The following is a 288,358-nucleotide window of genomic DNA, read 5'->3' on the forward strand; positions in this document are numbered from 1 at the left end:
ATATTTTTGGATCATTGGACTCTCTTCTGGGGTAGAAGTGACCTGTACAAGAAGGACGATTGCACCTGAATTGGAAGGGGACTAATATACTGGCAGGGAGCTTTGTTGAGATGCTCAGGAGGATTTAAACTATTAAGGTGGGGGGAGGGGAACCAGGGACATCAATCTGAGACTGGTACAGTTGAGAAAAGAAGTGAGTCAAACAATCAGGGCAGGCAGGGACAAAGCAGAAAACAAGGTAGGACTAATAAATTAAACTGCACTTATTTCAATGCAAGAGGCCTAACAGGGAAGGCAGATGATCTCAGGGTATATTTAGGAACATGGGACTGGGATATCATAGCAATTACAGAAACATGGCTCAGGATGGATATGACTGGCAGCTTAATGTTCCAGGATACAAATGCTGCAGGAAGGATAGAAAGGGAGGCAAGAGAGGAGGGGTAGTGGGTGGGGGCATGGAATTTTTGATAAAGGATAGCATTACAGCTGTGCTGAGGGAAGATATTCCCGGAAATACATCCAGGGAAGTTATTTGGGTGGAACTGAGAAATAAGAAAGGGATGATCACCTTATTAGGATTGTATTATAGACCCCCCAATAGTCAGAGGGAAATTGAGAAACAAACTTGTAAGGAGATCTCAGCTATCTGTAAGAATAATAGGGTGGTTATGGTAGGGGATTTTAACTTTCCAAACATAGACTGAGACTGCCATAGTGTTAAGGATTTAGATGGAGAGGAATTTGTTAAATGTGCACAAGAAGTGGATGTACCTACAAGACAAGGTACAAAACTTGACCAACTCTTGGGACATAAGGCAGGGCAGGTGACTGAGGTGTCAGTGGGGGAGCACTTTGGGGCCAGCGACCATAATTCTATTAGTTTTAAAATAGTGATGGAAAAGGATAGACAAGATCTAAAAGTTGAAGTTCTAAATTGGAGGAAGGCCAATTTTGATGGTATTAGGCAAGAACTTTCAAAAGCTGACTGGGGGCAGATGTTCGCAAGTAAAGGGACGGCTGGAAAATGGGAAGCCTTCAGAAATGAGATAACCAGAATCCAGAGAAAGTATATTCCTGTTAGGATGAAAGGGAAGGCTGGTAGGTATAGGGAATGCTGGATAACTAAAGAAATTGAAGGTTTGGTTAAGAAAAAGAAGGAAGCATATGTTAGGTATAGACAGGATAGATAAAGTGAATCCTTAAAAGTATAAAGGCAGTAGGGGTATACTTAAGAGGGAAATCAGGAGGGCAAAAAGGGGACATGAGATGGCTTTGACAAATAGAGTTAAGGAGAATAGAGTCATAGAGTCACAGAGATGTACAGCATGGGAACAGACCCTTCAGTCCAATCGATCCATGCCGACCAGATATCCCAACCCAATCTAGTCCCACTTGCCAGCACCCGGCCCATATCCCTCCAAACCCTTCCTATTCATATTCTCATCCAAAGGATTTTTACAAATACATTAAGGACAAAAGGGTAACTAGGAAGAAAATATGGACCCTCAAAGATCAGCAAGGCGGCCTTTGTGTGGAGCTGCAGGAGATGGGGGAGACACCAGATGAGTATTTTGCATCAGTAGTTACTGTGGAAAAGGATATGGAAGATATAGAATGTAGGGAAATAGATGGTGACATCTTGAAAAATGTCCATATTGCAGAGGAGGAAGTGCTGGATGCCTTGAAACACATAAAAGTGGATATATCTCCAGGACTGATCAGGTGTACCCTAGAACTCTGTGGGAAGCTAATAGAGTGATTGCTGGGCCTCTTGCTGAGATATTTGTAACATCGATAGTCACAGGTGAGGTGCCAGAAGATGGAGGTTGGCTAACGTGATGTCACTATTTAAGAAAGTTGGTAAGGACAAGCCAGGGAAATATAGACCAGTGAGCCTGATGTCAATGGTGGGCAAGCTGTTGGAGGGAATCCTGAGGGACAGGATGTACATGTATTTGGAAAAGCAAAGACTGATTAGGAATAGTCAACATGGCTTTGTACGTGGGAAATCATGTCTCACAAACTTGATTGAGCTTTTTAAAGAAGTAACAAAAAGGATTGATGAGGAAAGAGCTGTAGATGTGATCTATATGGACTTCAGCATTTGTTACGTATTCCTTTATTGGTCAGAGTATTGAGTACAGGAGTTGGGAGGTCATGTTGCGGCTGTACAGGACATTGGTTAGGCTACTGTTGAAATACTGTGTGCAATTCTGGCCTCCTTCCTATCGGAAAGATGTTGTGAAACTTGAAAGGGTTCAGAAAAGATTTACAAGGATGTTGCCAGGGTTGCAGGATTTAAGCTATAGGGAGAGGCTGAATAGGCTGGGGCTGTTTTCCCTCAGAGGCTGAGGGATTACCTTATAGAGGTTTATAAAATCATGAGGGGCATGGATAGGATAAATAGGCAAAGTCTTTTCCCTGGGGTCAGGTAGTCTAGAACTACAGGGCATAGGTTTAGGGTGAAGGGGAAAGATATAAAAGAGACCTAAGGGACAGAAGGGTTTGTTTCCGTGCTGTACATCTCTATGACTCCATGACTCTATATTTGAACGTGGGATAATTTTAAAAGAAAGAAACATGAAGCATAATTAAGCAAGGTATTTTTGAGAAAAATATTTATATATTACTTGTAAGAAAGAAAAAACTAGCAGAGTTGGGAAGTGCTTCAATTTGGAAATGCAGTAATATTTGATTTAAAGATATTATGAAAACATATTTAAAAAAAATAAACTGGACAGTAACTTTTCTACCGAGCACCTGAATCAGATAGAATGGTAATTCATTCAGAATAAAAGAATAATGACAGGGAAAAAAAGCAACACAGCAGCAATGGGAATGACACACCTTCGATGTAGTGAAATGAGAAAGTGCAGATGAAATTACTTATTAACAGAATTATCTTGTGCCCTTGAATATGAGTTTTTTTTAAGAGAACTGAATTGGCAACCATCTAGAACATTGGGACCAAATGGGGATGGAGTGGGTAGGGGAGGGGGGATATATCCCCCCCAAACCCAACTTTGATCTTTGATCTTTGAAAGAGACCATCTGTAAGTCAAAAATGAGTTTTATCATCTTTGAATACTGTTGCAAGCATGCAGAAATGATTGTTACACCTGTAGTAATTGACATGAGGGAACGCATGGTTAAAATGCACGCATGAACAGCTCTCAGCATCGAATGCCTACTTGACAAAATGGTTATTGTATCCTGAAAAGCATGAAAACATATTTCAAATGATAATCTGTAAAGAAACTGACATTAAAACAATCAAAGCGGTATCAGTAAGAGACAGTAAAAAAATCAAAAAATGAATTTTGGATTTGGGCAATTGGAGACAAAGGGAAAAAAATTAAGAAAAATCCACAAGCTAAGTGATGTTGAATTAAATCTATAAATAATCTATTGTTGTAATTTAGTGTATCATAAACAGTTAAACATGAGCCAAAGTCCTCAAAGGATGATAATATATTTTCAATGTCAGATGAGAGACAGAAATCCTATCAACTTGTTGCAAGGAAAAAGGAAAGCGAGGAACAGAGAGACATCAGGGAGAGGTTTTTGCCCCGTTTGGAAGCTGATCTTTTGCTCCCAACCTACGGAGACTATGATAAAGAGTCACTCCTTGCCCTCTGTGTCCATACATAATATCACAGACTAAGGTAAATGTCTTCATGCAGAATGAGTCCTCTTTTGGAATCCTGTGTCCAGTTCTGGTCTCCTTCTTTAGGAAGGATATTATTAAGCTGGGGAGGGTTCAGAAAAGATTTACCAAGATGTCGTCGGGAATGAAGAATTTGAGATGTAAAAATAAGCTGCCTAGGCTGGGATATTTTTTCACTGGAAGGTAGGAGTTGAGGGTGACCTTAGAATATCCTTTATTGTCATGTGCATTCAATATAAAATACAATGAAAAGTGTGCACTGTCACTTGTACATAAACACCATTCACAGAACAAAGTAACTTAAAGAGAGCCCAACGTTTCCTTCTCCGCTGCTACAACATACCGCCATCATTGTCCCACTCTGGGCTACACCAGCTCACACCATGTCCCAGATAGAACGTCCCACTCTGGGCTAACCAGCCCACATCATGTCCCAGAGAGAGTGTCCCACTCTGGGCTATACCAGCCCACACCATCCCCCAGAGAGAGTGTCCTGCTCCAGGCTACACAGGCCCACACTATGCCCCAGAGAGACTGTCCCACTCTGGGCTACACCAGCCCACACCATCCCCCAGAGAGAGTGTCCCACTCTGGGCTACACCAGCCCATACCACGCCCCAGAGAGAGTATCCCACTCCGGGCTACACCAGTTCACACCATCCCCCAGAGAGAGTGTCCCACTCTGGGCTACACCAGCCCACACCATGCCCCAGAGAGAGTGTCCCACTCTGGGCTACACCAGCCCATACCACGCCCCAGAGAGAGTATCCCACTCCGGGCTACACCAGTTCACACCATCCCCCAGAGAGAGTGTCCCACTCTGGGCTACACCAGCCCACACCATGCCCCAGAGAGAGTGTCCCACTCTGGGCTACACCAGCGCACACCATGTCCCAGAGAGAGTGTCCCACTCTGGGCTACACCAGCCCACACCATGCCCCAGAGAGACTGTCCCACTCCGGGTGACACCAGCCCACACCATGCCCCAAAGAGACTGTCCCACTCCGGGCTACACCAGCCCACACCATGTCCCAGAGAGAGTGTCCCACTCCGGGCTACACCAGTTCACACCATCCCCCAGAGAGAGTCCCCCACTCTGGGCTACACCAGCCCACACCATGCCCCAGAGAGAGTGTCCCACTCTGGGCTACACCAGCCCACACCATGTCCCAGAGAGAGTGTCCCACTCTGGGCTACACAGCCCACACCATGCCCCAGAGAGACTGTCCCACTCCGGGCGACACCAGCCCACACCATGTCCCAGAGAGAGTGTCCCACTCTGGGCGACACCAGCCCACACCACGCCCCAGAGAGAGTGTCCCACTCTGGGCGACACCAGCCCACACCATGTCCCAGAGAGAGTGTCCCACTCTGGGCTACACCAGCCCACACCATGTCCCAGAGAGACTGTCCCGATCTGGGCTACACCAGCCCACCCCATGTCCCAGTGAGAGTGTCCCACTCTGGGCTACACCAGCCCACCCCATGTCCCAGAGAGAGTGTCCCACTCTGGGCGACACCAGCCCACACCACGCCCCAGAGAGAGTGTCCCACTCTGGGCGACACCAGCCCACACCATGTCCCAGAGAGAGTGTCCCACTCTGGGCTACACCAGCCCACACCATGTCCCAGAGAGACTGTCCCGATCTGGGCTACACCAGCCCACCCCATGTCCCAGAGAGAGTGTCCCACTCTGGGCTACACCAGCCCACCCCATGTCCCAGAGAGAGTGTCCCACTCTGGGCTACACCAGTTCACACCATCCCCCAGAGAGACTGTCCCACTCCGGGCTACACCAGCCCACACCATGTCCCAGAGAGAGTGTCCCACTCCGGGCTACACCAGTTCACACCATGTCCCAGAGAGAGTCCCCCACTCTGGGCTACACCAGCCCACACCATGCCCCAGAGAGAGTGTCCCACTCTGGGCTACACCAGCCCACACCATGCCCCAGAGAGACTGTCCCACTCCGGGCGACACCAGCCCACACCATGCCCCAAAGAGACTGTCCCACTCCAGGCTACACCAGCCCACACCATGTCCCAGAGAGAGTGTCCCACTCTGGGCTACACCAGCCCACACCACACCCCAGAGAGAGTGTCCCACTCTGGGCTACACTAGCCCACACCATGTCCCAGAGAGACTGTCCCACTCCGGGCTACACCAGCCCACATTATGCCCCAGAGAGAGTATCCCACTCTGGGCTACACCAGCCCACACCATGCCCCAGAGAGAGTGTCCCGCTCTGGGCTACACCAGCCCACACCATGCCCCAGAGAGACTGTCCCACTCCGGGCTACACCAGCCCACATTATGCCCCAGAGAGAGTATCCCACTCTGGGCTACACCAGCCCACACCTTGCCCCAGAGAGAGTGTCCCGCTCAGGTCTATACCAGCCCACACCATGCCGTGGCCAGGGCCCCACTCCATGTGGAAGTGAGAGTCCTGCTCCAGGTTTCCCAGGCTGACCGACTGTCTCTGCCCCTGAGAACACCAGCGCCGCTCCAGAGCCCATTGAAGCTGCCTCCTGCTGTAGAGACCTCTGTATCAGGTATGTTTGAGGAAGAAAAATGGGTGAAAGGGAAAAGAAAGAAGAAAAATGTAGACAAGGAGGACAAGCCTGGGCACTGGATCCCAAACACTGTGCCCTCTGCCATTGCAATCCTGATGAGGTTATTGAGAATTATAAAATCATAAGGGGCATAGGTAAAGTGAATGGCAGGTGTCATCTCCCTAGGGTGGAGGAGTTCCAAACTGGGGGCATTTTTTAAAATGAGAGGAGAAAGATTTAAAAAAGAAATGATGGACAACCTTTTTACACAGAGAGTGGTTAGTGCGTGCAATGACCTTCCTGTGGAAGTGTTAAATGTGGGTATAGTTACAACATTGAGAAGACATTTGGATAAGTACATGAATATGAAACATTTGGAGGGATACGGGACAAGTGCAGGCGGGGGGGGGGGGGGTGGGGGGAGCTAGTTTATTTTGGGATTATGGTTGGCATGGATTGGTTGGACTGAAGGGTCTATTTCAGTGCTGTATGACACCTTGACTCTATGACTTGATGAATCACTTAACAGCCGTGCCTCAATTTGGTCATCCAATGCGCCCCTTATCTCTAAGACTCAGATCAATCCTAAATATGACCATTAACTCAGAAAGATTATCTGGTTAAAATGGCTGATTGAACAAAGGAATAGAAGAAGGAATTCAAAAGAGCATGCCTGAATTGACTTGGTATATAATTTCATTCAGATCCTGATGGCTGAGGAAGTTGTCCTTCTGTTTAGTAGCTTGACAATGTGTGATGTTAACTGTTCTAATAGGTCTATTACATTACCTGCAACATGTAATCAAGAAATTGGTGAACTGAATTTGTACCTTAGAAACAAACAGATTAATTAAGTTGTGAGAAGTCAACAAGAATGTTTCTTTCTCAAAAGGGGGACTGTTGAAAAATGGAGCCCTTGACACACTGAATTTTCCTCGTATTGATTGTGCAGCATGAGATTTCATTTAATAGCTATTACAGCAGGTATGGGAATCAGCTTAGCTCAGTAGGGTGGATTGTCGGTTTACAGAGCAGTGTGATGCCAACAGCATGGGCTCCATTCCTATCACTGGTTTGAGGTTACCATGAAGGGCTCTCATTCTCAACCTCTTGCCTTCCCTAGGTCTGTTGGCCCTTAGATTAAATCACCACCAGTCGCTTCTCTTTGATAAGAGAGCAGCCCCTATGGTCTGGTAAGACTGTGGCAACACAACAACAGCAGGAATTAACTCTCTAAAATTTTAGCATGGAGAAACAAAAGGGAATGATTACAAAAGACTTGGAGATCAGGAAGTGCATTGAACTTGCACCAACAAATACTTGGTGCCATATTATCGGTGCATTGCTTTCAAAATCAAAAGATTTTGTCCTTATAAAGAATGAAAACTAACATCCGAATGGAGCTAGGCACAGGAACAATGGTCACTCACCAGCAGGAACAGCTGCCCCATGGTCATTGGTTAAAAGGGTTCAGGCAATTGATTCACACAGAGAAAGTAACCACACCCCACTACCCCCCACCCCCAAAAAAACCCAATAGTAAGTGCTCAAGAAAAAGGGGAGTTCATATCGAGGAGTGCTGAGTGAGGAAGCCTTAGCCAGCGGCCCTGAGAGAACAGTCCCCATCAGTTGGACCTCAGGGGATAATGTAACGTCAATGCAGAACGAAGGAGAAGAGGAGAAGGACCAAGGAAAGAGGTCCCTGAGACCTTGGTGAGAGAGACTGAGGGATGCTACTTCCATAATATTAATGAGACCCACACATTAACAGCTTGTTCCTATCCCCCAATGTTCTTCATCTAATTACCAAATGCAACATATCTAACTCCTATTTCAGAACAAACGATCAGAGAATTATAACAAATCATTAATTTTTAAGTGACTGTGATTGCCCTAAACTAACACTAGTAAACCATTCTGTTCAAGGGCAGTTAGGAATAGGTAGCAAATACTGGATCTGCCAAAAATGCCCACGTGGAACATAGAACATAGAAAAATACAGCACAGAACACAACCTTTGGCTCATGATGTTGTTCCGAGGATTAATCCTAATCTAAAATAAAATAACCTAACCTACAGACCCCTCAATTCACTGTTGTCCATGTGCATGTCCAGCAATCGCTAAAAAGTCCCTAATGACTCTGTTTCCACCACCACCGCTGGCAACATATTCCATGCATTCACAACTCTGTATAAAGAATCTACCTCTGGCGTCTCCTCTATATCTTTATCCTAAGATCTTAAAACTATGAACCCTCGTGCCAGTCAGTCCTGCCCTGGGAAGAAATCTCTGGCTATTGGCTCTATCCATGCCTCTCCTTACCATGTACACCTCGATCAGGTCACCTCTCTTCCTCCTCCTCCTCTCCAGAGAAAAAGGTCCGAGCTTAGTCAACCTTTCTTTATAAGACAAGCTCTCCAGTCCAGGCAGCATCCTGGTAAACCTTCTTTGCACCCTCTCCAAAGCCTCTGTATCTTTCCTATAGTAAGGCAGCCAGAACTGGACACAATATTCCAAGTATGGTCTCACCAGGGACTTGTAAAGCTATAGCAAAACCTTGCAGCTCTTAAACTTGATCCCCTTGTTAATGAAAGCCAAAACACCATATGCTTTCTTAACAACCCTATCCACTTGGGTGGCAATTTTGAAGGATCTATGTACTTGAACATTAAGATCCTTCTGTTCCTCCACACTGCCAAGAATCCTGTCTATAATCCTATATTCAGCATTCAAGATCGATCTTCCAAAATGCATCATTTTGCATTTATCCAGATTGAACTCCATCTGCCACTTCTCAGCCCAGCTCTGCATCCTGTCTATGTCGCGCTGTAGCCTGCAACAACCCTCGATACTGTCAACAGCACTCCAAACTTTGTGTCACCTGCAAATTTACTAACCCACCCCTCAACCTCCTCATCCATGTCATTTATAAAAACTACAAAGAGCAGAGGCCCAAGAACAGAGCCCAGTGGGACTCCACTCAACACTGACCTCCAGGCAGAATACTGTCCAGCTACTCTCTGCCTTCTGTCAGCCAACCAATTCTGAATCCAGATAGCCAAATCTCGCTGTATTCCATACTCCTGACATTATGAAAGAGCCTTCCATGGGGAATCTTATCAAATGCCTTGCTGAAGTCCACATACACCACATCCACTGCTCAACCTTCATCGACCGGTCTTGTCATCTCCACAAAGAACTCAATAAATTTGTTTAGGCATGACCTGCCCTTCACAAAGTCATGCTGACTGCCATTAATCACACTATGCTTTTCCAAATAGTCATAAATCGTATTCCTCAGAATTCTTTCCAAAACCTTGCTGACCACAGACATAAGGCTGACTGGTATGTAATTGCCAGGTATTTCCCTATTACCCTTATTGAAAAGAGGAACAACATTCGCCTCCCTCCAATCCTCTGGTTCAACTCCCATGGAAGGTGAGGAAGCAAAGATCTTCGCCAGCGGCTTGGCAACCTCCTTTCTCGTTTCCTGGAGCAGCCTTGGATAAATCTGGTCTGGCCCTGGGGACTTATCAATCTTAATATTTACCAAAATTTCCAGTATATCAACTTCATCTATCTTGATTTGTTCATGCCTGTATCCCAGCTCCTCAAATTTCTCATTCACAACAAGGTCCCTTTCCTTAGTGAAAACTGCGAGAAAAAACTCACTTAGGGCTTCCCTACCTGCTCAGACTTCTTGCACAAATTCCCTATGCTATCCCTGATTGGTCCTACCTTCTCCCTAATCATCCTCTTATTCCTCACGTATGAGTAAAATGCCTTTGGGTTCTCCCTAATCCTTCTTGCCAAGCCTTTCTTGTGCCCCCTCCTTGCTCTCCTCAGTCCATTTCTGAGCTCCTTTCTAGCAAGCCTGTAATCCTCTAAAGCTGTGCTAGATCCTTGATTCCTCCACCTTATGTAAGCTGCTTCTTCCTTTTGACGAGAAGCTCCTCTGTTCTTGTCATCCAAGGCTCCTTAATCTTACCCCTCCTTACCTGTCTCAGAGGAACAAATTTGTGCATCGCTCACAACAACTGCTTCTTAAATAGTCTCCACATGTCTGCTATGCCTTTCCTTTGGAACAATTGCTCCCAGTCTGTATTTTCCAACTCCTGTCAGATAGCGTCATAGTTTCCTTTTCCCCAATTAAATTTCTTCCCTCGGTAACTGCTCCTTTCCCGCTCCAAGCTTATGGTAAATGTGAGGCAGTTGTAGTCACTGTCACCAAAGTGTTCCCCAACTGCGAGATCTGACACCTGTCCTGGCTCATTGCCAAGCACCAAATCTAAGATGTCCTCTCCCCTTGTCAGTCTGTCTACATATTGAGTAAGGAAACCCTCCTGAACACACCTGACAAAAACGGCTCCATCCAAACCATCTGCACTAAGGAGGTTCCAGTCGATATTGGGAAAGTTGAAGTCACCCATAACAACAACCCTGCTACATCTGCATTCTTCCAAAATCTGCCAGCCTATGAGTTCTTCAATTTCATGCAAGAATAAAGAAACAAAACGTCGGGGTACAATTCTGATTGGGTTGCCATGTCAATTCTTAGCGAAGACAAATGGAACTAACTTGTAAATAACCAAAATGTGAAAACAAAGCAAAAAAACTCCATAAATTCACATTTTTAGCCGTCAATATAACAGAACCAAAATAGTAAACAATATTCTTATAAGAAACATAAAAACCTTTATTTTCAATGGTTAACAAAAGTAATTAGTAAAACTGATATTTTCACACAAATGCAATTTGAAATTTAGAAATACATTTTCCGCAGTGATGCAAACCCTTGTATATTTTGATTGAGGACAAAAAACCCGTAAGAAATGGAAATAACTGCAGAAAATGAACTCTAAAAATTGATTGTGCACTGAAGATAAAAAAGACAACAATTCAAGATCGGTCAATTAGCGGATAACCTGAGTAGTGATGAGACCCAAACAAAAGAACAAAAGAACTAGGAGCAGGAGTAGGCCATCCAGCCCTTCAAACCTACACCGCTCCTCAATAACATCACGGCTGATCTTTTAGTGGACTCAGTTCCACTTACCTGTGTTTTCACCATTTCCCTTCATTCCTTTATTTTTCAAAAAAATATCTACCTTAGCTTTAAAAGCAATTACTGACGTAATGTCAACTACTTCCCTGGGCGGGGAATTCCACAGATTAACCACCCTCTGGGCGAAGAAGGTCCTTCTCAGTTCAGTTCTAAATCTGTTTCCTCTAATCTTGAGGCCATGCCCGCTTGTCCTCATCTCACCTACCTGTGGAAACATCCTCTCTATTTCTATTTTATTAATTCCCTTCATAATTTTATGTGTTTCTATAAGATTGCCCCCTCATTCTTCTGAATTTCAATGAATATAGTCCCAATCTACTCAGTCTCTCCTCATAAGCTAACCCCTTCAACTCCAGAATCAACCTAGTGAACCTCCTCTGCACCCCCTCCAGTGCCAGTCCATTCTTTCTCAAGTAAGGAGATCAAAATTGTACACAGTATTCCAGGTGTGGCCTCACCAGCATCCTGTACAGCTGCAACATAACCTCCTTGTTTTAAACTCAATCCCTTTAGCAATGAAGGACTAAATTCCATTTGCCTTCCTAATTACCTGTTGTACCTGCAGACCAACCTTCTGCGATTCATGCACAAGGACACTCAGATCCCTCTGCAACTTTTTACCATTCAAGTAACAATCTTTTTTACTGTTATTCCTACCAAAATGTATGACTTCACATTTATTAACATTGCATTCCATCTGCCAGACCTTTGCCCACTTACTCAATGTATCTATGTTCTTCTATAACGTTTCACAAGCCTCTGCACATTTTGCTCTGCCACTCATCTTAGTGCCAATGGCAAATTTTGACACCATACTCACGGTCCCCAACTCCAAATCATCGATATAAATTGTAAATAATTGTAGTCCCAACACCACTAGTTACTGATTGCCGGCCAGAATAGTGTCATTTATCCCCACTCTTTGCTTCCTGTCAGTCAACCAATCCTCTATCTACACTAATACTCTACCCCTAACACCATGCATCCTTTTGCAGCAGCCTCATGTGTGGCACCTTGCCAAAGGCCTTTTGGAAATCTAGATACACCACATTCACTGGGTCCCCATTGTCCACCTTGCTTGAAATGTCTTCATAGAATTCCAAAAGATTTGTGAAGCATGACCTGCCCTTCATGAACCCACGCTGCACCTGTACAATGGGATAATTTATTTTGAGATGCCTTGCTATTTCTTCCTTAATAATAGACTCAAGCATCTTCCCCACTACAGAGGTTAAGCTCACTGGTCTATACTTTCCCATCTTTTGTCTATTTCCCCTTTTAAACAGTGGCGTCACATTTGCTAAACAGAAAGTATACTAGAAATATTCATAGCAGCATCAGTAGAGTGAGGAACAGAATTTCAGGTTAATGATCCAGCTTTAGCAGAGGTGAGTTATTTCATTGATTGAATACATGGGACAGAGTCCATGACAGTCTGGAAAGAATGAGATCAATGAGCCAAATTGCATTTACTTGTACTGGATTTTCTTAAGTTTTGACGTTGTGCAAAGGCCAATGACAAATCCAAATCAGAACTGTGACAATAATATTCTTTATGATCCATAACCATCTTCTTGCAACCAGAGGACCCCCCACAAAACAGTGATTAAAGAATCCTTTGATATAAACCACAAGAGAAAACCAGAGAAGCGGTGTATACATCAGTACGCTTAAAGCAGCTAATCAGACCAGCTTGTTCCCATCATAATAAAACCAAAAAATTAGGATGCAAGTGATAAATACATGTAAAAATGCTCTCTTCTGTAAAATCCAAGTCAGATGAAATAGGGACCAAATTGTATCATGCTTTGGTCAGATTAAAGCATGTCTACCTTTAAACATCAGGAAACGTGGGAGACAGATATTCAGTGTAGAAACCGATGCAGGGAATAGTCAGAGACTGACTGATAGTGGGTGAAGTTGTGAGAAAATATAAAGGAACTCACAGACACTTACAGCACTGGAGGAGCTATATGGCCCACAGTGAACACGCCAACCAACAAAGACCTGACCACACAGGCCCTATTTTCCAGCTTTTGGCCCATTGCCCTCCAGGATGTGGCGACACATCTGAACACTTCAGTAAGACGTTCGACAAGGTTCCCCACGGGAGACTGATTAGCAAGGTTAGATCTCATGGAATACAGGGATAACTAGCCATTTGAATACAGAACTGGCTCAAAGGTAGAAGACAGAGGGTGGTGGTGGAGGGTTGTTTTTCAGACTGGAGGCCTGTGACCAGTGGAGTACCACAAGGATCGGTGCTGGGCCCTCTACTTTTTGTCATTTACATAAATGATTTGGATGCGAGCATAAGAGGTACAGTTAGTAAGTTTGCAGATGACACCAAAATTGAGGTGTAGTGGACAGCGAAGAGGGTTACCTCAGATTACAACACGATCTGGACCAGATGGGCCAATAGGCTGAGAAGTGGCAGATGGAGTTTAATTCAGATAAATGTGAGGTGCTGCATTTTGGGAAAGCAAATCTTAGAAGGATTTATACACTTAATGGTAAGGTCCTCAGAAGTGTTGCTGAACAAAGAGACTTTGGAGTGCAGGTTAATATCTCCTTGAAAGTGGAGTCGCAGGTAGATAGGATAGTGAAGAATGCGTTTGGTATGCATTCCTTTATTGGTCAGAGTATTGAGTACAGGAGTTGGGAGGTCATGTTGCAGCTATACATGACATTGGTTAGGCCACTGTTGGAATATTGCATGCAATTCTGGTCTCCTTCCTATCGGAAAGATGTTGTGAAACTTGAAAGGGTTCAGAAAAGATTTACAAGGACGTTGCCAGGGTTGGAGGATCTGAGCTCCAGGGAGAGGCTGAACAGACTGGGGCTGTTTTCCCTGGCGCGTCGGAGGCTGAGGGGTGAGCTTATAGAGGTTTACAAAATTATGAGGGGCATGGATAGGATAAATAAACAAAGTCTTTTCCCAGGGGTTGGAGAGTCCAGAACTAGAAGGCATAGGTTTAGGGTGAGAGGGGAAAGATATAAAAGAGATCTCAGGGGCAACTTTTTCACGCAGAGGGTGGTACGTGCATGGAATGAGCTGCCAGAGGCTGGTACAATTGCAACATTTAAGAGGCATTTGGATGTGTATATGAATAGGAAGGGTTTGGAGGGATATGGGCTGGGCGCTGACAGATGGGACTAGATTGGGTTGGGATATCTGGTCAGCTTGGACGGGTTGGACCGAAGGGTCTGTTTCCATACTGTACATCTCTATGACTCTATATCATTACTGCTCAGACATTATGAGAGTTTCTGATTCAACCACTCTTTTAGGGACTGAGCTCTAGATTACCAGCACCCACTAAGTTAAAAAAAATTCTTCAATGTTCCTCTTCAACTTCTTACTTTAAATTTATGCCCCTTGGTTATTTACCCCTTTACCAATGGAAAAAGTGCCTTCCTATCCACTCTATGTATCCCTCTCATAATTATATACACCTCTCTCAGGTCCCCTTTCAACTTTCTCTGCTCCTTAAAAACAACCCCGGCCTATTCAATAGTTCCTCTTGGTTCAGAGACTCAGGCTCAGGCAACAACCTGGTGGATCTCTTCTGTAACCTCACTACTGTAATCACATCTTCCTATAATGATGAGACCAGAACTGCACACAGTTCTCTAACTGTGGCCTAATTTTATATTGTTCCAGTATAACATCCATGCTCTTACATTCTATGCCTTGGCCAATAAGTATCTCATATACCTCCTTAATCATCCAGCTACCCACTTTACTAGCTTCAGGGACCTGTGGCTATGCAAACCAATTCATTTATTAGTATTAGAATATAGGACAATCTTCAGTACCTTCCAGAGTCCTACTATTCATATTAGAACATAGGACATTCGAAAAAAGAACAAACATAGCACGTATTAGAACCCCTTCTCATGTTAATCCTCCCCAATTACCTCACCTTTTTCTGAGTTGAGTTCCATTTGCCACAGCTCTACCCATCTGACCACTTTGCTGATATTCTCTGTCTACTCTACTTACCAATTTTTGTGACATCCACAAACTTCTCGTGCATATCCTCTACACTTAAATCCAAGTCATTAATGTATACCACAATAGCAAGCCCAAAGCACTGAAAACCCATGGAAACAGACTTCCAGTCACAGTAACATTCCTGCAGCTCAGCTAATTTTAAATCCAATGAGCCACTTTTCCTTTGGATCCCACGGGCTATTACTTGGTGACCAGTCTGCTGTGAGAGTCCTCATCAAAGGCCTGGGTAAAGTCCATGTAGACCACATCAAATGTACTATCCTCATTGGGTTACTGTTTATCTCCTCAAAACATTTGATCAAATTTGTTAAACAGGACCTTCCTGTAACAAATCAATGCTGACTATCCCTGCTTAATCTGTGTCTCTCCAAGTAAGGATGTATCTGTTCCTCCTAATTCTTTCCAATAACCTTCCCACCATCAAAGTTGGACTGACTGGCTTGCAATCTACAACTTCCTCCATCTTTTTAATAACGGAACAACATTAGCAACCCTCCACTCCTCTGACACTTGACCTGTATCCGGAAAGCTGAGTCTGCTGGGCCTAAAGACCTCCCTGTGTAACTGGATCCTGGAATTCCTGGCTGGGATACCTCAGTCAGTCCGAATCAGGAACAACATCTCCAACACCATCACACTGAGCACGGGGCCCCCTCAGGGCTGTGTACTCAGTCCATTGCTGTTCACCCTATTGACACATGACTATACAGCAATGCACAGGTTGAATCACATCATCGAATTCGTTGATGATACGACGGTAGTGGGTCTCATCAGCAGGAATGATGAGTCAGCATACAGAGAGGAGATGCAGTGGCTAATGGACTGGTGCAGAGCCAACAACCTGTCTCTGAACATAGACAAGATGAAAGAGATGGTTGTTGACTTCAGGAGGGCATGGAGCGACCACTCTCTACTGGCCACCAACGACTCCCCTATGGAGATTGTGAAGAGCACCAAATTTCTTGGTGCATACCTGGCAGACAATCTCACCTGGACCCTTAACACCAGCTCCATAGCCAAGAAAGCCCAGCAGCATCTCTACTTTCTGCACAGAGAAAGCCCACCTCCCACCCCCACCCTTACCACATTCTACAGTGGGTTCATTGAGAGTACCCTGAGCTGCAGCATCACTGCCTGGTTCGGGTATTGCACCGTCTCTAATCATAAGACCCTACAACGGATAGTGAGGACAGCTGAGATCATCAGGTCTCTCCTCCCTCCATTACAGACATTTAGACCACATGCTGCATCCAAAAGGCTAACAGCATTTGGAAGAACTCACACGACCCTCACTCAAACCCGTCCCCCCGCCATCTGGCAGAAGATACTGGAGCATTCGGTCTCTCATGGCCAAACTGTGCAACAGTTTCTCCCCCCAAGCCATCAGGCCCCTTCACACTGTATGATCGGACTCTTTCCCATCTGAAATTCTTTCATATTGTTTGGAAAAATGTCTATCGTTCACCATTCTTCTGTTACACTGCAACTTGCGAGTTTGCACTTCTTATGCACTTCATGCTGCGTATGGTCGTGTAGTTTGTGCTATCCATGTGGCACCCTTGGCCTTGGAGGAACGCTGTCTCGTTTTTACTGCATCAGTTGTATATGGTAGAAATAATGAATAAAAACTACTCTACCTCCTCCCTTTCCTCCCTCCACAGCCTGGGATACATTTCATACAGGCCAGCAAATTTATCCACTTTTACAGCTGCTAATCCTTTGGCACCTTCTTTTTTTGTTAATTTCATTTAACATTCTGCGGTTTACCCACCGCTGTCCATACTGCATTGTCCCTTTCATTGTGAAGACCAATGGAAAGCATTCTTCGAGGACTGTGCCCACAGCTTGTTGGTCCACATAAAGATCATCTTCTGCCTAGGAACCCTCCAACCACAAGGGATGAACTCGGATTTCACCAGTTTCCTCATTTCCCCTCCCCCCAGCCTGTCTCAGTCAAATCCATCAAATTCAGCACCGCCTTCCTAACCTGCAATCTTCTTCCCGACCTCTCCGCCCCCACCCCAGTCTGACCTATCACCCTCACCTTGACCTCTTTCCACCTATCACATTTCCGACACCCCTCCCCCAAGTCCCTCCTCCCTATCTTTTATCTTAGCCTGCTGGACCAACTTTCCTCATTCCTGAAGAAGGGCTAATGCCCGAAACGTCGATTCTCCTGTTCCCTGGATGCTGCCTGACCTGCTGCGCTTTTCCAGCAACACATTTCCATCACATAAAGATCAACTCTATGGTACCTGATGGATTCTTAGCCTTTCTTGTGCTATTTTCTTACTGTTTATATATTAAAAGCAAACCTTTTGCCTTTTCCTTTATTCTATACAATAATGCTGTCACATGCACCCTCTTTGCTTTCCTCACTTTCTTTTTAATATACCCCCTGCACTTTTGTATACACTCTAGTGAGTCCACACAGTGAGAACTTGGTTTCTGCCATAGGCTTCTCTTCTTTTCTTAATCCCAACCTTTATGCCCCACAATATTCAGGATTCTCTGGTCTTGATCTGACACTTTGTCTTTACGGGAATACATTTGCCCTGGACTCTCTTTATTTTCTAGTTGAATGTCTCCTAACACTATCATAGTTTGATCTGCACTGTAGATCAATATCTTATCATCATATCTTATTTTGTAAAATTAACCTTTCCCCAGTCTAGAATTTTGATTCCCAGCCCAATATTGCCATTTTCATAATTATCTTAAATCTGAGTTATGGTGACCATCTCCAAAATGCTCTTACTGATATGCCTTCGATCTGCCTGGTCTCTTTTCCAATATTAGGTCCAGAACTGTCCCTTCTCCTATTAAAAAATGTTCTCCTGGAGCAATTTTAAAATTTTGCTCTGTTCCAACCTTGTACTATTCCAGATAATATTTAGATCATTAAAATTTCCTGTTAATGCCCTATTATCATCAAGTCATACACCATGAAAACAGACTCTTCGGTCCAACCAGTCCATGCTGACCATAATCCCAAACTAAACTAGTCCCACCTGCCTGCCCTTGGGCCATATCCCTCCAAATGCTTCTTGTTCATACACTTATCCAAATGTCTTTTAAACTTTGAAACTGTACACGTATCCACCACTTCCTCTGGAAGTTCGTTCCACACACGAACCACTGTGTGTAAAACATTGCTCATGTCCTTTTTAAATCTTACTCCCCTCACCTTAAAAGTTTGCCCCCTCCCCCCCAGTCTTGAAACCCTCCACCCTCAGGAAAAGACATCTACCATTCTCCTTATCTATATGCGTCATGATTTTATAAATCTCTATGAGGTCAACCCTTAAACTCCAACGCTCCAGTGAAAAAAGGTCCCAGCTTATCTAGCCTCTCCTTAGAACCCAAACCCTCCATTCCTGGCAACATCCTGGTAACACTATAATTTGATTACATATTTGATTCTCTCTCTCCCAGACTCTACCTACAGTATACACCTAATCAAGGGTTGGCCCTTTTGTTTGTTTTACATTTTCCCATATGGCCTCATTTGATGATTGTTCCAAAATATCATCTCTGTATGTTACTACATTATCCCCATCTCCATCAGTAAATCTCTGGTATAAGGTTACACACATGCACTTTGAAAGTTCAAATACATTACACCTTCAATTCTCCTTTAGCTAACTTAATTATAGCCCCTAATATTCAAATTGATTGACTGAAAACCGTTCCCCATTCATAAATCCATGCTGACATGATCATAATTTGCTAAGTGTCCTCTTATCACTCCATTAATCATGGATTCCAGCAATTTCTTGGTGACTAATCCCACACTAATGTCCTCAGTTACATGCTTTATCTCACCCTATTTTCTTGAAAAGCAGTTACATTTGCTGCCTTCAAATCCATCCAGGAAATATGAACAGAGGCACATTGACGGGCTACTTAGCCCGTTAAGACTGTTCCATCATTCAAAAAGACCATGGCTGATCTGTGGCCCAACTCCATATTCCTGCCTTTGGCCGATATCCCTTAAAACCTTTGCTTAACAAAAACATATCTATCGCAGATTTAAATGGACAACTGATCCAGTATCCTCTGCCATTTGTGGAAGATATTCCAAACATTTATCACCTTGTGTGACGAAATGCTTCCCTGAACGGTCTGGCCCTATTTCTCAAACTATGCCTTGAATTCTAGAATCCCCAATCAGTGGAAATAATTTATCTTTATTAATCCTGTCTCTACCTGTTAGTATCTTGAAGACTTGGATCAGATCACGCCTTAACCTTCTAAATTCATGATAAAACAGGGCTAACTTGTAGAATATGTCCTCATAACTCAATCCCTGAAGGTCAGGAATCATAATGTTGTAAGGTCACAACTAATGCATCCACTATCTGTGTAGATACATCTTTTATACCAAGGGAACAGAGGCCAGCTGGCCTCAGAATATATCAGATTTTAGCCATTTTATTTTTCCAGTACTTTTTTTAAAAACTGATATGCATTACTTTAAGTTCTTCATTATCATTTGGCTCTCCGTTTCTCATTAATTATTTTAACTGCAAAAGCATTTGTTTAATATTTCCTGGTTCCCCCTTATATTTTTTTGAATTGGTCTCCAAAAGCCCCATGTTATTTTTGCTGCTCACTTCCTTTTTAAAATACCTGGAAAAGCTCTTCCAGTCTGACTTATACATCTTGCTACTTTACTAATATTCTAATTTTTTTCCTCCAGATCCATGTTAAGGTCACCCATTGCTGATTTCTAAAATGTTTCCAATCCTCAAACCTATAACTCTTCTTGACACTTTTAACTGAATGTTAACATCAACCTCTTTGTTTAACTGGGTAAAGATCACGTTTCCTTGCGGAGCTTCTTTTTCTCAATGGAATGCATTTTTTTCGAGAACTCTGAAATATCTCTTCAAATGTCTACTGTTTGTTTATTGTCTCACCTTTCAACCTATGTTTGCAATTTACCTTTACCAACTGACTCCTCATGCCTATGTAATTGATATTATTATTTAAGGTTAATGCACTAGTTATGAACTCTTTAATGATGTGTTGCTTCGAAAGATGGAATCTGCACAATAGCTTTGTGTGTTCAAGATGAGTATTAAAGAAAAATACTTAATTTAGAACTCCCCAGCCTAAACATTTCAACAATTGCATAGGCCCCTTCTTCAGTCTCCCCACCTCCTAAAACCCTAAATTGTAAACAGGGGACCAAACCTCCTTCATTCTGATGTATGATTACATCTGCCAACCCTCAGCGCAGACTCTCCCCTCAAACACCAGTGAACAACCCTACAGATTCTAACTGCTGTTCCTACCTGGACAGCGAGACTATGGTCATGTTTGGACAGGATCATGGAAATATTTCTGGAAATGAGAACCAGCAATTAAGATTTGCCAGCCCTGTGCATGCTCAGATTTACCAATCATTTGGAGGTTTCCAGGAGCTCCCACTCACATGACATGGTGGAATATTCCTCAATGGAGTAACAGCAATATCAGGTAGGGTCGGCGGAACGGGGAGAAGCTGCTGCTCTGTCCTCAGAAGTAGCAGAGGGGAGAAAGTGCAAAGATGAATTGGTGGTGGTGGGCAGGGCAAGAGGGAAAAGGAGTGTGTCAGAATTAGTAGGATGGGAGGGAGAGATGGTGGAGAACTCTGGTCTGACTGCCTGTGGACATAGCAATGTACTGAAGGGATTGGATTAGATTAGATTCCCTACAGTGTGGAAACAGGCCCTTCGGCTCAACCAGTCCACACCTAGCCTCCAAAGAGTAACCCCACCCAGAACCATTACCCTCTGACTAATGCACCTAACACTCAGGGCAATTTAGAATGGCCAATTCACCAGACCTGCGTGTCTTTGGATTGTGGGAGGAAACCGGAGCAAGCTCACGCAGACACGGGGAGAACGTGTAAACTCCACACAGACAGTCGCCCGAGGCTGGAATCGAACCTGGGACCTGGTGCTGTGAGGCAGCAGTGCTAACCACTGAGTCCCCGTGCCACCAGATAATTGCGTTTTTTAAGCAATTCAATTAAGCTTTAGCAACAAAGGATGTCAATTAACAAACAGAATATTTCACAAATTTTCTGTAGGAAATTGGGGAAAATCCTTTCAATAGCTATCACAGCCTTCTATAAATGCAGCAAATTGTTGGGAATAGGAGTTGCTAAAGCCATACACGATTTCACTCGCAGTCTAATTTACACGTACTAGACATATATTCAGAGTTGTCTGTATGACATTTCACTGTCTCAGTTTACAATAGCTACCTAATTGAACCTTCTGGGAAGAATCTGCAGCATGCATTTAAGAAGCAAGACTTTTTTTTAATTTTTTCTTCTCCAAAGTACTTCCTTTCTCATTTGCTTCTGTAATTCTCACAAAATTGATTTGTATTTTAACTTCAGAAAGACCAGAGTGAAGCCTTTCTCAACCCTTTAATGTAGTTGATCAGCTTTTGCTGATTTCTTAGCATGGCACTGATTGAACCAAACAATAGTTACAGCTCCTGCTTGCACCACTATAAAACAACTTGTTGATTGCTTCTTAACAAAATATTGTGTTAAATTACCTTTATGGTGAGAGATTTAGGTTCAGTTAACTACCCTTTGTTTTAGACTCATGAATGCCTTACGAGGGACAAAACATTACAGAACTCAGGACGAGCCATACCCTCTGGACACAGATCTGTCACCTAATTTCCTGCCTTTACTTCACAGCAGCTCCTGGATGGCTTCTGAATTAGCAGCCTAGCTGAACTGGGTGTGAGAACATGCCTCAACTCTTTTGAACTTCAGCAGTAACCATTAATCATGTGACAAAAATACAAACTTAGTTTGAAATAGAACAATGGATTTTTTTTTTTAAAAGATGTAGTCATTTTTCCCCTGTACTTAAATTGGTTAATACAGTGATTAGTCAAACTATACAGACCAGGAAATTTTCCAACTCAACTTAGTTTAGGCTATTAACTGGATTCAGCCATAATACTAATTTGATCATCCCTGAGATAGAATTGGGAAAGCAAACAGGCTTCCTGTTATGTTTGGTCTTGCATTAAATATCTCACAACACCAGGTTATAGTCCAACAGGTTTATTTGGAAGCACAAAATGCGTGCTTCCAAATAAACCTGTTGGACTATAACCTGGTGTTGTGCAAATTTTAACTTTGTCCATGCCAGTCCAACACTGGCTCCTCCACATCATTAAATATCTCAGCTGAGGCGAGGAAAGACCAACTTAGCTGTGATGGTCTCTGCAATAACTTAGTGAATATTCACTGCGAGTTCACAACTGCTCTCTGACAGAACCTTCAAGGGAGAATTTGAAGCAAGAAACAAGATCTTAAAAAAAAAAATTCCCTCTTCAAATTATTGCCTAATTTGCTTGTGATTTGCACAAAACTGGTTGGTCTATCTGCAGTTAAAATCATGCAATACTACAAGAGGGAGGCCTTTCTCAACCTTCAATCTCCTGAAACCTGACTAGTTGCCATTTGCTATGGTCCAATCTGGCAGACTTATAGCAGTTAGAAGCTTTGTCCTGGGTGGTGTCAAGCTTCTTGACTGTTGGAGCAGCATTCATCCAGACAAATGGTAAGCATTCCATCACACTCCTGACTTGTGTCTTGCAGTGTATATACATATGAGGTAATATGCATGGTACACTTCAATCCCTGGTGAAAATTGTCAATGTTATTAAATATATACTGAATTTTGAATTCAATTGTCTGATTTAATATATTGGAATTTGATGGACTGAAATTCTGCATAATATGTGAAAATGTGGCAGGAAGAATATAAAAGCACAGTATTACCTCGACAGAGAATATCTGCAGAGGGATCTAAGTGTTCCAGTGTACCAGTCACAAAAAAGTTAATACACGGAAAAAGTATGTAGTCAAGAAGGCTAATGGAATAGTCCTTTGTTATGAGAGGAATTGAACGTAAAAGTAACATTTTGGACTTCAGTTACACAGAACATTGATGAATCCACAGAGTATTCAGCTTGGAAACAAACGATGCGGCCTAACTCGTCCACCTCTATCAGATATCCTAAACTGATCTATTACCATTTGGTCCATTTCACCTTTAAACCCTTATTCATCTCTGCACCCAGATGCCTTTTAAATGTTGTAATTGCATCGGTCTCCATTACTTCATCTGGTAGCTTATTCCAGTCTTGCACCACCCTCTGTGTTGCAAAGTTGCCCCTCAGGTTCCTTATAAATCTTTCCCTTCTCATCCTAAACATTTGTCCTATGTTTTGAATAGTATATGCAGTTTTGGCTCCCTTATTGAAAGGTTGATGTAAATACATTGCAGGTTGCTCAGGATTAATAGATACCTAGAATGAATATTTGCCTTATACGGAAAGGTTGAACAAATTGGGTTTCTTTCCATAGGAGTTTAGAAGGTGAACTATACAAGATCTGGAACAGTTTTAACAAGGTGGATGTCGAAATTATACTGCATCCTGAAGCAGAGTGCAGAACAAAGGTGCACTGTTTTAAAATAGATGGTTGTCTTTCGAAGGCAGAAATTTCTTTCAGAGGGTTGCGTGACTTTGAAGTTCTGACTCAAAGCAGTAAAGATAGGGGTCATTGAATATACTCATATCCTCTGGAGACTGCATGTGTCATCCTCACCACTTGCCTAGCAACCCACTTTCCATATTCCATAAACTTGGTGATCATACATTCACCCCTTGCATCCAAACCATTAATAAATATTGTAAACAATTGAGGCCCCAGCACAGATTTCTGTGACACTCCACAATTTACACATTGCCATCCTGAAAATGCTCCCCTTTATTTAAACCATTTGACTTCTATTAGTTAGTTACTCCTCCATCCATGATAATATGCTGCTGCATCAATACATGGGCTTTTAACTTATCAAAAATCACAACACCAGGCTATAGTCCCACTGATTTATTTGGAAGCACTAGCTTTCAAAGTGCTGCTCCTTCATCAGGTGGAGCAGGACCATAAGACACAGAATTTATAGCAAATGATTAGTGTCATGTAACTGAAATGATATATTGAACAATCCTAGATTGTTGTCAATTCTTTCACTTTTTAGAATGGGTTGCAGGTTTCAGTTCATTAATATGTAAACTATCTTTGTAGCTACTTCCTTTCATATACTAGGGTGCAACTATCAGGTCCACATACCTATTGGCTTTTAGCACCATTGCTTCCCAAGTACTGTTGCTGTAGTGATAATTATTGTGTTTACTTCCACCTCCTCCCATACCTTATTTAGTAATTTTGGAATGCTATTAATGTGGTCTACCATAAAGAATGAAAGTATTTATTCAAACCCTTTGTCTTTTCCTGCTTCCCCAGCCTCTTTCTCTACGGTGTCAATGAGCAGCTAGTCCCCTCTTCCTTTTTTCTATTTAAAGAAACTCTAACTGATTGCTTTTATATTACTTACTTGTTTTCCCTCAATTTATTTTCTCCCTCTTGATATATTCTTTGGTCATCTTTAGTTAATTTTTGAAACTTTCCCTATTTACCTTTAATCTTTGCCTGCGGTGAGGAGATCCAACACCCTATCTAAACTGCAAGTACCATTTTTGTATGCCTAAGGATGCAAGTCTTCAATGACCATAACATCTGTGCTGATACCAAGATCTTTGTGCATAAGACAGTCATCCTACCGATGACTTCTATGAGGTTCCAAATCTTCGAAAATGTATAGACGTCACTCTCAAGGCCAATCAATGCTATTTGAGAAGGATTCTTCACATCAACTGGGAGGACATGCATGCTAACATCAACATCCTTGAAGGAGCCAAAAGCACCAGCATCAAGGCCATTATCATCCAAAACCAACTCCACAGCACTGGCCACATGTTTAGGAAACCAGAGTTCTGACTACCAAAGCAAATAATCTTCACCCAGATCAAGGACAGCACTAGAATGAAAGGAGGACAAAGAAAGTGTTTCAAGAACTCTCTCAAGAAATGCAACATAGATGTCAATTTGTGGGAAACTCTTGTTCAGAAGAAACTGGCCTTGAGTTAGCTCCTGTGAAGGGACAGAACCTCGTTCTTGCAATAAAGGGATTCAGTTCAGAAACCTAGAGTCTGGATCCTTTATTAAAGGGGCTCACAATTGGATAAACTCTCCACCAAGTTCCTATTAATCATTTTGTAGATTGGGCATAAGATACTGACAAAGGTAGCCATGTGGAAGAATTCATAGTGTTAAACAATATGGTGTGGATCTACACAGGAATTAGACTATTTTTGATCTGGTGATGTGTAATGAGGCAGGTTTAATAAATGATCTTAAAATAAAAGATTCCTTAGGCAACACTGACATTACGCATCACCAGATCCAAGAGTCTCATGTTTGGATCCACACACCATCTTCAAATTCTATGAATTTGTCAACGTGGCCACCTTTGTCAATACCTTATTCCCAATCTACAAGGTTAACAGAATCTGGATTCAGGGTTTATCCAGCTGAATCCCTTTAATATAGGATCCAGACTCTGGGTTTATCTGACTGAATCCCTTTATCACAGGAACCAGGCTCTGGGCTTATCTCACCAAGTTCCTTTTAACACAGGAACCCCTTTAAGAACACAAGACCAAACAATGAACTGGAATTGAGCTACATATTCTGCCAAAACCCAAGCTCTCCCAAATTAGCTATTTTAGTTTAGAAAGTCAGGTTGTAAACAACTTGGTTCACTATTATGCCATCTCTGACTGAAGTAGACAAATGAATGGACACTTTAAAAAAAGGATACATTTGAACAAGTTTGCTTGTGTTTTAAGTGGAAACTAATTGGGCAGAAACTTATTTAAAAACCACAATGTCAGAAATGATCGTCAGCAGGATTTGAACCTATGCAGATAAAATCTAATGGATTTCAAAACCTTTGCCTTGACCACGACGAAAGCAGTCTTATGGACAACAAAAATTTAAAGAAAGAACGCCTGTAATTTTTGTTACTGTTGATGGCTAACACATCAACTAAACAAGCATGTTCACAGGTTAACAATGACAACATGTATGTTCCTTCATCATCTTTTTGCACCGGATACTACCTCTATATAATACTATACCTGTATGCATGTTTAACGCATCTTTGTTGTTTCTCTTGGCATTAGTGGATAATAAAACTGTTTTCTTTCATTCAAGAAAACTTGTAAATGACTACTTAAAGACAGCATAGAGATGGGTTAATTACATTCCTCCTAGAGAACATAAATCTTTGTTGCTAGAAACTGGGAGGCTGAAAAGAGGGGAGCCAAATTGCACATCTCACCTGGTCATTAGACTGAAAACCCGCCAAGACATTGATGAGAGATTCAACAATGACTATTCCTTATTGTGACATCTCTTCAATTCTACTGTCTCTGAATTACACTGGCATGGCCGCTGGCTCACCAAATGCAGCTACAGTTCATAAGCGTTTCATCTGTTATGAACACGTCTTCTGCTTACACTTTCAGCTGGAATTGAAGTTCAAGACAAGTTGAAAACAGATTTTAAAAAGTAATTTGTTTAGTTGTAAATTTAATTGTTAGTTGAAATTTCAGTGCTAAAATAGTTCGCTTTCCTGGAAGATATTGCTAAATCTATACAATTAAGATTAGTGTTCAAGCATTTTCCCAAATATTGAAAAGTTTGAAGAAATCGCAGATTTTTGGTTTTACAAAGTTAAAAATGGTTTCTGCTTGATGCTGCAGCTGCAAACGTTTTGTGTTTACAGGGATACGCTGACACCTTGTGGAAAATTTAGGTATTGTTGCAACATTAAATTGTAAACACAAAACTTTTGCAGCTGCAGTATATTGAAGTTCACTGTTATTTATTGTATTCCAGTGTTATTTCAAAAGGGCTGACATGGAGTAGCCTTCGTAACGGACAGGGCTGTGCACTCTGTCACTGTGTGTGTTCAAGACCTTCAGGAGTGAAGTTAGGAAACTACTCAGCAAAGGATTGTCAAATTTTGAACTCTTCTGCAATATGGAGTTTGATGTTAGATCAATTGCCATCTACCAATGAGATTTAAACTTCAGATTTTTGTTAATGAAATGTATTAAAGAAAATGGAGTAAATATTAGGTCACAGATCAGCAATTATCTAAGAACTAAATCCATACTTCTCTTACATAATCCACAATTGTAGCATGGGTGTTATTTCCTACTGACACAGTGGCGTGAAATAAATCTACATTCCTTCCCCCCACCTCCGAAGAGCAGAAGAGTCAACGTTTTGGGCAAATACCCTTCATCAGGAAAGGCTCCTGCTCCTCGGATGCTGCTTGACCTGCTTCTCTTTTCCAGCACCACAGTCTCGACTCTAATCTCCAGTATCTGCAGTCCTCACTTTCCCCTATTAATTTCTTATGTTCGCACAACACATTTTCTAACATTAGCTCTAGGGAAAAGATTTTAACTTGTTGGATGGAGTTCAGAGTGACCGGATGGAGACAGAAATACAGCATAGAGGAAACATCCGATTCTTTTTGGTAGATTCAAAGTGTATGGACTTTTGAAGGTTATAGACTGTTATTTAGAGTGTGAGCAGAAATCAAGGAAGAGTGGCTAAAGACAAAGAGTCTAAAACTGGTGCTTAAAGACAAAATTCCTTTTATGATAAATATTCATGGAATTTTAGTTGTTTTGTGAACTGAATTGAAGGCAAATGCTGCTAGGCTTTTTCAAATAGGTGGAACTATTAGACTTCAAGTGAGAAGAAACGCAAGTTTGTACTTTGCATATCTTCTATTTTTGTCTGGACTATGAACCAGTGCATCAAAGTGACCTCAGCATTTCAGCAATCAGAGTTGGTGCAGATAATACAGAATGAAGCCCAAAACGCCAACAGAACATGATCTTACTAGATCATGTACAAGAGACAAAAAAAACTAATGCAGTGTTTCACAAACTACATTCCAATGTAACACCGTTTTAACTCAGCAATTAGGGATAGACAACAAGCATTGGTATAACTAGCAAGGCCCGCACCCCATGAAAGAATATACAAAAATTTCTTGAAAACTAACATGACCTCAGATGCCAGAAAACACAAGATATTTATATTTCTGTAATAGTATGCAAATGAAAAGCACAATTTATTATATGCATATAGCTTCAACAAAACTTTCTATATTGCTTCACGAAGTTCATCCCTTAACACCTCCCAAACACACATTGTACTTAGTCCTTCATCCCCAATACACACACACCTCTTGCAAAACCCTCCCTTACACTCTCACTGTTAATTCCCGATAGATGCTAGGAATACCTCAACTCCTAACTCCCCAAAGTCTGCACACCATCTAGAAAATACAAGAATATGATGGAATACTCCCTACTTGCCTGGATGGATGCAACTCCAACAACATGCAAGAGGCTTGACACCAGGACAAAGCAGCCTGCTTAAATAGCACCACATCCCCCACCAGCACTCAAGAGCAGCCGGGTATAATATCTGCAAAATTCCCTACAAAAATTTGCCAACAATTCCTAGATAGGACTTCCCAAATATACCATCACTTCCATCTAGAAGGACAATGACTTGATACACCACTCCAAGTTCCCTCCAAGCCACTCACTATCCTGATCTGGAAATATATCACCATTCCTTCAGTGTTGCTGGGTCAAATCTTAGAACACCCCCTTTAGCAATATTGTGGGTCAACCTACAGCACATGGATTGCAGTGTTCAAGAAGGCAGCTCACCACAACCTCTTAAGGGCAACTAGAGACAGGAAATAAAAGCAGACAAACCAGCGACATGAGTGAATTAAAAATAAAACGCAAAGAAAAATCATAGAATCTCTACAGTGTGGAATTAAATCATTAGGCCCATCAAGTCCACACTGACCCTCCGAACAGCATCCCACCCAGACTCAACTCCTCCCCATCACCCTGCATTTCCCATAGATAATCCACTTCGTGTCCAGGGACATGCAGGCTACGGCAATTTAGCATGGCTGATCCACCTAACCCGCACATCTTTGGACTGCATAAGGAAACCTGAGCACACAGAGGTAACCCACACAGAAACGGGGAGAACGTACAAACTCTACAAAGACAATCGCCCAAGGGTGGAAATGAACCCAGATTCCTGGTGCTGTGAGACAGCAGTGCTAACCAGTGAGCCATTGTGCCACCCAAGACACTATTAAAGATTAAAAGGCATATTTTACTACAGAAAACACAACAGGTTTATTTCATATGTTATTCACACTTTTTTTTCTTTTTGTATACAGCATATACAAATAAATGAATATAACATTACTCCATCTTAATTGCCAAGGAGTCAGGTGGCAGACCTGATTAAACACAAGATAAAAATGGTCCAGCAACAATTCATATTTCAGGAAATATCAGTAAAATACCTAGTGGTTTTGTTCCATTTGTTATCAATGCTAATTTTAAATTTCTTGATCTGCATTTTCACCCAAACTCCACTTCTCAAGCTAAAACCAGAGTACAATCTCACAAAGCGACCTCCTTTACACAACAAATAAACAGTTGCCATGGAAACTAGGGCCGTGCCAAAACCAACCTACTGGCTTTAATGTATACAGTAGGTTAACAGCCAAACATGGCCAAAATGATCTTTCCTGATGATACACTTTTTGCAGTTCTTGGAAGATATAAATACTGCCAAACAATTTGAAAAATGGCAAGTCAAGTGCCACTGTACCACTTAATATCAGATTGAAAAAGCTAGATGATATAGCAGGGAAAAAAATGCACAAATTAATATAAAATACTCAAAATATGGAAGCTTTATAGCATTGAATAATTTAAATTCACTGATGCTTTAGTTCATTAAAAAACATCTGACTGCACAGCCCTAATACAAACAACTTTTATCTCTTCAATGCTAAGGACATCACGTGCAAAGGTCTCAAGATAAATAATTTCAGATTGTTCCAAATCCACAAGCCATTCTGTTTATACAAAATACTGACTTTCGAGGATCAAAATACAATGCACAATCTTTTATCTTTCAGGAACTGAATATACAAAGCATATTTCAAAATATTTCCAGAGGAAAAGAATACAAATAACTGTTAATTACACACATATGGTTACAATTCTGCCTGCAAATGTCATCAGGAAATGTACATAAGGCCTCCTGTAAAATGTACATCATCTATTTGTAGTGTTACAACCTTATGTTCAAATGAAAAAAATTGACAATATCATACATACTTCCACGTACATTTAGGTAAGACAATTCCAAAATACAGTATTCTTCTGTACAAAAAAGATCATGTCACTTTTAAGAGATGGACAGAACATCTGGTTTCCATGGTAACTACATGTTTTAGTCCAAACTTTTCAATTTGACTACAAACAACTTTTACTTACACATTACACCTGCAAAGTTTTCAAAAATTACCATATTAACAGAATTTCAACAGTTACACTTATAAACAGAACCTACTGTCCTAATTGATAAAAGAAGACAAGTTTAATTTTTAAGCCATATAAAGATACAATTTTTTAAAAATCTTGATTAAAAGAAATTTACATTATACAACACTATGCTAGGGCAAAGGAGTAAGTGAATATATACTAAAATGCAAACTTTTTTGAAGGGTAAAAGACATTTTAACATTTACAGCATCAGGTTTACAAATGTACAACTGTACAACCAAACTATGCATTACTAAGTTAGTCAAGCATGTAATTAAACACAAACAATAAATCTTAATTTTTCAAACTGTAAACTTACACCTATAAATTGCAAAGTCTACACGTATACACTACATATTTATAGCAAAACAAAGTCTACTTAATTAATTTTGCATGCGTTATGGTGAGATATCAAGTTTACTCTTCAATGGCCCCTTAATATTCAAATCTGCTCAAGATCGCCAAATCCTTAAATCGAGAAAGTAAAACTATAAACACCACACCTTCATAAACGTTCTTAATTTAGGTATGCAAAAATACAAATTCCCCTCAACTCTTTGCAAAATAGACTGAAAAGCCAAATCTAGCAAAAAAAAACTTTTCAGACAATTTGTATATTTAGGTTTGTGTACCATCATGATTCCTTACTGCCCCCTTGTACAATAGTTAAATACATATGTATGTACAACATTTCTATACAGCACTGAAATAGAAAATCGGGGCAGTGTTTCATTCAAAAAATAAAACCTATTGAGTATTGACATCTCCAAGTAAACATCTGGAGTTACATTACACATCAGCCTGTCATTTAAACCTTCCCTGAATTACAATTTTAACAGACCATAACTGTTGTGCTATTTCAATACTGTTGCAAAAAATAACTTGCTGAAACACAACTTAACTTTAATTAAATAACAAACATTGTTTAATGTGGTATTTCAAGCAGCTTCTCCTCAAAGTTTAAATCTACTGGACCTGAGAACTTTGATATGCACAACTACTTAAAACTATCAGAGTGATTAATTTACAGACTAAAAACTCTTTGCTCTTTCCAAGATTTATTTTACAAAACACAAATTAGTTTCATAAATATTACATTAAAGTCATATATTCTATATTTTGCTACTGGTTTTTGAATAAACTTCCAGCAAAGGTACTTTAAGGAGAAACAAAATGCATAAAAACTTGGGGCATATTTATTTGTGGAAGTAGAGTTGTTTGGTAAAATACACAATTCATAATTAATGGAAAAAGAAAAAGACAGTTTGCAATAATTAAAAGTTAAGTTGTGTTTGAAGTCTATCTGATCTGGCACACCCAATATTTAAGCAGAATAGCTTTCAACAGTTTTTCTGTGCACATCAATTAATTTACAACATTCCATTTGGTGGTCCTCCAATTGGCCCCAGATCAGTGCTGTTCTTCATGTAATATTTTTCCAGTTTGGCTAAGATATGTTTTCCATAAGTGTATTTCCGCAGGGTTGTAATGTGAGGTCGAATCTGCATACAAACAAACAGGTAAAAAAAAAATTGGAAACTTCTTTTAAAGTAATTCATTAATGATTGTGATTGCATTAAAGGGAAGTGCTTACTTTGGGTTCAAACATTAAATTTACCTCTTTTGTTAATTTTAACAGAGATTAACTGTGTTTATGGTTGCATCTTTCTTTTAAGATTAAATGAAAAATAAACTTTATCCTCTATTCGAAGGAAGAATACAGAATTAGAAAACAGTGAGGTTCAGCCTTTGAAGATTCTATAACTATTTGCAAGGCTTGTTCATTCTAACAGAATGGTGCCTTGATTATAGGAACACAATTTAAGCAATGCACTCTTAAAATAATCAGCCTACACTGCCTACTCTTTGTCTAGGCAGTCAAATAATTGCAAGAACAGCAACTGCTGGAGCAACTAAGCAGTGGAGCATCCGTGGACCTAAAGCAGAGTTACTGTCTTTAATCTTGTGACCTTTCTTCAGAATAGCTCTGAAGGGTTAGCAAGTTTTGAGAAGATTTGTAGCTCAGGTTGAGGTTCGCTCGCTGAGCTAGGTGGTTTGTTTTCGGACATTTTGTCACCATACTGGGTAACATCCGGAGGCTCACTGAAGATGTTACCTGGTATGGTGATGAAACATCTGAAAATGAACTTTCCAGCTCAGCAAGCAAACCTACATCTTAAGAAATGTGACTAGACTCAAGACATTAACTCTGCTTTGGTAGCCACACAAACAGATGACAAGCAACACGAGTTCGACTGGGACAACACTACTATTATAGGACAAGCCAAACAGAGAACAGCCAGGGAATTCCTAGAGGCATGGCACTCATCCACAGATTCTATCAACAAACACATCGACCTAGACCCAATATACCGGCCACTGCAGCGGACAGCTGGAACTGACAACCGGGAGCGGCAGAGACAAACCACAGAGGAAACAACACAGAAGTGCTTCACAGGAGGCTCCCAAGCACTGAGGATGTCACCTAGACAGGGGACGAAATATCTGCAACACAAATTCCCAGCTCGGCGAACAGAACCACAACAACTCTGCTTTCTCTCCAGATGCTGAGTTTCTCCAGCAACTTTTGTTTTTGTTTCAGATTTCCAGCATCCACAATCCTGTTTTATTTTCGTAAAATAATTAACTCATTATATTGGTGACAATTTGTATTTTGCTACTTTAGCCATTGGGCTTGTGCATTAAGTAGCAATTAACTTCAGAGTTGTGCAACAATAAAATATACCTTATGCATAATAATTTTACGCTGTGCGGGTTCTGCTACATCAATCATTTTCTGAACGACATAGTTGGCGTATTGATCTTTCATCATCGTGTATAAGGCACTATGGGGACCATCGTTCTGGCAGCAGATCTCATCAATCAATAAAGCACGTTCAGCACGAGAGGCATGGGTGACACACTTCTCAACAACATTGCTGAAAAACAGGATTAATCAGTATCACAAAGTGAGGGGATTCTTATATCCTTATTTTATGGCATGCAGAACAGAGAAAAACATATCAAAAAAATTTAAATTACAGTGGAAAATAGGGGAATATTTAATAAAAAATGTCTAAGATACACTTGCATAATTTAACCTTACTTTGGCTGTATGTTTACAAGACCATCAGCTCTAACCGCTTGTATTTGTTAAAACCTTTTTTTCCCCCAAGAAGAATTACTCAATTCTTGGGGAGGCAATGACTGTAGCAGTATTATCACCAGAGTTATTAATCCAGAAACTTAATTTTCTGGTAACTCGAGTTCAAATCCCACTATGGCCGATGGTGGAATCTGAATTTAAAAATAATCTGGAATTAAGAATTTATTGATGACCATGAAACCATTGTCAATTGTTGTAAAAACCCATCTGGTTCACTAACATCCTTCAAGGAAGGAAATCTGCCATCGTCACCTTGTTTGGTCGGGCTTACATTTGACTCCACACCCACAGCAATGTAGCTGACTCTCAACTGTTCTCTAAAATGGCCTAGCAAGCCACTGAGTTCAAAGTCAACTAGGCATGGGCAGTAAATGCTAGCTAGCCAGTGATGCTCAGGTTCCACGAGTGCATAAAAAATAAGTCTATCCTCAATTAAAGAAAGGAAGGAACACTTTTCTACTATTAATATGGCTCAGAAGCAAACTTCTACAGGAAATGCAAATTCTTATACCTGGCAAATTTATGCTGACTTAGAGCAAGAACCTTTCCCCTTATCTCAGCAACAATCTTACTCTTATCTTCAGCACGCCCATGCTCCAAAACATGCTGGATGACATAATTTCCGTATTGATCCTAATTACACAAAAAAAAAGGAACTTTAGAAATAAATAGAGAAAATTTCTAGTGTCACTTAATTTTAAACACATTTTATTCTTTGCTCACTAATAAATATTTTATAAGAACAAACCATTTGTCCATCATACAGGCCATTGGTTAGATCATTTCTCAAGTAGTGCAACACCTTTTCCATAATAGTGGCCTGAGAGAAGGTTAAAAAGAATAATTCCTAAGACTTCTGAATACTCATATAGTCTTAAAAGAACTGCATATTTACTTCACAGCAGCACAAGTTTGCAACTGACTGAGTAAGAAAACAGTGAAAGAGCTGCAATATACATCTATTGATAGGTTAGAGAGGACCAGGCGTCATACTTGAATCAGAACATATAACAATACAGTGCAGAACAGGCCCTTCGGCCCTCAATGTTGCGCCGACCTGTGGACTATTCTCAGCTCGACCCCTACACTATCCCATCATCATCCATGTGCGTATTCAAGAATTGTTTAAATCTCCCTAATGTGGTTGAGTTAACTACATTGGCAGGTAGGGCATTCCACACCTTTACCACTCTGAGAACCTGCCTCTGATATCTGTCTTAAATCTATCACCCCTTGCACAAGCTGACATCATCATCCTAGCAAAAAAGGATTTTCACTGTCTACCCTAATTCTCTGATCATCTTGTATGTCTCTATTAAATCCCCTCTTAGCCTTCTCTCCAATAAGAACAGACCCAAGTCTCTCAGCCTTTCCTCACAAGACCTTCCCTCCACACCAGGCAACATCCTGGTAAATCTCGTCTGCATCTTTTCCAATGCTTCCACACCCTTCCCGAAATATGGCAGCCAGAACTGTACATAATATTCTAAGTGCGGCCATACTAGCGTTTTGTATAGTTGCAGCACGATATTGTGCCTCCGGAACTCAATCCCTCTACCAATGAAACCTAACACACTGTATGCCTTCTTAACAGCACTATCAACCTGGGTGGCAAATTTCAGGGATGTATATGGACTCCAAGATCCCTCTGCACATCCACACTACCAAAAATCTTTCCACTGACACAGAATCACCTCACATTTAGCTGCATTGAACATTTACCACCTCTCAGCCCAATTCTGCAGTTTATCCAAGTCCCCTGCAACCTGTAATGTTTTTCCAAACTGTCCACTATTCTACCGACTTTAGTGTCATCTGCAAATTTACTAATCCATCCACCAATGCCTGCGCCTAAGTCATTTATAAAAATGACAAACAGCAGTGGTCCCAAAACAGATCCTTTTGGCACACTACTAGTAACTGGACTCCACGCTGAATATTTTCCATCAACCACCACTCGCTGCTTTCTTTCAGAAAGCCAGTTTCTAATCCAAACTGCTAAATTACCCTCAATCCCATGCCTCTGCATTTTCTCCAACAGCCTACCATGTGAGCCTTATCAAAGGCTTTACTGAAGTCCATATATACCACCTCAAAAAACTCAGATTTATAAGATACGACCTACCCTTCATGAAACCATGTTGATTATCTGAAATCAAATTGTTACTTGCTAGATGATTATTAATCCTATCTCTTCTAATCCTTTCCAAAACGTTTCCTACAACAGAAGTAAGGCTCACTGGTCTATAATTACCTGGGTCATCTCTACTGCCCTTTTTGAACAAAGGCACATTTACAATCCTCCAGTCCTCTGGTACTAAACCTGTAGACAATGACAACTCAAATATCAAAGCCAAACGCTCTGCTATCTCCTCCCTAGCTTCCCAAAGAATCCTCGGAAAAACCCCATCCGGCCCAAGGGACTTGTCTACTTTCATTCCTTCGTAACTAACCTCAATCCATTCTAGTCTAATATCTCGTATCTCATTCTTCTCCTTTACAATATTCTCCTTTTCCTGAGTGAAAACCGATGAGAAACATTCACTTAGCACCTCTCCGATCTCCAAAGGGTTGACATCAATTTCTCACTCGTTCAAAATAGTTTGTCACAGAATAAAAAGAAAATTAAAATGCTTTTGAAGAAGAGTTAAAAATCACACAACACCAGGTTATAGTTCCAACAGGTTTATTTGGGTGTATAAGATTTTGAAACGCTGCTCCTCCATCAGGTAGAAGTGCTACGAAAGCTTGTACTTCCAAATAAACCTGTTGGACTATAACCTATTGTGTGATTTTTAACTTTGTACACCCCAGTCCAACACAGGAACCTCCACATTATGGCTATACAAGAACTGGAATAGACTAGATGAGCAGGTGGCTTTACTCGGATGGAAAGACTCTGAAATACACTGCTGGCTCATTAAGCGTGTTGACTTTATATATATCTTCAGGGAGGAGCTGTACTCAGTTTATGGCTGGGACTGATATAGTTGGATTAAGAGTCAACGCTTGTGCTGTCAATATTAGCTCAGGGCAATTATGAATGGCTGTGGAAGGCAAAAATGAATTTTTGAAAGGTTATTGCTTAAAACATCCTTGATTGGGTTTGTGTTTTTCTTTGCTTTGTGCTGCTGTCAGGATATCACATGTCTGCAGAAGTTTGAAAGGGTTCAATAATGATATTCCAAATCTTTCCTTATCATTTTAACTTGCTTGCAAAACAATTGTTGTTATTTGTATGAAATCTGTGTTACAGAGCCCACTTAAGGGTTCCAAATTTTCATTTTCCAAAACTAAATTAAGATGTAACATATCGCAGGAAGCTATATTTTGCATTATTTTAGGATGTATATATTAAAGAGTCTTCCTTACTTTTCATGAACCGTTTCTCTCAATTTTCTTTGTGGTTTTTTTCCCTCTAATCTCTATTTAATAATTCTAGATTAGTCATTTCCTTGTCTGTATTAATTTTTATTTATGCAACCATCTTGTGCATTCCATTTAGGTTTATTAGATTCCCTAGTGTGGAAACAGGCCCTTTGGCCCAACAACACGGGCGGCACGGTGGCACAGTGGTTAGCACTGCTGCCTCACAGCGCCAGAGATCCGGGTTCAATTCCCGCCTCAGGCGACTGACTGTGTGGAGTTTGCACGTTCTCCCCGTGTCTGCGTGGGTTTCCTCCGGGTGCTCCGGTTTCCTCCCACATCACAAAGATGTGCAGGGTCAGGTGAATTGGCCATACTAAATTGCCCATAGTGTTAGGTAAGGGGTAAATGTAGGGGTACGGTTGGGTTTCGCTTCGGCGGGTCGGTGTGGACTTGTTGGGCCGAAGGGCCTGTTTCCACACTGTAATCTAATCTAATCTAATCTAATCTAATCTAAACACCGACCCGCCGAAGAGTAACCCACCCAGACCCATTTCTGTCTGGCTAATGCATCTAACACTATGAACATTTTAGCATGGCCAATTCACCTGACCTGCACATCCTTGGAATGTGGGAGGAAACAGGAGCACCCGGAGGAAAACCACGTAAACATTGGGAGAATATGCAAACTCCACATAGACAGTTGCCCAAGGCTGGAATCGAACCTGGGACCCTGGCGGTGAGGCAGCAGTGCTAACCACTGAGCCACCGTGCCAGCCTTTTGTTTGCACTTCCCCAGTAACTAAAGTGCGTTAAGTCCCAGAGTGGGTAAACAGAACATGCCCTGAGCAATTCTGTTAAAGATTAATATAGATATATACCCATACTACAAGTGCATGTCTAAGTCAAAACAAAAATGTGCATATATGTTAGCAAATTATTACTGATCATGTTTTAAGCATTGTATATTGTGTATTTTCCTTTTTTTAAAAATCACTTACTTTGTTTCTTAAAAGATGACTGGCACCATGTCACGGTGAGCACTCTGCACAGGTAAGCAGACAGTTTGAGTTAAAGACAATGGATGGATGATGTCGGTGGTGATTATAAGTAGTGCATGTTATGTCAGAAAGTGCAAAATACAAGGCTCCCTTTCCTAAACACAAATGCGTTCAGTATGCTGTACATATTGTAATGCAAATGGCAGAAATCCTATGCAGTACACATATAATTATAACCAAGGCCATGGTTTGTTGTTTTTAACATAGATACATAATTAATATTAAAGAATGTGATCCTCAGAACTGATCAACAACAATTAATAAAAATAATTGAAAAATGAGAATAAAATTTAATTTGCCATCAATACTCAAATTCCAAATGGACAGAACTGTAGAACATGATCTCAAAACATTGACTAGGATTCCAAAATCCTTTGCTATTGAAGCAAAATTCGATTATTTTGTCAGCCTTGTTTATAATGAAAGGTATAGATTGAATGGATTCATGCTGTGTTTTGGTCATCTGTTATTTGTTCACCTTACCTGCACTAACTGCTCAGTGTGTTGATGCAATTCCTCCAGGATTGGAAGAGTCTGATCAGGAGTACAGTGCTCCAAAATACGCTGAATAACCCGACAACCATAAGGATGAGTTGACAAAACAAAAACCTGGAATTTATCACAAAATAATCATAAGTTCCTGAGGAAACAAGACTTTGCTGTTGGGGGGGGAAAAATTAAAATTTTAGAAATTAGATAATTACTTCATGAAACCTCCTTTAAGATAACAGGGAAAAACAACAGTCCAGGACAGAGTTAATTCTGGGAAATAATGAAGAAGAAGCACAGACGTGAAATAATAACTCCGCCTCTCCCCGCCAGAAGTATTTCCAGGATTTTCTGTTTTTATTTATGACGTCTCTCCATTACAGTGTCTGTACTTCAAATGTAGTGTGCGTAAAATACTACTACAGGACACGCATGCACTTTGTTTCCCAAATGCTACCTCAACTTCATCTAAATCCAGTTTATCATTTGTGATTTGACATTATTCACTTTATAGCAATGTTCTACTAGATCATCCAACCCTAACCATCATTCAAATCTCATGCTGTTACAATTGTATGGGCAAGGCAAAGTGTTTCTTTAGAACCTATTCTATTCATTGATAAAAGCAGTACAGTATATAAAAGATTTACAGTCCTCAAAGTAGAAAAGTTAGTTGGCAAGAAGGGATACATCCTAAATTAGTGAGGAAAGTATAGGTGAAAATTTCAGAGGCTCAGATCACAACTTTCCAATCCTCCAAGGAATGAGATGGTGTTGGGAAAAGGGGAGGGAGAGGGATACAGACACACAGACAGAGATGCGGGGGGGGGGGAAGAAAGAGAGATGGTGGTGGTGGTTGAGTGCGCGACAGGGAGGAGCAGGCGAGCAACTCAGAGGGCGGTCGTGCAACAGAGAGAAAGTATCAGAGAGACAGACAGTACGTGTGTGACAGACAGAAAGCATGACAGAGAGAGACAGAGACAGATTCAGAGACAGCTGCCCAAGGGCTGGAGAACTACAAACGTCACACCTTTTCTCAATAAAAGGAAACAGATAAATCTTTCAATTACAAACCTGCCGGCTTAATGCAAAGACTACGAAAACCTCTATAGTTAACTATTAATGACAAAATTAATTAGCCATTTGAAAAATTATGGCTAAAAAAAGTCAAAATTAACAAATTCATCCTGAAGGCAAATTATGCTTGATTAGCATGATTAAGGTCCCTGTCAAAATAACAGATGGGGCTGAAGTGGGTGGCATCACTGATGCTATGGCTATGGACTTTTAAAAGGTATTTGGTAGCAAGTTCTGCAAATAACAAACTTGATAGCAAAATTAAAACCTGCCAGATTGAAGGACAGTAGCAACATGAATACTGCTTTTTAAAGGACATAAGGTAGAGTAATGATAACTGCTCATTTTTAGGTGGAGAAACAGAGAGACTGGTGTTCTCCACTGCTCTGCTTGATGTGAACTATTGGCCTGAGTTTGAATATAATGAGTATAAATTTGAAGTTTGCAGAAGATACAAACTTGTGAACTAAGCATTTATATGAAGAAGGGCTTATGCCTGAAATGTCAATTCTCCGGTTCCTTTGATGCTGCCTGACCTGCTGCGCTTTTCCAGCAACACATTTTTAAGCTCTGATCTCCAGCATCTGCAGTCCTCACTTTCTCCTAATTTATACGATGGATGAAATTTAACATGGAGAAAAGTTAATTATACATTTTGGTAGGAAGTATGAAGAGCAGCAATATGAATGGAATGGTAAGTTTAATGCTGCAGGAACAGTTGGGCTTTATATATCTATTAGCTTCAACTTCAGTGGGGGAGAAGCTTCTAGAAACAATGATTAGAAGTAGAGAAAAGTATAGACAGAGCCAGTTTGGATTTCCAAAGAGAAACTTGTATTTAACTAACTTGCCAAAATGTTTTGAAGTGACAAAAGGAAGAGTTAATGAAGGGAATGTTGTTGATAAGGTGCATATGGACTTTCAAAAGATATTCAAATACAGTGACACACAACAGACTGAGAAAAGAATCATGACTCATGGATACAAAATTGACTTCTAAGAACCAGCCAGTAATTATCATTGGATATTTTGCAGGCAGGAATGAACGGTAGGACTCAGAGAAGTACCAATGATCAGAAGGACCTTAGTGTGTATGCTCACTGGTCCCTTACAGTATCAGGACAGGTGGATAAAATGGTGAAGGAGGTATGTGTTATACTTGAGTTTATTAGCTGAGGAGGAAGGTTATGCTGGAACTGTATGAAACGTTAATTAGGCTAGAAACACACTGTGCAGTTCTGGAATTTGCATTATAGGAGAGGTGTGGAGTGGATAGAGAGGAGATTTACCATGCTGCTGTCTAATTTGGAGAGCTTTCACTTATAAAGCCAGATTGGACAGACTGGGGCTGTTCTCCTTATTTCAAAGGTTGTTTTCATTCAGTTGTATCCTTCTATGATTTGTGACACTCTACCAAAATGATGGGAAAATAGTTATTCTGATTTGATCTTGCATTGTGACTGAGGTGGAAGGCATGACTGGCAATGTCAGCATTTATTGCCCATCCCCAATGACCTGGAGGTGGTCGTGGCAAAGAGCTTTCTTGAACCATTATTCTTCATGGGGTGTAGGACATGTTGTTAGAATCACAGCAAATGAGATTCCTAACTGGAACAACGTTTTGAAAAATTTGCTTTTAGGAGTAATCTTGGAATTGCTAAATCACAGGAAGCTGTCTTTCAGCGTCTTTTGTGCACACTCGCTCTACGCAACAGTAACCTGCCCAGTTCATTCCCTTGTCCTTTTCCTGCAGAACAGCAAATTTGTTCTTATTAAGTGCTTTACAATTCCTCTTTCAAATCCACGACACAGTCTGGCACCACAACAATGTTAAGCAATGCATTCCAGATTCTAACTACCTGGTGTGTGAAAAAGTGTTTTTCACATCACTGTTGGTTCTTTTGCCAACACTTTAATTTTGTGTTCTCTGGCTCTAAGCCATTTGATTAATAGAAATAGTTTCCCATAATCTACTCTTAGGTCACTCATGATTTTGACACAGACACCAAATCTACTCTCAACACTCTCTTCTCTCAGTAGAACAACTCTGCTTCCTCTTAAATCAATACCTCGAGCAAATCTTTTCTGTGCCCTTTTAAAGCCTATACACCCTTCCCAGTATGAATACAATACTGCATCTGAGGCTGAATCAGAGTCTACATAATGGGTTAGCATAACATGAGCCCTTGTACAGTATACACCTACTTATAAAGGCAAAGCTATGTCTTTTTAACCACTTCCTCATGTTGCCCTGTCATCTTCAAAGATTTGTGCATACACGTATCACTAAGTCTTGCAGTTCCTGCAAGTCCTTCAGAATTGTACTCTTTCCTCATTCTTACAAAAATGTACTTCAAACTTCTCCATATTGAATTTCATTTGTCACAAGTCTATCAATATCCTACTCAGACTTCATAATGTTTGCAAGTTTTGTGTTATCTGTTAATTTTTAGATTATATCCTGCATGGTCAAGATGTTAATATAGCTCAAGAAATGCAGTGATTCTAATGCTATATCCCAGGGATCCCCCACAATGTACACCTCCCCCCAGTCTAGAAATTAACTGTTTACTACCAAGTCAATTTTATACCAAAGTTGTCATTTCGGCTTATTTTGTCGAGTTCAACTTTGCTATCAAGTCTACTTATGTGGCACTTTATCAAAAGCTTTTTTGAAACTCCATATGCACATCAGCAGTCACTTAACTTTTCAAAAACTAAATCTAGTTGTTGAACATAATTTCATATGAGCAAATCCATGCTGACTTTCCTTAATTATTCCACTGTTAATGTTTAATTCTGCACTGGGTTATTGTCTGTAAGTTTTTGCCCCAATGTGGTTAAACATGCATACTTGAATTGTTATGTTTATCCTTACATCCTTTTTCCAATAAGGGTGTGATTTATAATTTTGCCAGTCCTCTGGCACCCTTCTCATATTCAAGGAGGAGTCAGAGATTATGGTCAGTCCCTTTGCAATGTTCAGCCTCACTTCCCTCAGTATCCTTGGATGGATTCCAGCTGGTTCTGCTACAGCCAGCCTTTCCAACACTTCCATTGTCAGTTTTTAGCCCACGCAGTTCACTATGACTTCAGCATCATCATCATCATCATCATTCTTGAAGACAGATGCAAAGGACTCACTAGTCCATGAGTAGATCCTTCGTTTGCTCTCTAATTAGCCTTATCCATCCTCTTTCTATTCTGTTCTTATTTATGTATCTATAGAACAATTTTAGATTCCTTTTTGCTACCAGTTTCATTGCCTGCCTGATTTCATTTTCCATTTCTCCTCCGAACTTTTTCAGCCTGGTTCTCATTTGTCCTATTAACCTGACTTTTGTGTCACATCCTATTTTCATGCTTCGCGTGTCTAGCCCGGTCATCTACAATGAGAAGTTTCCCAATACATTTTCTAATTCCACTGAAAAAAAGCCATTTTACTCCACAGCTCAATACCTGGAAATGCATGCAATTGCGAAGTGTTAGAGAAGTTTGTTAATGCCACCATCATTCTCAAGTATAAAACTGAACATTTGAAATTACATTTTCCAATCATAGATGAAATAGTTTTCAATGTGGTATGGTTTCCCTTGCTTATGAGGTTGGCAACTGTGGGCATAAAGCAACGACAAGTGCTCACCTGTCCTTTAAAAGCATCAATAATGAACTGGAGTGATTGAGGTTGTACACACTCTATGCACTTTTGAACAACGTGGTTTCCATTTTGATCCTTAACACATTTTAAAACGTGACCATCCAGCTCCTTTACCATATCATTCTGCATTGAGGAGAGAACTGTTAAAACCTACAAATTTAATTCATTGGAAAAACACTGAAACAATAATATGTCTGCATAATTATTTATTCAATTTTCTATTAATAATTAATGTATAGAAAAATCTATTCAAACTTACAATTACCTGCTGGTCTGCTGATATGGATTCTAATGCCTTCTGAATAACACGACAACCATACATCTGTAGGGCCAAGGGTAAAACATGGCCACGAATTCGCTGAGCTAAAGCTAGTTTCTGATCCAAGCTTCCAAACTGAAAATATTAAAATAAATCAGTTAGGTCTCAAGTCAAGCTAAAATATACAAGTTTGGCCCCAATATCTCGAAGGGCTGCAATGCTGTCTAATAAGTTTTTCAGTACAACAAAAGATGTGCCGCAAATCTGGTCTCCCCTGAATTTGACTTGTTCTCAGGATATGGCAAATATTTCACGATATAACTATGCCCAGCTTCAAACCAACCTACTTGCTAAACCTTTCCTTCTACTACAGATGGTGTGCTATAGGGTTTGTGCCTTTTCATTAAGTAGGGAATGATGCATATGGGAGAGGTTGCACTGGTGATGTAGGATGGTGATGCACATTCTCAGAGGTAGCTCTCTTGCATTGAAGATGTGTGTCTAATTTTCATGTAACATATCAGAAAATATAATTACCTCAAAGAATTTTTGTATTACATAATTTCCAAATACATCGGTCATTAACTGATATGCTGCTTGCAGGATCTCACTGAAAACCATCTGGCGTTCAGCAGGCGTGGCTCGCTCTAATTTTTGCTGGATGAATCTGTCAATTTCAAAAAGGAAAATCAAGTTAGCTTTATACTTGATAGCGTTTTAAAATGATTTTGGGAAAAATACAGTTATTGTTCATCCCAATACAAAATAGAGTTCTTTCCATAACTGAGATGCCCAGTTTATTTGGTTACTGTCCCAAATAAATACTCTTGTTCTCAAACTGGAGGGCAGTACTGTTCTTTGTACTATCACCAATGAAGTATATAGCTTTCTTTGAACTTTTGACTGTGGGAAGTAAGCTTCTCAAAAAGCAAACACACACACTTCTTAGATAATAAGATAGGCAAAGGAGATAAGGAATACAGATATACAAGTCACTGAAAACAACAAGACAGTTTAGTGAGGCCATTTAAAAACAAACCAAGCATTGCTGCTGATTTCTAGAAAATCATAACTGAAAAGCAGACCAGGGGTATTCAAAAGACTAGAATTTATATAGCACATTTCACAACCACTTATGTCAAAAGTGCTTTACAGTCAATAAAGTGCCTTTTAATTGCAGTCAATGTTGTTATATAGGAACCATGACAACGAATTCGCACTGAATTGTGTTATATGATAATGGCCAATCATCTGTTTTGTGATATTTTGAGAGATAAAAGACTGGCTGGAACACCAGAGATAAGCTCCCAGCTCGTCTTCAAAATAACGCAACAGGATCTTTCAATTTCACCCAGAAGACAGTATATTTGACCGTGCAGCAACTCCTTAGCACTAACGTGCAACACAAGTCTTGATTTTTATGCTCAAACTCTGAAATAAAATTTCAATCCAGAAATTTGCAATTCCGAGGTAACTTGAAGTACTGTAAACAAGTTCTGATCTTCACATTATTAAAAACTGTATAAAAGCATGGATAAAGTGCAAAGATGATTCACAAGGGTGATACCAGAACTGAAAACTAATTGAAAGTCTAAATAGGCTGATCGAGGTAATCAATAAATCTGTTTAAGCAAGCATTACACAATTATTTCAATTTATGGAACACATGAAAATCAGAGGTTGCAAACAATGATGATCATTGAAAAAGATGGGGTTGGTACACTTTCCTTTATTGGTCACAGCATTGTGTATAGGTCTTGGGAGGTCATGTTGCAGCTGTACAGGACATTGGTTAGGTCACTTTTGGAATACTACATGCAATTCTGGTCTTTTTCCTATCGGAAAGATGTTGTGAAACTTGAAAGGGTTCAGTAAAGATTTACAAGGATGTTCCCATGATTGGAGGATTTGAGCTATAGGGAGAGGTTGAATAGGCGAAGGGCTGTTTTCCCTGGAGCATCGGAGGCTGAGGGGTTATCTTATAGAGGTTTATAAAATCATGAGAGGCATGGATAAGAGAAATAGACAAAGTTCCTGGGGGTGGGGAGTCCAGAATTAGAAGGCATAGATTTATGGTGAGAGGGGAAAGACATAAAAGGGAACTAAGGGGCAACTTTTTCACGCAGAAGGTGGCGGGCTTATGAAATGAGCTGCCAGAGGAAATGGTGGAGGTTGGTACAATTACAGCATTTAAAAGGCATTTGGACGGATATATGAATAGGAAAAGTTTAGAGGAATGCAGGCCAAGTACTGGCAAACGGGACTAGATTAGGGTTAGGATATCTGGTCAGCATGGATAAAGGGTCTATTTCTGTGCTGTACATCTCTAGGAATCTAAATCCAAATAGGAATTCAGGAGAAACATACTACAAGAAAAGGCAGCTGAAGTTAAGTTTCCTTATTCTTCATGAAATGTAGGTGTGTTCAGCAAAGTTACGAAATGCTGTTCATCACGAAATAACCTTGAACTGTGGAGCTTGTTGGGCCTTTTCAACCAGATTGAAGTGGATCTGGAGTCACATGTAGGTCAACTAGGAGAAAGTGAGGACTGCAGATGCTGGAGTACCAGAGTTGAAAAATGTGCTGGAAAATCACAGCAGGCCAGGCAGCATTCTCCTGCTCCTCGGATGCTGCCTGGCCTGCTGCGTTTTTCCAGCACCACATTTTTCAACTCACATGTAGGTCAAACTAGGTGAGGATGGTAGATTTGCTTTCCCTAATGTATATTAGTAAATCAGACATTTTTGGGACATCTGGAAATGATTTCATGGTTATTTGCTTTATTTTCAGGTTTTATTAATTGAATTCAATTTTACCATTTGCTGTGATAGGATTTAAACGCATGTCCCATCGCATTGGTCTGGATCTCTGTTCTCTAGTCCAGAGACAATACCATTACATCTCCCCCTAGTAACAGAAATGTTTAAAGGAATGCTAAATAATTCTGTTGGAGAGAGGAATAAAAAGGTATTAAGATGAAGAAGTTGGAAGGAGGCCCAATATGAACTATAAACATCAACACAGATGAATAGCCTATTTTTGTGCTTTATGCTTGATTTAGCATTACAATTGTTTTTAAAAAATGAGACAAAAGAATGTTGAACTATATGATTGTATTAATTTAATACTTTTGCTGATCACTTTTTAACTATTTCTTCATGGATATGGACATCTCTGACTAGGCCAACAAGTACCAGAGGACAGTTAAGAGTCAAGCCATTGATGTGGATTTGGAGTCAGGGTAGGCCAGGGTAGGTAAGGATCGCAGATTTACCCCCAAAGGACATGAGTGAACCAAATAAATTTTAAGGCAATGGACAATGGTTGCATGGTTATCATGTGGCTTGCTGTTTTTACTCACTTTTCTTTCTACTCCAGATTTTTACTAAATTCAAATTTCACTATCAGTCACAGTGCAATTCAAACCCACATCCCCAAGCCATTAGAGCACTGAACTACTCATCTAGTGACATTACCACTTTGCCACTGCCTCCCACGTTCTCACATACATGCACTCGCTGAGAATCATGGATCAGAGAATGGTGGGTGGAAGCATGGGACTATACCAATTAAGGCCACACTAACACAAATGACGGTTGTTGATACCAACTGGTTAAAACAAAATTCATGCTGATAACCTTAACCAATGTTTTTAATACTATGAACATGCATTTAATTTAAAAAAGCGATTTCTATAAATTGGTTTACCTGGAGCCATGTTGGTCCTGGGAGAATTCAACTATGTGACCAACCAGGTCACGTAGTTGAAGATTGGGGAACCGGTTGTTTCTGAAGTCTTCCAGCAGCCTGCTACGACCTGAAGGCATGATGTCAGATCTACTGTAGCGAAGACGTGAAGGAGGAAACAGCTGGCTGCTTGAACTGAACAGACTTGATGAGCTAATCCCACTGCGACTTTTAGCTTCAGCACCAGGTGCTGCAGAGATGAATCGACCACTGCCATTTGTCAGTCCACCTGCAGTAAAAACATATGCTGATGAATGGAAACAAAAACACACAAGATAGTGCTGCTATATAATGCTCTCACGACCATTCAAATTTTACAATAATGTTTACTAATGTTTACAACAGCTTCTTCAAAGATATTTTCCTCATAAAGTTGTACTATTTACCATTAAAGAACATCATGTTCTTACAAGAAAACACAAAACATACTGCATGAATTTAAGATTCCCAATATTATACTGTACTTGCAAACAGCTATAAAAAATTAATATATTGTACTCATATGGAAATATATTGCAGAGCGCATTCAAAATACAGTACTTGGTGTAGTTTAAGTGATACATAGTCTAGCAAGCAAAACGTATGTGTAATGCACCAGAAATAAATACACACCTAATGTTAAAGTGATTAACCTCACCAGCAATACAGGTGATATTTTTAAGTGCTTTCTATTTGAAAGACTCTGATAATATATTAAATTGCTTACATGGCAAGAGAGGATTTTCCTTGTGATTCTGCTACAATAGCTCACTAGTTTCTCATAGTAAAATCTTGCAGAGTTCAACGTTTACAAACTAGTCACCAGAGCTTAACATTTTCTGCTGACAGAATATGTAGAACTGAGCACAAAACTATCAAAGTTTTATTAAAATGAGGATATTAGGTTTTCCTTTTTTTAATCCAAATCAATAGTATCTGAAGGGCATTGTTTTGTGTAAAAATGCTAAACACCAGGAAGTGTTTAAACACTAAAGCATGTTGTTTACTATTACAGGATACAGTCCAGTCATTAAGCCACTGAGCATCTAAATGCTAAATTCCTGGTCGAAACACATTTTTATACATGATTAAATAGCAAACATACCAAGATGAAGACTGGATGAAGACCCATGCGATGAGAGGGATGGAGGTGGTGTCAAAGAGTGACTAGGAGTCTGGCTAGGAAGGGGCATGCCAATTGGACCAGGCGAAGAGGAGAATCCCAGGCCACTGTAGAACTGCTGACCTATTGGAGCCAGACTGCTATTGGGTCGTTTGTACAAATCAGAGCTGGTAGACAATGAATCTCTTCTAGATACACTGCTGTTTCCAGAACCACTAACTGTAAGAATGGAATAGCAAAATAAGTTCCAGGCATGAAGCGAGTAACTGCATATACCTGAACATGTTAACTGCTCACACTGTTTACCCTTAAAAATATACTAATGCATGTCCATGAGTGAAGGCAGGGGTATCTATTATAATTCTAATTTTCATGGTTAGCAGATTTCCTGCTTACTAAGTCAATGATTATTTGATTTATGTCTAACAGATAATAACTGAAGCACTTTCAAAGAATGTAGATTTTTAAATCAGATTTAGAAGGACTTGACTGATTATGAATAAACAACTGACTGTATGGTCCAAATGTTGCAGTTGTAATAACACTGAAACTGTCAGCATTCACTGTCATTACAGATGTGAAACTGAAGAACAGCTCTGGCATCCACAGATTTACATTTAAAAGTGGAAATCCTAAGTTGCTGAGAGTGATTCCTTGCTTCTCTCCTGTTACACTGAAATACTTACAGACAGATATCTCTGGAAATCAGATGAAGTGAACTTCCACTTTTCTAAATGATTGATCATATTGCAAAAATTCTTGAAAAGGCTAGGATCACTAAACCTTTCGGTGTAGCAAACAGCTGTTGCTTTGCCGCTGACCATGAAAACCACATTAAAAGGAACCGTGATACAGATTAGCTTGATAAGAAAAAGAAACTAAAGTACTAATGTGGCTAAGTCAATGATAGTGCAGTGTTTACGTGCAACTAAAACAGTAATTAATAACGAGAGATTTTATGAATGGAAGGAATTCTGAACACATTAATCCAGAAAATCTTGCTAGCTAAATGTGTGAAAAAGCAGTATCCTGGGCAGTGTACAATGGCAACCATCCAAAATTACCTGTCTCGTATTATTAGAAACGAAATGAACTAAACTGCCAAAGCCGATTGGAAAAAGATGAGTTTCTGATTTTTGTGAAAATTGCTGTGATAATACAAATCTAGACAAAAAGCTCAAAAAAGGAATAAGAGGAGGTAATCAAGTCAAACATACAGAACATATTAGATTTATCAATTAGGTGACCTGTGAATTCATTGAAATAATTTAAACAATTTCAAGACGCATCATTGAAATAAAGTGGTTGAAGATATGGCAAGGTAGGATAGGGAGATTGGGATTAATGAAAAAGGACAAACTTGTAGGTTTTTCCTGCTTACAAAGACATTAATGACTGCAATCTAGAAACATTTAAGCGTACAATACTCAGCGTGCGCATGAACTAAGAAACTGTTTAAATTTATTGTCTCAGGATAACCTTCCATTGAATTTTTCTTTCAACTTTGTATACCATACATGATAATGTAATGAAGAATCCATGATGTTTAATACACATCTTAAATTTGCTACGTAGTAGAGGCACAAAATCTACCTAAGCAAGCCTTGGTAAAATGGAGCATCATAGTGTGACTAGTAACAGGCAATCAAACCAATATCTGGATATGTTGAGGAGCAACAGAACATTCTACACATTTTCTCACATACATACATTTGGCATTGGACAAGTGTTAAATGTTGTATTTGCATCTCAAATTTGATAAATAATTTAACAATAATTTTCAGTTGACATTCACATTCATGTTACAAATATATTTTCAATTAAAATTAATGTTTAAAGCCATTCTACCAATTGATCACCATTACCAATTAGCTGGAACCCCAATTTCTCCTGCTGATTAGTCAGATATTACAAAGTAGAAATTTGGTGTTTGCTACTAGTTCAAAAGAGAGCAGTTGACTCTGAGTAGTTAAGTATAGAAACATACAAATTGTTCAGGAATAGTTTACCTGCTGATCCAAATCCTCCAAGTGCTGAGCCAATAGCAGCACCCAGAGAGTTACTGCTTCCAAAGCCAAGTGATGTGTTGCCTGGTTGTCCTGGCCCATGAGAGAACAAAGAACTGCTCTGAGAACTATTTGACAAGGAGCTATTGCCATAAAATGAATTTGATTGCAAGTTGTTGTTCTGTTGTTGCTGCTGTTGTTGCTGTGTTCCAATTGGACGGAAGAGGCCGTTTGCTGCTGCTGCTGCTGCTGCTATATTGCTTGCTGTCCCACTAGCTGAAGCTGCTGCAGCTGTTTAACAGAATCACACAAAAGGGTTAATACACAAAAGAACCGATAATATGACGGACATTCTTCTTCAATTAAACATAAAGTGAAATGCATTTTAACAAAATGGTACCATCGTAATACCAAATTCCAGGAAAATATTTAACATGCAAACTCATAGAAAACTTACCAAACATCAGCAGGAAAAGCTAAATTAGGAAATCTGTACTGATAGAACAAACTTTCTCACATTGAAAAAAACTCCAGTTAAATTAGAAACCTGACCGAATGGTAAATGAGTCCACAAAAATACTATGACACTCTCCCCAAAGTTGTAAGCAAGGATTTAAGCAGTTTTACTTATTGTGGTGTTGTCAAACTGCAATACCATATTAAGCTCAGTAATTAAGTGACGGCATAGGAATAGAACGTAAAATTACCCACCTTATAGGATCTTCCTCATTCTTCAAAGGGAAGGATCCTTCACATATCAATAGGAGTAAGCCTAGGTTACCAATGGGAAAAATCAAAAGGGTGAAGGTCCATGTGGATTATACCATGTTAAAAATCTTAAAAGGGACTTCACCCTAATGATCCATGGTGTATTTAATTTGTTACCCAAGTGAAGCAAAAAATTGGAACATAATCAAAACAATTATGCAAAATACACCCTTAATAGGCACTGTAGGGCCTGACTGGGTGCTGTTGCATGTAGAGGATGCTTCACATTGAAACTTAGGAGCATGGTACAGTATAACATTATTTTCTTCCTTGTTTCCTCCACAAAAGTGAAAAACAAATGTTATAAAGTGAGGTCTTTCAATAAATTTAAAATAAAACAGAAAAATGTGATTATTGATCATTTACATAAAATGGTTAAAAATGCGAATGTGATGTTATTAACATGACTAAACAAGTAGTGGGATTACTTCAAGAAAGCATTATGACACCAATAAAAAGCATTTTTAATGTACTGCAGCTCACTGGTGAGGTCCTAATCGCAATGTCTTGTATTTCTGGACACTATTTCAGAGGGTCATTGGAAAAATTTCAAAGAGGACTAAAACAATAGTATTAGGATCAGGTCGTTTGAGTTACAAAGGGACACGGTTATCATCAAGAACAATGATCCATGCATTTCAATATCAAGGAGTAAATAAAAAGGCTACTGGAATGCTGACCTTTATGTTCAGAGGACTAGAATACAAGAGGCAGAAGTCATGATTCATAAAGCCCTGGATCAGCCACAGCTGATAGATGACACACAGTTCAGGATACTATACCTTGAAAACAATATATTAAGACTTCTACGGAATACAAAATATATTAGGAACACAACAGTTAAGAGGAGTAGGCTATTTAGTTTTGCCATTCAATAGCTGATCTGGTTGAGGGCTCAACTCCATATTACTGTCTGCTCCCCTTGACTCCATAGTCCCATCAAAACTCTACTTCAATGACCCAGCCTCCACTGCTTTCTGGGAAATCAAATTCCATAGATTAAATACATTCATCTGTCTGAAAATACGAAACCTTATTAGGGCAGAGAATGGCAAAAAGGCTAATCAGGAATGGGAATTCTAGTTGGGAGTTGTAGTTCAGGATTCTCTTCAGGTTAACATGCAGGTTCAGTTGACTGCAGATGCTGGAGATTAGAGTCGAGAGAGTCTTGCTGAAAAAGCACAGCAGGTCAGGCAGCATCCGAGGAGCAGGAGAATCGAGGTTTTGGGCAAAAGCCCTTCATCAGGAATGAGGCTGAGAGGGTGTGAGATAAATGGGAGGGGGGTGGGGCTGGGGGGGAAGGTAGGTGAGTCTGTGGTAGGTAGATGGAGGTGAGTGTAATGTTGATAGATCGGCTGTTTCAGGGCAGAGGAGATGACAGCCGCATTCCCGATGAAGGACTTTTGTCCAAAACATCAACTAACCACAAAAAGACATGACCCACTGTCACTAGTATCCTTACATACAGATGAGGAAGGACACCACTTCGACTGAGGCGTTGATTCTCCTGCTCCTCGGATGCTGCCTGACCTCCTGTGCTTTTCCAGCACCACATTCTTGGCTCATTTCAAGAGGTCTAGAAAACAACAGTAGGAATATACTGCTGTGAGTCTATAAATCACATGTCAAACTGCATTTGGAATAATGAGGGCAGCTTTGGGCCCCATATCTTAGGAAAGATGTGCTGGCGTTGGAGAGGGACCATAGGTGGTTTACAAGAATGATCCGGAGGATGAACGGCCCATCATGAGAGAAGTAGTTCAGGACTCTGGGTCTGTACTCAATGGAGTTTAGAAGGATTATGGGCAATTTGATTGAAACTTACAGGATACTGAAAGGTCTGGATAGAATGGATATGGAGAAGGTGTTTCCACTACTAGGAGAGAATAGGACCCTTTAGAACTGAGAAGAGAAGGAATTTCTTCACCCAGGTGGTGGTACTCTATTGAGCTCATTACTGCAGGGGGCTGTGGAGGCCAAGTCATTGAGTGTATTTAAAACAAAGATAAATAGAGTCTTGCTTAATAATAGGATCAAATAATGGGGTGGGGGAGGAAAGTGGAGGTTGACAAATATACCATCCATGATCAAATGCCAGAGCAGAACCAATGGCCTAAATTGCCTAATTTTGCTCCTATTTCTTGCAGGAGAATGAAATTGGATCAAGAGTTTCTACATTTATTAAAAGAAGTCAGTGAATCAAGAGTTAGTCATCTGGAGAGTGAGAATGGGAGTTGATAGAAGATAATAAGGAAATAGCGAATGAAATTAGAAAGCTTTTGTTCCTGTTTTCACCATCATGAACACAAAACAGCAACAGCTTTAAATCAGTTAGAAGTAAGAGAGGAACACAGTGAAATTATAATCATACATTAAGTAGTACTAGGCAACCGATGGAACTGTGGGCTGACAACCCTCAGATCGTTACGATCGGCCTTGAAAAGGTTTCATCAGACTGGGAGATGGCAAAAGTAACCTTTTTATGCAACAAAAGGGAAGGAGACAGAAAACAGGAAACTATAGGTCGGTTAACTGGTGTATGCTTTGGGAAGGTGTCAGAGCTGACCATTAAAGAGATTATAGCTGTGCAGTGAGAAAGACAAGAGTCAGAATGGTTTTGAAAATGAAAAGTCACATTTAACCAACTTATTGAAGGCAGCACATATGCTACTGAAGGGGGATCTCCATACATGATGGAAGGGATAACACATTAGCATCAACAGAAAATTGGCTGGCTGACAGGAGAGAGAGAATATGCATACATCTGTCTTTGACTGGAAGTATGAAACAAATGGAGTTTTACTGTGGTCTCAACATTTTACAACTTAGATCAATGATTTGTGCGAAGAGAGTGGAGACAAGGTTGTTGAATTCCCAGATGATAGCAAGATATGCAGGAAAGTATATTGCGCATAAGATTTAGAGAATGTGCAGCTAGATACAGTGACTAAAGATTTAACAGCAATCTAGGCTTGTTCAATACATCAGATCAGTTGTATGACACTTCGATCTTTTACTGTGTCCTATGTTCCTGCCCCACTAACTACCTGACGAAGGAGCAGCGCTCCAAAAGCTTGTACTTTCAAATGAACCTGTTGGACTATAATGTGGTGTTATGAGACTATAATGTGTTTTAACTAAATACCAATTGTTTGAGTGAGTGGACAAGAATCTGGCAAACGTAGCACAATGTGAGAAAATGTGAAGGTATTCACATTCATAGGCAAAATAAAAAAATCACAAATTGTCAAGTGTACAGGGATTCAGGTATTCTGTTGCTTAAGTCACAAGAACTTAGAATGCAGATACAACACAATCAAGGTGGTATTATGAGGAGAGGAACTGAACATAAAGGTAAGGATGTTATGCTTCCATTATATCAGGCACTGGTGAGACCACATCTTGAATATGGTGTGCAGTTTTGACCTCTTTATTTAAGGAAGTGTGTAAGTGGCTGATGGTCACAATAATGTGCTTTATGGTTCCATTGCTCAAGACCATTGCTGATATTACAAGCTGTGGGAAAATACACCTGTATTTCAAATCCGAGGCCATGGAAAGATATAATCAATGTAAATAACTAAAGCGACAACTGCTAGTAATGCTACAGATTCTGACCTGCAACGAATCATTGCTCTTATATGAAAAACAAGATGAATTAGCGCAAACACTTATTAATCAGGCAATTTCAGATAAGTGCAATTTTGACTTCTGGATTGTATCAGAAAGACCAAGTTGAATTCACTGAATCGACAATTTGTGCTAACAAAAACGTAAGCATTGGACATGCATCAAGAAATTTGTATTGATTTTTTTCATTGTAGCACTAATTGAAAACGTAACATTGTATACCACAGACAAATTCTTCCATTTACTTTCTCAAAATTAAAATCTCATATTTTCAGACATTGCTACTTATCAACTACAAGCTACGACATTCCCTGATTGCTGACTGCTCAGAATGAGGTGCGTTATCTTGAGAGACAAGTGAAAATAACCTTAAGACAAAAAAACTTTCCAAAGATAAGCAAAAAATAGATTCATCCATCAGTCCAACATCAAACAACAGTAAAGCTAATTGGATAAGTATTGCGTGAAATGTCTTGGAGAGTCAAAAGTCAAAACCATTTTATGAAACAGGCTAATCATGACAGTCATACATATTAATGATACATATTAAAGATAATTAATGAAATCTGAAAACATCTTAGCAAGTTTTGAGAAGATTTGTAGCTCAGGTTGAGATTTCGGATGTAGGTTTGCTCGCTGAGCTGAAAGGTTCATTCCAGACGTTTTGTTACCTTACTAGGTAAAGTGGACCTCATGCGAAGCAATGCTGAAAATTCCTGCTTTCTATTTATATGTTTGGGTTTCTTTGGGTTGGTGATATCATTTCCTGTGGTGAAGTCACTTCCTGTTCCTTTTCTCAGGGGGTGCTAGATGGGGTCTAACTCGATGTGTTGGTTAGTAGAGTTCCAGTTGGAATGCCATGCTTCTAGGAATTTTCATGCATGTCTTTGTTTGGCTTGTCTTAGGATGGATGTATTGTTCCAGTCAAAGTGGTGTCCTTCCTCATCCGTATGTGAGGATACTAGTAAGATAGGGCCATGTCCTTTTGTGGCTAGTTCGTGATCATGCAGCCTGGTGGCTAGTTTTCTGCCTGTTTGTCCAATGTAGTGTTTGTTACAGTCCTTGCACGGTATTTTGTAAATGTAAGTGGACCTCATGCGAAGCAATGCTGAAATTTGCTCATTGGCCTGAAAATGGGAAACAAATGCCATCCGACAGAGTGCCAACCGCAAACAGCTGTACTTCCTGCACGAATGCCTAAGGAAACAGGTACTACCTAAATGTCTTCAATACAAACCTCCCATTAACACCCCACTAGCCATAAGAATAGCAGAGCAAAACAGCCATAGAATGCTCAGAGAAATGATTCGGTCATGCAACAGACCATGAATGGACAGACACAGTATAACAAGCCATAGATATTAGACAGCAACAAACAGAAAATGAAAAAACTAGACAAACTTACACAAAGTAACAACAATGACAACACAGAAGCATGGATAAAAAAAAACTTATCTGACCGATCCTTAACAGACACTGAAAAAGCCATCTTAGTAAGAGGATTAAATTACACCTTCCAGGGTGCGGACAAGAAAGATTTCTTAGCAGCATTAGAAACAACACTAAAAGACAACCAACTCACAGAAGAAACCCAACAATCCATCCGACAAGTAGTCGCACCAACATTAAGCAGGAAAAAGGAAGGAAACAAACTAAATACACAAGAAAGGAAAGCACTGGAAAGACTAAAAAAAGAAAAACATTGTTATCCCACCTGCAGACAAAGGATGCTTGACAGTCATTCTAAATCGAAAAGACTACATTGAAAAAGCAAACACACTACTTACAGATACCAACACTTACCAACAAGTGGCGATAGACCTGACCCCACAACTAGAGAATCGAATCACAGCCCTACTCAAAAACCTTCAGAAATCTAGACAAATAAATAAGACCGACACCCAAAAAATGAAACCAGACTGATCCAACACACCACGCTTCCAGGGATTACCCAAAATTCACAAAGCAGGAGATCCCCTCAGACTCATAGTCTCACTACCTGGAACACCAATTTACAGACTGGCCAAGGAGCTACACGAAAGACTAAAACACTTAGTAGAAAGCTCATGCCACTCCACCCAAGAATTCCCGAAGACCAAAGACACTAAGATAGAAGAGGATGAAATAATGGTCTCCTTTGATGTAACAACTCTGTTTATTTCAATCAGCATTAACCTGGCCAAGGAAACTGACTACACTATTAGAAAACCCAAAGACACATACACTAACTTCATCAACAAGGAGAATATCGTCAAGCTAGTGGACCTATGCCTTACCACCCACTTCACCTTCAACAACAAAACTTACAGACACACTAATGGAACACCCATGGGATCTATGATATCAAGGTTCTTAGCAGAGGCAGTAATGCAGAGACTTGAGCAAACAGCTCTGCCAACCATCCAACCCAAACTCTGGGTCCGCTACATGGATGACACCTTTGTCATCACTGAATGAAACAAGGTAGAGGAAATCTTCAAGACCATCAATAATATCCTTACTGGCATAAGATACACTAAAAAGGAGGAAAACAACAACAAACTGCCATTCCCAGATGTCATAGTAGAGCAAACAGCCAATGGGGAACTTCAAACCAGCATCGACAGGAAAACAACACATACAGAACACTTATTGAACTACAGAAGCAATCATCCCAACACCCACAAAAGAAGCTGCATCAGAACATTATTTCAACGAGCCAACACACACTGCACCACAGAGGAACTACGCAGAGGTAAATCACCTATACAGTGTATTCAAAAAGAATGGGTACCTAATGAACACAGCATGCCGGTTTCTCATCAACAAACCCAAACAAGCAGACAAAACACGTCCAGAAACCCTAGCCACTCTCCCCTACATCAAAGACATCTCTGAAAAGATTGCCAAACTACTCAGACCCCTTGGCATCATGGTAGCCCACAAACCCACCAACACACTAAAACAGCAGCTAATAAACTTGAAAGACCCTATACAGACAATGAGCAAAACTAATGTTATTTACAAAATACCATGCAAGGATTGTAACAAACATGACATTGGACAACAGGCAGAAAACTAACCACCAGGATACATAAACACCAATTAGCCACAAAAAGATATGACTCTCTCTCACTAGTATCCTCACATACTGATGAGGAAGGACTTTGACTGGGACAATACTTCCATCCTCGGACAAGCCAAACAAAGACATGCATCAGAATTCCTAGAAGCATGGCATTCCAACTGGAACTCTTATCAACAAACACATCGAGTTAGACCCCATCTAGCACCCCCTGAGAAAAGAAACAGGAAGTGACTTCACCACAGGAAATGATATCACCAACCCAAAGAAACCCAAACATATAAATAGAAAGCAGGAATTTTCAGCATTGCTTCGCATGAGGTCCACTGAAGATGTTACCTAGTAACGTGACGAAACGTCTGGAAATGAACTTTTCAGCTCAGCGAGCAAACCTACATCCGAAAATATCTTAGCAGGTAACTACTAAGTTAATAGTGGCATCTATGAGGATGTGCTGTGGCTAGGTTCAAGAGGACTCTCATGGAGACTGCAGCATATTTATGTTTCAAAAATGTGATAGAAATCACTTCCAAAATGCTCTTACCTCAAAGATAGTCCTCAGATTGCCCAATGATCTCAGTAGTAACTCAATTGCTAACACACTTGACTGAATCAAAAGGTTGTTGGTTCAATACAAAATCTAGATTGACATTTCAGTGGTGCATTGCTGCAGGTGCAATTGGTCAGAAGGACATTAAACTGTCTACCCTCAAGGATAGACATAAAGGATCCCCTGGCAAAGTTTCAAACTTTTCCCCAGTGCCCTGGTCACTACTTATCTTCCAAACAACATCATGCAACACCAGTGCTTCTGTAGGTACTGTCATCAATGAATGAGGATTGAGTTCGATACAGTTGTCACTTGAAGTTTAGCGTGATTTAGGTCACACTGAGCATATTGCTAAAACAATCATTTACAATGTCCCATGGAGTGATACCTAAACTTCCTTCACAAGAAATCAAGTGCTGTCAGTTTGCCAACTTGATTGTTTTTACACTCTTGTAATGAAATTCAGCTAACAGGTTAGAGAAGAAAGCTGCAGCAACTGCTATAGACCGTAATAAAGGTCCTGTCAATGGAAACCCGATACAGCATTTGAAGACTTAAATGTCTTGGTTACTGTCAATTAAAACTAGGAACAGGCTGGTGAGAGAAGACAAACGTTTTATTAGCAATGAGGGTTAATTCTGTATATTTACCAATGTATGCTCTTGGGAATTCCTGATAATGGTCACTATGAATATGGAGGACTGAAAATCAGATTTTATATAATGTTGAGGGAATTTTGTTGGATTGCGTCCCCAGGTGATTTTCTTGCATACAAAACAGAAGCAAGAGTTGATCATTCAGCCCTTTGAGCCAGTTCCCTTTGACAATATGATCAAGGCTGATCATGTAACTCAATACTGCATTCCTGCTTTCTTGCCATAACTTTTGATTCCTTTGGCCCCAAGAACCATAACCAACTCCATCTTGAATACTTTCAATGTTATGGTTTCGACTGCTTTTTGTGGCAGAGAATTTCACAGGTCCACCATTCTCTGAATGAAAAACTTTGTCATCTTGGTCTTAAATGGTGTACCTTAATCTGTAATCCCTGGTTCTGGACTCCCCCAGTCATTGGGACATCCTTCCCTGTTAGAATTTTATAGATGTCCGAGATCCCTCCCCTCATTCTTCTAAATTCCAGTTAATATAGTTTTAGCCGATCCAGTCCCTTGTCATACTTCAGTCCTGTGACCTCAGAAATTAAATTGGTAAACTTTTGTTCACTGCTTCCATAGCCAGAACAGATCAAAACTGCACACAATATTCCAAATGTGATCTCACCAAGGCCCTGTAGAACTGTGGCAAGGCATCACTTCTCCTGTACTCGAACTTTCTCACTATCAGGCCAACATACCACTTGCTTTCTTCACCGCCTGCTACACGACCAAGCTTACGTTCAGTGACTGGTATAAAACAATTCGTTGTACCTCCCCAAGTTTCATTCATCTCCCCTTTTCCCAATCTATCACTATTCAGATATGATTTGGAGATGCTGGTGTTGGACTGGGTGTACAAAGTTAAAAATCACACAACACCAGGTTTAATTGGAAGCACGAGCTTACGGAGCACTGCTCCTTCATCAGGTGGTTATGAAGGAGCAGTGCTTCGAAAGCTAGTGCTTCCAATTAAACCTGATGGACTATAACCTGGTGTTGTGTGATTTTTAACTATTCAGATAATAATCCACCTTCTTCTTTTGCTACCAAAATGAATAACCTCACATGAATCCATATTGTACTTTATCTATCTTTTGCATTTGCAACTTACCTAAATCTCACAAACATCTATGGGGAGAAAACAATTAACAGAGTTAACATTTTGAGTAGTTCTGATGGAGAGACTCTGTATTGAAACACTAACTCTGGTTTCTCCCCACAGATGCTGCCAGATCTGCTAATCTCTTAGTGGGACTTTATTGAAAGCCTTCCAGTGGGATTTTATCAGATGGATATGAAGGTTCCATTTTCAAACAATGAATGAACAAAACTCAATGTTTGTGTTGGAGCTTACCAGCTTGTGCCGCTGCAGAGCTGATGATAACAGGTGTTGAAGCCACCAGCCTAACTGGTGTCCCTAATCCAGTCCTTGCTCCAGGGCCCACCACTAAGGCACCAGTTTGATCATAGTAGGCAGCTGGGGCTAAGACTTGATAACCTAACAAAAGAGGTAAAAGGAAGTTAATCTGCGTAATAACATTATGCAGAACTAACCCATCTCTTTCAACCAAAACAAACACAGAACAAGGCAAATGTAGAGGTCACTTCGTAGAATGCATATCTCAGTTTGACTCAACAAGATTATAATTATATAGCCTCTCCATTTGAGTGTAGACTGATGTAGGCTTTTCCTTGTCTGATTGATACCCTACACCTACAAAACTGAGTAATTAAATATTTTTATTAAGAGCATCCATTTAATTGAGAAGGACTTAGTGAGGGTCTGGGAAAGACTGGAAAATGGCTCAGAAAATGAATAGAAGGAAAACCTTTTTCCTCATACAGCTAGGGGTTAAGATTTGGAATACTGAGATGGGTATGGAAACAGATTGAACTGTAACTTTCAAAAGAAGGAACAAATATGCACCTAAAAAATATTGCAAGACGACAAGGAAAGGGGTAGGGGAGCTGGAAATTGTTCTTCCAAAGAATCGGCTTAATGGGTTGAATGATCTTCTTTAATGCTTAATGTAATAATTTTGTGTAAGTCATATGGAGGTTACGCAAATCAAAACCATGCAAATTAGAAGACTTTCATCTGGAAGGGATTCTGAGCTAACTAGTTTGATAAAAGATTTTATGCTAAGGAGTAACTAAATGCAATATTAAATAGTATAACTATCAAATTAGAGAACTATAGGAAATAAAAATTACAATGTTGTGCTATTGGCAAGATAAAATACAATTTGTAAAAGCATGCTATCATGTTCATGTTTTTGTCAATGGCCCTATTATTAGCGTCCTGGGGAACTGCATATATAGCATTGTAGAAAGGCCTTTAAAATAATGAATGGGGTGTCAGCTTCAATTGAAGTTTAAAGTTTCAAAAAGAACAGAGACAGCAGAGCTACAGGGTAGTGAAAAGGCAAATGCTATTCAAAGTGTGACAGGAAAAGGTAGAAATTATGAGCAGAAGTACACAGCAAAAATTAGAACTAGACTAAGTAATTACTGCAAATGTCAGAGCTTAAGGCTCTTTAATGCTCTCTTAACTGTGACAGAGCAGGCCAATTTTTGACCAACAGGAGCATGGAGCAGTTTATCCCACAAGCCAGAAGAATTCAGGGTGCAAGGGTTACCTTGTAAAGAACAAGGAATTGACGGCACAAATAGAAATAAATGAATATGATTTCATAGCTATTAGAGAGACAAGTCGCAGGTGACCAAGACTGAAAGCTCAATATTTAAAAGGTATTCAACATTCCGGAAGAATGGGTAAGAAGGGAAACAGGTAGTATTGCTAATAAAGAATGGTATCAGTGTACTGGTGAGTCATGATGTAGAACATAGAACACTGAACATGGAAAAATACAGTGCAGTACAGGCCCTTTGGCCCTCGATGTTGCGCCAATCCAAGCCCACCTAACCTACCTTAGCCCACTATCCTCCATATGCCTATCCAATGCCCGTTTAAATGCCCATAAAGAGGGAGAGTCCACCACTGCTACTGGCAGGGCATTCTATGAACTCACGACTCGCTGAGTAAAGAATGATGTGACTGCGATCATGATGAGAAATTAGTTTGGGTGGTAATAAGGAATTGCAAAAGAAATAAGTCAAGGGTGGAAGTGGTCTATAGGTCCCCAAAGCATTACCTCATTGTAGGACAACATGGAAGTCAGGAAATAATGGAGGCATGTCAGAAAAGCACTACAAGGGTGATTTTAATTTGCATTTTGACTGTAATATTTCAGTCAAATCGGATGGACAAAGGTTACATGGAAAATTAATTTGTAGAGGAATTATTTCTTAGAACCATACAGTACAGAATCCACACAGTAACCATCTATTTTATATCTTGCAATATATAACAAGGTAGACCATAAGATACAGGTGCAGAAATGAGGCCATTCTGCCCATCGTGTCTGCTCCACCATTTAATCATGGCTGTTAAGTTTTTCAACCCCATTCTCCCACTTTCTCCCAGTAACCCTTGATATTCAAGAACCTATCTCAGTCTTAAATATACTCGATGACTTGGCCTCCATAGCCTTCTGTGGCAATGAAGTCCATAGATTCACCACTCTTTGTCTGAAGCAGCTTCTCCTTATCTCCATTCTAAAAGGTCTTCCCTTTACTCTAGGGCTCTATTTCCACCTTTCATTTGCTCCTTACCCCTCCACCACACCTTACCTTCAGAATAAAAACAACCTTTTCTGAGCTACCATCAGGTCTAAGGGTCATTGAACCCAAAACATTAACACTGTTTTCTCGTCACAGATGCTGCCAGACCTGCTGAGCTTTTCCAACAATTTCTGATTTTGTTTCTGATTTCCAGCATCAGCAGTTCAGTTAAGATTAATAAGCAATCTCTAGAAGGTAGTGATCACAACATAGTAGAATTTTAAATATAGTTTGAAGGAGACATTTGAGAGTTACAAGGCTTTAGTGAGACCTGGCGTACTGCCTGTTGATTTGGTGTCCCTCACTAAAGAAGAATATACTTGGCAAAGAGGGAGTGCAGTAAATCAGGGCTGGCAGAACTGTCCAATGAGGAATGATTATTTGAATGGGCCTGTATTCGGAGAAGTTAGAAGAATGAGAGGTGAACTGACTGAAATACATTAGGAGCATATCCAATCAAAAATTTAGGCAGTGGTAACCAGAGGACTGAGAAATTGTTTTTAATAAACTAGCAGCAAATGGCAAAAAAAGCTAATAAAGTAGGATAAAATTGATTGAGAGTAAATTAACACAAAACGTATAAAAGAGGAATAATGAATTGAAAGAAATTAGCAGATTGTATAGTGAAGTTAATACAGCTGGAACTTGACAAGTGCCCAAAACTTGTTGGTCTTTATCCCAGAGTGTTAAAAAAAGTTTTATAGAGGTAGTTGGTGCATTGGTGATCATCTTGCAATCCTCAGGAATTGTCCATAATTGACAGCTTTTTGGAAAGTAGCTACTGTCAATCCATTACTAAAGAAGGGAGCGAGATAAAATAGGGAAGCATAGACTTGATAGCCTTACATCAGTAGTATAGAAAAGGATGGGAGAAATAGACACCTGGTTGACAATGATATGACTGGGCATAGTCAGCTTGGATTTTTGAATGGAAAATCATGACTAATGAATTTGTTTTTAAGATGTTACTATCTAAATTGATACAGAAAAGTATACTTCGATTTTCGGAAGACTTTTGATAAAAGATCCTCCTCCCCCCCCGCCCAAAACAGGATGCCAGTTAGAATGATTAAAGCACATGGGTTAGATGGTATATTTATGGCCATTGATGAATGATTTGCCATAAGACAGAAAACATAATAATACATTGAATAAAAGGGTCATTCTTATGTTGGCAGGCTGTGACTAATGAGATAGCACAAGGAACAATAAATGGGTGCAGCTATTCACAATATAGCTCAATAATTTGATGATGGGCAACCAAATGTAATATTCTCAAATTTGCAGACGATGCAAAGTTAACTGGAAATACATGTTGCGAAGAAGATGGAAGGTGGCTTCAGGAGGATGTGAACAGGATTAATGAATGGGCAAGAACATGGCAGATGTAGTATAATGTAAAAAATGTGAGGTCATCTACATTGGTAGGAGAAATGGATATGCGTCTGCATTCCATAAATGGTAAGAAGTTGGAACTGTAGATGCATGAAGGGGCCTAGGTTTCTGTCAATAAGTCACTGCAGGCTAACACGCAGGTACCACAAATTATTGGGAATACCAGTCTTTACTGAAAGAGGATTCAAGTACAGGAGTAGTGAAGTTTTGCTTGCATTTTTGAGATTGGTTAGACTTGGAGTACTGTACACAGCTGTGGTCTCCTTATCTCAGGATACAGTTGGTGCAATGAAGGTTCATCGGATTTGTTCCTTAGATGGTGGAACTGTCTTATAAATTGAGCAAACTGGATGGTATTAGGGGTACGGTATTAGGGAATGGTTAATACACAGTTGGAATTAATGGGTCTTTTTCAGGGTGCAAAGACATAACACCATTGGAGTGCCAAAGGATCAGTACTATGGCCTCAATTATTTTTCATCTTTATTAATGATCTGAAGTGGTGGCACAGTATAATGTATCCAGCTTTGCTGAAGATACAAAAATAGGTTGGAGGACATATTGCGATGAGGATGTAAGGAATTTGCAAAGGAATGGAGATGGGCAAAGACTCAACAACTGGAGTCTAATGTAAGGAAGTGTAAGGTGATGCACTTTGGTAGGAAAAATCAAAAGGCAGACTACTCTTTAAATGGGGAGACTCTCAAAAGGAAAGTGCAGCACAGAGGAATCTGGGTGTTTTTGTGCATGAAACACAAAGTGTATTCGCATGCAGGTGTGGCAAGTAATGAAGACAAATTGAATTTTGGCCTTAATTGCTAGGGGGTTGTAGTTTCAAAATTGGGAAGCCTTGTTATAACTGTACAGCGGGTCAGAGAGGCCCACCTGGATTATAGTGCACAGCTTTTGTCCCCCAAAACCATACATACTACCACTGGAAGCAGCTCAAAAGAGATTCATTCGGCTGATTCCTGGGATAAAGTGTTTGATTTATTAAGAATGGCTCAACACGTTGGGTCTCTATGAGAGTTCTGAAGAATGAGGATGATGTTATCAAAACATACGATATTCTGCAGGGATTTGACAGCGAAAATATTCAGAATACGTTTCCACCAATAAGAGTTCATGAAATGATTAGATTAGTCATTGTCTGTGAAACACGAAGCTTGATGGACTGAACAGCCTTTTCTGGGTTTGCTTCATGTTCAGATAGAAAACCTACCATAGTCTTGAGCCAAATCAGGAAACAAAGATCAAATTCCATTGGTGGTCTGGCCAATCTCAACCAGAACCTGATGAAGCTTCAAAGACACACTGAACAAGTAAAGGTATTTGAAGGGTCCAGTTCTTGCTGCTATTTATTGAGAAGAGGAGGATGTAAATTGCAAGGGAGGACAGCTGTAATACCCTCCACAGTGAAGTAACTTCCAAACATAACCATTATGTAGTGGAGATCTCTCAGGGTCCATGAAATTGTATCCCGGAGTGGGTACTATATAATGGAAGGATTGGAAGAAAAGTATTACATATAATAAATGGCTGGGCTATTGAAAAGTAAACAAACTAAATTTCAAGTACCTGGCATTCCTGTAGCAAGACCTTGACTGAAAGCTAGAGCTGGATTGCCAGCAGCAGCTGCTGCCAATGAATCAGCTTGTTGGCTTTGTTGACTCTGACTTGGCGTCAATGGACGCTGACTTCCGCCACGCAATACCTAACAGCAAATAACAAGGAAAGGTTTACCATGTTGTGACACATATCAGTTAACCAAACTTAACAGATGAGAAGCTCCTCCTCTTTATTTTATACAAATATTAAAGCAGGACATGAGAGAAAATGCTGCCCAATACAAATACGACTAACACCCCCAAATATTAACAATGAACAAGTCACCCAAAATCAAACTAAACTTGATAAGTGTAGAGAATTCAATACAATGTTTATACATATTTTTTCAAGCCATTATAGTAACTGAAGGATGAACTAGCATGAAATAATTAGAATTAAATACTTGTTGTTGCCCTTGCTGTGCCTGTGTTGCAGCTTGCTGGTTGGCAGTATTATTTGCAGATGGTGCAGCTGTTTGCTGTTGGAACAGATTGGCTGGATACACGCTCCATGGAACTCCATAATACTGAGGGGGGACAACTGTAGGGCCTAGCACAAAAACACACACACTGGTGAATCAGCAACAGTCACTGATGTTTTCTTGGCTTAATAGCTTGACTAGATTTGCATTCTTTATTCATGCCATTGGGAGCCTCCTAACTAAACTTGATGAGCTTGTCTATTAAGTAACTGTACCATAGATATCCCAGATCTGATCTCAAACTTCAGATAATGTAGCACAGATCTTCAGTGCCCTGTGTGAAGCAGAGAAAACAATTTTTGATTTCCCACTTCTGATCACCACACAGCAAACACTGGTTGAAGTTTAGATAGGAATAAATCCAACTCCAATGTGATCCAAGAACCTACTGACACCAAACATTTCTGCACAAGTCATTAAACTTCAAAAAGTAATTATATGAAATACATTGAGATGTTTCAATATTTTCAATATAATCATTATCTCTGACCACTAGATACCCATGTGCAGTTAGCCACTCAGTTCCACCTATCATTTCACATACTTTACGCAGGTCTTCCTATGATTTTACAATACAGGGGACACTTTTTCCCGAGAAGAATTTTCTTTTTTTGGCATGGCGACTACTCTACACCATCCCCTTCAACAGTTATATCATCTTCTGAAATGTTGGGCTGCGTTTACTTGCCTACAATGAAAAACAACAAGGTTTCAAAATTTGAGAAAGAGACATTAATGGTGAAAAATAGAATACAGCAAGATCTGCAGAATATGGGAAAATGGATCTTCATCTGACAGATGTAATTTTTAATGTAGATAAAGATCCTTTTTATTCATTTATGTCTTAAAGTCAGAAGATTATGGATTTAAGTCCTAATCCAAAGGTTTGAGTACAATCACACTTGTACTCCCATGCAGCACTGCATAGCTGAAGGTTTCTTCTTTAAATGTCAGCCTACTCTCTGAAAGACAATAGAGGACTACTCATAGAAGGCGGGCAAGTTCTTCCAATGTCATTTATTCGCTTACCGTGTGAGAGGCCTTGATAAGCACAAATTGGCTACCCTGTTTCTCAGGGCTTATGCCCGAAACGTCGATTCTCCTGTTCCTTTGATGCTGCCTGACCTGCTGCACTTTTCCAGCAACACATTTTTAAGCTCTGATCTCCAGCATCTGCAATCCTCACTTTCTCCTACCCTGTTTCCCTTACTGCAACAGCATCTACACTTCAGAAATACATGACCCACTATCACTAGTATCCTTACATACAGATGAAGGAAGGCACCACTTCGACTGGGACAACACATCTATCCTATGACAGGCTGAATAGAGACACGGGCAGAAATTCCTAGAGGCCTGGCATTCAAATTGGAGCTCCATCAATAGACACATCGATTTGGATCCCATTTACCAACCTCTAAGAACCAGAAATGATACCACCCACCTTAAGAGACCAAGACACATAAATAGAAAGCAGGACACAACACTAGCGCTTCACCGGAGGCTCACTGATGTTACCTAGCATGGTGATCGAACATCTGAAAACAAACCTATCAGCTCAATGAGCAAACTTATAACCTGAACATAATTCACTGCAAAATGACCTGGAACTCCTAGAAATTGTGAAAGATGCATACATGCAAGCTTTTTTTTTTTAAGTTGAGGGCAATGTCACATATTCGTAAACCATGAAAACTTGATGAATGGTTTCAGAATGGAAGAAAGACCTGCATCCTACAGTGTATCAGTCACGAAAAATCTAAGAACATTACAGGGAGATTATTAGACAGGTTAAAAAGCATGCCATAATGTATTGCCAGGGCATTTAACTGCAAAATAATAAATATTATTCTATATCTGGGAAGGCTTTCATCAGATTCCATCCAGAACATGAGATGGCAAGCTTTCAATCCTGTCATGCCATAAATGATATGGGTACCTTTCAAGAAGTTGAGAGAATGGCAATCAGATTAAACCAATACAAAGCCTCTCAGTTGGGAGAATATTTTTAAAAATGCAGTCTGGAGAAGCAGTGACTTCAAAGAGGTTAATTGAGTGTTTCAAACATCAAAATTGAACTGAGCCCATAATGAAATTCAAACCAAACAGATTAGTCATTAGCAGGGCTAAGACTAATAGCTCTGTAAGCAGAGAACTAGTTCTTGTGCTAGACTGTCCTTAGGGAGAGTTGTGAATCTTTGAAACAAGTTGTTGGCTCATGGAAGGAGTAATAATTTGCTGCAAGTTTTCAAAAAGGAGCCAGATGAGATACTAGATGTGAATGCCATCCTCATGTAGATGATAAAAGGATATGGCTCTGGATGCATGACAGATAACACCCTATATGAACATTAAGTGAAACCATGTTATATCACAAAAGTCAAAGATTTAAAAACTATTATAAATTGAGGTCTGGTGGTGCAATCAATATTGATGACTTTTATACTCAGTTTTGGAGATGCACTCTTTAAGAGCACAAGTCAGCATTACTGTCTACCACACCTACACTACACAATTGCTCTTTAAAACACGCCATTAGCCCTCTGCTCACTCCCTGTGTTGAACAGGCCCGGCTTATCTTCATGCGTTCTCATCCTCTCTAAACAACGATTAAAAACATCCTTCATTCATTTTTCTCATCTTGGCCCAAGCTACTGATATAAATTCTAGCTTTTTTTAAGCCACTGGCATGACTCAGATGTAACTGAAGAGAGATAATGAACCGAAACCAATGTCTTCTGGTCTGTATGTTTTAATGTCAAACCAGGTGCAGCCTTTACCTGGTAGACGTGCAGCTTTTCGTTTATTCTGTTTATAATATACAGCATCTTGTTGAATACCTGCTAAAGTAGCTGCTGCAGCCAGTCCTGCTGCAGTGTAAGGATCGGTGCCCGGTGGAGCTGTACTGATAATGTATGGGTTTGGCATAAAGGCAGCTGGAGCAAGGCCTGCGGAAAACACACCTGCTGTTTAAGATAAAAAGTATTAATATTTCTTTCAGCTGTGAAGTATCTAGAAATTAATATTCTAAAAATCCTCTCCTTATCCTCGAAACATCTTCACCCCTCAAAAAATAAACATAATTTTGAACAGCAATTTAGAATCTGCATTCAATATTCTCCAATTGCCAAAATTATGGAAAATCTATTTTGAAAATGGCACAGCACCATATTATTTTGGTCAAATTTAAAATCTAAATATATTTAACAAGAGGCAGCAAGTATAGCAGATATTAGAAAAGAAGAAAACGGAGTGGGAACGTCTACTGAAGTAATTTTCCAATCTCCAGACAACCAGTTTACAATGACAGTATTCATGCAAAGCTAAGAAAAAAAAGAGGACTCTAAGTAGAATTCAATTCAAAATCACGAGGCTTCACAACAGAGTGGGTTTGGCGAATTACAGCAGGACTCCTAGACTAAACAATATTGGTGTAAAGGAATTCAATATTGGATTGGTGAAAATAAATAGAACTTTACAGTAACTAATGACTTATTAAATCAAAGAAAATTCAAATGAAATTCAATAGCTTCTCCTGTTTGAGTCATTGGTCTCACCAGGAAAACAAAAATAGTAAACACAGCTTTTCTTTGTGGGGGATGGAACAGAAATGCAGTTGATCAGGGTGTGGAGATTGGGAAAGAGGATGAGAGGAAAAATGTCTGCAGCAGAATCTTCACAATGGACTATTTAACAATTCAGACAAAATCATCTTGAAAGAGCAACAACCATTTTGCTCCACTCCCTTCCAACTTTCTCAGTCCCACAGCTAAAACCAATATCCTTTTCATGTGGAGGTTGTGCAAGTAAGCTAACACATTGCATAGCTAAGTTGCTTGCTAAATGATCGAGAGTCACATGGAATTAAGAATGCAGTATTATTTCACTTCTTCAATACCGTATAACTATTTTGCCATAGTGACATTTTAATCCAAACAAGGAGACAAATAGCACTGAAGATTTTGCATAGTGGTCAATTATTATTCACGACTTTCAAATTGCTTGTGTTTGCTCTGATTTTCATGAATGTGGTAACTATGCCCATAATATGTAACCAGGGTATTTAGCCTATGCTGACATTTATGTTTCATAAAAGCTTGCTTCCATTTTTCATATAAATCCACCATTGCAAACTTCTTTTCCTTTCTCTTGTGCTTATTTAGCTTTCATTTAGATGCAATTCTGCTACTTTCCTCAGTGTAAATGACGTCAAGGAAGCAACAAGTAACTTCCATTGACAAGATGAGCTTGGAGGACATGATGCTAGATGGATGAAAATTAGAGAAAGTTCAGAGCAAGTACAGGGGATCAGTGGACTGAAAGGACAAAATTGGTCAGGCAACTGGACAGATGGTCTAAATATTAATTACAAAGACGTAGGCTGATTGGACAATGCCGACGTTGACTCCAGCAGGAGGGTTTAAGGAGGTTTCAGTGGAGAAAAAGCCTCATTATCTTTGCATTCTCTGATAATCCTGGAATAGTGAGCAGTTTTGGCAAAGGTCTGCAGGACCAGATAGTGCTTTGCAGTGCAGCTAGATATGGTGCTAATGGCTAAACCACCATAAAATGTTCAAGCTTGCAATTCTCAGACTTAAGGAAAAGAAGAATGTAGTATCAGGTGAATAATCAGGGCAATAAAAGAAAGTAATTAAAATGACAAGTGCATTAAAGGTGAGAGCAAAACTGACCAGATTGATAGCTGCAGAAACGAGTGAAAAGCCAAGAGGCAATTGAATATATAGCTGTAAGTGCCTTAGAGTAAAAATTTTCTCAATATAAAAGCAGTGGAGTTGAGGGAGAAGAGAGATTTATGTGAAGAGTAATGCAAGGAATTGACAAGAGACATCCTTAAAGAAAAAGACAACAAAAACAACAGGCCACTTGATTTGATGAGAGGTGGCTGCGTCCGGGACACAAAGGGAGAACAGAAAATCAGTGAACATAAGAGGACAGTAAATGCAATGAGCTAAACAGAAGGCGAATCCATCAAGGATAAGAAACTGCTTGCTGCAGAGGCTTAGATTTGGAAGTAATCTTGGTTAGAAAACTTGCTGTGGTATTGAGTGGCACAGAATGAGTATTTTAAAGGACAGAGAGGTAGAACAAGATGAAAGATAAAAGAAAATGCTTGAAGCCCAAGGGTGATTTATTGATAAGAACTATACTGTCACTACAGGGGGTCGACCAGGGCGAATGATGGTCAGTATAAAACAGTCTTCAAGTTTCCATCACGACTTTGAGGTCGACACAATTAGCCACATTTACATACTTTTATTACCTTCTCAATCAAGCAACCACTTGGCCTTTTCGAAAAAAAGAGCTTTATCGAATTCAGTTTTTTTTGATGTTTTAATCTCCCAGTTCTGCTACCAACCCATTAAAACTACAGCTTCATCAATGCACCTCATCACATGCACAGTATTCCAAGTACAGTCTAACCAAGGTTTTATACAAGTTATCTTTAAATCCCCTAACTATTGACTTATAAATGAATATCATTGCTTTCTTTTTTGTTAAGGTGGCTTTGTTAACTTTAATCTCTATTTTTGCTCTAGATCTCTTTGTTCCTCCACCCTGTTCATATTATCCAAACAATATGCAGCTTCATTATTTATTCTACCCAAAATGTACCACCTCACCCTTAACTACGTTGAAATTGATTTGCCAAATACATGCTTCTCTGCAAGTTTATTCAGATTTTATATGCTGCCATGTTTTTCATTTGTATTTGGAGTCATCTGCAAATACTGAAACTGTACTGCATATTCCAGAGTCTAAACTGTTAGTGCGAAGTTTGAGCAACAAAATAACCTGTTTGTTTACTAACTACAAACTTCTGTAATGCTTTTATTTACACGATGATGATTTAGCCAAACTATATTATTCTTGCATTTAATAGTTATGTGCATTAACCAACACAATATTTATTACAAATACATACTTGGTTTGTTAAACGTACTATAAGGGTGATTCATTATTTAATAATGGTTTTACACTGTAAAGAAACAAGCAGGTTAACATCGCAACCTGGTTACTGCTATTTTTTTCTTAACAGGCCAACTTGTCGGTGTTTGAACACTACTTTGAAAGATTAAAAGACAGCCTGGTTACTGCTATTGTTATTTAATTACAAACAAATGAGTTTGTCAGTCAAAAAACACTACTTTTAGTGTTGTGGTTCTGTTCGCCGAGCTGGGAATTTATGTTGCAGACATTTCGTCCCCTATCTAGGTGACATCCTCAGTGCTTGGAAGCCTCATGTGAAGTGCTTCTGTGATGTTTCCTCTGGCATTTATAGTAGTATGTCCACTATAAATGCCGGAGGAAACATCACAGAAGCGCTTCACAGGAGGCTCCCAAGCACTGAGGATGGTACCTAGACAGGGGACGAAACGTCTGCAACACAAATTCCCAGCTCGGCGAACAGAACCACAACAACGAGCACCTGAGCTACAAATCTTCTCACAAACTTTGAACTACTTTTAATCTTCTAAAGATATGTCAAAAAAATCAGAAAGCTTCTAAAATAAACAAAAGGCAATCTACTGCACTTGAGCAAATTAATGTTTTCATTCAAGAGCATTATATACAAAGTATATACTAACCATTGTAAAACTGTCAGAATCACTTGGACATATATTCAAAATAAACATTTTTTTCTCAAGAGCTACCTTTGTTAAGGGAGAAGTATTTTCATTTTGCTTTACTTGACCAACCACTGACTGAACAGATAATTCTTGTTCCTTACCTATATGTGGCTGCTGGGCTGCCGCCAATGCGTACTGTTGCTGTTGGGCTGCAGTTAGCTGTTGTACTGTCATTGCATTTTGCCGTTGGAAGAGCTGCAATGCACAATTATAAACAATGTACAGATCAACAGCAAAACACACCAACATTTTCTCCCACTGCTTCTTCAAGAATTGCATGCACCTGAACCACAGTAGAAGGAAGTGCGAAACCACCAATCCAAAACACATCACATTGCAAGCATCTAATAAAACAGCACTGGAATATAGTTGAATAGAAAAGTACAAGCTGGTAGCATTACAGGAACAGTTCAGCAAGGGCGAAACATGGTGAGCTTGTCAGTATTTAGTAAATGGCAAGACAGGTGAGAAAGAGGAGAAGTCTTAGCTTTATTATAACTCAATCCTAGTAGGACAGCAGTTATTCATTTGAAAGCATCAGAGAGTGGATGACTTTCAGAAACAGATTTTGACAGTCAGTTTCTACTTTTATCTATTTTCTCTGTATTTTTAAAAGTCAGTGCTAAACTTAATACTTAACAAATTTAACGTGAAGAATTATATTGTACAAAAAACATAATCAGTTCCAGATGATTCCCCTGTTCCCACATTCTAATGCTCAATTACTCTTTTCTTCTGCCAAACTCAATTTAAAGTTAAAAAACATTTTAAGGTAATAATGCTAATTCACATGGTTCAAGGTGAAGGTTGTCAAGAGTTAATTCATGAGCTAACTGCAGAGTTAATTTATATGCTGAATATGTAGTCAAAAGGTGAGGTTTTGGCAAGTGGAGGAGTTCCCATCACAGGAGTGGCTTTCAAGTGACCGACATGCACGGGGGCAAGGCTGAAAGATTTGCCTCATGATACTGACAGAAGGCAATTAAGATGCTGAAAATGGGAAGACAGCCAAAGCTGAGGCAGCAGGGACAACATTTTAAAACACTCTTGGAAGAATGAGCAATAAATACATTTTTAAATGGACCAAGCAAGCAGGGTGTGCAGTCAGGCCACTGCCGATTCATTAGTGGTAAACATTTCCAGCATGTTACCATCCTGCCCCACCTCTGCCCCTGCAACTCTGGCAGGTAATATTCTTCCCATGGATTCACAAGATAAAGGAATATGCTTTCGGAAAACAGCTCTGCATAATTATTATTCTTTTAAATTTATTTTTAAAATCAGTAACATTATCTTATTTCCTTTTAACAACTGAGGTTCCTTATCATGGAAAAATAATTTTCAAATATTGGATGAGAATGTCATTTGTTTCGTCCTTCACCTAAATCAAAATGCTTATTTTGTGACTTAGTCAATTGCAACTCCAAAATAACGACTGCCAGATCATGTTTGAAGCAAACGTTGAAGCAATCCCTGAAAGTTACTGTGAGGTAAACGTAATCAAGAAACAGTATAGCCAACATATATAACTGATAAAACCTTCAAACAGTACTTTTGTCACTATCCTTAAATGAAATTTATATCAAGGTTGCATCAAGGATATGTCAAACAACAGTAATTTTAAAGGGAAAAAAACAAACCAAAGGAAGAGGAAATTGGTGAAAAATGTCTCTCAAGTTTATCTGTAAAGAGGAATGGCAGTGTTTTGTGTTAACCCACTGAATTTTGACAACAGGTTACATCTTAAATGTCATTCAATATTATAATTTTACAGATGAGCTTGATGTGGCTTTTTCTGCTTGAGTCATGCTAACCCAGTTGGTTTAGTGTTTTTTTTGTAAGCTATAACAATTATTCTTGTGTGCAACTTAAATATTTTTTAAAATGTGTTTATGTCATGTGGGTGTTGCTGGTCAGGTCAGCATTTCTTGCCCACCCCTAATTGCCCAGAGGGCAGTTAAGAGTTAACCAGTCCAGTGACTTTACTACTATGCCACCACCTCCATAAAATATAGAAGTGAGTACTTGAAACTTAGTTTCTCTTTGTCTTGTATTCTCCATTTATATAGAAGCAATGTTGATGACAAATGTTGGCCTAACCAGTCATGATCATATACACAATAAAAAAAAGTCTTTTACAGTCAAGTAACTGAAGGAGCTTGGTCTACAATTACTGGGGAACTTTGCAAGATGAAGTCCTAAATTGATTTCAGGAACAAAGAACAAAATGATAAAGACTGAATATGCTTACATAAGAGGGGTACAAATCAGAAAATATAATGTGTGCATAGCAGGAAAATATGCAACACATCAAAAAGTATTGTGAAGTGTTCATGAACAAAAATAATTTCATGAACAATACAATTTCTAAGTCATGGACAACCCCACTTTTTGCAAACTAAATTAATTCCCACATGAAAATTTAAACTCTATGAAAAATAGTTAATCATTGGTAAGGGATCAACTACAAGAGCTACTGAAGATACTGGCAACATGAAATAAAAACTATTAATTAACCTGGACATAGATTTGTCAAATGTGAGCCAAAGCAAATAACCGATTGAAATTGAACATGCAAAAACATGAAGCCTCCACACATTAGGTAAACTGCACCTTTCAAGAATATTAGCTGTAAGTGCATTGTTCTAGTCTGAGGGACAGAGCACAAACTGGACATCCCGAAAGAAAAAAACTGTCAACAGCATTAGAGTTGTTTTGCTTTTAATTATATGATTAATGTATGAATTATAATATGGGAGATCATCTAACCAATGTATGAACACTCTTAACAAATAACCCAATGAATCTCATTCCCATGCTCTTACCCCATCCCCCGAAAATGTCACCCTTCAAGTGGTTGCCCACATCTTCTCTGAAAGTTAACTCTTAATGTTTCCACTATCACTTCAAGATCACAACAACTTACTGCATAAAACTGTGTCCTCACATCACATCTGATTCTCTAACCAATCTGCCTAAATCTGGATCCTCTGACCTCCTGTCACGGAGGGTGTGCGTGCGTGCGGGGTGGTGGGGGGGCTGGGGGGGCACTCTTATTAGACCAATTCATGATTCTGCCATCAAATCTCCTCTTAGCCGCCTCCACTATCAGGAGAATGCCACTCCTTTCTCCAGTCAGCCACATAAATAAAGGTCCCTAATTCCTGATATCAGACCAGCCAATAACTTTTACCCTGACAACCCTCCTTGTGGTGATTAATTATTTAATATCTACTTGAAAGCGTGCCTATATTTACAAACTCTGGTGATGCTGCAGGTGTTGATCAACTGAATTAAGTACTAACTGCAAGAAAGCCCAATGTATGATACTAAATCTACACAACTGCTTTCACCTACACTGACACAAAAGCATATTTCTTATTTTTTCAATTTTGAACTAGAAATCACTGCGATTGATGACAATACAAAACCATACTATAACCTGAAGGCGGTCTGGCCACACAAACATTTTGATAGGGATCTCCTTTGTATATAAGCTTTTGAAATAAAATGCTATTTTTTTCTATTTGCCATTGCTTTGTACAGTACTCCATCCAGTTTATTTTATGCAGCTTACTCCACCTATCTCACCAGTATCATTGTCAGTGCAAGTTTTCAAACTCTTACCTTTATATAGTAAGATAAACCTTAAGTAGTATGATTACTTCTTACTTTACCCACATACGCATAGTGCATTTATTTCATAGCTTACACTATTTACACATAATTAGATTACTTATCTTGAGAAATGATACCATAAGTCAAAATTTAAAATTTGGTCAAAGAGAAGCAATCCTTCTTTTTGCTGAATCTTAATCAGTGATACATCAGTGAAATCTTTTTGTTAAATTTGCCAATACTCAAAGACACTTTTCACTTCCCTGCCCAGACTGCAAGACCTGAAGTGTGACAGATGAAACGATGATGGATCAAGACTTTACAAGGCAAAACCCGATTTATTCTTGAGGAAGGAATGCACCAAATGGAAAATGCAGTTTGATGATAAACAATGCAATGCAAATGCAAGTAAGCAGTATTGGTTTTCTGCCAAATTTTCTCAAGTGATTGACTTGGCAGTGTTTTGCATCTCTCTTGACCAATCTTGAAGGAAAGATTAAGCAGCAATTAGTTTATGCCAAATTTCCTTAAATGATTGGTAAAGGGAGAAGTCAAACTGTGTCAATAACCATCCAAGAAAGGAATAAAAATAAAATCAAGAAAAGCTGTGCTATTCCAAGCATAAAAAGGAAGATAAACATATATTATATATGGGTTGCTATAAATCTCACCATTCTTAAATTGTTTATGATTGACAAGGAAAAGAACAAAAGAACGTTTTACTTGATCTCCATTTCTGCCAATTTTGGTTCAGGTATAGCTTTTGAAAGAATTGACCTCATCTAGACTCAAAACGTTAGCTTGCTCTCCATGGATGCTTCCTGACCCATTGTGATTTCCAGCATCTTTTGTTTTCAGTACAAAAAAATAATTTATTGCAATGCATCAAGGAATTGATTGCAGGCCAAGTTAAGACAAGATACAATTTAAATGCTTTTTTTTTTGCAAGTTAAGATATAAAAATAACAAACTCAATAAAAACTGAAGTACACATGTTTTTTTTAAAAAACTCAATATTGCATTCTGTCAATAACACAGCTCTGGAATATTGTCTAGTAGCATTTTCCGATGTACGAGGCGAGAAATGCCACTTGTCAATTTCTTAGCAAAAGGGCAAGTACTCACCATATGGCTCAAACAAGGAATGTAGTACACCTATGGAGCTGGAAGAATTTCAAACGATGATAATGTTTCTGATTCGAATTAGGTTCTTGGAAGTCTGACAAAATTTAATATCCCGGTTAAATGTTTGGACATTTTTGAGCAGAGAAGTGGGTGGGAAAAGAGGCACCAAACTTCAGAACTGTTGAAAATCTTTAAATAGCAAGAAACTTTGCTTTATTTAAATCTATGTGATTAGCTATAGCACCAGTCTTTGCCAGGCTGTCGCAAAGGTTTTGCGCCTCAGAACATTTTAATTCATTTTTCAATTGTTCAATTCTGTACATGATGCTTAATCTCACAGGAAAGCAAACACCGAATCACTCATCTATAAGGACTAACCTGATGCTGGGAGCTGTAGTCAAAAAGACCTACAGCAGCTGATGAGTCCATGGATACTTGATTGCCCGAATAGTCAAACTGTAAGTGATTTAGGCTAACTGCAGCCTCAATGGTGTCTAAAGTCTGAGAGTCAGAATTATGAAACTCTTCTCCAGGTGGTTTACTTGCTGTGGCATTGGCCAATTGGCCTAAACCTTCTGAAGTGTTCTGGTTAGGACCCAGGCGTTCAGCCACTTCAGTGGGAGAGGCTTGACGGCTTCCAGGAGTTCGGCTGTGCAGCATAAAAATACAGATGTGGGTTTATAGCTTTTTGTTAAATGCAGCACATGTGTGCGCATACATACACTTCTCAACATAATGTTTTAAAAAGTAGTCAACAACAACGAATTATGGAATTTCCTTACAATATTATTTAATGGTCATGGTGTCAATACTTCGACAACAGATAAACATCACTTCAAATGTTTTTTGGACATAAAAGGGGTTTCCATGTGTTTTCAATTTACCTAGTCAAATCCAAATTAGAAATGTATAACTGCTAAGTAAGTTAGCTCGCTGAGCTTGAAGGTTTGTTTTCAGACGTTTCGTCACCATACTACGTAACATCTCAGAGTCTCCAGTGGAACACTGGTGGTAGGTCCCGCCTCTCTATTTATAGGTCTTGGTTTCTTAAGGTGGGTGATGTCATTTCTGCTAGTGCTCCCAAATAAACCTGCGGTGTTGTGTAATTTTTAACCTAATATATAACTGCTCTTACTTATTTACAGTGGCAAAGAAACTGATGGAACAAACACAGTATTTCCTTGCACGATATATTTCACGTATCACGAGTCATGCCCTGACATCAGTAAATCTCAAGTTCAAGGATGATTTGCACACCCAGTCACAGTGGGTCAAGACCTAATTCTCTTTACCTCCTTCTGCCTTCAATCCTCAAAAAGAAAACCTTCCATCCAAGCTAGGAATTTCATTCCTTTGAAAATACTATGAACCTCATTTGCTACATATTTTCATCCAATCAGAAAAGACCTTGAAGGAAGGTAGACAGGACAGTGGATATTTTGTGCATAGGATTCAATTCATTGAACAGTCTTCATTCATTTGGCTCCAAATTCAGTTATCACCATCATTCAAGAGATCACTAAAGCTTTGTTAAAAATTTCACGTTATGTAGTTATCCAAGAGTAATGCGGTGCTTTCAAATCTTAACAAACTTCTCATGTCCGTTGGGGAATTCTTTATATCAGCAGCAGCAATCAAATAACCAATGCAGAGTTCAAATATTGGGCCAGAGTTTTGTCACATCAGAGGGTCTTTCTGTGAAGGAGAAAATAGTGGAAGCAAATGGAAGTCCTAACTTTTGAACCCAAAAACTGTACTTCCTATTTTCTCAGGGATGGAACTGCAAGCAGGTCATGATCCTTGGAGGCAGCTAGCCATTTAAATAATCAGTTCCTCCATTTACAGAACATAGAACACTACAATGCAGTACAGGCCCTTCGGCCCTCGATTTTACGCCGACCTATGGAACCAATCTGAAGCACATCTATCCTATGCTATTCTATTATCATCCATGCGTTTATCCAATGGATCATTTAAGTGCCATTAAAGTTGGCGAGTCTACTACTGTTGCAGGCAAGGCGTTCCACACCCCTAATACTGAGTAAAGAAACTAACATCTGTCCTATATCCATCACCCCTCAGTTTAAAGTTATGTCCCCTAGTGCTAGCCATCACCATCCAAGGAAAAAGGCTCTCACTGTCCAACCTATCTAACCCTCTGATTATCTTATATGTCTCAAGTCAGTCACCTCTCAACCTTCTTCTCACTAACGAAAACAACCTCATGCCCCTCAGCCTTATCTCGTAAGACCTTCCCTCCATATCAGGCAACATCTTAGTAAATCACCTCTGAACCCTATCCAAAGCTTCCACATCCTTCCTATAATGCGGTGACCAGAACTGTATGCAAGCGCGGCTGCACCAGAGCTTTGCACAGCTGCATGACCTTGTGGCTCCGAAACTCAATCCCTCTCGCAATAAAAGCTAACACACCATATGCCTTCTTAACAACCCCATCAACCTGGGTGGCAACTTTCAGGGATCTATGTACATGGACACTGAGAACTCTCTGCTCATCCAAGAATCTTACCATTAGCCCAGTACTCTGCATTCCTGTTGCTCCTTCCAAAGTGAATAAACTCACACTTTTCCGCATTGAACGCCATTTGCCACCTCTCAGCGCAGCTCTGTAGCTTATGTATGTCCCTCTGTAACCTGTAACATCCTTCAGCACTGTCCACAACTCCATCGACCTTCGTGTCATATGCAAATTTACTAACCCATCCCTCCATGCCCTCATCTAGGTCATTTACAAAAATGACAAACAGCAGTAGCCCCAAAACAGATCCTTGCAGTACACCACTAACAACTAAACTCCAGGATGAACATTTCCCATCAACCACCACCTTCTGTCTTCTTTCAGCTCGCCAATTTCTGATCTAAATCACCAGATCACCCTCAACCCCATGTCTCTGTATTTTGTGCAACAGCCTACCAAGGGGAACCTTATTGAATACCTTACTGAAATCCATATACACATCAACCACTTTACCCTCATCCACCTGTTTGGTCATCATCTCAAAGAACTCAATAAGGTTGTGAAGCATGACCTACCCTTCACAAAACCATGTTAACTATCCCTAATCAACTTATTCATCTCTAGATGATTATAAATCCTATCTCTTACAACCTTTTCCAACACTTTACCCACAACTGAGGAAAGGCTCACTGCTCTATAATTACCAAGGTTGTCTCTACTCTCCTTCTTGAACAAGGGGACAACATTTGCTATCCTCCAGTCTTCTGGCACCATTCCTGTAGACAATGACATCATAAAGATCAAAGCCAAAGGCGCTGCAATCTCTTCCCTGGCTTCCCAGAGAATGAGGATAAATCCCATCCAGCCCAGAGGAGTTTTCTATTTTCACACTTTCCAGAATTGCTAACACCTCCTCGTGAACCGCAATCCTATGTAGTCGAGTAGCTTGTATCTCAGTATTCTCCTGACGAAAAATATTCATTTAGCACTTCCCCTATCTCCTGTGACTCCACACACAACTTCCCATTACTATCCTTGATTGGCCCTAATCTTTCTCTAAGTCATTCTTTTATTCCTGATATACCTGTAGAAAGCTTTAAGGTTTGCCTTGGTCATTTCTGCCAATGATTTCTCATGTCCCTTCCTGGCTCTGCTCAGCTCTCTCTTTAGGTCTTTCCTGGCTAACTTGTAACTCTCATGCACCCTAAACTTTCCTAACATAAACCAACTTCTTCCTCTTGACAAGAGATTCAACTTCTTTAGTAAACCATGGCTCCCTCCCTTGGCCTCTTCCTCCCTGCCTGACAGGTACATAATTATCAAGGACACGCAATAGCTGTTCCTTGAATAAGCTCCACATTTCAATTGTGCCCACCTCATGTTACTCTTGCTCTAATCCAGAATTAGCTTTGCTATCTTTTCCTCTACATCGCAGGAACTATTCGGAGGCCTATCGAAAACACCCAATAGGGTGACCTCTCTTTTCCGGTTTCCTAATCTCAGCCCATAATACCTCAACTGTTCTTTCTGTCACTGCAATACTGTCCTTGACTAACAATGCCACACTTCCCCCTCTTTTACTATCTTCTCTGTTCTTACTGAAACATCTAAATCCCAAAACCTGTAATAACCATTCCTATCCTATTGTGGTCTCTGAAATGGCCACAACATAGAAGTCCCAGGTACAAACCCATGCTGCAAGTTCACCCACCTTATTCCAGATACTCCTGGCATTGAAGTAGACACATTTAAAACCACGTTCCTGCTTGCTGGTGAACTCTTGCGATCTTGAAATCTCATTTCTGACCTCACTACTCTCAACCTCCTGGACAGTGGAACTACAATTTTGGTTCTCACCTCCCCCCACCCCAGTGAATTAGTTTAAACCCTGATTTAGTTCAAATCTGATCGTGGCAGCTCTTAGCGTCTAATTCATAATGCGTAAATTAAATCTGCTCAAGCCACATCTGAAATTCGGGGATTTGTTTGGAGAACTGGAATAATCCTTTGCAGGAGCAAGGCATACATTTCGATCTGGTCCTATGATAGCTTTATCTAGTCCATTCTGAAAAACTAGCCCTTTGGTGGAGATCGATTCCCTTTTCTGTTTCTCAAGAGTATGAATAAGCGTGTGTGGAATATGCCTAAATGCACTGTTGTCAAGCTCATTATCAGCAATCAACAGTCAAAAGCACCTATCAAAACTGTCAAAGGATCTATATAGAATCAAGTCATCCGAAGTATCAAGACATTTTAGAGTAATATTCTTTGAATATTTGAAAAACGGAAATCTGGAATGTTAAAAAGGACTGCCTGCTATCTAAATCTGCCAGGTGACATAAGCCTGAGGATTTCCATTACTTCATCTCTGCAGCACGACAGGTTTCATAACCAACCATTAACACAGTGGTCTACCTTTCATTCAGTTTGATTGACAGCTAAAGCAATGAGGACTCTGATGTGGGATTATAAATTCCAAGGTTTGTTGCTCTTGAAGGAATGTTAGTCATAAAACATTTACATGCTGAAGAGATGTAAATATAGTAAAAAGTTTTTTTAATGCGGGCGTGCTTCACAACAGTGAATGCATATAATTAGAACTTTGTGTCATCTCATCTCAGAATGGGATCCTGCGGTCTTTCCATGTGTGTATGACACATGCTGGGTGAGCTGACATGGTATTGCAAGAACCAAGGGTAGTGGGTGGAGGGCATGGATAAGCGAGGGTGGTCATAAAGTTGATATGGCAACAATAAGAGGCCAGGTGGTGAGCAGTGACCATGGGGTGCCATGGGGTATAGGGAGTGCGTGGAGAGAGAAGGCTGGAGGGATCTTCCATATTTTGATTTTTACCATCATATTCCGACAGTGTCTGATACCAGAGACAAGCTGTCCATCCTGTCTGTCTCTGAACCTTACAGCTCAATAGTCCTTCTGAGGTTATCCTGACTCTTAATCAAACCAGGGACTAACCCAAAGCAAAAATGAGAAGTGCGAGCAGCTACTTTTGAAGGTTAGTTTCATGGAACCAAAATTCTGCCAACTCTGCACCCCTTACTTGGAATGAAATTCCTGGACCCAGTGCTTTCTATTGCACCTTCGTGACAAAAGTGTCAATGCACAGATTATTAGAACATAACTCAAATCTATTTCTGATTTAGACATGGCAGAGAATAATAATAAAAAATTATCCTGTTATCAGGGCATTTATCAGGTACTTTAGAATTAATTCCTGCATTGCACCTTTTATTTTTTCTTAAGCTAACTCGTACCACAAACAGTAGCATGGTTTAGATGTGAAGCAGTCATTCAGTAGCTACAGCTCTTATTATTTGGGTTAGGAGACCAAACTTCTGATATTAAACTTAAAGCAGTGCCTAACTAAATTTTCACCATCATTTACTCCAAATTGGGTCACATTGGCAGCTGAGTAGTCTGACAATAAGAGCTCAACATTTATACATACTGATGTGATTCAATAAATTCAGATAAATATTTTCCATAGTCTTGATATCACACCAAGACAATGAATTTACTGTTCAAGAGACATTACCTCAATTAAATCAAGGGCAATTAATCTTTCCCTATAGTCTTCCCTCATAATTAAATTAAATGGAAGGGAATGTTAAAAGTTTCCCATGAACAAATGTAGCTTTATGCTAATTGAAAGTGCTATTTAATGGTTCCCTACTCTACAATGCACAGGGTTTGCACATTTTCATTTATCATTAGCAAAGCAGTTATTTTCCAGACATTCCCACTCTCAAAGATTATGTCCACACTATATGCTCGAATGCATCATTCCCTTAGTTCAGAATACCTTGCACTGCAATGCTGAATTTTTGTAGGCTTTTCTTTTCCAATTTCCCCTAAATTCATCAGAAAACCATCAATTATATAAGAAAGGTAGCAAATAGAGCTAGACAACTGTTCAGTAAGAATACAAGTTTCAAAACACAGAATTGTCAGAACAAACATTCAATGACCAATATATCAAACTTAAGGTGTATGCACTATGGCAATAAAACAAAAAAAATTTTAAATCTTAAGCCCAAAAATGGCATTGTTATTTACAAATCAAGATGGTTAAGTTTTGTAACAGAAGATAAAAATTATTAATGGCAATATAACTTGATATCCCCTCAAAGTAGCAAGTGAGCATGCCCTTTGGAAATGACCATGCAGACGTGATTTAAATAATGGAGGGGAAAAGGCAAAACCCTTAATTTTCCCAAAGGCAATTATCTAATGATGGCACAGACATTCTTACAATCAGCACTAAAGCTGGGAAATGTAGACACTTAGTTTATAATGAACTGAATTGTTCGCATGAAAAAGACTGCTGTTTGAATTTTCAGAATTTCTTTTGCTACCACATGACTTTGCCTATCTAGACCTTAAGAAGAAAGTGAGAACCGCAGATGCTGGAGATCAGAGCTGAAAATGTGTTGCTGGAAAAGCGCAGCAGGTCAGGCAGCATCCAAGGAGCAGGAGAATCGACGTTTCGGGCATGAGCCCTTCTTCAGGGCTTCCTGAAGAAGGGCTCATGCCCGAAACGTCGATTCTCCTGCTCCTTGGACGCTGCCTGACCTGCTGCGCCTATCTAGACCTTAACTCAAATTTTCCATGCCAGCAGCTGATTTTGAAACTTTAAAAAGCTCCAAATATAGACAACAGCTTGAATAGCTGGACCACAATGACAACTTTGCCTTGCTGAGGTAATCTCAAAGTCACTCTTATACAAACCTTCATGAATCCTCCAGAGTACAATTACTATAAAGCCTAGAAACAAACTGGTGTTTTGTTGGACCATAGTTGTCACTTTATTTTGGAAAGTAAATCTAGCAATTTAGCAATCTTCACAAAATTTACAAATACCAAAATAAGGCACTTACTTGAAGTCCTTGCAGTCTGCATCTATTCCATTCTGCAAAACTAGCCCATTAGCTTTGGAAATATCATCATCTCCTTGTTTCAGATCTCTATTTTTATCTTCCTCGAATGGTGATGATTTCCCTTTCTGATCAGCCTTCTCATTCTCATCAGTCTCAGTGTCTCCCGCACCCTAATGAAACAAAGCCACTAAGGCAGATATACTATACAAATAAACTATTCAGTATCCTCAATATCAATGCACCAATATTTCTATTAACTGCATTATTCTATATACAAGTTTCTAATATATTTAAAAGTGCCTAATAGAAACGCCTGTATCAAGTCTTTGTATTTAATCTCAAAAACTTGGAGTATAACATATAACTAGTAAATGAACTATACAGATCAGCATAGACCAGGTTCAATCCTCAGTCTATGCTGGTTTAGATTTCAGCTGAGAACAATAACAGGTACACTTATAATGGCCTCTATCAACTTTGCTTAAAGCTAGGTAGAGTACCTCTTCACAATCAAACCACTCTTCCAGAAAATCTGCATGGAAATACTGAGAATCAGTACCATTCTCATTTTGTTTCATTTGATGCTACCTTTATACTTTCATATCTACTTACCATATCTTTCCTCGCTATCTTGGAAAAGGATCACTTTTGAAATGTTTTAATGGTCTTCACAAGTTACCCATTCCTTTACTTTAGAAGTGCCTTGTCTTTGCCAACTGTCCATGGTGGTGCAAGCAGCATATCATCATGAAGAGAGGACTGGTTAATTAATTGAAGAGTTGGGATTAGGGAAGCATTTTCAGGATGGCAACCAAAACTAATGTCACGCCATGGGAATTAGTGCTGGGACCAGAATTATTTCATATGGAGAAAGTAAATTTATTATCAAGCTTGTGGAGAATGTATTAGGTGGGAAGGCAAGAAGGCTACAGAAGGATATAGAGAGGCTAATCAAGTGGGCATAATCTTGGCAGCTGGATTGTAATGCTTAAAAATGTGAGGTTATGCACTTTGGCAAGAAGAATTGAAGAAATGAATATTATTTAAGTAGGGAAACACCACAGAAAGCTCCAGCACATAGGGAATTGAGGCTCTGTTGCTTTAATCATAAAAAGGTTCAGCAGATAATAAAAATGGCAATTTCAAAGGGAATTGAGCATAAAATTTGGAAGGTCTTGCTAAAACTATACCATAAGAACACAGATTAACCCATTCAGCCCATCAAGTCTGTTCCACCATTCAATCACAGCTAACAAGATTTACAACCCTATTCTCCCACTTTCGCCCCGCAACTCTTGATCCCCTTGATACTCAAGAACCTACCTATCTCAGTCTTGAATATATTCAATGACCTGGCCTCCACAGCCTTCTGTGGGAATGATTTTCACCATTCCCTGGCTGAAGAAGTTCCTCCTTACTCCATTCTAAAAGGTGTTCCTTTCATTCTAAGGCTGTGCCTTCGGGTCCTAGTCTCTCCTACCAATGGAAACATCTTCCCAGATCTACTCTATCCAGGCCATTCAGTATTCTGTATGTTTCAATTAGATTCCCCTCATCCTTCTAAACTCAGAGTATAAATTCCGAGTCCTCAAACATTCCTTTTCATTCTTAGGATCATCCTTGGAAACCTCTTTCGAAGACACTCCAGGGCAAATAATCCTGAGATAATGGGCCCAAAATTGAGCACAATACTCCAAATGCAAGATACAAGTTGGACATTTCCTGGAATACCGTGCAGTTTTGGTCCCCTTACAGAAAGAATAATACACTGGCACTGAAAGCAGTGCACAAAAAGTTCACTAGGTTGATCCTGGCAGCGTAGAGATTTATTATGAGGAAAGGTTGAGTAAGTTGAACATTGAATGAGAGGAGACCATAGAGTCATAGAGATGTACAACAGAGAAACAGACCCTTCGGTCCAATTCGTCCATGCCAACCAAATATCCCAACCCAATCTCCTCCCACTTGCTAGCACCTGGCCCATATCCCTCCAAACCATTTCGAATCATATACCCATCCAGATGCATTTTAAATGTTGCAATTGTACTAGCCTCCACCACTTCCTCTGGTAACTCATTCCATACACGTACCACACTATGCATGAACATATAAGATTCTTAGCAGGTGCTCCCTTGTGGGGGAGTGTGGAAGAGGGTTATAATCTTAGAGAAAGGAGTTGCTCATTTAAGACAGAAATGAGGAAGAATTTCTTCTCTCAAAGTTTGGTGATTTCATCAAATTCTTTATACAGAGGGCCGTCAGGACAGGGTTGTTAAGTATAGTCAAACCTCAGTAGACAGATTTCTATTAAGGGAATTGGGATTATGGGAACTGATAGGAGAATGGAGTTGAATGGTATCAAATCAGCCACAGTTATTGAATGGTACAGTGGGACTCAACGGGCTGAATGCTCCTATGGCGTTTGGTCATTAATTCTTGCTTTTGCTCCCCCAGTTTTTCGTTTATGGTGTTTTATGCAAGCCTTTTGTGCTTTGTCTTTTATTTTGTACATAGGTTTCTTTCACGTTTTTCATTCATGTTGAATATTGATCTAAGTGTGCAAACATCTGGTCTACAAAAATTGTATTACTCAGTTATTCCAAAGTGCTTTACAGCAAGAAGGAAAAGGAAAAAAAAATGAAAGCTGCAGTGGAGACAGAGGGAGGGAGGGAGGGAGGGAGGGAGAGAAAACCTGTTCACTATTTTCCAAAATGTCTCATTTCTGAATACATACACACGGCTGTGCCAATGATGCACATTATGGAATGATTCATTGAAACATATCGTCAGTCACGTGGTTCTAAGTGAACTGAGATTCCATCAGTAACTTATTATTCTGTCCCTCAGACAAATAGCCATTCTCCACATATGATCCGATACAGTTGAAGGGGGAGGATTATGCTTGACCAGAAACTACATTTTCAGCTAGGTAATGATTAGTAGAAGAAACAAGGTGGATTTCCTGCTGCCTTATATTGATGTGGCGCTAACTGCATTATCCCAGTTCCTTCTCACCTTTGAAGAACAACCAATCACCAAAGGAGTCAAATTCTGATCTTGAAATCAATAAGAAACTGGTGGCAGAAAGCAGTACACTGATGCTTTTAGATTCACATTTATGCTGCCAGTCTCCTAAACAGAGAGCTTCAAACTAGTAAAATGTACTTTTGATGCTGAATTAGGAAGTTCGTCATGTATACAGCAGACCACACTTTGAATATATTTCCAGTTAAAGGACTAACCCAAAACATATTCACTGAATGCACTCTTTCCAACTAGTATTCTTTACACCACCTTTAGTTATTTTTAAAATGCTACATTTAAGGTACCAAAAGCTAAATTTTTTACTCTCTCAGTACTTGATCCTTGCAGGTTGCCTATATGGTGAGTTGCTATGTGACAATACAATAAAATGATATAGGGAACACCATTATCAGCAGCTCCATTTATACACCAGACTCAGCAGAAATGAATATTCTGAGGCTAGCATACTTTTTTCCACTCGCATTTATTGCCAGTAAAATACTGTCTATTTTTAAGAGTTTTGGAGTTCCAATGAAAGCCTGAAACATCTAAAGAATTATTTTGAGAATTAAAATCAAAATGTAAATCCACAAAAATCCTGAAGCTACAGGAGGCAATTTTTAATAATGTACTCCTTGAGATCACTCAAGAACACTTATTTACATTTTTCTCCTATATAACAGAAAACATATTGCGCATTATGTCTCTGTTTTAGAGTTATTCTCTTCGTATCTAGGTTTCCTCCCAGGATTCTTATATTTCATAAGAACAGAGTAGCTGTTCTGAACTAGTTGATAAATATCCAAATATGGCAGGATACTTTGCTCACTGATTATCCAATCATCTTTGGAAAGTATTGGGAATTAGAGTTAAAAACAAGAATGAGCCATCAAATTCATATACAACTTTTACAGTAAAACTTGCAACTAATATCCTTTCTTTCATTGTCACTCTGCAGCAGGGAACAGTTACGGTGTACAGCCTATGGCAGGACTTATGTGCAGAGCTTTTCACTTGGAGAGGCTGTTGTGCTGCAGCCATGACATGATTCTGGAAGACCAGGGTATTTTCCTAGTCTTAATGCTAGCCACTTGGCCATACTATGAACACACCACTATTAATGCAGTGTTTTTACATTAGTAAAACTTACCAAACGTGCTTTACTTATGTCAAGGAATGATATCAAACAATCGAAACTGAGCCACATGAGCAGATATTTGAGCCAGGGACCTACATTTGGGCAAAGGAATAAGTTTTAAGGATTGTGGTTAAAGGAAAGAGGTAGAGAGGTGTAGAGAGTTAGGGATGGAATTCCAGAACCCACGTCCTTCCAGATGAAGGCAAGGTTGCCAGTGGTGGAGTTAGCAAAATTGGAGATATCAGTTATGGTCATTTAGCTTTTTTTTGCTTTCAGTAAAGCTTTCTATTCATAACAAACCTATCCAAAGTACACAGCAGAATGATTCACAGTCTCATCAAGTGCAGAAAAGAAATTAAATAAGTATTACTGGCCCTCTCTCATTCAAGAGCAAGCTAAATTTACATTATGGTTTTAATATAGAATCCAAAACCTCGGCACAGACAGTTAAATAGTTAGATACCAAATTGGAGGAGGACAAATTAGTACAGGTATCTGAAAGTTTCTTGAGTTAAGTTGTTTGGAAGCAAGTAAAACATTTCGAGGAGATCAACAAATAAAACGTACAGCATCACAGGAATAAATGCAGATGGAATCTGGGGACACAAACTATAAGGAATGCAATGCGTTTGAAGCCAATCAGGAGAGAACAGAGTCATACTCAAAAGGCAATGATGTTAGCTGGAGGTAGGCCATGCCATGATGAGATCAAGGTATATTGAGGTCAAATGGCCACTACGACTAAATGAGTAGAGCTGATGCTGTAAAAGTGTAGCCAAGTCAAAAGTGAACAAATAGCGTGGAGTGAAACCAACAGAAGCAGCAATTATAGATGCGATTAACCTTTAGAACACTTTAGCCAAGCAGGAAGATACGGTCAAAGTCAGTGATTGTAAAAAGACAGTGATGGGGCTTTGCAAATTGCCAAGAGTGGCACGAAGAGTAGCCACGGGCATCTTTAAAGGTGTAGGAGTATTAATTGATTGAAAGTAGAAGGTATAAGTGGAAAAATGAAAAGGTAGCAAGTCGAGCATGAAGAAAAGGAGCCTGAGAAAGAGGATGCAAAGTAATGGATTTAATATAGGATGGCAACCAAAATATACACATGAATGGACAGGATGAATGCACAGCTGTCAAAAATCAAAGCTTTTCAAAGTTTTGCATGGCGCCTAAGCAGTTAAGTACGCAAATAATTGAGAGTACAAAAGGGGAGGAACAAGTATGTCATACTCAATTGCAAACACTTCCATTATACATCAACAGCTCATAGCCAAATTTAATGCCAAGTTCATTTTACTTCGCACTTCCCATGCATGAAAAATCAATTCATTTACAAGCAATGAACCATATCAACATTACTGAGACTTTGATTGTTCGTCCGCTAGACTTTGGCATGGCTTCTCTTGCACATGACCAAAAAAGGTTTACTTTAAATACAATTGATACATTGCTTATTTTAAAAAAAATTGATTTCTATTTACGCTGCTTTTAATCAAAGCTAGATGGTAGCAGAAATATGATAAATGTTAGACAACTAAAAAATACTAATGAGGTGCAATTATGAATTTTTTTAATTTTCTAAGACCAGAACAGGAGTACTGCATGCTGTTTTGAGCCCTACACTATAAGAGTGGTAAACACATGCAATGCTAATCCACTGGTATGCTATCTGATATAAGGAAAAATTGACGATCATCCTTTAGATCAGAGATGAAAGTGTGATTTGATAGAGCTTGAAGTTATGAAAGGATGTGATGAACAGATAGCAAACAGAAACTGTTTTCTTTTTAAACTCGGAGAACTGAGAGACTGTTAGTGATGAAAGCATAAGTCAACATTTAAGGCTAGATTATACCGATGACTGAAATTAAATCAAATAGGAGAAGGCACAAGCACTTAAGACAACTGTTTAGCTGAAGGATAAATAATTGCACAGACTGGTCAGAGAAAAATCACTGTTACCACATTACTTCTACATAACATCCAGAGAAAAAGGTGAAGCTGCCCTTGTCTAATGTTTATCTAGTGTGTTAGAATAATTTGATTCGGAAGAACAGCAGATCTCCTTTGGTGAGTCTCCTTTGGTGAGTCTCATTCTTCACTAATATCTGGATGGGTTCTACCTATTGATTCAGAGTGTAGCTACACAATCAATATTTCCAATACCATGAGGATTCACTGTTTGTACAAATAGTGGCTGAGCTGAAGGTGGGGAAGACAGTGAAGGTAGGACTGTAGTCAATTTGAGATACATTAGGAAATTAAATTACAGTGAAGCTGCTGAGGTACAGAGAGCCAATGTGAGTTAGTAAACAGGCCTCTGTGTAGGACAGTACATATGGTTCAAATGTGACACACTTTGAAAAGGATGGAAACTTATAAAGAGATCTCTGTTTTAATAGTGGAAGACTGAGGTTAGCAATACCGTGGAAATAACTCAAGGTAAAATAAGACAAATTTGAAAATAAATTAGCTCAGACCATGACAACAACTGCAGGCATATAAGAATTAGTGGCTAAGCAGAAATTGAGAGTTGGGGATTAAATGATAATTTCAGTTTTAGCTGATCTGAAGAAATTATGGCTCGTTCAACACTGGGTGACAGCAATCAACTAACTGAGGAAGATGCTCAGACTTGAGATGCCATCAGTGTAAAACTGATCCCAAACCTAGAAATGATACTATCCAAAAGAGCAACAGATTAAGTGAAACGATAGGGAGTAGATGGCTGAGAGACCCTAGCAGAGAAAATGCAAATCAAGGAGAATGTTTTAGATAGCTAAGAATAGCAACATCAAATAAAATTCTACTAAGCTGAATGACAGAGAAGAAAATCAAGGAAGTGATACTCAATCACGCTGAATGCTGCAATGAGGTCAAGGCAGAAAATGGTGGCTAAAGCACACTATACATACAAGCACTTGTGTATTTATTTACAGATTTACAATGGACAATCACCAGTATATTTTGGATATCTGCATGTAAAACTTAGCATATTAACAATACAAGGAAGCTTATTTCCCCAAATGTCTTAGAAATTATAAGCTGCAGCTCATAAGTGAAGAAAAGCTATTGTTCAAAATGACAGATCAAGTTTAGTGAAGTTTGACAATCAGACCATTAAAATTTATGTCACAATATGCAAAATTTCACACAAACCAAAATAATTACAGTTACTTACAAATGGCCCTTTCCTAAAACGAGAGTCCAGTTTATCTCCAGGTGAAGATCTCAACACATACTCCACCATGCTTACTCCGAGGCCACCACTTTCTGAACGGGGAGAAAGAACAGCGCTGACTTCATTGCTTCCATGAAAACCTTGACCAGGTCTTCTCTGTACCATGATAGGCTGTGACACAGTGTGGTCTGGGAAGCAGAATAAATTGACATATTCTATCAAATTTTGAACTAATGTTCGATGGTAAAAAATAATAGAAATTAATTAATGGATTTATTTATACAGCAATCCACCAACATTTATAAAACATTGATACAGATCTTGAGTCCAAGAGGAACTGATAAAAGATTTGAGCAGATTGTTAATGTGAACAAACAGCACAAAAATAGTATATGGCAAAAATGGAGGTTTTCTTGCTTACAGTAGTAGAAATTAGGAACAAAATGGATCGAGGTATAAATCTGCATCATGAGGAATACATAACCATAAAACGTGGGGGTGGCACGGTGGCTAGCACTGCAGCCTCACAGCACCAGGGTCCGAGGTTCAATTCCAGCCTTGGGTGACCGTGTGTAGAGTTTGCACATATTCCCCGTGCCTGGGTGGGGTTCCTCCCACAGTCCAAAGATGTGGCCATGCTAAATTGCCCAGGGTGCATTAGGTTGCATTAGTGTTAGGTGCATTAGTCAGAGAGAGATGGATTTGGGTGGGTTACTCTTCCCTGCAGATTTCAAGTGGGAGAAGCAAAAGCAGCAATCATAATTAATGTTGGAACCAATTGTATTGAAAGTGATGAGTTCTGAAAAAGGTGCTTCAATACTTAGATGATGTATTAAAGAGCTGAATGTCCAGAACTCAAAGTCAATATTGAGACAACTTCCTGTAAATCAGATCACACAATAAGCTTGTTTTATTGGCTGTATAAAACTGGGTCTTTGAAGCTCTGTAAAATTTCCATCATCTGCTGCACTGTATTTTAAATGTTTGGTATGTAACAATCTGGTGAAATTGAGATCATGTGCATGATTTAGAAATTACAATTGAGAGAAAAAGCAGATAGGGTGAATAGCCAAGGTCTTTTCCCAGGGGTAGGGGAATCCAAAACTAGGCGGCATAGGTTTAAGGTGAGGGGGGCAAGATTTAAAAGAGACTTAAGGGACAATTTTTTCACATGAAGTGTGGGGATTGTATGGAATGAGCTGCCAGAGGTGGAGGAGGCTGGGACAATTACAATATTTAAGAGGTATCTGAATGGTACATGAATATAGAACATAGAAGAATACAGCGCAGTACAGGCCCTTTGGCCCTCGTTGTTGCGCCGATCCAAACCCACCTAACCTACACTAGCCCACTATCCTCCATATGCCTATCCAATGCCCGCTTAAATGCCCATAAAGAGGGAGAGTCAACCACTGCTACAGGCAGGGCATTCCATGAACTCACGACTCGCTGAGTAAAGAACCTACCCCTAACATCTGTCCAATACCTACCACCCCTTAATTTAAAGCTATGCCCCGTCGTAATAGCTGACTCCATACGTGGAAAAAGGTTCTCACGGTCAACCCTATCTAAACCCCTAATCATCTTGTAAATAGAACAAAGAAAATTTACAGCCCAGGAACAGGCCTTTTGGCCCTCCAAGCTTGAGCCAATCCAAATCCACTGTCTAAACCTATCGCCGAATTCATAAACATCTGCATCCCTCTGCTCCCCACCTACTCATGCATCTGTCCACATGCACCTTAAATGAATCTACTATGCCTGCCTCTACTACCTCTACTGGCAACATGTTCCAAGCACTTACCACCCTCTGTGTAAAATACTTGCTGCGTACATCCCCCTTAAACATTTCTCCTCTCACCTTGAACGTGTCACCTCTCATTATTGAATCCCTCACCCTGGGAAAAAGCTTATCGCTATTTACCTGGTCTATACCCTTCATGACTTTGTAGACCTCAATCTCCTTTTTTCTAATGAAAACAATCCTAACCTACACAAACTCTTCATAGCTAGCACCTTCCATACCAGGCAACATCCTCTGAAACCTTCTCTGCACCTCCTCCAAAGTGTCCACATAGGAAGGGTTTAGAGCAAAATAGGCCAAATGTTTGCAAATGGGACGAGATTAATTTAGGATAACTGACTGGCCTGAATAAGTTGGACTGAAGGACCTGTTTCTGTGTTGTGCATCTCGATGACTAACTGTTGATCAATTCGCATCCAGCTGATAAGAGCTCTATGTTTTGCAAATTGATTATTACTTTATAAGAGGAAGTATGTTCATAATTTTTAAGCACTATCATCATAAAGGTAAAGACAAAATGGTCAGGAAACCAATGTGGTTTGTCTTCACAAAGGTTATTCTGTAACAACTGTATAGATAACAATAATTACACATTTGAAACGTAAGCAATAATCGTTACACCAACTTGACTAGTTTTATCATAAAGCATAGAATATAATCCAGATAGAATTACACTTTTTAAAAATGCTTTTGCATATTTACCAAGAAATAAGAATTCAGTTTTAATGAAACTAAGCAACATTTTCCCTAAATTGTAAACACATAGACACTAAGAAAATGTATCCAAACTACTGAGACCAGCTTTTGCCTTCAGGTTTTGTTTTACAGTTATTGAATTTGGCAAAAACATAAACATTTATTTTTACAAGAAAAAATGTTAGATTGACACTTACGAGTTCCTCCCCATGCAGTGTCTCTCCATTCATCTCCAAGGAATATCCCTTTTTGGCCTTCCTTTGCTGGATCATCAGACTCCCAGAATTTCTTAGCAGGTAAAAGCTAAGAAGGAAAAAAAACAAGTTAACAACCACCACATTAAATTGGTGAATATAGAGAAACATTTTATATAGGAGGAGCTTGGTAAGCACGTGTTTGTTAAAAAATATCTAAAACTTCATTTGGTGTTGATGTCACTATTCATACAGATGTGTTGCTATAAAATGATATCAAGGCTGCAGGACATGTTTAACTGGGACTGCTTTTGCACTCCGCTATCATGGTTCAAAGCAGGTAATTCTAATTATTTCCTCAGAGGTTTAGTTTCAATTTTCAAAGCTATGAAATAGGGAACAAAGCAGTAAGCTACAAAGTGGCAAGATGAACATTTTTAACAAAATGGTAATGCTATCATATGCTTATTTATGTTTCAAGTCTCCACAGGATAGTCATCTCCTTTAGCTGACAAATATTCTCCCAGGTGTCAATTCATCTAGAGCTGAGCACTGAGAAGTAGGAAAGGCAAAATGTAACCGATAACTACTGCGTTTCTAACAAATTTACAGTACTTTTGGGGTGGTGGTAGCAGTGACGGGGGTAATCTGGGCCCAGAAATTTTTTTGAGTCCCATACAGCTACTGGAAGTTCAATGGAATATCACTGCAGACTTGATAAGCAAAACCTGTACTCGTATTCACGATGCCCAAGCGTGCATGTTTTAAATTGTTCACGTTTGTCGAGAAGATAAATAACAGAGGCCTGAATCTTTTCGGGAAATTAGCTGCTTGGGTATAGCGAAATGCGTAACAGAAGCAAACAACAATTGCAGCAAGGCCCAACTCAATGTTCTGAGCAACTCAATCTTTTATGCTTTTCGCAAGCAGCACGACGACATTCTCACCAAGCAGCAGAGTTGCCATGTGACAGTAATTATTACTTGTTAAATGACTTGTTAACACCCAAAGTTCATCTCACGAATATTTAGCTTTTTATCTTAACAAACAAGCTTGATGTCATGAAAATTGACAAGGAAACCAATAAAAGCATCTAGCAAATTAAGCTGACAGCTTGCTCCGTGTGATCTTCACGTTGGAAACCGGCACTGGCATTAGATGCACCAGCTATATGCACCCCACATCCACAGACATTGATATCTAACATGAGGCAGCCTCTAGGAACTCTCATGGCACATCTTAACAGTTCCCATTCATACTTCAGTGCTGCACTGCGAACCATGGACACTTTACATTCAGGGCAATGCACTCAGGTCAGGGATTGGACCAGGCCACACCTGCAGGTTCTTTGCTCAGTGTCATAGCACACGCACACACACACACTCCAGCTGGATGCTCTGAGCATCTCTACCTGAAAATGTATTGCCTTTTTGCACTTTGTTTCCTCAGCCAAGGATACCAGGCTCATATTATTGCTAATTTGGAGGCGCCGGTGTTGGATCGGGGTGTACAAAGTTAAAAATCACACAACACCAGGCTGTAGTCCAACAGGTGTATTTGGAAGCACTAGCTTTCGAAGCGTCGCTCCTTCATCTTTTAACACCTGACAACCACCTGATCCATACATGTACCACCCTCTGCATGAAAACGTTGCCCCTAAGGTATCTTTTATATCTTTCCCCTCTTACCATAAACATTTGCCCTCTAGTTCTGGAACTCCCCGACCCCAGGGAAAAGACTTTTCTATTTATCCGATCCATGCCCCTCATAATTTTGTACACCTCTATAAGGTCACCCGTCAGCCTTTGAAGCTCCAGGCTTCCCTATAGCTCAAGTCCTCCAACTTTGGCAACATCCTTGTAAATCTTTTCTGAACCCTTTTAAGTTTCACAGCATCTTTCCGATATGAAGGAGACCAGAATTGCACGCAATATCCCAACAGTGGCCGAACCAATGTCCTGTACAGCCACAACATGACCTCCCTACTCCTGTACTCAATACTCTGACTAATAAAGGAAAGCATACCAAACCGCCTTCTTCACTATCCTATCTACCTGCAACTCCACTTTCAAGGAGCTATGAACCTCCACTCCAGGGTCTCTTTGTTCAGCAACACTCCCTAGGACCTTACCATTAAGTGTGTAAGTCCTGCTAAGATTTGCTTTCCCAAAATGCAGCGCCTCACATTTATCTAAATTAAACACCATCTACCACTCCTCAGCACACTGGCCAATCTGGTCAAGATTCTGTTGGTATCTGAGGTAACCTTCTTCACTGTCCACTACACCTCCATTTTTGGTGTCATCTGCAAACTTACTAACTGTACCTCTTATGTTTGCATCAAAATCATTTATATAAATGACAAAAACTGGAGGACCCAGCACCAATCCTTGAGGCACTCCACTGGTCACAGGCCTCCAGTCTGAAAAACAACCCTCCACCACAACCCTCTGTCGTCTATCTTTGAGCCAGTTCTGTATCCAAATGGCTGGTTCTCCCTGTATTCCATGAGATCTAACCTTGCTAATCAGTCTCCCATGGGGAACCTTGTTGAACGTCTTACTGAAGTCCATACAGATTACATCTACTGCTCTCCCCTCATCAATCCTCTTTGTTACTTCGTCAAAAAACTCAATCAAGTTTGAAAGACATGATTGCCCATGCACAAAGCCATACTGACTATCCCTAATCAGTCTTTGCTTTTCCAAATACATGTATATCCTGTCCCTCAGGATTCCCTCCAACAACTTGCCCATCACTGACGTCAGGCTCACTGGTCTATAGTTCCCTGGCTTTTCCTTACCACCTTTCTTGAACAGTGGCACCATGTTCGCCAACCTCCAGTCTTCCAGTACCTCACCTGTGACTATTGATGCTACAAATATCTCAGCAAGAGGCCCTGCAATCACTTCCTTAGCTTCCCACAGAGTACTAGGGTGCACCTGATCAGGTCCTGGGGATTTATCCACCTTTACCTGTTTCAAGGCGTCCAGCACTTCCTCCTCTGTAATATGGACATTTTGCAAGATGTCACCATCTATTTCCCTACATTCTATTTCTTCCATGTCCTTTTCCACAGTAAATACTGATGCAAAATACTCATTTAGTATCCCCCCCATTTTCTGCGGCTCCACACAAAGGCCACCTTGTTGATCTTTGAGGGGCCCTATCCTCTCCCTAGTTATCCTTTTGTCCTTAATGTATTTGTAAAAACCCTTTGGACTCTCCTTAACTCTATTTACCAAAGCTATTTCATGTCTCCTTTTCACCGTCCTGATTTCCCTCTTAAGCATACTCCTACTGCCTTTACCCTTTTCTAAGGATTCATTCGATCTGTGCTGTCTATACCTGACATATGCTTCCTTCTTTTTCTTAACCAAACCCTCAATTTCTTTAGTCATCCAGCATTCCCAAAACCTACCAGCCTTTCCTTTCACCCGAACAGGAATATATTTTCTCTGGATTCTCATTATCTAATTTCTGATTATTAATTCTGATTACCTTCCCATTATCCAGCCTCCTTTTAATTGCAAACATTTGCCCCCAGTCAGCTTTTGAATGTTCTTGCCTAATACCATCAAAATTGGCCTTCAAGTTAGAAGATTTCTGAAGAAGGGCTCATGCCCGAAACGCCGATTCTCCTGCTCCTTGGATGCTGCCTGACGTGCTGCGCTTTTCCAGCAACACATTTTCAGCTCTGATCTCCAGCACCTGCAGTCCTTCAAGTTAGAACTTCAACTTTTAGATCTGGTCTATCCTTTTCCATCACTATTTTAAAACTAATAGAATTACGGTCGCTGGTGCCAAAGTGCTCCCCCACTGACACCTCAGTCATCTGCCCTGCCTTATTTCCCAGGAGTAGGTCAAGATTTGCATCTTCCCTAGTACATACATCCATATACTGAATCAGAAATCCTTCTTGTGCACACTTAAACAAATTCCTCTCCATCTAAACCTTTAACACTATGGCAGTCCCAGTCGATGTTTGGAAAGTTAAAATCCCCTAACCACCTTATTATTCTTACAGATAGCTGAGATCTCCTTACAAGTTTGTTTCTCAATTTTCCTCGATCAGAGGGACTATAATACAATCCCAATAAGGTGATCATCCCTTTATTTCAGTTCCACCCAAATAACTTCCCTGGATGTATTTCCAGGAATATCCTCGCTCAGTACAGCTGTAATGCTATCCCTTACCAAAAATGCCACTCCCCCTCCTCTCTTGCCTCCATTTCTATCCTTCCTGCAGCATTTATATCCTGGAACATTAAGCTGCCAGTCCTGCCCATCCATGAGCCATGTTTCTGTAATTGCTATGATATCCCAGTCCCATGTTCCTAACCATGCCCTGAGTTCATCTGCCTTCCCTGTTAGGCCCCATGCATTGAAATAAATGCAGTTTAATTTATTAGTCCTACCTTGTCCCTGCCTGCCCTGACTGTTTGACACGCTTCTGTTCTCAACTGTACCAGTCTCAGATTGATCTCTTTCCTCACTATCTCCCTGGGTCCCACCCCCCCACCTTACTAGTTTAAATCCTCCCGTGCAACTCTAACAAATCTCCCTGCCAGTATATTAGTCTCCTTCCAATTTAGGTGCAATCCATCCTTCTTGTACAGGTCACTTCTACCCCAAAAAATATTTCAATGATCCAGAAATGTGAATCCTTCTCCCATACACCAGCTCCTCAGCTGTGCATTCATCTGCTCTATCCTCCCATTCCTGCCCTCACTAGCTCGTAGCACCAGGAGTAATCCAGATATTACTGTTCGTGAGGACCTCCTTTTTAAATTCCTGCCTAACTCTCTGTAATCTCCCTTCAGCATCTCGACCTTTTTCCTTCCTATGTCATTGGCTCCAATGTGTACAATGACCTCTTGCTGGTCCCCCCTCCCCCTTAAAAACATTCTGCACCCTCTCTGAGACATGCTTGATCCTGGCACCAGGGATCCTGGCAACAGACCATTCTGATTTTTCATTGCTGGCCACAGAAACCTCTGTCTGTGCCTTGGACTAGACAGTCCCCAAATTGATCGCTTGGAACCCGACATACCCCTCGTCGCATTAGAGCCAGTCTCAATACCAGAAACTTGGCTGTCCCCCTGTGAATCGATCACCCCCTACATTTTCCAAAACAACATACTTGTTTGAAATGGGGATAGCCATAGAAGACACCTGCAATACCTGCCTACCTCTCTTACCTTATCTGGAGTTAACCCATCTGTGACTGTATCTGAGACTTTCCTCCCTTCCTATAATTGCCATCCGTCACATACCGCTGCCGTTGAAAATTCCTCATTGCTTCTAACTGTCTCACTAACCAATCCATTCGATCTGACAGGATTTGCAACCAACAGTATTTATTGCAGAAATAATCTGCAGTAACCAGTAAACTCTCAAACTCCCACACCTGACAAGAAGCACATATCACTCTGCTAAAGGCCATTTTTGCTCCTTCACAATCTACAGATCCAGAAAATAACAGTCTTATTCCTCTACAAAACATGCCCCAGGTTAAATTAATAGTTACGGCATATACTTTAAGTTTAATCAAGAGACATATCTCAAAAAACAATTAAGAAAGAACCAACTCTACTCACTACTGCAGACTTTCTGTAGACCACACTTAAAACAATTCACTTATCTGTTTCTGTGCTGTGACTTCGCCCGAACAGTTCCTCTGAGATCAGTTGTGAATTTCACTGTTTGTTAATTTTCCCAGATGCACTCCAATGTTCAGCGATACATGAATTCAAACAGCAAAGGCAGTAACTGTGCAGGTTCACTGTGGTATCCATTTCTTTCTCTCTCTCTTGCACTGACCTCACCACGTGCTTCCTTTGTCTATTCTTCTCCCTTTTAAAACTGCTGTTGTTTTGACTTTTTTTTTCCAAAGTTCCAAAATCTTTTCCAACTTGCATTATTGCAATTTGCACAAATTGTTGAGGCTCCAGCACTTATCCTTCAGACACTTCACTCATTATGAAATTTGCTGACCTTAAAATGATCCAGTTATCCCGACTGAGTTTCCTATGAGCCAATCCTCAATGCTAATATGAGCAACACCATGAACCTGTACCTTGTACAGAAACCTTTCACAGGACATATTATTTATTTTAAAAACCTAAATACCTATATTAGGTCTTCTGGTTTCCATTTATCTGCCATGTTTACTCAAAAAACTCCAGTAAATTCTTCAAGCACAATTTCACATTCACAAAACTATAGTCATTTTGCCTGAATGGAATCCAAAAAATAGGAGTATGAAAATGTATTTTGGTGCAATGATTATCTTCCCTAATGACAGATGTTCAGTTAACTACCACAATGCTCTGCAACCCATCTCTCTTCTTTCTGCAATACAGGTGCTGCATTTACAAGTGTCCAATTCACTAGGATCTTTACAGAACATTGAAAAATGTGAATGATAACAAGCAATGCATTCACAACTCTGCAACCACATTTTTTCTAAAACATACTAGGATGCAGTCCATGATATCCAGAGAATTTGTCAGCTTTCAATTAAATTACCTTGTCTAATACCTTTTGTTTGAGATTGCGATTGTCTAAATCATATTCTTCTTTTGCAGACAAGCTGTCCCCTGTTCCGGGATGCTTTTTTACATCTTTCAAGATGACAAATACAATTACATTTGCAGGTTATTTGCAGACACTACAAATATGTAAGCTCGTGGTCAATTTATATTTAACTCAGTTATACAACAGCATGCTCTCTTTCGCTTCCCCAATTACGCTACCGAATTAGGAGGCTATTCGCTCAGCTACATTGCAAGGTGTCAGTGGCAATCTCCTCAGTTACTTTCCAGGAGGGACAGTACCAATCTCATCCACTGCATTACAGGTGGCTAGTTGAGATTCCATCAGATACTTTGCAGTGGAGAATCGTCAGTTACATTATTACAGTCAATATGAATTCTCTCAATTACACTGCAGCAGCCAGTTAAGATTTCCTGAGTTTACTCAGTCACTGTAGATTCCCTCAGTTATATCACATGATCCTGGGTGTTCCTCTGGTTAGAGATCAGTGGTGAGTGGGGTGCCGCAGGAGTTGGCATTGGGCCTGCAACCATTTATGATATATATAAATGGTTTGGAAGAGGAGACAGAGTGTAATGTATCCAGGTTTGCTGATGACCCTAAATTGAGTGGAAAGGCAAACAGTGCAGAGGATGTGGAGGGTCAGCAGAGATTTAGATAGGTGAAGTAAGTGGGAAAGTATCTGGCAGATGGGGTACAAAGTTGGTACTTATAAGGTTATCCACTATGGAACTAAAAATAGTAGGCCAGAGTATTATGTAAATGGTGAAAGACTGCAGTACGTTGTTGTGCACAGGGACTAAGGAGTGTACCCAGATCTCACACCGAGCGCCAGGCCCCCTCCTCCTCCCGCCGAGCCCCAGGGGGCCTCCCCCTCCCGCCGAGCCGCAGGCGGCCCCCTTCCCCTCCTGCCGAGCCCCAGGCAGCCCCCTCCCCCTCCCACCGAGCCCCAGGCAGCCCCCTCCCCCTCCCACCGAGCCCCAGGCAGCCCCCTCCCACTGAGCCCAGACTGCTGCCTCCTTCTGCCATGATTGCAACTTCCCTTCCCACGTGGCTGACAATGCCCTCCAGTGCATTTCCTCCACTTCACGCACCACTGCCCTTGAACCCCACCCCTCCCAAGGCAACAAAGACATAACACACCCCAGTCCTCTACCCTACCAACCTCCGCATACAATGCATCATCAGCTGCCACTTCCGCCACCTCCAAACGAACCCCCCAGAGATATATTTCCCTCACCACACCTATCAATATTCCGAAAAGACCATGCCCTCTGCGTCTCCCTCATCAGGTCCACACCATCCACGAACCCACATCCAACACCTGGCACCGTTCCCTGCCACTGCAGGAAGTGCACAACCCGTGCCCGCACACTCCCCTCACCTCTGCCTAAGGCCCCAAGTGATCCTTCCACATCCGTCAGAAATTTACCTGCACCTCTACCAATGTCACCTACTGCATCCGTGGCACCCAATGTGGTCTCCTCTACATCGGAGAGACAGGACGCCTTCTTGCAGATTGGTTCAGAGAACATCTCTGGGACACCCGCACCCACCAACCCCACTGCCCCATGGCTGAATACTTCAACTCCCCCTCCATCAAGGACATGGAGATCCTGGGCGTCCTCCACCGCCAATCCGTTACCACCTAATGCCTGGAGGAGGAATGCCTCATATTCTGCCTCAGGACCTTGAAATCCACATTTATCCCGTGTGGTTGCAACAGCTTCTTCATTTCCCCTTCCCCCACATTATCCATGTCCCCAGCCTCCAACTTAGCACCACCTTCCAACGGTGGTCAAACTTTTCGTAAATTACCTGAAGTATCCCTGTAACCGTTCAACCTGATGAGTGTAGTAAATGTACTTAAAAAAAGTGAATTCAACTGGAAGCAGGGACTCAAAATCTGTGAAGGAATCACAAGCTGCACAAAAGTGTGGAAAGTCTATCTGCAATTTAAGATTTTTGTCACTTCATAAGTAGACTATGCTAATATTTTCCAGGTAAATGCAATAGAAAGGATTTGCAGTCCCTTGATCAAATCTGCTAACATTTGTTTCTGCAATTAAAATCAGACAGAGCATTTTCTTCCTTTGACAATGATAAGTTGTTCGTTTGATGTAAATCTTGTATTCTATTGGCACAGAAAGTAAATATTGTGATATTTGCATTCGATAGCAAGAAATTGTGAGGTTAATCCCAGAGCCTCCTATTGCTAAACAATCTTTAATGAAACCCTTTGTCGCAGGAGAACTTGGTGGAATAAAAACCTGACCACTTAGGGTCTGGTCTATATACATTCTCAGATAATTAGATAATGAGTACCTCAGATAATTAGATAATGATCGATATGGACTTCAGGAAGATGTTCAACAAGGTTCCCCATGGGAGACTGGTTCGCAAAGTTGGATCTCATGGAATACAGGGAGAACCAGCCATCCGGATACAGAACTGGCTTGAATGTAGAAGACAGAAGGTGATGGTGGAGTGTTGTTTTTTAGCCTGTGACCAGTGGAGTGCCACAAAGATCCGTGCTGGGTCCACTACGTTTCATCATTTATATAAATGACTTGGATGTGAATATAGGTGGTATAGTTAGTAAGTTACTCCTCAGCTCATTGGCTCATCTGATCAAGATCTCACTGTACTCCCATTAACCTCCTTTGCTGTCCGCTACACCTCCAATTTTGGTGTCATCTGCAAACCTACTAACTATACCTTCGATGTTCACATCCAAGGGCGGCTCAGTGGTTAGCACTGTTACCTCACAGCACCAGGGACCTGGGTTCGATCCCAGCCTCGGGCGACTGTCTATGTGGAGTTTGCACATTCTGCCAGTGTCTGCATGGGTTTCCTCCCACAATCCAAAGATGTGCAGGTCAGGTGAATTGGCTATGCTAAATTGCCCATAGTGTTAGGTGCATTAGCTAGGGGCAAATATAGGGGAATGGGTCTGGGTGGGTTACTCTTCAGAGGGTCAGTGTGGACTGGTTGGGCCAAAGGGCCTGTTTCCATACTGTAGGGAATCTAATCTAATCTAATCTAATCAAGGGCTTATGCCCAAAACATAGATTCTCCTGCTCCTCGGATGCTGCCTGACCTGCCGTGCTTTTCCAGCATCACATTTTTCCACACACGTAGAAGGCAGAATGAAGAATATATTCTTTCAAGAATAAAGAAATCCTGTAAGACAAATCACCACCTCAAACTGGAAATGAGATAAAAATCACAACAATGTGCCAGAAACTACAATTATAATTACAGACAAAAAAAACTGCAGATGCTGGAATCGAAGGCAGACAAGCAGATGGCTGCAAGAACACAGTACGTCATGCAGCATCAGGTCAACCTTTTGGGTGTAACCCTTCTTCAGGGCTCAGAGTGAGTCCAAGTAGTTGGGGGGTTGGTCGCTGAAGTAGGGATAGGTGAACGATAGAAGGCACAACCTGGTTGATCAATGGGAGGAATGAATCTGGTTAGTAGCTGGAAGGAGGGTCCATCATGAGGAATGGAAGGGAGGAGGGGGCACTGGGAAAGGAGTCAGAGAACCGGATGGGAGGTTATTTCAATTTCAAATAACTTACCTTCCCATCCCCCGACCACCTTCCTAACAAACATTATGATAATCAGGTTACAAACATCATAGCAAAGTCCTTCCATAGTTAAAGATGGAGCATTACAAGTATTGTTGTCAACATAGAGAAAACAAAGATGTTTATACATCATCTTCTGTTCAGTCTTGGCATAGCATTGTTTAGTCTGCATTAAAGTTGCTAGAAAGCTGATTGCTTTATGTATATTAAGTAATAGTCTGGGGGCAGTAAAATTATCTAAAATCAATTTCTGTTAAGTGACCAGAGACTGTAAGCCTCTAATTGTGCCCAAATTGCTCAGCTGGAAGACTGCAAAAAATTGCAACTGATACTGGGAGAGAATTGTAGGCATCACAAGACTCCGCAGCCTATTCATACACCACACAGACTTTACTAAAATTGAACTCAAAATCTGTGTAGTTATCAAAGTTTGCATGAAATGCAATTAAAAAACAGAATAAATTAAGCATGTAGGAAGAATTATCCATTTCATAATACAAACTCGCTAATGCTTACAAAAAGCAGCAAAAAAAAAAGTATAGCCCAAAATGACACGCTATAATAAAATAAAACATCATTTGATTTAAGTAAGATGCCCTCAAACCTTTCCACCCAAAGATCACTTAGGTAGGGGAAAAAATCCCTGCAGGCAATCTACCAGTCCTTTTGCTTGCCTCTGCAAAACATGTTCCTCATAATGAATATAAAAAATGACATTACTTTCGATGAAGCACCAGTACAGTGACATGCGCTTCAAAGCTGGGCTTCATATTTTGCCAGTTCTCAGTCTAAGCAAGCACCAAATGCTTAAAGTTCAAATTCACAACTCTATGTTGCTGGAAATGGCTGTAAAAGTTTTACAGCTCCATGGATGAGTCCAGGATACTCAAGACTCACCTGGAGCAGAGACTCTTAACTGGCTTTGATCTAAAAGACAAGTGGATGGTGGCCCATCAAACATTTCTTGCTGAACACCAGCTTCAGGGATTTGCATTTTGGACTAGCTCACCCAGAGGACCATACGACGCTTTGAGAACTACTGATCAAGATGTTTCCCATCCCAGAAATATCTACACAAAGGATGGCATCTCTCAGTTATTCCCATAATAATTTTAAATGATTAAACAAAACTCACAGGAGACAGCTACGTAATTACCAGTTTCCAAGATATCACTAATGCCTCCAGTAAAGACAAACTTTCATATCTTCAGGATATTTCAAAGTGCTTTATAAACAATCAAATACTCCTGAAGAGTGGTCAATATTGAGATGTAGAAAATCTCAACAAACAAAATCTATCCATCACTGCTTGATATTCAATACCAGTACCATTGATAAAGCCCCCACTATCAACATCCTGGAGGTTTACCATTGACGAGAAACAGAACTGGACCAACTACTGGATCTAAATACTGTTTTCAATATCCAGTTACAGACAAACAATTCTGTAACAAGGAACTCACTTCCTGACTCCCAAATGCCTGTCCATCGTCTGCAAAAACTCAGGTCAGGAGTGTAATAGAAAACTGTTGATTTGCATGGCCTTAGAGCCAATAAAACTTGACAACATCCAGAGCAAAGCAGCCCATTTGATTGGCGCCTTATCCATGCCTTCAACAGTGAAGCAATGTGTACTGACGACAGGATGCACAGCCGTAACTCAAAGTTCTTCTAAGAGCAACCTTCCAAATCCGTGACATCTAAAACCTAAAAGGCTTGAGTTGTAGCAAGTGCATGGTAACTTCACCACCAAGCCACATACCATCCTGACTTGGAATTACACCCCTGTTGCTTTAATGTCACTAGGTCAAAACTGTAACAGCATTGTGGGTTTTCCTATATCACAGTGACTGCTTTAAGAAAGTAGTTCACTACCACGTTCTCAAGGTTAATTAGGGATGGGCAATAAATGCTGACCTAGTCGGTGATGCTCGTGTGCCATGAACAAATTCAAAAGTTTAGAAAATGTGGCAGTCAATCTGTAAATAGAAATCCCCCACAAACTAGAGTGTGACAAATGATCAGATTATATGTTTTAAGTGTGAGACATGAGTAATAAATATTGACTAAGACACTGGCAGAATGTTTTGCTTCCCTTTGAATAATGCCATGGAATATGTCATGATAAGTATGCAGCTTGCAAAGTGAAACTTCAGGGCAACTGACCTGAGAAATTTCATGCCAAAGGTCTCCCAAACAGGTAGTGGTAGAAGCAGCCATGTCTAATGCTATATTAGCATTTTGGATGATCATAATAAACCAATTTATGTATCTCCTTTTCTGACATTTAAGCTAATGGATGAATTGCATGTAAAAATAAACCTCTCAGTTCTGTTACTAATGGGCAGCAAAATTACTAGGCTATTACATTCAGAGCTAATACACTTCAAACTTAAGGTTTTCAACCATAACATCAATAACTAAGGCCCTACAAAATGACGTTATCCATCAAACTGAATTTAATACTGAGCTTTAAAGAACTTCAAGAACTAAAAATGCAAATTTCATTTTCCTGACAATTTTGCAACATATTTTGCGACTGGCAGCTTTGTACAGTAGTTTCCTCACAGCCAACCTAAACAAACTAACACAGCATAATTAGATATTATAGTAGGAATACATCAAAATAACAGGAGATGTACTTTTGCATTAAGTTAACAGGCAAAAAGATCAATTGTGTTAGGGGATTCCGTAGTCCGAGGTACAGACAGACATTTCTGTGGCCAGCAGAGAAAAAGCAGAATGGTGTGTAGTTTCCCTGGTGGCAGGATCAAGCTTGTCTCAGAGAGGGTGCAGAATGTTCTCACGGGGAGAGGGGCCAGCAGGAGGTCATTGTCCACATCGGAACCAACGACATAGGAAGGGAAAAGGTTGAGATGCTGAAGGGAGATTACAGAGAGTTAGGCAGAAATTTAAAAAGGAGGTCCTCAAGGGTAGTAATTTGTGGATTACTCCCAGTGCTACAAGCTAGTGAGGACAGGAATGGGAGGATAGAGCAGATGAATACATGCTGAGGATTCACATTTTTGGATCATTGGAATCTCTTTTGGGGTAGAAGTGACAAGTATAAGAAGGACGGATTGCACCTAAATTGGAAGGAGACTAATATACTGGCAGGGAGATTTGCTAGAACTGCTTGGGAGGATTTAAACTAGTAAGGTGGGGGGTGGGACCCAGGGAGATAGTGAGGAAAGATTTCAATCCGAGACTGGTACAGTTGAGAACAGAAGTGAGTCCAACAGTCAGGGCAGGCAGGGACAAGGTAGGACTAATAAATTAAACTGCATTTATTTTAATGCAAGGGGCCTAACAGGGAAGGCAGATGAACTCAGGGCATGGTTAGGAACATGGTACTGGGATATCATAGCAATTACAGAAACATGGCTCAGGGATTGGCAGGACTGGCAGCTTAATGTTCCAGGATACAAATGCTACAGGAAGGATAGAAAGGGAAGCGAGAGAGGAGGGGGAGTTGCATTTTTGATAAGGGATAGCATTACAGCTGTGCTGAACGAGGATATTCCCAGAAATACATCCAGGTAAGTTTTTTTGGTGGAAATGAGAAATAAGAAAGGGATGATCACCTTATTGGGATTGTATTATAGACCCCCCCCAATAGTCAGAGGGAAATTGAGAAACAAACTTGTAGGAAGATCTCAGTTATCTGTAAGAATAATAGGGTAGTTATGGTAGGGGATTTTAACTTTCCAAACATCGACTGGGACTGCTGTAGTGTTAAAAGTTTAGATGGAGAGGAATTTCTTAAGTGTGTAGAAGACAATTTTCTTATTCAGTATGTGGATGTATCTACTAGAGAAGGTGCAAATCTTGATCTACTCTTGGAAAATAAGGCAGGACAGGTGACTCAGGTGTCAGTGGGGGAGCACTTTGGGGCCAGTGACCATAATTCTATTCGTTTTAAAATAGTGATGGAAAAAGATAGACCAGATCTAAAAGTTGAATTGGAGAAAGGCCAATTTTGACGGTATTAGGCAAGAACTTTCAAAAGCTGATTGGAGGCAGATGTTCGCAGGTAAAGGGACGGCTGGAAAATGGGAAGCCTTCAGAAATGAGATAACAAGAATCCAGAGAAAGTATATTCCTGTCAGGGTGAAAGGGAAGGCTGGTAGGTCGAGGGAATGTTGGATGACTAAAGAAATTGAGGGTTTGTTTAAGAAAAAGGAGGAAGCCTATGTCAGGTATAGACAAGATAGATCAAGTGAATCCTTAGAAGAGCGTAAAGGAAGTAGGAGTATACTTAAGAGGGAAATCAGGAGGGCAAAACATGAGACAGCTTTGGCAAATAGAATTAAGGAGAATCCAAAGGGGTTTTACAAATATATTAAGTACAAAAGGGAACTAGGGAGAGAATAGGGCCCCTCAAAGATCAGCAAGGCGGCCTTTGTGTGGTGCCACAGAAAATGGGGGAAGATACTAAATGAATATTTTGCAACAGTATTTATTGTGGAAAAGGATATGGAAGATATAGACTGTAGGTAAATAGATGGTGACATCTTGCAAAATGTCCAGATTACAGAGGAGGAAGTGCTGGATGTCTCGAAACGGTTAAAGGTGGATAAAACACCCAGGACCTGATCAGGTGTACCCGAGAACACTGTGGGAAGCGAGAGAAGTGATTGCTGGGCCTTTTGCTGAGATATTTATATCATCGATAGCCACAGGTGAGGTGCCGGAAGACTGGAAGTTGGCAAATGTGGTGCCACTGTTTAAGAAGGGTGGTAAAGACAAGCCAGGGAACTACAGACCAGTGAGCCTGTCCTCAGTGGTGGGCAAGTTGTTGGAAGGAATCCTGAGGGACAGGATGTACATATATTTGGAAAGGCAAGGACTGATCAGGGATAGTCAACTTGGCTTTGTGCGTGGGAAATCATGTCTCACAAGCTTGATTGAGTTTTTTGAAGTAAAAAAGATTGATGAGGGCAGAGCAGTAGATGTGATCTATATGGACTTCAGTAAGGCGTTCGACAAGGTTCCCATGGGAGACTGATTAGCAAGGTTTGATCTCATGGAATACAGGGAGAACTAGCCATTTGGATACAGAACTGGCTCAAAGGGAGAAGACAGAGGGTGGTGGTGGAGGGTTGTTTTTCAGACTGGAGGCCTGTGACCAATGGAGTGCCTCAAAGATCGGTGTTGGGTCCTCTACTTTTTGTCATTTACATAAATGATTTGGATGCGAGCATAAGAGGTACAGTTAGTAAGTTTGCAGATGACACCAAAATTGGAGGTGTAGTGGACAGCGAAGAGGGTTACCTCCGATTTCAACAGGATCTGGACCAGATGGGCCAATGGGCTGAGAAGTGGCAGATGGAGTTCAATTTTGATAAATGCGAGGTGCTGCATTTTGGGAAAGCAAATTTTAGCAGGACGTATACACTTAATGGTAAGGTCCTAGGGAGTGTTGCTGAACAAAGAGACCCGGGAGTGCAGGTTCATAGCTCCTTGCAAGTGGAGTCGCATGTAGATAGGATAGTGAAGAAGGCATTTGGTATGCTTTCCTTTATTAGTCAGAGTATTGAGTACAAGAGTTGGGAGGTCATGTTGCAGCTGTACAGGACATTGGTTAGGCCACTGTTGGAATATTGCGTGCAATTCTGGTCCCCTTCCTATCAGAAAGATGTTGTGAAACTTGAAAGAGTTCAGAAAAGATTTACAAGGATGTTGCCATGGTTGACGGATTTGAGGTACAGGGAGAGGCTGAACAGGCTGGGGCTGTTTTCCCTGGAGTGTCGGAGGCTGAGGGGCAACATTATAGAGGTTTACAAAATCATGAGGGGCGTGGATAGGATAGATAGGCAAAGTCTTTTCCCTGGGGTCGGGGAGTCCAGAACTAGAGGGCGTAGGTTTAGGGTGTGATGGGAAAGATATAAAAGAGACCTAAGGGGCAACGTTTTCACGTGGAGGATGGTACGTGTATGGAATGAGCTGCCAGAGGATGTGGTGGAGGCTGGTATAATTGCAACATTTAAGAGGCATATGGATGGGTATATGAATAAGAAGGATTTGGAGGGATATGGGCCGAGTGCTGGCAGGTGGGACTAGAATGGGTTGGGATATCTGGTCGGCATGCTGTACATCTCTATGACTCTATGGTACAGCAAGGTAAAATAATCAACTGCATGCAAGATAATAAACAAATATTAGTTAATTATTTCCCTCGCTTGCCTGTTGATATCAAAAGATGGTTTGTTAACATCCAAAATCTTAGATCGTGCTTCTTGATGTTTGGAACTGAAAAACATTTAGATGAAGCGCCAGAGAAACTTCAGGAACCCCAGATTCTCTCTGAAAACAAAACTAATGAACGTACAACACTAATATTGGTCTTAATTAAACACTGGCTTTTGTATAGCTTTTGTGCACACTTCCTCTCTACCCATTCCCTATGGCTGATCGTAGTCCAAGGGCAACTTAACTGCCTAAGTCTACTCAATTCGTTTCAAACTTCACCTACCATGCTAACTCACTTCATATTCAAAAGTACCCATACACAAAAGGACAAAAGTAAAGTATGCTACTTAAAAGTTCTATTTTGCAGAATACATGCTATTGCAAAAGGTGCTGCATATGTTGTCAAGTCAACATGTCTCTGCACTTTTGAAGTGTTTTGCAAATTTTATGCACAATTTACAATGACAAACTGCAAGCTACCACACACCAAAAGGATTGCTGAACACCACCACCTACCTACCAACCCCATCCACCACCCCCTCCCCCGTGCTGGGGACCATCTGCACAGGGGTGTCTCATCTGTCTAAAGCTTACATGGTCAATCCAAAAGAAACATTTGACGTCCACACTCCAGGTTCTGTATACAAAGGAGTCTGAAATTTCATTCAACAGCTGATTACTTAAATGGCCAACTGCCTCTGCAAAATAAATATACATGAAATATGGACTAGCCAATCCCACCCCCACAAACATGAAAAATTTCATGGGACCGGACTTGGGATTCCTGATGTCTTCCACCATTTTTGCTGTGAGAAAGGGGTTGTAACCATCTGGTAAAAATCTAGGCCATATTCTTCAAATCAAAGCATCCTGTCCAATCTCTGGCTCAGATTTTTGATCCTTTGAACTCAACACTCTCTTTCCCTCCACCTTCCTTAACAACCACTTCCATATCAACCACGATACCAACATTTGCAGCCATACTGCCAACTTTGCTATCCTCTCTGTATTCATTTCTGATTGTGTCTACATAGTATTCACCACAAATATCACTTACCCAATTCTGTCTGCCTCTGTCTGCAGCTGGTAGAAATGGCAGCTGTGACCTGCGTAACTACTCCCTCATCAGACCCTTACATCATGTAACATTTTCACACTCTCACTTGGCATGACTGTTTTTCTGATCTTCCTTGCCCAAGGATGAAAAAGAATTCCAAAACTTGTTTTCTCTATTTTCTTATAATTCTCTTTTTGTACAAGTCATTGGCCACTCCATTAATGTCTCTTTCTTTAGGCGATTACATTTGAAGATGGGGTCAGTTAGCTCAGTTGGTGGGATGTCTGGTTTGCAATGCAGGGTGATGCCAAAAGCATGGGTTCAATTCCAATACTAGTTGAGGCTACTATGAAGGACACTCCTCCTCAATCTCTCCCCTCTCCTGAGGTGCGATGACCCAGAGCTTAAATTACCACTCGCCAATTCTCTCTAATAAGAGAGAGCATTACGGCCCTGCAGTACTATCGCGATGTTACCATGCGTTTGAAACTGCCTTTTCCTACTTAAAAGCGGTCATAAAAATTCAAGATGTTGTTGTATTCTTCAGGTTTCCTATTTACTCTAAATACTTAACCACTTGTTGATAGGGTCAATTATCACTTTGAAATATCATGAACTCCAAAAACCAAAATAAATATTCCATTTTGAAATGATTACCTCTATGAAGTTGCAAAGACATTTTAAAATCATTAGTATGGAACAAAGGCAGAATTTTACTTAGGATATGAGTACTCAGCTCTGTGTCCACCTAGTGCAACTAGTATTGTGAAAGTCAAGTGCATTTTTTTTCCAGAGTCAAGCCTGCAATTCATAACAATATCACATTTTAGCCAACTTACTTCTCCCATTCCCCGGCCCTCCAGTGCAAGAGCTTGAAAGTCATGATTCATCTCATTCACAGATCGAACCTGCGGAAACATATTTCTGTTAATAAAGGAACCATGTTACCCAACAATGCAGCATTTTTTGTGTGAAGCTTTTAATTTACATGAGACTTAACATTTGGCAAAGTTGAAAAGAAACATTAAATTCATAAGTGGTAAAATGATAGCTAATGAAGAGTAGAGCCAACTCTGACAAGAAAATGCTTTAGTTGTGGAGAAATTAAAAGAGAATTTTGCAAGAGGAGGCTGTCAATATCATAGTGAGGGAGGAATAGAGGAAGTGGAAAGGATAAAAGCAGATCTACTTAAAAGACTAACAACAACTAAAAGCAGAAAGGTCATCAGATGGGATGCATCCTAGTTTAAAGAGGGAATGGGGCAAGTAGGGAAGAGGAAATCTGCTTCTTGGAAAGACATGAGTTGATGCGTGCCAGTAGGGATTTGTCATTAGCAAATACTACCTAATGAACTTGATTACATTTTTCGAAGTAATAGAGAGAAGGTTGGTGAGGGTAATGTGATTGAGGCTGTGTATTTGAAAAGATCTTTGATCAAGCACCAAAAGCAATACTTGTTACTTGCTTGTTCAGCAGCATCATGGAGATAAAATTAATAAAGGAAAGTAACAATATCCAGAATAAGGTGGGTGAACTTGCAGCATGGGTAGGCACTTAGGACTTTGACATTGTGACCATTTCAGAGACATGGATACAGCAGGGACCGGAATGATTAGATTAGATTACATTACAGTGTGGAAACAGGCCCTTCGGCCCAACAAGTTCACACCGACCCGCCGAAGCGCAACCCACCCATACCCCTACATTTACCCCTTACTTAACACTACGGGCAATTTAGCATGGCCAATTCACCTGACCTGCACATCTTTGGACTGTGGGAGGAAACCGGAGCACCCGGAGGAAACCCACGCAGACACGGGGAGAACGTGCAAACTCCACACAGTCAGTCGCCTGAGGCGGGAATTGAACCCGGGTCTCCGGCACTGTGAGGCAGCAGTGCTAACCACTGTGCCACTGTGCTGCCCACGATTGTTGTAGGTTCCAGGGAAGGTGGAAGGTATGGCATAGCATTGTTAGTCAAGGACGATATTACGGTGGCAGAAAGGATGTTTGATGAGGACTCATCTACTGAGGTAGTATGGGCTAAGGTTAGAAACAGGAAAGGAGAGCTCACCCTGTTGGCAGTTTTCTAATAGGCCTCTGAAAAATTCCAGAGGTGTAGAGGAAAAGATTGCACAGATGATTCTGGACAGGAGCAAAAGTAACAGGGTCGTTGTTATGGGGGCCTTTAACTTTCCAAATATGGACTGGAAACGCTACAGTTCAAGTACTTTAGATGGGTCAGTTTTTGTCCAGTGAGTGCAGGAGGGTTTCAGACACAGTATGTAGATAGGCCTACCAGAGGTGAAGCCACACTGGATTTGGTACTGGGTAATGAATCAGGCCAGGGGTTAGATTTGGCGGTGGGTAAGCACTTTGGTGATAGTGAGCACAATTTGGTTACGTTTACTTGAGCAATGTAAAGGGATAGGTATATAATGCAGGTCAAGAGTTACAGCTGGGGGAAAGGCAATTATGAGGTGATTAGGCAAGATTTAGGATGCATAGGATGGGGAAGGAAACTGCAGGGAATGGGCACAACTGAAATGTACAGCTTGTTCAAGGAACACTTACTGCGTGTCCTTGAGAGGTACGCATCTGTCAGGCAGGTAGGAAGTGGTCGAGCGATGGAACCATGGTTTACTAAAGAAGTTGAATCTCTTGTCAAGAGGAAAGAGGTGACTTATGTAAAGATGAGGTGTGAAGGCTCAGTTAGGGCACTTGAGTGGAAGGACCTCAAGAGAGCGCCAAGAGGAGCCAGGAGAAGACATGAGAAGTCTTTGGCAGGTAGGATAAAGGAGAACCCTAAAGCTTTCTGCAGGTATGTCAGGAATAAAAATGATCAGACTAAGATTAAGGTCAGTCAAAGACAGCAGTGGGAAGTTATGCGTGAAGTCCGAAGAGATAGGAGAGGCAATAAATGAATATTTTTCTCAGTATTCACACAGAAAAAAGACTATGTCATCAAGGAGAATACTGAGATACAGACTATTAGAGTATATGAGATTGAGGTTCGTCAGGAGGTGGTGTTAGCAAATCTGGCAAGTGTTAAAATATATTAAGTCCCCTGGGCTGGTTGAGATTTATCCTAGGATTTTCGGGGAAGCCATGGAAGAGACTGGAGAGCCTTTGGCTTTGATCTTTATCACATCATTGTCTACAGAAATAGCGCCAGAAGACTGGAGAATAGCAAATATTGTCCCCTTGATCAAGAAGGGGAGTAGAGACAATCCTGGTAATTACAGACCAGTAAGCCTTACTTCGGTTGTGGTTAAGTGTTGGTAAGGATTATAAGAATTAGGATTTATAATCATCTAGAAAGGAATAATTTGATTAGGGATAGTCAACACAGTTTTGTGAAGGGTAGGCCATACCTCACTAACCTTATTGAGTTTTGAGAAGGTGACCAAACAGATGGATGAGAGTAAAGCAGTTGATGTGGTGTATATGGATTTCAGTAAGGCATTCAATAAGGTTCTCCACAGTAGGTGAATGCACAAAATATGGAGACATGGGATAGAGGGTGATTGGCTAGCTGTAAAAAGACAAAGGGTGGTTATTAATGGGAAATGTTCATCCTGGAGTTCAGTTACTATTGGTATACCGCAAGGATCTGTTTTGAGGCCACTACTGTTCATCATTTATAAAAATGACCTGGATGAAAGCGTAGAAGGATGGGTTAATATATTTGAGGATGACACTAATGTCAGTGGAGTTGTGGATCTTGCGGAAGGATGCTGTAGGTTACAGAGGGACATAGATAAACTGCAGAGCTGGGCTGAGAGGTGGTAAATGGAGTTTAATGCAGAAAAGTGTGAGGTGATTCACTTTAGTAGGAGCAACAGGAATGCGGAGTACTGAACTGATGCTAAGATTCTTGCTCGTGTGGATGAGTAGAGAGACCTCAGTGTCCAAATGCATAAATCCCTGAAAGTTGCCATCCAGGTTGATGGAGTTGTTAAGGTGTCCTGTGTTAGGTTTTACTGGTAGAGGGACTGAGTTTCAGAGCCATGAGGTCATGCTGTACAAAACTCTGGTGTGTCTGCACTTGCAAGTATTGTGTACAATTCTGGTCACCGCATTACAGGAAGGTTGTGGAAGCATTGGAAAAGGTTCAGAGGAGATTTACCAGGATGTTGCCTGGTATGGACTTATGAGAAAAGGCTGAGGGATTTGTGGCTGTTTTCATTAGAGAGAAGGTTAAGAGTGACTTATTAGAGACATACAAGGTGATCAGAGGATTAGATAGGGTGGACAGTGAGCCTTTTTCCTCAGATGGAGATGGCTAGCATGAGGGGACATAGCTTTAAAATAAGGGGTAACAGATAGGACAGATGTCAGAGGTAGTTTCTTTATTCAGAGAGCAGTAAAGGCGTGGAATGCCCTTCCTGCAACAGTAGTAGACTCGCTAACTTTAAGGGCATTTAAATGTTCATTGGATAAACATATGGATGATAATGAAATAGTGTAGGTTAGGTGGGCTTCAGATTGGTTTCACTGAACAGCGCAACATCGAGAGCTGAAGTGCCTGTACTGCGCTGTAATGTTCTATGGTTGTTTTTCAGATTGGAGGGGAGTATCCAGTGGCGTCCACAGGGCTTGGCCTTAAAATCACTATCATTTACATTCATGACCTGGGCAGAGGTCATTATTTCAAAGTTTGATGTTGACAGAGTTTGAAAATGTAGCGAACACAAGTGAAGATATTGATAGACTTTGGGTGGAGCTAAAAAGACTGCTGAAATGTGCAGAAACGTGACAGATGAAGTTCAATGCACTGAAGTGTGCAGTGATGCATTTTAAAAACAAGGATGAAGACAGCAAGTATAAATTAACTTACAGAACCTAAAAGGAGTGCAAAAAGAAACCTGAGGCTTTAGGCACACAAAATGTTTGACTGTGCCATACCAAACTGATAAGACTGTTAAGGAAGGATAATATCAAGGATTTGCAGGGGGCGCAAAGGAGATGTACTATAAATGCACCAGAAATGCAGTCTTGAGTTATATGGAGATTAGAGAAGCTGAGCAGAGAAAGGTATGGAGAGAATCACCACATTAAAACCTGTTCAACAGCTTCAGGGGCCTGTCCCCATGCAGGTTCCCAAGGCAGAAGGATCCAAAGGGCACGAGTTAAAGATAAACGACAAAGTAACTGAGGGAAGATGAGAAGTCTATTTGTTATAATGATCTCGATAAACTAAATCTGGAAATAGGCTCAGTAGATAATTTCAAATAGGAATTGGATAAAGAGTCAAAAAGCAAATATCTGCAGGAAAACAGTGGAATAGATAAGCTTGTGACCAGCCCTTCAAATAACAGATCTATTCTTTATATAATTTGACCATGCATACTCGCTCTGAAGCATAACATTGTGTTAAGGAAACGCCAATTTTAAAAAAGTATTTTTCCTCCTGGTTTTTCTGATCTTTGGGAGATCTGGAATACAATGCATGGAAGGTTAGCTTAGGCAGGAAAACCACACAACCTTTAAAACACACTTGCATGAGTATCTGAGATGTCAGTGTAGAAAATTGTGGCACTGGAAAAGCACAACAGGTCAGACAGCATCCAAGGAGCAGGCGAGTCGATGTTACAGGCATGAGCTCTTCATCAGGAGTGTTGGGGAGTGCTGAGAGATAAATAGCCAGATGGGGGTGGAGGAGATAGCTCGGAAGGCAATAGGGAGATGCAGGTGGGGGTTCATAGTGATAGGTTGGAGAGGAGGGTGGAGTAGATAGGTGGGAAGGAAGATGGACAGGTAGAACAGTTCAAGAGGGCGGTGCCGAGTTAGAGGGTTGAGTCTAGGATGATGTGTGCAGAGGGGAGGTAAGAAAACTGGTGAAGTTGATTTTGGTGCTGTGTGGTTGGAGCGTCCAAAGGTGAGGTGTTCTTCCTCCAGTCGTCGGGCAGCTTGGATTGGGCGGTGGTGACGGCCCAGGACTTGCATATCCTTGGTGGAGTGGGAGGGGGAGTTGAAGTGGTCGGTCACAGGCTAATGGAATTGTTTGGTGCATGTGTCCCAAAGATGTTCTCTGAAACGTTCCGCAAGTGGGCATCCTGTCTCCCCAATGTAGAGAAGACCATATCAAGAGCAACGGACACAATAGAGGTGGTGTTTGGATGCGCAGCAAAATCACTGATGTGAAAAGACCCTTTGAGGCCTCGGATGAAGGTGAGGGAGGAAGGTTTGGGTGCAGGTTTTACACAGTTTGTGGTGGCAATGGAAGGTGCTGGGAGCGAAAGGTAGATTGGTGGGGAGTATGGACCTAACGAGGGAGTCATAGAGGGAATGGTCTCATATCATAACATTCAAGGCTGCGGCCTCATGAGGGCAAGTGGTACTAGTGTAGGTCATAGAATATTTGCAGTGGTAAAAACGCAATGGGCCAAAGGGTCTTTGCTGAATTGTATGAACCCATGAAACCCTGGTTAATCTGCAGAGAACAAAATCGATTAAACCTACAGATGCACCATTTCAGATAACTTCCAATAAGCATTACGTGGTAATCAATAAAACATACTTTCCCAATTTTTGGGCCTCAAAACACAAATTCAAAACTATTTCAAAGACTGAACTCTAAATATGAATTCAGTTATACTGAACAGGTGGATCAACAAACTTACCAAAAGGGTAAGGTAATTCAAGCACATTGCAAGAGTAATTTTCCACAAACTTGCCAACTCAATTAACATTGCATGAAAAGAACAAAAGAAATTAAATCCTGATAGTTCTTGAATCAGTAAATGGCGGAAAAGACAACATATATAAAACTAAGTATTTTTTTCTCAAAATTTGCACAGTCATACAATATGGAAACAGACCAACCATGTTCCAAAAAAGTCCCATCTACCTATGTTTAGCCCATGTCCTTTCAAAACTTTCAAAGTCCTCTAAATGTTGTAACTGTACCTGCATCCATCACTTCCTCTGGAAGTTAATTCCAAACACTAACCACTCTTAAAAAAATTGCTCCTCCTGTCCTTTTAAAATCTTTTTCCTCTCACCTTAAAAATATGCTGCCTGGTTTTGAACTCCCCCACCCTAGGGGAAAGAACCTTCCTAATCACCGTATCTGTGCTGCTCAATTTAATAAGCTTCTATAAGGTCACCTCTTAACCTCCTACGCTTAAGTGAAAGAAGTCCCAACCTATCTTTCATTCCTGGCAACATCCTGGTCAATCTTTTCTTAACCCTTTCCAATTTAATAATATCCTTCCCAAAACAGGGCGACCAGAACTACACAAGTACTCCATAAGAGGCCTCACCAACATCCTGTACAGCCTCAACATGATGTCCCAACTCCAATACTCAAAAGGTCTGAGCAGTGAAGCAAGCATGCTAAACGCGGTATCCACCTTGTCTACCTGTGATGCAAATTTCAATGAACCTCTAGGTCTCTCTCTTCTACAACATTACCCAGAACCCTACTGCACAAAGTCGGCTCAACATCGAGGGCCGAAGGGCCTGTCATGTTCTAACTCCTGCCCTTGTTTGTTTTACCAAAATGTAATACCTTGCATTTATCCAAATTAGACTCCATCTGCTACTCCTCAGCACATTGATCTAATTGGATCAAGATCCCTTTGTAATCTATGATAACCTTCTTCACTCTCTACTATACCACCAATTTTGTTGTCATCCACAAACTTACTAACCATACCTCCTATATTCTTATCCAAATAATGTCTTATAAATGATAAAAGTGGACCCAGTACCAAACACTGCTGATCACAAGCAGAGTCCACCACCATTCTCTGTCTCCTACCTTAAAACCAATTTTATATCTATTTAAAAGGTTGGATCAGAGAATACTATTGAGAAGAATTCAGAGGTCCTACAAGCACCAAAACTTTACTTGCTGAGAAATATATTGTCAAAGCTTCAGCATCATTTCCTAAAACACATGAAATTTTCAATTTTAAACTAACCAATCATGACATGTTCGGCTTAAACATTAGAGAATCTACCAATGGCATTCACAAATTGCAAAATACATATTTCAGATTGGGTGGTAAAATAGGGAAATAGTTTATAATCTTTTCCCAATTCCAACAAGCTACCACACTGCCAAGATAAATTTCTGCATAGCCATCTTTTGCGGTCACCTGCAGCAATTTGAAATTAATACGCCAATTCACACAGACTTTTTTTTAACAAGTGAGTTCCACATTTGAGAGAAAATACTACTCAAAGGTTCCTCAAATGCGTGGAGTCATATCAGGGCCCATTTTATGTGATCCCGTATGGGGTGTAATTTAAAATTTTAATTTAACGTATTTTTCTAATCAACCTGTTCAGCGATGTTATTCCACACCTCTGAAGCAGGTGGGACCTGAACCCAGGCCACCCATTCCAGGGGTAGGCACACTATTATTGCATCACAAGAGGGCCCGGTGCGTAATTTGAAATGACTCAACATGTGATGGATTGGCAGAGTGCCGGGATGCCAGTTGGAAAATGGTTAACAGCGAAAGTATTTATATTGAAATGTTAATCACAGCATTTGTTTTGCCAGCTACTTAAGTAAACACCATTTTAGATGCATCATTTTATTACAGAATCAGAGGCATCATAATTAGTTGCTAGGGAAGCCACTTTGTTTATATTGCAAACTAGTTGTCACATTATACTTCCTTTAGATACTTTTCCTCAATACTGATTCAACAATTGAGATGTAATCTTCAACATCATAGAATCCATTCTTCTTATCACAGTTCACTGCGCTGGATTTTTAATTTTTTACTACATAAATGCGATCTGCCTGGAGATTTTCCTGTTTTTATTTCAGATTTATAGGATCAGCAGTATTTTGCTTTTGTTTCATAGGATCCATCCCATCTTCCCTCTGGGATAAATTCCACATCAGTATCCGCAGCCTAGATATGATCACGTGACTAGAAACCCAGTAGTACAAGATGGAATGCTATTTACACTTTTTTAAAATTAGCTCATGGGATGTGGACATTGCTGGCATGTAGTACACATTTCCCTACACAACAGAAGAAAAACAATCACTGATATATAAAGGTAGATTAGGGATCCCCCACAACCAGAAAAAAAACAGCCTGTCCCCATAGTAATGTGTTGGTCCAATAAAACAACAGAATCCAGATATAATTAATTGCATTTCTGATCACGAAAGGAAAAGGAAAAACAGGCACTGTCATTAAACATATACCATAATCACCATGTTCATTTAAATAAAGAATGTCTGTGATTTCACATTTTTCTGCTTTTATTAGCAAGACAAAAAGCAAAATTTGCAATTTTGTATTGACTTCCTTGGTTGTTGAACTGTTATAGATATTTAAAGACATATTATGACTGTCATTATACCTGTGGCTAGTCAGCAAATTCTATTGGACAATGCTTTATAAGAGACACTAGCAACAACTTGTTCCTTTAGTAAGTCTCAGCACTGCTAAAAGCTTCACTGTACCGAATTCCTTTTCTATCAAAATTTTCTCAAACCCACATTTTGTCTTAACTAAGCAAGAAGTTCAATTGGTATGTTTGGATCACTTGCATAAATTGTCCAGTGTTTAGGTTACATTCAAGCTTTATAAAAAGACTACTTTTACTACACAGATGGGAGAAGTCACATGTTTACATATAACTCAGATTCCATTTCACAATTATTCTACAGCATTTCACAAGTCTGAAGTACTTTAGATAGCCATTTACTAACAGCAAAACTGCATAGGAACTTTTAACACAGAGGGATACTTGGTTCAACTAGCCAATCCAATGCTTCATACAAGCTCCTTTCATTCCTCTTTAATCCATATCTATTCCTTTTACCTTGCCATGCTTAATACGGCTTTCTCCTGAAAACATATATCGTGTGTGTCAGCTACAAGTTAAGCTATTATTCCCACTTAAGTTCCATCTGAAATATCGCCTGGATACAATGGCAATATATGAGTGACCATTGTTTGTGTTTTCATCTTTTGCAAATCTAAATAGCAACCATTAACAAATCTTTCATTTCTTTACAAGGGCTTTTGAAAATCCAGGAATTTTATCATATTACCCTTGTCTTATTTCCGTTACTTCTTTAAAGAATTCAAATTAAGTTTGATCAAACATACTTTTTGACCAGAATATATTTGATTTCTAAATGTTTCCTTAGTATACTTTTCAGTAAAGATTCCATCACATTTCCTATGACCAAGCTAATCTGTATTTTAAGTTAAATTTAACACTAGCGGCTTGCCATCCCTCCATCAATATGCTTTTCTAACAAGTTCTAATGTGAAGAAATAGTGTGCCTCTTATCTTTTCAATAATTAAATTTAATATGTGCAGACTAAAGCCTTCTGCATCAATGGTACCCATGATTTCAATCTTAAATATCATAATTTATTGTTGGTTTTCCACTCTAATGTCATATTTCTCGGCAGAGAAAAGGAAGTGAGTTTCCACAGAATGTGCGACAACACTGAAAAAGGCCATTCAGCACAACTGTTGGGCAATTATGCCTAAAGCTCATATAGCAATGTGCATAAACTCAATCCCAGGCCTCTACTACGCAGAAATCCATAATGCACATATGCACAGGTCAGACACGAGATTAAAAAGGGAATCAAATGGGGACAGAGGGGAGAGATTTGGCAGAGGCAAGGGAATACTGGTCAATGACGACAACCAGGGCAGTCAGGACAGATGGACTCTGCCTGTTCTCTCCTCTCCCACTCCCAATCCAGTCCTTTCCCAAACCCTGCCCATTCACTGCTGCATCCACTAATGCATAATCGGTCCCGATGACAGCAAATGCAAGGTTTTATCTAGCAGAGTTATACCTTGACAGTTCATAATTGCTTACCAGTGATTATAATCTATTTACTTGTAATAAATAGCTCCCATTCAGTACAAAAACCTGGTTCGTGTCATCTGTTAGCCAGAGTCTATCTTACGGGTAAGTTAGAGACTTTGCATACTTTGATAAGAAAATTTTATTATTATGGCGACTCTGGGAATTATAGGAGCTTGACTTCCAACACGCTCTGCAGTGAGGCATGACTTTATTCAAACTAATATCTTTTTAAAAAGTTAAATAAATTACTGTGAAGCAGTAACAATGTTATTACTGATTCAAAATGTACACTATAACTAGATTAAATCTATACATAATAAACACCAATGCAAAAATACTCATTTCCTATTTTAAAAAGTCCCTGTTCCAGTTAAAATGCTCATAACAGTCAAGAGTTGAAGCTCTCCAAATAAACTTCCAAGTAGAAATTACCTTGGTTTTCCAGTCAACCATTACTAGGGGCCAATAAAACATTTTAGTTTATTTCGTATTTGTAGGTGATAATTAATGAGCAAAAGTCCAAAACTCAGCATAAATGGACTTTGCAGAATACTCCAACTCAAAATTCTCTTTTCCTATTTGCAAAGCTTTGTACGATATAGACGCAGTCCCAATATCTACTTTAAAAAAATGTATCAGGAACCTGGCTGCTTGCATTGTATTAGTATTTGCAACCAGTTAATCTCTAAAGCAAGAGACAGCAATGGTCTCGTTGATACCACAAGTTTACAGAGAAGTACTTTCAACTTCTCAATATATAAAACTATCAAGTGTTGGAAAAACCCATTTGGCATACTAATGGCATTTAGGGAAGTAAGTCTGGCAGTTTTACCAGGCCTAGCCTGTATGAGATGCCAGATCCACAGTCATGTGGTTGACTTCTAACTAACCTCTGAAATGGCTAAGCAAGCAATTCAGTTCAAGGGCAATTAGGGACAAGTAAGAAATGCTGGCCCTTCCAGTAACTCCCATACTCATAAAAAGAATAAAACAATACATATATAAAACACAATCATAATAAAAGGACCAAATCGAAAGCATCAGATGTGACTGAAAAATTTCCCAATTATTAGTTTGATTCCATTTATCCTTACTCATCCTTCATCGCCCATTATCACTTCATGCACAGAACATTGAGTTGGCCTCAAAGAACGTGGAATAATTAAAACAAAAGAGGCAATTCATCCAATCTCTCAGGTACTGCATCCTGGATCCCAAATATTAATTGCTTGAATAAACCATACAATTACAAAATACAAGACAATTATTGACATAACCTCCAAATTCTCATAAGGTCAACATACTGCATGTCATCCAGAACGAAATACCAGTGGGTAGCTTAGGAAAGTTACAGCTGTTTGTGGAATGGGGTCCTCTTCACCCAGAATACAGAATGACAGTTAAGTTATTGTTAACTCTGTAATTTGAGTTTTTGAACAGCTCTAGCTCAGAGATGGAGCAGTCTTACAGTCACAAAAGATAAGTAACGCCCCATTTTACAGAAATATTTTTAAAGTGTACTCAGTAGACATTTTGAACATAAGGACACCTGCACTTGTAAAATCAAAACATTGGTTTCCAGGGTGGCTGCAATTTACAGGTTTCAATGTACCACAATTGATTACAAATATATGTTTTAACTGATTTTATGATTCTGCCATTATCGCTTCACTAGAGTATCCCCTGCAATATAAATGCCTGCCAAAATTACTTTTATAGATTTATAAAGTGTTCTCAAATCATGTGTATGCTTGATCATTGTCTTTAACTCATTAAACGTGCAAACTTTCTTGTTTTTTTCCTTTTTATATTATTTATTCCTCTTTTGATATCTGATGAAATTAAAAAATGCAGGTGGAACATGTTTTCAGTCCAATGGCTAAAATCATGGTTTTTGAACTCTTCATGCACAGAAGCAGAAGTCTTACTGCTTTCCATTCTTCAGAAAAGGTTTCCTACTGGGTCTCATGTCTAATCAACAGCAAGCAACTTTTACCTTTGTGGTTTGCCTGCATAGCTCTTCACACTTTTTTTTTGTAATTCTGTCTAAGAAGCTAGGTTTGCTACCGAATCTCTTAACAACTAAAGGTTTGAGTTATAACAGCAGGCTAGATAGGCTGGCAATTTTTCCACTGAAGCACAGGTGGCTGACGGGTGACCTGAGAGAAGTTCATAAAATAATGAAGGGTATAGATAGAGTTAATGGCAGTTGTCTTTTCCTAGGGTGGGGAATTTCAAGAGTAGGAGGCATATTTTTAAGGTGAGAGCAGAGAGATTTTAAAAAAAGACACAAAGGCATTTTATTTTAAACAGAGGGTGGTTCACATATAGAATGAACTTCTTGAAGAAGTGGTGGATATGGATACAATTATAACATTTAAAAGACATTTGGATAAGTACACGAATAGGAAAGGTTTGGAGGGACATGGACCAGGAGCAAGAGGGTGGGACCAGTTTACATTGGGACTATGTTCAGAATGGACTCAAGGGTCTGTTTCCATGCTTTATAGTTAGATGATTATAATTCTTGAGCTCCTATAAATTTTAACCACCCATAATTTCAGTATTACTATTCTACTTGGGAAAGTTCTAGAGCACTTATTGCACATTTTTATGATAGATTGTGGGGCCTCTCACACCCAATTTCAATGATTTTTCTTTCAATTTGATGAACATTATCAGTACTTATCTAAACCTTCCCCATTTCTTTCGAAGCCATCCATAACCACTGCACACAATTTACTTTCCTCCTGCATTCAAACCAGACTGGAAAGAACCATAACTTCTTTATCCATTCAAGGTTATCAACATTGTTCAATGCCATTCTCAAACCTTAGGCTTTTAACACCCAAAGATTGGCATTACATGTAACTTTAAAACAAAACATATCAACTGAGTATGTAAATAGAAATGATAAGTACAATCTATCAGCCATTACAGAGAGATGACTACAGTATGATTTGAATTAGGACATAAATCTTGAATGAGGATAAGACATTTGTGCAATGACAGCAAAGTAGGAAAAGATGAAGGAGTAGTGGTTGAGTTTAGTTTGAACAAGAGAGGAGTGGATCCAAGACAATTTTTTTTAAATTTGAAACTGAGCTGGCTACTGTAAACTAGCAAATTAGATTAGAAGTTAACAGAAATGCAGAGGCAGATAGTTAAGGGAGATTACAAGGAAAGTTTGGTCAGGCTGGGGTTATATTGACCATAATTTAGAAGAGCAAGAGGTGACTTAGTTGAAATTTATTAAACCATGAAGGGGTCTTGAGAAATTTGATGTGAAAAGGATGTTTTCTTTGTGGGAGAATCTAGAACTAGGGGGTCACTTTAAAAATCCAGGAATGTTCATTCAAACAGATTAGACAATGTTTTTTCTTTCCTCGGGTCATGAATCTTTGAAATTCTCTCCCCGAAATGGTGGCAGAAGCAAAATCCTTAAATACTTTTAAGGAGTAGGTAGACAGATTTATTAAGCAGGAGTTTGAGAGATTATCTGAGGTAGGTGGAAGCGTGGGTTTGAGGTCACAATCAAATCAGCGATGATCTCACTGAATAGTAGAATGGGCTCAAAAGGCTGAATGACCTACTTCTGCTCCTGTTCTCACACCCATATATACCTCAAGTACCATATCAACACAGCGGAGGTTGAGTCTAAATACTTTCAAGGCAGAAACAGATAAACTCTTAGCAAAGGGATGAAAGTTTACTTGAAGTGGGAATATGGAGGTAAAACTGCAATCAGATCAGCCATGACCTTATTAAATGGCAGAGTAGACTTGAGCATTCTGCTGCTGTAGCGCATAGATTTGTATAGTACACTCATTTCAAAAGGAAACCCGAGATGGGGAAACAATAGAGTCGAAATGCGGTCAGAGGGGAAATTGTTAGTAATTGGTTAAGTCATGAAAAGGTAGCGAACATATTGAAAGAATGACGCTATAGGTGGTGATGAAATGAGAAGACATTTCCTGACATTTTGTATCAGTTTTTCTTCAAACTGTGTCTGCTTTCAAAATTCAGCTACTTTTAAATGCAAAATAGCAAATTTGAATACCTTCTCTCAATAAGGTCTCATCTGAAAACTACATGTGATTTTGGTCCATCATATGGTGGGGGAAATAACAAAGGCCTCAAAATTCAAGATAGGCCAACAGAATAATACATAATGAATGTAAAGGCTCAACTTGCAATCTTGGAGCTGTATTTTACAGAGATGAAGTTGAGGCAACATATCCATATCATCAATAGGACTGTCCTCACGTATCAATATATCACCTGACTCCATCCTGGTCACACCCTTCCACTGTTAAACCACTCCGTGCCTTCATAACCTCTCAACTCGACAAATGTACTCAGCTACTCCCATGTTGCATAAATATGAGCTCATTCAAAAATGTGCTGCTGCCTGTATGCTAACTCACATCAATTCCCATTCAGCCAACATCCTTGTGTATGATAATCTATAGTGCCTGATCTTTCGGCAACTTTCAATTTTTAACTCTTAGATTTCAAATCCATACTCGTTCCTCCATACTCAATCTTAAAACCCTCAGTGATTTTAGCATTCCACCAATTGTAATCACTCCAACAATGACAGCCATGCATTCAGTTGTCTTGGCGTCAAATATCAGAATTCCCTTCCCAAATCTCACCAACTTCTTTTTCTCTGAGACATCACTTAAAGCCTACCTCATTAATCAAGCTTTTGGTCACCTGACTTGATACTTTCTTTTGAGGCACACTGTCACATTTCGTTTGGTAGCATTCTTACGACACTCTTAGGAATGCACTTCTTTCAATTATAGCTGCTTTAAAGAAACAAACTATTAATTGCTTTTCCTACGTAAACATTGCTACGCCAATATCTTATCACGAGAACTCCACATTCATAGACAAAGGGCATGCTACAATATCTACCCAATAAACATATCAATTTAAATTGGAGTGTTACATTCAAGTGCAGTTTTAATAATGTTGTATTTCTTAAATATAAACAGTTTTTCTAGGTCTGAAAATTAAATTTTACAATGGCATCCTTTTCCTTCAGACTTTAGTTTTTACTGCAGTCGTAAAGAGAGTTTTTTTCTTTTACTCTTCTCCTTCTCAATTCCTTATTTCTTTTCTTCTATTTTGCTTTCTATACATCAATACATTAAATGAAATATTCTGACGCTTCCTTATTTAGATACTGAGTAGCTCGATTAAGAATTCTTCAAACTGATTAGTCAGTTGGATAGTCGGATTGCTACGCAGAGTGACACCAACGGTGCTGGTTCAATTCTTAACCAGCCGAGGTTACCATTAAATGTCCTTCCTTCTCAATTCTGCTCCTTGCCTGAAACATGGTGACCCTTAGGATAAACTCATCACCAACGGTCCTTCTCTCTCATGACAGAGCAGTCCTACGCCCTGAGACTATAGAGACTTTATATTAGTTGAAGAGACATATTGTTGAGTGCACCGTATGCACAGGTCTCAGATCCTCTGTAGAGAGTATCACATTATATCAAACCTCAAGTAACAAATTGTGAAGGAAAAGAGAAAGAAATGTCATTTGGTACTTAAGGTGACAAATGTTGAGTACCTAAGCACATGTAATCTTGGTATATCATGATTATGACAATCTACCTGCTCTACGTTAACTCTGATACATTCTTTGAAGCCCCAATAACTAAATCTCTAGAAGGCAAAGAGGAGAATAAGCACAGTAGACAGCCAGGAAGACAACCCCCTCCTGGCTGCTATTCCAGGAATTGTTATTGAACTGTTGTTCCAACAGACACCAACTCAAAAACCTGCTAGCATTCTTTGTAACAGCACTGTGGGTGTGCCTATATGGCAGCTGTTGAAGGCGGCAGTTCACCATCGTATTTTCAAGGATAATTAGCAATGAACATCAAATACTGGTATTGCCAATGCCTTTCACAGCTTATGAACTTATTAAAATCTACTTCCATCAGTGCAGGGTGAGAGGAAAAGAGAAAGTAGATATATGTCCATGCTCACAATTATACATAAAAGATACAATCTCTGCCACCACTGAGCCAGAAGACTGATACTCTCAGTGAAAAAAACATGCTTAAGGGATTGAAACTAAGCCTGTAAGATTGTCTTGCATGTTAAGAAAACAAGTACAGTATAAAGATGTCAGATTAGTGTTTAGAAGCAGCAGCCAATAGTATTCACTCATGCATCATGCAGGACAATAAAGAACCAAGTTTAGAAATTGTCATATTTAACCAATTTCAATTATCCACAGAGTAAGACTTTTTTTCAGAGTTGGCAAGGCCAATTATACACTTCTACTTGCATTATGGAGACAGACGTGGATATTTTCCTTGAATGATTATAGTTTGTGATGGTGATGCTTCCACAATGGAGCGAAACAGAAAATTGCAAGATTGTAGTTACTACAGTTTGTTACACTTTACGAAATAGAGTTTCACTATATTTCAGCATAATCTTAAGCAATTGCAATGATGTTCATTCAGTGCTTACAACAAACATGTCAATTTTCACAAACAACTTCTAAAGAAATGCTCCAAAGCTCACATCACAGGTTAAAGTGATGTAAAAACAATTATAAGAAACAAATTATACTTTTAAACACAAATTTTACTCAAATTGTTTCTCACACAAGTGTTGCCAGTTCTCACTGTGTAGACATCATAGACAGTTTAAAACTGCTGGAATCCATTAAAAACCAAAAACACATTGATGACTTCTAGATCATGCATAATACAAGAGCAGCTCTGGAATAAAATTAAGTGAAATATGGAGGTTATCAGCTTCAGCACGCCCAACTGCTTAATATTCCGAAAGCAGATGGGGATGAGATCTCTGATTCAGGAAGTGCCAGAACAATCAAATCTTTCACTCAACATAAAAGCAACTGACACCTAACAATTATTGATGAGCAAATTATACACAATTTTGTTTTAAAATTACTATAATCATTCAGAAACTCAGATTACAATATTTAATTGTTTGAGAGATAAAATTTTAGTTAATTTGATGGTCAAGTGATGGTCATCGCATTCCTCAGCAATTCAGATTGTGTTGATTTTCATATAATAAAAGAGAAACCAACAAAAATATAATGTGGCTTTCATTTCCTCATTTAGAGCTTTATGGATATATAATAAGACACCAAGGAAAAATGCACAAGTCAAGACAGGTAAGTAAAGAGTTGGTTGAACAAATAGGTTTCATTAATACAGGCAATGTGAATTGGTCTAGGAGAGTAATTCTCGAAATAGGGCCTAAGACAGCAAAACACATGGCCATGAATAATGAGGAAAAGTAAATCAGAGAAACATAAGATACAGAATTGAGGGAGAGGACATTCTCGGTGGACTGTGAGGCAAGTGATTTATTTTAGTCATACATGGGGATGTGGACATTGCTGGCATATTTTGCTTAAAATTGGTTCATGAAGAAAAACTAAAAAAACAGGATTATATGTCTTAAACCAAGATACATGACACAATGTCTAACTAAGTGATATAGTCCGCTCAGCAAGAGTAAGAAACTGTGCACTTTACTGTTCTGCAAAGTGGCACAGAAATCAAATCATCTACATAAATTTAATACCTTTAAGTATCTTTAGATTAGATTAGATTACTTACAGTGTGGAAACAGGCCCTTCAGCCCAACAAGTCCACACCAACCCGCCGAAGCGCAACCCACCCATACCCCTACATTTACCCCTTTAACCTAACACTACGGGCAATTTAGCATGGAAAATTCACCTGACCCGCACATCTTTGGACTGTGGGAAGAAACCGGAGCACCCGGAGGAAAACCACGCAGACACAGGGAGAATGTGCAAACTCCACACAGTCAGTCGCCTGAGTCGGGAATTGAACCCGGGTCTCTGGCGCTGTGAGGCAGCAGTGCTAACCACTGTGCCACCGTGCCGCCCACTTGTTTAAACCAACATTTTTACTGCATAATAAACAGATCATCCTTTAGTATGATTTGGATAATTTCTTTTCCTTCTTCTCAAAGTTTAAACATTTTCTTCCCTTTGCAAGCTAGCTTTGGGTTTAAATCTGCAATACCTTTGAACTGCCTGAAAATATATACTTAGATATTAGACGGGATACATCAAACTCTGAACTAATATCAGAGAACAAGGTTGCCTGGTGACTGAGCTCATTGCACTTGCAGAACTAATGGCCTATAAATTGATTGCTATTTTACTTACAATAACTTCAAAATGCTCAAAGGACTATAAAGAGCTTTAGAATGCTCACAGAGCATGAATCGTATTTATATTTATTTTTAATTAGCTCATATATTGTACGGTAATGCTTGCTGACACAGATAACGCTGGGTAACCACGCATGCCAGTTCACTGGGAACGCAAAACTGCATTTTTACTCATGTGCAGTGAAACACATGACTTTGAATTGGGCTTCCTTGGTGGGGAAAGGAAGGCAGCATGGGGACTAATCCTCGAGTACAAAGGGAAGAGGGCCCCTAAGCCTGGGTGTGTAGTGGTAGTGGTGAGGAGACTATGTGGTGGTGTTGACAAGGACAGCCCAGGAGCCAGGAAGGGAGGGTAGAAACAAGAGGTACTCTCCCCTTTTGTCTCCCTGCTGTGCTCCCACTGGCTCTTTTCCTCCCCAACTTCCCCATCTGGTTCTCTCCAGACCTTGATCTTCCCAAACCACCCCACTTTCCTAGGTCTTCCCAACCATGTAGCACACAGAGGTTGGTGGCAGGAAATGCAACTTACTGCATACCCCCAGTAGCTTTGAGAAGGTGGTGGTTAAATGTCTTCTTGAACTGTTGTAGTCCTTGAGGTGTAGGGACAACAACAGTGCTGATGAGAAGGGATTTTCAGCATTTTGCAAGGGTCGTCCTTTACTGAAGACTGGCAAACATGACTCTGGAGTTTTCCGGAGGAGATAGAGATCGCTGAACTTGGCACAAGCTGAGGATAAATGCAAATACTTCAGTCTTGTTTTTGCATAGATATGCTCACTATTGAGGATGAGGTATTTGTGGTGAGGCCTCCTCCTCCCATTAGTTAACTGTCCACCATTGCTCATGGGTGGCTAAAACCATAGAAACTGGGCGCAGGAGTAGGCAAGTCAACCCTTTCAAGCTTGCTTGCCACTTAATACAATCATGGCTGATCTCATTTCGATCTCAAATCCACTCTCCTGCTACTCCCCATACCGCTTTTACCGATTAAAAACTAAAACTTTGTCTACCTCCTCCTGAAATTTATTGTGTCCCATCATCCACCACATTTTGGGTTAGCAAACCCCATAGATTCACAAACCTTTGAGAGAAGTAATCCCTCCCCATCTGTTTTAATTCTGCCAGCCTTTAGTCTAAAGCCATGACTTCTTGTTCCAAATTGCCAGACAAAGGGAAACATTTGCGGTACAGCAACTCTGTCAATCCTCTTTGGCATCATGTATGCCTTAATTTAACCTACTCTTATTCTTTGAAACTCTAGCAAGTATATGCCTAAACTACTCAATCTCTCCATATATGACATCTCTAATTAAATCGAGTGAACCTTATCTGAGCTGCCTTAAGTAAAGGTACCAAATCTGTATGCAGTACTCTAGGTGCAGTCGCAACAACACTTTACTCGTGATAGGACTGCAGAGCTTTGCTCTGATTCATTGGTTGTGGAGTATCCAAGATACTTTTTTTTTACTACCATCCTTATCCTTGTGATAGAATTACTGAGTCATAGAAAATCAGGACAAAATTCTTGAGCTGTGTAAATGAATCAAGACTTAAAAACAATTAGCTTAAAGCCATCTCATGGAAATTAACCTTACAGAATCCAACCTAACAGGCAACTTTAAAATCCGCTGTGAAGTCTGTACAGTTGAAGAGTACTCAATATGAATAAACCAAGAACCCTCTCTGATCATCAGGTTGGCTCCCTTCTGCAATCTGTACTCATCACAAGATCTCACAAAAACAAAGTCACCAGCCACAGCAATTGTCCCATTTATTATTGAGTTGTAGAACATCAAGCGTGTTGACATCACTAGCACAACTTACAGCACCAACAGAGAAGCACCTCAATTTAATTGGAAAGCTAACATTTTATTTTGAATTGGGTTTGCGATACCACACAATTTTGGCACTTCTCAAGTCTCAAATTTAAATTTAAATTTAAGATTGCAGTAACAGCCAGAGTTAATATACAATAGTACTAGAAGAAGTCATTTGTACCAAAACAGTATTTGAGGGGTTTCGAATTGAAAGCAGATCTTTCTCAAAACTGGCTTCCAAGATTAAAAAAATGGAGTTAGCACCATCCAAGTAGAAATACAAGTGTTATCGATTCTGGTTTTAAGTTTTTCCTACAAATCTTAAAAAATACTAAGTACAGTGGTTCCCTCAAGGATATTTTCCCCTCAGTTCCCAAGAAAAATATAATTTAAATCACAGAGCTGTACATTTACACAAATTACAGAGAAATTTGATATACAATAAAAATGCTTTCTTGACCAAATAGAACATAAATTATAAGACAGTTTGACAATATTTTCTTAGTCTGCATTTATGGAGGGGATTCAATGTAATAAGTTCCCAATGTGCTTCACAAAGTCATTATCAAAGTAAACTTGAGATTCAGTAAGGTGTCGACAAGGTTGCCCATGGGAGACTGATTAGCAAGGTTAGATCTCATGGAATACAGGGAGAACTAGCCATTTGGATACAGAACTGGCTCAAAGGGAGAAGACAGAGGGTGGTGGTGGAGGGTTGTTTTTCAGACTGGAGGCCTGTGACCAGTGGAGTGCCACAAGGATCGGTGCTGGACCCTCTACTTTTTGTCATTTACATAAATGATTTGGATGCAAGCATAAGAGATACAGTTAATAAGTTTGCAGATGACACCAAAATTGGAGGTGTAGTGTAGTGGAAAGCAAAGAGGGTTACCTCAGATTACAACAGGAGCTGGACCAGATGTGCCAATGGGCTGAGAAGTGGCAGATGGAGTTTAATTCAGATAAATGCGAGGTGCTGCAGTTTGGGAAAGCAAATCTTAACAGGACTTATACACTTAATGGTAAGGTCCTAGGGAGTGTTGCTGAACAAAGATCTTGGAGTGCAGGTTCATAGCTCCTTGAAAGTGGAGTCACAAGTAGATAGGATAGTGAAGGCGGCGGTTGGTATGCTTTCCTTTATTGGTCAGAGTATAGAGTACAGGAGTTGGGAGGTGATGTTGCGGCTGTACAGGATATTGGTTAGGCCACTGTTGGAATATTGCGTGCAATTCTGGTCTCCTTCCTATCAGAAAGTTGTGAAACTTGAAAGGGTTCAGAAAAGATATGCAAGGATGTTGCCAGGGTTGGAGGATTTGAGCTACAGGGAGAGGCTGAACAGGCTGGGGCTGTTTTCGCTGGAGCATCGGAGGCTAAGGGGTGACCTTACAGAGGTTTACAGAATTATGAGGGGCACGGATAGGATAAATAGACAAAGTCTTTTCCCTGGGGTCAGGGAGTCCAGAACTACAGGGCATAGGTTTAGGGTGAGGGGGGAAAGATATAAAAGAGACCTAAGGGGCAACGTTTTCACGCAGAGGGTGGTACGTGTATGGAATGAGCTGCCAGAGGATGTGGTGGAGGCTCGTATAATTGCAACATTTAAGAGGCATTTGGATGGATATATGAATAGGAAGGGTTTGGAGGGATATGGGCCGGGTCCTGGCAGGTGGGACTAGATTGGGTTGGGAGATCTGGTCGGCATGGATAGGTTGGACCGAAGGGTCTGTTTCCATGCTGTACATCTCTATGACTCTAATTATCCAAAGCTCATGGACAAAGACAAGAGTGGTCCTAAAGGAAGAGTGCTAAATTGGGAGAAAGCCAACTATAGCAAAATTCGGCAGGAGCTGGGGAACATGGATTGGGAGCAGTTGTTTGAAGGGAAAATCCGCATTTGATATTTGGGAGGCTTTTAAAGAGCAGTTAATAAGATTGCAGGACAGACATGTCCAAGTGAAAATGAGGGATAGAAATGGCATAATTAGGGAAACATGGGTGACAGGTGAAATTGTGAGATTAGCTAAAAGGAAAAAGCAAGTCTACTTCAGGTCTAGTATCTTCACTATCATATCTAGCTGCGAATCTACTTTCAAGGAATTATGAACCTGCACTCCAAGGTCTCTTTGTTCAGCTGACTAAGTGAAAAAGTAAATGGATGAGGGAAGGGCTGGTCTTCAGTAAGGCATTTCCCCCTGGTAGGCTGATGGAGAAAGTGAAGTCGCATGGGGTGCACAGTGTACTACCTAGATGGATAGAGAACTGGGTGGGCAGCAGTAGACAGACACTAGTAGTGAAAGGGAGTTTGTCAAAATGGAGAACTGTGTCCAGTGGTGTTCCACAAGGATCCATGTTGGCACCATTGCGGTTTGTGATAAACATAAATGATCTGGAGGAAGGTATAGGTGGCCTGATTAGCAAGTTTGCAGATGACACTAAATTTGGTGAAGTAGCAGGTAGTGAAGGGGACTGTCAGAGAATGCAGTATAGATAGATTGGAGAATTGGACAGAGAAAATAGCAGATGGAGTTCAATCTAGATAAATGCAAGGTGACATTTTGGAAAGTCCAATTCAAGAGCGAACAAACAGTAAACAGAAAAGCCCTAGGGAAAATTGATGCACAGAGAGATCTTGGTGTTCAGGTCCATTGTACCCTAAAGGTGGCAATGCAGGTCGATTAGTGGTCAAGGTGGCAAATGGCATGTTTCTTTCATTGGTGAAAGTTCAAGATGAGGGAGATATGCGTGGAAATTTCTTTATGCAGAGGGCAGTGGGCGCCTGGAATACGTGGCCAACAGAGGTGGTAGAGACAGGCACAATAGCATCATTTAAGATGTATCTAAACAGATACATGAATGGGCAGGGAGCAGAGGAACACAGACCCTTAGAAAATAGGCGACAGGTTTAGATAGAGGACCTGGATCGGCGTAGGCTTGGAGGGCGGAAGAACCTGCTCCTCTGTTCTACCTTTGTTTTCTTTGTTCTCAGTTGCCCATACCACTACTGAAGTCTCTTGCACCAATTCCTCTCCTGCTTGCTGATCTACATTGCTTTATTAAATGCCAACACCTCAATTTTAAATTCATTGTTTTCAAACCTTTCTCTATGGCATCAGGGACCAAAGCTATATGGAGTATTCCAAATGCAGTCTCACTGACAAGTCAGTTTTGCAATAACGCTGTAGCTCTGTACTCATGCAATCTGTGTTAAGAAATTCACATAATAGCACCATTTAAACTAATGGGGCTAGAACCACCAAATAAGCAATACATGTTTTAAAATTTCACACTTTAGAAACAGTGTCCCCATTTCATCAATCGAATTTTAGCAAATTCACATTAACACTTTGATCGCCAAAATTTCCTTCCTTAACTGTATCTTTCTACCTCTTCTCTTCCTCCTTTCAGATGCTCATCAAAATATCAATCTTTGACCATCTGCCCTCTTATCCTTATTAGTGAGGAAAATATTACAAGCAGCTAAACAGATAGAAAGGTATATAAAATGCTGGATATAAAAGGGCTTAAGATGAAAATTTAAATTAAAATAATTTTAAACTTCTGCACAGCTTTCATCAAATAAGAATCAACAGCACCTAAAATCATGAAACTGGCATCATCTAAATCTCTTTTGAATAGCTTTTTCAAATGTTTCAATGTTTGTAAGCAAATACACGCCCTCATACAATGAAAATCATTTGCCATGTATTATACGTCTTGGATGTCTGAACTCTATTTTTTGAATCAATTAGACATGTTTAAGACACAATTACTCTGATGCGTTAGCTTGATTCCAGGAAAAAGGTGTCTGTAAACTTACTCCCCTATTACACTGTTAGATTTGTTCTCTTAATGAAACAGCATATTTGTGGATGAAGAATTGCAGGCTTACATGTTGGCTCTCAAATAAGTGGGCTTAATATGAATACATCAGGTATACATTTGACATTTAAGATTCAGAAACTGAATAAGAATTGTAAGGTGGTAAAAAATACAAAGAATACGCATAGAAGTAATCTTTCCTTGCATAAATATAAGCAGTAAACATCGAGCTTAGTTTTGAAGGCTGCAGGAGTTATGAAGGCTTCACAACCAACATATAGCCGACCAGCTGTCAGACGACTCAGCTGTATACAAATCTACACATGCAAGGTACAGCACAGACAGGAAACACTTTTGTTCATAAATATTAAAACACTTCAAAATGTGAACTGCTTTCTGCTCCTGCCCAGAGACTGGTTTCAAAATAATAGTCTTAAAAACTGGACAAATACAAATTATAACACAATCTAATTATTAGTCAACTCCACCTATAATCAATTACTTCCTCAACAAGGGAAAAATTACAGTTGCACAATAACACTGGTCCACTGCAATATTCGTAAACTAGGCACACGTGTAATTGCTTCACAACATTAAAATGGTGGTTTGTATACATTGTGGCCTTACTTTCTAAATCTGACCTACTAACTCTTAAAAACAGCCTAAACTTCCAAATATCTGAAACGTACAACTCACCAAAACTCTTTCAATACCACCATTCAAAACTGCGGCCGAAACACCACCTGAGAATCTCCCAACTATGCACTGTCCTGATTTAGAATTATATCACTATATCACTGTTCCTTCACTGTCATTTGATGAAAATCCTAAACCCCTCATCCCAGCAATACTGATGCACCTGCAACACCTCAAGAAAGTGACTCATTGAAATTTCTAGAATCCAGTTCAGAATCAGAAACATTGCTGGCCACGCCAACATCCCATAAAAGAGTTTAACAAGTTTGGTAGGTTAGCTACAGGCTATTGTATAAAAGAACCACAGATGAGACTTTTAATAATATGGGATGATACGAAATCAATAAATAAATCGATTTTATTACAGTCGGAAACTATTTCAAATGTGAGAAAGGGGTGAGTGAATTTTGCAGCTTTGATTTCATTCCCGTCCAGCAGAGGAGTTAACCCCCCAAAACACACCTGATGTTCAACATGGACTCCATCCCCCGTGGGCCAACGGTGTTTGCTTGAGTAGGTGCCCAGTTGCTCCCCCGGCTGCCTCTGGAAGAAATAACCCACAGTGGCGTCGTCTTGGGATCGGCCGCTGAGAGGGGGCTGGACTCCAGGGTTGCTGGACACCACAGTTGGGGTAGCACCAGGACCCAGAGTGGCGCCAGCCACAGCGGCACTCAGCACCATCCCACTGCCCGAAGGAGCACCCCCTCCGCTACTTCCTCCGCCTCCAAGCATCATCCGCGCCGAGTCCTGCTGCCAGGCCACTTCATTCATACTCAGGAGCACACATGGAGGTATATTCATTCCACAGGAACCTATACAAGAGCAAGAAATCATTGCATCAGTCGAGAGGCAAAAAGCACCTCCACCCCAAAACGCCACATTTCCACAGACCATCATCACACTCTCCTCCAACCACTCTCTCGTCTCCCCCCGGGCCCCACCAACCACTTCCCCCCCCCTCCATCTCTCCTCTTCATTGCCTACCCTCTCGCACCATCTTTACCCCTCTTTCACTGACTCCTCTCCTCCCACCACCTTTTCCCACATACCAACAGTCCTCACCTCCAACCCATCTCCCCCCTTCACACCCCTCTGCCACCTTAGTTCCTCCTCATACCCACAACTCCCCTCGCTCTACATCTATCTCCCAAAGCTCCTTCTCCCCTCCTCCAACCACCCTCTTCCCCACTCCTCTACCAGCCCTCTTACGCACCCCCCTCACACCCCGTCTCCACTGCTCCAGCCCCTCCTTCTCCCCGAACCCCTCCACTCCGGTCCCCCCACTTCTGCCTCCCCCTCCACTCCGGTCCCCCCACTTCTGCCTCCCCCTCCACTCCAGTCCCCCCACTTCTGCCTCCCCCTCCACTCCGGTCCCCCCACCTCTGCCTTCCCCTCCACTCCCCCCCACCTCTGCCTTCCCCTCCACTCCTGTCCCCCCCAATCGCTGCCTCCCCTTCCACTCCTGCCCCCCCCACCTCTGCCTACCCTTCCTTCATCCATCGCCCCATTTCTCCCACCCCAGCTTCCCCCATCTCTCCCTCCATCATTTCTCCCTCCCCTCGCTTCCCTCAGCTCCCCATCATCCCTCAACTCCTTCCTTCCCATTCCCCATTTCTCCTGCCCCCGCTCCCCAATCTGTGTCCCCCCCACTCCCCGAACTCTGCCTCAAACTCCTTCCCCTCCCGCCCCCCATTTCTCCCATGAGTGGCTTCCCCCACCTCTCCTTCCGCCACTTCTCCGCCTCCCCTCAATTGTCCCTTGCCTCCCTCACCCACCTCTCCCTCCCCTTGCACCCACTTCTCTCCCTGCCATCTCCCCCTCCCTTCAACCACCAACCCCACCCACTCTGCCCCGTCCAGTTCATACTGACCTCGTCCTCATTCCGCTCCACTCCTTCCTATTCCCCTCAATCCTCTCCCCCAACCCCCCTCCTCCTCCCGCGGGTCCTCTCCCCCAACCCCCTCCTCCTCCCGCGGGTCCTCTCCCCCAACCCCCCCTCCTCCTCCCGCGGGTCCTCTCCCCCAACCCCCCCTCCTCCTCCCGCGGGCCCTCTCCCCCAACCCCCCCTCCTCCTCCCGCGGGTCCTCTCCCCCAACCCCCCTCCTCCTCCCGCGGGTCCTCTCCCCCAACCCCCCTCCTCCTCCCGCGGGTCCTCTCCCCCAACCCCCCTCCTCCTCCCGCGGACCCTCTCCCCCAAACCCCCCCCCCTCAACCCCTGACCCCCCTGTTCTCGGGGGCCCTCTCCCCCAACCCCCCCCCCTGACCCCCCTGTTCTCGGGGGCCCTCTCCCCCAACCCCCCCCCCTCACCCCCCTGTTCTCGGGGGCCCTCTCCCCCAACCCCCCCCCCCTCACCCCCCTGTTCTCGGGGGCCCTCTCCCCCAACCCCCCCCCCTCACCCCCCTGTTCTCGGGGGCCCTCTCCCCCACACACTCTGACTGTGGGCGGTAGCAGCGGCGAGCGGCCCGGCTCTGGGGCCCGCTCCTCTTTCTCGATCTTTTGTGTGGCTCCGACATTATTTTGTTTATTAAGACGCGCTCTCTCTCGGCCGATGTTTGGCGCTCAGTTCTCGGGGCCCGAGAGCCGACTCATACTCACGGGCTCGGGTTAATGTAGGTGGTCTTCCGGGGCTTTCTCTCCGTTTTTTTGTTCCGACAAAAACTCAGCGCCTTCCCCACAACAACATGGCGGCGATTAGCGTCCCCGCGCTCAGCCTCCAGCCCCGCCCCCTTCCCAGGATCCCTCGCCCCATCTGGCCACGCCCTCAGTTTCCCCTTCCCAGTCTCCCTCCCGGCCCCGCCCCCTTCCCAGTCTCCCTCCCGGCCCCGCCCCCTTCCCAGTTTCCCTCTCGGCCCCGCCCCCTTCCCAGTTTCCCTCTCGGTCCCGCCCCCTTCCCAGTTTCCCTCTTCCCTCCCGGCCCCGCCCCCTTCCCAGTTTCCCCCTCCCCCTCCATCCATCACTTCCCTCGCCCCTCTCCCTGTTTCCTTTTCCCTCCCCCTTGCAGGTCCTTGCCCCGCCCTCTCCCTCAGACGCCCTTCCCCGCCCCCACCATCATTTCCCTTGCCCCCTCTCGGCCCGGCCCCTGTCTCAGTAACTCCGGACACGCCCCTCGCACTCCCTCGCCCACCCCCCCCCCTCGACCCCCCAACACTAACCGCCCCCAAGTTCTTCCTGCCCCCATTACCATCAATCCTGGCTTCGCGTGGTATGAGATGGAACAGGGATTTCGTACTGCGGGCCCTGGGGTTAGACATGGGGGTATAGGGAGCACTGGGGCATGTCATGGGGTATAGGGCACACTGGGACAGGGCAGTGGGGGCACTGGGGCAGGGCATAGGGAGCACTGGGGCATGTCATGGGGTATAGGGCGCACTGGGACATGTCATGGGGTATAGGGCGCACTGGGGCAATGGGGTTAGGCATGGGGGTATAGGGAGCACTGGGACAGGGCAATGGGGGCACTGGGGCAGGGCAATAGGGAGCACTGGGACATGTCATGGGGCTTGTAGGGAGCACTGAGACAGGGCATCATGGGCACTGGGATAGGGCATAGGGGATATAGGGAGCACTGGATAGGGCATCATGTGCACTGGCATAGGGGTTTTGAGAGCATTGGGACAGGGCATTGGGGGGCATGGGGACTGGGAGAGGGCATAGGGGGCACGGACATGGTATGGGGTATAGGGAGCACTGGGACAGAGCATCACGGGCACTGACTAGGGCATAGGGGTATAGGGTGAACTGTAGGGCATCAGGGGCATGGAGTAGGGCATGGGGGCACGGGGCTATGGGGAAACACTGGGATAGGCTATCAGGGGTTGGGCATGGAATTTATTGGGGACACTGGGACAGGGCATTGGGCTCTGGGGTAAGGCATGGGTGTTATAGGAAGCACTGGGACAGGGCACTGGGGTGTATAGGGAGCACTAGGACAGGGCATCAGGATTGTGCATGGTGTTATGTGGGTCGACTGGAATAGGGCATCAGGAGCACTGGGATAGGGCATCAGGAGGCACTGGGATAGGAACCTGAGAAGGGTACTGGAGACATGGTAAGGGCAATAGCATGGGGAGCGCACTGGGGGGGATGACACAGGTGCTGGGACTTGGGGAGGACACTGGAGTCATAAGAAGGCACTTGGGGTGTGGAGACAAACACTGAGAAAACTGGGCACAAAGTAAGAAGAATTTTTAGGGGCAGACTCACCATCCATAGTTAGTCATGATTCGGAGATTCCGGTGTTGGACTGGGGTGTACAAAGTTAAAAATCACACAACACCAGGTTATAGTCCAACAGGTTTAATTGGAAGCACACTAGCTTTCGGAGCGACACTAATTCATCAGGTGATTGTGGAGGGCTCGATCGTAACACAGAATTTATAGCAAAAATTTGCAGTGTGATGTAACTGAAATTATACATTGAAGAATTGATTGTCTGTTAACATCCATAGTTAAGTACTGAAAGATATCAAAGATAGTACTAACCTTAAATAAACATTGTATAATTGAGCATAAATAGTTCGTAGATCAGAAGATTGGACCTAAGTTTTGAGAAGGTTTGGATCTAATATTTAAAAAAGCAAAGTATTAAAAAGATTAATAAGGTGCAAAAATTTTGAGTATGAGAAAGTTTGCCAAAACTATTGAAATAGTTATGAAAAAAAAGATATTTAAGAAAAGAGTTAACAAAGTATTGGTCTTCAGTAGAAAGAATACAAGTAACATCCAGGAAATAGCTGTAAATCAGGAATTGAACAAGAGGCGGAAAACACAAAAATTACAATTAAGTAGCATTGAGTAAATTGTTGAAATTCTGAGTTGATAAGCCTCCAGGTCCTGAGAAAATTCATCTTAAGGTCTGAAAAGAAGTAGCTATTGAGATAGTTGATAATGCTCGTTTTAGTTTTCCAAAACCCAATAGATTTGCGAAGATTCTATTAGATTTGAAATTGCTGATGAAACTCCGTTTTCAAAAAAAAGGCAGAAATCAGGAAAATATAGGCCAATTAGCTGAATGTCTGTCATCAGGAAAATATTAGAAGCTATTATTATAAGATATTATATCAGGGCACTTCGATCAGTTCAAGGTAATCAGACAGAGCCAACATGATTTTGTCAAAGGGAAGTCAAGTTTATCAAATTTATTGGAATTCTTTGAAGCAGTACTGTGGATTAAGGGGAACCAGTGCATGTATTGTACTTAGGTTTTCAGAAGGCATTTAATAAGGTGACACATCAAAGATTTTTGCAGTAAATAGGAGCTCATGGTGTTGGGCATAACATGGATAGAAGAGTGGCTTTCAAACAGATAGCAGAAAGTGGCAATAAATGGGACTTTTTGAGATTGACAGGATGTGTTACAGGTGGTCTGCCATCAGGTTCAACGTTGACACCTCAATTTTTTATAATTTATATAAATGATTTGGATGAAGGGATCAAAGGTATGGTAGCTAAATTTGCTGAAGACACAAAATTAGATAGGAAAGTGAAACAGGAAAATAACAAGGACTTTAACAAAGTGTTATAGACAGGTTAAGTGAATGGGCAGAGATCTAGCAAATGAAGAACAATGTGGAGAAGCATAAAAGTGACCATTTCGGCAGAAAGAATAAAAAGAAGCATTTTCTCTAAACGGTGAGAGATTGCAGAGCTCCAAGCTGCAGAGGGAACCGTGTATCCGAGTGCATAAATTGTAGTTTAGTGTGCAGGTACAATAACCAATCAGGAAAGCCAATAGACTGTATTGTTTCATTTTGAGGGTAATTAAATGCATGAGTAGAGAGATTATGCTTCTGTTATACAAGAGGTTTGGGAGACCACATCAGAGAACTGTATACAGTACTTGTCACCATACAATGGAATGATATTAATGCGTTGGGAGCAGTTCAGAGAAAGTTTGCTAGACTAATACCCGGACAGAATGGATTGCCTCATGAAAGAGGCTATATCCTCTGGGGTTCAGAAGAGTCAGTCCTTAAAGATCGACAAGGCCGTTTATGTGTAGAACCACAGGAGATGGGTGAGATACTAAACAAGCATTTTGTGTCAGTATTTACTGTAGAGAAGGACATGGAAGCTAGAGAGCTTGGGAAATAAACAGTGATATCTTAAAAAATGTCCATATTAAGAAGAGGAGGTGTTGGAAGTCTTAAAATGCATTAAGGTAGATAAATCCTCAGGAGCTGACCAAGTGTTCCCCTGAACTTTGGAGGAAAGCCAGGGAAGTAATTCCTGGGCCTGTTGCTGAAACCTGCTAAAAACCAGGCATAAGGCCTTCAGATCAGGAAACCTACTCAAATATAAAGAATCCAAGTATGACCTTCGCAGAGCCATTAAGACAGGCAAGGACCAATATTGATTCAAACTAGAGACCCAGACAGACACCCGGCGACTATGGCAAGGACTGAATGACATCACAGGTTCTAAAAAGAGACAGTGCAAGACAGTAGACGATGACATATCCCTCCCAGATCATCTCAACGCCTTCTCTGCTCGCTTTAAGCAGAATTTCGGCAGGGAGGTAACACCTATTCCGACAAGTCCTGACAAATTTATCCCAACAGTCACTGCATCTGAGGTCAGATCAGTTTTCCTTCTTGTGAATCCAAGGAAAGCGATGGGACCAGATGGAGTACCAGGCCGTGCACTGAGAGCATGCGCCGATCAACTGGCAGAGGTCTTCTCAGACATCTTCAACCTCTCCCTGCAGCAGGCCACTGTCCCTGCCTGTTTCAAGAGGGTCCCGGTGCCTAAGAAGGCTCAAGCAGCATGTCTCAATGACTACCGTCCAATAGCCCTAACCTCAGTGGTCATGAAGTGCTTTGAAGGCTGGTCATGGCATTAATCAACTCCAGCATCCCCACAACACTTGATCCACTCCAATTTGCCTATCGGACCAACAGATCCATGTCAGATGCCATATCACTTGCCCTTCACTCCTCCTAGAATATCTTGACACCAAGAACTGCTACATAAGAATCCTACTCAGTGACTACAGTTCAGCCTTCAACACTATTATCCCCTCGAGACTGATTAAACTTAGTGATCTCAGACTAAGTCCCACTCTCTGCGACTGGATCCTCAGTTTCCTGACCCACAGGCCACAATCAGTGAAAATTGGGGACAATATTTTGTCGTCACTAACACTCAACACTGGAGCCCCCCAGTGGTGCGTACTCTGCCTCCTACTGTACTCACTGTATACCCATGACTGCGTCACCAAATACCAGACTAATGCCATTTACAAGTTCGCTGATGACACCACCATAGTCGGTGGAATCTCAGATGGCGACAAAACAGACTACTGACGGGAGGTAGAAGACCTGGAAAAATAGTGCACTGAGAATAACCTAGCTCTCAATGTTAGCAAAACCAGGGAACTCATTATTGACTTTCAGCGGGATGTTACTCATGCCCCCCTATACATTAACAGCACAGAGGTGGAACGAGTTGAAGGTGTCCAGCTCCTGGGAGTGGTCATCCACAACAAGCTTTCTTGGCCTCTTCATGTGGACGCATTGGTTACAAAGGCCCAACAACATCTCTTCTGCCTCAGGCAGCTGAGGAAATTTGGCGTGACAGTGAATACCCCTGCAAATACCCCTGCCATCGAGAGCGTTCTAACTGGATTTATCACTACCTGGTATGGCAACTATACCATTCAAGATCAGAGACGGTTACAGAAAGTGGTGAACTTGGCCTGGACAATCACAAAGGCCAACCTCCTATCTATAGAATCCATCTACCAGGTCCACTGTCAAGGAAAGGCCAGCAGCATTCTCAAAAATCCATCCCACCCTGGCAATGCTTTTCTACAACCTCTATCATCAGGGAGAAGGTGAACACACTCACCAGCCAGTTTTGTAACAGTTTCTACCCGACTGTTTAGAATACTGAATGGACTCACAAACTCTTAACTTTTGCCCATACCTGTGTTTTTGTTTTTGCCGCTGTTTACCTATTATTTACTGTCTATACTACTTAATGCAATCTGACTGTATTGCTCGCAAGATAAAGCTTTTCACTGTGCCTCGGTACACGTGACAATAAAGTTAATTCAATTTAATATTTATATAATTGATGGCTACAGGTGAGATGCCGGAAGACTGGAGGTTGACCAATGTGGTGCCATTGTTTAAGAAAGCTGTGAGGAAAAGCTAGGGAACTATAGACTGGTGAACCTTACATCAGTGGTTGATAAGTTGTTGGAGGGGATTTTGAGAGACAGAATTTACAGACATTCGGAAAGACATGGACTGATTTGGGATAGTCAGCATGGCTTTGTGCATGGGAAATTGTGTCTCTCTGACTTGATTGATATTTTTTGAAGAGGTGACAAAGAAGATTGATGAAGCGGTTGATGTTGTCTATAAGAACTTCACTAAAGTATTTGACAAGGTTTCGCATGTTAAGCTGATTAGTAAGATTAGATCACATGGGATCCAAGGGAAGTTAGCCTTGAAAATTGGCTTGAAGGTAGGAGATAGGGAGTGGTGGAGAGATGTTTTTCAGGCTGGAGGCCTTTGATCAGCAGTGTACTGCAAGGATTGGTGTTGGGTCCATTGCTTTTCGTCATATTATGTAAATGATTTGTATGTGAACGTAGGAGGTATGGTTAGTAATTTTGCAGATAATACCAATAGTCAATAGACAATAGGTGCAGGAGGAGGCCATTCAGCCCTTCGAGCCTGCACCGCCATTCAATATAATCATGGCTGATCATTCCTAATCAGTATCCTGTTCCTGCCTTATCTCCATATCTCTTGATTCCACTATCTTTGAGAGCTCTATCCAACTCTTTCTTAAATGAATCCAGAGAGTGGGCCTCCACTGCCCTCTGGGTGAAGAAGTTTCTCCTGAGCTCTGTCCTAAATAGTAATAGGTGGTTTAGTGAACAGTGAAGAAGGTTACCTCAGAGTACAATGGGACCTTAATCAGATGGACCGATGGTGTGGAGTGGCAGATTGAGCTTAATTTAGATAAATTTTGAGGTGTTGCATTTTGGTAAGGCAAACCAGGGCAGGACTTATACAGTTGATAGTAGTGCCCTGGGAAGTGTTGCTGAACAAAGACCTTGGGGTGCAGGTACAAAATTCATTAAAAGTGGAGTCACGGGTAACAGGATGGTGAAGAAGGCATTTGGCACATGTGCCTCCATTGGTCATAACAAAGTTAGAATGCCATATTGCAGCTGCACAGGAAATTCATGAGATCACTTTTGGAATACTGCATTCAATTCTGGTCACCCTGCTATAGGAAGGATTTTGTTCAACTTGAGAGTGTGCAGAAACAATTTACAGGGATTTTGCTGGGGACTGGAGGGATTGAGTTGTCAGGAGAGGCTGAATAGGCTGAGGCTCTTTCCCTGGAGCATCAAAGACTAAGGGGTGACTTTATGGAGGTTCATGAAATCATGAGGGGCATGGATAGGGTAAATATCCAGATGTATTTCCTGGGGTGGGAGAGTCCAAAATTAGATGACACAGGTTTAAAATGAGATGGGGAAAGATTTAAAAAGGATTTGAAGGGTAACTTTTTCTCACAAAGGGTGGTGTGTGTCTGAAACAAGCTGTCACAGGAAGTGGTGGAAGCTGGTATGATTGCAACATTTAAAAGACATTTGGATGGGTATATGAATAAGAATGGTTTAGAGGGATCTGGGCCAAATGGTGGCAACTGGGACTCGGTCTGATTAGGATTTCTGATCTGGGCCAAATGGTGGCAACCGGGACTCGGTCTGATTAGGATTTCTGGTCAGTGCAGACAGACTTGGAATGAAAAGTCTGTCTCCATGCTGTATAAAGGTAAAAACAATGACTGCAGATGCTGGAAACCCGATGCTGGAAAAGTGGATTTTACTGCTCCTCGGATGCTGCCTGAACTGCTGTGCTTTTCCAGCACCACTCTACTCCAGAATCCATGCTGTATAACTCCATACAAGACCCTAAGGGGCTTTATCACATTGTTCTGAAAAGGGTGATTTCTCTCATGGGAGAATATGGAACTAGAGGTCAGAGTTTAAAAATAAGGGTTTGCACATTTGAGACAGAGATGAGGATTTTTCTTTTGTCCCAGAGGGCAGAGTGTTTCTGGAATTCCTTTCCTCAAAGGTTAGTGGATACAGAATCTTTCTTTTAAGGCACAGGGAAGTGGATTGTTGGTTACCAAGGGCATGAAAAGTTACCAGGATATCCAGGAATGTACAGTTGAGGTTAATATCAGATCAGCCATGATCTTATTGAAGAACAGAGCAGTCTCAAAGGTCTGAATGGCCTTCTCTTTGTTTCCTTGTTCGTATGTTTCTCTCCGCTCACTAAGAACCCACTGCACTGGCATAGGGATGAGACCCAACTGTTCATGCACACAACACCTCACTCAGTCACTCACCTCACTCAATCATCTCACAGACTCACTCATCTCACTCATTCACTGAGAACCCATTGCAGTGGCACAGGAACAGTGGTAAGAGGAGGTCCTATGCAATACCTCCATGCCAGCTGACCAAATTTCAGTCTGTGGGGCTGATATGCTACAAAATGTTGTTTGAAGAATGAAAAAGGGAATGCAACCTCACAGGAACTGCATAAATATGGAAAATGGACTCTTCAAGGCCTTAGAAATTGCAAGCAGCCTGCCTGTCCATGAATGATCTCAATCTTCTATTACGCAGGATTGCTGTGTACAAAACTCTTCTTCCCTCCTCAATGGAAAGGGGAAGAAACGTCCGTAGAGATGGTTTCACAGGAGGAGACATGACTGTAACACAAAGAATAAGGCAGGCTAACGTTGCAAGCTTCAGTTCCACTGCACTGACAGAGGGAGAGGCTGTGGCAAGGTACAGTCACATTGCATCATCAAAAGGAGAGGCTTGTAAGCAGAATGCCAGGCCAAGTGTACTCGTCACAATCATCTCAGAAATGTAACTGGTCAAATCATTTCATTATGACAGTTACAAATCCAGATGTTCAAATCCATCACGGAAGTAAACCATCCATTGACTCAATTTATACTTCTCCCAGCCTCGGGAAGGCAGCCAAAATCATTAAAAAACCCTCCTATCCCGGATATAATCTCTTCCAACCTCTTCTGTTGGGCAGAAAGTACAAAAGCTTAAACACACACACCAACAGATTCAAGAACATCTTCTTACCCAGTGTTCGAAGATTTCTGAATGGACCTCTCAAATTTTAAATTTAATGTTGATTTCACTCTTTGTGCACTTTCTCTGCAGCTGTAACATTGTATTCTTCGCTCCGTTCAATTAGCCTAATACACTTTTGCATGGTGTGTTCTGCCTGTGCTCCATGCAAAGCAAAACTTTTCCCTGTACCTAGGCACATGTGACAATAATAAATCAAACCAAATCAAAATTAAAAATCTCTCATTTGTTCATAATTATACAATGTACAGTTCCTTGATTTTGTCAGCTATACCACAAGTATCTGAAATTTATTTTAAAACCACGAGACTAGCTGCCTTTGAGGTTAATATAAATTATATTTCGAACCCAGTTCTGGCAGAAGTTGTATTGGATTTGAAACATTAACTCTGGTTCTCTCTCCATAGATGCTGAGTTTCTCCAGAATCTGCAGTGTTTTATTATTATTAATATATATCATGTTTGTTTTCAACAATGATGATTTTAGTCTGCAAAAAGATTTGAAGGTGATTTTCCTCCAAAGGAATATAGATAAATATTGGCTCTTTATATATACGCCTCTTTACGTATACATAAAGATCACATCAAAATAGGTTACATTTCTAACAAAAATTAGCATGGCTTAATAAAACTTTAAACATTATTAAAGTATTTGTTGGAATAACAGCACTTACAGTTTAAATTGAAAGTTGTGGAATATTTGCAGTGCATTTCAATTCCAGTTGCCTTTAATCCAGACCTGGGCATTTTACGGCCTGCGGGCCATATCTGGCCCTTTGTTTGTTCCTGTCCAGCCCACATGAGGGCAATCTTAAATTAGAACATAAGTGAAAAAGTAGTTATGCCATGCACGCAATACAACTATGTTGCTTTTGGTTTGAAAAGGATGCTTTTTTTATTTACTTATGGATGCACATGCATGTGTATGTGCATGCGTGAACAGCTAAAAGTGATGCTTGCTGGCTAGCCCTCAAAATGTCAACTCACGCCAAGACAAGTTATGTCATATCCCACAAAATCGCCAGAAACAGTAAACCATTTTCTGATGGAGAGTTTACTAAGGAGTGCTTGTTGGACTCTGCAGAACTAATATGCCCGGAGAATGTGCCCCTCTCCCAACGCACTGTAACGAGAAGGATTGGGGACATCGTGAGAAATGTGGAGCTTCAGCTGCAGCACAGAGCGGTCAACTTTGACTTTTTTTTTCCTTGGCTTTGGATGAGAGCTGCGACATACGTGACACAGCCCAGCTACTCATCTTCGTACGTGGGATAACTACGGACTTTAAAATGACGCAGGAGCTGGCAGCCATACAGTCAATGAAAGGAACAACAACTGGTAATGATTTGTTCACGGAGGTAAATGCATTTTTGGACACGGGACTAAAATGGGGCAAGCTGGCGGGTGTGACAACGGATGGTTGTCTAAATCTAATGGGAAAAAATGTTGGACTCTTAAAGACAGAAATTGACCCTGAACAGAAATTGGTATTTTTCCATTGTATTATACATCAGGAAGTGTTGTGTAAGTCAGTGTTAAAAAATAACCAAGTGGTTGATGTTGTAACTAAAATAGTTAACTTCATCAGGGCAAGAGCTTTGAATCACAGGCAGTTTGTTGCACTTTTGGAGGAAAATGAGACTGAACATCGTGACATAGGCTACCACACAGCTGTCAGGTGGCTCAGCCTGGGCAAAATGCTGAAAAGTGTATGGGACCTGAGAGAAGAGATTCAAGATTTCTGTGTGAAGAAAGGAAATGGCATTCCACAGCTTTCAGATGCAAACTGAATTGCAGACCTTGGTTTTGCTGTTGATGTGACTGCACTTATGAATGAACTAAATGTGAAACTGCAGTGCAAGGACCTTTTTGTGCATGAAATGTACAACTTGGTGAAGGCTTTTATGAGAAAGTTGCAGCTTCTCTCAAGCCAAATGGAGGACAACATTCTCACCCACTTGCCAATACTGAAGGAAGCAGCACCTTCAGATGATCACCTCCACAGGTACTCATCTATGTTAGAAGCACTGCATGGTGAATTTTCAAAGTGATTTCAAGACTTTAAAATGGTTGAGAATGAAATGCACATGATTTTTTTCCCCATTTACATGCAATGTGGAGAATGTACCTAGTGATGTTCAGCTTGAACTCATTGACCTGCAGTCTGACATACTTCTGGCACAGTAGGTTAGTCTCTGCTTGATTTTTACTCTTCCCTCAAAGAGGAGAACTTTCCACACATGAGGTAGCATGCTCAGAAGATTCTAGTCCTCTTTGGATCTATATTTGCGAACAAACATTCTCAGTGATGAAGCTCAACAAATCCAAATACAGATCCTCTATCACTGATGATTACCTCTCAGCTGTCCTTCGCATATTCACCATAGACATTCAACCAGATTTCAGTGCACTTGTTCAAGCCCAAAACAGACTGGATTTTTCTCACTAAACAAGTAAAATGAATTTAAAAACATCAAAAGCATTTATTGCTTTTTGTATAGAGTTGTTTGTTGTTTGTAATACTGCACAATAATGAAACAACTTTTCATTATTGGTTTGTGAGGTTAACATGTTAAAAATAAAATGAAATACTGAAATTATTGTTTTTACTGTTTATTTCTTCTATATTTGACCTACTCCACAATTTCATATCTTTATTGTAACAGAATATCCTTATTCTTTTGATTATAAGTTTCAGTGCAAAACTATATAATTTAGTACTTTTTACAATGGCAGAAAATTAATACTGAGCAGAATTATGTTCAACTTATTATTGGTTTGGCCCTCCAACACAACTCAGGTTTCTCATGTGGCCCCTTGGAAGAATTAATTGCCCACCCCTGCTTTAATCTGTTGTAATGTGCTTCTTGAACACATCAAACAAATTGAATTGAATTGAGTGATTTATTGTCACTTGTATTTCGGGGAAAATACAGTGAAAAGCTTCAAGTGTCACCACTCTCCAACATAGGGCGGCACGGTGGCTCAGTGGTTAGCACTTCTGCCTCACAGCACCAGGGTCCCAGGTTCAAGTCTGACCTCGGGCGACTGTTTGTGTGGAGTTTGCACATTCTCCCCGCGTCAGTGTGGGTTTCCTCCGGGTGCTCCGGTTTCCTCCCACAGTCACAAAGATGTGCAGGTTAGGTGAATTGGTCATGCTAAATTGCCTATAGTGATCTTTCAGAGGGAAATGGGACTGGGTGGGTTACTCTTCGGAGGGTCGGTGTGGACTTGTTGGGCCAACGGGCCTGTTTCCACACTGTAGGGAACCTAATCTAACATCATTTTGAATAACTTAAAAAATAATAAAAAGATATAACTGAAAGAGAGTCCATCTTTGTTCTTTATCCGCTTCTCCGGTTCAAAGCTTCACCCCACTGCTGCCCCTCTGGACCTGCCCATGTTGAAGTTGCCACATTTCAGGTGCCATCTGCTGCTGCTGGACACAAACCTCTGCCATCAATGCCAATGTCCCTCCGCTAGTGCTGGAACCAACAAAGTTGGAGTCACTACTCCCCAGGAGCCATTTCTTGCCACTGGCCCCGCCTCACCGCTGCCAGGGCTGGACCCACTAACATCACTGTCACTTTTTGGGTGGAGTTGTCCTTAGATAAACTACAACTTCCATTCCTTTGTTTGTGCAGTTGGGCTTTGTTGGCTCATAGTCCACATATTTTTATGTGGAGTACATCTTGAACTTGTATCCACTCAGAAATTGACTATTGAGATCTGGCAGGATGATGTTCACCTCAACTTGCATTAATTTGGCATCATTAATGCGTAAAATATTCCAAGGCACTTGACGATTAAGATTGCAAGGAAACCACATGCAGAGGTGGAAGGGAGAGATTTGGAGGGAAGACTGAAAATTGGATGAGTTGTCAAAGTTTAATGAAGGTGTTACAAAACTGGGATTGTGACTCTAGATGGTACAAATGGTGGTAAGGGAGCAGTGGGCATACACACAGAAGGTTACAATGAGAAAAATGAAGTAATGGATAAAATCAGGGTACCTAGCGGGCATGAGGTATCGGTTTAACATTTAATCCAAAATATGGCAGGCTGAACTCTTGGCTAAGGTTAGTTTTGTTGCGTTTCACAAGGGTTTTTTTTCTCTCTGTGATGCCTAATGAAATTTCTCACTATCTTACTAATTCAGCCTAGATAATTAGGTTCCCCAATCCCCTGACATTCCCTCTCATCAGAATCTAAACCTATTGTAACACCTGCTGTAACCAGAACAACTCGTCAGTCATGGTCAAATGGGCAAACACCTGGCCGATGAATGTCAATGCACAGAAATGCGAGGTAAAGCATTTTGGGAGAACAACCACAGAAAGACAATCCATGCTCAATGGTACAACTTTGAGGAGAGTACAGAATCAGAGGGACCTCAGGGTTTACATGCATGATTCTCTGAAGATGTCTGGGCAAGCTGAAATAGTTGTTAACAAACTTTATAGGATTCTTGGGTTTATAAATAGTGGCAACATGTATAAAAGCAATAAAGTGATGCTAGATCTCTAGTAATCATTAATCAGACTACATTTAGATATCGTGTTTAGTTCTAGGAATCTTATTTAAGGAAGGAAACCCTTTTGAGAGTTCAAAGAAGATTTACTAGAATGATACCAGGAATGAAGGATTTTTGATACAGGGAAAAATAAGAGAAATAGAACTTATTCTGCTCAGACCAGAGGAGATTAAGATGTGACCTTATTGAGGTGTTCAAATCAAGAACAATTTTGACATTCTGTTTCCACGAGTTGGTACGTAAGTTAACAATTACAGTTACAAGTTCAAGGTTTTCAGCAAGAGATGAGAAAAAGCATCTTGACACAGAAAGTTGTTAGGATTTGAAATGCACTGCCTGCCAGAGTGGTGGAGGCAGTTTCCATGGCAGGGTTCAAAAGAGAGCTGGATGTATATTTGAAAGGGATGAATTTAAGGGCCTACAGAGATAGGCCTGGAAAATGGGACTAACTGGCTGGCTCTTTCGGGAGCTGGTACAGACTCTAGGTTGAATGGTTTTCTTAACTGTAAAATTCTAGGATTCTTTGCTTCATTCTGATGAACGACGAGCATCCCTGGTGACCGTGCCATCTTTAAAAGCCAGCTGTGTACCTAGATAAACACTAGCAATGCAAACCAGCCCTGCTCAGCAATGAAGGGCAAAATGGTGCCATAATTCTCTGACAGAGACCTTAGATTAGATTCCCTACAGTGCGGAAACAGCCTTCGGTCCAACAAGTCCACATTGACCCTCCGAAGAGGAGCCCACCCAGACCCATTTCCATACATTTACCCCTAACACTACGGGTAATTCAGCATGTCCAATTCACCTAACCTGCACATCTTTGGACTGCAAGAGGAAACCTAAGCAGACATGGGGAGAATGTGCAAACTCCACATAAACAGTTGCCCAAGGCAGGAATTGAACCTGGGTCCTTGGCACTGTGAGGCAGCCGTGCTAACTACTGAGCCATCATGGTATCCTGGAGGAGGGATTGGTGCAGAGGAAGGCTGTCCTCTTCACAGTGGACCAGCAGAGCAGTGCTGGACCCTGGCAGCCTGATCTGAGTTTGTCACCCAGATCATTGCTGTTGCTTTATTTTGGAGGAATGGCCAACAGTATCAGTGAAATTCAATGACCTTCCCTGCACCACCAGAGTAAGAGTCAGCCTACTGCCTCTGCTACGTGGTACCCGCTCTTCTGGCTGCATTAGTTGTACTCCCCAGGCTGACCACTGTGGAGCCACAGGACTCAGAATGACCCACTCTGTGGACTGCAAAGGACACTGACAGAGGACACCCCAACTGAAAGCCAGTCTGCAAGCAATACCCTGGACTGGCACTGGAGACTGTTGGGACCCCATCACAGCCCTCATGTTTTTTGGTGAGGGCTATTCTCCACAGAGTTTGCGAGATGACAGCTTGGTCAAATGGCGTGTTGCTGGGTAAATGACTGGCACATAGCATAAGTGTATGATTGGTGCAGCACGGTGCTGTATGTTAATATTTCTGTCTCCTTCGTTATGGACAGCTGACCAGTGAGGCAAGTTGCCTGGTCACACGACTACATTAACACGCAAGATGATGACACTGTGAGCATCTGGGTAAGACACTGCAACAACAAGTGAGCAACCCAGAAATCCATAATCTGGGCACATGTTCCTGCAGCAGCGTTTCAAGGCTAACCACCAGTGTACCCTTCAATGCAAAGTCTCAACTTCTTAAGCCTCCTGTAAGTGTTCAGAGAAGTGCTGCAAGGGATTGTCAAATGCCAATGTCTATGAATGAGGGGTGGCTGTGGCTGCAACTCCAGGATCATACTCTGAGATGATGCTGCTCACTCAGCAACACTAAGATTCTGAGTAGCTAGCTGCAAGCTGAAATGTCAAAAACAAAAATTGCTGGAGATCACAGCAGGTCAGGCAGGATTCATGGAGAGAGAATAAGCTAATGTTTTGAGTCCACATGATGTAGAAAGTTGCTTATTAATGAGGCAAGATGTATGTTTAACAAGCAATATCCCCTCCAATAGCTAACTCTCTGGTACCCAGTGAAAATTTCACCTCCATGACTGGAGCCGAATTAAAACATACAGCGGCATGTTACTGATGTTGAGATAAGCCTCACCGGACTCCTCACGTGATTCTGCCACATTTCTGACCAGAGTCCAGATTCGTCCAGGCACTGTTAGGATCCTGCCTGGTATCTTTAACAATTCCACTGTCTATCAGTTATTTACAGATATGGCATTGATTTTTGCAGACAACCCATGGAGTAGGATATGAACATAAGAACTAAGAGCAGGAGTAGGCAATTCAGCCCCTCGAGCCTGCTCTGCCATTAAACCCAATTCCGACTGATCTCAGCCTCAACTCCACTTCTCTGCCTGCTCCACATAAGCCTTTAGGCCATTTCTAACTAAAAATCTATCTCCTCTTTCAATTTATTCATTGTCCCAGTGTCCTGGACAGAATGGATGTTGGGAAGATGTTTCCATTGGTAGGAGAGACTAGGACCTGAGGGCAAAGCCTTAGAGTAACGGAGATAAGGAGAAACTTCTTCTGCCAGAGAGTGGGGAATCTCTGGAATTCATTGCCACAGGAGGTTGTTTGAGGCCGGGCCATTGAGTATATTCAAGACTAAGATAGATAGATTCTTGAGTATCAAGTAGATTAAGGTTTACGGGAAGAAAGCAGGAGAATGGAGTTGAGAAACTTATCAGCCAAGAGTGAATGGTGGAACAGACTCAATAGGCTGAATGGCTAATCTCTGCTCCTGCGTCTTATGGTCATATGGTAGTGAATTCCACAGATTCACATTCCTTTGAGAGAAGTCATTTCTCCTCATCTTTGTTTTAAATTTTCTCCCATTGGCCTAAAACAATGACTTCTTGTTAAAATCCCTGCAGTGTGAAAACAGGCCATTTGGCCTGGCAAGTCTACACCAACCGTCCGAAGTCTAGCTCACCCAGACCCATACCCCTATTGTGTTACTCCACACTCCTGTTGACAAATGCACCTAACCTATAGGTCCCTGAACACTATGGGAAATTTAGCATGCCCAGTTCACCTAACTTGCACATCTTTGGACTGTGGGAGGAAACCAGAGCACCCAGAGGAACCCACACAGACACAGGGACAATGTGCAAACTCCACATAGACAGTAGCCCGAGGGTGGAATCGAACCTGGGTCCCTGGTACTTTGAGGCAGCAGTGCTAACCACTCTCCTAAGATTGTTCTTGATTATGCCACTAAGGAAACATTTTCTGTATGTCTACTTTGTCAATACCTTTTTGTGACTAACGTCCCTCAATTATATCTCCTCTCCTCCTTCAAAATACAGCAAATATAGGCCTAAACTGTCAAACTCTTCATCTCTGGAATTAATCTAGTCAACCTCCTCTGAACTGCCTCCAGTTTCTTTCCTCAAATAGGGTAACTATATGCCAGATATAGTCTCACCAATACCAATTGTAACAAGACTTCCTTGCTTTTATATTCAATTTTGTTTGCAGTGAATGCCAAAATTCCATTTTACCTCCTAATTCCTTGCTGTACTTCATATAGTCTTCTACGATTCATGCAAGATACCCAGATCCCTCTGCACCAAAATACTCTGAAGTTTCTCTTCATTTGGATTGTAAGTTGCCTTTTCACTCTTCTGACCATAATGAATAACCTCTCACCTTTCCACATTATACTCCATCTGCCAAATTTTGGCCTATTCACCTAACCTACTGATAACCATATGCAAATATTTTGTTTCTTCATTGCAACATACTTTCTCACTAATTTCACTGTCATCTGCAAAGTTGTCTATGGGACATTCTATCCCTGCATCAAAGTCATTAATATAGATTGTAAATACAGGCAGCTCTTTCATAACGCGATGCTTGCATTCTTGTACAACCACGCACTATAAAATAAATCATGCTTTAGGAGCAGTGCTTAAAGTGTTGGAGATATAATTGTGTTGCAGCCAACGCTAATTTTAAAGGTTCGTGTTTTAGAAATAGTGCCTCAATTGGCCAATCGCATTATAGCGAATCCATATTAACGAAATGCACGTTGTAACAGAACGACTAGGGCCTGAGGGACCTCACTTGTTATAGCTTGCCAAAAAAGACTGATTTATTCTGACTCTCTGCTTTCTATTGGTTAGCCAATCCTTTAACCAAGATAATATATTACTGTCAACCCCTTGTAGTCTTACCTTGTATATTAAACTTTTGTGCAGCTCCTGACCAAATGCCTTGTGGAAGTCCAGATAATATTACATCTTCAGGATTCCCATTATCCATTTTGTTTGTTATTACTTGAAAGATTCTAGCAAATTAGTCAACCCACAATTTACCCTTCATAAGATCCTGATTCTACTGGGTTGTGTTTTGACTTTCCCGATGTCCCATTACTACTTCCCTAAAAATAGACTCCAATAACATCCTAATGACAGGCGTTAACTAACTGGTCTATAGTTTTATACTTTCTGCCTCCCTCCCGTTTTTGAATACATTGCATTAATTGTATGACACTTTGATCTTTTACTTTAACTTCTGTGTCCTGTGATCCTGATCCTGATTAAGGAGCAGCGCTCGAATGCTTGTACTTTTAAATGAACCTGTTGGACTATAACCCCATATTATGTGATTTTTAACTTTGCCCTTTTTGAATAAGGGTGTTACATTGGCATTTTTACAATCCACTGGATCCTTTCCAAAATCCAGGAAATTTTGGAATATTATAACCAATGCATCTACTATTCCTATTTCCACATCCTTTAAGAACATGGGATATAGATCATCAGGTGCTGGGGACCTGGCTGTCATTAATCCCAATACCTTGCTCAGTATCTTTTCCCTAACGATGGCAATAAACACACAATGTTTTGGATCAAGAGATGAGTGTGTTCCTAACTGGAGACACGACTGACCCTTCTCATCTAATGGGATGCTGCTAGTGTGGATGGTGCGGCTCAATCCAGGAGTTCCTGCCTACAATGGCAAATTAAATCAGTGAGAAGTTCAGTCTTTGTGGTAGGATTGAAGATGATGTTATTTCACTTCCCAGATCTGAGCTGAGTAGAGTTGAGGAAGGCTGGCTGACAGCAAAGAATCCGTTGAGATGTTGAACAAAATGGTGGAGAGATGGAGCTAGGTATCATCAGGATCACATGAAAAAAGACCTTAATGGGGCTACATGAGCTGCTCCAAGCCAGAAAATCAGCCATAGACCATTCAAAAAGTAGAGATGTTGCCTAACTAAATGTCCTTAATTTACTTGTAAATATTATGTTCTGGTTATATTATCGTGTAACAAAGGCTCCTTTATTTTAAGTTATGGCAACCTTCAAAGAGACCGTCAGTTAGTAGCTGCCAGGACCCAACAGAGAGACTGCACTAATCGTATAATACTGATCTGCACCTCATAAGAAGTGAGTAGAATGGTATTAATAAGTCATAAAACTATAATAGATTTCAAATCCCAAATGAGGACAATTCTATTTGACAATATAAAATCCAGCTCCTGTAATGTTGGCTCTAGCAAACAATATGTTTGTGCTTTTTATGTGCACTTTTTCCCACAAATTGCATGATGTAATGATTTTTACTTGTAGAACTAAAAAATAAACCTTTTCATGGATCAAGGAAACATTATTGGCTAAAAACCATTTCACAAAACAGCAAACAAGCATTTAACATATTTGTGAAATGCACAACTGTGTCAACCAACTTACTGGAAGATTTTTGTGACCAATATTGATTTTCTCTGGTAAGTCACCAGTCCCAAACCACAAAAACTTGGAGAATACAATGCACTTGTAAATTAACTAATATCAATGCAGGTTAAAAATATGGAAATATATTCTTATTCAATAGTTCTCAAAAATTTTCTTTATCCACAAAATGAGAGATCACTGTTCCTTAGCAATTTAGCGATTAGATTTTGCTGCAGTAGTCATTCTTTTATTTGGACTTTCTCTATTGATAGTGTTGGACTTTAGACAAGCGATTATCTTCCAAAATCAATGACAGTGTGTCATTCAAAAGGCAGGCAATGTGCTGACAAGGTAATGAGGCACCACTTGGCTTCTAACTACCAATGATTCGACAGTTATCAAGCATTATACCTAACACTTATCTACTAAGATTCCCTTTTAGAGAATGATATCAATTTCAGTTCAACAGAGATCTATTTACCCAATGTGTTTGGGCTCATGCTCTCTACTGTACTCAGATTTGTCAACTTTTCTGTGTCATTTTTTTCTGTTTATCTGACTCCTTCTGAAATATTTCTATTGGCATAACTTCATAGCATTTGTGGTGATCTATGCCATATTCTAATAGGGAATGTTTCTTTGGGTTAATATGCTTTTGTAAATCTTTGTACAGTCCAGAAATCCACATTTTTTTTGTGCACAGATCCAAGACCCACGACTGTAGAATCCCTACAGTGTGGAAGTGGGCCATTCAGCCCATCAAGTCCATACCAACCCTCTGAAGATCATCCCTTCCAGATTCATGACACCCCCCCCCAACCACCCTATATCTGTAACCTTGCATTTACCTTAACTAACTCTGGACACTATGCGCAATTTAGCAAGGCCAGTCCATCTAACCTGAACATCTTTGGACTGTGGGAGGAAACCAGAAAAAACTGATGGAGGCATGGGGAGAATGTGCAAACTCAACAAAAATAGTCATCCAAGGTTGGAACTGAATCTGGGTCTCTGGTACTGTATGGCAGCAGTGCTAGCCACTGAGCCACTGTGCCGCCCTGAAAAAGGACCGAAAATAAACAGTTGTCTTCTACAAACCAAAACATAATAAAATAATGTATCAACACCCAGCATTGAAAAAATCTATCACCCTATCTTTTAGTGAGAAGGCTACAAAAAACATAATGTTCCTCTTACTGTCAATTAGTAGAATAGAACATCTAATAGAATTTCATGGGTCCATGTGAGAGGTGAAACAAGAGTTACTGTTTGTCTGAAGAAGGGCTCATGCCGAAACGTCGATTCTCCTGCTCCTTGGATGCTGCCTGACCTGCTGCGCTTTTCCAGCATCACATTTTCAGCTCTGATCTCTAGCATCTGCAGTCCTCACTTTCTCCTTACTGTTTGTCTAGCCAGCATTTGACTGAATGGGGCATCAAGAAAATGTGTACAACTGAAATCTCTGTGAATCGAGGTAAAGCTGTGTGGTTAGGGTCATACCGAGCAGAAAGGTAAAAGGTTGTGGTTTTTGGAGGCCTGTTATGTTTTACCCTGAGATATCACTGCACTGGTTTCTTGGAAAAGTGCAACCAATAACTTCCAGTTAATTCATCAATACCTGACCCTCCAAAGCAAAGGCAGAAGTGAAGGCGTTCACTGGTGCACAATATTTAATATTTGACAGATCTTGTAACAAGGTGAAAGTGAGTACTGCAGATGCTGGAGAATCAAGAGTGTGGTGCTGGAAAAGCACAGCAGTCAGGCAGCATCCGAGGAGCAGGAAGATCGACGTTTTGGGCAAAAACCCTTCATCAGGAATGAGGCTGGGAGCCTTGAGGGTGGAGAGATAAATGGAAGGGGGGTGGGGCTGGGGAGGAGGTAGCTGACAGTGCAGTAGGTGGATGGAGGTGGGGGTAAAGGTGATACGTTGGAGGAGAGGGTGGAGCGGTTGGTTGGAAGGAAGATAGACAGATGGGATGGGTCTTGAGGCCGGTGCTGAGCTGGAAGGTTGGAACTGGGGTAAGGTGACGGGGAGGGGAAATGAGGAAACTGGTGAAATCCACATTGATGCCCTGGGGTTGGAGGATCCTGAGGCAGAAGATGAGGCGTTCTTCCTCCAGGCATTGGGTGATAAGGGTGTGGCGATGGAGGAGGCCCAGGAACTGTATGTCCCCGGCGGAGTGGGAGGGGGAGTTGAAGTGTTTGGCCACGGGGCGGTGGGGTTGATTCGTGTGGGTGTCCCGGAGATGTTCTCTGAAGCGCTCTGCAAGTAGGCGTCCTGTCTCGCCAATGTAGAGGAGACCGCATCAGGAGTAACAGATACAGTAAAGGACATGTGTGGAAGTGCAGGTGAAACTTTGATGGATGTGGAAGGCTCCTTTGAGACCTTTGACGGAGGTGAGGGGGGCGGTGTGAGCACAGGTTTTGCAATTCCTTTGGTGGCAGAGGAAGGTGCTGGGTGGGGAGGGTGGATTGATTAATATTTGACAGATCTTGTAACAAGGCAAAAGTGAATGCTGCAGATGCTGGAGAGTCAAGAGTGTGGTGCTGGAAAAGCACAGCAGGTCAGGCAGCATCCGAGGAGCAGGAAAATTGACATTTCGGGTAAAAAAACGTCAGGAATGAGGCTGGGAGCCTCAGGTGTGGAGAGATAAATGGGAGGGGGTGGGGCTGTGTAGAAGGTAGCTGAGAGTGCAATAGGTGGATGGAGATGGGGATAAAGGTGATAGGTGCGGTGTGGACCTGATGAGGTAGTAGTGGAGGGAATAGTCTTTGTGGAAAGCAGATGGGGTGGGGAGGGAAATTTATCTCTGTATCTAGCTTGTAATAATCCATATCTGCATGGAGTAAGACAATATCCATAACAAACACAGAGAATGCTGGAGAAACTCAGCATTTTGGGCAGCAGAGTTTTGTCTCAGTCCAGTGTGATTCTTCTTCAGAACTGCCATCGACACTTAGGTGACTAAATAGCAAGTAACATTTGCACTACACAAGTATCAGGCAATGACTATCATAATGGAAACATAGTTTCTCAATGTTTCTCCTTGTTTTACTTCTTTGACTGCAAATTGCTCTCAGTGATCCTGTGACTGTGGAAATTGCTAGATACAATTTTTTAATTAAATGGAACTACCATGATCATTATATTTTGCAGTATTAATATCCTGGTAGCCATCACTGACCAGAAACATAAGTACTGTGCCTACAAGTGTAAGTGAAGACTGGATATTCTATAGCAAATGGCAATTTTTGGACTCAACAAAGCCTTTTCACAGTCAGGAATGTGATGGAATATTCTCTATTTGCCTGGCTAATTGCATCTCAAACAACACTCAAGAAGCTCAAAAATATTCATGGAGAAGAGGTCAGCATGATTGGCACTTCATCTATTACCTAAAACATCCAGCCCCCTCACTCCAATGCATGATGGCAGCAATGTGTGCCATGTACAAGTGGTATTACAGTGACTCATAAAGCTCCTCCAAGAACATCTTCCAAACCTGTGAAGTCTACCATCTACAAGGAAAGGAGCAGCAGGTGTATGACAACATTACAACCTCCAAGTCATATGTCAAACTGATTGGAAACATATTGCCTTTCTTTCACCAAGATATGGTCAAAGTCTTGGAACTTCTTGAATACATGAACTGCAGAGTTTGAACAAGTGACCTGCTCAAAGAAATTCAGGATAAATTCTAGTTTTACTTGAGGTGCTCACATTCCTGCGAATGAATGAATAGAAATTCAAAAAGTAAAAAAGTTAAATAGCAAAAGGAACATTCAGATTTATTTTTTGCAAAGGGGGAGAGGGACCACAGTGTGGAGGGTATGTCACTGATTAGTAATCCAGAGATTGTTAATTCAAATTTTTTCAAAAGTTTGAGAATGCACACTCAGTAATAAAACCTTGATAATTATCCAGGTTGTTAAACTGTCATTAAACTCAACTGACATACCTACATCTTTAGAGTAGTAATACTTAGCTGTTTGAGTGTATTTGTGACTCCAGTCCACCTTGATGTGGTTGCATTTTAACCACTCCCTGAACTTACTCAACCGCATTAGACCACTTATGCAGTAGTTCAAGAAAGTTGTTCATCTCCACCTCAGGTCAATTTGGAATGGACCTTGCCAGCGATGCTTGAATCCTGAAAATTCAATGAGATGCTCAGTTGTCTTCTATCCATTCTACAATGAGATTCAGTGGTCCAGTGCATTACGCAGGAATGCCTTCAATACAAAAATTGATTCTAACTTTTTCCTATCCATTATATTGTGCAGGACAGCCATAAAACTTTGACTTAGAATCTTTCCCCATTGCTCCAATTTTATTCAGGTTCACTAGTACACACAATTGCCTAGACCTTGGATTATAAAGCCTACAAACTTAGTGTTCTCCATATAAATAACATCAACTGGTGGAAATATTGCATAATTCTTCTCAGTGAGTAGTCATACGCAAATAATTTAATATCTTTAAGAAGTTATTGATAACTATGATCTAGTTGTTATCTTCGGTTCAGATGTTTCATATGGATCTATAAAGACAAAAAAATTAACAACAATAGTAATGGATGAATGTTCAATGTTATATTGAACATGATTCACATTATTAAATTAATTGTATTGTTGATACAATGTTATATTATTTAAGGTAGTTCAGCAGAAATGAATTTCACCATGCATCAGCTTTCAGAGTCATCCCTGGAGTGAAATATCCAAAATCTGCATCATGCATCCATCCCCACTGTCTGTTGGCTGCACTGCCCAGATAGTGGTTTTGATGGTTTTACTAAAAGTAGGTTATACGGAAACAGAGCATTGCACTGGGTCGACTGATTATTTTGATCGTACTCATTTGAACTCCTCATGGAACATTCATATGTTCATTTCTAAATCATCAGAGTTGGGACAAGGTAGATGAATATATTTCTCTGCCTTACTGCAGCTGTACAAGTGCTGGTGAGACCACATCTGGAGCACTGTGAACAGTTTTTGCCCCCTTATTTAAGGCAAAATATTGGTTCATTGGAAGCAATTCAGAGAAGGTTCACTAGAATGATTCCTGGTATGGAGGGATTACATGATAGAATTTAACACTGTAGTTATGGGCAGCTACAATCTGGATATCGACTGGGCAATGGATAGTTTTATAGATCAATACACTGTACAACCAATTAGAGGAAAGGTTTTCTTTGACTAATATTGTGTAATGAGGAGGAATAATTGACAATTTAGTTGTGTGTGGGCCCTGAGGGAGAGAGATGTACTCGTTTCTGAGACTAGGGTCCTGAATTTAAATAAAAGAAACTATGATGGAGTGAGGCACAAGCTAGCTATTACTAATTGGGGATTGTTACTTAAAGAAATAATAATAGGTAGGCATTGGAAACATTTAAAGAGCACTTGGATTAACTGCAAATAATATTATCTGTAACATAAAAATAAATTGGGAAATGTGGTCAGACCACAGCTATTAGGGGATTAAGAGATGGAAGTAAATCCAAGGAAGAGGCAGACAAATTGGTCAAAAAAAGCAGCAGAACTGAAGATTGGACACAGTTTAAGTTCCAGCAATGGCAGACAAAGAGACTGAATAAAAGGATGATAATAGAGTATGAGAATAAGTTTGCATTTCCTGAAGAAGGGCTAATGCCCGAAACATCGATTATTCTGCTCCTCGGATGCTGCCTGCCCTGCTGCTCTTTTCCAGCACCACACTTGTCAAATCTTGACTCCAGCATCTGCAGTCCTCACTTTCTCCTATGAGAATAAACTGATAACAAAAACATCTATAGGTGTGTGAAGAGGGGTATAGATAGAGTTCATGTTGGTGTCTTTTGCCTAGGATGAGAGATTTCAAGACCAGGGTGCACATTTTTAAGGTGAGAGGAGAAAGTTTTAAAAACGACATGAGGGGCAAATTATTTTACATAGAGGGTGGTTTGCATGTGGACAAACTTCCAGAGGAAGTGGTGCATGTGGGTACAATTACAACATTTAATAGATACTTGGATGGGTTCATGAACAGGAAAGGTTTGGTGAGATAAGGGCTAGGAGCAGGCAGGTGGGACTAGTTTAATTTGGGATTATGTTCAGCACAGACTGGTTGGACCGAAGGGTCTGGTTCCGTGCTGTATGGCTCTATGTCTCTATATCGCCAATGTCTATTGGACCATTCACGTTAACTTGATGGGGACAATATTCCATCCTCATTGACACTCAACACTGGAGCCCCTCAGGGGTGCGTACTCAGCCCCACTGTACTCATTGTATACCCATGATTGTGTCGCCAAATACCAGACTAATGCCATTTACAAGTTTTCTGATGACACCACCATAGTTGGTCAAATCCCAGATTGCGACAAAACAGACTACAGATGGAAGGTGGAAGACTTGGAAAAATGGTGCACCAAGAACAATCTTGCTTTCAATGCCGGCAAAACCGAGGAACTCATTATTGAGTTTCAGTGGGATATCACTCATGCCTCCCCTACACATTAACAGCACAGAGATGAAACGAGTGGAGAATGTCAAGCTCCTGGGAGTGGTCATCAACAACAAGCTTTCTTGGACTCTTCATGTGGACGCACTGGTTACAAAGGCCCAACAACATCTCTTCTTCGTCGGGCAGCTGAGAAAACTTAGCATGACGGCGAATACCCTTGACAACTTTTATAGGTGTGCCATCGAGAGCATTCTGTCTGGATGCATCACTGCTGATAAGGCAACTGTAACATTCAAGATCGGAGACAATAACAGAGAGTGGTGAACTTGTTCCGGACAATCACAAAGGCCATCCTTCCATCTATAGAATCCATCTACCATGCCCACTGTCAAGGAAAGGCCGCCAGCATACTCAAAGATCCATCCCACCCTGACAATGCTTTTCTACAACTCTACCATTGGGGAGAAAGTACAGAAGCCTGAACACACACACCAGTTGGTTTCGAAACAGTTTCTACCCTACTGTTTTTAGGATACTGAATGGACTCATAAACTCTTAGCAATCATTTGTACCTGCGTTTTGGTTTTTGTCGCTGTTTACCTATTATTTATTATCTATGCTACTTAACTCTGTGATCTGCCTGTATTGCTCACAAAACAAAGCTTTTCACTGTGCCTCGGTACATGTGACAATGAGTTCAATTCAATTCAATTGAATTGAAGAGCAACTTGTTGCTCTTTTCTATAGTCATCATATCAATAACCACAAACAATTTTATTGCATGTCTTGACAGTCCCAACTCATTCTAGTGTACAGGGTGATTTGTCAGAATCATGATCTGAATCTCTCCACCAACCATTTTTACCAGCTTCATTTCCTCCTTTCCAGGAACGTCCTTATGTGTCAAGTGGTTTAGCTTCTTGTAGTTAGAGCATTGTTTTTTCGTTGCTGTGTAGGCGTGCTTCCTTTCCTGTGGCAGCCCTCAGAGCAGTTACATGTTCTACCCCGGCTTTGATCTTTCTGCTGGCCTTCTGTAAACCATCCGTTTAATCATTGTCTTATGCTTGAAAGGGTTGGACTGATGCCGAAAATAATGCAAAATCTTGTCAGTTATCCCATCAACACCCTTCAGTTGATGATTAGCTTCAAGGAATAGAATCATAGCGTTCCTACAGCACAGATCGAGGCAATTCAGTCCATCGAGTCTGTATCAATCTTCTGAAGAACATTCCATCCAGACCCACTCCATCTCCAAAACCTCATGTTTCCCACAGCTAACCCACCTGCACATCCCTGGACACTATAGGCAATTTAGCATGGCCAATCCACCTAACCTGCACATCTTTGGACTGTGGGAGGAAACCGGAGTAACCAAAGGAAACCCATGTCAACCTGGGGAGAACGGGGAGATCCAAGATGGCGGGGATCCAGTCGGTCTGCCCAGGTAAGGTCTGCCCAAAAACCCAGACAGAGTGATGTATTCACCCTCCCTTTTTACCCATTGTGGTGTAAATCACTGGTTTTAGACCCTGGAACTGTTATTTATTCGTTTCTGTGCTTTTCTCAAAGAACCAAAAATGACTAAGGGAAAAGGACCGTGAGAAGTGCAACAAGAGGGCACTCCCCTGCAGTATGGGACATGCCCGTCGCTGTGGCATTAGCCTCTGTGAATGCTCCTGGAGACTTACCTGTGGAGCACAGCCTGGTCTCGGAGTTCGTGAAACTCCGAGAGAAGATTCAGCGATGGAGGAGACCCGGGCAAGGCTGGAACCAAGCTCGGCCATACCGGGAGATCCAACATTTCGGGCAGCATGTCGTGGAGGTGGAGCAGCGGGCCGCGGCTTCTGAAACTGCAGTGGAATCTTCGGAAGGCCGCGTCCAGGCCCTGGAACAGCAGGTACGAGTCTTAGTCAAACAGGTCGACGACCTCGAAAATTGAGGCCGTCAGAAGAATATCCGTCTGATTGGGCTGCCGGAGCGGGATGAGGGGTCCAGCTGGTCAGCCTCTTGTAGCCATGGCTCCAGCAGTTTTTGAAGCTGGAAGTTGAGGCGGACCAGGTGCAGGTCAAGTGGGTCCATCGGGTCTCAGTGCGCAGGTCTGGATCGGACAAGCAACCCCACCCAGTCCTAGTGTGACTCCACAACTACAGAGATAAAGAAATGGTGCTGGAAGCTTCTAGAGTACTGGGGAAGGATCCACAGGTTCTGATATATAAAGGATAAATAATTATATTCTTTCAAGACTTTTCTGCAGTCGTGATCTGTAAGAGGAAGGTCTTTGATGGGGTAAAATGGAGGCTGAGAGACTTGAATATTCAGTATTCTGTAAGATATCGGGTAATATTATGTTTCAGCCACAGAAGATCCATGTTTAATTTTGACTCATCGAAAAAGGCAAAGGTCTTTCTGGACAACTTAAAATAGATTGACTGGTTCAAATAATATGGACAATCCTGTTCACTTTGTTTTTTTCTGTAGTTTGCCTGGTTTACCTGGTTTTATTTTATTTAATATGTTTGGGGTCTCCCTTTTTTTTCTCTCTCTCTATTTCTCCTCTCCCTTCTTTCTCCCTCCCATTATCCTTTGTTTTTCCATCACTCCCTTTTCGCTTCTCTTTCTTAGTACAGGGTGGGGTGTTTTCTATTTTTTAAACCAGGACTGCCTAGAGTCAAAGTATGGATGGGATGAGTTGAATGCCCACTTTTAATTTTCTTGTTATAAGATGCGTGTGACTTTTATGTACTTTGTTTTGTCTGGGTTTGGGGCAAGGCTTTAGCTAGAAGGAGCCATGGAGGGGTTAATGGGTAGTATCAGCGCCCCTGTGGGCAAGGGAGACTGTTTCCTCTTATTTGTGTTATATTTTGGTTCATTGTAGAAGTAGTTGTTAGAAGTTTTGATTTGGTAGTTTTTGTAGTTGTATTTTCAAGATTATATGAACTGTTCACTGTTTACACTCGGCACGCTATAAATGGGGTTCTTCCTCCTGGGGGTCACGGACTGTTTCGGATGGCTGTGGCTAACCACGCATTTAAATGGTGCACCTGAAATGTCAAGGGGAGTTATTCACCAATTAAGAGAAAAAAGATACTTTCAAGCCTTAGAAAGGAAAGGGTCGATGTAGCCTTGCTGCAAGAAACAAATCTAACTGATAAAGAGCACTTAAAGTTACAGCAGGGAGGGTTTGGCTGGGTGTTTTTTTCGTTCTTTAATGTAAAAAATAGAGGAGTAGCTATAGTCATTCAAAAGAATCGACCATTTCAGTTGTTAGACCAAGTTAAGGGCAGTTTCTGGTCCTTAAAGCTTTAATACATGGAGAGGGATATGGGATTTTGAATGTATATTGCCCCCCAGCACACCCCCTCAAATTTGTAATGGATGCGCTCTCCAGACTGATGGCTCTTTGAGCGCATCATACAATTATAGGGGGAGATTTTAACTGACTTATGGACCCTGAGGTGGATAGGATGCCTCGGGGTCTCGCTGGTATATCCCTGCAATCCAGGCAGCTGGTGGACCTGAACAGGGAGCTGGGATTGGGGGATGTGTGGAGATCTCTTCATCTGAGGGTAGGGAATTCATCTTGTTTTCTAATCTACATACACGCTATACTAGGATTGACATGTTTTTTGCCTCATTGGCCTTTTTGAATTCGGTGCTGTCCTGCAGAATTGGGAACATAGCCATTTCTGATCATGCGGTAGTGTTCGTGGAGGTTAAGGTTCGTGGCACTGGCTCATGGATCCTTTCCTCCTGAAGGATAATATGTTCATTGAGTATCTTTCACAGGAATTTTAAATATCTTGGGACATTAATTCGACGACCGTAATCCATTGGTACTCTGAAAGACTGCCAAGGCCTATGCAAGGGGTTTGATTATTTCTTACTCGGCGACTCAGAAGCGGCAGAAGGGAGAGCAGCAGTGTATGCTTGCGGCCCGGCTGAAGGCAGCCGAAACAGCATATTTTGACAGACCGTCTATAACTAAGTTGCAGCAGATTACAGCCCTCCGGTGTGTTCTGGATGCTGCGCTCACCTAGGGGGAGATTTCCATTGCGAAACAGAGGTTATTCGAGTATGATGATAAACTGGGTAGATATCTAGCATACTTGGCCAGAAAGAAGAGTGCTCCCCAATCTATCACAGCCATTAGAGAGTGTGCTGGTACTGTCACCTGCAATCCCAAAAAGATTAATACAGCATTCAGGAAATTCTACTCTGGATTGTACTGGTCGTAGGGCTGTGAGGACAGATTGGTGAGGATGGAGTCCTTTTTTTAAGACCTTGGACCTCACAGATGTAACTTCAGAGCAGGCGCTTCTTTTGAATGTCCCTCTGACAATCCAGGAGATATGGAAGGTGTGAGGCAACTCCAGAGTGGTAAAGCACCTGGCCCAGATGGATTTCGGAGTGAGTTCTATAAGGAGTTCATAGACATGCTAGCCGGGCCAATATTGGATATGAACAATTATTCGTACAGTCAGGACTGTCTCCCACCCTCTCTGAGAAAAGCAAATATTTCTCTTATTCTCAAGACAGGGAAAGCCCCAGAGGATTGCACTTCGTATAGGCCCAGATCGTTATTAAATGTGGATTTTAAAAGTTTGTCAAAAATGCTGGCGTTGAGGCTGGAGAAGGACTTGCCTTTCATTGCAAAGGAGGACCAGACAGGTTTTATTAGGGATTGCAGATCCTCTAATAATATTAGGAGAGTGCTAACAATGATTCAGGTGTGCCATCAACGTTCGATGCCGGTCTTGGTAGTCTCCCTGGATGCAGAGTAAGCGTTTGACCGGGTGGCGTGGCCGTACCTCTTTTATGTCCTGGAATGGTTTGGCCTTGGAGAGGTCTTTGCCAGGTGGGTGGCAGTGTTATATAGTGATCCTGAAGCAGCGGTTCTCACTAACAGTATAAGGTCAGATAATTTTAGCATTGGCAGAGGCAGCCAACAAGAGTGCCCCCTCTCACCGTTGCTATTTACATTGGTGATTGAGCCATTGGCAGAGGTCATCCGGAGGGACGCCAATACAACTGCCCCGCAGATAGGATGGGAAGGCATAGGATCACCCTTTATGCAGATGACATTCTTTTCTTTCTAATTAACCCAAGGATATCTGTGCCCCGTTTAATACAAGTGATTAATTTATTTGGCTCTTTCTCGGGGTATAAAATCAATTTTATGAAGTCAGAGGCCATGTGTGTCAGGCGTCTTACTGGAATACCTGATCATGGGGGTGGAATCCGATTCCCTTTCGAGGTGGCCACAGTGAGGTTTCTTGTATTTAGGCATTTTTATCACCCCGCCGTTTGATCAATTATATAAAGCTAACTTTGTGCAGTTGCTGGAGAAGATAAGACAGGACCTTTGCCGCTGGGAGGATCTTCCAATATTCTGGTTGGGTAGAATAGTTCTGGTTAAAATGAATGTTCTTCCTCATTTATTATATCCCATGCGAATGCTCCCTTTGATGCTGTGTAGGCAAGCACTACGGAGGCTTAACAGTTGGCACGGGTCTTTTATCTGGCATCACAGCGGCCTCTTACTAAGCTTATCAAATTGCAGCTTCCACAGGGGATTGGGGGAGGCGGGGTGGTGAGGTGGGCTTGAGGATTTTCCAGACTTTAAGAAATACTAACTAAGTTCCCTACTATCCTATGTGGCTAATTGGGCTTGCCAGAACCTGCGGTCAATCTGGCTAGATTTTGAGGCGTCCCAGGCAAAATGTCCCCTCATTAATATGTTGTTCATGGACAAGATGAGGATTGTTATGGACCATTGCAGAAATCCGATTGTCCTTAACATGGTTAAAGCATGGAGAATGATGTGATAAGGTGAGGACAATTTACAAAAAAACTTCCCCTTTTACTCCCATAGTAGGAAATTTAGGATTCCGGCTGGGATTGATGGACTCTAGCTTTAGGCTCTGGAAATCCAGAGGAGTTTCCTGTTTGGGAGAATTATTTGTCGGGGAGGTCATCATGTCTTTTGAGCAGCTGAGCCAGAAATATGAGCTATTTAGAAGGACCTCTTTTGTTACTTTCAGATTAGGGACTTTATACAGAAAAGGACTACACTGATGGTTAGTCCCTATAAGTAGGATAAGGAGAGGAGAGTGCTTCCGTCCATGGGTACTCTCTCGGTCAGCACCCTCTATCGTTTATTAGGAGGTTTAGATTAGATTCCCTACAGTGTGGAAACAGGTCCTTCGGCCCAACCAGTCCACACCGATCCTCCGAAAAGTAACCCACCTAGACCCATTTCCCCTCTGACTAATACACCTAACACTATGGGCAATTTAGCATGGCCAATTCACCTGACTTGCACATCTTTGGACTGTGGGAGGAAACTCATGAAGACACGGGGAGAATGTGCAAAAGCTACACAGACAGTCGCCTGAGGCTGGAATCAAACCTGAGACACTGGTGCTGTGAGGCAGCAATGCTAACCACTGAGCCACCATGCCGCCACAAATAGAACCAGCAAAATTGACATGAACTTATCAGACCACTGTAAGAACCCAAGTGGCTCACAAATATCCTTCAGTGAATTCTCCTGACCTTACCTGGCTGGGACATAAATGATCGCACAGGTCCCTGCACAGATAAATGGAGCAAGGGTCTTTTCCTGTTGATGAATGAGCAATTCCCACCTTCAGAGTATGTCAAGCAGTTTGAGCTGTAAGTGTAGAATAATTACTAATAAGAAGACCCTCAGTGTATATTTACTTGGAGTCATAGAGTCACAAAGTCCTTTTGCAGGGAGACAGGCTCTTTGGCCCAAACTGATCCAGCCGACGAAAATGTCCACTCACGCTAACCCCATTTCCCTGCACTTGGCTCATATCCTTCTAAATCTTTCTTATCCAAATTTGTCCAAATGCCTTTAAATGTTGTTAATGTACCTGCCTCAACCACTTCCGCTGGCAGCTCATTCCATATGCATAGCACCCTCTGTGTAAAAACGTTGCCCCACAAGTTCCCTTTTATTCTTCTTCCTCTCACCTTAAACTGATGCCCTCTAGGCCTCGATTCCCCAATCCTGGGAAAAAGACTGAGTGCATTCACCCTAACCATGTCTCTCATGATCTTATACACTTCTACTTGTGAACCTCTGGCTGTGACATTACTACACAAGTGAAAATCTCCCTTACATTTTCCGTTATTTCATTGTATACCATAAACTTTAGGATTAAAACTTTATCTTTTCATGTTATCCTGCACACAAGGAAGTTATCTCAATTTATTACGTCTGATTATTCAGGGAGCGGTTAATGTTTACAAAGTACTTCGAATTGAAACACAGACTTTTGAACTTTGAATGCACTGAAGTATTTCAACACTGACATTCAGCGAAGGCACAAACTGCATCGCTTTTCAATCAAGTGCGGACATGGATGCACGTACAAAAAAACTGCATTTAAAACGTGAAGTCGGATTAATCAGTGCTGTTTGTTTAATTGTTGGGACAATGATCGGCTCAGGCATCTATATGTCTCCAGAGTGGGTGTTGCAATATATTGGGAGTCCTGGAGCCAGCCTTGTGGTATGGGCAGCCTGTGGATTGGTGTGCACGATAGCCGCTCTTGCATATGTAGAACTTGGCACTGCTATAAAAGAATCCGGTGGAGAGTACATATATATCCTAAGAAACTTTGGTCCTATTCCTGCCTTCCTGTTGTCCTGGACCTCTGTGTTTATAGCTAGACCCGCAGGAATTGCAGCGATGTCTTTGAGCTTAGCCCAATATATTGCAGCTCCATTCTATGTTGCATGCCTACCACCAACATTTGTGGTTAAATGTACGGCAGCTGCAAGCATTTTAATTCTTGGTATTATAAATGGTCTTAATGTAAAACTGGCAACCCACATTCAAAACATTTTCACTTTTGCTAAGCTACTATCCCTACTTATCATTGTGACTGGGGGGGTAGTGTTACTATTCAATGGACACACGCGCAGTTTTCAGAATGCCTTTCAAGGAACAGTGGCAGGATTTGGCTCAGTGGGGATTGCATTCCAACAAGGGATGTGGTCCTATGATGGATGGAATAATTTAAATTATGTGACTGAAGAAATCAGACGTCCTGAGGTAAGTGCAAAACAGTTTTTAGTCAACACTAGATGATTTAACAATCAATACTTCACTACATACTAATTACCATGAGCAGCGTAATGCACCAAGGCCACCTTCCAGCTTGTGTTCAGCAGTTAGTGTAGTACAACCAGTGTATAAATCCTTGGAAGCAATTTGACGTGACTGGGTTCTATAACACTAATTGAGTTGCTGTAGACCTCATTATGTGTCTGTATTTCAGTTAAGCTGCTTTGGATAGGTTCTTTCCACTAAAAAGACTAAGAATGTTGAACTGATTTTGAAAGTATTGGGAAAGTTTTAGATTCCAGATTTAGATTTTCATTGTCACACGTACTCAATTGCAGAAGTACAGGAGTCCAGTGAAAAGTACATAATGTTACCATCTTAGTTACAAAGTTACTGAAGTACAAAAACTCAGGCACAAAGTAGTTAAAGAAACAAAGTTCAAAAAGTTCAGCATTACCTTCATAGGATAAGTAGAAAATAAAGAAATAAGGTAATAGTTAACATTAAAGTCCTTCTTAATTTAAGAATTCAGTGCCATCGTTGTGAGTTGGAGGTCCATCGGGCATTCAATTTCATGACTGGTTGTGGCTGGTTATGAATAGACAAGGCAGTCCCTGAAGTGGAAGGCGAGTCAGTTGGTGATGTTCTGAAATTTCTTTCAGAAAGGGAGAGAAAGCTGAGAAGCAACTCCATTAAGATCGACAGTTGTGAGGCTGCGGGTCACATACAGGACCTTTAAATGAAAAGGAGGGTTGAGTGAACATCACCATGACCAGGGTAGGCCAGATTCTATCACAGCAACAAAGATGGAGTTAGTAAACAAATTAACCATGCTCTCATTGACTAAATAGGCTCAAGCCCTGAATATATTCAACTTGTTTCTATTCAATGAAACACAATTAAAATACTACCTACGAAAAGCAACTAAGTCAATTCAGTAGCTTCAGTGATAGAAGTATTTAGCTGCAGCCAGTACCTTTGCCTGTCATAGTTGAGGATTCTGTAGTCATTTTAAAGTTACAAATTGTTTGATCATCTCTTACTTCAGTATGTATTTTGGTCAGAGGCTTGTTTAAAATGAGTAGGTTTCTTCGAACCCCCAACTCATAGCCCATTTGTCCATGAGGCATTCAGGAAACACTTTGGTGTGACAATTTTCCAACGTGAGGTTTTTCAGGAAGATATGGCCCAAAGTTTCTCACATTCCGATCACTTAATCTGAACTGTCAATTTTCTTTCTCCCCCAACACTCTACTGCCTGTCCTTCCCATGATTGCATAAATGCTGTCCCCTCCACACTTCGCTTCAGCTCTGATGAAGAGTCACCCAGACTCGAAACATTAGCTTGCTTTCTCTCCCTGGATGCTGCCTGACTCACTGTGATCTCCAACATTCTTTGTTTCCAGATGTCCAAAGATGTGCAGGGTAGGTGGATTGGCCATGCTAAATTCTTCAGAGGGTCAGTGTGGACTCGATGGGCCAAATGGCCTGCTTCCACACCGTAGAGGTTCTGTGATCCTATGCCCAAGGGGAACTTTAACCCCAGGAAAGAGACATTTGGGGTCAGGTTGAAAGTGAAAATTGAAGAACTAGCTGGCTCGCATGCTCCCTCTTCTGGCCTGTGTTCATTGGGATTGATGGGTTTGTAATGAATACAGATTTTAAAATCCTAATCACATCACAGTGACTGCTTTTTTAATTGATTTACACAGCATATTAAACTTAATTTATCCAGTATGGATTTTCCAGGGCTCAAGGAACTTGCTGGTGAAAAAGAAACGAGTTATATTGCAATGTTTAAAGTTTAAATTGTCTTATCTCAATAAAGCCTCAGTAATTACATCTGTTTTGGAATTTCCCTGTGACAAACATTTTGCAGAGATTTCTTGTCAGCTTCGGGGCTTCACTGGCTTTCAATTCAACACCAGCAGGAGGCGAACCAATCCAGAAAGATATCAGACAAGGAAGCCAGTCGTCAGGCCCCGTCACTGCGATGCGCTGTGGTAGGATCAGCAGATGTGGAGTCTGGGATGGGGGCATAAGAACAGAGAGAAGATTCAGAGGGTTGCAGGTTCCATGTGTATGGCTCAGTTTCCTTGACATATCCAAAGACCAGTCTCTCCATCAGCAGAGATTCACATTACAACAGAATCCTTGCAATGGAGCATTGTTAATAATACTGGGGAGTAACAAGTACAGATTGTCATGTGAGTTTATGATGTTGTGGCAGTAATGCAGACTGGGCCCACGGACAGCCAGGTCTGCATGTTAAAACATTCCTGACTACAAGATGTTCTGCAATGTTATGAAAGGAAAAGGGCGGGGTGGCCTTTTTGGTTAAGGAGAGCAGTGAGGTCCAGGCCAAAGTGGATATTTCAGAATTCAAGGTGGAATCAAATTGACTTGAGCTAAGGAATAAGAAGGAAGTAATGACAGTGCTTCAGGTAATCTGTAGGCAATCAATTAGTGGGAAAGATGTTGAGTAACAAATTTATAAGGAAATCACAAGAGGTATAAACATCGGAATTCTAATGCAGAACTTTAACCACTTTAATATGATCCGGGATAATAGCAGTAAAGGGCAGCAAGAGCAAGCATGCCTAGGCTACATTCAGGAGAATTTCCTACAGCAGTATATGTCGAGTCCAACAAGAAAGGAGGCACTGCTGGACCTAGTTCTTGAGAATAAGGTGGACCACATCAGTCAAGTGGCAGTGAAGGACATTTAGATTACAGTAATCATTGAATCATAATGTTTAGGATGATGGTGGAAAATGACAGTGGTCAATCTCAAGTACGAATAATAAACTGGTCATGAGCTGACTTCAGTTGGGGCAAGAAGAGAGCTTGATTGATGAGGCTGGAACCCAAGGTCATTGGGAAAACTGTAGTGAAGCAATGGTCCACCTTCAAATGATTCAATACCGGTCAAGGTTTATTCCTTCAAAAGGATAGGTAGAGAAGGCAAATCCAAATGTCCCTGGATGTAGCCAAGCTAAATACAGAAGGTTAAAAAGGGAAGTGAAAAATCCTAAAGTCTTCTAAAAGTACATCAATGATAACAATGGTTAAAGGAAGAGAAAGGATGGTTAGGGACCAAAAAAAGAATCGACATGTGGAGGTAAAAGGCATAGCTGAGGTGTTAGTCACAAGATAGCTCCTGCGCAGATGATGATGGCAGAGGAGAAAACACAGTCACTAGAAGGGTGAAAAATTGATAAGGAGGAGGTATTGGTGAGCTGTCAATACTTAAAGTTGATAAAACACTAGGACTGGATGAGATACTTGCAAAGACATTGAATAAAAGTGAGATTGGAAATTGCAGAGGCACTGGCAATGATTTTCCAGTTGTTCCTAGATTAAGGGTGCTGTCAGAGAACTAAAGAATTGCAAACGTTATACACTTACTCAGGAAAGGTTGTAAAGATAAGCCAAGCCATTACAGACTGCTCAGTTTAACTTTGATGGTGGGGAGATTTCCTGTTACAATTTTTTTTTGGCTAGAATGACTAGTCTCATGGAAAAATGCGCATTGATTCAGAAGAGTCAACATAAATTCTTTTTAAGGGAAAATTCTATCAAACTAACACGTGGAATTTATTGAGGAGGCAAGAAAGAGGGTTGATGAGGGGAAGGCTGTTGAAGTGGTGTCTATGGACTTGCAAAGGCATTTAACATAGTACCACAGTATGGGCACGTGAGGAAAGTGATAGGTAATGGAATAAAACGGACAGCAGCAACATAGATACAAAATTCACCAAGGTAAGGAAACAAAGTGTAATAGTTAATTAGTATTTTCCGGACTGGAAGATATTTTTGTCGTGGAGTTCTCCAGTAGTCAGTGTGGAGATCATGATTTATTTATATAGATCTCGGTGTTAAGGGGACAATTTCAAAGTTTGTGGATGTAAAACCCTGTGACAATTGTAAACAGTAAGGAGGACAATGTGGACCTCCGAAAGGATATTGACACATTGGGGGAGTAGGTGGATAGCTGGCTGATGATGTTCAATATCAAGATTAGAGTGGTGCTGGAAAAGCACAGCAGGTCAGGCATCATCTGAGGAGCAGGAAAATCGACGTTTCAGGCAAAAGCCCGTCAGCAGGAATGAGCATGATGATGTTCAAAGCAGAGAAGTGAGATAAAAACAACAGCAAGACAGTGTTAAATAAAGCCTACTATTGTAAAAGGCGTGTAGGAGCAGATAGATATGTATATGTATGTAAGTCATTAAAGATACAGGACAGGCAGAAAGAGCTGTTAATATTCCAGGGTTCACTAATAGGGGAATAGAGTACAAGAACCAGAAGGTTATGATGAACTTGTATAAACACTGGTTATAAATCAGCTGGAATACTGCATACAGTTCTGTGTACCTCACTTTAGGAAAAATAGGAATAGAAAAGATAGGAAAGAGAGAGGAAGCTGTGTATCTGGAATGGTTCTAGGGTTGAGGCACTCCAGTTATGGGAAAAGATTGGATAAATTAGGACTGCCTCCGAGTGTCATGATGTGGAGGTGCCGGTGTTGGGCTGGGGTGGACAAAGTTAAAAATCCCACAACATCAAGTTATAGTCCAACAGGTTTAATTGGAAGCACCAGCTTTTGGAGCACTGCCCCACAACCACCTGATGAAGGAGCAGTGCTCCGAAAACCATTGCTTGCAAATAAATCTGTTGGGCTATAACCTGGTGTTGTGTGATTTTTAACTTCCTCTGAGTGGGTAGGGATAAGAAGATTTAATAGAGGTTTTCAAAATCAAGAGGGGTTTGGGCAGAGTGGATAGGGAGAAACTGTTTGCATTCATAAAAGGATTAACAACAAAGAGGCACAGTTTAAAAGTCTTTTTCAAAACAGATGAATATGAGGCAAGAAGATATTCATTCACACATTGAGTATTTAGGGCCTGGAATGCTCTGCCCAGAATGTGGTGGAGGTAGGTTCAACCAAGGTATTCAAAAGGACATTGGCTGATTATTTATGATGTGCAGGTTGCTGGGAAAATGCAGGAGATTGGCAGAAAGCCAATGCAGAGACAATGGACAGAGTGGCTTCCTACTGCACTGTAACAATTCTGAGATTCTGAGACATCCAAAGCTCCATTGCAGCCTGCACATACCACCTTGTACAGACTTCTGTATTGAGATTCCAACAGCAGATAAATCTCCTGTCACTCAAACTGCCTGAAAACTTCTTCTCCTGATGACCAGACTGGAACACAAATGGTTTCCTGTGGAGGTATGACAGAGATGGATATTGATTTATGAAGCAACAACACCTTTGGAAGAGGAAGGGAATAGAAAATGGGGTACAAGCAAAAGCAGAGGTGGTGATTGTGCTTCTTTCCAGTGAGATAATATTGGCTGCTTTGTCGGGGGGACAACATGTGAAGAGTGGGACCATTTCTCATATCAACGGGATCAGAGAAAAAAATTGGTGGTTAGTAGTTTAGTGCAAATGAAATCAAGAGGAGAAGATAGGAGTCTTGGAAGAAATTAGCTCATTTGAGCGATGACAAAGAAAATAAAAAGAAATGTGTTCCAGGGCTAGGACAGAGATGATGGAGAAGGATGGGTACGAGTTGGTTTGGTAGGCAGTGTGAAGAAAGAAGTAGGAGATGCTTCTAAATGGATGGTTTCTACTTTGATAGCAGAAAGTTTGAGCTCAGATCACATGATATGCAAGTAAGCTTGGTGGGGCAGTGGAGAAATATATCAAGGAAAGGAATGTCTGGGGTTATCTTGCAAATGAAAAAAAAAGACAATGGTGGAAATATGAAAAGCTAATTAGCTCACCATGCATCTAAAGCAAACTTTGTCCATTTTTTTATGTTTGAACATGGACAATTTAAATGTGGAAAAAAAATATTGTTCATTTTGTATTCTTGCCTGGAACTAAGTTGCCATGATTTCTGCTACATCAAAACATCAAGAAGTCATACAGGTATTTTCCATCCATATAAATCAGTGGATGAGAAACTGTGTGGGTTTTGAGGATAATTGTAAGTGTCCCAATAGCCTTGCTAGTAACTAACCTAACTTTCTGTTTCAGGTGAACCTGCCTCGAGCTTTATTGATTTCACTTCCGTTGGTGACCCTGCTGTATTTAATGGCAAATATCAGCTACCTGGCAGCCATGAGTCCAGCTGAGATGTTGGCATCTGATGCTGTGGCCGTAACCTGGGGGTAAATTACTTATGCTAACATAAAATAACACTTTATTTGTTTTTTATTTAACGCATTGCATTGACAAATGAATTATGTGTTATGACTATCTTCATTCAAAATATCAGATACATTTTCAACCAAGAACAATGCCATGAACTAATCCCATTAGCTCTGTTTCTTCCCTCTGCTCCAGCCCCTCTGTCTCCTTCTGCCTCACATGCTCAGTCTTTTATTCCCTTAGAAGATCATATCACTGCATCAATTACCACCTATTGCAATGCATTCAAAGCTTTCATGAACTTCTCTGTAAAGAAATTCTCCTAAACTCTCCTGCCAATGTTTAGACTGAATTTCAAATTCATGACTCATTGGCACTAATCCTTGACATCAGGTTTTCAGTAATCACTAATACATACTCAATTCTCCACTAACTGTCCCCACCTCATCCTGAGACTTAAATCTTAGGTCTGTTGAATCAACCAACCTCAAATCAGCCCCACAGTCGCCAGTGACTATCTCTGAAGGCAAAACATAGAATACTTATCACTCAACAGTTTTCAGGTTTTTGGCTCCTTACACAAGCGGGGGTATGGCAGTGATTTCAGGCTCAAAAACTCTACAGAATTGCTCTTTAAAACTTTCTTTAAAATGAAAACTTAACACAAGGTTCAGTGCTCCAGATGGGAAATGTTAATTAATTAGCATCTCAGGCAATTACAAAAATAACAAGGATATGGAGATAGTGGTCAAAATATTCACTATTAAAGAAACTGAGAGGTAACTTTTTATGTAGAGGATGGTGTGTGTATGGAATGAGCTGCCAGAGGTGGTGGCAAAGGCTGGTACAATTACAATGGGTACATGAATAGGAAGGGTTTAGAGGGATATGGGCCAAATGCTAGCAAATGGGACGAGGTCAAATTGGAATCTCTGGTCGGCATGGATGAGTTGGACTGAAGGGTCTATTTTATGATATAAGACTATATGACTTTATTAAATCTCAGACTGCATTGCCATTGAACTGATGAATTATGGACATCAACAGGTAGTTTGCTGGTGAAAAAGGATTTAAGATTGCGATGTTGTATCAACAATGTAAACTTGCATTTATAGAACATCATTTGAGCAATAAAATGCCCCACAGATCTTAATGACCAAAATTTGAAATGGAGAGATTAGAGCAAGTGACCAAAACCTGAATTGAAGTGGTATATATTAAGGAGTGTGTGAAAAGAGGGAGAAGTAGAGAGATGGGCATAGTGAATGAATCGCATCATTCATCGACATTTCCACCACCTAAAAACGGACCCCACCACCAGAGATATATTTCCCTCCCCACCCCTTTCCGCTTTCCGCAAAAAACGTTCCCTCCGTGACTACCTGGTCAGGTCCACGCCTCCCTACAACCCACCCTCCCATCCTGGCACCTTCCCCTGCCACCGCAGGAATTGCAAAACCCACTCCCACACCTCCTCCCTCACCTCCATCCAAGGCCCCACAGGAGCCTTCTACATCCATCAAAGTTTCACCTGCACTTCTGCACATGTCATTTATTGTATCCGTTGCTCCAGATATGGCCTCCTCTACATTGGGGAGACTGGACACCTTCTCGCAGAGCACTTTAGAGAATATCTCTGGGACACCCACACCAATCAACACCACCATCCTGTGGCTGAACATTTCAACTCCCCATCCCACTCTGCCAAGGACATGCAGGTCCTGGGCCTCCTCCATTGCCACAGTGCTGTGACGCGGGACTCCGTGCTCTACGGCCTGTTCTCCGGGACGCACACCGAGACGAACATCAACTGTGCCTGGAGGATCATCAACTCGGTGAAGGACGCTCTCTGGGCTCTCTGCATGAGTACCAATCCCCTCAGACTGAGACATGGTTGCTCTCTGTCTGAAACCTGTTTATCTTCCAGCTGAAGGAGTTGACCCCAACTGAGTGCTGCAGACTGGCACATTCCAAGGCCCAGGACTACGTGTTGAGAGATGCGCTGAAGCTTGGGGCAGCTGCCGCCAAGGCGTGGTGGGGAAAGACCACTGTGTAACATCTGCCTGCCTAAAGAAGAACAGGGGGCCCACGCAGTCATTTGGGCTTTGCTGATGCCTCAGCTAAAAATGTAATCATACAGACCTGTAAATAGGAATGATTACTCTGTTTCGGTCTGCAAACAAATGGAATGTTTACATATGTATGGCATGTCCAGTTGTATAGATCATCAAAGTATTTTATGAATAAAGTATATTTTTGAAATAAAAAAAAATACCACACAATTGTCTATTATAATTGCCTCGGTACCCTAAATATCGGAGAGGCCCTCAGTTTGTCCCGATAAATGAAGCCCCAACCGAATCTGAAGGCAATTGGACTCCAGAACGTAAGGCTGTAATAACAACAGCAAACAGGGAACAACTTAAATTTCACCTTTGTCACTCTCCCAGTCTCTGCTGAATAGAGGGAACTAAAATGTCCCTAATATATTCCAAGCGTCTTTACAATAGAGCTATACTTTAATAACAGTCTAGATAACCCCAAGTTGGAATGATAATAGTGAAAAATGGCGAGAGGACTGTCTTTCATGGCTTCTTTTGGAATGTTTTCTATTTTCAGAAACAAGGTGCTGGGCAGCTGGGCGTGGCTGATGCCATTGTCTGTTGTACTTTCCACATTTGGGTCTGTAAACGGTAGTTTCTTCACTGGAGGTCGCGGTTGTTATGTAGCAGCCAGAGAAGGTTCACTGGTAAGGACTTAAGGCTGAATCTTCCGTTTTTGTTGGTGAAGTGTGAGTTGTATTGAATTGTTTTTGGAGGAATTCTTGCCATGATGCAGAAGTGAGATTTTGTTACCAAACTCACCTCATTAACTAGCCACACCATCCCTCTGGCATTTTTCATGTCTGATGCTATCACCATCTTATCACATGCCTTTCCTGGAACAAATCGCCACACAGCGGATATCTGCCGAAAGACAAAGTTAAAAATCACACAGCACCAGGTTACAGTCGAACACGTTTATTTGAAAGTACAAGCTTTTGGAGCACTGCTCCTTCATCAGGTAGTGACCTGAGGCCTCAGGGATTTTTCTTACCAAACTCACCTCATTAACTACCTACCCCAGCCATCTATCATGTCCAATTCTATCCCTAAGATGTTGTGGGAAGGAGAGAAAGAAGAGAAAAACCATTGAGGGCACTTTGGTGGCCTGGATGACAATGCACTCTTCATTATTTGACACTTGTTTACACGTGGCACCTTTTCCACCTTCCACCTTGTTGTTTGTCTCAGTGTAGTCCCAAACAAAATTATGCCAGCATTTTGCATGAGTACCAATCCCCTCAGACTGAGACATGGTTGCTTGCTTGGTCCACATGCAGGGTGCTTGCTGTGTAAGCTGCGAGCATATTGTGCAGGTCTGAGGTGGTGATGGCAAATTGCTGTACAGTAAGGTTTACATCCTGTTGTTTGAGGACTACTGACTGGGTGCTAACTGACACTGCATGGCCAGATAGGCAAGGAAATGTGGGCATTCAGCGAGATCTAAACTCACATAATATTCCAGATGTAGCCTCATCAATGCCCTGTGTAATTGCAGCAAGACATCCTTGTTCTTGTACTTGAACTCTCTCACTATGAAGGTCAGCATACCGTTTGCCTTCATTGCTGCCTGCTGCACCTTCACACTTACTTTCAGCGACTGGCACATGATGATCCCCAGCAGAACAGAAGAAAAGAGATAAGTGTTGATAAATTTCAAGAGGTACTGGTGTTGGACCAGGGTGGACAAAGTCAGACATAACACAAGGTTATTATCCAGCAGGTTTATTTGAAATCACAAGCTTTCGGAGCACTGCTCCTTCGTCAGGTGACCACTCTCCGAATGCTTGTGATTTTGAGTAAATCTGTTGGACTATAGCCTGGAGTCATATGGTTTTTGACTTTGATGAATTTCAAAGAAGTGACAAAGCTAATGCGCTTTTTATTACCTAACAACTGAAAAACACACACATTCGAAGTAATATTTATTGAGTTTTTTTTATCTGGAACTCAAAACCAGATTGCTGCTAATTGCTTTGTCTTTTTCTCCCAGCCAGATATTCTGTCCATGGCTCACGTCCACCGTCTGACACCGTTGCCTGCCCTTTTGTTTACAGCTCTCATTGCTTTGATAATGTTAATCCCGGGAGATTTTGAGTCAATAGTCAATTATTTCAGGTTTGTGCAAAATTGTTTTCTTTTAAATATATCTATATCCAACCTCCTGAAATTCCCACGAGGCTGTCTGAGTCCCCCACTCTGATGGAACCCTCAAAAAATATTGAGACCTATTCGTTTGAGTCTGAGATGCATTTAAGGCAGGTTGAATTGAAGCATTCACAAGGAAACTGCTGCTATTTGAAAAGAAAGAAACTGCAGCATAATGGGAGATGGCACAAGAATGGTTCTAGGTGAATTGCTCATTTTGAGAGCTGGTGGGAACATGATGAACTGAATGGCACCTGCTCTATTTCTGTGACTTGGTTCAAACTAACTATTTCAATCGTAGAGATGTACAGCACAGAAACAGACCCTTCAGCCAATTTGTCCATGCCAATCAGATATCCTAAATTAATCTGGTTTCATTTGCCAGCACTTGACCCATATCCCTCAAAACCCTCCCTATTCATATACCCATCCGGGTGCCTTTAAATATTGTAATTATACCAACCTCCACCACTTCCTCTGGCAGCTCATTCCATACACACATCATCCTCTGTGTGAAACAGTTGCCCCTAAGGTCCCTTTTAGATGTTTTACTTCTCACCCTAAACCTATGCCCTCTAGTTTTGGACTCCTCCAACCCAAGGAAAAGACCTATTTATCCTATCAATGGCTCTCTTGATTTTATAAACCTCTATAAAGTCAACCCTCAGCCTCCGACACTCCAGGGAAAACAGCCTCAGCCTATTCAGCCTCTCCCTACAGAATAAAAGAGCAGTATACCATGGAAACAGACCCTTCAGCCCAACTCCTTTTGTTGGAGTTACGCTCAAAGACAAGGGGAAACTTGGAGAAAGATAGCACACACGGGTATCACTTTGTAGATTTTTATTAATCTGTAAACATTCTGTGATCCCCTTAGCTGGAGTTTGAAACTAGCAGCCACACTTTAATTTATACACAAGAAAACAACTCTAAATTAATTTTCTTTTCAATTATCATTTATGTTTTTTATGGCATAGTCACACAATAACAACTTGATGCATCACATGACTTGAACTTTTTACTTCATGTTTCTTACTTTACAGAACAGTACACAACCTAATTAGTAATAAGGTCAGGAGTCACACGACACCAGGTTATAGTCCAACAGGTTTATTTGAAATCACAACCCTCAGAGTACTGCTCCTTCACCATGTCACCCAATGAAGCAGCTAAACCTTTTGGACTATAACCTGGTGTCATGTGAGACTGTCCACGCCAGTCCAACACTGGCACCTCAACATAATAATTTGTAATAAACAATGGCATGGGTAAACTATTCATACATTTATTTATAATTAAAGCAATTGGACTTCTATCTTCAATGGGAATGACCTAATTTGAGATAGTTTTGGTTTAATAACAAAATAACACACCCATGTGTTACATGGTTTGTGCCTTTATCAGTATAAAATCACAGTTTCACCTGATTTATAAACAACAAGAAAGAACATCGCCCAAAATTATTATTAAAATACCTCTGCCTTATCTCAATCACTTCCATTATTGTTCAAGCATTCAATTTTGAATCTAACTTGACTCATTCACAGAAGTAAAGTTGTCCATTGTTATGTTTGTATAACTTCTCATTGAAAAAAATCAAGACATTATTCCTATGCCCAATGAATTTAAAGGGATAGTCAGCATTTGCAGCTCTGTTTTGAATTTTGTTTATCTCCAGCTTAAACACACATACCAACAGATTCAAGAACAGCTTCTTCCCCACTGATATTGGGTTTGTAAATGGACCTCTCAAATTTCAAATCTAATGTTGATCTGCTTTTTGTACACCTTTGTTACAGCTGTAACATTGTATTCCTCACGGTGTTCAATCACCCTATGATCTTTGTGTCTTTATGTTATAATCTACTGTACTGCATGCAAAAACAAACATTTCATTGTACTTAGGTATATGCGACAATAAAAAATCAAATCAGGTTCCAGGCTATGTATAGAGGCAGAGACTTTGGTGACCCTCCTGAGCCTGTGCAGGATATGATTCATAACTCCTTCAAGTAACTACATTTTGGATCCCTTGCATGGAGTGTCCTCCTTGCATCTTCACCATTTCCTCAGTAAAAGGATTATCAGTTAAAAATTGAGAATATTACTTAATTTTTTTTTTACTTGATATGCAACATGGAACACCATGGCAAAAATAATCACTGGATAGAGTGTAATTCCCAAAATGATAATCAATAGGCTGAAAGCCTGAAATGTTTCCAGGAAAGCAAATCCCTGAGTCAGAAATGTTGACAATATTTGTTATTCATTCCAAGATTTTCTGTGGACTTTAAACAATGTTTAGCATGTCTAAGGTTGATCTAAGATTTATAAAGGCTACTCAATATTTGATTTGGTTCCTAAACAGCAAGCGACTTTTCCAAATATGTGTACTTCGTGGGTGAGCCTTCATAATCCATGTAGACATTTAGATTAGTTACAGTATGTTAATATATCAAGTGGCTTCTCTTTCACATTGTGCAATCTCTTCTAGAACTGCTGCCTACTCATCAATTTTGTATTTTTCCTGTCTTAAAGTTTCACAGCTTGGATGTTTTATAGTCTAACCTTTGCTGCATTGGTGTATATGAAAATTAAGAGGCCTCATCTTCATCAGCCCTTCAAAGTAAGATTTACTTTTAACATTATTACTTCTATGAAAAGACATTGATGTATTTTCAACATTTTTACCAGCATCAGTTATTAATGACATCAAATCACTGTTGTTTACAATTTCCCACTGATGTCATACCTTGCTTATTGATAATGATTGATAATCTACAAATAGATAATGGATAAACACATTTAAATGCATATTATGCACTTACAAAATTCAAGCTGCAGGAATGTTTAAAATTTTGAAACTGGAAAAGGCAAGCCTACATCTTTGATAGGATTACGTTGTGAATGACATTTTGAAGAGATGAATAAAATAATGGACAGGGAAATGTTTATGGATCGTGTTTCTATCAAATGCCTCCTGTAAGTTCATAAGGTCCAAAACAATTATTAAAGTTGAAATCCATGGAATTGAAAATAAATCATTGACATTGTTTAAAAATTGGTTGACTTGCAGCTAACTGAATATCTAATTATTAGATATCTAATAATCTAATAGGAATCATAATGAGATCAAGTTCAACATGTGTTTGAAAGGAAGAAACTCAAAACAGCTAAGATTCTAAACTTAGATTTGTCTAACTTTAATCTGATAATCAGAAATAACCCACAGTAAATTTGGGAGGCTCTTTAATGGGTAAAAGAAAAGATGATCAGTGAAAAGTATTCAAAAAACAATTTAACATGGTAAAGAAATAGTTCAATATCCCAAAAGGCAAGAGCTCCAATTGTCAGTTAAGGCTGTTTTTTTTTTAAATTAGAGAAATAAGAGAAAAATCATACAACAATGCAGAAAGAAATTAAACAGACTAGCAAATGGGAAATGTATAAAGAAAGGATGATATACTTGCAAGGATTATCAGAATTAACATAATTTTTTACAACTGCACTAAGAAATTAAGAGTGATCAGAAGCAATGCACGTTCCTTAAAACTGAAGATGATATTGTTATTGAAGATAAAGCAATGATAGACATGTTGAATAATTACTTTGCATCATTATTTAGTGTAGATGAGGTTATTCCTAAGGAGCTGGTATTAAATCACAGATAGGAACTCACTAAACCCAATATAAGCAAAATAAAAGTGATGCCAAAATTATGGTTTTAAAATATAACAAAGCTTCAGGATCACATGGCTTCAGTCCCTGGTTTAAAGAAAGTAGGTGAGAACATTGCAGAAGCCCAAAATAGAAATGCCCATTGTTCTCTCAGTTTAGAAACCTTCATTTAATTTAAAAAGTTGTCCATGTCATTCATGGTGAATAGTGAGAAGGTGTTATAGCTGAGGTAACAACATCTGCTACCAGAAAAGTATTAGAATCTATTGCTAATGATAGAGCAACTAAACACCTTAACATTTTTCAGCTGAGAAAGCCCCTTGGACATTTTAAAGAGATAACTGAAGTGAATAGGGGAATATTTATGGATATTTTTGCATCAAATGCCTTCTGCAAGTTCCTAAGGTTTAAGAAGATTACTAGCTAAAGTTGAAATCCATGGAATTGAAAAGAAACCTCTGACACAGTTTAGAAACCAATTGATTTGACAGCAGATTGAGAGAAGGACAGTCCCAGAAGAACTGAAGAAAATAGTTACAGAAGGTGGTTAAATGCATAAGCAAGTGTTTAACTGTGACAAAACTGGAATTTATTGGAAAAAGTTGCTGAGCAAGACATTTATTTTGAAAGAAGAAAAGCAGGCTAAGGGACACAAGGCATCGAAGGACAAGTTACCCGAATGCTTATTTTTAATACCACTGGTAATGCTGTCCTTAGGCCTCTACTAGTGTACCATTCAGAAAATCCGAGACACTTAAGGGCGTTGATAAGAATACACTTCCTGTTGTGTTTCATTCACGTCCAAATGGTTGGAACACCCAAGTGATTTTTTTTCTGAGTACATGAGTGGATACGATTCGGAGATACTGGTGTTGGACTGGGGTGTACAAAGTTAAAAATCACACAACACCAGGTTATAGTCCAACAGGTTTAATTGGAAGCACACTAGCTTTCGGAGCAACGCTCCTTCATCAGGTGATTGTGGAGGGCTCGATCGTAACACAGAATTTATAGCAAAAATTCTGTGTTACGATCGAGCCCTCCACAATCACCTGATGAAGGAGCGTCGCTCCGAAAGCTAGTGTGCTTCCAATTAAACCTGTTGGACTATAACCTGGTGTTGTGTGATTTTTAAATGAGTGGATATGTTAAGTCCTTTTGTTGATGAATACTGTAGAGAAAATAACCTCGATAATAGGTGTCTTTTGATTGTCGATAATTGTACTGCTCATCCAACTGGCATTGCTGAGTATGCCGGTAATATTTGTGTTGTGTTCTTACTACTGAATACGACGTTGTTGCTGCAACTGTGTGACCAAGGCTTAATAGCCACACTTAAGGCTAACAACATGCAAAATGTGATGCCTTTTATTGTAAGTGCCATTGACAGTCAGGGTAACTCTGACGCATCTTTGCGAGAGATCTGGAAACAGTACAAAATAAAATTGGCAATCACCAGCCTTGGAGATGGTCTCGATATGCGAACAGTCTTGATGAGAAATGGTGTTTGGAGAAAACTGTGTCCCAAAGCAGTGAACAATTTTAAAGACTTAGAACAAGAAACAATAAATACGGTAATAGTGACTTTGGCTAATGAGGCTAGGTTTGCGAAAGTTGACAAAGATGCTGTTGAAGAGGTTTTGGCATCCCATGACCAAGGAGTGACAAATGAAGATCTGATGCAATTGCAAGAGGAAAGGATACAAATTGAAACTGAACACAATAGCGAACGGCCCAAAAGTGAAGTCATCCAGGAACTGAATGTAAAGCATTTGCGTGAGATTTTTCTACGATTGACAGCACTGCAATGATTGTGGAAAAGTATGACTTTAATTTTGAAAGGGCACGTAGGTTTAGGGCAGGTTTGCAGGATGTTTTGAGTGCCTACAAAGACGTGCATGATAGAAAAATGCCTAAGGCTAAACAGTCAAGCATATTGTCGTATTTCAAGCCTTCCGCATTAGACAGTGAACCTTGACCTTCGACATCAAGGCAGGCAGACAGAGAAGAAAGTGTAGATGTTAGTGACATGCCTGCCCCAATGAGTTCAGATGATGAGAGCTGTTAAAAGATGACCCTCTTCCTTTCTCTCCAATACCCCATTCTCCTGTACTCCCACCACCCCAACCTCTGATGGCCTTTACTATATGTTAGTGTTATTTTATGAGTTATTTGGTTTGATTTGGTAGGTTATTTTCTTGGTCTGGGAACACTCAAACATTTTTCCCATTTAAACTAATGGTAATTGCTTCTTTGTTTTACCCCATTTCGACTTATGAACGGTTTCATAGGAATGCTCTCCTTTCAGATAACGGGGAACACCTGTATTCCAATTTGCCGATGACATGAAGATAACTGCTATTGTCAGCAGTGCAGATAAAAAAATGAAATTACAAAAAAGATTTTGACAGATTAACTGAGCAAATGCTGGCAAATGCTGGCAAATGTCAGGTAATCAACTTTGGAGCTAAAAAGGACAGAGCAGTGTACTTTCAAAACAGTGAAAAGCTAAAATGTCACAGTCCAAAAAAAAGCTCAGGGCTTTGGTATACAGGTCATTTAAAATGTGATAAATAAATACAAAGAAAGGGTGGGTGGGGGGGAATTAGAAGCACTGTGGTAAGGACAAAGAATGGGACTAGCTGAGTTGCTATTGCACAGGACTGAATCGTCTCTTCCTGTTCTGTAACTGTTCCATATTTCTAGGATTACATTGATTCCCAGTCCCTCAGCTCTCACATCCTTCTTCATTGTCTTAGTCCTTTGGTTTCCTATAATCTTTTCTAACACTCACAAATGATGCCCGAAACATCGATTTTACTGCTCCTCGGATGCTGCCTGACCTGCTGTGCTTTTCCAGCACCATTCTAATCTAGACTCTGGTTTCCAGCATCTGCGGTCATTGCTTTTACCTAACACTCTCAGAACCCTGAATTCTCCAAATCCAGTCTATCATGCATTTCTAACACCAGTGGTCATGCCTTCAATCATGTGCCATATAATTTGCTCACTATTTCTTTGCCACCCTTTCCTTTTATTATTTCCTTTTCTTGGACTGGGCTTTTGGTGAGCTCTTGTATTATCTCCTTATAGTTGTTCAGCCTATTTTGTTTCATCTGATTGTGATTGTGTGAAGCACCATGGAATTATTTCTCAATGCTATGTCCCTTTAATTTACTGATTGTTAGATATTGTGAAGATTCAATGGACTCCACGGAAGACTAAAACTTGAAATTTATTTTGCTAATTCAGACAAGATTTTCTATTAAAAAAATCAGAAACTCTGCAATGAATTAGTTCAGTCCTGTTAATATAGTTAATCATCTGAAGTTTGTTACTTGGAGCACTATTAAATTCATATGTTTGCATGCCCTAAGGCACCTCAGAAAGTAAAACTGAAGAGTCACCCTGAGCAGATCTGAGTGATAATTGATCGTCTGGAGGAGGAGGCACTTTTCAGCTAGTTAGGAAGATGAGGAGATTTAAGAAGTTAGTTGCAGACAATGAGGTCTGAACAACTGGTGGTCCTCATAGATTTGTTTTTAGAAGTGGTGGATGAGAGTACAATTACAACACTGAATACAAAAGATGCTTGAATAAGTACATGAATAGAAAATGTTTGGAGGGATATGGACCAGGAGCAAACAGGTGGGACCAGTTTAGTTTGGGTTTATGGTCAGCATGGACTGGTTGGATGGAAGGGTCTGCTTCATTGCTGTATGAGTCTATGATTCTATAATTCCTGATTGATGATTTATGTCTACAAGGTTATTGTCTGCTATCGTTTCAATGCATTGATTCCTCCTACAGAGTTAAAAGAGATTTTCCTTTCTTCAACCATTACATCTCTGATTCTCCTGATTTCAGTCATCTTACAGCTGTGAAATTAGCATCAAAGTCTCCTTCAACTAACTTCCAAGAAAGGTATTGGGTGCTGCGTAGAGTGCAGAATTGCAACTACTGGCATTGAAATAAGATTTGAAGAGACAGCAGCAGTAGCTTGGGAAGTGAGGGATTGCAATGGTGGAATGGCAGAAGCAGATATTTTCAATTAAACCAAAGAACTTCCAATTCACATCAGGTTGCAGGTCTGGTTTTGTCAGCTTTACTGCAGATTATGAGTTCAATAACTAGCAGTGATTGTAATGGGGTCAGCCTGCTGGACCTCATAAAATGAGTACCTTGATTGAAGCAGATTAACAGCACCTATCAGGGAGCCCTTGCTGACATAAAATGGTTGAGTGTCAGGTATACTGACACTCTGGTGCTGAGTTTGTATGAAACAGTGTTATAGTCGCAGACTGTATATGTGTACATAAAGGATGACTTGATGAGGGGATATCAGCCTCTGTAAAGTTCTTTCACACCACATTGTCATAGAACCATAGAATCAGTACAGAAAGAGGCCATTTGGCCCATCGTGTCTGCACCAACCCTCAAAAGAGGATCCGACCCAGACCCTGCCCCCCCATCCTCTCCTCGTAACCCCGATTTTCCCATGGCCAATCCACCTAAACTGCACATCTTTGGATTGTGGGAGAAACCCGGAGCAGCTGGCAGGAATCCATGTAGACACTGGGATAATGTGCAAATTCCACACAGCCAGTCACCGGAGGTGGAGTTAAACCTGGACCCGTGGTGCTGTGAGGCAGCAGTGCTATCCTCAGTGCCTAGGAGAAGATCTATTGTAGCCACCACCACCTCTGTAAAAATAAACTAGAATTTACTAAGTGCAATAAGCAGAACAAAAAGAAAATTAATGTCTTGTGTTGCACTTATTGAAAACTTTATCTTTCCACTTATAGGTGCCGATGCTTGTGCCAGTGTTCATGCTAATTATTTCAACCTACCTGGTGGTGGCGCCAATTGTTGGAAATCCTCGGATTGAATACTTGTTTGTTTTTGTATTCATGCTGTGCGGTCTCTTGATTTATTTCCCTTTGATTCACTTCAAATTATGGGCAGGCTCATTGGGCCAGGCAACTGTGTTTCTGCAGTTGCTACTAGAGGTTGCACCAACCCAGGCAAACCTAGACTGATTATACAAAATGGAAAATATTACAGATGCTGGAAATCGCAACAGAATCAGCAAACCATGGAAACACTCAAAAGTTGAGGTGTCATCTATGGTGAAAACAGACAGGATGTTGCACTACTATAATTTATCTTTATTAAAAAAATGATTGTTGATTTGCTGTTATTTATGGTGAAAGTAGCCATTCATTTACAAACTGCAAGTTTATGGTTTGGTTACAAATTGCACGCAGATGCAACACTCTTTAATGAATGCTAGTCACTGAAAAACACTTAGAGCTGAATATTCCCATTTTCATTTCGTGTTTTGCTGAGTGAGAACCAAGCCCAATTTGCCGTGGCTCACAGCAACCTCTTTCTCATGCAATCTTGTCTCTTCAGCTAATTATTCACCTTCGTTGTCTGTTTTATGCAATTGTGCAGCAGGAGAGACAGAGACACCCATCACTGCCAATACAGTTCACACCAGTGTCACTGTATTTATAGCCCGGCTCCACAAGTCAGATACTGAAACTGCCTCTCAAACAGTGGGTGTTTGACCATTACGACTGAGGATATGGTCCCCAAAAGAAAATGTGTTCTCCGCTTTGTAAACAGACAACTGGATGTGCTGGTGGAGAGTGTGGGTGAGAAGAGAGGGTCACCCCCTATCTTGCTGACCACCACAGGAGACCGTAACACCAGACACAGCCTGACCTCCTCACAGAGAGTGGACCAGGCCAGTGCTGTGTCTGGGGTTAAAAGGAATGCCCAGTAATCTAAAAGCCGTAGAGTGTATCCTGCACAGATGTATGAGAAGCTGGTACAACTTTGTGCAAAACAACCAGGCTGAGGCATGCAAGTCATTGGTGTCCCTTGGTTCCAATGTTAAAGGGTCGTGGTAATGGTAGCTATAGAGTGAATTTGTATTCCATATGCAATCATATGATGGCCAGGTCAAGAAAGTAGCTTACTGTAGCTGACGGATACCCACTCAGACATTGGGAATTTGTGACTAGTTTTTTGCCAAAGGAGAAGAAAATTGGAAGTGGTGTAGAAACAAATTGAGTGGGTTATTAATGAGATATAAATTCATGGAATATAAATGGCTCAGTGATTAGCACTGCTGCCTCACAGCACCAGTGTCCCAGGTTCGATTCCAGCCTCGGGCAACTGTCTGTGTGGAGTTTGCACATTCTCCCTGTGTCTGCGTGGGTTTCCTCCGGGTGCTCTGGTTTCCTCCCACAGTCCAGATGTACAGGTTAGGTAAATTGGCTGTGCTAAATTGCCTGTAGTGTTAGGTACATCAGTCAGAGGGAAATGGGTCTGGATGGGTTACTCTTCAGAGGGTTGGTGTGGACTGGTTGGACTGAAGGGCCTGTTTCCACACTGTAGGGAATCTAATCTAATCTAATCTAATCTAATCTAATCTAATCAAAATGCTGCTCAATATCAAGGTTCTAAAGTCACCATTAAAATCATCAGGGGAAAATTGCAAAGCTCTTTCTTGAAGTTGAATTTCTGTTTTTTCATTCTTGCCACCTATCTCAACTTTCTCAGCATTGCCCAAGCCACATAAAGCAGGTGAAAATTCCAACCTATGGAAAGCATTTCAGGGCAGTTTATAAAAACAGTCTTCAGTCCACTTCTCCTCTAGTTCTTCTTCTATCCCTTAATTATTATGCTGCCTATAGAGAGTGAACTTGAGGCTAGGGATATGGAAGTTTGGGGTATTCTGCATCGACACTGTATGCTGTTTAATTTAAAATTAATAAAAATGTTACTTCTGGGCAATAGTTTATTGTTTCTGATGAACAAGCAAACTTCTTGTATTGGCGACCTATTTGTTATATTAATGAAATAAAAGTTTTGTAGAAAAAACTCAAAACAAAAGAAATGTTGGCACTGAAGTGACATTTACATGCAAATAAAGTTGGTGAGAGTTGCCAAAAGAAACCAAAATTATAATCTTTTGCAAGATTTCTCATTGCCATCACAGATATTCCATCTTCATCATTACAAGTTGCTGGCTTTATCAGCATTTCCATGTGTTTAACCTTTGTTTTTAGTATTCTTTCACTGACTATATATTATTAACTGCTGTTTGAAATTATTGTAGACACCAGATTTAGTGTGAATGTTTCAGAGCTGACTCTCCCCAGGCTTATTATTATGCAAGACCATACTTGTCGGATTTCTGACATCAACCTCATTGTGTGGCCATTGTGAATTCACAGCACAAATTGGCCCTGTTCTGGGAGCTCTCTCGTAAGTAGGAGGAGACAGGAAATAATCCACAACCACAGCTTTCAAAGGCTGCATTCATTACATAAAAGAACTGCTTTCAATACTGTTGGAGAGAAAACTCAGAATCAGGTGATGGAGATCTCCTTCATGTGTAGATAATGCCTTGGAGATATTTTGAAAGGAAACTAACACATGGCAAGAGTCCTACTGGGATTCCAGGCTGTTGCTCTAGAGGATAAGTGTTACAATCCTCTAGATTGTAAACTGATTTCCCCTTAAATAAGCTAATTTCCCCTTAAACTTAAACTTCATCAGCCAAGACCATGCTTATGCCCGAAACGTCGAATCTCCTGTTCCTTTGATGCTGCCTGACCTGCTGTGCTTTTCCAGCAACCCATTTTTAAACTCTGATCTCCAGCATCTGCAGTACTCACTTTCTCCTAGTTGATTCTGAACAGCCTTATGTGGACGAATTGAGAGAAAAGAACTCTGGGAATCACACCTGTGTTAATTTCCAGATGAATTCAGTTGACTTTCATATGAAATGAATAATTTTTAAAAGAGTACTTTTGAAAATCTAAAATATCATGCATGATGCACCAGGATGAAAATCCGGTAACAGTCCTTCTTTGAACTTTTTCATTCACGGGATGTGGATGTCATTGTTTAGACCAACATTTATTGCCCAGCCCTAATTGCCCCTGTTAAGGTGGTGGTGAGCTGTCTTCTTGAACCACTGCAGACCACATGATGCAGATGCACACTTAATGCTGTTAGGAACATAGCAGGAACAGGCCATCAACCCTTCGAGCCTGCTCTGCCATTCAATATGATTGGGTCTGACCACCCAACTCAGTATCCTGTTTGTACTTTCTCCCTAAACCCTTTGATCTCTTTAGCACTAAGACCTATATTCAACTCCTTCTTGTAAATATTCAATATTTTGACCTCAACCACTTTCCATAGTAGAGAATTTCACAAACTCACCAGTATCTGGGTGAAGAAATTTCACCTCATCTCAGTCCTATATGATCTTTCCCTTATCCTTCGACTGTGACCCCTGTGTTATCCACCCTCCCGTTTTGAATATGGATGCCACATCTGCAGGTTTTCAATCCTCTGGTACTTCTCCAGAATCCAATGATTTTTTAAAAATTACAACCAATGCATCCACCATGTCTGTAACTTCAGTGTGTGCCTTCAAGATGAACTTGTGGATGATGATATCTCCATGTATCTGCTGCTCTTATCCTTTGATTTATCCTCTCACTCTGACACCACTAACAATTTAACTCCCTCTACATTGTATATGTTACAACACCTGGTTATATTCGGACAGGCTTATTTGGAAGCACTAGCTTTTGGAGCGCTGCTCCCTCATCAGGTAGCTGTAGGAGTAGTGATCCAAAAGCTAGTGCTTCCAGATCAACCTGTTGGACTATAACCTGGTGTTGTGTGATTCTTAACTTTGTCCATCCCAGTCCAACACCAGCTCCTCCGCATCATGGCTACATTAGATATAAAATTGGTTCTTACCACTTTATTTCTGTGGATGGCGCTCTTGCCCAGCTTGAAGTTTCTCGAGTAGCAGAGGTAAGAAACTATGCTTCTCCGCTGACATAGAGAAAAGCAGAAGTCTACTGGTTCCACTTGTTGCAAAAGTAGTGCTCATGTTTGGAAACAAATTTATTGCAAACAGAGTTGTTTTATATATATAGGCATTGACATGAGTATATGTAACAATAGCTGAAAATGTGTTGCTGGAAAAGCGCAGCAGGTCAGGCAGCATCCAAGGAGCAGGAGAATCGATATTTCGGGCATGAGCCCTTCTTCAGGAATGAGGAAAGTGTGTCCAGCAGGCTAAGATAAAAGGTAGGGAGGAGGGACTTGGGGGAGGGGCGTTGGAAATGCGATAGGTGGAAGGAGGTTAAGGTGAGGGTGATAGGCCGGAGTGGGGTGGGGGCGGAGAGGTCAGGAGGAAGATTGCAGGTTAGGGAGATGGTGCTGAGTTCGAGGGTTGGGACTGAGACAAGGTGGGGGGAGGGGAAATGAGGAAACTGGAGAAATTGGAGTTCATCCCTTGTGGTTGGAGGGTTCCGAGGCAGAAGGTGAGGCACTCTTCCTCCAGCCGTCGTGTTGCTATGGTCTGGCGATGGAGGAGTCCAAGGACCTGCATGTCCTTGGTGGAGTGGGAGGGGGTGTTGAAGTGTTCAGCCACGGGGTGGTTGGGTTGGTTGGTTCGGGTGTCCCAGAGGTGTTGTCTGAAACGTTCCACAAGTAGGCGGCCTGTCTCCCCAATATAGAGGAGGCCACATTGGGTGCAGCAGATGCAGTAAATGATGTGTGTGGAGGTGCAGGTGAATTTGTGGTGGATATGGAAGGATCCCTTGGGGCCTTGGAGGGAAGTAAGGGGGGAGGTGTGTGCGCAAGCTTTGCATTTCTTGCGGTTGCAGGGGAAGGTGCCGGGAGTGGAGGTTAGGTTGGTGGGGGGTGTGGACGTGACGAGGGAGTCCCGGAGGGAGTGGTCTTTTCGGAACGCTGATAGGGGAGGGGAGGGAAATATATCCCTGGTGGTGGGGTCCGTTTGGAGGTGGCGGAAATGACGACGGATGATATGATGTATATGGAGGTTGGTGGGGTGGTAGGTGAGGACCAGTGGGGTTCTGTCCTGGTGGCGATTGGAGGGGCAGGGCTCAAGGGCGGAGGAGCGGGAAGTGGAGGAGATGCGGTGGAGAGCATCGTCGATTATGTTTGGGGGGAAATTGCGGTCTTTGAAGAAGGAGGCCATCTGGGTTGTATGGTATTGGAACTGGTCCTCCTGGGAGCAGATGCGGCGGAGACAAAGGAATTGGGAATATGGGGTGGCGTTTTTACAGGGGGCAGGGTGGGAGGAGGTGTAGTCTAGGTAGCTGTGAGAGTCGGTCGGTTTATAGTAAATGTCCGTGTTGATTCGATCACCCAAGATAGAAATGGAGAGGTCTCGGAAGGGGAGGGAGGAGTCTGAGATGGTCCAGGTAAATTTGAGGTCGGGGTGGAAGGTGTTGGTAAAGTGGATGAACTGTTCAACATCCTTGTGGGAGCACGAGGCAGCGCCGATACAGTCATCGATGTAGCGGAGGAAAAGGTGGGGGGTGGTGCCAGTGTAGCTCCGGAAGATGGACTGTTCCACATATCCTACGAAGAGGCAGGCTTAGCTGGGGCCCATGCGGGTTCCCATGGCTACTCCTTTGGTTTGGAGGAAGTGGTAGGATTGGAAAGAGAAGTTGTTCAGGGTGAGGACCAGTTCAGTCAGTCAAAGGAGGGTGTCAGTGGAAGGGTACTGTTGGTATGGCGGGAAAGGAAGAAGCGGAGGGCTTTGAGTCCTTTGTGATTGGGGATGGAGGTGTACATGGACTGGATGTCCATGGTGAAGATAAGGTGTTGGGGACCGGGGAAGCGAAAATCATGGAGGAGGTGGAGGGCGTGGATGGTGTCCCAAATGTAGGTGGGGAGTTCTTGGACTAAGGGGGACAGGACGGTGTCAAGGTATGCGGAGATGAGTTCGGTGGGGTAGGAGCAGGCTGAGACAATGGGTCGGCCGGGGCAGTCAGGTTTGTGGATTTTGGGCAGGAGGTAGAAACGGGCGGTGCGGGGTTGTGGGACTATGAGGTTGGAGGCGGTGGATGGGAGATCCTCTGAGGTGATGAGGTTATGGATGGTCTGGGAGATGATGGTTTGGTGGTGGGAGGTGGGTCATGGTCAAGGGGGCAGTAGGAGGAGGTGTTTGCAAGCTGGCGTTTAGCCTCAGCCATGTAAAGGTCGGTGCGCCAAACTACTACCGCACCTCCCTTGTCTGCCGGTTTGATAGTGAGGTTGGGGTTGGAACGGAGGGAGTGGAGGGCTGCACGTTCCGAGGGTGAGAGGTTGAGTGGGTGAGACGGGTGGAGAGGTTGAGGCGGTTAATGTCGCGGCGGCAGTTGGCTATGAAGAGATTGAAGGCAGGTAAGAGGCCAGCACGGGGTGTCCAGGTGGATGGGGTGTGTTGGAGGCGGGAGAAGGGGTCGTCAGAGGGTGGGCGAGAATTCTGGTTGAAGAAGTAGGTGCCAGTAACAATATACTGGATTAGTGGTGCTGGAAGAGCACAACAGTTCAGGCAGCATCCAAGGAGCAGCGAAATCGACGTTTCAGGCAAAAGCCCTTCACAGTTCTGACTGAGATTGAAAGGATGCACTGTTTCATTTTCTAGTACAACTCATCTATTTGCCATAGCAAATGTTATAAAAGTTGATGATCTGGCCAAATATGTAGAACGTGTTAAAAACATATCAATTAGCTTTTAGTCAAGAACAAATAATTGGTTTATTATCTTAATTTAACCTATTTAAACAGAAAGATTATTAACAGTTTAGATTCTGTAATATTTTTTGTTAGATTACTTACAGTGTGGAAACAGGCCCTTCGGCCCAACAAGTCCACACCGACCCGCCGAAGCACAATCCACCCAGACCCATTCCCCTACATTTACCCCTGCACCTAACACTACGGGCAATTTAGCATGGCTAATTCACCTGACCTGCACATTTTTGGACTGTGGGAGGAAACCGGAGCACCCGGACGAAACCCACGCAGACACGGGGAGAAAGTGCAAACTCCACACAGTCAATCACCTGAGGTGGGAATTGAACCCGGGTCTCTGCCGCTGTGAGGCAGCAGTGCTAACCACTGTGCCACCGTGCCGCCCACAAATATGTTCTTATATATGTACCCTTTCGAAATAAACCACCATATATACACAAGTCTGAGGATAAACAGAAAAGTGAAAACTCTGCAGAGCATTACTTTTAAAATATGTTCTGCAAATAATAGTTCAACTCGTGAAAAATTATAAAGAACAGATTGTTCTGATTCTGAAGTTATTCTGCACACACAAACTGATGATAGCAGCACAGTTGTAGTTGACTAAAATACCTACACTTCAGACATTGGTGATAGACTCCAAAGAATCCTCTCAGAGACCCTCCATGAGTGGTAAAGGATCTTTGATGGGTTTTCAGTTCACACAATCTGCTAAGAGGAATTGCAAAGAAAGAAAGAGAGAGAGAGAGATCAATGTGCGGGTGATCTTCAGGTAGGTCAAATTCTATCTCACTGAATTCAAAACTATAACATTTCTATCTCACACAAAAACTGCACCTCTCCATGAAAGTTCTCGAGTCTGTATGACTTCATATGAATTCCCTGCTCCTTGTTGTAGGTGTGCAACATTATTGTTGTTGTATCCATTGCCTTTTTCTTAGCAAACAGCCCCCAGTTAAAAACAAAATTGGGGAAACATCTATTCACCAAGAACTGAAAGACTCCCACAATTTTCACTGCTGCTAAATATAGCAGTCAGCAATGAAAGAACTGTGGTCTGAGGTTCAAAATCTGATATCTTAATGTGTCTAATAACTTTTAAACCATGTCTCCATTATTATCTTCAGCTCTACCAGACATTTTAACTTTAAAAAACTTATTACCTGTGTTTGTGTGTGCAATTGATGTCATTTTCTTTGGAGGGCGAGGTGGAATTAGTAAAAAAAAACTTCCTTTTTCACTCAAGGAAACCTAACAAATAGATCCTTTATTTTGAATTTGAAAATACATCTTAAATTAATATATCAGATAGCTGCCTCATCAAAGGAATAAAAATAAGTGATGCAATCGATCAAGAGGGGGTTAAAAAGGAAGGAGCTGAGTTAGCCTTCCTCACCTGGCCATAATAGGCTTGTATAACAAATTTGAGAAAGTAGTCTCAAACACTTTTGCTTCACATGAGCTATAATATACCATGACACAAAGGGAAATTTAATACTGTAGTAAGTTTCGGGACAGCAAACATATGTCAGTGTATCAAGTAACTCTAACATATGTTACAATAATTGCCATGCTATGTAATCATGCAGTTGACATTGCAGAGACTGTGCTTTGTCTTTGCACAATGTTATATACAAGTAGCACACACATTTTGTGCTTCCTTACTGTAAAACTTTGCTGCTTTTTGTCATTTTTGCATGTTCTTTGCCACCTTGTTTCCATTATGAATCCTTCTTCTTCAGTTCTCTGTTCAAAAGTAGATCTGACCCACAGCGCTATGATCATGGGTGGAACAACAAAGCAGATCTCATTTTCACCCCAGCCAGAACAAAGATCAAACCTAATGCCAGCAATATCAATCTGATTTGGACCTACTGTCCAGCCAATTGAACCAACCAATTCCATGAGGGCTCTGAATTGCCGTGGCAATATGAATTGTGACATAGTGTGGTTGAGGTTCCAAATCTCTTCCCAGTACATGACTGATCATGATTCTGTCCTACTCTTAACACTTGCCATTTGTGTATGTTGCAAGGGTTTACCATGTTATGCATACACCTTCCTTGGCCATCAAGTCCCAGAATTGGACTTGAACAAGGAGATTCTGGCGCAGGGGCAGGAGTGCTACCACTGCACTACAAAGCCCATTATGAATTCATGGATCGATATTTACAATCTCAAAGCCTTTGCCTAATCAATGTTCTGATTAAATATTTTCTGAAGATTTTCTTAAATTGCCAGCCTTTTCTAGGTGGCAAAATTAATATTCCAAAATATTCAAAATTAGAACAAATTGACATTTTCTTCCTGTTCTGTATCTGAGTGGGTTGTATACGGGGTCCAGTTCAACGTGTCTATTGATTGAGCTCCGGTTGAAGTGCCAGGACTCAAGGAATTCTCTGGCATGTCTCAGTTTGGCCTGTGTTATGATGGTTACAATGTCCCAGTTAAATTTGTGTCTTTCATTGTCTGTGTGGTTGGAAATGAGAGAGTGCTGGTCATGTCTGGCAGTGGCGAGCTGATGATGGTGCTCTCGTATGGTCAGTTTTCTTCCTGTTTGCCCTAAGTAGTGTTTTTCACAGTCTTTGCAGAGTATCTTGTAGATAATGTTCATCCTGTTGGATGTTAGGTCTTTAACCTTTGTGAGGAGCTGGCAGAAGGTATTTACTGGTTTATGCCCCACTAAGATTCCCAGGGGTCTGAGTAGTTGGGTAGTTATCTCTGATATGTCCTTGATGTATGATATAGTCGCTATTCCCGTGGGTCTGAGTAGTCGGGTAATTATCTCTGATAACAGAGACATAAAATACCAGGCCGGACAGATCACCAACACCTGCACTGATGATGTCAACCTAGCGAGGTGATGAAATGTTTGCAGAAAAACATACTGGCTCAGTGAACGAATCCACAACATCATTCACAACCCGAGCTACAAATCTTCTCAAGAACTCTAAAAATGCTCTCTATTGCTATTTTAAACTCTGTTTAGTACCCAGAAGTACCAATAAACAGATACACAGAAATACTAGGCAGGACAGAGCATCAACACCTTATCAAAGAAGCACTAATGATGTCACTTAGCGAGGCAACAAAACGTTTGTAGAAAAGCACACCAGCTCAGCGAATGAATCCAGAGAGCATTTATTATCAACTGCCCTTAAATTGACAGGTTAGAAATGTGGACTCGATTTCCCAACTTATTTCAGCTCTGTGTCTTGCACGGCAATTATTTATGCTGAATGAAACATTCTCAATTAAGCAATGTGTGTTAACATTTCAGTCAGAGAATTGAACTCCATCATTGCATACCTAATTAGTCTGGGATTCAATTAAATATATTTATTTGTTTGTATTCACAATAAAAGTATTCACTGTAGATTATGATTCCCATCCTCAGTTTGGGATTTCCATAGATCTCATCTGTCAAGGACTAATCGTGAATAGTGAAAATTATTAACTGCAAACTGTATAACAACATTTAACCAATATATCAGCAGCCTGAAATCATTTCAGTTTAGAATCACTGTTATAGCAGTTTTTGAAAAGAATGTAACTGGTGGTATCTATTGTAAAATGATGATAACTCAGTCCAACTCATCCATAACAAAAACATGGATCCCATAACATTGGCATCTCTGAGCATGCTTTACAGCGGGGTGACTTAGCACCGTTTACACAATGCAGGGATGAAGCAAGAAAGAAAACAGGTTGGCATTGCAGGAAATAACTTTTTCTCAATAAAATAAACAAAGAATGATCGTCTGAAGGTCTCAAACAGAAACAGGAATTGCTGGAGAAACTCAGCAGGTCTAGCAGCATCTGTGGGTAGAAAGCAGAGTTTACATTTCGAGTCCAGTGACTCATCATCAAAACTGTTAGCAGGCCAGGAAAAAAAGTGGCGCTTATGCTAAAACTGAAATTGGGGTGGGGTGTAGGGGAGAGCTAAGCGGCTAGGTGGAGGTGGAGCCCAGAGACAGAAAGAGATATATGAAAGGGGTGGATAAACAAGGAGATTATGAAAACCAGGCCAGGGCAGAGGAAACGCTGAATAAGTGATAATAAAAGGTAAAGAGTAGGAGAGAATGGGTGGGCTGTACTGAATGCAGCTGTGTAATGTGATATTGAGCCCAGAAATACACGAGAATGGGTAACTGTGCTAAAAGCAACCTATGTCATAACAGCATGGGCTGGGTTAAAAAAAGAAGGATGGAATCAGGTTCTAAAGTTATTGAAATAAAATATTGAGTCCTAGAGACTGCACAGTCTGGCATCATGTGAAAGAGAAGTCAAAGTTAACGTTTCAGATCCGGTGACACTTCCTCAGAACTGATGGAAAATGTTGGTTCATATACAGAAGATAGGGTCGGGGGAGGAGATAAGGAGTAAACGATAGACAGGGGTAAAGTCCAAATAGAGAGAACAATTAGACAGGCAGAGGAGTTGGTAACAATCTGGCTGGGAGGGTGAATAGCTGTTAATGGATAATGTTAGTAGCCAGCGTTGGGTAGTCTGTAATGGCAGTCTATGTGATAACAAGGCCTGGTGTGTGGGGAAGGGGGCTGGGACATGGGGGAGTTCAGTTCTTTGAGCTTCGCTGGAGCGCTGCAGCAAGCCTGAGACAGAGATGTGGGCCAGGGAACACAGTGGTGTGCTTGAAGTGACAGGCAACTGGAAGATCAGTCATTTTTTGAGGTCAGAACATAGGTATCCCGCAAAGAGGTCACCCAGTCGGCGGTTCCTCTGCCCGATGTTGAGGATGTAGATACCTGACGAAGGAGCTGCGCTCCGAAAGTTAGTACTCCCAAAGAAACCTGTTGGACTATGACCTGGTGTTGTTTGATTTCTCACAATGTAAAGGAGACCACAAATGTGAGCAGCGAATACAGTAGACTAGATTGAGTGGGGTGCAGATAAATTGCTGCTTCTGAAAACACATCAGCTGTGACCAAGAGTTATCTCAACTCAAAACGTTAGTTTGCTCTCTTTCCACGGACAGTGTGACTTCCAGCATATTTCTTTTCTGTTTTCAGTATAGATTCCAGCATGGGGAGTAATTTGCGTTTAAATCGCCTGGAGGGTGTGTTTGGGTCCTTGGATTTTTAAAACAAAAAAACTGGTTTGATATAAAATGATTTCAAAACAATACACAATATTGTTGTAAACGGGTTTCCTTGCTGCGAGGGAATTGGGTGGGCGTTTATTCCCCCTTCCCAATGTAACTGAACTCTGCTGCTGTCTGGGAGCTGACTAATCGATTGCTCTTTCCCAAACAGCCCGGGCTCCAATCAGTGAGCTCCTGCAGTCTATGATCTCAGACTGGAACCTTCCATTGGGTTGCTATATTTAGGAGAGCGCACTGCCCCTTTATAAAGGCGGCGGAGGCGCTGCAGCCTGGATATTGTGTGAGCCTCTGAGGAAGGGTGCGGCGTAAGTTTAACGCGGATTGAGTGGTGCCGGCCGGCCCCTTTCGCCAGTAAAGCCCCAGTGTTGCACCGAGAGCTGCTGTTTGTAGAGAGAGAGAGAGAGAGGAGGAGGATGGCTGCTATCCGCAAGAAGTTGGTGGTTGTCGGGGACGGAGCTTGTGGGAAAACCTGTCTCCTGATCGTCTTCAGCAAGGACGAGTTCCCGGAGGTCTATGTGCCCACCGTGTTCGAGAACTACGTGGCGGACATCGAGGTGGATGGCAAGCAGGTGGAGCTGGCTCTGTGGGACACGGCCGGCCAGGAGGACTATGACCGCCTGAGACCCCTGTCTTACCCGGACACCGATGTCATCCTGATGTGCTTCTCGGTGGACAGCCCGGACTCGCTGGAGAACATCCCCGAGAAGTGGGTGCCCGAGGTCAAGCACTTCTGCCCGAACGTGCCCATCATCCTGGTGGCCAACAAGAAGGACCTGCGGAACGACGAGAACGTCCGCAACGAGCTGGCCCGCATGAAGCAGGAGCCGGTGAGGACCGAGGACGGCCGCGCCATGGCCGTGCGCATCGGAGCCTACGATTACCTGGAGTGCTCGGCCAAGACCAAGGAGGGGGTCCGGGAGGTGTTCGAGACCGCCACCAGAGCAGCCCTGCAGAAGAGAGCCCGGCCCAGCAGCGGCTGTGCGAACTGCTGCTCCGTCTTATGATGCTGCCTGTTACACTTTCTCACACACTCTTTCCCCCCCCCCCACCCCCACCGTCTCTCTCTGGGGAAACTGAGCTCTCTGTCTCTCCGATATTTATCTCTCTCGCCTTGGACAGACCGCAGTCCAGCGGGGGATGGAGCAACTGGGGATTGACTGACTGAGGAGGGAGGGGGTTTTTTTTGTTTTGGGGAATAGGAGGGGGAAACGATCCTTCCTTTCTCCTGAAGGTTTAGTGGATCCACTGAGGGGATATTTTGATAAGCTTTCCACATCACTGGCTGCAACAGGGACTGGACTGAACTGAACACTCTCCAGGGGAGGGGGAGGGAGGGGTAAGTGCGTGGTGTTGTGGTGGGGTGCAGCCTGGGACTAGACACATATTTCGATGTTTTTTTCTCTTTAAATTATCTAAGCATTATTTTCTCACCAGCGAGAAAAGATTAGGACCGTGTTTAATGCCCTCTCGTCTGCTTTTGGCTGTATGTGGTAGACGAAAGGAAACAGAATGGGACAACTTTTTGTCAAAGGTCGGGGGTGGGGAGATGCTGTCTGTCACTGATCCTGGCTCCCCTTTTGGGGGGGGGGGGGTATCCAGTTGCACCGAGATTTGAGCACAAGAGCCGCCCCTGCTCGGAGACACACACTGGACACGACCCTTTAGCTTTTTTTATTTGGGGGTTTCTTTCCCCTCGCCATCTCTCTACATCCAAGACTGACTGACTGTTCTCATCTCCAAACCGTTCGATGTGACTTTTTTAAAAAAGAAAATATTGCTCTGGCATCACAGACAAAAAAAGTTTAAGGGGCACATTAAAAAAAAAAGCTATTGTTTTGAGGAGTTGAAAGATGGATTTTCTGTGTGCTGACTTCTTTTCTGGTCTGAAAGGAAAAAAAGACTACCCTTTTAAAGAGGCTGAAAAGTACATTTGATATTTTTGATACGTCTCCCATGTGGGTTACTGAGGTTAATCATTGTCTCCGTTTTAAAACAAAAAAATGGACCAGAAACAAAAATGGCGAAGCTAAGACGTGCGCTTGTTTACATGATTCTAGAGTGAATTGTAAGCTGTAAACTCATTTTCACAAAAGTATTAAATATAATCGGACCGCGTTTTTGTATTGTTTGCAGTTTTTGTATTTCCTGGCCGGCGGAATCTGAATTTTCTTTGTCAAACTAACTTTACACTGGGTGACTGAGTCTGCGCGCTGCTGCCTCACGAAAGGGCTCAGTCTTTCTGACGGTCATTGAACGCTTACAAAACACGCTGCTTCAAAAAAAAATAAACCCGTGTCCATAAATAGTGTAATTTTTAAACGGAGTCTTCCGAAGAAATGGGTGCGGTCAGTTTTCTGCGGAGTCGATGCGTCCCTTTAGGTCCTAAAACCAGCCACTGCCTTGTTCAAGTGACTGTACATGACTTGGATATCGTTGCTTTTTTAGCAAATGTTTACCAGTGCATTCGATGTATTAGTTCCTATGTTCTAAACGCAAACTTGACCATATCTTGCTGACTCTTTTTTTTTTTAAAACCAGTGGCATTGATGAAACTAAATGTATTCATAAACTTTAAGCTGGTGAGCATGGCTTTTGAAGCTAGCAAAGGCTGTTAAGGGTAAAACGAGCAATTCTCATCATTCATTTGCATCTGTTTTGGTGTCTCCAGTGACTGAATAATCTAGCACTCCCTATGGGAGGTACATTGTTAAAAATCACACAACACCAGGTTATAGTCCAACAGGTTAAATTGGAAGCACTAGCTTTTGGAGTGCCACTCCTTCCACCTGATGAAGGAGCAGCACTCTGAAAGCTATTGCTTCCAATTTAAACCTGTTGGACTAAACCTGGTGTTAATTTTTGACTTTGTACACCCCAGTGAAACACCAGCATCTCCAAACTATGGGAGGTGATATAGTAACTTGGCCAAACTATTATGTTTTTGGACCCATCCTTGACAAATGGGAATCAAAATAGCTTTCTACTAAATGTTGGTGTTTGTTTTCACCTTATCAAGGTATGTTGAATTTCTGCTGAATTGTATCTGCTACTTTAGCTTCGATGACTATTTTAGCTAAATTGCCTACATCTGATTGGAATCTTTATAGAAATTCTCCCCATAGCTTGCAAATAATTGTATCACTCTATACAGTCTGATGCTTTGTTTGCAAAGCATGAATGGGACTCTGTAACAAGAGTACAGTAACTAAGTAACATTTTCAATGAGGGAACTGTAGTGTCACCATTAGTATTTCTTGGGCTTTTTCTCATGCCATTCTATGGATTTTGCTAATGTTTAGGCAATATGAAAATTAATTCATTGTTAAATGAACTCTCAGTAAATGTTTGAATTGCCAAATCTTGAGGTTTTTCAAACTTTAAGTCTATAAATTAAGTTGTACCTTTAATTCAGTATCTTTTCAAAGCTGCCTTCAATATTACATAGCTGAAAATGTGTTGCTGGAAAAGCGCAGCAGGTTGTGAAAAAATTCTCCTCCTTCAATATTACATATCTGTTTAACTTTCTTGGTCCCACTGTCTGTTGATCCATAACAGCTCTGTTCAATTACACTTTCTCCAAGCAGTTTTGGTAGAGCCAAAACTGAAATTTGGGTAACTGCTCAATAAGCAGCAAGTCTCAGCCTCAAATCAAAGACCTTTCCCTCTTTTTTGAAATAGAGTTCAATTCTGTTTTTTTTTTGGAAAAAAAAGTCAGTCCTTAAACTCTGTATCCACTTATCCCAAAAGTGCAGATTTATGCTAATAGTCCTGCTGCATAAATTGTCTGCTTAAGTCATCTGCTAGGGTAACTGAGGTTCCTTAATGATTAAGGTAAGGCAACACTCTACTGTGCTTTTTCTCCATCCTGCTTTAAGTGAATTTTTAAACCTGAAGATACTTTCTCCTCCCTCTTGAGGGACAAATGAGTGCTTTTGATTGCAACCAAAATGAGGAATGGTTTGATACAAAGTATCTGCAGTATTGTGGATAAATGAATTCACTTGTGTATCTGGTCTTGTGACATTCCCTTTCGTTCAGCCAAAAGGACAAGAAAAGTGAAATCTTCAGGCACTTGTGAATGTGACAATCAAAAGAACAGATTTATGTCTGGTAGGCAAGCAGACAAACAATGAAAGCATTATAGCTTAAGGAGAAGTTAATCAGGTCAATTTTCACTTCATTTTTTTTAAAATCACCCTTCCTCTTCTGCAAAGTTGAGGCCTAAAATTTCCTTCATTAATGTAACAATGATTTGACTGTTTCTGCCAATAGCAAGGCTTTTTGGGCCATAAGGGAGTAGTTGATTTGTTCTTCACTTTAAAACACAGCCTAGGTTCTGTTCAGGGCCCACAAGACTTGGATAATGGATTTCCCCAAGTGGAATACAATGGATCCAGCCTATATTCTGACTCTCTGCTGTAATAAGTTGGTACTACACTTTGTATTTTGTAAATAGAAATAATACCACCTTTATAAAATTGCTACATGTCAAAACAATGGGTTGTGCAATTCGGCTGCATCTGCCTGTCATTATCACTTGATGACTTTACTAGTAAGTCTCTAGTAAAACTATAACAGTTTATAATGCTTTTTTTCTCAACTCAGTTTTGTTTCTTCCTCCTCAGCTAATAGCTGAGAAAGCAGTTGGTGTGCAGACATGATCTTTAACATCTCTTTTGGGATGCTATTTCTTGTAGAATTTACTACTTTTATGCTTTAAGTAGGGAGTGTAACTATTCTGATCTAGAATATTGGAGAATGATTTGAAAAGGGGCAAGGTGCAGCTCCTTTTCAATGGTTGTATCAATGTAATTCCCCAATATGTGCTATCCTCTTGATGGGCACATCAGTTTAGAATCAATCATTAGCTTGACTGCAGGGCACAACTTCAAGACAAGTCAAACTTTAGACCAGGCTCTTTCTGCTATTTCTAAAACATATGCTTGTTCAATCTACCATGTAACTAGAGTTACAGCATTCATTGACCTTTGTTTAAAAAATTCACCAACCTTTTGAGACATTGAGCTGTTTTTGATGAACATGTTCAACTGGCTGTTGTATCAAGCATGGTTTTTTTCCTCTTCTAGGCTGTTAGAGGAACCTTGGTCTAAATTAAACATTGTGCTTATTTTAGAATGAAACTCAATTGAGATTTGGGGAAAATGTGCCACTGCTGAACATGGCAGGATTTTTACCTCTAATTGCCTCTTAGCATTAATACTGTGGCTGTTGCTAATCTATCCTACCTCCAGTTGTTACCTCTTTCCCTCCATCTGCTTGCATCATCTGTACTTTGGGCTGGCATCTAAATTAACTTGCAATCTTTTGAGCAAATTGGAAGATCTGCTTTGGGCACTACAGTTGCTCAAGCTTGAGAACCAGTGTCAAGTCCAGGATCCATCTTGTGTACACTATTAAAAGAACAAATTCCCCTCATCTCCATAGAATCAGAGGCTCTATCTCCTTGCATCTACACCAATGAGCTACTCCAAATCAGTCCCACTTTCCACCACTTGGCACATTCAAGGCTATGGGCTATTTCAAGTGCTTACCAAGTATTTTCTCAAAGTTGACATTTTCCTACCACAGATATCCCTGCAGGGAGTACATTCCTGATTCCTACCACACCATTGTTACTCCATCTCCTCCTTCCTTTCAGAAGTCTCCTTTTTTTTTTAAACCTTTCAGCAAAGGGAACAGCTGCTTTCTATCATCCTCCCCACATCACTCAGTCTTATGCAGCCCTCTGGTTCCTATTGACCTGTCTAACCTCTTGGTTAATCTGCAACATCTTGGTTCGTTTCCTCTGTACCCCCTCCATTGGTCAGGGCTGGTGGGGTTATTGTTAATCAGTAGGTCAAGAATGATCAGTTAAATTTCCAACATGTTTCATTAAGATGCCGCATCTCTGAACTAGGCTTCCTGGTTCAAGGCTCACCTGCTCTAGAAGTACATTACTTAAGTTCAGAACCTTTTTTGAGTCAAGGCTTAACATCTCTGCACAGGTAGACTCCCCACCTCGGACAAGACACCCAGGGATGTCACTGCCTATCTGAATGTTATACTAACATGAGGAATTTGGAGTTCTGTGTTCAGTCATTTTGGGACATGTCACTGGCCAACATGTCTGTCCCTAGTTCACCTTGAAGTGGTGCACTGTCTTGAACCCTTGCAGTCTGTGCTGTGAATTGGCCCACAATGCCCTTGAAGGGAATTCCAGGATTTTGAACAGGTAACATGAAGGAATGGTAATATTTCCAAGTCGGTGAGTAGCTTTTGAGAACTTGTAGGGGAGTGTGGTCTTAATTATCTGCTTCCCCTGTCCTTCTGGACAAAAGTTGTCATTGATTTGGAAGGTGTTTGAAGACCTTGAGGATTTCTGCAGTGCATTTGGTAGGTAGCAGTGTGGACTGAGCTTCTGCTTGAAGGAGTGGATGAGGTGTTAACCAAGCAGGTTTGTCTTAGATGGTCTTTCCATTGACCAGTGAAACTAGAACTGGGTGGGTGGCAGGCATAGCCTCAAAAGGAGCAGATTTAGGACTGAATTTAGTAACTTTACCCAAAGGGTTGTGAATCTGTGGAATTCCTTGCCCACTGAATCAGGTGAGGCTACCTCTGCTTTTAAGGCAAAGACTTCTGAACAGTAAAGGAATGAAGGGATATGGTGAGTGGCCAAGTAAATGGAGTGGAGTCCATGAAAATATCAGCCATGCCCTTCAAGGGCAGAGCAGGCTTGAGGGACCAAATAGCTCAATGCTCCTATTCCTTAAGCTTGTATGGAACTGTGCCCAAAGTGTTCTATCTCACCTGATTTCCACCACTAATAGATGGTGCACAGGCTTTGGAGAGTCGGTGTTGTATTCCTAACCTGTAATCTGCTCTTGGGAATCCAGTTGAGTTTCTGGTCACTGATCACCCCAAGGATGTTTGCTCGGGGTGGGGTGGGGGGGGGGTTGGTCATGGTATTGACTCTCGGAGTAGAGATTTGGATTCACTATCGGAAGGGCATTTGTATGGCAAAATGTTTTTTATTTCAAAATATACTTTAATCATAGAAATAGATCTTTGGTACTTGTACAATTTGTCATGTCATTCATAGATATATACATTGCATGTCTTAACATTACGAAGAACAGATTGAATTAATCGAATTTACAGTTATCCTATTTACAGTTCCCTTTATTAACCATCCAGTCTCTTAGTATTTAGCTGTGACTTCAGCAGAACCCACCTACTGAGTGGGTGCCCTGTTATACGATAGAAAATGAACCTTCTTTAACCCTCAATTTATGGGGTTACCATTGTCCATTTGACTGTCCTGTCTCTGGGTAGCTGTCTGCATCCCCATAGTGAGCACAAACTGCTGGACCTTCGCTGGGCTGAGGTAACTATCCAGCTCCTCACTGGGGTAATTTACCTGCGCTGGAGTCATTGAGCCAAGGCAAGGGTCCACACTGTCCAGTTCTGTCTGACAATGGGACTGTCAACTACAACTGTTACTTGTAGTTGTGGGGCAGTGGGTACCCCCTGGTTCTCACTGGGTGGAGGGTGGACTTTGGGGGTCCATTGTTTCCTGGTTGGGAGGAAATGTCCTCTTTACCTACGGCACTCTGTCTCTTCTTCTGGTGGTGATGACCTTCTTCTTTGTGCCCGTCTTCCCCATCCGAAGAGCTGGCCATCCCTCCCTCGTGCAGCTGTCTTTTCCCCCTTTGCTGGGAGGCTTTGGGGGCCTGGCCGGATTTTCTCTTCCTGTTTTTAACAGGTACCCACTCCTCTGCCTGCTCGATTACCTCCTCCTCCATTGCTTCCATCTGCCCAGCGAGAGCTAGGATCAGCTGTTATCTCTCCCTGGCTGCTGCCTCCTCCACTCCAGCCTGTTTTTTTTCTTTCTGCGTGCCACCAGACTCCATTTCCCTGCTGTCTGAGTGGACCTTACTGGTCTTTGGGGGTCTACGGCTCACATTGCCACCTCCAGCCATCTGTGCGCAAGTGGCAAAATGTTAGTTATCGATAGTGACAAGTGTACCCTGAAGAACCCTTGCAGGGCAGTCCTGGAATTGAAATGACTGTCTTCTGAACACTAACAACTTTAATGGTAGTGTCCCTAACTTCAGATCAGGATGCTCAGGTTCATGTCTGACCTGCTGCAGAGATGTGTAGTAATTTCAGAATCCCTACCCTGAGGAACTCCTGTGCTAATGTCCTTGCACTGAGACACATTACCTGTACAAGTGTTAGTCTTTAGCATTTGCATTCAGAGCTTGCAAGTCCAATGACTGTATGCCTTTGCCTGGAGTGGGAGGGACTGTGCCCTTTTTCATAAGACTATAAGACATAGGAGTGGAAGTAAGGCCATTCAGCCCATTGAGTCCATTCTGCCATTCAATCTTGGCTGGGCATTTCAACTCCACTTACCTGCATTCTCCCTGTAGCCCTTAATTCCTTGACATCAAGAATTTATCAATTTCTGCCTTGTAATATTCAGCAACGTAATTCTCTAGTATCTACTGGAAGGCCTACATAGACAAATGTCCATCTTCTGGGCCCTTGGTCTGTTATGTAGCTAAGGCCAGTAAAAAATATCTAGCACTCAAGATGTCAATGATCAGTTTAAAATTATCTTTATCTTTAAGAACAGATCTTTCTGGTATTGAATAGCATTGCCATCCACAGCTTAAGGTTATTCTCCATTAGACATGTAACTGGATGTGGTATTAGGTATTCTCTCTCTAAGAGCTGACTAGAGCTTGGGCATTCTCCTTGCTCTCAAGCCCATCCACCATCTGCACAATGTTGGGTGTTTGCTATGATGCACTTGCCTGGGCAAGTGTGGTTCAAACAGTACCCCAGAAGCTCAACATTGAGCATAAATCACTTTGATTGGGATCTTACATATCGCCTTCAATACTTGCACCAGTAGTAGACAAGAGCAAAACGACAACAGTACATACCATCTACAGGCTGCATTTTAACTCTCTAAAGCTAGTTGTTTTGACAGCAGCATAGCCACTAATTTTCTCAAGCTGCAATTTCTATAGTCAGTGCTTAATGCTGATGGCTGTGCACAGAACATCAACATAGTCAGGCACATGTGCAGCTTTTTTTAAAAGGAAAGTTGGCTGGACAGGTAAGAACAATGGATTCATGAGACCACCAGTGCCAAGTCCACCTGAGATGCATGTGCTTACACAGGTGTCCTGACACTTATCACTACACCAGCATGAAGCTTTAGAACTCCCCCAAACCACCTGCACCTTTTAAACCTCACTAAATCAAGATGTTAGTTCCCAACCACTCTTAAGGGTAATTTGGGATGGCTAGCTTTGCCAATGATGTTCACATCCCATGAAAGAATGTTTTATGGCCAATTTTGTCTCATTCATTTCTCATATGCCTCATCTGGAGGTCACCATCCTATTTGTGGCCAGATTTTCTAAATACTTTGATTATACAACTCATTCTCACCATTGAAGCCAGACCTGTTGTGATTCAGGCTTAGAGTCATAGATATTTTTCCATGCTGTAAAAACTTTCAGTCCAGCTTGTCCATACTAAATCAAACATCTCATGTTCCAGTTTTTGACCCTTTGTTCAGGCATTTCAAGTGCTCATCTAAATGCTTGTGGAGAGATGGTGGGGAAATGGAACTAAACTAACCGGTTATTTGGAGTGCTAGGGAAGAGTTGGTGGGACAAATAGCTTCCTTCTGCTTTAGGCTGGTTCAATTCTGTGAATTTATAAAAGTCACTATGACTTTGACATTTGCAAATAAAAATGTTTAGGTTGAAAATCATGTAGCTGCTATATCTCCTCTCTGTGGATTGTGACACTGACTTGAGTTATTACAGTCTGTCAGCCTGCCACTTCTTACCTTGAAGATCTCTTTCTGTGGTTTATACATTGCATCAATTAAGTCACTATCTACTAATCATAAAAGCACCAGATTTGATTATAATCATATGTCAGAAAATATTGGCAATGTTTTCACCTCTCCTCCTCTTTTCTGTAGTGCTGACTCAGGCTGGGTTACAGTTTTGTAGATAACAACTATTCACATTCTTTGTGTTCTTAACATACAGTGTAACTTCGAGTTATATTTTGTATATCGGGAATGAGACAAAATCATGTGTCTGTTTTAGAGTTTCATTTGTGCACTTGGGGTCTTGGTTCTGAGGAGTCTGGAGGTCTGTTTGTTTAGAGGTTTTACAACTTTGAACTGAGGAGCTGGGTTTAACATTTCAGTACATTTTGAAAAAAAGTGAAAATAAACTGGGGTTCCACGGAGTGCACATCATGTTTAAACAACCCAGAAAATCAGCTCATCTGAGTGTTAGTGGTGTCTGAAGTATTAAACTCACCAAGCAATCTGACCAGTAAACTGCTGGGGACTGAGCTTAAGTGTGTTTGCTCTAACTCTAAAATAATAGAGCAGAGTTGACAGTTTGTTTTAGGTGTCTCAGGAAGAAATGCTGAGGAATACTAGCATCTAATGAAGGCATAGCGATTCACCAAACTCACCAGCCAGAGCAAGTTGCTTATGAAGAAGATTATAGCCTGTTAATGCCACAACTCATCTCATTAATATTCCACCTGCTCTGTTAGCAAATGTGCTTAACAAACTTGACATTAAGAATTCTTGGCATGGAAGTCAGAGCGGGTACCTGGAGACTTCAGCTCACGAGGAGAAAGTGAGTCATAAAGATGTACAGCACGGAAACAGACCCTTCGGTCCAACCTGCCCAGGCCGACCAGGCATCCCAACCCAATCTAGTCCCATCTACCAGCACCCAAACCCCTCCAATTCATATACCTATCCAGATGCCTGTTAAATGTTGCAATTATACTAACCTCCACCACTTCTCAGGCATCTCATTCCATATATGTATCACCCTTTGAGTGAAAACGTTGAAATTGAGGTCTCTTTTATATCTTTCCCTTCTCACCCTAAACCCATGCCCTTTGGTTCTGGACTTCCCCACTTCCAGGGAAAAGACCTTGTCTATTTATCCTGTCCATACCCCTCATGATTTTGTAAATCTCTATAAGGTCACCCCTCAGCCTCCAACGCTCCAGGGAAAACAGCCCCAGCCTGTTCAGTCTCTCCCTGTAGCTCAAATCCTCCAACCCTGGCAACATCCTTGTAAATCATTTCTGAACCCTTTCAAGTTTCCCAACATCTTTCTGATAGGAAGGAGACCAGAATTGCACGCAATATTCCAACAGTGGCCTAACCAATGTCTTGCAGTTGGAAATGAAGAGATCGAGGTCAGGTAATAGGCCAGCACAGGGTGTCCAGGTGGATGGAGTGTGTTGGAGGCGGGTGAAGGGGTCCTCGGAAGGGAGTCCTGATTGTAAAAGTGAGCAGGAAGGTGGCAGAAGTGTTCGACGTCACGGCGCGTATTAAATTCATTGATGCGTCGGTGGAGGGGCATAAAGGTGAGGCCCTTGCTGAGGACTGATCATTCGTCCTCAGTGTGGGGTGGTCGGGGGAATGGTGAAAACTCAGCAGGGCTGGGAGCTAGGACCTGGTGTAAGTGTAAAGCTGGGAGTGGGGGCGGAGCCTGTAAATGGTGTGGGCATGGTGTTAGGGGAGAATGGGGGTGGAGTCATGAGCAGGGGTGGTGTTCCCCTCCGCGTTCTGAGGGGCAGGGATGGTGACAGTGGGACCTGTGGGAGGCATGGCAGCAGAATTCAGGTGAGTGGCATTGGTGGGGGCGGAAGTGGTGGCGACCACGGCAGTGGGGGGTGAGCGGAAGTCACTGAGCATGTGACATCAGCGATGATGTGAGGGGCGGAAGTGATGTCACGTGTGGTGCATGAGGAATTGAGGGGTGGAAGTGACGTTACCTACACTGACCAATAAAGGAAAGCATATCAAATGCCGCCTTCACTAACCTACCTACCTGCAACTCCACTTTCAAACAGCTATGAACCTGCACTCCAGGGTCTCTTTGTTCAGCAACATTCCCTAGGACCTTACCATTAAGTGTGTAAGTCCTGCTAAGATTTGCTTTCCCAAAATGCAGCACCTCGCATTTATCTAAATTAAACTCCATCTGCCACTTCTCAGCCTATTGGCCCATCTGGTCAAGATCCTGTTGTAATCTGAGGTAACCCTCTTCACTGTCCACTACACCTCTAATTTTGGTGTCATCTGCAAACTTACTAACTATACCTCTTATGCTCACATCCAAATCATTTATATAAATGACAAAAAGTAGGGGTCCCAGCACTGATGCCCGTGGTCACAGGCCTCCAGTCTGAAAAACGCCTCCGCCACCACCCTCTGTCTTTTATCTTTGAGCCAGTTCTGTATCCAAATAGCTAGTTCTCCTTGCTAACCAGTCTCCCTTGGGGAACCTTTGTCGAATGCCTTACTGAAGTCCATAGAGATCACATCTACCTCTCTGCCCTCCTCAATCCTCTTTGTTACTTCATCAAAAACCTCAATAAAGTTTGTGAGACATGATTTCCCATGCACAAAGTTATGTTGACTATCCCTAATCAGTCCTTGCCTTTCCAAGTACATGTACATCCTGTCCCTCAGGATTCCCTCCAGCAACTTGCCCACTACCAATGTCAAGCTCACTGGTCTATAGTTCCCTGGCTTGTCCTTACCTCCTTTCTTAAACAGTGGCACCACGTTAGCTAACCTCCAGTCTTCTGGCACCTCACCTGTGACTATCGATGATACAAATATCTCAGCAAGAGGCCCAGCGATCATTTCCCTAGCTTCCCACGGAGTTCTAGGGTACACCTGATCAGGTCCTGGGGATTTATCCACTTTTACGCATTTCAACACATCTAGCACTTCCTCCTCTGTAATATGGTCATTTTTCAAGACGTCCCCATCTATTTCCCTACATTCTATATCTTCCATGTCCTTTTGCACAGTAAGTACTGATGCAAAATATTCGTTTAGTATCTGCCCCATCTCCTGCAGCTCCACACAAAGTCCGCCTTGCTGAACTTTGAGGGGTCCTATCCTCTCCCTAGTTACCCTTTTGTCCTTAATATATTTGTAAAAACCCTTTGGATTCTCCTTAACTCTATTTGTCAAAGCTATCTCATGTCCCCTTTTGGCCCTCCTGATTTCTCCCTTAAGTATACTCCTAGGTTGGGATGATTTTGGGACGAGAAATTTAGAGATTAGGAGTCACATGCTATTAAGGGAATTTAAAAAAGATGGAAATTTTAAAATAGAATTAAGGATAAGCAAGAAAATGCTGGCAACAGATTTTTGGAATGAACTGAAGTTTGCCTAGGACAGGGGTTAGGCAATTAGGCAATCACTCCCCTCCTCTGAACTATCTCCTTCTCCCTCACCTTCAACCACCTATTGCTTCCCAGCAACCATCCACCAAAATCCCATCCCGTCCCATTCATTTCTCACATCTCCCCCTGCCCACAAACCTCATTCCTGTTGAAGGGCTTATGCCCCACACGTCGATTCTCCTGCTCCTTGGATGCTGCCTGACCTGCTGTGCTTTTCCAGCACCACACTCTCGACTTCAACTCACTGCTTGCTGAAAGGGCTTCCACGTTGGACAATGGGCATAAACATCCAATGGGTACTAACCACATAGACTCCAAATCCACAGACTTCTGGTGTGTACCAGTCTTGTAAGAACCCCAGTCTCCAAGAACCCTCATGCAACATCTCTGATCTCGCGATATGCTCCTGCACTTCAAAGCTGTACTTCAGGCTGCATTTGCAACTCTCATCGCAACTTTGCTGGAAGGCCACTGTGCACTCAGGAACATGTGCCCAGCTGATGAACTGAACCAGGCTGCAGGTCTAGCCAGAAATTGACATTTTAAGATGGGGTTAGAACTGGTTGAAAAGAATGCTTATAGTGATGAGGTATGTGTTTTGTAAGACATGGCTAGAAAACATTATAGGCCTCAAGGTGTGAATCCTTCTTTTAAAAAAAAACTCAATGCAACTTGCATTTAGCCAAAAGGCATGCAAGGTTCAGCCCATAGTACATGTTATTTACTTTCGTTTAATAAATATTTTATATTTTGTATCAAGCGTACACTGGCAACCTCTTGTGAGTAACAGAACTCCACATTAGGATGTAACATACTTGATTTCATTTGGATCTTGTCGTCCATTAACATCAGTTGAGATCAAAGCATCTGTGATGGTCAGGAGAAGTAATTTTCTTATTTGCATTCTATGGGAAAATTTTGCCATGAGCTACATATAATTTTCTAACCATGGATTTCATGCAAAGTGAGCAGTGAAACTTGCAATGTGGGCTGTTCAGAGTTTGGAGTCTGAGCATGTTGATAGCCTCTTTGGCAATTTGAAAATTAGAATCAAGTTCAGTCCAGTCACCAGCCACTGCCCAATAAGAAATATCAGTTGATGATCTGGAGTAGGAATTTCAAATGATTTTTCTTAACTACCCATGGAACTTAAAAGAGGGTAATTGTAAGTTCCCTGTTGTTGCTTTAATTTAGATAATCTATTTCAGTGAGGGAGATGTTAGATAGCAAGGGATTTTCTAGATCCTTGTGGATCAGTACCAAATTGGCAATTAATTTACCCATCGTGCCTTCAGAAAGTTTGTTAGTATTTCTTAATATAATCCAAACCTCTGGGCAGGACTTAATGGTAACTTTAAATCCGCAATGATTACAAATAATCCCAATTCTTAGCAGGGAACGATTTATCATAGCAATTAAACAAGTGAGCATCATGGTGAATTCAGATCCGAGGACTGGGAAACTGCTAAGATTTATTTGTGGCAGTGAATATGCTCTGCGAAATATAATTACTTTAATAATCTCATTTTTAGGAATTTAATTTCCCCTTAATCATAATCAATTCCCTTCAACAGTTAAAGGGAAAAAATATATCCCTTTGAGAATCATGGAAACATATTCATTATTTGGGAGAGAAAGAGAGTCAGACAGACAAAACTTTTTCTAAGCAGGGCAAAAAGCAACTGGCCTCGACAAACTCCTTGCAGATGATTTGGAAAGGAGAGCGAGAAATGACCTGTGATGATGGAGCATGAGAAATGCAACAAAAGAGGTAACATGTTGCTTGATGGCCTGTTCTACAGAAATATCCTGACCCTGAACTATTAGCCAGGGTCTGGCAGAAGCATGCTTCCTCCTGTCCTGCTCACTGGGAGTTGAAAGGGGAATAAGGGAGGAATGATGCTGCTCCAGTGGGGGAAGCTGCACAAATGACTTTGTGCACTGTAGGGCTACTGGGCCCAGGTGGTCAGAGGGGTGGTGCCAGGGTGGGAGGCCTTTGTGTCTCAAGAAATAGCTCTCTCCCCAAATATTGGGCCTCCCAGTCACAGGCAAAATGCAAAGAGAGGCAGGAAGAAGCCCTTCATTGGATAATGAAGTGGCTCAATTGGGTTTCAGGTGAGTAGGACATCTGTCATCCGTCGTGCCAATGGCTGGAGTGGGCAGATGCCAAAAAGACCATCTGGTCCCTCTCCATGCCATCTTTCCAGCCCTTCCACTTCCCAATTCTTCCACAAGGGCAGGGCAGAATGCCACCCATAATCTGATCTCACTCCATGTGTTGCCAGACCTCCTTAGATCTGATTGATTGGATACGTGGCATAGAATCAAGTCATGTAACCCAATCAGTTCACATCAGATGAAATGCTCCACTCAAGCCAAAGAATTTCCCGAACTTTCTGTTTTCATTTCAGAGTTCCAGTATCAGGTACTTTGCTTTTGCATTTCCATAACCAGCGATTTAGAATCACATGTGGTGAACATAGAGGGGAGTCCAGAACTAGAGGGCATAGGTTTAGGGTGAGAGAGGAAAGATATAAAAGAGACCTATTGGGCAACTTTTTCACACAGAGGGTAGTACGTGTATGGAATGAGCTGCCAGAGGAAATGGTGGAGGCTGGTACAATTGCAACATTAAAGAGGCATTTGGATGCATATATGAACAGGAAGGGTTTGGAGGGATATGGGCCGGGCGCTGGCAGCTGGGACTAGATTGAGTTGGGATATCTGGTCGGCTTGGATGGGTTGGACCGAAGGGTCTGTTTCTGTGCTGTACATCTCTACGACTCTATGACATGAAGCAAGTAGACGATCACCATTTAAATTTCCCAATCATAACTTGGCAGTTTGTTATATGAGAAATATAGACAGCGTAATCTCCATTCTATTGTTGCATGTTATAACAGCATGGCTCTCATTTTTTCAATTACAAATTGTGTAGCCAGGCGTCTGATACAGACAATGTGATTTGGATAACCCCTCTATTCATCCTTTATGTATCATGATACATGTACTAACTTTACCCCCTTTACCCCTCTATGCATCATGATACATGTACTAACTATTCACTTAACATTTAACAATGAATAAAGTATAATCTCTGAGGAGATCAAATTCTCTGTGGAGCAGTAAAATCAAAAAGAGTTTGATTCATTTAGCTCACAGGAATTCAGTCTCTTTGAGCCTGCAGAGAAAGTAAAATGTGAATAATTAAAAGCATTAACATTCCTTTTCAACAATTAGTGGTCTAATGAATAGAGGAATCCCTCTTAAACGTTGTAATTCTTTAGAAATTCAGATTATTTCACTAATTATTTCTACCAAATGTTTGGCAGGTGATCAACCTCTTTGGATCCTCATTATAATGAGTCAAGAATGGCACTTTGTAAGGAAGATTTGATGACAGTGTTACTAAACTTGATTTGCAATGTATTCCTATTTATATTCGAATTTGGCACAAGCGAGCAATGAAACCTGTGTTCTTTTGCCACCCAGCTCACTGTTACTGGGTAGTTCATGCATTTTTGATGACCTATTAAATGAGATTAGTAATTGTTGTTAAATTGGTGCAGTTCTCTGGCATTTATGAGCACCAATTAGGAAGTGAGTTTAGAATTACGAATAGAAACCAGTTTGATTCAGGGCTCACACTCATTGAGAAAATGAAGAAATGTTCTTTTCAGTAATGAGAGATCAGTTTACTAATGCACATAGCCTTTATTCAAAATTCAGACATTATAATTTGCTGCAGGATACAGTTTAGATCCTTCATCTTGGTGTCAAATTTAAGTTTAATGATGGTTGAAATCTGTGGGTTCTTCTTGTTCATCAGCTGTAATTTTCACCTAAGTAGCCAAGGGAGTTCTAGACTGAGCACCAACGTTAATGCGTTTCCCTGAGCTTTCTGTGATTCTGCTGTCTAAATTATAATCAAGAACCTGCGTAGAAAATAGCTATCTTTGTCTCAGTATATTAACTACCGCACTTGTCTACTGTCATCAAATTTTGCTTCCTAACTTTTGGCAAATAATTCTTCTGGAGAGAGATTTCACAGCAACATCTCATGTGAGAGCAATTTATTCATGTTAGCAATATAAGTCAGAGTAACAATTAACATGCACCAAGAGAAAGAATATGTAAAACTCTGTAAACATTGAATCAGCCAATTTTATGACTCAAATATTAACTCATGAGCTTTGATCATTTGTATGATTGTGTGGAGAAATCATGCATTGCACTTTTGGTATCTTTTTCTAAAAATTTAAACTGTCATTTACTAGCTTTAGGTTTGGCACTAGATTGATGTTCACTTTAACTTAACAATAGCAATAAGAGTATGATAAACAAAAAAAAAGTTACATCTTTCGATGAAGTAGTTAGCTTTTTAAAAAAAACCTGCTGTTTATTATCCAGGGTCAATCAAATAGAAATGCAAGGATAGGTAGGTGTGTGAATATTTTTAGTGCTGAAAGATGTCACAAACATAATTTGGAGGTACCGGTATTGGACTGGGGTGTACAAAGTTAAAACTCACACAACGCCAGGTTATAGCCCAATACTATAACCTGGTGCTGTGTCACAGACAGAGGAAGGGAAAAGGTCATGAAGGGCTTTGGAAACATGGATGGGAATTTTACAAACAAAGCATCGTTTAACTTGAAACCAATGGGTATAACTGAGATCAGTGAACAGGACTTGGTGTTAGTAAATTTTTTTTGGAACTCCTCAATTTTAAAGACAGGAGGTTGTACATCTCGATCAGGATCAAAGGATTAACATTGCAAGGTGTTAGATCTCCAAATTAGTCCCAGGTGAAATGTATTGCCTTCTTGAGTCCCGTAGGAAGGACAGGGTGTAATGTATCAAATTCTATAGCATCCAAGGTGTGGAGGTACGGGTGTTGGACTGGGATGGACAAAGTCAGAAGTCACACAACACCAGGTTATAGTCTAGCAGGTTTGTTTGAAATGACAAGCTTTTGGAGCACTGCTCCTTTGTCAGGTGAAGTCACTTGCTTAAGGTGATGAGTAAATAATACTTTGTAGACTATATTGAGAAAAAACCTTGTGTGAATTTATGTTATGTACATAATACGATATGAGCTTTACTGGTGCAGTACTGGTCCATGAGATGTTTTCCATGGCAATTGATTATATAGATTTAGTAAAAAGCAAGCTTAAATGTTTTACCTTTTAATTTTTCTGCAAAGCCAGTGATAGCTGACAAGCAAATGTGACACCAACATGTTAAGTATTCACTGTTCAATTATATATTTGGAGAAAGTTCTATTGCCTTCCAGAGCATGGATATTGCACATGTCATATTAAGTGTTTTTTTGAATTCCACTAGTTAGACATACATTTGGCAGCAGGTCTGACATTGATGCTCTAATACAATTTTTCTCATTTCTCTATTTAATTACATCACTGCCACTATACTTCCTTTGAAACTTTTTCTACGTTTCCTTTTGTACTCCCTACATGTCGTCATTCACAATCTTGCTCATTCTTATCCCTTTACCATGTTGAAATTCAGTCTTTATCTCAAACTTAATTTTCCTAGGAATCCTTTGTTTTTTCTTGGTCTTTCCTTCCACCAACCACTGTCAGGCTTTGAAAATTGGAATCTCTTGATTGGCTTTAACTGGTATCTTTTGATATTAGTTTTTGCACCACTGTACATTGTAAAACACCTCCATCCTAGTTCTTAGATTTTCTTTTTGACATGTTCATTTTAAGGCAAACTCTTTAGGCTCCCCTGGCTAATTAGACAGTTTGAACGATGACAGTTAGGAAACTCTGGTTTCCAACAATGAACCGGAAGGAGGGAGAAAATTAATAAAGCAAAAATGCAATTGAAGTGAAAAGCTTTTAACCTTAAAACACTAATTATGCAAGATTAGAGTTGCTTTTTTTTAAAGTAATGTGTGAATGTCCTTATTTGGGAATTATAAGTGTGAATTTACAGCATCCTCATATTCAAAAAAATCTGAACACCAATGTTATTTTAAAATTTCAGGTGCCTGGAACATTCTCTTAAATTATACTTTGGGAACAACAAAACAATTTTACAACTGCACAGATTTAGTGAAGAAAGAGGAAAGTGTAACACTAACAACTACAAAAAGATTGGTGGAAGTTTATCATTTGCTGTTTGATGTTGCTGAGGAAACCCAATATCCTTTCCAGAAAGGATGTCTGGAACAGCAATCAGAAAAAAAAATACAATGGTGCATACGTCACTCACTAAACTTGCTCCTTGTCACCATTCTGTTGTTTGAGTAAGCTTTCCAATGTAGTCTCTAGTTATATAAACCATTTTCATTACTGCTTTCCATTATGTATCAACAAGATTTTGGTATCACTGTAATTTGTTTTTTTTTGGAGGAGAAAATGGTTCTTGAGCGCCTGTGTTGCAGATTATCAGTAACACACTCTTCCGTGTGTCAGATTTAAGATGAATCAGGTATTGAGGAACTTGTCTAAGCTAACATTTCAAGTACAATACTGAAAAACCATTGCCAAAGGTGCCATCTTTCAGTTAAGATGTTAAACAGAAACCCCCTTGAACATAGAAGCATGGAAGAAAGAAACAGGAGTAGGCCAATTGACTTCTTCAGCCTGCTTTGCCAATCTATAGAGTCACCGAGCTCAATACCTAATCCCATTATCGCCACATGAACTTCATCTACCTCCTTCTTGAAAAAACATAATATTTTGCCCTCAACCAATTTCTGCGGTAGTGATTCCACTCTCTGGATGAAGACATTTCTTCAGGACTCAGTCCAAAAAGGTTTACCCCTACTGCAACTAACCTGTCTGGTCCTGTTAAAATTTTATAGGTTTCTATGAGATCCCCTTCATTTTTCTAAACTCCAGTGAATACAATCCTAACCAACTCAATCTCTCCTCATCTGTCAGTCTTGTCACCCTAGGAATCAATTTAGTAAAGCGATGCAATAAGGTGCTATATAGTTCCTTCTTTCTTTCATTAAGCATCAATGCTTATAATGTAGGCACCTCTAAAGCTCAAAAAAAGACAAATCAGTAAGTAATGATTTCATTCACACAATATCTAGATTTTAATGTAAAAGTTGGTAGCACAAAAGAGAGACTGAAAATTAGCAGTTTCAGTTTTTCAGCTTTAAGAGAGAGGGTACGATGTATGGGATAGAATCAGACCTTTTCGCCCAACCAGATCACATTAGCAGTAAAAGCCTCCTTCCATCTTTTCTCACTAAATTTATCATCAGAAATCTTTATCCTCTTTTGTTTGCTTGTCTAGCTTCTTCTTAATTGCATCTATTTTATTCATTTCAACCAATTGTTGAAATAGCTGCTTTATCATGTGCTTTAAGCCAATATTGCTACATTCATATTGACATACTGATCTGGATCATCTCAGACTGCGGGTGTCTGTGTATGTACACTCCCTGAGGCTACTACCTCCTTATCTTGAAGTAAGGGTCCTCAGCTCCTTTTTCACTATAACATTCCTTTTATTTAAATCTCTGCATAAAGTTATCAAATATAGCTCTGTAGTTTAGTGTCCAAGACCTCTCTCTGTACATGCTAAATATAGACTGGACTCATTTCTTTTACTGCTGTCAGAGTCATGCGATTACTTATATTGTCATGATTCTCCATTAGAGAACACCTCCTGCCACACTCAAGTTTATCTCTTCTTAGTCTAACATTATTCCTGTAGTTTACTTGAGGTAGTTTTTATAATCATCAATATCATGTCAGTATTACCATCATTATCAGTATTGTCGCCATTATTATCCTCACTCCACCCATTTCCCTCAAAGTCTGAATCTTCCATGTTGAGAAAATGTGGAATTCTGAATGGACATCCTGATTACAATTGCTTGAGTTCAAAACTAGCTTGACAGTGCTGTACCAAGTCTGGAGTTGCTTTATCACTCTGTACACAGTTTGATGCATATGGACATGGCTGTCCCATATTCTATGACAACTATACTCAGTCTTATTCTTAGATCAGGAAATATAATGCCTCTCCTGTTCCTCCTGCAATTTGCTTCAGCTGTTCTGTCGATAAAAGATCTATTTATCTGACGACTGTGACTTCTGACTTCTTGTCCTTTTAACCAGACTTTCTGCCCTGGCTTCAAAATCAACAGAGTTTTTAGCTTGGGTCTAGGGCCGCATCATCTCTGTTGCTTTTTATTGTGGCTTTTCTGCAGTTGTTTTGCCGCCTTATGATCTTGAAGTTCCATTTGACTTGACTTCTTTGACAGATGATTATTATATCTGTTTTTAACCTCTCCCAAATAACAGTTCCGCCAGTGACTACCCATTATACAATGGGGTTGCTCTTAAGCTTCAGTGACTTCAGTCTTGACTGCTCTCTCAGCCTTGTGTGTAGGAGGGTGTAATGGAGAATTTATCACCCTGATGATGCTTACATTCAAAGTGAAATTCCGTATATCCTCATCCACAAATTGAGGTGCATTTTCTGATGATAATTCTTCCAGGCACAACAAAGATCCATTTCAGTGTGATAATCACTGACTCTGCTATGGTTAAATGATATCTTGCCATTTCAATCCATTTTCCATAGTAATTGACTAGGATCAAATCAAAAATCAAACAAATCTGTTATTAACTGTACTCACAGATTTTTCAAAGGCTTTAACAAAATCATTGGCTTTCTTGGCACTTGGCTGAAGTTGACACACATTTCGACCAACAATGTAATCCTTTCAAAATGTCAAGCAACCCCAATGATTGTTGTACTGTTGCTCTGTTCTTTACGATATCTACATGTCCCCTGTGGAGTTTCTATGGATTTCTAGTCACATCAACCTTGATGTCACCATTTCATGTACACCAATAAATCTTACAATATTGTCAAGTGTTATTTCTGTTCACGGAACCCTTTCAGCACTTAGACTATAGGAGTATATTTTGATCACCCTTGCAGATGGAGCTGTCTGATCTTTGTGCACACCTTGCTAGATTTCTTTTGCACATATTTATCTGAGTTTACCCTCAGTTGCTGGTAAAGTGTTGCTTTTTGCTGGAGGGTAAGACTTCTTAATCTATAAGAATAACATCATTTTTTTGCTTAATCTGTTGTTGCCCCCTAGTATTATTGTCATCACTTATGCCTTACCATTAATGTAGACAATGCTGTAGTCATTTTTTTTAAATCAACCGAAGTCTGAAATTTTGCAGAGATATACTTTAATTTCCTTTAATTTCAATATATTATCAAAGACTCGTGGTCTGTCTCAATCTGGAATTTCCATCCTATGAGAGAATTTGTGATACCTTTACATCCCAATGTAGCTGTGATTGTCCACCCCTGTCAAAGCTCTTGACAGTAAAATAGACTGTTTTTCACTTTCTGTCATTTACACTTGAACAAGGAGTACTCCTAATTCTGTGTGTGATAGAATTATAGCTGCTATAATAAACAAACCTAGATTGTAATGCATTAGAATATTAATAAGCATAAAATATTTAATTATTAATAATATTAAAACGTCTGGTGTGTCTTTTCAAAGTTGCACTATGTTCTTTATTGTGAATGGTGCTGAATATGTAATTCATTAGAATATCAATAGAAAGTAACTTCTTGTTAATCTTTTCCAAAGCTGCAGTATGTTCTTGTTGTGAATAATGCTGAACATTGTGCAATCATCAGTAAACATCCCCACTTCTCACCTCATGATGGAGCGAGGATCTTTGATGAAGTAGCTGAAGATGGCTGGGCCTAGGACATTATTCTGAGGAACTTCTGCAGAGATATCCTGGATCTGAGAAGATGGACCTCCAAAAACCACATTCATTTTCCTTTGTGCCAGGTATGATTCACACTAACCTCAGTTTTGCCAGGGCTCCTGATGCCACGCTTGGTCAAATGTGGCCTCTATGTTAAGGGCTGTCACTCTCTCCTCATCTCTGGAACTCAGCTCTTTTGCCCATGTTTGAAGCCTCTTCCTGGTCTCTCTCTCTCTTGCCACTCCAGGACTGTCCAACTATTCCCCTTACCTTTGGTGCCTAGACTCATAGAGTCTTAGCAACCATGTCACAGGACCTTTGGACCAAATTGGACCATGCTGACGAAAATGTCCATCCACGCTAACCCCATTTTCCTGCATTTGGCCCATATCCTTCTAAACCTTTCCTATCTATGTATTTATCCGAAATACATAGATAGGAAAGGTTTTTATTATACTCGCCTCAACCATTTACACTGGCAGCTCATTCCATATGCGTACCACCCTCTGTGTAAAAAGGTTGCTCCTCAGGTTCCCTTTTATTCTTTGCCCTCTAACGTTAAACTGATGTCTTCTAATCTCAACTCACTAAACTGGGAAAAAGACTGAGTGCAGTCACCCTATCTGTGCCTCTCATGATCTTATACACCTCTATAAGGTCCCCCAGAGTTTCCTACTCTCTAAAGAAAAAGGTCCTAGCTTGTCTAAATTCTCCTTATAACTCAGACCACCGAGTCCAGGCAACATCCTTATAAATTTTTTATGCATTCTTTCCAGTTTAATAACATCCTTCCTATAACAAGGTGACCAAAATTGAACACGAGTGCGGCCTAGTTAGACAAACACAAAACTGTCCCTCAGACCCAAAGATTGAATTACCTCACCCAATCATGTCACTTTCAAACTGTTGAGAAATAGGAGGTACAAGTATGCTACTGTCTTAATTTTCTGGGGTGTAATGTGGTGAAGTTCCCATTTAATGAATACTGATAATGTTCAAGTATGTGGCAAGTAGTGAAGAAGGCATTTGGTGTGCTTGCCTTTGTTAGTCAGTGCATTGAGTATAGGTGTTGGGAGGTCATGTACAGGACATTAGTTAGGCCATATATTGGAATGCTATGTGCTAGTCTGGTCTCCCTGCTATAGGAAGAACGTTTGGAAACTTGAAAGTGTCAGAACTGATTTACAAGGATGTTGGAGGGTGTTTCTTTGTCTAACTAGGCAGCACTTGTGTTCAGTTTCGGTCACCTTGTTATGGGAAGGATGTTATTAAACTGGAAAGAGTGCAGAATAAATTTATAAGGATGTTGTCTGGACTTGGTTTTCCCTGGAGCCTTAGAGCATGACATTATTACAGACATTATTAAAATCAAGAGGGACATGGACAAGGTCTATTTACCCGCAGGGTGAGAGTGTCCAAAACTAGAGGGCATAAGTTTAAGGTGAGAGGGGAAAGATTTAAATGGGACCTAAGGAACAAGTTTTCACGTAGAGGGTGGTATGTGTATGGAATGAGCTGCCAGAGGAAGTGGTGGAGGCTGGTACAATTACAGCATTTAAAAGGCATCTGGATGGGTATATGAACAGGAAGGGTTTGGAGGGATGTGAGCTGGGTGCTGGCAGGTGGGACTAGATTAGGTTTGGATATCTGGTCGGCATGGACGAGTAGGGCTTGGGAGGGATGATCTTCAGATTGTTGGACTTGATGGGCTAAATGGCCTGCTTCCACACTGTAGGACTTCTATGATTATGGCTGTCAGATGGGAAAACTGCCTCTTTGAATTCATCTGTACTCTATTTTCTGATACAGGCTTTATTCAATTATAAGCAATCACTCCCTAAGGGAATATGTAGTAGAATGCATACCATCTGCTTTAAGTTGTGGTATTTTTGTGGCTGTAAAATCCTTTCAATGTCTTCCACTATTCGTGTGAAAACCATCATTTCATACAGATTCATGTTATGGTGTTCATGTTGTGCAGCAGTGTGGCTTTGCCCACACACTGTGAAGAATGGAGACTGCTACAGACCACACATGATCTGTCATCAGACAATCCACTTCTTCTCTTGCCCACTACATGTATCAAGATGGGTAAATGCAGCTACAGATTTTCATCATACATAAAATAAGACAACCTCAACCACTTTGGAGTAGGCTACTGCATCAATTTCAGGTCTGCCTGCTTCAGTGTTAGAACTTCTTGTAATATCATCCATCTCAGCTGCAATTGAACAAACTCTTTTTGTTTGCAACAAAACCAGAAAGAGCTGGAGAAATTCATCAGGGTCAGGCAGTATCTGTGGAAAGGAAGCTGAGTCAATGTTTCAGGTCCAGTGACCTTTCATTTGAATTCAAAACTCTTTTTTTCATTCTTTTTAGACTCTCTTTTACTGAAATCTGTAGCTATTTCAATTCATTTGCACAAATGTTCAATCACAATGCACCATGTACACATAAAGCCAAAATAAAGCCAAGAACTATGGATGCTGGAAAAATGAAAATTGCTGGAAAACTCAGGTCTGGCAGTGTCTGAGAGGGAAAGCTGAGTTTCATCAGAACTGGGTCAAAATTACTGTCAGATATGCTGAGTTCCTCCAGTATTTTCTGTTTTTGTATCATGTATGTGTATATATTGACTCTTTAGAATAGGTGTAGAATCATGGCCAGATATTGTGGAAATGCCAACTTGACAATGATCAGCCCTTGCAAATTTTTGATAAAATACAATACTGCACAAATCCTTCCTTGGCCTGGTGTGAAAGAGGCTTATATTGGGTGTACCCATCTGCTATCACATCAGCATTCAACTCTGGTATCAAACAAAAAGAATGACGACTGATCCTTCTGAATTTAGACTGGCTAATTTTCAATATAATGTTGGCAATTCTGACAAACTTGTAAATTTCTTGCTAACATAGCTGTGGTCAGACTAAGAACAAAGTGGTCTAGATGATCATAATGTGGATGGGTTAGAGGAATGAGAGGAGAAACTGTACTTTGTTTCTTAATTCATGCAAGGAACTTCAGTAAGAATGCTGAGATCTATCTGAGAGAATCATGCAAGTCTAATTCGGGATCTCTAATTTCCACAAATGCACATTGATTACCCATTGATTCCTGTTTGAAAGGAAGGCTAAAAGTGCACAATGTGTACAGCATCATCAGCATCTTCCAATAGATTTACAATTTGGAAATATTTCCATTTTGTAATATGAAATATGAATTATTTGGAAAAATCACAAATAATTAAATTTCTTCGTGAAGATATTGATTCAGTATCTTGATGTCAAGATAAACAAAACTTTATAAATTTACTGTGCTTTGAATGGTGAATACTGCATGTTTCTAATGTGTACCCACTTGTTTAAGATTATAATGAAGCATGTACATCATTACTTATTACTACTTACCATTGAATTATAAAAGCAAGCCCACTTAAGATAGGAAGTGTGGAGTAAGGCAATGTCTGAGTTATTAACAGCCAATTTCCCTCAGTCAGTACAGTTCCCCCCCTGACAGTGCAGCACTCCCTCAGTCAGTCCAGTTTCCCCCCTCACTGACAGTGCAGCACTCTCTCAGTCAGTACAGTTCCCCCTCACTGACAGTGCAGCACTCCCTCAGTCAGTACAGTTCCCCCTCACTGATAGTGCAGCACTCCCTCAGTCAGTCCAGTTCCCCCTGACAGTGCAGCACTCCCTCAGTCAGTCCAGTTCCCCCTGACAGTGCAGCACTCCCTCAGTCAGTCCAGTTCCCCCTCACTGACAGTGCAGCACTCCCTCAGTCAGTACAGTTCCCCCTCACTGACAGTGCAGCACTCCCTCAGTCAGTACAGTTCCCCCTCACTGACAGTGCAGCACTCCCTCAGTCAGTACAGTTCCCCCTCACTGACAATGCAGCACTCCCTCAGTCAGTACAGTTCCCCCTCACTGACAGTGCAGCACTCCCAATTAACAGCCAATTGTGTATTTGGGAAATTGTAGGTAAGCTGTCCATTTCTTTTATTGGTTTGGCTGTTTTGTGCAGCACAGCTGTGCTTTCACAATAGGTATGGTCAGCAGGTGAGGCTTCATTTCAACAGAGTGAGTGTAGGAAATCATCTCTCAGATATTAATATTCTGTTATGGTAGGATAGTAGAACAAGTAGGTTAGACCAGGGAAACCCAGTGGATGTTATCTACCTAGACTTCCAAAAGGCCTTTGATAAGGTGCCACACGGGAGGCTGCTGAGCGAGGTGAGGGCCCATGGTGTTCGACGTGAGCTACTGGTATCGATTGAGGATTGGCTGTCTGACAGAAGGCAGAGAGTTGGGATAAAAGATTCTTTTTCGGAATGGCAGCCGGTGACAAGCGGTGTCCCGCAGGGTTCGGTGTTGGGGCCGCAGCTGTTCACGTTATCTATTAATGATCTGGATGAAGGGACTGCGGGCATTCTAGCAAAGTTTGCCGATGATACGAAGTTAGGTGGACAGGCAGGTAGTACTGAGGAAGTGGGGAGGCTGCAGAAGGATCTAGACAGTTTGGGAGAGTGGTCCAGGAAATGGCTGATGGAATTCAATGTGAGCAAATGCGAGGTCTTACACTTTGGAAAAAAGAATACAAGCATAGACTACTTTCTAAACAGTGAGAAAATTCATAAAGCCAAAATACAAAGGGATCTGGGAGTGCTAGTCGAGGATTCTCTAAAGGTAAACATGCAGGTTGAGTCCGTGATTAAGAAAGCGAATGCAATGTTGTCATTTATCTCAAGAGGGTTGGAATATAAAAGCACCGTTGTGCTACTGAGACTTTATAAAGCTCTGGTTAGGCCCCATTTGGAGTAGTGTCCAGTTTTGGGCCCCACACCTCAGGAGGGACATACTGGCACTGGAGCGTGTCCAGTGGATATTCACATGGATGATCCCTGGAATGGTAGGTCTAACATACGAGGAACGGCTGAGGATCCTGGGATTGTATTCATTGGAGTTTGGAAGATTAAGGGGAGATCTAATAAAAACTTACAAGATAATACATGGCTTGGAGAGGGTGGACGCTAGGAAATTGTTTCCGTTAGGCGAGGAGACTAGGATCGTAGACACAGCCTTCGAATTAGAGGGGGTAAATTCAGAACAGAAATGAGGAGACATTTCTTCAGCCAGAGAGTGGTGGGCCTGTGGAATTTATTGCCGCAGAGTCCAGTGGAGGCCGGGACGCTAAATGTCTTCAAGGCAGAGATTGATAAATTCTTGACGTCACAAGGAATTAAGGGCTACGGGGAGAATGCGGGTAAGTGTAGTTGAAATGCCCATCGGCCATGATTGAATGGCGGAGTGGACCCGATGGGCCGAATAGCCTTACTTCCACTCCTTTGTCTTATGGTCTTATGGTCTTATGGTCTTGTGCATTATAAATGGATGCTCTGATGTCTAGACTAACATTCAGGTATGTTGAGTAGAGATACGGTACAGAAAATTAACCTCTTTGTTGGATTAGTATGATGGGATCTTTTATGTCTACATGAAAAAGCAGATGGGACTTTGATTTAACATCATGTGCGAAAGCATCTCCAACCAAGCAGAATTCCCTGAATACTGCGCAAGATACGTCAACCTAGATATTTCACTTGATGAAGGGGCAATGCTCCAAAAGCTTGTGATTTCAAATAAAGCTGTTGGACCATAATCTGGTATTGTGTGACTTCTGACTTTGTCTACCCCAGTCCAACACAAGCACCTCCATGTCGTAGATATTTGTGGTCAAGTATCTGGAATGAATCTTGAACATATGACTTTCCAACACAAAAGCAAGTTTGCAAGCATTGTGCTGCTAATCATGATGTGGACCTTTGGATGGGCACACACATACTTTGACCTCTTTAGGACAAGCCTGATGTTATAAAGGCTTGCATCTAAGATGCATTCTGACATTTGCATTGTACACTGTAATATGCTGCTGGAGGTAACAGAAATATCATGCAGGTGCTATCAATAGCATAACTGCTGTTAAAAATCATACTTGAATGTTAATAGGAACTAATATTTCAACATTTTGGTTGGTTAACATTTTGCTGCATGCAAAATAATAATGTGAGAGTAAACAAATTAAAATAAATTCAGGCAATAATTTTCAGAAGTTAACTAATCTGTACCAGTTTAATTTTTATAGTTAAACACAGTTCTTCCAGATAAATACTTAACACAGATTTTATTGTTTTTAAATGCATATAGACCAGCAGGGAAGAAATACAGTACTGATAATGTGGAACATCATCATGTTTTGGTGTGACTGCATCAAATTTCACTGGCAAATGGCATTGAGAACAATGAAATTGGCATCAGATGGAGGTTTTCAGTCAAATGCACCATTCTCTTCTAATTAGAGCTTGACCAATTAGTTCCAAACACTTCATTCTCACATCATTCAGGAGGAAGTTGAATGGTTAAGATTGCTTTATATTTTATTTCTATTAAAGTGTTAAATTTCAAATCTTTGTTTAGTGTGCTGTGGATGTTAATTATTCGAAATGATGGATGTATTCATTCATCTATTCATTCATCAATAACTACCATGTGCAGTTTAAGACAGATTGAGAGACATTTTACATCCAACACAGAAATATTTCTCATATGATTTACATATTAGCTATAAGGACGCTATTTATTTCCTGCTCAGTGTAGCACAGAAATCCTTTCACATTTGTATTTGGGACTTTGTTCTGGCCAATTGAATTTGATCCCTGTGGCAGGGTCAGTGAAGTTGATAGAAATTAAAATTCGTCTGATGATCTCCCACACCAATGACAATTTCCGCTTTGAAAAGACAAGTAATTGTTCCACAAGAACCTTTGAAAGAAATAGTTTTAGTGAAAAGGGATTTTCTGGACTGAAATGAAGCGACTCCCACAGCTTCCAAACAAAGACAGTACTCTGTTGCATTCTGAATGGTTAGGAGCAATTCTTATAGTTACTGCCCTACGAATATGGTTACTGGTAACAACATACTTTCAATAAGATAATTGTTCAACTTAAACTATAATAAATCAGATAGTTCTGCAAAATGTTTTGGAGCTTTATTTAATGTTAGAAGTACTGATTACTTTGTTAGAATTAGTAAAACAAATATTCCATCAATTAAATGTCGGTTCTGGATTGAACAACTGATTCACATAAACTGAGACTTTATGTTTGATTCTCAATTTGTGCAAAGTTATGTTGACCAAATGGTTACACATGTCTGCACATGAGCTTAAGACAAAGGGAGCAAATAGACAATAGATGCTGAAGGTGAGGCTTGAGGCACAAGTACCATCGGAAACAGATTTCCCGTCGAAGCATTTTCATTAATGATCAGGGTAAAGAATATTATGTAATATAGAAAAGCTGTTTCAGAAATTTTGAAATTATATTATTTAAATAAATGCTGAAAATGAGAAATTCACCCTCTCCTCCCCAACAACACCAAATTTCAACATTTAAAAGGAATCTGGATGGGTATATGAATAGGAAGGGTTTAGAACGATTTGGGCTTAATGGAACTAGATTAATTTAGGATATCTGGTTGGCAAAGATGAGTTGGACCGAAGGGTCTGTTTCTGTGCTGTATAACTCTATGAAACTATGACTCTAACTGCCAAAGTGTTGTGTACAATTACTATCCCAAATCTTGTGACTTTACAACAATTTAGTGCCACTCAGTTTCAAACCGCATGTCTTTAGCATAGTGCAGTGAAGCATTGTCCTGGCTGTAAAACACAGATAGATTGCTAACTTGGCCAAACAACAAGGGCTGTTGGGTACATTGGCCAAACCAGAGCCACAGAGAGAGCAACTGTGTAAATTTGCAAGAGATTCAGGAAGTATTATAACTTTAACGGGCCAAATAGGATTAGGGATAGTATATTTGTATTAAAGATTATTGTAACTTTGTTCCTAATAAAGTTGGGGCTGTTTTGCATTGCTACCAGCTTGTGTTCATATTTGACCACTGTGGTATTGTGGGACACCTGAACAAATTCATTCATAACATTCTGGTCAGAGTTATCTAAGTTGTTTTAAGGAGAGACCAGACATCTTCAATGATGTCAAACGTATATTTGCAATTCTGTAAGAATGAACAAATCGGCATTGTATAACATCACATCTCAAAGTTCTTTCCAACCAACTAATTAGTTCCAGCTCTCAGTCATTAAGTAGAGATTGTATTCACTTCTACATGAATTTCACTACATCAATTTATACATTAGCAGCCTAACTATTACATTTCATATTTGGTAGATTCGTTGAAGAGACAGAGATCTTTTGTTCCCTTTCTGACTGTGACTTAAGTACATCTCAATCAAAGACTATGCAGATTCCAGTCTGGAATTCAACCCAACAGAAAGGTCAGTTGAGGAAATTTGTATTGGAATAAAGATAATTTGCATTTGTTTTATAAGAAATAATTCAAAAGTAGTATATACTTTTCAAAGCTATCCATATTTGAAAGTGATACATTGGAGGATGGTTGGTTTGGCCAAGCTGGGTTTGTTTACCTGAGAGATGGTTAAGTGGAGAACTTATAGAGGCATTCAGGGTTTGGAGAGTAGATGACGAAAAACTGTGAAGGGCTCAAGAACCAAAGTAAGATCATGTATGGTGATTGGGAAAAAAAACAGAAAAGAGAGGAAAAGTTTTTTTGTGAAGTGAGTGTTTCAGATTTGGAATTCTGATTAACAGGATTCTCTCTCTCTCTGCCTGGCAATATGTTAGGGCAGATTCAATTGTAAATTTTATGTGTAAATTTTACAATTACCTGAAGGGAAAAAAAATGCAGCGTCTTGGAGGGAAGTGGAGTGGGACTCACTAATTGCTCTTGTAGAGAGTCAGTACAAACACAAGAGACCAGACTGGCCTTTTTCTGTACAGTAACCATTCTATGATTCAATGTTTCTTTAACCAAACTCATCATTTTGATATTAGGAAGTGTTTCAGAAGAATTTGCATGAGGACCAATTTGAATGCAGTAGTGATGCCCTCTCTGAGAAATAACCTGTTAACAACCAGATTTAAAATATATGGATCAATTGCAATCAGTTTAACTGTGGCTTTGATTTGTACATTGTAGCTGTAGATTTTTGGGTTGGTGAAAGTGCCTGCAACAGCCAAAGCACTGACTCTACCAGCACTAATTTAAAAGTAGCATCAGGACATGACATCGAAGGTACACACTCTTGTATGTTTAACACTTGTGGCAAGATCCTTTGGAACAGAGTAAATGTTTTTCTTTTCAAAATTCTAAAGATTTATGTTATTTAGGTGAGCAACAGGCAAAGTTCTTTCACAATGTGTCTCTAATTCTTGTACAGCCTGTTCCACAGCCTGAGCCAAAAACAGTCAACTTCCTTCTATTGCATCAGCAACTTCTATTATTTATAGTCTGACTAAGCCATGTATGTATACAATGCCCTTATAAATGGCATTTAATGAGCAATAAACACATTCAGTACAATTTGTAAAGTGTTATCTGCAATGAAAAGTGCTCGGGAAAACTACTTTGTATGTTTATCTAGTAATGAAGATCCTTTTCAGCTCATATTGAAAGATAGGATTTTGTAGCAAAAGTAATTCTATTCTTAATGAGAAGAATAGGGCCTGCTAATGCTTCATCAGGAGTCAAAATCATGATTTGTTCTGAATTATTGATAACAAATGACAAGCTAATTATTATTCGAATGCATAACTTTTTTTTAAAGTGTTCCTTACATAGCTCAATGTATTAGGGAAGATCAAGGCTGAAAAATGTCAAATCTAACATCAACAAATTTGAAACCAACTTCATAGAGAGTCTCTTTTCCCATACCTTCATTGAAAAAATTGTGGAGTCTGAGCAGGAACTGAAGGAATGAAGAAGGAGGAAACCAAAAGCAATGTCAAAATGTTAGGTTTTAAGAAGGCTTTGCAGTAGGACCACAGCATCAGTGCCAACGAACTGCCAATTCAGTGCTTGGGTTTGTAGCCATGGAGTGACCTCACGGGATTTCCTGAGGTTGGCCTCATTATGTTACTCACAGCAAGCTCCTGACTGGGTTTATTCTGCTGGTGGGAAATTGCTGTGACAGCAGTAGAGAGCTGGCAAAACTGCAGAAAAACCACTTGTGTTTGTAACCCTTCAACAGCAGGGACTAATATTTAAAGGGTTGCTTCGTTGTTGCTGGGCAGAAATCACAAAGTAGCTTGCCAATGATATAGAACACTTCGATTCTTTTTTGTGTGCAATGAAAATCAAATCAGATTGATTTTCTATGGTAGACACGATAGAAACAATTGCAGGGGAGTATTGAGATCTTGCTTGGACAGAGGATCTTGAATGCCAAGAACCACACTTGCAAAGTGTCTGCAATCACTCAATTCTGACTATTGCATTTTGGAGTTTATCACTTTCTTTATAAAGAGTTAGTATTGAATAACTGCCCCAATTGTGTCATTTTTGTTTTGACTGAAAAAATGTTTAGTTGAATTAGGCCTAAGGTCAATAACTGCAGGGTGACTAACTTTCTGTATGTTAGTCAGGGCTGTGGGCCTGTTAAAGGAAAATATTGGAAAAGTTAGTTACACTGAACAAGGACAAATTTCAAGGTTTTGACAATGCATATCAAAGGATTCTAATGTTGGAAGAATTGTGTACAGTCTAGAAATGACCTTACCTTAGTTTTCTAGTTAGTTGTAGGTGTATATCAGAGGATGGGAGAATGTCCAAAGTCATGTTGATTCACAAAAAGAGGTAAAGATCACACAACACCAGGTTGTAGTCCAACAGGTTTATTTGGAAGCACTAGCTTTCAGAGCACCGCTCCTTCATCGGGTGGTTGTTGAGGACAAAATCATAAGATGCAGAATTTATAGCTAAAGATTACAGTGTCATACAGTGATATATTGAACAAACCTGGATTGTTAAATCTTTCATCTTTTAGAATGCAGGTTTCGGTTCATTAATATGTAAATCTCAGAACTTCTTTTAAGTCACCTTCTCAAGATAACTTAAGGTTTTATAACAAAAGGTGACATCTCAGCTCAGACAATGCATTAAAGGTGTGAGGTCAGAGTTTGTCTATATCCCAATCTTGAGTCAGACTGGTTCTATTTCCAAAATGGAATTTACAAAATATTACATGGATTGACTGCCTGCAAATTGTGCACCTTTTGAGCAAAATAGAATGTATCTGCAAATATAATTCCGCAAATACAAATTCATCCCATAGACTTGTATGTGTGTGTGCGTGCATAAGAGAGAGAGAGTGAGTGTGTGCCTGTGAGTGTGGGTAAGTGTGAGTGCATGTGAGAGAGTGTGTGTTTGTGTGTGTGAAAGCTTCGTAAAGTGTGTCTGTGGGTGTGATGGAGTATAAGCCTGTGAGAGGTTGTGTGCATCTCAGAGAGTGCGTGAGTATGAGAGAGGCTCTGCATGAGTTTGTGAGTATGTAAGAGTGTGTGTGTATGTGAGCTTGTCATGATTTGGAGATGCTGGTGTTGGACTGGGCTGTACAAAGTTAAAAATCACACACACCAGGTTATAGTCCAACAGGTTTATTTGGAAGCACTGGCTTTCGAACTGCTGCTCCTTCATCAGGTGTTGTGTGAATTTTAAATGTGTGCTTGTGTGTGTGGGTGAGAGAGTGTGTATAGTGTAGTGGAGACACCTGGGTGCAACATGAACCCAAGATCCCAGTTGAGGACATCCTCATGGGTACCGAACTTGGCTATCAGCCTCTGCTTGGCCACTTTGCGTTGTTGCCTGTCCTGAAGTCCGCCTTGGAGGATGGTCACCCGAAGATCCGAGGCAGAATGTCCCTGACCTCGGATCTTCAGGTGACCATCCTCCAAGGCAGATTTGGGGATATGCAACAACGCATAGTGGCCGCAAATCATCCACCTGATGAAGGAACAGTGCTCCAAAAGCTAGTGCTTCCAAATAAACCTTTTGGACTATAACTTGGTGTTCTGTGTTTTTTAACTTTGTCCACCCCAGTCCAACACTGGCTCCTCCACATCACAAAAGAAGGATATAGCAAACCCAGATACAATAATTACTGGTCCGTTAGTCAACATCTGAGGAAAGGGTTATTTTGTAATCTTTCATTAAAAATGAGACAATTGTGTATCTTAATGAAGAGAAAGTTCTGTTTGAGAGAAAAGATGTAGATTATGTTGAACAAGCTCTAAAATACATCAGATGCTGTACAGTATGTTCCATTTCAGTTTTAAATTCATCTGGACAATATGTTATGTTTCAATTACAAGTTCATCTGTACATGTGGGGGTTTCCAGTCCTATTGATGAGAACAGTGGTAACACCATCAAAAAAACTATTTCCAATGTTGATGTCATTTGGTTTATCTATGAGTTCTTGTTTTGAGGGGAACAGCTTGAGTTATTCCTTCAGGTGCATCCTGCAAAGGGATTCATGGTACAAATCTCAAACAATAACACAGGAAGTACATGTGTCTAAAATCATAAGCACTTGGTTGAGTCAGACTTCCATAAAAGAATTCCAGTTCTGGATTGTCAGCCAGCTGAGAATATGAGGGGGCTGGCTTTGTCTGAGAGTTGTTCGCTACTTAGAATCATACAGAAAGTTGATGTACTGGGGATTCAATCCCACTTTCACCATTGCAAAACAGGGTTGGACTGAAGGGTCTGTTTCCATCTCTATGACTCCCTATAATTGCCTTCAATGTCCTTTGGATAGACTAACTCAAGCTGTTTCTTTCTGTAGATAAATCAAATGACATGATCATTGAAAATTGTTTTCTTCAAGCTGTTACTGCTGTTCTCATCAATAGAGCTGGAAACTCCGATTGTACAGATGAACTTATAATTGAAACATCACAGAGTATCACAGAGATGTAGCTGCAAGGAGTCAGGGATGGGAACCAAATATCCAGGGATAGGCATCCTTTTGAATGGATTGGCAGACGGCAGAGAAGATGGACTTGCCTTGTTAGTAAAAATGAACTTAAATCTACAGCAAGAAATGATATAGAGTCAGGATCTGTATAGGCAGATTTGAGGAACCACAAAGAGGAAAAAGACTCTGAGGGGAGTTGTATACAGGCCTTCTCGCTGTAGTTAAGATGTGGGAAAGAAAATAAATCAGGATATGGAAATGTAAGAACGACAACGATTATTAGAATCATGGAGGACTTCAATAAGTAGATGGACAGGGAAAATCAGGTTGGTAGCAGATCCCAAAAAAAGAAATTGTGGAATGTCTCCATTCCGGGGAGGACCCACCAGAGATCAGACAATTCTGGATTAGGTGATGTGTAATGATGCAGGCTTGATTAGGAAGTTTAAGTGAAGGAACCCCAAGGGGCAGTGACCATAATATGATAGAATTTACCCTGCAGTTTGAGGTGGAAAAGCTGGAATCAGATGTAATGATATTACAATTGAGTAAAGCTATGAGGGAGAAGCGTTGATTGGAAGGAGAGCCTAGAAGGGAAGACAATAGAGGAGCAATGGCAAGGGTTTCTGGTGAACATTTGGGAGACATGGCAGAAATTCATCCCAAGGACGAAGAAACATACTAAGGGTAGGATGAGACACCTATAGCTGGCAAGGGAGGACAACATAAAAGCAAAAGAAAAAGCACATAATGTAGTGAAGATTAGTGGGAAGCCAGAGGATTGGGAAACCTTTAGAAATGGATAATTTAAAAAGGAATAAGTGGGAAGAAGATGAAATATAAGGGTGAGCTAGCTAGTAATAAGAAAGACGATTGCAAGAACTTTTTTAGTGAATGTTGTACTGCTGGAAAATGAGGCTGGAGAAGTAATGGTGAATGAAGAAATGGTGGAAGGACTGAATAGGTACTTTACATCAGTGTTCACAATGGAAGACACCAGCAGAACTTCAAGTGAGTCAGGGGGCAGAGATGAGTGTTGTGGCCATCACTAAGGAGAAGGTGCTGGGAAAGCTGACAGGTCTGAAGGTGAATAAGTCATCCAGACTGGATAGACTGTACATCAGAGTTCTGAAGGAGATAGCTGAGGAGATTGTTGAGGCATTGGTGGTGATCTTTCAGGAATCACTGGAGTCAGGGAGGGCCCCATAGGACTGGAAGATAGCTAACGTGACACTCTTGCTTAAGAAGGGATAGAGGCAGAAGATTGGAAACTATAGGCTGGTTAACCTGACCTCAGTCATTGGTAAGATTTTTTAAGAATGAGATTGCAGTGAACGTAGAAAGTGTATGGTAGAAAAGTGCAGAGTAAGCACAGCTTCGTCAACAGGAGGTCAGGTCTACAAATCTGTTAGAATTCCTTGAGAAGATAACAAGCAAGTTAGACAAAGAAAAGCCAGTGGAAATGATCTATTTGGATTTTCAAAAGGCCTTTGACAAGGTGCCACACAGAAGGCTGTGAAATAACATAAGAGCCCATGGTGTTCGGGCATAGTACTGGCACGGATAAAGGATTAGCTGACTGACAGAAGATCCACAGTTGGGATAAAGGGATTTTTTTCAAAGTTTGGGAGAAGATTTGTAGCTCGGGTGCTCGTTGTTGTGGTTCTGTTCGCCGAGCTGGGAATTTGTGTTGCAGACATTTCGTCCCCTGTCTAGGTGACATCCTCAGTGCTTGGGAGCCTCCACTACCAGGGACACCATCACACAAACTGGTTAAAGAACTACAGCAGAAACTGAGACACTTGATTAGTGGATCCAGACACTCCATACAGTCAACACAGGAATTCTTGGACATCATCAGAAATATACACATAGACAAGGAAGAAACTATGGTCTCATTCGATGTAACGGCACTGTTTATCTCTATCGACAAAACCCTAGCCAGAGAATCAGTAGCCAACCTGCTGGACATACAGAACAGACAACAGGACGGTGAACCTATCCACAAAGACGCCATACTCAAATTACTGGACCTGTGCCTCACAACACACTTCACATTCAACAACCAAATATATGAACAAATCAACGACACACCCATGGGTTCATCCATCTCTGGACTCATAGCAGAAGCGGTAATGCAAAGATTAGAACAAACAGTCTTACCACAAATTCAACCCAAACTCTGGATTAGATATGTGGATGACACCTTTGTAATCATTAAAAACACAGAAATAGAGAATACACACCGGATCATCAACGCCACACTCACAGGAATCCGATTCACTAGAGAGGAAGAAGAGGACAACCAACTCCCATTCCTAGACATGATGGTACAGAGAACACCTAACAGAGAATTCACCACAAAGGTATACAGGAAAGCCACACACACAGATCAAGTCCTGAACTATGAAAGCAACCACCCGAACACACACAAAAGAAGTTGCATCAAGACACTATTCAAAAGGGCCACAACACACTGCAGTACACCAGAACTGCAAAAAGAGGAAGAAGAACACCTATACAATGTATTCGCCAAAAACGGATACCCGCGCAATTTGATCAACAGATGCCTAAGGGAAAGACAACGGAACGAGGACATGCTGCAACCCAAAGGACTAGACACACTACCATACATCAAGAGCATTTACAAACTGACAGCCAGACTACTGTGACCACTAGGACTCAACAGCACACAAACCAACAGCCGCTCTCAGACAACAACTCACCAGAATGAAGGACCCGATACTCAGCATGAGCAAAACCAATGTAGTGTACAAAATCCCATGCAAGGACTGCACAAAACACTACATAGGACAAACAGGAAGATAGCTAATGATCCACATCCAAGAAGACCAACTAGCCACAAAACGACACGACCAGCTATCCTTAGTAGCCACACACGCAGATTACAAGCAACATGAGTTCGACTGGGACAACACTACTATTATAGGACAAACCAAACAGAGAACAGCCAGGGAATTCCTAGAGGCATGGCACTCATCCACAGATTCAATCAATAAGCACATCGACCTGGACCCAATATACCGGCCACTGCAACGGACAGCTGGAACTGACAACCGGAAGCGGCAGAGACAAACCACTATAAATGCCAGAGGAAACATCACAGAAGCGCTTCACGGGAGGGTCCCAAGCACTGAGGATGTCACCTAGACTGGATCTTTTTCAAGATGGCAGCTGGTGACTGATGGAGTTCTATAGGGGTTCAGTTGGGCCCACAACTATACACGTTATACATTAACAATCTGGGCAGAGGAATTGGGTCCATTGTTGCTAAGTTTGCAGGTGATATACAGACAGGTGGAGGGATGGGTGGTGTGGAGGAAGTGGGGAGGTTCCATAAAGATGTGGCAGGCTAGGAGATTGGGCAAAGAAATGGCAGATGGAATACAATGTGGGCAAGTGTGAGTCTATGTACATTGGTGGGAGAATAGTAGTCTAAATTATTTTCAAAATGGGGAAGTCCTTTGAAAATATGAAACACAAAGGGACTTGGGCGTTCTCATTCTCTTAAGATTAATATACAGGTTCAGTTGGCAGTCAGGAAGACCAATACATTGTTAGCATTTATTTCAAGAGGGCTGGAATACACTAGGCTGAATAAGGCTCTAGTCAGACCACAACTGGAATATTGTGAGTAGTTTTGGGCTCCATCTAACGAAGGATTTGCTGAACTTGGAAGGAGTCCAGAGGAGGTCTATAAGAATAATCCTGGGAATGAAGGGCTTGTCCTCTGAGGAGTGGTTCAGCACTTAATGGAGTTTAGAAGGATGGTGGGGGAATCTGATTGAAACTTACAGAATATTTAGAGGCCTGGATAGAGTGTATGTGGAGAAGATGTTTCCACTAATAGGAGAGTCGAGGACCTGGGGCACAGCCTCAGAGTGAAGGAATGACCATTTAGAAATAAGGTGAGGAGGAATTCCTTCAGCCAGAGAGTGGCGAATCTGTGGAACTTTGCCAGAAAAAACTGTGCAGGCCAAGTTATTGAGGGCATTTAAGTCAGAGCTAGATAGGTTATTGATTGTTAAGGGGTTAAAGATTATGCGGAGAAGGCAGGAGAATGGGGTTGAGAAACATGTTAGCCATGATCAAATGGTGGAGCAGGCTCGATGGGCTGAATGGCCTAATACTGCTCCTATATCTTATGGTCTTACCTGAGAAGTAAATTTCTGATGTCTGGCTGGTCTTCCCCTTCCAGGTTTGCACCCCTACCATGGGAAAGTTTAAAGCCAGTTATAATCCTGATTATAAGGGCAATTTATTGTCTCTTTCTCTTCTGATAACACTGAATTACTCTGGGAACGGTTCCAAGCAGAAACCCTCTGCAACCCAAACCTTGTCTGGGAGAGGGGGGGGGGGGGGTGGCAGGGGGGATGGTCGCAGTTTAAATCTCCTTTAATTCTTTCCTTCTCTGATGGTACTGATTCTTGACGGAGTGGAGATCTCTAGGTCCCAGGCAGGGAGAGATGGAAGTGTCATGGTATTAGACTAGTCACCTGGAGACCCAACTCAATGTTCTGCTGATGGACACAGATTCAAGTTCCATCACAGCAGCTGAAGGAGTTTAATTTTAATAAATACATCTGGAATTGAAAGCTAGTTTGAGTCATGATGACCCAATGGCTTTATGATCAGTTGGCTTTAAGAACCTCATCTGCGTCGCAGGGAGTGGAGTGCATCATTTCTCCCTCCAACTCTATTTTGATTTAGTCCCTACCCTCCCCCTCACTGTTTTGATCACACAGCACTGCCCTTTGATGTGAAGGGCAGTGCTTGTCACTGGCCACCCGGGTGTTTTCCTATCTTCCTGGTGGTGGAATTTGAATAAAGATTCGTGCACTTTGTGTCTTTCACTGTGTCTCACACCTGCACACACACACCAGGGGTACTGGGGAAAAAATAAGCACTACCGCACTTAGGTGGTAGTGTGGGGGTTAGAAAAAAAAAATAACCTCATCTGGCTCATCAATTTCCTTGAGGGAAGGAAGTCTGCTCACATATAACTTTGCACTCACTGAAGTGTGATTGACTTTAGCTGCTCTCTGAAGAGACCTGGCAAGCCACACAGTTCAAGGGCAATTACAGGTGGAAAGTGAATACTGGCCTTGCCAGTGATGTCCACATCTCATGAAGGAACAAGTTGAACAAAACCAGCTGATGGCCATCATGCCGAAGTGTCCATTGTTCATGACTGATTGGGAGGTTAATGGGTCTTCTGAAGAACACTACTCCAGCAGAAACTGAACTTGTTCTCACATGACGTTCAAACGCGTCACTTACAGATAAAGTGGATAGATAACAATTTTGCATTCTCTAATTCAAAGGAAGGTAAGTAAGAGCACAATCTTATAACTCAAACTAGATATATTGCTGTCTTCTACAGTTCCACAATGGGCCATTGATCTCAGAGAAAACTGCAAAATAGCAATATCACCTTTCTCAATATAATTCTGGAGTCAGCAATAAGAAATCTACAGTGTCCAACATTACTGATGTGTCTTTCAGCTAAAGAGCCCACCATTTTTGAAGTATTTGCCCAGCCAGGATGTAAGGCATTCTGATTATTCACTTTATAATTACTTGACAGAAACACAAATAAGGGTTGAATCATCCTGATTGGATTTAGGTAGAAGCTGAACTATCAGAAACAAGCTAACAAAAACAGAATTTGCTGGAAAGGCCCTGCAGGTCTTGCAGCATCTCTGGAAAGAAAGCAATGTTAACATTTTGGGTCCAGTGACCCTTCTTCAGTATGGGCCTTCAGAACAAGCTAAAATATTTTATGCACTTACTAGGCTAGGCAAATCTGATGCATAGCTGAGAGAGTTCTTTACCGTTTACTTCTCTTTTGTGTTGCAGATTGACTCAACGAGGACAGTGTAACATTGTGTGAATCCCACAGAGTGCAGCCAGATTGGTCTTTTTTGATGCACTAAAATTTCACAAAGGTGAATACTGAAGAAAAGGTGAAGTTTTCAGTGTGATAATGCTGGTGGCATTGCTGGTGAAGTTGGCATGAGGAGGCACACACTGCAGTTGGTCAGGGAGAACTCATGGAACGCCCTGCGAAGGACTGTAAGCACATGGTCAGAATAGTCAATGCCCAGCATCTGGGTGTGGAGGATGTTGAAACTGCCATAGAAAAGTAATGACTTAGGCTGCAGTCACTTTCACTGAATCACTTTTCACATATCAGACCTTAACCACTGATTTACCAACCTATCACATCTCCCAATTCACTGGATAACCATCTCTCTTCCATTGACCTTTATATCTCATGCCAACCTTTCACATAATCCACTCACCCTCATGCAACTGCCAATGCTGTCAGCCCCACATCAACTCTTGCTCTTTGCACATACTTCCAGCTATTCAGCTGTGATAGGCATATTACTCAACACCAGAGCTACACAAACACTGATGATCTGGCCTCTCTCTTGTGGGATCAGGTAGCGCACAATCGAAAGGAGAAGAGCAAAACCAATAGGGGACTAGGATGTCTGCAGCCCTATGTTTCTGTCAAGTGATCTCAACATCATGGGGCCAACAGTGAACACAAATCTGTGAGTCCCAGCACAAACTGAGCAAAGTAAATTAATTAACAATTACGAATCAATCGGATAAGTGAATTACATTCCATCGGGGAGGGAGAGAATAGTTACTGATGTGACAATCATAATGCTAGAAGGCTTAAGAACCAGGAGAAAGTGAGGACTGCAGATGCTGGTGATCAGAGCTGAAAATGGTTTGCTGGAAAAGCGCAGCAGGTCAGGCAGCATCCAAGGAGCAGGAGAATCGACGTTTCGGGCATGAGCCCTTCTTCAGAAATGAGGAAAGTGTGTCCAGCAGGCTAAGATAAAAGGTAGGGAAGAGGGACTTGGGGGAGGGGCGTTGGAAATGTGATAGGTGGAAGGAGGTTAAGGTGAGGGTGATAGGCCGGAGTGGGGGTGGGGGCGGAGAGGTCAGGAAGAAGATTGCAGGTTAGGAAGGTGGTGCTGAATTCGAGGGTTGGGACTGAGACAAGGTGGGGGGAGGGGAAATGAGGAAGCTGGAGAAATCTGCATTCATCCCTTGTGGTTGGAGGGTTCCGAGGCAGAAGATGAGGCACCCTTCCTCCAGCCGTCGTGTTGCTATGGTCTGGCGATGGAGGAGTCCAAGGACCTGCATGTCCTTGGTGAAGTGGGAGGGGGTGTTGAAGTGTTGAGCCACGGGGTGGTTGGGTTGGTTGGTCGGTCCGGGTGTCCCAGAGGTGTTCTCTGAAACGTTCCGCAAGTAGGCGGCCTGTCTCCCCAATATAGAGGAGGCCACATCGGGTGCAGTGGATGCAGTAAATGATGTGTGTGGAGGTGCAGGTGAATTTGTGGCGGATATGGAAGGATCCCTTGGGGCCTTGGAGGGAAGTAAGGGGGGTAGTGTGGGCGCAAGTTTTGCATTTCTTGCGGTTGCAGGGGAAGGTGCTGGAAGAGGAGGTTGGGTTGGTAGGGGGTGTGGACCTGACGAGGGAGTCACGGAGGGAGTGGTCTTTTCGGAACGCTGATAGAGGAGGGGAGGGAAATATATCCCTGGTGGTGGGGTCCGTTTGGAGGTGGCGGAAATGACGACGGATGATACGATGTATATGGAAGTTGGTGGGGTGGTAAGTGAGGATCAGTGGGGTTCTGTCCTGGTGGCGATTGGAGGGGCAGGGCTCAAGGGCGGAGAGCACATCTCCCTCCCCTTCCTAGACCTTTCCATTTGTATCTCGGGCGACCGAATCAACACGGACATTTACTATAAACCGACCGACTCCCACAGCTACCCAGACTACACCTCCTCCCACCCTGCCCCCTGTAAAAACGTCATCCCATTTTCCCAATTCCTTCGTCTCCGCCGCATCTGCTCTCAGGAGGACCAGTTCCAATACCGTACAACCCGGATGGCCGCCTTCTTCAAAGACCGCAATTTCCCCCAAGACGTGATTGACAATACGCTCCTCCGCCCTTGACCCCTGCCCCTCCAATCGCCACCAGGACAGAACCCCACTGGTCCTCACCTACCACCCCACCAACCTCCATATACATCGTATCATCCGTCGTCATTTCCGCTACCTCCAAACGGACCCTACCACCAGGGATAAATTTCCCCTCCCCCCACCTTGTCTCAGTCCCAACCCTCGAACTCAGCACCGCCTTCCTAACCTGCAATCTTCTTCCTGACCTCTCCGCCCCCACCCCCACTCCAGCCTATCACCCTCACCTTAACCTCCTTCCACCTATCGCATTTCCAACTTCCCTCCCCCAAGTCCCTCCTCCCTACCTTTTATCTTAGCCTGCTGGACACACTTTCCTCATTCCTGAAGAAGGGCTCATGCCTGAAATGTCGATTCTCCTGCTCCTTGGATGCTGCCTGACCTGCTGTTTTCAGTTAAGAACCAGCAGATAATGATTCACGGGAATTGGCAAGGAAGCTTTCAGCAACATGAGAAAAGTGTGTTCTATGCGGCAAATAGTTAAGATCTGGAAAGCATTGCTGTCAAGGCCAGTAGTCGCAATATCAATTGATGCATTTGAAAAGGAATTGAATAAGCACCTGAAGAGAGAAAAAAATGCAGGGTTTTGGGAAATGAGCTGGGAGTGGGATGAGTTATCTGCCCTTACATAGCTGCACTGACACAATGTGCTATTTGGAAGCTTTATGTGGTAGGAACAATTCTATGATTACACAATCTGACATTATAAAATGGCTTATCAACTTGCAACAGAGAGGAACAACATGTCTGCACAATATCTCTGCAGCATATAAATTAAAACCTCTCTGTTTTTACTAGTTTACTACTCAATTAAATTGGGTACTTATGTAGTTTAAAGCAAGCCCATACACCACTGTATATTTAGTGTAACTATATATCTACCATATATATCCAGCTGCATTCAAGAAATGTTTGGAGCTGTACTCGCCTTTGTGACTCCTGTGTCTAGCTAACTATATTAACAAAGGATTCTACAAATTGGATTTCACTGAATGTATAATATTTCTGTATGTGTTTGCTGTAACGAATAAACATCATTGTGTGCTATGCAGGTATTTACGTATGGGGAAGGCACCACAAGGAAGTTCTGAACCTTAACTCATTTTTGCCAAATTTCCAAAACTATTCTAATTGGGCGAAATATTATTGGGTCAGAATAATATGGGCCATACTGGAATTAGTGGCAGAATTATCTAAACAACCCCATGAGGCTGATCACAGATCACCTGGAGCTTAATCAAATGGAACCCAATTCATTCACACAATGTGGGTGTCACTGGCTAAACCAGTACGTATTTCCCTCCCTAATTGTACCAGAGGGTAGTTAAGAGTCAATCACCTTGCTATGGGTCTGGAATCACATGTAGACCAGACCAGGTGAGGATGACCGTTTACTTCTCTAAAGGACATTTGTGAACCAGATAGGGTTTTCCACGAATTGACAATGGTTTCATGGTTACCATTGGAGTTTTAATTCCAGATTTTTATTGAATTTCATTTCCACCATCTGCCATGGACTTGAAATGGTCCCCAGAACATTACCTGGGTCTTTGGATTAATATTTCAGCGATAATATCACCAGGCAATTGCAACCTCTTCCTATTGCTGAATTTCGCAGTGTTGTGACACAGCCCTCTCATTGCCACCTGGGTACAGACATTGGCACCCTGTACCTGGAGGATGCCAGCCTTGTTCCACTTCCCGGGCAGCAGCACTGACCCCAAAATTGGGAACAAAAATAAGCCTATGCAGTCTTACCCTGATGGCATCAGTCACTGTGCTGATGTAGTTGTGAGAGCATGACTAAGAGATCCCACACAGGTCTTCCATTGCTCCCTGGAAGGAGCCAGTCCTATAGACATTCAGAGTGGCTGACACCTTCCCAGCCACCAGGAGAGGATGACCTCCCATTCCTGCAGCCCTCAGATCCCACTCCAGTAACAGGCATAACTGCATGACAGTGCCCCAGGATAGACAGACCCTAGCATTGTCACCGTGTCATCCCTAGGAAATGGAATTGGGGGTAGAAATCTCTAAGCCCCCTGCAGACCCCAGGCATCCTGAGGGTCCCTGTGGTAGTGACCTCTCTCTGAGCTGCATGCTATCCATCCTTATTTGGAGGCCTGCTCCTGCCTTCTGACATTGTTTTGGTCGGTGGGCCCCTGTACCCAGGCAGGCAGCCACAGTGACCAGCATCCCACCAGCAGCAGGACCCCAGACTCTCATAGAGTCATAGAGGTGTACAGCATGGAAACAGACCCTTGAGTCCAACCCGTCCATGCCGACCAGATATCCCAACCCAATCTAGTCACATCTGCCAGCACCCAGAACATATCCCTCCAAACCCTTCCTATTCATATACCCATCCATATGCCTCTTAAATGTTGCAATTGTATCAGCCTCCACCACTTCCTGTGGCAGCTCATTCCATACCCATGCCACCCTTTGTGTGAAAAAGTTGCCCCTCGGTTCTCTTTTATATCTTTCCCCTCTCACCCTAAACCTATGCCCTCTAGTTCTGGACTCCCCAACCCCAGGGAAAAGACTTTGCCTCTTTTACCTATCCATGCCCCTCATAATTTTGTCAACTTCTATAAGGTCACCCCTCAGCCTCCGACGCACCAGGGAAAACAGCCCCAGCCTGTTCAGCCTCTCCCTATAGCTCAAATCCTCCAACCCTGGCAACATTCTTGTAAATCTTTTCTGAACCCTTTCAAGTTTCACGACATCTTTCTGATAGGAAGGAGACCAGAATTGCACGCAATATTCCAACAGTGGCCTAACCAATGTCCTGTACAGCCGCAACATGACCTCCCAACTCCTGTACTCAATATTTTGACCAATAAAAGAAAGCATACCAAATGCCTTCTTCACTATCCTATCTACCTGTGACTCCATTTTCAAAGAGCTATGAACCTGCACTCCAAGGTCTCTTTGTTCAGCAACACTCCCTAGGACCTTACCATTAAGTGTATAAGTCCTGCTAAAATTTGCTTTCCCAAAATGCAGCACCTCGCATTTATCTGAATTAAACTCCATCTGCCACTTCTCAACCCATTGGCCCATCTGGTCCAGATCCTGTTGTAATCTGAGGTAACCCTCTTCGCTGTCCACTACACCTCCAATTTTGGTGTCATCTGCAAACTTACTGACTGTACCTCTTATGCTCGCATCCAAATCATTTATGTAAATGACAAAATGTAGAGGACCCAGCACCGATCCTTGTGGCACTCCACTGGTCACAGGCCTCCAGTCTGAAAAAACAACCCTCCATGATACACATTGGGAACACAATAACTCTCAGAGCAATCATCAGTGACATAACCTACAGATGAGGGCTGAGCACACATAGAGTCCTCCAGCACGGAGACAGGCCCTTTGGTCCAAACTGGTCCATGCCGACCAAAATGTCCACCCACACTAACCCTATTTCCTTAAAGTTGTGTATTTGTGGGAGCATGACTGAGCGATTCCACACACTGAGATCCCACACAAAGAATCCCACACTTTTCCAAATAGTGTGCCATGTTGCACCCTGATAAGAGGGATTTGTCTTCCATTGTCCATCCACATTCAGACCATTGTGTCGTTTGCTCTGGGATCTTTGTCACCACCAGCCAAACTACACCTTGGTGCTTGTTTGAATGTTTTTGTAATCCTGCTAAATGACTTTGACAGTCTATCTAAGTGGTTCTACCATCTCCTTTTCTCTCAAGGCCTTGAGGATGCTTTGGGGTGAACATTGCCTGATGGACTTGTGGTCAAAGATATTTTTATGCATAAACATCTTCATGAGGGGCTGGTGTTACAGCATCTGACACTTGGGGTGTTCAACAGCAATGTGCTAGAACACTGGGGAGAGGCAGGAGCTCAGCACACAGTGACATTTAGTGTTTGCATCCTGAAAGTCCACACATAGCTACCTTTGTGTGGAGTTTTATCAAGCTGTCAGCACAAGGGTGATGTTGGAAATGGTTTTGTCCCCCTTTATCTATACGTTTGTACGCTGTGCCCGCTGCAGATGTGGTTCACTTTCAACTTGCAGATAAATGGAAGATCAGCTGATCACCAGAAATGAGGAATAGGTCAGACCTGCACCACCTACACAAACACCTGGAGCACCCTGCCACCGCATGACCACATTCTTCTTCACAATGGAGAGGGTGCATCACTTCAACACGCTCAGCCTTTATTGGACCAAGTCCCGCCAGATTTTACCTCATACCTTAGCCACTCCAAACCCAGTACCTTCAGATGAACCTAGGGAGACCTGTTGTCCCAGTTCCCAAAGAATCAGATCTGAGTATTGCTTCACTTTAACTTTGTTCCTCAGGCCAGGCCGATGTGATGACAGATTGAATCAGGCTGTACACTGACAATGGAGCTGAACTGTAAATGGTGATGTTGTCCATGCAGACGGAGACTTTGACCTGAGTGTCTCCACTACCTTGGGATCTTCAACCCTTTCATCCTCACATCCTTCCTGATGGACTCAGCAAAAGGTTGTATACGACACACAAACAGGACAGGGCAGAGAGGGTTAACTCCAGACTTGATTGTAAAACATTTTGTTTGTCTATTGATTGAAGCTGTGTTACTGATGTGGAATGTGTCCACCCATTGTCTCACCCATAGGTAATCGTATTGAGAATGACACCATCTTCTCAATTCTGGCTGAGTTAAGTTCTGGGCAGGAAGACATGAGTTTTACCTTGTCGCCTCACTACCCATAAAGTCAGACCAATTATTCGTTCAAATCCCTTTAAGTTGTTAACAGAATTGATTTAACAGTATGGTGTCTTGCTTATTGGATGAATGTTTCGAAGTATAGTTGGAGCCCTTTACTGGAAGAGTTATTTGGAAGTTTTTGCTTTATAATTTCTGTTCAGTTCACTTGGTATTCTACAGAGTCTTGAAGCCATCTAAGGAATCATGGTTATGCAGAAACATATTGTGAGATTTTACAGGAGCCAGAATTTCTTACTGAGAGCTGCCAAGAACCTTAATCCTATAAACAATTCTCACATCGTTATTAAAAGCTGAAATTGAACAGTGTAATGTAATATTTATGTGTCTGGAACGATCATGCTTAATTCTGTACAAACACTTGCAACTCAGGTTCGATTCCACCCTTGGGTGACTCTCTGTGTGGAGTTTGCACATTCTCCCTGTGTCTGGGTGCATCCGGTTTCCTCCCATGACCTAAAGGTGTGCAGGTCAGGTGAATTGGTCAAGTCAAATTGCCCATAGTGTTCAGTGATGTCAAGGTTAGGTGCATTAGTCAGGGGCAAATGTAGAGTAATGAGAGAGGGGAATGGGCCTGGGTGGGTTACTCTTCAGAGGGTCAGTGTGGACTTGTTGGGCCGAAGGGCATGTTTCCACACTGTCGGGCTTCTATGATTCTGAAATGCATCAGAGACTGGACTTTACACAGCCTGTGCTGGATGTGTTTACAGTGGAAGGGGGTGGGGGTAATGTATGCTTTTTCAGGTTGCTAACCTGCAGTCCTCCCTATAGAGTAGTGGTGGCCTAGAAGAAAATCCAGTACAATCTGTGAATGATGCACACTGGTCTGACTTATTTGGAATATTCAAATTGAGGCTCCTGTGCAAACTAGTACTTTCATTTCCAAATACAGTAGATGTTTCCCCCCGCCCCCAATACATTCCAAGACCTACCGCGGAAGTCCGAAACCGTGGATAGGAGTGAACCTCGTTCATTTCAATGGGAAATTTACCTTCCTGGCAGCCCCATAGTCCCTGGTTCCAGAAGGTTCCCGATAATATGTTTGGGCCGTGGTAAATTGCAGGTAACTGAAACTGTGGAAAATGATTCCACGGATACGAGGGGCGCCCTGTATGAATTCATTTGTTGTGGCTCCTCCCTCAGGGAGGTGAAGAGGTGTGGTTGGGGAGTGAACGGGCCCAGTGGTCTATTGAGTACCTTAAGCGGCCAGTTATTACTGAATCAAGGCCTACAATTCATTTCCGCTGCCAAAGTAGGCTGGGCAAGTGGGCATGGGTAAGAAGGCAGTTTTTTAACATGTTTGAAGGATAGACATGAATAGACATGTTTTAAGAGGGAACCTTAACACTCCAGTGGCACTCCCAGGATGATGCCCTCTTCTGTACCTTGGTATGTGGCCTTTAGAAATAGCCATTTCCCATCCCTGTGGCCACTCTCCCAGGATGCCTGATTCCTCCCCCCGCCTAAATGTACAGGAATTACTGAGGTCCAATGATCATCTGCAAACTTCATAGCAGTGCACAGTGCACAGTTCCAATAGTGTCCACTACTGAATAGCTCTAGAATGCAGGGCTTCTTCCAGCTAAGGAGCTTGTTTTGACCATCAGTAGCATGTTATTCTTATATGGGTGGATCAATTTGGAACCAAATTTTATTCCAGGGGAATGAACAGTACTCCGTTTGTCAAATCCAGCCCCAGATATTTTGAGATTGTTGGCATGTAAGAATATTCACTTTTATGAAGCAAACACTTCCATTCTCTGCTGAAGAAGTTAATTAACTGTTCATTTGCTGATTCATGAGCATCAGGCAGCCCCGTATAGTGATTGCCACCAAGTTATTTAATCGTGGAAGGTTTCATAATCAAACTAACTATACACACACATATACAGCTCCACTCGAGGGTCACTGAATATTAACTGGGAGTGGAGATTTTCACGTAGGGTTTTCATCCTATGGCAGAGTTGTTGAGGCCAAAACCTTTACCTGAAGCTAATAACTTTACCCACAGGATGAGTATGGTTCAGTCATCCAGTGGCTAAATGCTCTGGAGCTATGAGACTAGTAATATTTAAAAGTACATCTTGGATTTCAAAGTTTAGCTTGATCTAAAACTTGCTTTGTACAAAAAGGATAAACAAAAATATTTGCCACATATTGTTATTCGATCAGGATGCAAAAATGGACCACTGTGCTGCTGCTATAATGGAATTGAACTGTGACTGACCCTACAGCCATCACCATTATACTGCTTGTGAGTGAGTGAGTCTGTAATTAATGACAACAGCAGGAGATAAATCCCTACAATGATTCTCCAGAGGCTGCAGACCTACAGCAAAGCCATCCACTAAGATAGGACATAATCTTCCATAAAACACTTCATCCTTTTTTTAAGCTTCAAAGATTACAAATTTGGATTTTAAATGTGCTATAAATTCATAGCCTGATTCAATTTACGTGACATTTTTCTCAAGCACTTGGTTTCTGTTGTTAGTTTACCTACCAAAATACTCACTAACCCAGTTTTTCATAGACATGGACGAATATTAGGAGAAATTAGTTCTTCCCTAATGAACTGACCATTATGCACCAGGGCTCATCGTAATCGTTTCTGCAGAATTACAGCAATTTTGCAACATTGTTGGTTAAAGGTAAAAAGCTGTTAATTATCAGATGTGTAACTTAATTGCTGCTTCATGATTTGGAGATGCCGGTGTTGGACTGGGGTGTACAAAGTTAAAAATCACACAACACCAGGTTATAGTCCAACAGGTTTAATTGGAAGCACACTAGCTGTGAGCTACAATCAGCCTTCACCAGAAATGCAATCCTCTGTTAATTTCATGATGATTCTGCAGCTCAGACACAGACTTTGGAAATCAGCCTTCCTGATGGACATACCCAGTGGGGTAACAATATCGGCATTTTGCAAAGTAGATCTATATTTCATCACTTCTCATGCAAATATCAGTTGACTAGTGCAAGCGTATGATCATAAAACCTGAGGGAGCTATATCTTTAAGTCATATAAAAACTGTAACAGAATGATAAATCTGCCTGTTTCTGATTCATCCCCAGTTCCATATTATGGGGAGCAAGTATTTATATTGTTCACGAAACAATATCCTTCCCTAGAGAGCCCTGTACAAATATGCAATATTCATTAGTGACAACGTCTGTGCTTCAGAAGCTTTTGCTAACAATAGTCCTTTTAAAAATGCAGCAGGCACAGTAACCAGAACTGTAATACAGTTGTTAGGGTTATAATAATGTGGAGGCTGTGTATTACTAATATAATGCCCCAAAGTAGCTATCACTTCCTAATTGAGCTTTGATTAGATCTTCTTGCTCCATATATGTTTAATTGAAAGTCCAATTCAGCTATGCCAGCTAAATCATTGAGCTGATAACTGAAGGTCATTTGAAGGTAGTTAATCTCAGATAGAACAGTGGTAAGTGTGCTACAATCACTTTCAGGTTTCCTGGGCTTGAGGTAGGAAAATCAGTTTGGGCCTGCTTTCTATCACTATCCAGAAAACCAGTCTGAGGAAGGGTCACTGGTTCCGAGATACTGACTCTGCTTTCTCTCCACAGATGCTGCCAGACCTGTTGAGTTTCTCCAGCAATTTCTGTTGTTGTTTCAGAAAACCTCGCTGGATGTACATGTTAGAAAAGAACACAGTTTGGCTAGGCTTTCATACACTCCTAAAGCCGATCGTCAAAGCTCAAGGTTGAAACAGTCGTAGCTTGAATGAATGAATGATCACATGTACCTTACAACAGGAAGAACCAATGAAAGGCTTTTCCAAATTTGCCACAGTCTGGCACCATTTTGAATAATTTAAGAATAAACAAAAAAAGGATAGAAAGAAAAAGTTTAAAGAGAGCCCATCAGTCCTGAGGCAGGTCATCAACATCAACGATGCCTGCACCACCATCCTCTTCCACTGCCATCTACACTAGACCCAACTAACATTGAAATCCTCTGATCCTCAGACACCATCTCCTCCACCATCATCTCACTGTCCCCTGCGCTGGACTGACCAACATCTGTGGGTTAACATTTAAGAAGGAGTCAGCACCTTCAGGAGATGAACATGTAAGAATGGAACAGTGAAAAACCACAACAACACAAATCTCTGTTGATTATCTGAAGTATGATGAGGACAATTGGTAGAGTTTCATTGATAGATTGATTCATCATCTGAAGAAATAGCACAGTTTGAAAAAAAAATGATTCAGGATATTCCAAAACATTTTGTAATTTTCCTGTATGGGTAAAATGAACTTGCGTTGTGCAACACCAATGTGAAGGATTATGTATATTCACCAATGTATTCCGTGGGCTATACTGAGATAGATAAAGGTACACAGCATTTTTATTTTCATTGCATTTATCCTGTGCTGGTTTAGTGAAAGATTATTCTACTTGAAAAAATATACCTGAATAGTTTTCCTGAATGCTATCATATGATTTTCATCGCTTGAACTACAAGTTTTGCTTTTACAAGACACACACATTGGTATTCCTCTGCATAGAAAAAAGAAACATAATTAATGTCTAGCAGCTAACATAGAGCAACATATGAATCCAAACAAGTCATTCCCAATGTGTTGCAACATAGAAATATGAATAGGCCATTCAGCTCCTCAAGAAGGTTCATCCATTCAATTAAATCATGTATCTGCATCTTAGCTTTATTTAATTTATAAATACTTCATTCCCTTACAGAACAAATATTCATCAACAATAGTTTTGAAATCCTCAGTTGGTCTAGTCCCAAAATCTTTTCAAGATAGTTGATAGGATGTACAAAAAAATAGATAAATACAGAGGTACCTTGATGATCTGGCCTTCAATTAACCGAATATCGGATTACCTGAACAAGATTGCAGCATCTCCATGCTTAGCTAACTATGTTATCCGGCATTCAATTATCCGGCATTCGATTAACTGAACAAAATACTCCTCAGCCATGTCCTTTGGATAATCGAGGTTCCTCTGTAATGCTTTTAAAAGAAGTCACAACTTTGTAGACATGAATCTGCAAATATTACAACAGCATATCATTACAAAACAGTAATGTTTAGTGTAATCCAAAGCTCCTACAACTGACATCAGTGTCCAGAGTAAGGGATTCCTATTTGTATGAATGAACAAAGAAGAAAGAACAAAGAAAATGTACAGCCCAGGAACAGGCCCTTCAGCCCTCCAAGCCTGAGCTGATCCAAATCCACTATCTAAACCCATCGCCCAATTCCTAAGTATCTGTATCCCTCTGCTCCCCACCTACTCATGCATTTGTCCAGACGCACCTTAAATGAATCTACTGTGCCTGCCCTAAAACCTCAGCTGGCAATATGTTTCAGGCGCCTACCACCCTCTGTATAAAGTACTTTCCACATATATCCCCCTCTATTCGAAATGGGTTTTGAACTTTTGCATTCTCGCCCACAGGTATGGACATTTCCCTCTGCACTGATGCACTCTGAATCTGCTTCCATTTAAATAATAATTTACCCTTTGATTTTTCCAGCTAAAATGGACAACATCACATTTATCCACATTGAACTCCGTCTGCCAGAATCTGGTGCATTCTCCTAGCCTATCAATATCCATCTGTAAACTCTTTACCTCCTCATCACTGCCTTCTTTCCAACTAATTTTTAGTGTCATCCATGAACATACAGGAGCACGTCTGGGTTGAGGATTGTGAGATGCCACACAGCAATCCAAGTGCTCCTCAAAATGAGTCATTGGCATAATAATTCAGGAATGTTGTAACCTGGATGACCACCCAATCCATTTGAAAGCATATTCCGCTCCAGCAGATGACACAGTTTGGTGATGACATTGGCGTATTTCAAACACTTGAAGAAAATGACAGCGAGGCCTATGGATACAGGCTTGCATCATTCTGCTGCAGCTCTTTGGTGGATCTTCACCTGCAATTTCTCCTTCTTGAGGCTGTGTGGGAGCCACTGGAGGTTTCAGTCCTTTCTGCGTCTTCTTTCGATGTTGCAAGAAATCTCTTACGCACTTCTTCAGATTTGAAACAACTCCACAAGGACTCTATCCATGGCGATGTCCATTAGAGATCCAGATAATCTGCAAGGAAGGTCAGAAAGAGAACACTTTATTGAAGGAGCTCCTGAGCCCTCAACTCCATAACAATGAAGACACATGTCATATCCTCACACAGTGCTACCAAGGAGGTTCTTGTCATGTTTACATGAAGAGTTCAGAGGAATGCCACCTTATCCAAACTTACATTGCAAACCAAAGTTTTCATGTTCCATTAGGTGAGTAGAATTCTGTCAATAGGCCAATATACTAGCCCTCTTCAACATACACCCCATCCCCACCAAAGAAATGGCACCATTGCACATCACAGACCCTGTGTCCTTGCACTTTCTCAGTTCAGTGCATGAATGTGACACATTCGAAGCACAATCTTCTGACCCTGGCTATGGGATGTGTTTCTGATATAAGAAGTTCAGCTGATGCTTATAACTAAGTCTGACTGACAAGGAATTCACTCTTCTCACCCTAATGTTTGCAGACACCATCAGCTCTTCATTTCATCAACAGGTTTGAGGAGGCTGGATGGCTGGTTTGCAATACAGTGTAGCACAACTCAGAGAGTTGTGAACCCGTGGAATTCTTTCCTACAGGAGGTTGTTGGGGCCAGTTTGTTAGATATATTCAAGAGGGAGCCGAACATGGCTGTTGTGGCTAAAGAGATCAAGGGGTATGGAGGGAAAGTGGGAATGGGATACAGAGATTACATGATCTGTCATGATCATTGAATGGTGGGGCAGGCTTGAAGGGACGAATGGCCTACTTCTGCATCTATTTTCTATTTTTCTATGTTTCCAAAAATTAAAAAAAGGTTTCTCAGGGTCAGAAAGGCTGTTCAGAAGTGATTATGTCTTAGGATGTTATTAAAATATATAACTAGACCTCATTCAAAATCACAGGAATTTGGGAAGTGTTTTTACAAGTGAAAGTTCACATATCAGTTCAGAGATTTCTAAGAATCAATAGGAGGGCTTCAATAGGATACTCTGTGATGGATTGGATGAATCACCAACAGAAAATTCAAGCTTTCCATGTTTGACTGTAGCCACCGGAGTTTGCTGTCAGTTTGGTAAAGTAACGAGAGGGCACACTGACAGTTTTATTACCAGATTACAGCAAAATCTGGCCCATTGTACAAAGATAAAATGCTTAGCTGTTGATGATGCTCAGTAATTATGTAAAGAGAACATAAATGGAATAATGAACTCTTTCCATGCTGTCATTCCAGGAACATTATAGAATAACTTCAATGCAATGTTCAAATGTATTGTTTTCCTAAGAATATTTGGGACATTTACAAAACTGCTGGGCATAAGGTATTTCCAACAGTATTATTGTCTTTTCAACGCCAGTTGCAGTACTTCCAGCACATAATTAATAAGTTACCAGTGATGGTCAGTGGTCATGTCATTCGCGCTAATTTCTGACCTTTACTCCTGTTTTTAAATGTATTAAGTGGTTCAAGAGTTGTTTGAGAGGTTAATTGATTCAAATATTCCAGAAATGTCTTTGTTTTGCTTATCATGGCCGTCTTTATTTGAAACAGATGTAAACCTGAATTTCAAAGCCTAATGTAATTCTATGCATTTTAAGCATTTTGATAGTTTGCTTGGTCGAGTAGTACAAGAAACAACTTTCTGAAAACAGCAGTGTAATGTAATTCAAAATGCGAGTATGCTGATTTGATTCATTATATAAACGCTTTGACAATTAAGAAATACTTTATTTTCAAACGACAAACCCAAATCTTAAAATAATTATTTCTCTTTGTGGAATGATTTCTAGAAATCTTAGACTATTTTCATGGAAAGCTTTGCAATTGCTAAACTGACATTTCATTTAATGTGTAGTTTGTGCATTTATATTCATTTCCCTTATCAGCTTAAGGAGTGCTGGTGCTGGGAAATGGGACATGTTTTCAATTTACATACCCATGATAGCATCAAGCAATCTTGGAGTCAGGCTTGGAATGAGTAAGTAAGTTGCAAAACTCCCTCCAGTTTGAACCAACAAAATATCTCATCACAGAAGCTGATTTCAGCAATGCAATTTAAAAAAAATTCTATAACTTCTGTGAGAATGTTAAATTATTGTGTCTCTTATTGTGACATTACAACCAGCAAAAGGCCATGTTGACAGCAGTGATGTAAAAAACTATGGGGCCGAGGAACTCTGCAATTGTGAAGGTGAATAAATAATGCTAAATAACTCAGCAGGCTGTCACTAATTGGTAGCATTATGAAATATTTATTCATAAATACTGTGGCTACAAGAGCAGGTCAGAGGCTAGGAATCCTTTGCTGAGTAATTCACCTCCTGACTCCTTAAAGCCTGCTATCCAGGCAGCAGACACATACCATTCCTTCAGTGTCAACTGTGTCAAAATCCTGCAAACCCCTCCCTAACAAACATTTTTGACACACTGACACCAATTGGACAGCGATTCAATCCGAGCTGCTCACCTTCGCCCGGGCAATTAGTGATACACAATGAATGCTGGCCCAGCTACTTAAGCTCTCAAAATCATGAATAAATGAATGTTTAAAAAAAAGTATAATTCAGTTTCTGGTCTGGTCTGATTTGAGGTTTTTAAACAAAGTAGGAGATCTATATAGCAGGACAAGCATTTATTCACAGTGAACTATTAGAACATTATTTCCAAAGGGATATGCATGAATACCTTTGTAATGATAAATTGTTGACTGTGAACTTCCATTGCATCATAGTATCAGCAATCAGCAGCCTCTGACATACAAAGAGATGTAAGTGAACAGCGAAGTACAAAAGGTGTCCCATTACAACATCATTGTCGGGACACTCAACAAATCAGAGATGGTTCTATTCCGGTAAGTGTAGGGTATTGGTAGACCAGCAGCAGGTGCAAATATGGAAAGCAAAAGAGTTCCCGGCTGCCAGCCAACATTAATTTAAATTCATCTGGCTGCCAGATGTGGAAGACCTAAGTTAAGGCAGCCAGTGACTAAAGACCAACGTAAAAGTTGCTTCAGCTTGACATAATCTCTATAATTTACAAATGCATTGCATAACTGACAAATTTGGATGTCTAAAAACTTGAACAGATTGTCTTTAGAATGTAGACTGAATGGAAAGTTGAAGGTGCCTTTATGCATAAAGTACTTTGTTTCAGAGGAGTACAGTGTCCAGTTTTACTGTAGAGACTCCAGGGTTAATTTTAACCGCCTTGCAAGGTGGCAATGAGGCTTTTTGAAAGTCAGTGTGTCACATTCATTCTCGCTGCGACTATGGTCGGGGGTTCCATTTGGGCTGTCCTAATTGTGAAATCCTACCTCTTTGAGATTTTGATCACATCTGACCTAATATTTCCCTGTTTGCCTCGATAAAGCTCTTTTGAATCCCTCTGGAAGGTTTTATTGCATTAGAGGGACTGAGATGTGCCCAATTTGAGTGGGGTGGCACAGTGGCTCAGTCGCTAGCACTGCTGCCTCACATCGCCAGGAATCCGGGTTTGATTCTGCCCTCGGGCAACTGTCTGTGTGGAGATTACAATCCTCCCTGTGTCTACATGGGTTGCCTCCGGTTACTCCGGTTTCCTCCCACAATCCAAAGATGTGCAGGTTAGGTGGATTGGCCATGGGAAATTGCCCACAATGTTAGGTGCGTTAGTCAGAGGGGTGTGGGTTACTCTTTGGAGGGTTGGTGTGGGCTTGTTGGGTCAAATGGCCTGTTTCCACACTGTAGGGAATCTAATTTAATCTAGAAATTTTTGAAAAGGACACACATTTTTGTAGAAGCTTTTCACCTTTCACTCATCAGGAAAATTCACAGGACTTTCAGTAGGGAGGAAAACCATCATTTATATATTTTTCTTTCTTTTTTTTTGGAACAATCTTTTGTTTTTTTTTCTTTTTTTTACCCCCACACTACTACCTAAGTGCGGTAGTGCTTATTATTATTTTTTTTCCCAGCACCCATGGTGTGTGTGTGCAGGTGTGAGACACAGTGTAAGGCACAATGTGCACGAATCTTTATTCAAATTCCACCACCAGGAAGATAGGAAAACACCCGGGTGGCCAGTGACAAACACTGCCCTTCACATCAAAGGGCAGTGGTGTGTGATCAAAACAGTAAGGGGAACCATCATTTATACTGTGTGAAAGGAGAGTGATGATTGGTTGTCAAATTGACTCTGATTGGTGAAGATATTGAATAGAGAATGAAACAGTTAATGATGATTGACTGTTAACTGTTAGGCTTTGTTTGGATTTTAAACCAGGCAGGTTGACTCTGGTCAGGGAGAGAAATAAGCCCACGAAATGGCTATCACCAATTTTGTTAAATTGAAATAGGTGGCAGTGACATGTATACTTTCAGGCTGCAAAGAACAAAGCCCTGTGGATTAATACATGTGACTTGCAATACTCACAATTGTGCCACTCAGAAAGTCTGACTGACAGTGTTAAGTTTCTTGTCAGTGTAAGTTTTGCATGCTCAGCGTTACCCAGCAGATGTAAACTTGCAGCATCCACTCTAAATATTAATTTAATAAGCACAGGTTTGCAAGGTATAGTCAATAAAACATTTTCTGGATTGTCCAGTGTGTGTAAAGAATGAAACTGACAATGAAGTTTGGATTGTCAGTCAGGCTTAGCCAGGAAAATGAACTAAAGGTTACAGATGCAAAGGGAGTACAGTCAGTTGCAATCTATGGTAATCAAAATTTCTTAATGTTTCTCATTTAAGAAACAAGAATTCCCTTGAAGGTAAAAAAAGGCTCTATCACAATTGGCTAATACTTCTGACTGTTCATAAATACTTATGCAAAGTCATTCAGCCTCAAATCCAGCCACTATCAGGTTTTGTGGGCCTGGCTACCATGTCTCATCATTGCCCCAACTTTCTCAGTTTCGTTATCGGCTCCCTCAGCCTCTCAGTCAGATTCTGCCTCCTTATGCAAGGTGACAGATGGCTGCCCTATGTTCCCCCATCTCTAACATGTCAGCCCATCGTTCAGCTGGGCTGCTTAGGGAATGCGAAAAGGTCACTGACCTGGACACGCTGTCCCAATGAATACTGAGTGTCTCTCCTGTGTGTTCCAGGCAATGGAAACATGTCTTCAGTAGTCTGCAGGATGATGACCGTATTGGATATGTGGGCAGCACTGTGTCTGATTGATGTCAATCTGAGGAGTTTGTACTGGGTTTATTAGCCTTCTGAGGGTGAGACGTAGCCGTGGTTTGGGTGATGCTGATGAGGCAAGCATTTGAGGAACCTGGGAATTGTACAGAATGTAAGCATCATGACATCCCCCAGAAAGCTGGCACCCACTTACAGGAATTGTTGCCCGTCGGTCACAAAGAAGCTGGCCATTGAGGCAGTGGGATCCTGTTCCAGCTGGACAATGCCTTGGAGCACCACCGTGAGCAGTTGGTAGTGTCTGGATCCCAGTGTTGCCTGTCAATCTAATGGCTCAGCTCGTCTCTCTGGGTCCATGGTGAAATGAACAATCTATGCTGCCATACTGTAACAGATCTTGGTGAACTCCTGAATGCTGATTGGGAGATGGCACACATGGCTCCAATTAAGGTTCACAAGAACCCAAGAGATGGGAAGTTCAGTGCAGCTCTGACCTTTAGCACCACACCCAGAGAGTTTCCCAGCAGCAGCCCACAACTATAGGTGACAATCATGTGACAATGGCTCTGGAACAGTCAGGTAGGTAAAAACAATGACTGCAGATGCTGGAAACCAGATTCTGGATCAATGGTTCTGGAAGAGAACAGCAGTTCAGGCAGCATCCGAGGAGCTTCAGCAAAATTGACGTTCAGCAAAAGCCCTTCATCAGGAATAAAGGCAGAGAGCCTGAAGCGTGGAGAGATAAGCTAGAGGAGGGTGGGGGTGGGGAGAGAGTGGCATAGAGTACAATAGGTGAGTGGGGGAGGAGATGAAGGTGATAGGTCAGGGAGGAGAGGGTGGAGTGGATAGGTGGAAAAGGAGCTAGGCAGGTCGGACAAGTCCGGACAAGTCAAGGGGACTGGAAGTTTGAAACTAGGATGAGGTGGGGAAGGGGAAATGAGGAAGCTGTTGAAGTCCACATTGATGCCCTGGAGTTGAAGTGTTCCGAGGCGGAAGATTAGGCATTCTTCCTCCAGGCGTCTGGTGGTGAGGGAGCGGCGGTGAAGGAGGCCCAGGACCTCCATGTCCTCGGCAGAGAGGGAGGGGGAGTTGAAATGTTGGGCCACAGGGCGGTTTGGTTGATTGGTGTGGGTGTCTCGGAGATGTTCCCTAAAGTGCTCTGCTAGGAGGCGCCCAGTCTCCCCAATGTAGAGGAGACTGCATCGGGAGCAACGGATACAATAAATGATATTAGTGGATGTGCAGGTAAAATTTTGATGGATATGGAAGGCTCCTTTAGGGCCTTGGATAGAGGTGAGGGAGGAGGTGTGGGCACAGGTTTTATAGTTCCTGCGGTGGCAGGGGAAAGTGCCAGGATGGGAGGGTGGGTCATAGGGGGCGCGTGGACCTGACCAGGTAGTCATGGAGGGAAGGTCTTTGCGGAAGGCGGAAAGGGGTGGGGAGGGAAATATATCCCTGGTGGTGGGGTCTTTTTGGAGGTGGCGGAAATGTCGGCGGATGATTTGGTTTATGCGGAGGTTTGTAGGGTGGAAGGTGAGCACCAGGGGCGTTCTGTCCTTGTTACGGTTGGAGGGGTGGGGTCTGAGGGCGGAGGTGCGGGATGTGGACGAGATGCGTTGGAGAGCATCTTTAACCACGTGGGAAGGGAAATTGCGGTCTCTAAAGAAGGAGGCCATCTGGTGTGTTCTGTGGTGGAACTGGTCCTCCTGGGAGCAGATACGGTGGAGGCGGAGGAATTGGGAATATGGGATGGCATTTTTGCAAGAGGTAGGGTGGGAAGAGGTGTAATCCAGGTAGCTGTGGGAGTCGGTGGGTTTGTAAAAAATGTCAGTGTCAAGTCGGTCGTCACTAATGGAGATGGAGAGGTCCAGGAAGGGGAGGGAGGTGTCAGAGATGGTCCAGGTAAATTTAAGGTCAGGGTGGAATGTGTTGGTGAAGTTGATGAATTGCTCAATCTCCTCGCGGGAGCACGAGGTGGCGCCAATGCAGTCATCAATGTAGTGGAGGAAGAGGTGGGGAGGGTGCCGGTGTAATTACGGAAGATCAACTGTTCTACATAGCCAACAAAGAGACAGGCATAGCTGGGGCCCATACGTGTGCCCATGGCTACCCCTTTGGTCTGGAGGAAGTGGGAGGATTCAAAGGAGAAATTGTTAAGGGTGAGGACCAGTTCGGCCAAACGAATGAGAGTGTCGGTGGAAGGGTACTGTTGGGGACGTCTGGAGAGGAACAAATGGAAGGCTTGGAGGCCCTGGTCATGGTGGATGGAGGTGTAGAGGGATTGGATATCCATGGTGAAGACGAGGCGTTGGGGGCCGGGGAAAAGGAAGTCTTGGAGGAGGTGGAGGGCGTGGGTGGTGTATCGAACATATGTGGGGAGTTCCTGGACTAGGGGGGATAGGACAGTGTCGAGGTAGGTAGAGATAAGTTCAGTGGGGCAGGAGCATGCTGAGACAATGGGTCGGCCAGGGTGGTCAGGCTTGTGGATCTTGGGAAGGAGGTAGAATCGGGCAGTGCGGGGTTCTCGGACTATGAGGTTGGAAGCTGTGGGTGGGAGATCTCCTGAGGTGATGAGGTTCTGTATGGTCTGGGAGATGATGGTTTGGTGATGGGGGGTGGGGTCATGGTCGAGTGGGCAGTAGGAAGCGGTGTCCTCGAGTTGGCGTTTGGCTTCAGCGGTGTAGAGGTCAGTGCGCCAGACTACCACTGCGCCCCCTTTATCCGCTGGCTTGATGGTGAGGTTGGGATTAGAGCAGAGGGATTGGAGGGCTGCGCGTTGTGAGGGTGAGAGGTTGGAGTGGGGGAGGGGGTAGACAGGTTAAAGCGGTTATTGTCCCGGCGACAGTTGGAAATGAAGAGGTCGAGGGCAGGTAATAGGCCAGCGCGGGGTGTCCAGGTGGATGCAGTGTGTTGGAGGTGGGCGAAGGGGTCCTCGGAAGGTGGGCGGGGGTCCTAATTGTGAAAGTAAGCTCGGAGGCGGAGGCGACGGAAGAAGTGTTCGATGTCACGGCGTGTATTAAATTCATTGATGCGTGGACGGAGGGGGATGAATGTGAGTCCTTTGCTGAGGACTGATCATTGGTCCTCAGTGAGTGGGAGGTCCGGGAGGATGGTGAAAACTCGGCAGGGCTGGGAGCTGGGATCTGGTGTGGGTATGGAGCTGGGAGTGGAGTCGGAGCCAGTACCTGGAGTGGGTGTGAACAGTCAGTCAGCTGCAGGCAGCTGGGGTGCTCTCTGTAAACCCTTTCTTCATGGACTGCTGATGCCACAGAAGACCCTGGTTTCCCTGTTGGGGCACTATGCACTCCCTCACAGCTGCAGCTCCCTGAGTCTCTGGTCATCGATTGTTGTTAGTGCTCCACCCACTTCTCCTTCCTCATTTCAGTCTTAGCAAAACTAAGAGAGCTGGAACTTAAGTTGACTGAACAAGTGTCACCTCAAAGCTCATGGTGAGCTATTCTGGGAACCAGCAAGTAGTAAAATGGAGATTGAAGTGAACATGAAGGACATCATAGGGTGGGGTGCGTAGTTAACTAAGATTAGGCAAGGACTATCGCTCGGCCATGTAGCAGGAATCTTTCTCAAAGAACTCAACACTATACTTCGCCAAACATCCATCAAGATTCAGCCCATTGTCTCCTACCTGAAACCTTCAAGATACCAAACGTGTGTCTGTCATTTAGAAGATTGTCAACTGTATCTGAGTCACTTCAGGGGCTTGTAAGTGTTGCTCTGAAAATTCTGCTCTGTAATCTTATGGACAAAAAAACTGGAAGAACACAGCAAGCCAGGCAGCATTAGGAGGTGGAGAAGTTTATTGAGCCACACAGGGAAATAGTAGGTCAGGTGTGATCAAAATCTCAAAGAGATAGGATTTAAGAAGCATATTAAAGGATGAAAGTAAGGCAAAGATTTGGAAAGGTTGAGGAAGGGAATTCGAGAGCTCTGGGCCATTGTAGATAATGGCACAGAATGGACTTCAAATGTGCACTTTCTTTTTCTCTTCACAAATATTATCCAATACTTTCTCTAATACTCCCTGCTTTTATTATTCATACCAAATTTTGTTTGGTAATGCCTATACAAAGTGTTTTGGGATGTTTTACAACATTAACTAAATAATTGTAAATTAATGTTGTTGTTACATGAATCACTTAAATAGGGGCATGTAGATATAGAACATTGGAGCAGGAGTAGACTAGGAATAAATGAGTACTGCAGATGCTGGAGATCAGAGTTAAGCGTGTGGTGCTAGAAAAGCATAGCAGGTCAGACAGCATCCAAAACGCAGGAGAATGAAGCGCATAAGCCCGAATGTTTCCCGATGAAGGGTAAATGCCCGAAATGTCAATTCTCCTGCTCCTCGGATGCTGCCTGACCTGCTGTGCTTTTCCAGCACCACACTCTTGACACAGGAGTAGACTGTTTGAATTAGATAATGGCTAATCATCCTGTGCTAGCTCCATTATTCTTTAATGTCATTAGTCTCCACAAACCTCTGAATATCTGTCTTGGAAATACAGAACAATTTCTCTGGGGGACAGAATTCCAAAAGTCCCCCATGAGCTTTATAAAAGTTCAAAAATTCTGAGATTATTGTGAGACTTGAGGGGATTACAAAGAGCAGGAAGAGTGAGGTCATAGAGGGATTTGCAAACAATGATGAGCATTTTAAACTGAGTTTTTGCTTGACCAGAAACCAAATTGAGCTTACTATTAGAAATAAATTAGTGCCGGTAATGAAAAGTACTGGGTTAGATTTTCTAAGGCCATGCTGCCATGCCAGGAACCTCATGATGGGGAACAACCCAGAAATTTTACTTTAAAAGATCATTTTGGTGAGGCTGGTGGAAACGTAATAAATGAAAAGAATGAATAGGAAATATGGTAAACCAAAAGGCTTTTCTAAAAAAGAAGTAAAATGATGAAAGAAATAACCTTACAGATGCAGACATAAAAATAGAATTAAACAGAAAATGCTGGAAACACACTTGGTTTTGCTCAGTCTGAAACGAACAGTCTTACACCAAAGTCCGGACACCTGACTGTCTCTCTGGTGCATGTTATCAGATGAAGGATACAATAGACATTTAAACTAAATAACATGGAAGGTTGTTTTCCTACAGCTCCATTGTAGGAAAACCTGTACAAATGGGCCCAAATACTTACTTGTGCTGTTAGGCATGATAACATAAAGCTGTCAAAATGATTTTATCCAAAGCAAAATGCTGTATCTGGCTGCAAAGTTAAAGATTAACACATAAAGCACACAGCCTTAAATAATGACCAGAAACCATGACGACAGAACTTGATTTCATAGTTTCTGTGCTAGATTGACACTGATATGCTTAATACCTGAAATGATTATCAGCAGCCTGGAAGCAAGTTATCATTGTTTTCCTACAAAATGTTAGATTGGACTATTAAATCAAGGAAAGGTTTGATTCAGACAGCGTCGAAACATTTGGAAATGATTTACCTTGCTGATCAAGTGGTTCTGAGAGAGAAAAAAAGCATTGCAAACAGTATTGCAGAGAGATAACACTGCTACCGGCAGATAACTTTGGTATGGGCCTAGTCTGCTCCTTCACTGAGCTGAGGCCGTTCCATTGTGTTTGTCTCAGCAAATACATTATCATGCCATAATCCTCGGTGGTATTAGTGGTAGAAATTTACCAACTCCCAGTTTTGGCTGTGGATATGGCAATGTGGCGATAGTGTTGCGACCAAGTCAAGATACAAGACATGTAAAAATTAACATCATCTCAATGAACAAGACCAGCTGCCAACCCACTACCAATGTTTCTCTGAGTAGGATGGAGTTTTGGCCTGCCCACATCATGAACAGAGGTGTTACATAAAGGCAGAGAAAGGTCAAGGATGGTGAGGAGGTGGCGATGGCAGTCAGCATTATTATAATAATACAATGATATGGACTAGGGTGGTCAAGGTCAAAGATCACAACACACTGGGTTATAACCCAACAAGTTTATTTTAAACATGATATCGACCATTACTCTTTAAATCTCATCAATAAAATTAAAGATGACAGCCTTTGGTTTGAGAGGAAACAGTGAGAAAACGGGCTAGGGCACTTCAAAATGGCCACCCAAGTCACTTGACCTGAATTTCAACAGGAGTTTAGAAATAAATATCTAAGTAACATGGCTGAAACTGTATACTGTACAGAATTGTGACGAAGAGTCAGACTGGATATGAAATGATAATTTTGTTTCTCTCTTAAATGTTAAAAATCATACAACACCAGGTTATAGTCTAACAGATTTATCTGGAAGTACTAGCTTTCAGAGTGCTGCTCTTTTATCAGGAAGCTAGTGGGGCAGGATCATAGGGGACACAGAATTTATAGTAAAAGATCATAGTGTCATACACTGATGCAATATAAAGTCATAGAGATGTACAGCATGCAAACAGACCCTTCGATCCAACCCGTCCATGCCGACCAGATATCCCAACCCAATCTAGTCCCACCTGTCAGCACCTGGCCCATATCCCTCCAAACCCTTCCTATTCATATACCCATCCAAATACCTTTTAAATTTTGCAATTGTACCAGCCTCTAACACTTCCCCTGGCAGCTCATTCCATACACGTACCACCCTCTGCGTAAAAAAGTTGCCCCTTAGGTCTCTTTTATTTCTTTCCTCTTTCACCCTAAACCTATGGCCTCTAGATCTGGACTCTCTCACCCCAGGGAAAAGACTTTGTCTATTTATCCTATCCATGCTCCTCATAATTTTGTAAACCTCTATAAGGTCACCCATCAGCAACTGACGCTCCAGGGAAAACAACTCCTGCCTATTCAACCTCTCCCTCTAACTCAAATCCCCCAACCCTGGCAACATTCTTGTAAATCTTTTCTGAACCTTTCAAGTTTCACAACATCCTTCGATAGGAAGGAGACCAGAATTGCACGCAATGTTCCAAAAGTGCCTAACCGATGTTCTGTACAGCCGCAACATGACCTCCCAACAATACTCTGACCAATAAAGGAAAACATACTAAACACCTTCTTCACTATCCTATCTACCTGTGACTCTACTTTCAAGGAGCTGCACTCCAAGGTTTCTTTGTTCAGCAACACTCCCTAGGACCTTACCATTAAGTGTACAAGTTCCTGCTAAGGTTTGCTTTCCCAAAATACAGCATCTTCCATATATTGAACAAACCTGGATTGCTGTTAAGTCTTTCACCTTTTAGAACGGTTGCAGGTTTTGATATATTAATATATAAATCCCAACACTTCTTTCAATGTGTGGGCGGCACAGTGGTTAGCACTGCTGCCTCACAGCGCCAGAGACCTGGGTTCAATTCCAGCCTCAGGCGACTGACTGTGTGGAGTTTGCACATTCTCCCCTTGTCTGCGTGGGTTTCCTCCGGGTGCTCCGGTTTCCTCCCACTGTCCAAAAATGTGCAGGTTAGGTGAATTGGCTATGCTAAATTGCCTGTAGTGTTAGGTGAAGGGGTAAATATAGGGGAATGGGTCTGGGTGGGTTGCGCTTCGGCAGGTCGGTGTGGACTTGTTGGGCCGAAGGGCCTGTTTCCACACTGTAAGTAATCTATTCTAATGCTTTAAAGGTATGAGGTTAAATTCTGTCTGTATCCCAATATTGAAGCAGATTGGTTCCATTTCCAAAGTAAGAATTTATAAACTGTCACATGGATTGACTGCCTACAGATTATGTGCTTTTTGAACAAAATCGAGTGTATCTGCAAATACAATTCTGCAAATGCAAATTCACGTCATGTAATAATTCAGGAAGCCCTCTGGAAAGGAGTATCACTTATTGTTAAACACCAGATTACAGCCATTACCCAGGGCACATGTAGGCTGTCCCCAACCTGGGACAGACAGTTCTACAGACCCATCCTCTGGGTCTGCTTTATTTCTCTCTTTTTTATTTGTTTATATCCAAAAGATCTATCATGTATAACTGAGCGACTTTCCCACCACCAAGTCACCCTGATTTTTTTGTGTTTTTTTAAACTACTAACCAACATTAGTAATCATCCATGTAGCCAATGAAATATTTAAAAGCCATGTCCATCATAGGTAGGGAGAGTGGAAAAGGACTTAATCAAAATGGTGGCACGGTGGCTCAGTGCTTAGCACTGCTGCCTCACAGCACCAGGGACCCGGGTTTGATTCCAGCATCGGACGACTGTCTGTGAGGAGTTTGCACATTCTCCCAGTGTCTGTGTGGGTTTCCTCTTGGTCCTCCTCCCACAATCCAAAGATGTTCAGATTAGGGTGGATTGGCCATGCTAAATTACCCATAGTGTTCAGGGATGTGTAGGTGAGGTGCATTAATCAGGGGTAAATATAGGATAATGGGATGGGAAAATGGATCTTGGTGGGTTGCTTTTTGGAGGATCGGTGTGGACTTGTTGGGCTGAAGGGCTTGTTTCCACACTGTAAGGATTCTATGACAATAGAATTGGAGAGGGAAATTAAGCACTGTATCCCCTGCAGCACCCACCTCTCTCTAAAGACAGAGAGCATTGATAGACAATGTGTGCCTCTTGTCCAAGGACACCTGGGCATGAACGTGACCGCAGAAGAGGGTCAGAGAGTCGGCAGATCATTCCTCCCCCACAGCCCTGTGCTTAGACTGGTTTATAGCCAGCTACAATGTAGCTGCTGAACTGATTGAGTGGAGAGTGGAACGTGCCAAGCTCCTGGGAGTGGTCATCCACAACAAGCTGTGTTGTTGTTCATCCTGGATCGTTTTGCTGAAAACAGATCACATTTGTCATGTACAATTTAAATGGAGCTCGCTGACACAACGTTTTAGCGTGACGAGCTACTGGCAGCTTATACTCATAGAGATTGGAGCCAAAATCCAGTACCTCTGACCACTCAGCCACACTACCATCTAAGTCTGCTTTATTCTATTTTCTAACCAAACCATTCAGAGATGTTATTAAGCAGCTCTGGATCAGGTGGGACTTGAATCTCGGCCCCCCGAGCTCAGAAATGGGGGCACTATCACTGTGTCACAAGAACCCTGTGGATCTGCTTTCGTTTATTTTTTGTCTGCTTTTCTTATTTACCCTATTTTTTTCTAATCAACCTGCTCAGAGATGTTTTTGCACACCTATGGAGTAGGTGGGACTTGAACCCAGGCCTCCCGGTCCAGGACTGGGGACATTACCATTGTGCCACAACAGGCCCACATGGTGATTGGGTGATGAGTTACCAAGGGAACTTAAACTCAATGAGCTCGACAGTGAGATTTATTAGTGATTCCCATTAATCTCTTAGCGGCTATCACACCTACTGTATACCCCATAGCTTCAGCAATACACTCAACGTTCAACACTGGAGGCCTCAGCCCCCTACTGTACTTATTGTATACCCATGACTGCATTGCCAAATGCCAGATTAATGCCATTTAGAAGTTCGCTAATGACACCACCATAGTCGGTCGAATCTCAGATAGCGACGAAACAGACTACAGATGGGAGGTGGAAGACCTGGAAAAATGGTGCACTGAAAACAACCTCGCTCTTACTGCCGGCAAAACCAAGGAATTCATTATTGAGTTTCGGTGGGATGTTACTCATGCCCCTTATACATTAACAGCACAGAGGTGGAACGAGTGGAGAGTGTCAAGCACCTGGGAGTGGTCATCCACAACAAGCTTTCTTGGACTCTTCATGTGGGCACACTGGTTACAAAGGCCCAACAACGTCTCTTCTTCCTCAGGCAGCTGAGGAAATTTGGCGTGACAGTGAATACCCTTGCCAACGTTTATAGGTGCGAGAGTGTTCTGTCTGAATGTATCACTACCTGGTACAGCAACTGTACCATTCAAGATCGGAGGCGGTTACAGAGAGCGGTGAACTCGGCCCGGACAATCACAAAGGCCAACCTCCCATCTATAGAATTCATTTACCAGGCCCGCTGTCAAGGAGAGGGTGCCAGCATTCTTAAAGATCCATTCCACCCTGGCAATGTTTTTCAACAACCTCTACCATCGGGGAGAAGGTACAAAAGCCTGAACACACGCACCAGCCAGTTACAAAACAGGTTTTCCCTACTGTTGTTAGAATACTGAATGGACTCACAAACTCTTAACACTCACCTGTACCTGTGTTTTGTTTTTGCCGCTGTTTACCTATTATTTACTTATCTATGCTATTTAACTCTGTGATCTGCCTGTATTGCTCGCAAGACAAAGCTTTTCACTGTGCCTCGGTACACGTGACAGTAAATTGAATGCCATTCAATTCAATTCCATTCAATTCAATTCAATATGGGACAACTGGGCAGTATTTCAATACAACACAAAAGAATGAGTGTGTCCTTGGCAGTGGGAGCTCTATGTTCCATAATCTCCACGAACCTTGATTTATATAATCTTATTTTTTCACTGTGCTGTGCTAATGTTTACCAGATGAAAACTAGCCTGGTTTAATGACACCTTGATTAGTTAATATAGAAAAAGTAGACAGCTGTTGGTCACATGATACTATTGAATAGGGAAAACTCTACTGGGACATGTGATTTATTTTTAAAGTCAAAAGTAATTGCACCTATCTTCAGCCAGAAGTGCTGAGTGGATGAGCTATCTTGCCCCCCGCCCCCCCAGTGATTTCCAGCATTACAGATTTCAGTCTTCAACCAATTCAATTCACACCACATGACATCAAGAAACAGCTGAAGGCATTGGATACTGCAAAGTCCATGGGCCCTGACAACATTCCAGCCAAAGTATTAAAAATACGTGCCCCAGAACTAGCTGCATCCCTTGCCAAGCTATTGCAGTACAACTACATCTACCCAACAATGTGGAAAAATATCCAGGTATATCTTATGTACAAAAAGGGCAAATTCAACATAGCTAATTACTGCCCTTCAGTCTATTCGATCAGCAGCACAGTGATAGAGGGATCACTGACAGTGCTATCAGGAATGACCGGATCACCGTTTGAGATCCACTTGGGTCAATTGGCCCCTGATCTCATTACAACCTTAGTCCAAACATGAACAAAAGAGCAGAACTCCAGAAGTGAGCTGAGAGGACTTCCTTTGATGTTAAGGCAGCATTTGACCATAAGCAGTATCGAGGAGTGCTGGCAAAACCAGAGGCAATGGGAATTGGGGGAAAGAAAAGCTCTCTACTAGTTGAAGTCATACTTTGCACAAATGAAGATTGCTGTTGTTGCAAGAAGTCAATCGTCTCAGCCCTAGAACATCACTGTTCGTCAGGACATTGCTCTGGGCTCGAACATCTGCAGCTGCTTTATCAATGACCTTCTCTCCATCATAAGGTCAGAAATGTGGATGATCGTTTATGATTGCACAATGTTCAGCACCAATCACAACTCCTCAGGGACTGAAGCAATCTGTGTCCATATGTAGCAAAATCTGAAGAACATCTTGTCTTGGTTTGATAAGTGCAAATTAACATTGATACCACACAAGTGCTAGACAATGATCAATTCAAATTTCATGACTGGGGGCATATTTGTAAGGTGAGAGGAGAGAGATTTAAAATAGACATGAGGGGCAAACTTTTTACACAGAGCGTGGTTTGCATGTGTAATGAACTTCCTGAGGAAGTAGTGGATGTGGGTACAATTACAATGTTTAAAAGACATTTGGATAAGGACATGATTAGGAAAGGTTTGGAGGCATATGGACTACAAGCAGGCAGATGTGATTAGTTTCGTCTGGGATTATGTTCGGCATGGACTGATTAAACCGAAGGGTCTGTTTCCGTGCTGTATCACTCTATAAGAGAAAATCTAACTATTGCCCCCTGAAATCCAATGTCGTTAAAATCTCCAAATTCCTCATTATTAATACCTTCAAGGTTACCATTGTCCAGGAACTAAACTGGACCATCTATATAAATTCTGGGGCAAGTAACCTACCTCTTGACTCCCCAAATCCATCGAACATCTACTAGACACAAGTCAGGAGTGTGGTGGAATATTCCCCATTTTTCTGAGTGGGTGCAGCTCCAACAAAACTCAAAAAGCTTGAAACCATCCAGGACAAAGCCCACTTGATTGGTATCCCATTCACCACTGACAACATTTACTCCACCATCAACACACAGAGGTATCAGTGTGTACCATTTGCAAACACACTGCAGTAATTCAATGAGACTTCTTAGACAGGACCTTCCAAATTCTAGAAGAACAAAGGCAGCAGATACATGGGAACACCATCACCTGTACATTCCCCTCTGGGTCACTCACTATCTTGATTTGGAATTACTGAATGCCATTGTTCCTTTAGTGTCACTGGGCCACAATGTGAGAATTCCCTCCCTAACAACATTATGGTTGTCCATACACCCCTCGAAGACTGCAGCAGTTCAAGAAGGCAGCTCACCACAACCTTCTCAAGAGAATTAGGGATGGAAATAAATGTTGGTCCCTTCAGTGGTGCTCACATCCTCTGGATTTGTTTTTTAAGGCATGCTGCTCACTGCTGTTGGAGGAGTTGCCAACACAAACATTGGATGTTCAGAGACAGTCACTTTCGAGGGCAAGTTGTGTTTTCTTTTTCAAACTGACAGTTCTCAGCTCATGATGTACGAAAGTGAATTTTTGCTCATGTACAGAAGAGAATCTTATAGGGCAGGGGTGGGCAGGAAGTACTCTCCCCAACCGAAGCCTTTCCAGGGGTGGTAACTCCTGACGTCTTGTTTAAACAGCCTGTCCTTTACTCATTGCAGATCTGTAGCAACACTATGCTTTGTTAATGCCTTCTTGAGTTCAGCTAAACCAAAGCAAATCTGGCCCAAAGGTAAAGCAATGCCAGGCCAGAGGTTGTATTTCAGACTGCCCTGAAAAAGGAGGTCCTCTTCCCTAAGGATAGCAGCAGGAGACCCTTCCATCTGACCAGGGAACCCTGGAGCAAGTTAGCAGCACAGCTTAGCAGGTTGGCAATGTGCCCCACAACAGAACCTATGGCCCAGTGCAGAAAGGGCAAAATGGCTTCCTTTTCTTCGCAAGGGTAAACACTGACACTCCCAGAGGCATCAGTCAGTCTAACTGTGTCATTACAGAGCAATGACCAGTAGGATGATTGAGTTAGAGCTTCAGAACTATGTGTAACATTTGTATTGAATGTATGCTAGTAATCTCATGCTGTCAACATTCCACCTCACCCTGGGTAGTGCCACAGCTAAGCATTTACCAGGCAAGGCTCAGGACATGGCATTGATTTGTGGGCCCAGAAAGTGTTCATTCACACACAGCAATGACACCCAATCATTCTCTTTGTCTGTCTGCGGGATGTTTCCAGACTATCTGAAGGGTGCTGGATATTTACATCCTCCTCTTTCTGCAGAGGACTCTCCAGAGCTGGCAGTGGAGGACCGTGATCCTGATTGAGCAGATGGAGATATAGGGCTCTAACAGAAAGTCAGGGTGGATATCTCCACACTCTATGCTGTTATCAGTTGCGCAGGTAGATTGAGGGATTGTTTAGACCAACCTTCTCCAAAGCATGCTCTGCAGTTCTCGTACATCATGGCTAATGTGACTCATTACCTTATTTCATCGCTATTCCTTTAGCCTTGGCCATCTTTCTCTTCCTTGAATCTAAAATGTCTCTGGGAGGATTTCCTTTGTCAGGAAGCAGGCAACCAGGATAATGTGTGTCAGGAATTTCCCTGCTAGCGACAGGAGGGAATTACCTCAGTAGTTTCCACAGCATGACTGCTTGAAGATGCTTACAATTGTTCTGTTTCTGAAATCAGCAGAGTCCTTTTTCCTCTCACAGTCAGGAATCCACCTGCTCGGCTCACAGCTTGATGTGTGAGAAACAAAATACAGCTGTGAAGACCTCAGCTGGAATACCATCAGGGTCACTGGCTCCTTGATCTTTCATCTATATGATTCTCCCACTGATGGTGGTTCACCCATTGATTCTCCACAGAGTACTGGGTTGGGGGGGTGGGGGGTGGGGTGTAACCTGGAGGGTATCAGCTGTTACTGCAGATATCCCAGTGGAGGAGGAGATGCTAAAAATGTTCTTTCCAGCGATGGCAAATGTCATTGTCTATCTTCAGAACAGCAACACCATCCTGTGAAAAAAGAAAGTTTTGTCCATTTGATCAATGTCTACAGATGGGCCTAGCAGCTTTAAAGAAATGTCATGTGTCATGATGTTCAGCACTTTCTTGGATTCCTTGACCTTTCTCTTCACATCATATGAGCTTTATCTTCTTGATTTATCTTTGGGAATCAGGCCTGAGCTGTTGTAAGGTCACCTCATGTGACATTGGGTTTTTCAGTCAGGCAATGACTGCTGTTTGTTTTTGTTTTAGGAGGTCATATGTTGCAATACCATTTTCATCGAACCAGTTGTGGGGGTGACAATAATACTTGGATCTAATGGTTGGTACACAAATGATTTTGTTTGATTCCACAGTGTTCTGAAATTGACTTGAGTGCGTGAAGATTTTCCAAGTTGGTCATCGGCTGCAGTGAGAATTACTCTGTTTGATTGAGCTGTTTTAGGGCTGAGATATTGATCATCTTCCACTTTGAGGTTTAGATGTTGATTTGTCTTGGGGTTTGGTGAGTGATTATCAATCATCATACAAGTTGATAATTTGTCCAGTAAGTCCCCCACAGGCATACAGACATCACTTGGATATTTGACTCAAACCGTGACATATTCTAGGACAGGTGTTCCATGAGCAACCAACATCATGTACACTGAGCTATTGATGGTAACTGTGGAACCGTAATTGAGATTCCAGTCCTGCACAATCTTCTTAAATGTGCATGACCTTGTTGGCTGTGAATGTGGCCTAATTGAATAAGCTCTGATCATTGCCACCAACACAGCCCCATAAAATGGTAGGTGTCTGGTTTTTTTTTGTGCCTGTAAGCCTGCTCCTTGTAAACCAACCCCAATCCAGGTGGGTGGCACGGTGGCACAGTGGTTAGCACTGCTGCCTCACAGTGCCAGAGACCCGGGTTCAATTCCCGCCTCAGGCGACTGACTGTGTGGAGTTTGCACGTTCTCCCCGTGTCTGCGTGGGTTTCCTCCGGGTGCTCTGGTTTCCTCCCACAGTCACAAAGATTTGCAGGGCCAGGTGAATTGGCCATACTAAATTGCCCGTAGTGTTAGGTAAGGGGTAAATGTAGGAGTATGGGTGGGTTTCGCTTCGGCGGGTCGGTGTGGACTTGTTGGGCCGAAGGGCCTGTTTCCACACTGTAATCTAATCTAATCTAAACTCTTTCAGATTCCCCTCATCTTCAGCCTGGGTTCACACCAAGTGTGAGACTTTAAAATGGGTCATAGCTGAAAAGGCTTGGGAAGCACAACTCTAGGAGCTGCTTGTCTTTTGATCTTGGATGCCTCCACATGGTTTTGTATTTGTCAACAAGTAGATGAGGGCATTTGTTATAATACCTCGCCGTGTGGACTTTGTCAGCAGAAGGCCATTTGTATTGGCCTTTCCAATGCTATTTTTCCCTTTGATTCTACTCCAGACATGAAGTCCCATCAAAGTTGGCATTAAAAGGGGATTCCTTTCATTCTTCTGGGATAGCAATAAGGACTTTGTCAAGGTCAGAATAAAACTTTCCTGAACATTTTTATCAGAGTTAAGGGACCTAGCCTAATGGCAGTGGCTTAGGTGTGAATTAGTTAGGGAGTTCTGGCAGATCCAGATGGCAAAACAACACTGTGGGCTTAAAGCTCATTATGAACTTCTCCTTTCCAAGACAAGGTGCTTGCGTGCTCTTTCAGCTAGCTCAGTTGGCTGAATGGCTGGTTTGTGAAGCAGAATGATGCCAACAGCACAGATTCAGTTAATGTACCAACTGAGGTCACTGTGAAGGCCCTGTCTTCTTCACCTCTCCATTGACCTTGGGTGTGGTGAACCTTGAGGCTAAACCACCACAAATCCTCTCTCTCTAATGAGGACTATGCCTATATGTAATGTAGGCATAGTCCTTAGGGCACCATCATTGTCCCCCTGATAGGTTGCCGGTCAGAGTTTGGTGATGTGTCAAAACTATAATGATTGGAATCATCTTGTAGCTGCAGCCCTCTTCTACCTTGGTGACCAAGGAGACACATAGTCTCCTTTCACCTCTTCCAGTGTTAAGGGCATTTCGGACCACACACCTCTGTCCTGACCTTGCCGTCATGGGCGGTCCCAACATGAACAAGGAGCTCCCAAAGCTATTAGATAAGGGATTATAAGCCTATTCATTGCATCAAAATGATGATCCATATTGTAATATACAAAGGTGGTGAACTTCTGAACCACAGGAATGGCTGAGGATTGGCTTCAATACAATTCTGGGGTTATCCCATCCCACATCAGTGCCCTCGATCTTCTTCAGATGTCTGTTCCTTTACTCGAGTGTCCTGGATTCTCACAAGGGCTATCTATAATAAATACCTTACAAAGTCTTTCTGCTTACTGACTGCTCCCCGAATGTGCTCTTAAAGCCTTCAACAATTCTCAATGTTTTAAAGACGGCAATTAAAGTTTTCAATAACCAGCAGTTGGATTCAGCTGTTATCTTGGAAGGAGATGAGAAGGATGGAAGAAAAATGAAAAGTAGAAGAAGAGATTAACGATCGATACTCCACTTCTGCATTTACATGTAAACATTGTAATGGAGCTTTTGTGGCTGTAGTGTCTCTTCTGGAGTTGCTGACTCCTAATGGGTTATATTTCCAGCCATCCTCTGGTACCTTGCAAAGGCCAATTTATTACCGAGCCTTAATAATGAATGAGCGCATGTTTTGAATGCATGGGGTTATGACGGTTGGATTATATCTGGTTTCTATCTGGAATTAGCCTTGTGCAGTCTCATCCATATCTAGCTCAGTCACAGTTCCTAAATGACTGAAGTATCTCTACTATTCCAGCTGAGTTCTGTTACCTTGAAATAAAACAATAATTAAATCTGGCGCCATCAATATTTCCATTACTTTGTTTCACATTGGACAATGTATTGGCAGGTGATGTTATTGTGACATATAAAAGTGTGAGGGGCCTTAACGGAGTTGATTCTGAGAGGATATTTCAACTCATTGAGGCAATCTGAATTTCAAAAGAAGGCTTCTCTCATACTAAGACACAAATTGGGACATATTTCCCAGACAGTTATTAATCTTAGGGATTCTTTTCCATGTAGAGCAGTGAAGGGTGGGGCCTGACTTATTCAAAGTATAGAAGTAGAAAGATTTTTGGTTTGACAAAGAAGACAAGGATTATGGGGTGAGGCAGTAAAGGCCTCTTAGAGCTGCTCAGGGACTTCTATGAAGCTGTACGCTAATTTATGATAACATCTTGGGAAATATATGGTGTCTAAAAATATAAAATTCTTGTATTCACATTTCAAAACAGCAGTGGGAATGGGAAGGAATGCCTTTTAAATGTTGTTAAAGTACCTGCCTCAACCACATCTGCTGGCAGCTCATTCCATATACGTACCAACCCCTGTGTAAAAAGCCCCTCAGTTTCCCTCTAACCTTAAACTGATGCCCTCTAGTCCTCAATTCCCCAACTCTGGGAAAAAGACTGAGTGCATTCACCCTATTCATGTCTCTCATGATCTTATACACCTCTATAAGAACCCCCTCAGTCTCCAACACTGTAAAGGAAAATGTCCTAGTTTGTCCAACCTCTCCCTATAATTCAGACTGTTGAGTCCTGGCAACATTCTTGTAAACTTCTTCTGCACTCGTTCCAGTTTAATAACGTCCTTCCTCGAGCAAGGTGACCAAAATTGAACACAATGCTCCAAGTGCGGCCTCACCAATGTCCTGCACAATTGCAACATAACTTTCCAACTTCTTTAATCTGTGCCCTGACTGATGAAGGCCAGTGTGCCAAAAGCCTTCTTCACTGCCCTGTCTACCTGTGACTCCACTTTTAGAGAACTGTGAAACTGAACTCCAAGATCCCTCTGTTCTACTACACTCCTTAAGGCCCTACCATTCACCATAAAACTCCTACCTTGATTTGACTTTTCAAAATGCGAGACCTCACACTTATCCATATTAAACTCTATTTGCCATTTCTCAGCCCACTTCCACAACTGATCAAAAGATCTTGCTGCAATTTCTGACAACCTTCCTCACTGTCCACGATACCACCTATTTTAGTGTCTTCAACAAACTTACCAATCATCCCTTTTTACATTCTCATCCAAATCATTGATATACAGGGGAACCTCGATTATCTGAATATCAATTATCCGAATATCGGATTATCTGATATCTCGAGGTCCCGATAGAAACGTTACGTCAAAGACGTGTTTCCAACAGTCATCGCATCTTTTGTTTACAATGATTTAACAGGCACCGTCTCCAAATGACTGACCTCCCGCCTTCTCTCTCTCCTCATTTTCACTGGAGTTCTATACAGGGGTGTACCCTAAATCCCTCCCTTCCCCAGATAATCTCTCAAACATTGCCCTGTACAGGGCAAATGTGGAATCCGTCCATATAGACTACAACTACGATCCTGCCCTTGTCAACTTTCCTGGTTGCTTCATCAAAGAACTCTAACAAATTTGTGAGATGCGACCTGAAACCCTTGTTTTCTCTTCACAGATGCTGCCAGGCCTGCTGAGCTTTCTCAGCAATTACCGTTTTAGATTATTCTTCAACCAGTTGTCCATATTTCTAAATAAGGCGCAAGTATTGCATTTGTAAATTCATTACTTGCATACTGAAGACTTTATTTTACATTGAGAAGGGATAATAGGTAATTTTCAACCACTTTCCTAATCTGTCAAGAATGCTGCAAATTGAAAACAAATTCCAAAGCCCTGAAGTTCAAGGTACACATGATTACATTGTTGTGATTTATTGTTGCAATTAGATGACATCTCCTCAATTTCAACACGTAAATGGAAGCAAACAAAAAAATGAAATTTTAAAACGTTAACTCATCAAAGCCTGCGAACAGCTAATCCTTGGAATCTAAACAATACTAATATCTTGAAAAGTTTTTTTTTGTTGATAATGCAATTTAATGGTATTAGTGACAATGAATCATACCTAGCAATTAATTTGCAGTAAAAGTCATGACAGAATGACAAAGAATGTTATATTTATCAGACAGCAAAAAAACCTAAACAAGAAATTAATTGGTATGTTTTGATTCCATATGTGTGGCATAACCATCTGATAGTGAAAGGGCAGTAGATTGAGCTCCTTTGTGACATTGCTGCATGCCTTAGAGAAACCTCAAGGAAGTAAATTGTATGAAACTCATTACTGGCTGCATGACCCTTACGTTGGGAAGGTCACGAGGATGCTATGCCTCATCAGGGATGTTAGAGAAGCAGGCAAAATGAGGCATGTCAGTGTTCCAGGTCGATTTAACATACTTCATGGAAATCTGAACTGTGCAGATCCACTGAAGACTTGGGCTAAATGCTCCTAGCTGAACACCATTCACTTATATCCACGTAACCTTATCCAGATTGCAGGTCAGGTCCTTTTGACTTGCATCTGCTGTTGTGTGAGCCCTGAGGGTTGTTCTTAGAGGATTTGTGGTAAGTTAGTCAATCAGTTCAGGGAGGCAAAGACTATTTGGACACACCATGTCTGCAGGAAGTGGAGGCCTGTGTGTGCAATGACACTAAAAATTACACATGACAAACAACTGCAGCAGAGGCTACAGAGAGGAACAGTTCCATAAACAGGAAGGAGAAAGGAGTGCTGTCCACTGAAGACCAAACCCTCCATGGCTTTTCAGAGAGCTCTTCTCAAACCTCAGCCAGGAGCAATGTTTGATGCACCCAAATGTTGAGATTGAAGAATTGTGCCACACTGGTCATGACGATGTGCAATCAGCCACCAGTGTTTGAATGGTCCTGTCAGTGCCTGTAAAAATCTCAGTCACATTAAACTTCGATTTGACTCAATTGTACCAAGCAGGACTGTGCAATGTATTGAGCACTGTCATTGTGACAACCTTCATAGAACCGTACAATCCCTACAGGATGGAAACAGGCCCTTTGGCCCAACAAGTCCACACTGACCTTCCGAAGAGTAACCCACCCAGGCCCATTCCCCTACTCTCTACATTTATCCCAGACTAATGCACTTAACCTATACATCCCTGAACACTATGGGCAATTTAGCACAACCAATTCACCTGACCCGCACATCTCTGGATTGTGAAAGGAAACTGGAACATCCAGAGGAAACCTAAGCAGACACTGGGAGAATATGGAAGCTCCACACAGGCAGTTGCCAAATGGCTGGAATCGAACCCAGGTCCCTGGCACTGTGAGGCAGTAGTGCTAACCACTGAGCCACCGTCCCACCCAGAAAGAAAGAACTGCAATAAATCAGCCGGGAATTGAACCCAGGCTTCTCGTGTGGGAGGCAAGAATTCTACCACTGAACCACCAATGAAACCCGACTCCCTGTTCACAAAGGCAGACAAATTTATGTTGTACTTTCTAAGCAGAAGGAAACATGATGAATGGGCACATCAATTTGGCAGGATAATGGTATTCCCAATTCTGCAGGGAGCCATTTATCCCAACTCTGGCCTGATGACCAATAACGTTACTGAGCAAAGGTTCAGAAGCCTGTGCAGTTGGGCATGTGACCAGGAACACAGTTGTTGAATGCCCACTACCCTGGCCGCAGTGTCTGTGTTCTGACCGAGAATACGATTCCTCGGCCATGAACCTTCAGGAGTAAACAGAGACCAGCTTCTTGGAAACAATTGGATTCCCAACTGGCTGATGACCATGTCGGTGATCCTGTGAGGTCCATGTCGGAGATCCTGTATAGACAGAGACATGGCAGAGTAAACATCAGTATTTCAAAGTGAGGGTTCCTTTGTTTGGAACTCTCAGGGTGAGCTCTCTCTCATACTCACCCTGGTGGTGGTCTGCCGGTCCTCCACAATCTTACTGTTCTGAGGGCACAGTCATTGCCATCTGGAGGCTATCTCAATGCAGCAGCAGTCACCAGAGCAAGAGGGAGTAAAATCCAGCTTGACCGAAGATACACATTCAGATTTCATTTCCCATTGGAAAACCTCCCTTTGCCATCATTTCCCATCTTGATGCTCCCATCCTGTTATATCCCTTAACCAAGATTTTGCAATAAGAACAACCAACGACACCCTTCTCAAAACAACTCCATACTAAAACATACCCACTTCTTCAAACAAAACCCTCAAATCATTCACACCCCTGCATTTCTCAGTCCCAACCTTTCAGGTTCCTTTGCCTAATCTAGTGCTCCTAAATAATGCTTCTTTTGGCGCACCACCTTGAGCCACTTTATAGCTCACATCTACGAAGCTCATGATGTTGCACAGTGTCTACCAGACACTTACTGTTCATTTTATACACCCCTTGAACCATTTAGCTCTTGCTGAATGTATCATCATTGTGAGAATCTCTCTGTAAGTTCGCTGCTGAGGATGTGCGCATCATTGAGGCATAGAACAAGAAGCCACCTTCACTCAAAACAGAAAACTAGAAATGACAAGATACTGCCCTCTGTAAGTCATTAACCCAGCAAAGGCATTGAATGTGAAAGACACACATCTTGCCCTGATCAAGCACTTATCACAGGAGAAGGTACATCATCCCAAGAATGAGCAGATACTAAACAAACTGACAACAACAATATGGATGTAAGTAATTAAAAGATCTGAATGCTTTCGAGATAATGGATGTGATGTGTGTGCAGACACTGATGGAAATGGAGCAGACTGGAATTGTTCGTGCTGTTTGTGAATGATATTTCTTTCTTTATTGATTGCATATATTGGGTGACTTTTGTGACAATATTATGGTTTTAGAAGATAGAACATAGAAAAGTACAGCACAGAACAGGTCCTTCGGCCCACGATGTTGTGCCAATCTAAAATAAAATAACCTAACCTGTGCACTCCTCAATTCACTGCTATCCCATGTGCATGTCCAGCAGTCGCTTAAAGTCCTAATGACTCTGCTCCCACCACCGCTGCTGGCAACGTATTCCATGTGCTCACAACTCTCTGCATAAAGACCTTCCTCTGACGTCCCCTCTATACCTTCCTCCTAACATCTCGTGCCAGTCAATCCTGCCCTGGGGAAAAGCTCCGGCTATCGACTCGATCCATCCCTCTCATTATCTTGTACACCTCGATCAGGTCACCTCTCTTCATCCTTCTCTCCAGAGCGGCATGTGGCACGGTGGCTCAGTGGTAAGCACTGCAGCCTCACAGCACCAGGATCCCAGGTTCGATTCCAGCCTCGGGTGACTGTCTGTGTTGCGTTTGCATGTTCTCCCCGTATCTGTGTGGGTTTCCTCCGGGTGCTCCGGTTTCCTCCCTCAGTCCAAAGATTGCGGGCCAGGTGAATTGGCCATGCTAAATTGCCCATAGTGTTCAGTGCATTAGTCAGAGGGAAATGGGTCTTCAGAGGGTCGGAGTGGACTTGTTGGGCCGAAGGGCCTGTTTTCACACGTAGAAAATCTAATCTAAATATCTGAGCTTAGTCAACCTCTCTTCATAATGCAAGCCTCCTAGTCCAGGCAGCATCCTGGTAAACCTTCTTTGCACTCTCGCCAAAGCCTCTGTATCTTCCCTATTATAGAGTGACCAGAAGTGGACACAATCTCCAAGTGTGGTCTCACCGGGTTTTGTAGAGCTGCAGCAAAACCTCGTGGCTCTTAAACTTGATCAATCACTTTGTTAATGAAGACCAAAAAACCATATGCTTTCTTACCAAACCTATCCACTTGGGTGGCAACTTTGAGGGTTCTATGCACTTGAACACCAAGATCCCTTGTTCCTCCACACTGCCAAGAATCTTGCTTTTAATCCTATATTCAGCATTCAAGTTTAACCTTCAAAAATGCATCATTTCGCATTTATCCAGGTCGAACTCCATCTGCCATTTCTCAGCCCAGCTCTGCATCCTGTCTATGTTGCGCTGTAGCCTGCAATAGCCCTCTATACTATCAATGGCACCTCCAACCTTGTGTCATCGGCAAATTTACTAACTCCCCCCTCAACCTCCTCATCCAAGTCATTTATGAAATCTACAAAGAGCAGAGGCCCAAGAACAAAGCATTATGGAACACCACTCAACACTGACCTCCAGGCAGAATACTTTCCATCTACAACCACTCTCTGCCTTCTGTCAGCCAACCAATTCTGAATCCAGAGAGACAAATCTCCCTGTATCCCATATCCCCTGACTTTATGAATGAGCCTACCGTGGGGAACCTTATCAAATGCCTTGCTGAAGTACAAATACACCACAACCACTGCTCGACGTTCGTCAACATGTTTTGTCACATCCTCAAAAAAATTCAATAAGATTTGAGAGGCATGACCTGCCCTTCACAAAGCCATGCTGACTGCCTTTAATTACACTATGCTTTTCCAAATAATCATAAATCCTATCCCTCAGAATTCTTCCCAAAACCTTGCTGACCACAGATTTAAGACTAACTAGTTTGTAATTGCCAGGGATTTCCCTATTACCCTTCTTGGAAAGAGGAACAACATTTGCCTCCCTCTAATCCTCCGGTATGACTCCCGTGGAGAGTGAGGAAACAAACATCTTCACCAGCAGCTTCACAACCTCCTTTCCCGCTTCCCGGAGCAACCTCGGATAAGCCTGGTCTGGCACTGGGGACTTATCAATTTTAATGTTTGCCAAAATTTCCAGCAGATCAACTTCATCAATCTTGATCTGTTCAAGCCTATTCAAGCTTCTCAA

General features: G+C 41.5%; 3 protein-coding genes and 1 long non-coding RNA gene across 13 annotated transcripts; 3 read left to right on the forward strand and 1 right to left on the reverse strand.

The window, feature by feature from the left end:
- Positions 1 to 29,471: 29,471 nt before the first annotated feature.
- On the reverse strand, positions 29,472 to 141,243 carry LOC122540667 (pumilio homolog 2-like). Of its 8 annotated transcripts, XM_087977299.1 has the most exons (22): positions 140,642 to 140,743; positions 138,508 to 138,857; positions 113,513 to 113,581; positions 95,277 to 95,382; positions 92,580 to 92,767; positions 85,237 to 85,406; positions 78,241 to 78,511; positions 73,221 to 73,314; positions 69,310 to 69,435; positions 66,392 to 66,537; positions 65,959 to 66,094; positions 60,656 to 60,799; positions 50,637 to 50,924; positions 48,610 to 48,846; positions 47,487 to 47,754; positions 44,316 to 44,445; positions 43,779 to 43,913; positions 43,505 to 43,642; positions 38,779 to 38,904; positions 34,380 to 34,501; positions 33,449 to 33,641; positions 29,472 to 32,204 (listed from the first exon to the last, which is right to left on the reverse strand). In XM_087977299.1, exons 2-22 carry the CDS (start codon positions 138,844 to 138,846, stop codon positions 32,073 to 32,075), a joined length of 3,558 nt encoding a protein of 1,185 aa, XP_087833425.1. In that variant the 5' UTR covers positions 138,847 to 138,857; positions 140,642 to 140,743; the 3' UTR covers positions 29,472 to 32,072. The 8 variants fall into 8 exon arrangements, with proteins under 8 accessions (XP_087833425.1, XP_043532693.2, XP_043532678.2 ...); XM_043676758.2 differs by lacking the exon at positions 140,642 to 140,743 and having other exon boundaries at positions 43,785 to 43,913; positions 69,310 to 69,432; XM_043676743.2 differs by lacking the exon at positions 140,642 to 140,743 and having other exon boundaries at positions 69,310 to 69,432.
- A 26,180-nt stretch (positions 141,244 to 167,423) lies between these two features.
- On the forward strand, positions 167,424 to 195,041 carry LOC122540694 (b(0,+)-type amino acid transporter 1). 3 transcript variants are annotated; one of them, XM_087977313.1, is made up of 6 exons: positions 167,424 to 167,777; positions 180,031 to 180,164; positions 182,764 to 182,893; positions 184,240 to 184,364; positions 186,933 to 187,020; positions 192,878 to 195,041. In XM_087977313.1, exons 1-6 carry the CDS (start codon positions 167,520 to 167,522, stop codon positions 193,109 to 193,111), a joined length of 969 nt encoding a protein of 322 aa, XP_087833439.1. In that variant the 5' UTR covers positions 167,424 to 167,519; the 3' UTR covers positions 193,112 to 195,041. The 3 variants fall into 3 exon arrangements, with proteins under 3 accessions (XP_087833439.1, XP_043532730.1, XP_087833438.1); XM_043676795.2 differs by lacking the exon at positions 167,424 to 167,777 and adding an exon at positions 173,240 to 173,966; XM_087977312.1 differs by lacking the exons at positions 167,424 to 167,777; positions 182,764 to 182,893; positions 184,240 to 184,364; positions 186,933 to 187,020; positions 192,878 to 195,041 and adding exons at positions 173,240 to 173,966; positions 181,718 to 182,404.
- Positions 195,042 to 205,066: 10,025 nt separating this feature from the next.
- On the forward strand, positions 205,067 to 206,904 carry LOC122540718 (rho-related GTP-binding protein RhoB). Its single transcript, XM_043676847.2, has one exon. It carries the CDS (start codon positions 205,203 to 205,205, stop codon positions 205,791 to 205,793), a length of 591 nt encoding a protein of 196 aa, XP_043532782.1. The 5' UTR covers positions 205,067 to 205,202; the 3' UTR covers positions 205,794 to 206,904.
- Positions 206,905 to 226,378: 19,474 nt separating this feature from the next.
- Positions 226,379 to 247,459, forward strand: LOC148150515 (uncharacterized). The gene is made up of 3 exons (XR_015751771.1): positions 226,379 to 227,893; positions 236,060 to 236,166; positions 246,546 to 247,459. It is a non-coding gene; the product is annotated as an uncharacterized LOC148150515 (long non-coding RNA).
- Positions 247,460 to 288,358: the final 40,899 nt, after the last annotated feature.

This window comes from Chiloscyllium plagiosum, unplaced genomic scaffold (genome assembly GCF_037043375.1).
Source record: "Chiloscyllium plagiosum isolate Xiang-an unplaced genomic scaffold, Cpla_swu_hap1 HiC_scaffold_3, whole genome shotgun sequence".
In the NCBI taxonomy this organism is placed as follows: domain Eukaryota; kingdom Metazoa; phylum Chordata; class Chondrichthyes; order Orectolobiformes; family Hemiscylliidae; genus Chiloscyllium; species Chiloscyllium plagiosum.

Excerpts from the sequence above, each read along its gene's own strand:
- LOC122540718 (XM_043676847.2), top strand. The coding sequence starts at position 205,203 with ATGGCTGCTATCCGCAAGAAGTTGGTGGTTGTCGGGGACGGAGCTTGT.
- LOC122540667 (XM_087977299.1), bottom strand. The coding sequence starts at position 138,846 with ATGAATATACCTCCATGTGTGCTCCTGAGTATGAATGAAGTGGCCTGG. Across the intron at positions 43,914-44,315 it reads TAATACAAAAATTCTTTGAG|TTTGGAAGCTTGGATCAGAA; the intron begins GTAATTATATTT and ends TAATATTTTCAG. Across the intron at positions 43,643-43,778 it reads CAGCAGACCAGCAGGTAATT|AATGATATGGTAAAGGAGCT; the intron begins GTAAGTTTGAAT and ends TCCTCAATGCAG.
- LOC122540694 (XM_043676795.2), top strand. The coding sequence starts at position 173,268 with ATGGATGCACGTACAAAAAAACTGCATTTAAAACGTGAAGTCGGATTA. Across the intron at positions 180,165-182,763 it reads GCTGTGGCCGTAACCTGGGG|AAACAAGGTGCTGGGCAGCT; the intron begins GTAAATTACTTA and ends TTCTATTTTCAG. Across the intron at positions 187,021-192,877 it reads ATCTTCATCAGCCCTTCAAA|GTGCCGATGCTTGTGCCAGT; the intron begins GTAAGATTTACT and ends TTCCACTTATAG.